Source organism: Xenopus laevis, chromosome 1S, assembly GCF_017654675.1.
Source record: "Xenopus laevis strain J_2021 chromosome 1S, Xenopus_laevis_v10.1, whole genome shotgun sequence".
Lineage (NCBI taxonomy): Eukaryota > Metazoa > Chordata > Amphibia > Anura > Pipidae > Xenopus > Xenopus laevis.
Genome location: NC_054372.1, coordinates 117080621 through 117368978, shown reverse-complemented (window position 1 = coordinate 117368978; position 288358 = coordinate 117080621). Strand labels below are relative to the sequence as shown.

General features: G+C 40.8%; 3 protein-coding genes and 2 long non-coding RNA genes across 10 annotated transcripts; 3 read left to right on the top strand and 2 right to left on the bottom strand.

Annotated features, from left to right (window-relative positions):
* The first annotated feature begins 114537 nt into the window (after window positions 1-114537).
* On the top strand, window positions 114538-119194 carry LOC121399434. The gene is made up of 2 exons (XR_005965025.1): window positions 114538-116917; window positions 118558-119194. It is a non-coding gene; the product is annotated as an uncharacterized LOC121399434 (long non-coding RNA).
* A 19954-nt stretch (window positions 119195-139148) lies between these two features.
* On the top strand, window positions 139149-187172 carry LOC121399433. Of its 3 annotated transcripts, XM_041580127.1 has the most exons (22): window positions 139149-139929; window positions 151228-151272; window positions 154518-154614; window positions 155175-155231; window positions 156763-156846; window positions 158707-158819; window positions 164079-164382; window positions 164468-164526; window positions 167181-167214; window positions 167301-167326; window positions 168657-168789; window positions 168883-168905; window positions 169477-169513; window positions 169586-169614; window positions 170343-170405; window positions 171863-171887; window positions 173855-173868; window positions 177302-177377; window positions 178878-179058; window positions 180251-180383; window positions 181127-181234; window positions 186630-187172. In XM_041580127.1, the coding sequence occupies exons 4-21, from the start codon at window positions 155183-155185 to the stop codon at window positions 181193-181195; spliced, it is 1452 nt and encodes a 483-aa protein (XP_041436061.1). In that variant the 5' UTR covers window positions 139149-139929; window positions 151228-151272; window positions 154518-154614; window positions 155175-155182; the 3' UTR covers window positions 181196-181234; window positions 186630-187172. The 3 variants fall into 3 exon arrangements, 2 of the variants coding, with proteins under 2 accessions (XP_041436061.1, XP_041436060.1); XM_041580126.1 differs by lacking the exons at window positions 139149-139929; window positions 151228-151272 and having other exon boundaries at window positions 154216-154614; XR_005965024.1 differs by lacking the exons at window positions 139149-139929; window positions 151228-151272; window positions 181127-181234; window positions 186630-187172 and having other exon boundaries at window positions 154216-154614; window positions 178878-179590; window positions 180251-180338.
* Window positions 187173-201933: 14761 nt separating this feature from the next.
* LOC108705367 lies at window positions 201934-220863 on the top strand. 3 transcript variants are annotated; one of them, XR_005965023.1, is made up of 4 exons: window positions 204005-204172; window positions 217299-217442; window positions 219174-219274; window positions 220777-220863. It is a non-coding gene; the product is annotated as an uncharacterized LOC108705367 (long non-coding RNA). The 3 variants fall into 3 exon arrangements; XR_005965022.1 differs by lacking the exons at window positions 204005-204172; window positions 220777-220863 and adding an exon at window positions 201934-202254 and having other exon boundaries at window positions 219174-219340; XR_005965021.1 differs by lacking the exon at window positions 220777-220863 and having other exon boundaries at window positions 204008-204172; window positions 219174-219340.
* LOC108705370 (programmed cell death 1 ligand 2) lies at window positions 218950-251892 on the bottom strand. Of its 2 annotated transcripts, XM_018242228.2 has the most exons (7): window positions 251825-251892; window positions 243226-243361; window positions 238178-238244; window positions 236104-236469; window positions 234468-234746; window positions 225316-225450; window positions 218950-221020 (listed from the first exon to the last, which is right to left on the bottom strand). In XM_018242228.2, exons 2-7 carry the CDS (start codon window positions 243301-243303, stop codon window positions 220920-220922), a joined length of 1026 nt encoding a protein of 341 aa, XP_018097717.2. In that variant the 5' UTR covers window positions 243304-243361; window positions 251825-251892; the 3' UTR covers window positions 218950-220919. The 2 variants fall into 2 exon arrangements, with proteins under 2 accessions (XP_018097717.2, XP_018097718.2); XM_018242229.2 differs by lacking the exon at window positions 251825-251892 and having other exon boundaries at window positions 243226-243468.
* Window positions 251893-261491: 9599 nt separating this feature from the next.
* LOC108705366 (programmed cell death 1 ligand 1) lies at window positions 261492-270749 on the bottom strand. The gene is made up of 6 exons (XM_018242226.2): window positions 270551-270749; window positions 269238-269373; window positions 266681-266763; window positions 265573-265932; window positions 264585-264875; window positions 261492-263194 (listed from the first exon to the last, which is right to left on the bottom strand). Exons 3-6 carry the CDS (start codon window positions 266736-266738, stop codon window positions 263067-263069), a joined length of 837 nt encoding a protein of 278 aa, XP_018097715.2. The 5' UTR covers window positions 266739-266763; window positions 269238-269373; window positions 270551-270749; the 3' UTR covers window positions 261492-263066.
* Between the last annotated feature and the right edge of the window lie 17609 nt (window positions 270750-288358).

Genomic DNA, 288358 nt, shown 5'->3' with positions numbered 1-288358 from the left:
GGAAGAGGAAAGAATGTTAAAAAAATAAGCGGTGGCAGAATAAGAAGCAAAACAAGAAGAAATGCAGTAACAAGCAGAAAAAATACAGAGAGAGCTCTATATTTTGTTGATCCACATCTATAATAATCTGAGGCTTATAGTGTGTCTTAATACATACATATAAAATACAGTTTATTACTATCGAAACCCATATATGGGCACTATGTATGGACACTAAGTACATCATGCATTGGGCTGCTTAGTTTTTTTGCCAGGACTGCTTTAATCTTCCAGTCCTGCCCTGGGCACAGTGACTGCCCAGAACCCCACAGAAATTCAGAGGCACAGTGATCCCTTCACCCCCTACAAACATCCAGCAACACAATAAACTGCCTAAAACCTAAGGTAGAGGTTACAACCTGTACCAAACGTACAATACAAGTTGGCAACCCCGGGGTTTAAGATACAGGTCCTGTCAAGAGTCCGCATCAGCCACTAGAACCCATTATCGCTTTCCCATGTTTAAATTTGCCGCTCACGAATAGGTAAGGAGGATGCAGGCTGAGGACAGCTGGCTGTTGATACGGAACAAATTTTAGGACATACCGTGCCAAAATACCTTTCCTCCATGCAATGTCCTATGCCTTCTGAATGGCGCATCGCTTGCTTTTGCCGTCACTCATCGTCCAAATGCGAAGTCTACCCTCCCTACTCAGCCGTCAGTCATGCTAACTCCGCCCTCAGCCTTCCTCCCTCAGGTGTCAGCCCTCAGCCGACAGTGAAAATATATCATGAAAAAACGACATATTTTTTATATTGCAAAGTTGCTTGAAATTATGTTTTTTTTTCAAACCAAAAAGTTTTTATTGATTTTCATTCACAAGACAAGGGGGAAAGGGGGGGGGTAAGCTCCCGCCTGGGAGGCACGGACCAGTAACATTTCCGTACAATAGTAACAAGAATACAGATACATTTCCCTTGGTCAGGAGATACATGGTTATTCACCTACATCAGAAATACCCTCAGCATCAGTCCATGGACGCCAAATCTTATCAAACTTGTCAGGACAGCCCCGAGACAAGTAGGTAAGTTTGATCAGGGGGAGGACAGCATTCACTAGCTTACGCCACATTGTCAGTGTAGGGGGCCGAGGCCCCATCCATCTCAGTATAATAGACTTTCTTGCATAGTATAGCAGACCTCGAGTGAGCAGTTGTAAGAATTTCCCATGAATAACTCCCTCTAAAATACCCAACAGACAGGAGTGTGGAGTAAGCACCAGGGGGAGATCCAGAAATGTCGAGAGATGTGTTATGACAGCTCTCCAAAATGCTTGTATGTGGGGGCATTGCCATGACATGTGGAGAAAATCGGCCTGCTCCTCCTGACGCCTAGTGTGTCCCGCCATTTAAGGTAAGTGCGATGGAATGGGGCCACAGGGGCACGGACCAGGAGCCAATAGATTCGGGATACTAATTTAGCTGGCGTGTCCGTCTGAACTAGCTTCAAGAGGGGGTAGTCCTCGGCTACCAGTAGTTGGGAGCGAAACTGCGCCACAAAGGCCTCTCTCAATTGGAAGTAAGCATGAAGCCTCAGATTGGGAACCCTCATTCTATCTCTAAGCTCAGTATAAGAAATAAACATATCGTCCACTAGAACATCAGATAAGATTCTTATACCCCCTAATGGCCAGTCTTGGAAGTTGGGCTTGAAATTATGTTTACATTTCAAAAAGCCTAAGTTATATTTATGTGACGTTCCCCTTTAATTTTTCAACACGTGCACCAAATAAAAAGACTGAAGTAATCTGATGGAACACTGATATCCCATAGTGTTTAGACAGTTTACATGCAAATATAAGCTACTCTTTAATCATAATATAATTAAGTACTTTGTCTAATACATAAACATTACAATTGTATCAAACACAGCCTTGTAGTGGCAAAACTTTACTACATGCCCACTCATGTCACCCGAGACGCCAAATAGCTGGAATTCCAATTGGTCAGTACCTTCAATTAAGAAGGAACTGCTCGAAAATTAGTGAATTCAGAACTCATGAATAATCGGTTTAAGGAGAGAGGCTATTGGAAGGACATCATCTTACTATAAGGCAGCAAACACAGATAGAGATATCTTGCTAGCCCCAAAAAAGAAAAAAAACAGAGGTCAAATTATAATGAGAAGATACTTTTTATTACAAGATATAGCAAACAGTATAAAAAGACTATCAAAGTTGTGAAGAAATTTCTGCCGATTTTGTATGCGGATAGGGATTTCCTAGAGGCATTGGGCCCAGGAGTGAGTGGGGCGGCACGACGAGCGCATACCCTTGATGACTTATTGTCCCCCAGTCTATTTAAGGAGAAAAAAAGAAACACAGTGAGTTTTTAAAATATACAGGATGCTTTAGCAGGGGCGATCCTGGCCCCTCCGCAGCCTGAGGCAGCTTCATTTGTTGCTGCCCCCCCTCCCCCGTGCACTTACCTTTTTGCGCCTGATAGGGTCCAGGGGGGTCCACGAGGATGACAGAGAGGGCCAGTACGCTAGCGCAGAGAGCCTAACTGCGCTCTCTACGCTAGAAAAGTAGAATTTCCGGCTCTTAAAGTACCAGGAGCAGCATTTTTGCTGCCCCTGGTATCTAGTGGGGTGCTGCCGGCTGAGGCGACAGCCTCAACTCGCCTCATTGGCGAAGCGCCCCTGTGCTTTAGATGCGCCAGTAATCGCTGTATAACAAATGCAAATACTTGAAGACATCTCAAGAATTTAGTTCTACAGTAACCCATGTAGTGTACAAGATAAAACAATATATCAATTGTTGCAGCAAAGGAGTGATCTATTTAATCACTTGTACTAAATGTAAAAAACAATATGTAGGTTACACTACAAGGTCCCTTAAGGAACGTACAAGGGAACACTTGATTTTTGTGAATTTTTGGGGCTATACCTCTACTTGGTCATTAGAGGACCCCAGCATGCAACCAACTATTTACTAATGTCTATTTCCAAGCAATTTCAATGTTCAAGTATCATACACTAAGTGCCATAGATATTGGCACAAGCGATATCATAAAAGGACACCTTTCATGTTGCCCTTGATGCAGATTTTTGAAAGTGAACTCACTGTATAACCAAAATAATTTGAATTTGAGAAATACGTAGCAAGGAACAGCAAGGATTCAATTTCCTTAACCTGGACACAAATAAACACAAAGGGCCACAACAATCCCAAAACAATGTTAACTATCACTGTAGCAGCAATTAGAAGAGGAAAAAGCAATTACTTTGACTGTGGTGGTGCATACTCATTTATTATCAAGCCCATATTCACTTTAAAAAAAAAACACATGTAAACAGAAAACTGCATACATTTTAGTCATTGTTGCTCATTTATATAGTATCACTAGGGAATGCCAAGCCAATTCTCATACTTTATTGGGTGCAGTACATGTATTTTTTGAAGCCATTGAAGTCTTTTTTCTGCTTTTCTTTTCCATTAATGAGTTTTCTGTAGACTGCATGCATTTTGAGCTTTGGATTTAAGTTAAATTATAGGTTCAATAACAAATCCACTGCTACATACAAAAAACAGTCTACTAGAGGTCTTACAATCCATTATGGTTCCTCACCACAAAGGGGGGTGCACTGCCCTGAGGCCTCAGCATAGGGAGCGGATAACTGAAAATAAATATGGAGCCTATGATAAAGGGGGTTATTTACTAAGATCAGAATGTATCTCATGTTTTATTCCGAATGAACACAATTTTAACTTTTTCCCCCCCTGAACTGTAGGTTATTTATCAATTTTCCAGATGAAATCGTATTTATCATAGGTTTTTTTTTTATTTGTAAAGTCAGAATTTTTCGGTATTAATCGTACAATGTATTCGTATAGGTTTTCACAAAAAAATCGTGAAATGTAAATGAACGTTCCTTTCTATACTTCCTAGATTTATTTATCCAATAGGAAGTCATCCAGCGGCCATTTTAGGAGCATAGACAGACATTTTGCGTACTTTCAATTTGGAAAGCAAAGGGGAAGGAGCTACTTTTGGCAAGACTTCCTCAGGTCACCAACGAAACGCATGAGGCAAAGCAAGGAGCAAGCATCGACTTCATCACCAGGCACCCGGAAAGGAAACACGTGACGGAGAAGCAACGCTGGTCGGAGCCGACTGTTGCAAGTGCGGGTGAACACTGACACATCTGTTTTACAATGTAATATGCAGCGGAAACAAATATGTGGTTTTAAATATCGTTTGAACATTACTATCCTTTTAAAAAATCTTGTCTAAAAAGAAAAAAAACCTGTTTCAGTGTGTAAAGGAAAGGCTTATTTAAATTTAGAAAAAAAACGGATTTAAAAAAAAAAAAAATCACGAAAATATAGTGATTTCAACTCCCCCATGGGACTCAACAGTCTTTGATAGCTCAATCCTAGCGTAGTTTTTATTTTACTTCAAAGTCCGAATTTAAATTAATAAATTCCGATGCCTTTACAGAATATATGATTTTTTTGTCATCAATCACCGATATTTACAATATTTTCGTGAAAACAGGAAAAAAGTCAGAATTTTTTGTGAAAACCTTCCGAACATATCGCAAGGCTTTCATAAATTCCGAATTTATCGCTAACTTTAAAAAAAAACACGATTTTTTTTCTCAATATACCTTGGTAAATAACCCCTTATATGTTACATGTAGAGAGTGTGTAAATATCATGTTCCCACATTTGCTACAATGGGAATCTGGCATCAGCCACTGCAAGGAGCAATCTCATCAGTGCTCAGTATAGGATTAATATGTACAGAGACAAAACAAAAAGGCCACACATTTGGCAGAAGTATAGAAATGGAGACAGGCCACTGTGATATGAGTATTGTAGCCTTACAGAGCATTTGTTTTTAAGATGGGGTCAGTGACCCTCATTTGAAAGCTGGAAAGAGTCAGAATTAGAAATAAAATAATTAATAAACTATAATAAAGAAAAAATAAATGCTGCTTAATAAGTTACTTACAATCAGCCATCCTTTAACACAAGGGTCCCCAACCACCAGGCCGCCGACAGTCCTGAACTGGGCCGCCAAACAATGAATGCGGTGCGCTGAATTTGACACCAGTGCACCCAAATTGGACGCCAGTGCTTTGAATTGGATGCCTGTGCGCCCAAATTGGACCCGACCCCTCCGACAACCTCCCCGACACCCTTCTGACCATCACCCCTCCGAAAAAAATTGGCTTTTTTTGGTCCCCGGGCATACTAAGGGGCAGATTTATCAAAGGTCGAGGTGACTTTTCGAATGAAAAAGTTCAAATTTTGAGCTATTTTTTTTGTGTACTTTGACTAGGGAATAGTCCAAATTTGATTTGAAAATATCGAAATGTATCATGTACTGTTTCTTTAAAAATTTGACTTCGACCATTCGCCATCTAAAACCTGCTGAATTGCTGTTTTAGCCGATAGGGGACCTCCTAGAGCCTATTTGGAGTCAATTGGTGGATTTTGAAAAATCTAAGTTTTTTTTGAAAAACTTCAAATCAATCTGATCAAATGCACTATTAATTCGATTCGAATTTGGCTGTATACGGACTTATTTGATTAAAAATGGACCTATTCAACCCAAAAAAATTTGACCCTCGATAAATACCTCTTAATGTTACCTAAAAGTTGAACCACCCCTTTTAAATGTTATGTATGGGAAAACGCATTCCCATATTTTGGAGCTTTCTAGATAATGGGTCTCCTATAATGCAAAATAACTCTTCTGGTCTTAAGTCATTCTGATATTTTGTACCGCATGTCTGGTGCTTCCTTTTGCCAAATGGGGATTCTGGGAGGAGTAAGTTTAGGAGGGATCAGGAAATAGGTTTAAACTGAAAAAGATTTAGAGGGCCGGGCAGATCCTTTTCTGAGATTCATTTACCCCTGTTTGAGGGTTCATTGATTGGCACACCTGCATCTCTATAGGACCTTCCTATTGGTGGGTAGGGCCCTAATGTGCTGCTCTCTCCTTTGAAGTTGATCGATCAGCCAAATGAAGCCCTACCACTCTTTCTCCGTCAGTGTTATCTCCCCGTCACTTTGCATATATCTGACACCTCTGTTTCTATTCCAAACAATGGGATTAATTAAGGGCTTGCTCAAATATTTTAACATTTTTGCCACTGGTTTTGCAATAAGATGGACTATAGCTAAGGCAGTGCATGAGTGCTATAGACCTGTGCTATTACGTTGGGTGTCAGCTCCTGTTACTTTTTTTTGGGGGGGCGAGGGGTTGCAAATTGTCAAATCCTGTATCACACAAACACAGAGAAACCTGTCAAGGTACCAGAGCCAACTCCTCCTCCATTGATGGGAAGCTCAGCAATTTGTGCCAATAATTGTTACAGATCCAAATGAATTCCCTTCCGCCTGTTACAATGATTCCCTAACAATGAAAAGTAGACAAAAGGCAGTGTCGGACTGGCCCACAGGAATACCAGGAAAACTCCCGGTGGGCCCAGGTGTCAGTGGGCCCTCCTGCTTCTAAACATTTGGTTTATTTCATGGCCATTCCCTATTTTTATGAGTATAAAAAGGCTAAATAGATGGAATAATAGGTTATAGTATGTAAAGAAAAGAGAATATGAGAATAGAGGTTGAGAGAGGGGAGGAAGAAAATAATACTTAGAGTAGGACACCTGGTCTAAAGGTTTTTGGGTGGGCCGCTGATCTAAGGGTTTTTGGTGGGCCCCTGGTGTCCCAGTCTGACACTGGCAACAGGGAATTCATTTTGCCCCCGAGGGTCGGCTATGGGTGGAATAAAAGAAGAAACGTAACAGACAATTGGGATATTCAGTATCATTTATTTCACAGGAACAAAGTGAATACATAGAAATCTCGGCAGTAAGTAGGGACATCCTTCTGATGAAACTGATAGAACTGTCTACATAAAGATACGTTTATTTGCTATGTGCCTCCAGTTTAGACTTACAGAACCTTTGTATTTATTGGAGCTATATACTGGGGTGTGAATGTGCAGTATTTAATGCCTACAACCCCCAAAAAGTATTTATTTGATGTAAAACGTAATAGACAGTTGAGATATTGAGTATGGTTTATTGGCCAGACACAAAGTGAATAAGTATAACCCTCGGCAGTGTGCATTAGTGCTCTTAAAGGGGCTGTTCAGATAGTTCAGAAATAAAGACTTTTTCAATTACTTTTTATTTTATATTAGTTACCATTTTTTCTTTAATTGAAGTTAAAATTAAATGTTTTACCTTCTGTCTTTCTAAAGCAGCTCTGGGAGGGGCTCAGACTATGTAATCTGTTCTTAATTGATACACAAGTTGATACATTTCTCATCTTTGGTCCTGCTAACAACAAGCAGGCAGGTACCATTTGGTGAACACTGTTATTCAGGCAAGCTTTGCATCACCCCAAAATCCTATGTGCCATATGCCCTTGCACAGGCTGCACAATCAGACATTGAGAAGGGAGGGGGAATGAGGGGAGAGAAGAGACATCCAGGAAGTGCAGAATGGAAAGTGAAATGAATTGTCTGTCCCACCTTTATGCCCGAGGCATGTTCCTTTTCCAAAGGTGCCCTTTATTAATCTTAATGCAACAGGCAAACTGACCCCATCATTTGGTCAATAGGCCAAACGAATCAAAATAACGCAGGCCATCGACATGAGGAGCCCATCAACCAGCTGATGTACTCCTTTTCCCAATGGGATTTTTAAAATGACCTGACAGATATCTGCCCAATTTTTAGTAAGATATCAGTCAGGCAGGCCCACTGATGTATGAGGTACAAGAGGGGGGTTGTGGGTGCACTCCTAAGGCCATATAAAAAAATATTTAAATACAATAATCCCCTGTCTAAAAAAAAGAAAAACAGGGTTTTTTGTTACAAAGTTATGATCATAAAATTGGTAAGCCGCCATACCACGTCAAGGTAAACCCCATACGGCGGTCCCTAACCTGTTTACCTGTGATCAAAATTTAAAACCTTGGTTTCAATCTGGACTAGATCCTCCCCTGCCACCTGCATATGCGGCTTTTGAAGGGGAGACTGCCCAGACCAACGCCCATTTAAAAAAAAAAAAAATGTGATTGTGAAGAGATTATAATGAAGGAAAAGTAAAGTTGTATATATAAGTGCACACTTGTGTGTGTATGTGTGTGAGTATAAGTATAAGTACAGGTGTGAGTATAGATTTAGAGGGAGATGAAAAAGGAAAAGCTAAATGTGGAGTGTGATAGGTGTAATGTGTGTGGGTCTGTGCAAGTGTTACCTAGTGATAAGTGCAGCAAATATAATGGGTGTCTCACAGGCGTTGGTAATAAAAAGGCCAAAGCCTCCCCAGCCACTAGCATTTGTGGCTTTTAAGGGAGAGAAATTGCCCAAACCAAGGATTAATAAAAAACAACAAGGACATAGGGCCACCGTTAATTTAAAGGGGTGGGTATGAGGGTACACTAACCACATGAAGCTCAGCCACAGCTTCCGGCTACATTTCAGGTACAAGAGGGGGGTTGTGGGTGCACTCCTAAGGCCATATAAAAAATATTTAAATTCAATAATTCCCTGTCTAAAAAAAAGAAAAACAGGGTTTTTGTTACAAAGTTATGATCATAAAATTCATACCTGTAAATAGGACCGCCGTATGGGGTTTACCTTGACGTGGTATGGCGGCTTACCAATTTAATGATCATAACTTTGTAACAAAAAACCCTGTTTTTCTTTTTTTTAGACAGGGGATTATTGTATTTAAATATTTTTTCATATGGCCTTAGGAGTGCACCCACAACCCCCCTCTTGCCACTGATGTATGAGGCAACAACCTGCCAACTCAGTCCATGTAAGGCCACCTGTACAGCCAACTTAAGACAAACTGTGATTGGTCTTACAATTAATGGTTTTAAAAATATATTTTTCTTATGCAGCTCCCCATTTTGGAATTTAAACTACAACATAATCTTGTTGCCCTAGTCAACAATATGGCGTAGAACAGAAATGCCCCAAATGCACAATTTTACTAATCGTCTGAATGCTTGACTTGACCAAATAACCTAACAGCAAATATCCCCCAGTCCCCTTCCAAAAATGATCTTTAGGCATTCTGTCATGATTTTTATGATGTTTTTTTACTAAATTACACTTTGTACATTGCAAACTATTTATTCTACCATTTAAAATTGTATTCTTGAACCAACAAAACCAATAGTCATTGTGCCTGACCCTTTGCTTTCAGATAAGCTATTGTTTCTCCTACTCAATGTAACTGGATGAGTCATGGCCAGACTTGGGTGTTTTACTATTGAGTGCTATTCTCATATCCACCATGTTGTGGGGAACGGTTATCTTGTTACCAGTCCATTGTTCTGTTAATAGACTGCTGGGGGGGGGGGGAAGGGAGTGGGGTTATATTATCTAACTTGCAGCACAGCAGTAAAGAGTGACTGACATTATCACAGCACAAATCGCATGGCTGAGGGCATCTGGGAAAATAAGGACATGTTTAGCCCCACAGCAAATTTACAGATTAGATATTAAAAAAATATGTTTGCTCTTTTGAAGAAGGGATTTTAATACACGACTGTGCTGGAGAAGCTCTATTAGCTGGTTCATTTTGTAAAGAAAAAATGTTGGTCAACCAGGCATTCAGGATTCAGGCAAATCCTGCAAAAAAGCTTTGTTGCCAGGTGCTTGGCAGGACCAAATCTAAACCCTTAAAGGACACAGACAGTTCCCTATATATTCTCATGACTTGATTCTCATGAATCAACCCTTAACCCTCTTATAGAAGTAGCATAATAAATAATATATTTAATGATGCTACAGAACTGCAAAACATGTTGACACTTGAAAATATTAATAATGCTTAGGGCCACCATAAGAAATCACGGGGCCCTGTACGACAACATTTTCTGGGTCCCCTGGGTCCCACCCACTCTGCCACAGGCCCTGCCCACCACACCCCACAGCAAAAAGGCCACACAGACACGAGCGTTAAAACAATAAAAGCACTTTTGGCCAAAGGATTATTAAGCCTGCAACCACATCAAGGTAGACTCTTTCAGCAGGTACTTACTGTAACCTAAATTGCACTTTAACTTTAGAATTTGCATTTCTAATGTACAAATAAGAGCCATTTGGTTTAATCCCTTAGTCAGAAAAGAACCATTGGTGGCCAGTGTGCCCTACACAAGTTAAAAAAATAACTTGTGGCCAGGCCACCCATAAAAGATGAAAAAAAATTGGCGGTCATGGCCCCCTATAAAAGTTAAAAAAAAAACATTGGTGGCCAGGGTCCCCATGAAAGTTTTACAAAAATGGTTGGCAGTCTATCATCAATGGTTTTCAGAACATGGCAGCATTTATGCTGCTTTTGCTTGTTTTTGGGTATAAAAGAAAAATAACTATCACCCTAGTACTGTAAGAACTAAGCAAATTATTGCTGAAATATGAGGAAAGGACCACAGCTGAAAATGTACAGTTTGAGCTAACACTTCTTGCAGCACATTGGGACAAATTAAAGGCTTCTGCACTGGATGAGTACACAGTCAGGGTGGCAACCACCATAAAAGCTATTGACCAGGCACTGAGTTCAAGTCTGAATTTATGTGTAGTTGTTCCTACACATAGTTTCTCACAGAGATTTATGCACCACAATTAACCCATAGGTTCCAAACTAATCCTGAAAAAGATAAGCTGCTGCTAGAAACCACAGATTTTGAGGAACTATGCTTAGCTAAAGCTAAACCCAGGCACGTTTTATCCCAAGTGTATAACATAATCTTAGAGCTTAAAGGTTCTATAGAACTCAATTTTAAGATGCAATGGGAAAAGGACTTTAATATCTCATTTAGTGCAAAGGACTGGGAAATGTCATTTGCACTTACTCATAATTTGGTGACGGCCTGCAAAGCACAAGAGACCAATTACAAGATACTTACCAGATGGTATAAATGCCTAACGACTTTGCATGCCATTTACCCAACGGTCTCAGATAAATGCTGGTGTTGCAATGAGCAGAAAGGTGATATGAAGCATATATGGTGGTATTGTCAAATGATAAAACCCTTCTGGGTCAAGGTCTTTCAAGTAATCTCTAAGGTCACGGGAACTGACGAATACCCTGACCCGTCCCTAGCATTGATATCCATCCCCTCCCCAAATATACCACTGAAAATAACACCCAGAGGGCTTCATGGCTGTGGCGATAGCAGCAGCCAGAACTGTAATAACCAGACACTGGAAAAGCAATAAGACACCCACGGTAGAAAGGATAGCAGAACTGAACTATATACAGTAAATGGAAGAACTACTCTCATATACAAGCATGTTTCCCAGTCGATATATCAAAACATGGAGAATATGGGTCCTGTTCAAAGCAACGACAGACTTCACCCAAATTTTAGCCTCTTAATTCTAGACCTCTTGATTGTGGTACCTATATTACCCCAATCAAGAATACAGACAAGTTAAACTCCCTGCTCCTATAAGTATAAGTTAAGGCTTACCCCTGTGAACATAGATGCGGATGTATTACAACATCCACTACTTTAACCAGTCTGAACAAGGGAGCTATCATCAATGGAATCCTCCTCATTTGCATTGTCATTCTACATTATGCTAAGGGGAAATCAACAGACGACTCTGTCGTCAATCAGAAAGGGAAACATATCTGGGGTATAAATAAACGTCCTGTATTCCCCCTTGGCCTAAAATCAAAAAACTTAACAGGTTTTGATGCTCTGACCCCCTTTTCCTCTTTCTTTTTCTAGGGATAACCCCTGACACAATAAAGAACAACCTTGTAATCAGTGAATGTCTTTAATTTCGTAGAAGAGGAACTATGTGCATAACAATTGTAATAGACATTTTGTTGACTAGGAGTTACTGTCAAGGGGATATCCTCACTGTTTTCTTTGGATTATTGTCATTTATCTGGAAAAAGGAAAAAAAACAAATAAAGAATATGTTAAAAAGTAAACATAGCAAAAACATACCCATGAGACCGAAAAAACAAGACATAAATCCAATACAATAACGACAGTATTGAGCCTTTTTGGTCATGTGTAAAAAACTGATGCTGCTGTAGACCAAGCGCAACACTGTTTCAAGTCACAAATAAAAAAAATTGTCAGCTGGTCCCTTTGCATTGCTCCACTATGATCCTAGAGCAAAGAAAAGAACCAAGGAGCGACCTGTGTGCCAAGCAAATGCCCAGGGCACACACGTCGCCCCCGCTGACGCCACCGCTCTCCGCCCCTGTATGTAGGGTTGCCACCTTTTCTCCTTGGGGAAACCTGGCAGGGGACGGGCCAGTGACATTGGAGTACAGGCCGGATGACGTCCGGGAAGTGCCGGATAACGTCGAGTACAGGGAGGTGATCTTGGGGGGCGGGCTGGATGAAGTTGGGGGCAGGGAAGGTGACGTAGGGGGTCGGACAGGTGACATCGGGATGGGCCTGATGACGTGGCAATCGGCGATTGGCTGATCGACATGTCATTCACTTCAATGTCCTGTCCAGATTTCCTAGTTTGGTAATCCGGACTGGGACTTTTCACCCGGGCAGCCCATCCAAAAAGCGGGCTGTCCAGGTGAAATCGGGAAAGGTGGCAACCCTATCTCTATGTGTAATATTGAGCAAAAATGCCTGTTTGCACCTATGTCCACACCGCATCAAGTTTCAATGACCATCAGAACCACATAAAAAGATATAGAAACCTCAAAAAGACACCCTCTGCATCTCAACGCATTCTTAATGACTATTACTCTACATGCATATTTGAAAGCAACAAACTGGATAAAAAATAATCAATATTGAAATGCAATAAAGATTTAGCAAAAACATAGACAGAAATAGCAAGAGACAAATCCAATACAATAATGACAATATTGAGCCTTTTTGGTCATGTGTAAAAAATGATGCGGATGTAGACCAAGCGCAACACTGTTTCAAGTCACAAGTAAAAAAACATTGTCAGCTGGTCTCTTTGCATTGCTCCACTATGATCCTAGAGCAAAGAAAAGAACCAAGGAGCGACCTGTGTGCCAAGCAAATGCCCAGGGCACACACGTCGCCCCCGCTGACGCCACCGCTCTCCGCCCCTGTATGTAGGGTTGCCACCTTTTCTCCTTGGGGAAACCTGGCAGGGGACGGGCCAGTGACATTGGAGTACGGGCCGGATGACGTCCGGGAAGTGCCGGATTACGTCGAGTACAGGGAGGTGATCTTGGGGGGCGGGCTGGATGAAGTTGGGGGCTGGGAAGGTGACGTAGGGGGTCGGACAGATGACATCGGGATGGGCCTGATGACGTGGCAATCAGCGTTTGGCTGATCGACATATCATTCACTTCAATGTCCTGTCCAGATTTCCTAGTTTGGTAATCCGGACTGGGACTTTTCACCCGGGCAGCCCATCCAAAAAGCGGGCTGTCCAGGTGAAATCGGGAAAGGTGGCAACCCTATCTCTATGTGTAATATTGAGCAAAAATGCCTGTTTGCACCTATGTCCACACCGCATCAAGTTTCAATGACCACCAGAACCACATAAAGAGATATAGAAACCTCAAAAAGACACCCTCTGCATCTCAACGCATTCTTAATGACTATTACTCTACATACATATTTGAAAGCAACAAACTGGATAAAAAATAATCAATATTGAAATGCAATACAGATTTAGCAAAAACATACCCATGAGACAGAAATAGCAAGAGACAAATCCAATACAATAATGACAATATTGAGCCTTTTTGGTCATGTGTAAAAAATGATGCGGATGTAGACCAAGCGCAACACTGTTTCAAGTCACAAGTAAAAAAACATTGTCAGCTGGTCCCTTTGCATTGCTCCACTATGATCCTAGAGCAAAGAAAAGAACCAAGGAGCGACCTGTGTGCCAAGCAAATGCCCAGGGCACACATGTCGCCCCCGCTGACGCCACCGCTCTCCGCCCCTGTATGTAGGGTTGCCACCTTTTCTCCTTGGGGAAACCTGGCAGGGGACGGGCCAGTGACATTGGAGTACGGGCCGGATGACGTCCGGGAAGTGCCGGATAACGTCGAGTACAGGGAGGTGATCTTGGGGGGCGGGCTGGATGAAGTTGGGGGCTGGGAAGGTGATGTAGGGGGTCGGACAGATGACATCGGGATGGGCCTGATGACGTGGCAATCGGCGTTTGGCTGATCGACATATCATTCACTTCAATGTCCTGTCCAGATTTCCTAGTTTGGTAATCCGGACTGGGACTTTTCACCCGGGCAGCCCATCCAAAAAGCGGGCTGTCCAGGTGAAATCGGGAAAGGTGGCAACCCTATCTCTATGTGTAATATTGAGCAAAAATGCCTGTTTGCACCTATGTCCACACCGCATCAAGTTTCAATGACCACCAGAACCACATAAAGAGATATAGAAACCTCAAAAAGACACCCTCTGCATCTCAACGCATTCTTAATGACTATTACTCTACATACATATTTGAAAGCAACAAACTGGATAAAAAATAATCAATATTGAAATGCAATACAGATTTAGCAAAAACATACCCATGAGACAGAAATAGCAAGAGACAAATCCAATACAATAATGACAATATTGAGCCTTTTTGGTCATGTGTAAAAAATGATGCGGATGTAGACCAAGCGCAACACTGTTTCAAGTCACAAGTAAAAAAACATTGTCAGATGGTCCCTTTGCATTGCTCCACTATGATCCTAGAGCAAAGAAAAGAACCAAGGAGCGACCTGTGTGCCAAGCAAATGCCCAGGGCACACACGTCGCCCCCGCTGACACCACCGCTCTCCGCCCCTGTATGTAGGGTTGCCACCTTTTCTCCTTGGGGAAACCTGGCAGGGGACGGGCCAGTGACATTGGAGTACGGGCCGGATGACGTCCGGGAAGTGCCGGATAACGTCGAGTACAGGGAGGTGATCTTGGGGGGCGGGCTGGATGAAGTTGGGGGCTGGGAAGGTGACGTAGGGGGTCGGACAGATGACATCGGGATGGGCCTGATGACGTGGCAATCAGCGATTGGCTGATCGACATGTCATTCGCTTCAATGTCCTGTCCAGATTTCCTAGTTTGGTAATCCGGACTGGGACTTTTCACCCGGGCAGCTCATCCAAAAAGCGGACTGTCCAGGTGAAATCGGGAAAGGTGGCAACCCTATCTCTATGTGTAATATTGAGCAAAAATGCCTGTTTGCACCTATGTCCACACCGCATCAAGTTTCAATGACCACCAGAACCACATAAAGAGATATAGAAACCTCAAAAAGACACCCTCTGCATCTCAACGCATTCTTAATGACTATTACTCTACATACATATTTGAAAGCAACAAACTGGATAAAAAATAATCAATATTGAAATGCAATAAAGATTTAGCAAAAACATACCCATGAGACAGAAATAGCAAGAGACAAATTCAATACAATAATGACAATATTGAGCCTTTTTGGTCATGTGTAAAAAATGATGCGGATGTAGACCAAGTGCAACACTGTTTCAAGTCACAAGTAAAAAAACATTGTCAGCTGGTCCCTTTGCATTGCTCCACTATGATCCTAGAGCAAAGAAAAGAACCAAGGAGCGACCTGTGTGCCAAGCAAATGCCCAGGGCACACATGTCGCCCCCGCTGACGCCACCGCTCTCCGCCCCTGTATGTAGGGTTGCCACCTTTTCTCCTTGGGGAAACCTGGCAGGGGACGGGCCAGTGACATTGGAGTACGGGCCGGATGACGTCCGGGAAGTGCCGGATAACGTCGAGTACAGGGAGGTGATCTTGGGGGCGGGCTGGATGAAGTTGGGGGCTGGGAAGGTGATGTAGGGGGTCGGACAGATGACATCGGGATGGGCCTGATGACGTGGCAATCAGCGATTGTCTGATCGACATGTCCTTCACTTCAATGTCCTGTCCAGATTTCCTAGTTTGGTAATCTGGACTGGGACTTTTCACCCAGGCAGCCCATCCAAAAAGCGGGCTCTCCTGGTGAAATCGGGAAAGGTGGCAACCCTATCTCTATGTGTAATATTGAGCAAAAATGCCTGTTTGCACCTATGTCCACACCGCATCAAGTTTCAATGACCACCAGAACCACATAAAGAGATATAGAAACCTCAAAAAGACACCCTCTGCATCTCAACGCATTCTTAATGACTATTACTCTACATACATATTTGAAAGCAACAAACTGGATAAAAAATAATCAATATTGAAATGCAATACAGATTTAGCAAAAACATACCCATGAGACAGAAATAGCAAGACACAAATCCAATACAATAATGACAATATTGAGCCTTTTTGGTCATGTGTAAAAAATGATGCGGATGTAGACCAAGCGCAACACTGTTTCAAGTCACAAGTAAAAAAACATTGTCAGCTGGTCCCTTTGCATTGCTCCACTATGATCCTAGAGGAAAGAAAAGAACCAAGGAGCGATCTGTGTGCCAAGCAAATGCCCAGGGCACACACGTCGCCCCCGCTGACGCCACCGCTCTCCGCCCCTGTATGTAGGGTTGCCACCTTTTCTCCTTGGGGAAACCTGGCAGGGGACGGGCCAGTGACATTGGAGTACGGGCCGGATGACGTCCGGGAAGTGACGGATAACGTCGAGTACAGGGAGGTGATCTTGGGGGGCGGGCTGGATGAAGTTGGGGGCTGGGAAGGTGACGTAGGGGGTCGGACAGATGACATCGGGATGGGCCTGATGACGTGGCAATCGGCGTTTGGCTGATCGACATATCATTCACTTCAATGTCCTGTCCAGATTTCCTATTTTGGTAATCCGGACTGGGACTTTTCACCCGGGCAGCCCATCCAAAAAGCGGGCTGTCCAGGTGAAATCGGGAAAGGTGGCAACCCTATCTCTATGTGTAATATTGAGCAAAAATGCCTGTTTGCACCTATGTCCACACCGCATCAAGTTTCAATGACCACCAGAACCACATAAAGAGATATAGAAACCTCAAAAAGACACCCTCTGCATCTCAACGCATTCTTAATGACTATTACTCTACATACATATTTGAAAGCAACAAACTGGATAAAAAATAATCAATATTGAAATGCAATACAGATTTAGCAAAAACATACCCATGATACAGAAATAGCAAGAGACAAATCCAATACAATAATGACAATATTGAGCATTTTTGGTCATGTGTAAAAAATGATGCGGATGTAGACCAAGCGCAACACTGTTTCAAGTCACAAGTAAAAAAACATTGTCAGCTGGTCCCTTTGCATTGCTCCACTATGATCCTAGAGCAAAGAAAAGAACCAAGGAGCGACCTGTGTGCCAAGCAAATGCCCAGGGCACACACGTCGCCCCCGCTGACGCCACCGCTCTCCGCCCCTGTATGTAGGGTTGCCACCTTTTCTCCTTCGGGAAACCTGGCAGGGGACGGGCCAGTGACATTGGAGTACGGGCCGGATGACGTCCGGGAAGTGCCGGATTACGTTGAGTACAGGGAGGTGATCTTGGGGGGCGGGCTGGATGAAGTTGGGGGCTGGGAAGGTGACGTAGGGGGTCGGACAGATGACATCGGGATGGGCCTGATGACGTGGCAATCAGCGTTTGGCTGATCGACATATCATTCACTTCAATGTCCTGTCCAGATTTCCTAGTTTGGTAATCCGGACTGGGACTTTTCACCCGGGCAGCCCATCCAAAAAGCGGGCTGTCCAGGTGAAATCGGGAAAGGTGGCAACCCTATCTCTATGTGTAATATTGAGCAAAAATGCCTGTTTGCACCTATGTCCACACCGCATCAAGTTTCAATGACCACCAGAACCACATAAAGAGATATAGAAACCTCAAAAAGACACCCTCTGCATCTCAACGCATTCTTAATGACTATTACTCTACATACATATTTGAAAGCAACAAACTGGATAAAAAATAATCAATATTGAAATGCAATACAGATTTAGCAAAAACATACCCATGAGACAGAAATAGCAAGAGACAAATCCAATACAATAATGACAATATTGAGCCTTTTTGGTCATGTGTAAAAAATGATGCGGATGTAGACCAAGCGCAACACTGTTTCAAGTCACAAGTAAAAAAACATTGTCAGCTGGTCCCTTTGCATTGCTCCACTATGATCCTAGAGCAAAGAAAAGAACCAAGGAGCGACCTGTGTGCCAAGCAAATGCCCAGGGCACATATGTCGCCCCCGCTGACGCCACTGCTCTCCGCCCCTGTATGTAGGGTTGCCACCTTTTCTCCTTGGGGAAACCTGGCAGGGGACGGGCCAGTGACATTGGAGTACGGGCCGGATGACGTCCGGGAAGTGCCGGATAACGTCGAGTACAGGGAGGTGATCTTGGGGGGCGGGCTGGATGAAGTTGGGGGCTGGGAAGGTGACGTAGGGGGTCGGACAGATGACATCGGGATAGGCCTGATGACGTGGCAATCAGCGATTGGCTGATCGACATGTCATTCACTTCAATGTCCTGTCCAGATTTCCTAGTTTGGTAATCCGGACTGGGACTTTTCACCCGGGCAGCCCATCCAAAAAGCGGGCTGTCCAGGTGAAATCGGGAAAGGTGGCAACCCTATCTCTATGTGTAATATTGAGCAAAAATGCCTTTTTGCACCTATGTCCACACCGCATCAAGTTTCAAAGACCACCAGAACCACATAAAGAGATATAGAAACCTCAAAAAGACACCCGCTGCATCTCAACGCATTCTTACTGAATATAACTCTACATACATATTTGAAAGCAACAAACTGGATAAAAAATAATCAATATTGAAATGCAATAAAGATTTAGCAAAAACATACCCATGAGATAGAAATAGCAAGAGACAAATCCAATACAATAATGACAATATTGAGCCTTTTTGGTCATGTGTAAAAAATGATGCGGATGTAGACCAAGCGCAACACTGTTTCAAGTCACAAGTAAAAAAACATTGTCAGCTGGTCCCTTTGCATTGCTCCACTATGATCCTAGAGCAAAGAAAAGAACCAAGGAGCGACCTGTGTGCCAAGCAAATGCCCAGGGCACACACGTCGCCCCCGCTGACGCCACCGCTCTCCGCCCCTGTATGTAGGGTTGCCACCTTTTCTCCTTGGGGAAACCTGGCAGGGGACGGGCCAGTGACATTGGAGTACGGGCCGGATGACGTCCGGGAAGTGCCGGATAACGTCGAGTACAGGGAGGTGATCTTGGGGGGCGGGCTGGATGAAGTTGGGGGCTGGGAAGGTGACGTAGGGGGTCGGACAGATGACATCGGGATAGGCCTGATGACGTGGCAATCAGCGATTGGCTGATCGACATGTCATTCACTTCAATGTCCTGTCCAGATTTCCTAGTTTGGTAATCCGGACTGGGACTTTTCACCCGGGCAGCCCATCCAAAAAGCGGGCTGTCCAGGTGAAATCGGGAAAGGTGGCAACCCTATCTCTATGTGTAATATTGAGCAAAAATGCCTTTTTGCACCTATGTCCACACCGCATCAAGTTTCAAAGACCACCAGAACCACATAAAGAGATATAGAAACCTCAAAAAGACACCCGCTGCATCTCAACGCATTCTTACTGAATATAACTCTACATACATATTTGAAAGCAACAAACTGGATAAAAAATAATCAATATTGAAATGCAATAAAGATTTAGCAAAAACATACCCATGAGATAGAAATAGCAAGAGACAAATCCAATACAATAATGACAATATTGAGCCTTTTTGGTCATGTGTAAAAAATGATGCGGATGTAGACCAAGCGCAACACTGTTTCAAGTCACAAGTAAAAAAACATTGTCAGCTGGTCCCTTTGCATTGCTCCACTATGATCCTAGAGCAAAGAAAAGAACCAAGGAGCGACCTGTGTGCCAAGCAAATGCCCAGGGCACACACGTCGCCCCCGCTGACGCCACCGCTCTCCGCCCCTGTATGTAGGGTTGCCACCTTTTCTCCTTGGGGAAACCTGGCAGGGGACGGGCCAGTGACATTGGAGTACGGGCCGGATGACGTCCAGGAAGTGCCGGATAACGTCGAGTACAGGGAGGTGATCTTTGGGGGCGGGCTGGATGAAGTTGGGGGCTGGGAAGGTGACGTAGGGGGTCGGACAGATGACATCGGGATGGGCCTGATGACATGGCAGTCAGCGATTGGCTGATCGACATGTCCTTCACTTCAATGTCCTGTCCAGATTTCCTAGTTTGGTAATCCGGACTGGGACTTTTCACCCGGGCAGCCCATCCAAAAAGCGGGCTGTCCAGGTGAAATCGGGAAAGGTGGCAACCCTATCTCTATGTGTAATATTGAGCAAAAATGCCTGTTTGCACCTATGTCCACACCGCATCAAGTTTCAAAGACCACCAGAACCACATAAAGAGATATAGAAACCTCAAAAAGACACCCGCTGCATCTCAACGCATTCTTAATGACTATAACTCTACATACATATTTGAAAGCAACAAACTGGATAAAAAATAATCAATATTGAAATGCAATAAAGATTTAGCAAAAACATACCCATGAGATAGAAATAGCAAGAGACAAATCCAATACAATAATGACAATATTGAGCCTTTTTGGTCATGTGTAAAAAATGATGCGGATGTAGACCAAGCGCAACACTGTTTCAAGTCACAAGTAAAAAAACATTGTCAGCTGGTCCCTTTGCATTGCTCCACTATGATCCTAGAGCAAAGAAAAGAACCAAGGAGCGACCTGTGTGCCAAGCAAATGCCCAGGGCACACATGTCGCCCCCGCTGACGCCACCGCTCTCCGCCCCTGTATGTAGGGTTGCCACCTTTTCTCCTTGGGGAAACCTGGCAGGGGACGGGCCAGTGACATTGGAGTAAGGGCCGGATGACGTCCGGGAAGTGCCGGATAACGTCGAGTACAGGGAGGTGATCTTGGGGGGCGGGCTGGATGAAGTTGGGGGCTGGGAAGGTGACGTAGGGGGTCGGACAGATGACATCGGGATAGGCCTGATGACGTGGCAATCAGCGATTGGCTGATCGACATGTCATTCACTTCAATGTCCTGTCCAGATTTCCTAGTTTGGTAATCCGGACTGGGACTTTTCACCCGGGCAGCCCATCCAAAAAGCGGGCTGTCCAGGTGAAATCGGGAAAGGTGGCAACCCTATTTCTATGTGTAATATTGAGCAAAAATGCCTGTTTGCACCTATGTCCACACCGCATCAAGTTTCAAAGACCACCAGAACCACATAAAGAGATATAGAAACCTCAAAAAGACACCCGCTGCATCTCAACGCATTCTTAATGACTATAACTCTACATACATATTTGAAAGCAACAAACTGGATAAAAAATCATCAATATTGAAATGCAATAAAGATTTAGCAAAAACATACCCATGAGATAGAAATAGCAAGAGACAAATCCAATACAATAATGACAATATTGAGCCTTTTTGGTCATGTGTAAAAAATGATGCGGATGTAGACCAAGCGCAACACTGTTTCAAGTCACAAGTAAAAAAACATTGTCAGCTGGTCCCTTTGCATTGCTCCACTATGATCCTAGAGCAAAGAAAAGAACCAAGGAGCGACCTGTGTGCCAAGCAAATGCCCAGGGCACACACGTCGCCCCCGCTGACGCCACCGCTCTCCGCCCCTGTATGTAGGGTTGCCACCTTTTCTCCTTGGGGAAACCTGGCAGGGGACGGGCCAGTGACATTGGAGTACGGGCCGGATGACGTCCAGGAAGTGCCGGATAACGTCGAGTACAGGGAGGTGATCTTTGGGGGCGGGCTGGATGAAGTTGGGGGCTGGGAAGGTGACGTAGGGGGTCGGACAGATGACATCGGGATGGGCCTGATGACATGGCAATCAGCGATTGGCTGATCGACATGTCCTTCACTTCAATGTCCTGTCCAGATTTCCTAGTTTGGTAATCCGGACTGGGACTTTTCACCCGGGCAGCCCATCCAAAAAGCGGGCTGTCCAGGTGAAATCGGGAAAGGTGGCAACCCTATCTCTATGTGTAATATTGAGCAAAAATGCCTGTTTGCACCTATGTCCACACCGCATCAAGTTTCAATGATAACCAGAACCACATAAAGAGATATAGAAACCTCAAAAAGACACCCTCTGCATCTCAACGCATTCTTAATGACTATTACTCTACATACATATTTGAAAGCAACAAACTGGATAAAAAATAATCAATATTGAAATGCAATACAGATTTAGCAAAAACATACCCATGAGACAGAAATAGCAAGAGACAAATCCAATACAATAATGACAATATTGAGCCTTTTTGGTCATGTGTAAAAAATGATGCGGATGTAGACCAAGCGCAACACTGTTTCAAGTCACAAGTAAAAAAACATTGTCAGCTGGTCCCTTTGCATTGCTCCACTATGATCCTAGAGCAAAGAAAAGAACCAAGGAGCGACCTGTGTGCCAAGCAAATGCCCAGGGCACACACGTCGCCCCCGCTGACGCCACCGCTCTCCGCCCCTGTATGTAGGGTTGCCACCTTTTCTCCTTGGGGAAACCTGGCAGGGGACGGGCCAGTGACATTGGAGTACGGGCCGGATGACGTCCGGGAAGTGCCGGATAACGTCGAGTACAGGGAGGTGATCTTGGGGGGCGGGCTGGATGAAGTTGGGGGCTGGGAAGGTGACGTAGGGGGTCGGACAGATGACATCGGGATAGGCCTGATGACGTGGCAATCAGCGATTGGCTGATCGACATGTCATTCACTTCAATGTCCTGTCCAGATTTCCTAGTTTGGTAATCCGGACTGGGACTTTTCACCCGGGCAGCCCATCCAAAAAGCGGGCTGTCCAGGTGAAATCGGGAAAGGTGGCAACCCTATCTCTATGTGTAATATTGAGCAAAAATGCCTGTTTGCACCTATGTCCACACCGCATCAAGTTTCAAAGACCACCAGAACCACATAAAGAGATATAGAAACCTCAAAAAGACACCCTCCTGCATCTCAACGCATTCTTAATGACTATACTCTACATACATATTTGAAAGCAACAAACTGGATAAAAAATAATCAATATTGAAATGCAATAAAGATTTAGCAAAAACATACCCATGAGATAGAAATAGCAAGAGACAAATCCAATACAATAATGACAATATTGAGCCTTTTTGGTCATGTGTAAAAAATGATGCGGATGTAGACCAAGCGCAACACTGTTTCAAGTCACAAGTAAAAAAACATTGTCAGCTGGTCCCTTTGCATTGCTCCACTATGATCCTAGAGCAAAGAAAAGAACCAAGGAGCGACCTGTGTGCCAAGCAAATGCCCAGGGCACACACGTCGCCCCCGCTGACGCCACCGCTCTCCGCCCCTGTATGTAGGGTTGCCACCTTTTCTCCTTGGGGAAACCTGGCAGGGGACGGGCCAGTGACATTGGAGTACGGGCCGGATGACGTCCGGAAGTGCCGGATAACGTCGAGTACAGGGAGGTGATCTTGGGGGGCGGGCTGGATGAAGTTGGGGGCTGGGAAGGTGACGTAGGGGGTCGGACAGATGACATCGGGATGGGCCTGATGACATGGCAATCAGCGATTGGCTGATCGACATGTCCTTCACTTCAATGTCCTGTCCAGATTTCCTAGTTTGGTAATCCGGACTGGGACTTTTCACCCGGGCAGCCCATCCAAAAAGCGGGCTGTCCAGGTGAAATCGGGAAAGGTGGCAACCCTATCTCTATGTGTAATATTGAGCAAAAATGCCTGTTTGCACCTATGTCCACACCGCATCAAGTTTCAATGATAACCAGAACCACATAAAGAGATATAGAAACCTCAAAAAGACACCCTCTGCATCTCAACGCATTCTTAATGACTATTACTCTACATACATATTTGAAAGCAACAAACTGGATAAAAAATAATCAATATTGAAATGCAATACAGATTTAGCAAAAACATACCCATGAGACAGAAATAGCAAGAGACAAATCCAATACAATAATGACAATATTGAGCCTTTTTGGTCATGTGTAAAAAATGATGCGGATGTAGACCAAGCGCAACACTGTTTCAAGTCACAAGTAAAAAACATTGTCAGCTGGTCCCTTTGCATTGCTCCACTATGATCCTAGAGCAAAGAAAAGAACCAAGGAGCGACCTGTGTGCCAAGCAAATGCCCAGGGCACACACGTCGCCCCCGCTGACGCCACCGCTCTCCGCCCCTGTATGTAGGGTTGCCACCTTTTCTCCTTGGGGAAACCTGGCAGGGGACGGGCCAGTGACATTGGAGTACGGGCCGGATGACGTCCGGGAAGTGTCGGATAACGTTGAGTACAGGGAGGTGATCTTGGGGGGCGGGCTGGATGAAGTTGGGGGCTGGGAAGGTGACGTAGGGGGTCGGACAGATGACATCGGGATGGGCCTGATGACGTGGCAATCAGCGTTTGGCTGATCGACATATTATTCACTTCAATGTCCTGTTCAGATTTCCTAGTTTGGTAATCCGGACTGGGACTTTTCACCCGGGCAGCCCATCCAAAAAGCGGGCTGTCCAGGTGAAATCGGGAAAGGTGGGCAACCCTATTCTATGTGTAATATTGAGCAAAAATGCCTGTTTGCACTATGTCCACACCCATCAAGTTTCAATGACCACCAGAACCACATAAAGAGATATAGAAACCTCAAAAAGACACCCTCTGCATCTCAACGCATTCTTAATGACTATTACTCTACATACATATTTGAAAGCAACAAACTGGATAAAAAATAATCAATATTGAAATGCAATACAGATTTAGCAAAAACATACCCATGAGACAGAAATAGCAAGAGACAAATCCAATACAAAATGACAATATTGAGCCTTTTTGGTCATGTGTAAAAAATGATGGCGGATGTAGACCAAGCGCAACACTGTTTCAAGTCACAAGTAAAAAAACATTGTCAGCTGGTCCCTTTGCATTGCTCCACTATGATCCTAGAGCAAAGAAAAGAACCAAGGAGCGACCTGTGTGCCAAGCAAATGCCCAGGGCACACACGTCGCCCCCGCTGACGCCACCTGCTCTCCGCCCCTGTATGTAGGGTTGCCACCTTTTCTCCTTGGGGAAACCTGGCAGGGGACGGGCCAGTGACATTGGAGTACGGGCCGGATGACGTCCGGGAAGTGCCGGATAACGTCGAGTACAGGGAGGTGATCTTGGGGGGGCGGGCTGGATGAAGTTGGGGGCTGGGAAGGTGACGTAGGGGGTCGGACAGATGACATCGGGATGGGCCTGATGACGTGGCAATCAGCGATTGGCTGATCGACATGTCTTCACTTCAATGTCCTGTCCAGATTTCCTAGTTTGGTAATCCGGACTGGGACTTTTCACCCGGGCAGCCCATCCAAAAAGCGGGCTGTCCAGGTGAAATCGGGAAAGGTGGCAACCCTATCTCTATGTGTAATATTGAGCAAAAATGCCTGTTTGCACCTATGTCCACACCGCATCAAGTTTCAATGACAACCAGAACCACATAAAGAGATATAGAAACCTCAAAAAGACACCCTCTGCATCTCAACGCATTCTTAATGACTATTACTCTACATACATATTTGAAAGCAACAAACTGGATAAAAAATAATCAATATTGAAATGCAATACAGATTTAGCAAAAACATACCATGAGACAGAAATAGCAAGAGACAAATCCAATACAATATGACAATATTGAGCCTTTTTGGTCATGTGTAAAAAATGATGCGGATGTAGACCAAGCCAACACTGTTTCAAGTCACAAGTAAAAAACATTGTCAGCTGGTCCCTTTGCATTGCTCCACTATGATCCTAGAGCAAAGAAAGAACCAAGGAGCGACCTGTGTGCCAAGCAAATGCCCAGGGCACACACGTCGCCCCCGCTGACGCCACCGCTCTCCGCCCCTGTATGTAGGGTTGCCACCTTTCTCCTTGGGGAAACCTGGCAGGGGACGGGCCAGTGACATTGGAGTACGGGCCGGATGACGTCCGGGAAGTGCCGGATAACGTCGAGTACAGGGAGGTGATCTTGGGGGGCGGGCTGGATGAAGTTGGGGGCTGGGAAGGTGACGTAGGGGGTCCGGACAGATGACATCGGGATGGGCCTGATGACGTGGCAATCAGCGATTGGCTGATCGACATGTCATTCACTTCAATGTCCTGTCCAGATTTCCTAGTTTGGTAATCCGGACTGGGACTTTCACCCGGGCAGCCCATCCAAAAAGCGGGCTGTCCAGGTGAAATCGGGAAAGGTGGCAACCCTATCTCTATGTGTAATATTGAGCAAAAATGCCTGTTTGCACCTATGTCCACACCGCATCAAGTTTCAATGACCACCAGAACCACATAAAGAGATATAGAAACCTCAAAAAGACACCCTCTGCATCTCAACGCATTCTTAATGACTATTACTCTACATACATATTTGAAAGCAACAAACTGGATAAAAATAATCAATATTGAAATGCAATAAAGATTTAGCAAAAACATACCCATGAGACAGAAATAGCAAGAGACAAATCCAATACAATAATGACAATATTGAGCCTTTTTGTCATGTGTAAAAAATGATGCGGATGTAGACCAAGCGCAACACTGTTTCAAGTCACAAGTAAAAAACATTGTCAGCTGGTCCCTTTGCATTGCTCCACTATGATCCTAGAGCAAAGAAAAGAACCAAGGAGCGACCTGTGTGCCAAGCAAATGCCCAGGGCACACACGTCGCCCCCCGCTGACGCCAGCCGCTCTCCGCCCCTGTATGTAGGGTTGCCACCTTTTCTCCTTGGGGAAACTGGCAGGGGACGGGCCAGTGACATTGGAGTACGGGCCGGATGACGTCCGGGAAGTGCGGATAACGTCGAGTACAGGGAGGTGATCTTGGGGGCGGGCTGGATGAAGTTGGGGGCTGGGAAGGGTGACGTAGGGGGTCGGACAGATGACATCGGGATGGGCCTGATGACGTGGCAATCAGCGATTGGCTGATCGACATGTCCTTCACTTCAATGTCCTGTCCAGATTTCCTAGTTTGGTAATCCGGACTGGGACTTTTCACCCGGGCAGCCCATCCAAAAAGCGGCTGTCCAGGTGAAATCGGGGAAAGGTGGCAACCCTATTCTCTAATGTGTAATATTGAGGCAAAAATGCCTGTTTGCACTATGTCCACACCGCATCAAGTTTCACATGAACACCAGAACCACATAAAGAGATATAGAAACCTCAAAAAGACACCCTCTGCATCTCAACGCATTCTTAATGACTATTACTCTACATACATATTTGAAAGCAACAAACTGGATAAAAAATAATCAATATTGAAATGCAATACAGATTTAGCAAAAACATCCCATGAGACAGAAATAGCAAGAGACAAATCCAATACAATAATGACAATATTGAGCCTTTTTGGTCATGTGTAAAAAATGATGCGGATGTAGACCAAGCGCAACACTGTTTCAAGTCACAAGTAAAAAAACATTGGTCAGCTGGTCCCTTTTGCATTGCTCCACTATGATCCTAGAGCAAAGAAAGAACCAAGGAGCGACCTGTGTGCCAAGCAAATGCCCAGGGCACACACGTCGCCCCCCGCTGACGCCACGCCGGCTCCTCCGCCCCTGTTATGTAGGGTTGCCACCTTTTCTCCTTGGGGAAACCTGGCAGGGGGACGGGCCCAGTGACATTGGAGTACGGGCCGGATGACGTCCGGGAAGTAGTCGGGATAACGTTGAGTACAGGGGGTGATCTTCGGGGGGGCGGGCTGGATTGAAGTTGGGGGCTGGGAAGGTGACGTAGGGGGTCGACAGATGAATCGGGATGGCCTGATGACGTGGCAATCAGCGTTTGGCTGATCGACATAGTTATTCACTTCAAATGTCCTGTTCAGATTTCCTAGTTTGGTAATCCGGACTGGGACTTTTCACCGGGGCAGCCCATCCAAAAAGCGGGCTGGTCCAGGTGAAATCGGGGAAAGGTGGCAACCCTATCTCTATGTGTAATATTGAGCAAAAATGCCTGTTTGCACTATGTCCACACCCGCATCAAGTTTCAATGACCACCAGACCACATAAAGAATATAGAAACCTCAAAAAGACACCCTCTGCATCTCAACGCATTCTTATGACTATTACTCTACATCATATTTGAAAGCAACAAACTGGATAAAAAATAATCAATACTTGAAATGCAATACAGATTTAGCAAAAAACATACCCATGAGACAGAAATAGCAAGAGACAAATCCAATACAACAATGACAATATTGAGCATTTTTGGGTCATGTGTAAAAATGATGCGGATGTAGACCAAGCGCAACACTGTTTCAAGTCACAAGTAAAAAAACATTGTCAGCTGTCCCTTTGCATTGCTCCACTATGATCCTAGAGCAAAGAAAAGAACCAAGGAGCGACCTGTGTGCCAAGCAAATGCCCAGGGCACACACGTCGCCCCCCGGCTGACGCCACCGCTCTCCGCCCCTGTATGTAGGGTTGCCACCTTTTCTCCTTGGGGAAACCTGGCAGGGACGGGCCAGTGGACATTGGAGTACGGGCCGGATGACGTCCGGAAGTGCCGGATAACGTCGAGTACAGGGAGGTGATCTTGGGGGCGGGCTGGATGAAGTTGGGGGGCTGGGAAGGGTGACGTAGGGGTCGGACAGATGACATCGGGATGGGCCTGATGACGTGGCAATCAGCGATTGGCTGATCGACATGTCATTCACTTCAATGTCCTGTCCAGATTTCCTAGTTTGGTAATCCGGACTGGGACTTTTCACCCGGGCAGCCCATCCAAAAAGCGGGCTGTCCAGGTTGGAAATCGGGAAAGGTGGCATACCCTATTCTCTATTGTGTAATATGAGCAAAAATGCCTGTTTGCACTATGTCCACACCGCATCAAGTTTCAATGACCACCAGAACCACATAAAGAGATATAGAAACCTCAAAAAGACACCCTCTGCATCTCAACGCATTCTTAATGACTATTACTCTACATACATATTTGAAAGCAACAAACTGGATAAAAAATAATCAATATTGAAATGCAATACAGATTTAGCAAAAACATACCCTAGAGACAGAAATTACGCAAGAGACAAATCCAATACAATACTGACAATATTTGAGCCTTTGTTGGTAATGTGTAAAAATGTATGCGGATGTAGACCAGCGCAACACGTTTGAAAGTCACAAGTAAAAAAACCATTGTCAGCTGGTCCCTTTGCATTGCTGCCACTCATGAATCTAGAGCAAAGAAAAGAAGCCACGGAGCGACCTGATGTGCCACAGCAATGCCGCAGGGCCACACCGTCGCCCCGTCCGGCTGACAGCCACCGGAGCTCTCCGCCCCTGTATGTAGGGTGGCCACCTTTTCTCTTGGGCGAAACCTGGCCGGGGACGGGCAGTAACAATTGGAGTACGGGCCGGATGACGTCGGGAAGTGCCGGATAACGTTCGAGTACAGGAGAAGGTGATCTTGGGGGGCGGGCTGCGATGAAGTTTGGGGGCTGGAAAGGTGACGTAGGGGTCGGACAGATGACATCGGATGGGCCTGATGACGTGGCTAATCAGCGATTGGCTGATCGACTGTCGCTTCACTTCAATGTCTGTCCAGATTTCTAGTTTGGTAATCCGGACTGGGACTTTTCACCCGGCAGACCATCCGAAAAAGCGGGCTGGTCCCAGGTGAAATCGGGTAAATGGTGGCATCCTATCTCTTATGTGTATATTGAGCACAAATGCTGTTTGCACTAATGTCACACCGCATTGCAAGTTTCAATGACCACTGAACCACATACAGAGATATAGAAAACTCAAAAGACACCCTCTGGGCATTGCTCAACGCATTCTTAATCACTATTTTGCTACATCACATATTTTGAAAGCAAAAGACTGGATAAGAAAATAGATCAATATTGAAAGTGCAATCAGATTTAGCATACACTACCCATGAGACAGAAATCAGCAAAGCAGACAAATCAATAGACATAATGACATATTGAGCCTTTTTTGGTTCATGTGGTAAAAAATGATGCGGATAGTAGACCAAGCGCAACACTGTTTAAGTCCTAAAGTAAAAAACATTCGTCAGCTGGTCCTTTGCATTGCTCCCTATGATCCTAGAGCAAAGAAGAACCAAGGAGGCGACCTGTGTGCAGCAGATGCCCAGGGCACACCGTCGCCTCCGCTGACGGGCCACCACAGCTCTCCGCCGACCTGTATGTAGGGTTGCCAGCCTTTTCTGCCTTGGGAAACCTGGCAGGGGACGGGCCAGTGACATTGGAGTCGGGCGCGGATGACGTCCGGGAAGTGCCCGGATAGTCGGAGTACAGGGAGGTGATGCTTTGGGGGGCGGGCTGGATGAAGTTGGGCGGCTGGTAAGGTGACGTAGGGGGTCGGACAGATGACATGGATGGGGCCTGATGACGTGGCAACAGCGATTGGCTTGATGACATGTCTTCACTTCATGTCTGTCCAGATTTCCTAGTTTGGTAATCCGGAATGGGACTTTCACGCCGGGCAGCCCATCCAAAAAGCGGGGTTTGTCCAGGGCTGAATCGGGAAAGGTGGCAACCTAGTCTCTATGTGTAATATTGAGCCAAATGCTGTTTGCCCCTATGTCACACCGCATCAGTTTCAATGACCACCAAGAACCACATAAATGAGATATAGAAAAACCTCAAAAGACACCTCTGCATCTCACGCATTCTTAATGACTTTACTCTACATACATAATTGTAAAGCAACAAACTGGATAAAAAATAATCAATAATTGAAATGCAGATACAGTTTAGGCCAAAAACTACCGCCATGAAGACAGACATAGCAAGAGAAATTCCAATAAAAACTGACAATATTGAGCTTTTTTGGTCATCGTGTAAAAATGATCGGATGTAGACCAAGCGGCAACACTGTTTCAAGTCAGCAAGTAAAAACATTGTCAGCTGGTCCTTTGCATTGCTCCCACTATGGTCCTAGAGCAAGAAACAGACCAAGGAAGCCGACCTGTGTGCAAGCAACATGCCCAGGGACACACGTCGCCCCCGGCTGACTCGCCACCTCTAAGTTAGTTTTTTTTAATGTTTGATAGGCCGAAAGGCTGTTTTGGCGGAGAACTCTCGCGCCCCTGTATGTAGGCGTTCCACGTTTTCTCTTGGGGCAACCTGGCAGTTGGACGGGCCAGTGCCATTGGAGTAACGGGGCCGGTGACGTCGTGAAGTGGCTGGATAGACGTCGAGTACAGGGAGGTGATCTTGGGGGGCGGGCTGGATGAAGTTGGGGCTGGGAGGTGACGTAGGGGGTCGGATCGATGACAATCGGGATGGGACGCTGATGACTTGGCAATCAGCGATTGCTGATCGGACATGTCCTTGATCCGCTTCAATGTCTGTCCGATTTCCTAGTTTGGGTAATGCCCGGACTGGGATTTCACACCGGGTAGCCCATCCAAAAAGCGGGCTGGGTCAGGTGAATGGGAAAGGTTGGCAACCCTATCTGCTAATGTGTAATTTGAGCATAAATGCCTGTTTGCACCTATGTCACCCCGGCATCCAGGTTTCAATGACACCAGAACCACATAAAGAGATATAGAAACCTCAAAAGACCGCCCTCGCTGCATCTCAACAGCATTCTTAATGATATTACTCTAATACATATTTTGAAAGCAACAACTGGATAAAAATTAATCAATATTGAAATGCAATACAGAATTTAGCAAAAACATTCCCCATCGGTCATGGTGTAAAAAATGAAATGCGGATGTAGACCAAGCGCAACACTGGTTTCAAGTCACAAGTAAAAAACATTGTCAGCTGGTCCTTTGCATTGCTCCACTATTGCATCCTAGAGCAACAAGAAAAGAAGCCAAGGAGCGACCTGTGTGGCAGCAATGCCCAGGGCAACGTGTTATTAGAATTTTAGATTTGTTGTTAGTTTTATTGAACGCGGTGTTGTTATGCTGCTTGACGTAGGTTTCGCCCGCTGACGCATCTAGCTCTCGCCCTGTATGTATAGGGGGTTTTGCCATTTTCTCTTTGGGGAAACGCTGGCAGGGGACGGGCCAGTGACCTTGGAGTAGGGGCGGGATGACGTCGGAAAGTGCGGATAAGTCGATACAGGGAGGTTGTTTGGGGGGGTCGGGCTGGAATGAAGTTGGGGGCTGGAAGGTGGACGTAGGGGTCCGGACAGATGACATCGGTGATGGGCCTGATGACGTGGCAATCAGCGATTGGCTGATCGGACATGTCATTGCGCTTCAATGTCCTGTCCAGATTTCCTAGTTTGGGTAATCCGGACTGGGACTTTTCACCAGGATACTTATCGGTGACCGGGCAGCCCATCCATAAAAGCGGGGGGCTGGTCCAGTGAAATCGGGAAGAGGTGGCACCCCTATCTTATGTGTAATATTGGCCAAATGCCTGTTTTGCATACTATTGTCCCTCCACACGCGGCATGCAAGTTTCATGAAGCAGAACCACATAAGAGACTATAGAAATCAAAAAGACAGCCCTCATGCATCTCAACTGCATTCTTAATGACTATTAGCTACATCATATTTGAAAGCAACAAACTGGATAAAATATCAAATATTGAAATGCAATACAGGATTTAGGCAAGACATACCATGAGACAGAAATAGCCAAGAGACATCAATACAATAATGAAATATTGAGCTTTGGTCATGGTGTTTAATGATGGCGGATGTAGACCAACGCAACACTGTTTCAAGTACAAGTAAACAAACATTGTCAGCTGGTCATTTGCATTGCTCCACTATGATCCTAGAGAAAGAAAAGAACAAGGATCGACCTGTGTGGCCAACATACATATTTGAAAGCAACAAACTGGATAAAAATAATCAATCTTGAAAATGCAATAAGATTTAGCAAAAACATACCCATGAGACAGAAATAGCAAGAGACAAATCCAATACAATAATGACAATATTGAGCCTTTTTGGTCATGTGTAAAAAATGATGCGGATGTAGACCAAGCGCAACACTGTTTCAAGTCACAAGTAAAAAACATTGTCAGCTTCCCTTTGCATTGCTCCACTATGATCCTAGAGCAAAGAAAAGAACCAAGGAGCGACCTGTGTGCCAAGCAAATGCCCAGGGCACACACGTCGCCCCCGCTGACGCCACCGCTCTCCGCCCCTGTATGTAGGGTTGCCACCTTTTCTCCTTGGGGAAACCTGGCAGGGGACGGGCCAGTGACATTGGAGTACGGGCCGGATGACGTCCGGGAAGTGCCGGATAACGTCGAGTACAGGGAGGTGATCTTGGGGGCGGGCTGGATGAAGTTGGGGGCTGGGAAGGTGACGTAGGGGGTCGGACAGATGACATCGGGATGGGCCTGATGACGTGGCAATCAGCGATTGGCTGATCGACATGTCCTTCACTTCAATGTCCTGTCCAGATTTCCTAGTTTGGTAATCCGGACTGGGACTTTTCACCCGGGCAGCCCATCCAAAAAGCGGGCTGTCCAGGTGAAATCGGGAAAGGTGGCAACCCTATCTCTATGTGTAATATTGAGCAAAAATGCCTGTTTGCACCTATGTCCACACCGCATCAAGTTTCAATGACCACCAGAACCACATAAAGAGATATAGAAACCTCAAAAAGACACCCTCTGCATCTCAACGCATTCTTAATGACTATTACTCTACATACATATTTGAAAGCAACAAACTGGATAAAAAATAATCAATATTGAAATGCAATACAGATTTAGCAAAAACATACCCATGAGACAGAAATAGCAAGAGACAAATCCAATACAATAATGACAATATTGAGCCTTTTTGGTCATGTGTAAAAAATGATGCGGATGTAGACCAAGCGCAACACTGTTTCAAGTCACAAGTAAAAAACATTGTCAGCTGGTCCCTTTGCATTGCTCCACTATGATCCTAGAGCAAAGAAAAGAACCAAGGAGCGACCTGTGTGCCAAGCAAATGCCCAGGGCACACACGTCGCCCCCGCTGACGCCACCGCTCTCCGCCCCTGTATGTAGGGTTGCCACCTTTTCTCCTTGGGGAAACCTGGCAGGGGACGGGCCAGTGACATTGGAGTACGGGCCGGATGACGTCCGGGAAGTGCCGGATAACGTCGAGTACAGGGAGGTGATCTTGGGGGGCGGGCTGGATGAAGTTGGGGGCTGGGAAGGTGACGTAGGGGGTCGGACAGATGACATCGGGATGGGCCTGATGACGTGGCAATCAGCGATTGGCTGATCGACATGTCCTTCACTTCAATGTCCTGTCCAGATTTCCTAGTTTGGTAATCCGGACTGGGACTTTTCACCCGGGCAGCCCATCCAAAAAGCGGGCTGTCCAGGTGAAATCGGGAAAGGTGGCAACCCTATCTCTATGTGTAATATTGAGCAAAAATGCCTGTTTGCACCTATGTCCACACCGCATCAAGTTTCAATGACCACCAGAACCACATAAAGAGATATAGAAACCTCAAAAAGACACCCTCTGCATCTCAACGCATTCTTAATGACTATTACTCTACATACATATTTGAAAGCAACAAACTGGATAAAAAATAATCAATATTGAAATGCAATACAGATTTAGCAAAAACATACCCATGAGACAGAAATAGCAAGAGACAAATCCAATACAATAATGACAATATTGAGCCTTTTTGGTCATGTGTAAAAAATGATGCGGATGTAGACCAAGCGCAACACTGTTTCAAGTCACAAGTAAAAAAACATTGTCAGCTGGTCCCTTTGCATTGCTCCACTATGATCCTAGAGCAAAGAAAAGAACCAAGGAGCGACCTGTGTGCCAAGCAAATGCCCAGGGCACACACGTCGCCCCCGCTGACGCCACCGCTCTCCGCCCCTGTATGTAGGGTTGCCACCTTTTCTCCTTGGGGAAACCTGGCAGGGGACGGGCCAGTGACATTGGAGTACGGGCCGGATGACGTCCGGGAAGTGCCGGATAACGTCGAGTACAGGGAGGTGATCTTGGGGGGCGGGCTGGATGAAGTTGGGGGCTGGGAAGGTGACGTAGGGGGTCGGACAGATGACATCGGGATGGGCCTGATGACGTGGCAATCAGCGATTGGCTGATCGACATGTCATTCACTTCAATGTCCTGTCCAGATTTCCTAGTTTGGTAATCCGGACTGGGACTTTTCACCCGGGCAGCCCATCCAAAAAGCGGGCTGTCCAGGTGAAATCGGGAAAGGTGGCAACCCTATCTCTATGTGTAATATTGAGCAAAAATGCCTGTTTGCACCTATGTCCACACCGCATCAAGTTTCAATGACCACCAGAACCACATAAAGAGATATAGAAACCTCAAAAAGACACCCTCTGCATCTCAACGCATTCTTAATGACTATTACTCTACATACATATTTGAAAGCAACAAACTGGATAAAAAATAATCAATATTGAAATGCAATACAGATTTAGCAAAAACATACCCATGAGACAGAAATAGCAAGAGACAAATCCAATACAATAATGACAATATTGAGCCTTTTTGGTCATGTGTAAAAAATGATGCGGATGTAGACCAAGCGCAACACTGTTTCAAGTCACAAGTAAAAAAACATTGTCAGCTGGTCCCTTTGCATTGCTCCACTATGATCCTAGAGCAAAGAAAAGAACCAAGGAGCGACCTGTGTGCCAAGCAAATGCCCAGGGCACACACGTCGCCCCCGCTGACGCCACCGCTCTCCGCCCCTGTATGTAGGGTTGCCACCTTTTCTCCTTGGGGAAACCTGGCAGGGGACGGGCCAGTGACATTGGAGTACGGGCCGGATGACGTCCGGGAAGTGCCGGATAACGTCGAGTACAGGGAGGTGATCTTGGGGGGCGGGCTGGATGAAGTTGGGGGCTGGGAAGGTGACGTAGGGGGTCGGACAGATGACATCGGGATGGGCCTGATGACGTGGCAATCAGCGATTGGCTGATCGACATGTCCTTCACTTCAATGTCCTGTCCAGATTTCCTAGTTTGGTAATCCGGACTGGGACTTTTCACCCGGGCAGCCCATCCAAAAAGCGGGCTGTCCAGGTGAAATCGGGAAAGGTGGCAACCCTATCTCTATGTGTAATATTGAGCAAAAATGCCTGTTTGCACCTATGTCCACACCGCATCAAGTTTCAATGACCACCAGAACCACATAAAGAGATATAGAAACCTCAAAAAGACACCCTCTGCATCTCAACGCATTCTTAATGACTATTACTCTACATACATATTTGAAAGCAACAAACTGGATAAAAAATAATCAATATTGAAATGCAATACAGATTTAGCAAAAACATACCCATGAGACAGAAATAGCAAGAGACAAATCCAATACAATAATGACAATATTGAGCCTTTTTGGTCATGTGTAAAAAATGATGCGGATGTAGACCAAGCGCAACACTGTTTCAAGTCACAAGTAAAAAAACATTGTCAGCTGGTCCCTTTGCATTGCTCCACTATGATCCTAGAGCAAAGAAAAGAACCAAGGAGCGACCTGTGTGCCAAGCAAATGCCCAGGGCACACACGTCGCCCCCGCTGACGCCACCGCTCTCCGCCCCTGTATGTAGGGTTGCCACCTTTTCTCCTTGGGGAAACCTGGCAGGGGACGGGCCAGTGACATTGGAGTACGGGCCGGATGACGTCCGGGAAGTGCCGGATAACGTCGAGTACAGGGAGGTGATCTTGGGGGGCGGGCTGGATGAAGTTGGGGGCTGGGAAGGTGACGTAGGGGGTCGGACAGATGACATCGGGATGGGCCTGATGACGTGGCAATCAGCGATTGGCTGATCGACATGTCCTTCACTTCAATGTCCTGTCCAGATTTCCTAGTTTGGTAATCCGGACTGGGACTTTTCACCCGGGCAGCCCATCCAAAAAGCGGGCTGTCCAGGTGAAATCGGGAAAGGTGGCAACCCTATCTCTATGTGTAATATTGAGCAAAAATGCCTGTTTGCACCTATGTCCACACCGCATCAAGTTTCAATGACCACCAGAACCACATAAAGAGATATAGAAACCTCAAAAAGACACCCTCTGCATCTCAACGCATTCTTAATGACTATTACTCTACATACATATTTGAAAGCAACAAACTGGATAAAAAATAATCAATATTGAAATGCAATACAGATTTAGCAAAAACATACCCATGAGACAGAAATAGCAAGAGACAAATCCAATACAATAATGACAATATTGAGCCTTTTTGGTCATGTGTAAAAAATGATGCGGATGTAGACCAAGCGCAACACTGTTTCAAGTCACAAGTAAAAAAACATTGTCAGCTGGTCCCTTTGCATTGCTCCACTATGATCCTAGAGCAAAGAAAAGAACCAAGGAGCGACCTGTGTGCCAAGCAAATGCCCAGGGCACACACGTCGCCCCCGCTGACGCCACCGCTCTCCGCCCCTGTATGTAGGGTTGCCACCTTTTCTCCTTGGGGAAACCTGGCAGGGGACGGGCCAGTGACATTGGAGTACGGGCCGGATGACGTCCGGGAAGTGCCGGATAACGTCGAGTACAGGGAGGTGATCTTGGGGGGCGGGCTGGATGAAGTTGGGGGCTGGGAAGGTGACGTAGGGGGTCGGACAGATGACATCGGGATGGGCCTGATGACGTGGCAATCAGCGATTGGCTGATCGACATGTCCTTCACTTCAATGTCCTGTCCAGATTTCCTAGTTTGGTAATCCGGACTGGGACTTTTCACCCGGGCAGCCCATCCAAAAAGCGGGCTGTCCAGGTGAAATCGGGAAAGGTGGCAACCCTATCTCTATGTGTAATATTGAGCAAAAATGCCTGTTTGCACCTATGTCCACACCGCATCAAGTTTCAATGACCACCAGAACCACATAAAGAGATATAGAAACCTCAAAAAGACACCCTCTGCATCTCAACGCATTCTTAATGACTATTACTCTACATACATATTTGAAAGCAACAAACTGGATAAAAAATAATCAATATTGAAATGCAATACAGATTTAGCAAAAACATACCCATGAGACAGAAATAGCAAGAGACAAATCCAATACAATAATGACAATATTGAGCCTTTTTGGTCATGTGTAAAAAATGATGCGGATGTAGACCAAGCGCAACACTGTTTCAAGTCACAAGTAAAAAAACATTGTCAGCTGGTCCCTTTGCATTGCTCCACTATGATCCTAGAGCAAAGAAAAGAACCAAGGAGCGACCTGTGTGCCAAGCAAATGCCCAGGGCACACACGTCGCCCCCGCTGACGCCACCGCTCTCCGCCCCTGTATGTAGGGTTGCCACCTTTTCTCCTTGGGGAAACCTGGCAGGGGACGGGCCAGTGACATTGGAGTACGGGCCGGATGACGTCCGGGAAGTGCCGGATAACGTCGAGTACAGGGAGGTGATCTTGGGGGGCGGGCTGGATGAAGTTGGGGGCTGGGAAGGTGACGTAGGGGGTCGGACAGATGACATCGGGATGGGCCTGATGACGTGGCAATCAGCGATTGGCTGATCGACATGTCCTTCACTTCAATGTCCTGTCCAGATTTCCTAGTTTGGTAATCCGGACTGGGACTTTTCACCCGGGCAGCCCATCCAAAAAGCGGGCTGTCCAGGTGAAATCGGGAAAGGTGGCAACCCTATCTCTATGTGTAATATTGAGCAAAAATGCCTGTTTGCACCTATGTCCACACCGCATCAAGTTTCAATGACCACCAGAACCACATAAAGAGATATAGAAACCTCAAAAAGACACCCTCTGCATCTCAACGCATTCTTAATGACTATTACTCTACATACATATTTGAAAGCAACAAACTGGATAAAAAATAATCAATATTGAAATGCAATACAGATTTAGCAAAAACATACCCATGAGACAGAAATAGCAAGAGACAAATCCAATACAATAATGACAATATTGAGCCTTTTTGGTCATGTGTAAAAAATGATGCGGATGTAGACCAAGCGCAACACTGTTTCAAGTCACAAGTAAAAAAACATTGTCAGCTGGTCCCTTTGCATTGCTCCACTATGATCCTAGAGCAAAGAAAAGAACCAAGGAGCGACCTGTGTGCCAAGCAAATGCCCAGGGCACACACGTCGCCCCCGCTGACGCCACCGCTCTCCGCCCCTGTATGTAGGGTTGCCACCTTTTCTCCTTGGGGAAACCTGGCAGGGGACGGGCCAGTGACATTGGAGTACGGGCCGGATGACGTCCGGGAAGTGCCGGATAACGTCGAGTACAGGGAGGTGATCTTGGGGGGCGGGCTGGATGAAGTTGGGGGCTGGGAAGGTGACGTAGGGGGTCGGACAGATGACATCGGGATGGGCCTGATGACGTGGCAATCAGCGATTGGCTGATCGACATGTCCTTCACTTCAATGTCCTGTCCAGATTTCCTAGTTTGGTAATCCGGACTGGGACTTTTCACCCGGGCAGCCCATCCAAAAAGCGGGCTGTCCAGGTGAAATCGGGAAAGGTGGCAACCCTATCTCTATGTGTAATATTGAGCAAAAATGCCTGTTTGCACCTATGTCCACACCGCATCAAGTTTCAATGACCACCAGAACCACATAAAGAGATATAGAAACCTCAAAAAGACACCCTCTGCATCTCAACGCATTCTTAATGACTATTACTCTACATACATATTTGAAAGCAACAAACTGGATAAAAAATAATCAATATTGAAATGCAATACAGATTTAGCAAAAACATACCCATGAGACAGAAATAGCAAGAGACAAATCCAATACAATAATGACAATATTGAGCCTTTTTGGTCATGTGTAAAAAATGATGCGGATGTAGACCAAGCGCAACACTGTTTCAAGTCACAAGTAAAAAAACATTGTCAGCTGGTCCCTTTGCATTGCTCCACTATGATCCTAGAGCAAAGAAAAGAACCAAGGAGCGACCTGTGTGCCAAGCAAATGCCCAGGGCACACACGTCGCCCCCGCTGACGCCACCGCTCTCCGCCCCTGTATGTAGGGTTGCCACCTTTTCTCCTTGGGGAAACCTGGCAGGGGACGGGCCAGTGACATTGGAGTACGGGCCGGATGACGTCCGGGAAGTGCCGGATAACGTCGAGTACAGGGAGGTGATCTTGGGGGGCGGGCTGGATGAAGTTGGGGGCTGGGAAGGTGACGTAGGGGGTCGGACAGATGACATCGGGATGGGCCTGATGACGTGGCAATCAGCGATTGGCTGATCGACATGTCCTTCACTTCAATGTCCTGTCCAGATTTCCTAGTTTGGTAATCCGGACTGGGACTTTTCACCCGGGCAGCCCATCCAAAAAGCGGGCTGTCCAGGTGAAATCGGGAAAGGTGGCAACCCTATCTCTATGTGTAATATTGAGCAAAAATGCCTGTTTGCACCTATGTCCACACCGCATCAAGTTTCAATGACCACCAGAACCACATAAAGAGATATAGAAACCTCAAAAAGACACCCTCTGCATCTCAACGCATTCTTAATGACTATTACTCTACATACATATTTGAAAGCAACAAACTGGATAAAAAATAATCAATATTGAAATGCAATACAGATTTAGCAAAAACATACCCATGAGACAGAAATAGCAAGAGACAAATCCAATACAATAATGACAATATTGAGCCTTTTTGGTCATGTGTAAAAAATGATGCGGATGTAGACCAAGCGCAACACTGTTTCAAGTCACAAGTAAAAAAACATTGTCAGCTGGTCCCTTTGCATTGCTCCACTATGATCCTAGAGCAAAGAAAAGAACCAAGGAGCGACCTGTGTGCCAAGCAAATGCCCAGGGCACACACGTCGCCCCCGCTGACGCCACCGCTCTCCGCCCCTGTATGTAGGGTTGCCACCTTTTCTCCTTGGGGAAACCTGGCAGGGGACGGGCCAGTGACATTGGAGTACGGGCCGGATGACGTCCGGGAAGTGCCGGATAACGTCGAGTACAGGGAGGTGATCTTGGGGGGCGGGCTGGATGAAGTTGGGGGCTGGGAAGGTGACGTAGGGGGTCGGACAGATGACATCGGGATGGGCCTGATGACGTGGCAATCAGCGATTGGCTGATCGACATGTCATTCACTTCAATGTCCTGTCCAGATTTCCTAGTTTGGTAATCCGGACTGGGACTTTTCACCCGGGCAGCCCATCCAAAAAGCGGGCTGTCCAGGTGAAATCGGGAAAGGTGGCAACCCTATCTCTATGTGTAATATTGAGCAAAAATGCCTGTTTGCACCTATGTCCACACCGCATCAAGTTTCAATGACCACCAGAACCACATAAAGAGATATAGAAACCTCAAAAAGACACCCTCTGCATCTCAACGCATTCTTAATGACTATTACTCTACATACATATTTGAAAGCAACAAACTGGATAAAAAATAATCAATATTGAAATGCAATACAGATTTAGCAAAAACATACCCATGAGACAGAAATAGCAAGAGACAAATCCAATACAATAATGACAATATTGAGCCTTTTTGGTCATGTGTAAAAAATGATGCGGATGTAGACCAAGCGCAACACTGTTTCAAGTCACAAGTAAAAAAACATTGTCAGCTGGTCCCTTTGCATTGCTCCACTATGATCCTAGAGCAAAGAAAAGAACCAAGGAGCGACCTGTGTGCCAAGCAAATGCCCAGGGCACACACGTCGCCCCCGCTGACGCCACCGCTCTCCGCCCCTGTATGTAGGGTTGCCACCTTTTCTCCTTGGGGAAACCTGGCAGGGGACGGGCCAGTGACATTGGAGTACGGGCCGGATGACGTCCGGGAAGTGCCGGATAACGTCGAGTACAGGGAGGTGATCTTGGGGGGCGGGCTGGATGAAGTTGGGGGCTGGGAAGGTGACGTAGGGGGTCGGACAGATGACATCGGGATGGGCCTGATGACGTGGCAATCAGCGATTGGCTGATCGACATGTCATTCACTTCAATGTCCTGTCCAGATTTCCTAGTTTGGTAATCCGGACTGGGACTTTTCACCCGGGCAGCCCATCCAAAAAGCGGGCTGTCCAGGTGAAATCGGGAAAGGTGGCAACCCTATCTCTATGTGTAATATTGAGCAAAAATGCCTGTTTGCACCTATGTCCACACCGCATCAAGTTTCAATGACCACCAGAACCACATAAAGAGATATAGAAACCTCAAAAAGACACCCTCTGCATCTCAACGCATTCTTAATGACTATTACTCTACATACATATTTGAAAGCAACAAACTGGATAAAAAATAATCAATATTGAAATGCAATACAGATTTAGCAAAAACATACCCATGAGACAGAAATAGCAAGAGACAAATCCAATACAATAATGACAATATTGAGCCTTTTTGGTCATGTGTAAAAAATGATGCGGATGTAGACCAAGCGCAACACTGTTTCAAGTCACAAGTAAAAAAACATTGTCAGCTGGTCCCTTTGCATTGCTCCACTATGATCCTAGAGCAAAGAAAAGAACCAAGGAGCGACCTGTGTGCCAAGCAAATGCCCAGGGCACACACGTCGCCCCCGCTGACGCCACCGCTCTCCGCCCCTGTATGTAGGGTTGCCACCTTTTCTCCTTGGGGAAACCTGGCAGGGGACGGGCCAGTGACATTGGAGTACGGGCCGGATGACGTCCGGGAAGTGCCGGATAACGTCGAGTACAGGGAGGTGATCTTGGGGGGCGGGCTGGATGAAGTTGGGGGCTGGGAAGGTGACGTAGGGGGTCGGACAGATGACATCGGGATGGGCCTGATGACGTGGCAATCAGCGATTGGCTGATCGACATGTCCTTCACTTCAATGTCCTGTCCAGATTTCCTAGTTTGGTAATCCGGACTGGGACTTTTCACCCGGGCAGCCCATCCAAAAAGCGGGCTGTCCAGGTGAAATCGGGAAAGGTGGCAACCCTATCTCTATGTGTAATATTGAGCAAAAATGCCTGTTTGCACCTATGTCCACACCGCATCAAGTTTCAATGACCACCAGAACCACATAAAGAGATATAGAAACCTCAAAAAGACACCCTCTGCATCTCAACGCATTCTTAATGACTATTACTCTACATACATATTTGAAAGCAACAAACTGGATAAAAAATAATCAATATTGAAATGCAATACAGATTTAGCAAAAACATACCCATGAGACAGAAATAGCAAGAGACAAATCCAATACAATAATGACAATATTGAGCCTTTTTGGTCATGTGTAAAAAATGATGCGGATGTAGACCAAGCGCAACACTGTTTCAAGTCACAAGTAAAAAAACATTGTCAGCTGGTCCCTTTGCATTGCTCCACTATGATCCTAGAGCAAAGAAAAGAACCAAGGAGCGACCTGTGTGCCAAGCAAATGCCCAGGGCACACACGTCGCCCCCGCTGACGCCACCGCTCTCCGCCCCTGTATGTAGGGTTGCCACCTTTTCTCCTTGGGGAAACCTGGCAGGGGACGGGCCAGTGACATTGGAGTACGGGCCGGATGACGTCCGGGAAGTGCCGGATAACGTCGAGTACAGGGAGGTGATCTTGGGGGGCGGGCTGGATGAAGTTGGGGGCTGGGAAGGTGACGTAGGGGGTCGGACAGATGACATCGGGATGGGCCTGATGACGTGGCAATCAGCGATTGGCTGATCGACATGTCCTTCACTTCAATGTCCTGTCCAGATTTCCTAGTTTGGTAATCCGGACTGGGACTTTTCACCCGGGCAGCCCATCCAAAAAGCGGGCTGTCCAGGTGAAATCGGGAAAGGTGGCAACCCTATCTCTATGTGTAATATTGAGCAAAAATGCCTGTTTGCACCTATGTCCACACCGCATCAAGTTTCAATGACCACCAGAACCACATAAAGAGATATAGAAACCTCAAAAAGACACCCTCTGCATCTCAACGCATTCTTAATGACTATTACTCTACATACATATTTGAAAGCAACAAACTGGATAAAAAATAATCAATATTGAAATGCAATACAGATTTAGCAAAAACATACCCATGAGACAGAAATAGCAAGAGACAAATCCAATACAATAATGACAATATTGAGCCTTTTTGGTCATGTGTAAAAAATGATGCGGATGTAGACCAAGCGCAACACTGTTTCAAGTCACAAGTAAAAAAACATTGTCAGCTGGTCCCTTTGCATTGCTCCACTATGATCCTAGAGCAAAGAAAAGAACCAAGGAGCGACCTGTGTGCCAAGCAAATGCCCAGGGCACACACGTCGCCCCCGCTGACGCCACCGCTCTCCGCCCCTGTATGTAGGGTTGCCACCTTTTCTCCTTGGGGAAACCTGGCAGGGGACGGGCCAGTGACATTGGAGTACGGGCCGGATGACGTCCGGGAAGTGCCGGATAACGTCGAGTACAGGGAGGTGATCTTGGGGGGCGGGCTGGATGAAGTTGGGGGCTGGGAAGGTGACGTAGGGGGTCGGACAGATGACATCGGGATGGGCCTGATGACGTGGCAATCAGCGATTGGCTGATCGACATGTCCTTCACTTCAATGTCCTGTCCAGATTTCCTAGTTTGGTAATCCGGACTGGGACTTTTCACCCGGGCAGCCCATCCAAAAAGCGGGCTGTCCAGGTGAAATCGGGAAAGGTGGCAACCCTATCTCTATGTGTAATATTGAGCAAAAATGCCTGTTTGCACCTATGTCCACACCGCATCAAGTTTCAATGACCACCAGAACCACATAAAGAGATATAGAAACCTCAAAAAGACACCCTCTGCATCTCAACGCATTCTTAATGACTATTACTCTACATACATATTTGAAAGCAACAAACTGGATAAAAAATAATCAATATTGAAATGCAATACAGATTTAGCAAAAACATACCCATGAGACAGAAATAGCAAGAGACAAATCCAATACAATAATGACAATATTGAGCCTTTTTGGTCATGTGTAAAAAATGATGCGGATGTAGACCAAGCGCAACACTGTTTCAAGTCACAAGTAAAAAAACATTGTCAGCTGGTCCCTTTGCATTGCTCCACTATGATCCTAGAGCAAAGAAAAGAACCAAGGAGCGACCTGTGTGCCAAGCAAATGCCCAGGGCACACACGTCGCCCCCGCTGACGCCACCGCTCTCCGCCCCTGTATGTAGGGTTGCCACCTTTTCTCCTTGGGGAAACCTGGCAGGGGACGGGCCAGTGACATTGGAGTACGGGCCGGATGACGTCCGGGAAGTGCCGGATAACGTCGAGTACAGGGAGGTGATCTTGGGGGGCGGGCTGGATGAAGTTGGGGGCTGGGAAGGTGACGTAGGGGGTCGGACAGATGACATCGGGATGGGCCTGATGACGTGGCAATCAGCGATTGGCTGATCGACATGTCCTTCACTTCAATGTCCTGTCCAGATTTCCTAGTTTGGTAATCCGGACTGGGACTTTTCACCCGGGCAGCCCATCCAAAAAGCGGGCTGTCCAGGTGAAATCGGGAAAGGTGGCAACCCTATCTCTATGTGTAATATTGAGCAAAAATGCCTGTTTGCACCTATGTCCACACCGCATCAAGTTTCAATGACCACCAGAACCACATAAAGAGATATAGAAACCTCAAAAAGACACCCTCTGCATCTCAACGCATTCTTAATGACTATTACTCTACATACATATTTGAAAGCAACAAACTGGATAAAAAATAATCAATATTGAAATGCAATACAGATTTAGCAAAAACATACCCATGAGACAGAAATAGCAAGAGACAAATCCAATACAATAATGACAATATTGAGCCTTTTTGGTCATGTGTAAAAAATGATGCGGATGTAGACCAAGCGCAACACTGTTTCAAGTCACAAGTAAAAAAACATTGTCAGCTGGTCCCTTTGCATTGCTCCACTATGATCCTAGAGCAAAGAAAAGAACCAAGGAGCGACCTGTGTGCCAAGCAAATGCCCAGGGCACACACGTCGCCCCCGCTGACGCCACCGCTCTCCGCCCCTGTATGTAGGGTTGCCACCTTTTCTCCTTGGGGAAACCTGGCAGGGGACGGGCCAGTGACATTGGAGTACGGGCCGGATGACGTCCGGGAAGTGCCGGATAACGTCGAGTACAGGGAGGTGATCTTGGGGGGCGGGCTGGATGAAGTTGGGGGCTGGGAAGGTGACGTAGGGGTCGGACAGATGACATCGGGATGGGCCTGATGACGTGGCAATCAGCGATTGGCTGATCGACATGTCCTTCACTTCAATGTCCTGTCCAGATTTCCTAGTTTGGTAATCCGGACTGGGACTTTTCACCCGGGCAGCCCATCCAAAAAGCGGGCTGTCCAGGTGAAATCGGGAAAGGTGGCAACCCTATCTCTATGTGTAATATTGAGCAAAAATGCCTGTTTGCACCTATGTCCACACCGCATCAAGTTTCAATGACCACCAGAACCACATAAAGAGATATAGAAACCTCAAAAAGACACCCTCTGCATCTCAACGCATTCTTAATGACTATTACTCTACATACATATTTGAAAGCAACAAACTGGATAAAAAATAATCAATATTGAAATGCAATACAGATTTAGCAAAAACATACCCATGAGACAGAAATAGCAAGAGACAAATCCAATACAATAATGACAATATTGAGCCTTTTTGGTCATGTGTAAAAAATGATGCGGATGTAGACCAAGCGCAACACTGTTTCAAGTCACAAGTAAAAAAACATTGTCAGCTGGTCCCTTTGCATTGCTCCACTATGATCCTAGAGCAAAGAAAAGAACCAAGGAGCGACCTGTGTGCCAAGCAAATGCCCAGGGCACACACGTCGCCCCCGCTGACGCCACCGCTCTCCGCCCCTGTATGTAGGGTTGCCACCTTTTCTCCTTGGGGAAACCTGGCAGGGGACGGGCCAGTGACATTGGAGTACGGGCCGGATGACGTCCGGGAAGTGCCGGATAACGTCGAGTACAGGGAGGTGATCTTGGGGGGCGGGCTGGATGAAGTTGGGGGCTGGGAAGGTGACGTAGGGGGTCGGACAGATGACATCGGGATGGGCCTGATGACGTGGCAATCAGCGATTGGCTGATCGACATGTCCTTCACTTCAATGTCCTGTCCAGATTTCCTAGTTTGGTAATCCGGACTGGGACTTTTCACCCGGGCAGCCCATCCAAAAAGCGGGCTGTCCAGGTGAAATCGGGAAAGGTGGCAACCCTATCTCTATGTGTAATATTGAGCAAAAATGCCTGTTTGCACCTATGTCCACACCGCATCAAGTTTCAATGACCACCAGAACCACATAAAGAGATATAGAAACCTCAAAAAGACACCCTCTGCATCTCAACGCATTCTTAATGACTATTACTCTACATACATATTTGAAAGCAACAAACTGGATAAAAAATAATCAATATTGAAATGCAATACAGATTTAGCAAAAACATACCCATGAGACAGAAATAGCAAGAGACAAATCCAATACAATAATGACAATATTGAGCCTTTTTGGTCATGTGTAAAAAATGATGCGGATGTAGACCAAGCGCAACACTGTTTCAAGTCACAAGTAAAAAAACATTGTCAGCTGGTCCCTTTGCATTGCTCCACTATGATCCTAGAGCAAAGAAAAGAACCAAGGAGCGACCTGTGTGCCAAGCAAATGCCCAGGGCACACACGTCGCCCCCGCTGACGCCACCGCTCTCCGCCCCTGTATGTAGGGTTGCCACCTTTTCTCCTTGGGGAAACCTGGCAGGGGACGGGCCAGTGACATTGGAGTACGGGCCGGATGACGTCCGGGAAGTGCCGGATAACGTCGAGTACAGGGAGGTGATCTTGGGGGGCGGGCTGGATGAAGTTGGGGGCTGGGAAGGTGACGTAGGGGGTCGGACAGATGACATCGGGATGGGCCTGATGACGTGGCAATCAGCGATTGGCTGATCGACATGTCCTTCACTTCAATGTCCTGTCCAGATTTCCTAGTTTGGTAATCCGGACTGGGACTTTTCACCCGGGCAGCCCATCCAAAAAGCGGGCTGTCCAGGTGAAATCGGGAAAGGTGGCAACCCTATCTCTATGTGTAATATTGAGCAAAAATGCCTGTTTGCACCTATGTCCACACCGCATCAAGTTTCAATGACCACCAGAACCACATAAAGAGATATAGAAACCTCAAAAAGACACCCTCTGCATCTCAACGCATTCTTAATGACTATTACTCTACATACATATTTGAAAGCAACAAACTGGATAAAAAATAATCAATATTGAAATGCAATACAGATTTAGCAAAAACATACCCATGAGACAGAAATAGCAAGAGACAAATCCAATACAATAATGACAATATTGAGCCTTTTTGGTCATGTGTAAAAAATGATGCGGATGTAGACCAAGCGCAACACTGTTTCAAGTCACAAGTAAAAAAACATTGTCAGCTGGTCCCTTTGCATTGCTCCACTATGATCCTAGAGCAAAGAAAAGAACCAAGGAGCGACCTGTGTGCCAAGCAAATGCCCAGGGCACACACGTCGCCCCCGCTGACGCCACCGCTCTCCGCCCCTGTATGTAGGGTTGCCACCTTTTCTCCTTGGGGAAACCTGGCAGGGGACGGGCCAGTGACATTGGAGTACGGGCCGGATGACGTCCGGGAAGTGCCGGATAACGTCGAGTACAGGGAGGTGATCTTGGGGGGCGGGCTGGATGAAGTTGGGGGCTGGGAAGGTGACGTAGGGGGTCGGACAGATGACATCGGGATGGGCCTGATGACGTGGCAATCAGCGATTGGCTGATCGACATGTCCTTCACTTCAATGTCCTGTCCAGATTTCCTAGTTTGGTAATCCGGACTGGGACTTTTCACCCGGGCAGCCCATCCAAAAAGCGGGCTGTCCAGGTGAAATCGGGAAAGGTGGCAACCCTATCTCTATGTGTAATATTGAGCAAAAATGCCTGTTTGCACCTATGTCCACACCGCATCAAGTTTCAATGACCACCAGAACCACATAAAGAGATATAGAAACCTCAAAAAGACACCCTCTGCATCTCAACGCATTCTTAATGACTATTACTCTACATACATATTTGAAAGCAACAAACTGGATAAAAATAATCAATATTGAAATGCAATACAGATTTAGCAAAAACATACCCATGAGACAGAAATAGCAAGAGACAAATCCAATACAATAATGACAATATTGAGCCTTTTTGGTCATGTGTAAAAAATGATGCGGATGTAGACCAAGCGCAACACTGTTTCAAGTCACAAGTAAAAAAACATTGTCAGCTGGTCCCTTTGCATTGCTCCACTATGATCCTAGAGCAAAGAAAAGAACCAAGGAGCGACCTGTGTGCCAAGCAAATGCCCAGGGCACACACGTCGCCCCCGCTGACGCCACCGCTCTCCGCCCCTGTATGTAGGGTTGCCACCTTTTCTCCTTGGGGAAACCTGGCAGGGGACGGGCCAGTGACATTGGAGTACGGGCCGGATGACGTCCGGGAAGTGCCGGATAACGTCGAGTACAGGGAGGTGATCTTGGGGGGGCGGGCTGGATGAAGTTGGGGGGCTGGGAAGGTGACGTAGGGGGTCGGACAGATGACATCGGGATGGGCCTGATGACGTGGCAATCAGCGATTGGCTGATCGACATGTCATTCACTTCAATGTCCTGTCCAGATTTCCTAGTTTGGTAATCCGGACTGGGACTTTTCACCCGGGCAGCCCATCCAAAAGCGGGCTGTCCAGGTGAAATCGGGAAAGGTGGCAACCCTATCTCTATGTGTAATATTGAGGCAAAAATGCCTGTTTGCACCTATGTCCACACCGGCATCAAGTTGTCAATGACCACCAGAACCACATAAAGAGATATAGAAACCTCAAAAAGACACCCTCTGCATCTCAACCGCATTCTTAATGACTATTACTCTACATACATATTTGAAAGAACAAACTGGATAAAAAATAATCAATATTGAAATGCAATACAGATTTAGCAAAAACATACCATGAGACAGAAATAGCAAGAGACAAAATCCAATACAATAATGACAATATTGAGGCCTTTTTGGTCATGTGTAAAAAATGATGCGGATGTAGACCAAGCGCAACACTGTTTCAAGTCACAAGTAAAAAAACATTGTCAGCTGGTCCCCTTTGCATTGCTCCACTATGATCTAGAGCAAAGAAAAGAACCAAGGAGCGACCTGTGTGCCAAGCAAATGCCCAGGCACACACGTCGCCCCCGCTGACGCCACCGCTCTCCGCCCCTGTAGTGTAGGGTTGCCACCTTTTCTCTTGGGGAAACCTGGCAGGGGACGGGCCAGTGACATTGGAGTACGGGCCGGATGACGTCCGGGAAGTGCCGGATAACGTCGAGTACAGGGAGGTGATCTTGGGGGGGGCGGCTGGATGAAGTTGGGGGCGGGAAGGTGACGTAGGGGTCGGACAGATGACATCGGGATGGGCCTGATCACGTGGCAATCAGCGATTGGCTGATCGACATTATTGTTGTATATCCTGTCAACAATATAGTTGTATATCCTGGCGAAAGGGGTCTTTAATCCTACCTAAAGTATACACTGCCCATGCTCCTCCATCTTTCCTGCGTGATATTTCTTCTACTCCACAGTCCGTCTTGGCAATCTTTGTTGACAGAAAGTTCCGCCTCACCATGGCTACAGTCAATCAGAATCTCAAAAATTTCTCCAACACATGCTATTAAAGTAAAAAAATATAAATTTTATTCACATCAGTAGTTAAAAAACATGTATAGTATTCCCTCTAACACCTAACGCGTTTCATGCTTACCCAGCACTTAGTCATAGGCAGAATCCAACTAGTCTCTCTTGCTCAGTTCCTTAAGTACTAGCACATATAGTCCCTCCCCTTAATAAAACCAATCACACACATATGTTACAAGTGCCATATATCATCCAATGGACTACTGGCTTTGTTCAGATACAATGATCTATATGTTAGATAATACATGTTACAGGGCATATACAAAAATATAATTTACAAATAATCAAAAAAAATTTTTAATTAAATATAACAAGTCACATCAAATGTATAATTGAGGCCTAGTGGCAACCTGGTTTGTAGGTGAAAGATCCAATATACCTCTCTTTTCTTTAATTTCATCAGAAGGTCACCCCCTCTAATGCCTGTCTTGATTTGTTCTATCCCTTGTATAGAGAAATATTTTAAATTACTGTTGTTACATTCTTGAAAGTGCCTAGTGACATTGGTTTTGCTGCTTAGTTTAATATTGCTCACTTGATTGATATGTTCCCTGATACGTTCTTTCAATGATCTAATAGTACAACCTACATATTGCTTACCACACTTAGTGCAAGTAATGAGGTAGACTATCCCCCTACTGCAACAGTTGATGTAATGTTTCATTTTGTATGTGGTTGTAGTCACAGTTGAAGTAAACTCTCCAGAGACTTTTAAATATTTACATGTGACACAACGGTTGTGCCCACACTTAAAACAACCACTGTGTCTCAGAAAATCTTGTTTACTGTTATTTGTCTCTTTGAATAGACTCGGAGACAATGAGTCACCTAGAGTGTAGGCACGTCTTGCTACACAGCCTATTCCCGGATCTAATGCCCTACAGAAATCCCTATCGGCATATAATATAGGCAAAAACTTTTTTACTGTTTTTACAATTTTTTTGTATTGTCTACTGTATCGTGTAATAAAATAAATTTTTTGACCAAATTCTTTCTTATGTGTTTTATTCTGTGGGGTCAAAAGTGTATCCCTGTCAGTGGTTTCAGCTCTAGTATAGGCCCTCTGAATAGACTTGCTATTGTATCCCCTTTCTTGAAATCTGTCCCTCATTTCATCTGCCTTGATTTTAAATTCACCCAAAGTGGAACAGTTTCTGCGCAATCGCAGGAACTGTCCTATTGGAATTCCAGCTATTTGGCTCCTTGGATGGCAAGACTGTGCATGAAGCAGAGTGTTGCCACTGCAAGGTTTCCGGTAAATAGTGGTATGTATGGTATTAGCTTTGGCCATCAATTTGACATCCAAGAATTCTATTTCTTCCTTAGAGAATTTGTCAGTAAACCTTAGATTCAAATCATTGGTGTTGTCTACCACAAATTCTCTAAACTTCTGTTCTCCTCCTGTCCAAATACACAGCAAATCGTCAATATAACGAATATAGAATTTTAGATGTTGGTTACTGAACCCGCTCAGGGCAGTCGATTTTGATTGGCTTGTCTGCAATAGCAATAATGAAATACTGATTGCTGATTGGATTACATAAACGTGCCTATCCTCTGCTGGGAGGCTATTGGCTTAGACCTGCTAGGGCGAGATAAAGCGTGGAATTGGAGTCGACTCAATACTTGTTTGCTTGAGTCAGCTGGATTCCCCAATATGAAAGCAGTACTCGGTGCACGTACCCTCAGTGGTCCATCCTCCACCATTGATCCAAAAAGAAGTTTCCGTACAGCACCAATAGATTAAAATGCCTTTATTGGTACATTACATGGCAAACAGCCTGGTCTGCGATGTTTCAGGCCTTCAGGCCTTTTATCAAGCTCTAAAATCACCTTCTAGAAACACCCCCTTTATGCAGAGGAGATTTTCGTCCAGCTACTGGTTACATGATAGTAATTGCAACAAATTACATACACATTGTTATAATAGTAACAAAATTGTGTCACCTAAGCAACACCTATTAGTTACATTTTAGTATTAAAGAATATATTGCATACATACTGTTACTAAGTACTTCAAATCATTAAGTTTCCTAGTAAACTCTTTATTGGTCACAGACCAATCAGTTTATGTAAATTCTGAAAAACAAAACAAATTAAAAACCAGTTAAAATCTATATTAAAAACAAACTCAGCGAAAGATAGCTTGTAGATCGTATTCCTCCGTATTCGGACTTGACTTGTACAATTTACATGCCAGGGATGGAGGGCAGGTATTGTGGATACTGCGAGTAAGTTAAATGGTGCCTGACACCTGACTTATGGGTCCTTCTCATAGTGATCACGGACCGTGTGCGCTAGGGCGAAATAATAGTCCATCGGGGTGGACACGTTCCGGTCTATCACTAAGGTGAAGTAGGCTATGCCCCTCACTCTGATCTGCTTCGGAGTCAGAGAGGGGTGGCCATGACGGTGCAGACAGAGAGGGGTTACCAGGGAGATGTGAGTCTGGCTGTGTCTAAACCCTTATTAAGTGCAGCTCATTCACACACTCACTGTACAGACAGACAGTCATCTCTTTATTACTTATTAATGCAGCCCAGTGACAAGCTCCTCCTCCTCCAGCTGCTGCGGGCCAATGATATGCAAAGTAAAAGGGGCGGGACGCAAGTCTAATCTCTAGTGCTGCTGAAAGAAATACAAGCGCTCGTCTCTTGGTGTAGAGATGTAGTACAGATGGAGGGGTAAGATCCAATGGAATACGGCAGATATGATAACATTGGGGAGGTGGGAATTTTGGCAGGGAGGCAGGGATCAGCTGACAGCCAAAGTCTGTCTGTGCCATGTGATCTCCTGAAAGTGGACCTGTTACCCAGACACAAAAATCTGTATAATAAAAGTCCTTTCCAAATTAAACATTAAATCCAATTTCTATTTTTTATTAAAGCACTCATAGCTGTTGTAAGCTAATTTAAAAATCTCGTCTTTCAATCAAATATTTTCTGGCCCTCCTCTATGCCTCAGGCATAGAGGCGGGGCAGACAATTACTTTCACTTTCCATTCAGCACTTCATAGATGTCACTGCTCTCCCCACATTCCCCTGTTTTCTTTGCCATTTAATTGTGTAACCAGCGCATGGGAATGGACATTGGGTCCCCCATTCTGGTGCACAAACAAGATTTTGAGATGATGCAAGGCTTTCCTTATAAACCGTGTCCACAAAGTGGCTGCTAATTTAAAAAAAAAACCTACCCCCCTACCCTACATAGACCCCCAGCCTAGCTGCCTGCCCTCAGGCAAATGCCCCTAACTCTTTACTTACCCTCCGTGCAGATTCTGTCCAGTGTAGTTCACGGGTGAAATCTTCTTCTCTTCGGGAATATTAGGAATGAGACCGGCGAAGCGGCGCATGTGCAGTTGGAGCAATTTTTTTTTTTGCGATAACTGCGCATGCCGCAAAACTCATTTTGAAGATTACCGAATCAGCTGAAGTATCTGCATGGAGGGGTAAGTAAAGAATTGGGGGCGGGGGGGCAGCTATTATTAAGGGTTTGTTTCTCCTTTAACTCCAGCACTGTAATATACATCAGGCAAAGACCATGGGTGATTATCACAAGAAACTATAGTTAAGAAACAGTTGCCGGACCATAAGATGGACATCCCTGCTATAAATATGACAACAAAACTTTTTTTTATGATTTCATTTCAAAGCAATCATTGCCTTTAGAGCCATTGTTCATTTACCTGCATGATATGACACTACAGCGCACAACTAATTGTGACACACACACACAGAAAATCTTGCATGCACTGGAATGTGCAGTGTGTGCTTTCAGTGCCACTCTTTGCTCTTCACCTTAGAAAATCCCACATGTCCAAAGCATATCAGTAAGAAATGTGCATAGTTTTGTGTAGACACCTTACTTGCATAGATAAAAACCACTCTTGCAGTACAATGCCAGATTTTCAAAGCACCACTCCTGAAATCAGCACACTTTAGCTTGGACAAAATGCCCATTAAAAATTAAATTAAGTTTAATTTAACACCTTTTCACAACAGAAAGTGCAATGGTGGCAGAATGTCTTGGTTTGCCACTGTTAGTTGAATGCGGTGAATGTCCATCACTGGTTTTTACTGTGCATAAACAAATGTGACACGTATGTTTGCAACTAAAAGTATGGGCAGCAAAGCAAGAAAGTAACATTTATTAGTTAGTCTCCCACAACAGAGCATTAGGATAGCTTTAAAATATCAGTATGGCTAACATAATTACTACATGAGTGTTCACAACTGAAACACTGAACCACCTTAAGCAAGGAATCCAGAACATCCAGCATGTTCAGTATCTGGCGATTCATTTTGTATAAACCCTGGACATGATCTGCTCAATTAAAATTTTGTTTCAGTATTACTTACACTGTATTTCTTAAATCTTCAGTTAGTAAGAATGGAGTGGAGAGCCTCGTCTGGCTCTATCATACTTTAGTGCGGCGCCCTACTGATTTTAATACAAGGCCCAAACATCCTGCACAATACATTTGGTATCACTGATAATATGATCATGGACAGTGAGTGAAATGTAAAGAATCAGTTATTAAACCTTTTGACATTGTTTTAACTCCTTCATCTTTTAGTGTTTCGAGGATTTCACAAAATAATGGCAGCTACATCAGCGTTACAGAATGGGTAAGAGGACTGTCGGTAATTTTTACACGGGACTCTAGAAGAAAAGATCAAATGTAAGAATTTATTTATTGTATGTTGATTCATAGCTCATATTTGAATACAGTATTAACATGGATGTGCTATTGTTCTATACGATCAAAAGATCTTGGACACGCTGTGGGGCATCAAAAGTTATTGAAGAGCCACATGCAACTCATGGTTTTTCAAAAAAAAAAAAAAATACCATCACAAATCTCTCATTTACATTTTTTAAAGGTAAAAAATCTACCCAGCTCAAATCTCCCATTTCTAAAATTTTACTTAGAGGTAAGGTTTGTCTGAGTTGTCTATAATAGAGATCCGAATCGCCAATCTGTACTTATCTTCTGGATCTAGCAGGTTTTTTTTGTTTTTTTTTTAAACAACATTTTTTATTCGAGTAACAGTTTCAAGATCAGTCATCCATTATTACATACATACTTTCCTGCACAGAAATCATGTACAATTGTACAGTAGAGGTATAATAATGTCAGTGCCTAACAATCGCAAATATTACCAATAAGTAAAACTTATACATGACATGCCTCGGTCAGTTCAGGTTGGGTCTGTGTGTCCAAGGTTTCATTCAGAGTCCATGTGTGCAGGGATGGAGGATTAAATGCATTAGTTAAAGCCAGATAGAAAAACTTATTATATTTATGCTAACTTATAAATGTGGATAACATAATAACCACTATGTTTTTCAACAAACAAAGAAGAAAAGAAAAAAAAAAAAGAAGAAAAAGATGATGATCATTTAAAGTACTCTTTCTATCTCTGTACAGGTCTCACCATGTCTCCAAAGCTGCGATGCCGGAAGCCCCATCCAATATGCCTTACATACCAAGTCATATATTGATAGGAGGGTCACCACTCATAGTCCTAGTGATGTACCATTCTGTGTAACGGAAACAGTCATATAGCCTTATCTTTACCGTTTGTGGACATATGTCAATAAATGTTTCCCAAGTTTCAAAGAACCGTTTGACAATTGTATTCTATTCAAAGATGCTTCTGTCCAGTCCATGTGAAAAACTCTGACTAACTTTTCCAAGAAAAGTTTAATGGGTGGGGGGGGGTATTATACTATCAACAAAAGCCTCTTAGCACCCTGCGTGATTCTAGTATGAGTAGTCGGAATTTTACCCCAGATTGCCCAAGCTGCTGATAGTGGGACAAAATTCACTAGATGCCTATTTGCATACAGTAGTCTCGTATCTGAGTCCAAAACCGTCGAATGTATGGACAGGACCACAACAATGTATGAGATTAGCTCCAGTTTGTTCACATTTTGGGCAGCTACTACTACCCCTTCTGTGCATTATATTATATTTCTGGGGTCAGATAAGTTTGGTGCAGCAGGTTTAAAAACATTTCCCTATAAATGCTAGATGGCAGGGTGCGCCATGAGTACATATACAGTTAAATACCTCTTCTGTGGTCAAGTCTGGTATGTCTACTGTCCACTGTCTAGGTCCTTTAGGTATACTGTCATAGTCTATAGAGTTGTATAGGAACTTATAGTTCAGTGATATGGTACCCCCTCGTGGAGTTAGTGCGTAAAAGGAACCTGTCCAATGCATTGTCCCAATCCTCATCTGTTTAGAAGCCGTATAGTCCTGCTGGTATATGTTTGAACTTGTAGAACAGCAAACCACATTATTTTGTATGAAGGGGAAATGTGGTTTGCAGTTGTACAAACGTTAATGGCTTACGAGTGTCCCTCATTGTCAATTGGCGAATTGTTGTCAGCCCTTCTTTACCCCAATCCTGATAGATTGTCAAAGCCCGCCCACTCTGGAATTCTGGGGTTGGATAAAAGAGGTAGGTATAAGGAGTGGCTGCTAATTCAAGTTATTCTGTTTCCTCAACTCTTTCCACATTTTCCAAGTGGAGTATAACAGTGGGTTGTCTGTAATGTCGGTCGTAAGCTCCGCTCTATGCATGTGTAGGAGATATAATATGTTTGTCTGAGGGACAAACTGTTGTTCTTGGGAGGTGTTTGTGAATATTTCTGAATATGGATCCAATCCTTCAAATGTCTCATAGTGGCTGCCAGATGTATTGTTTAAGATTGGGAAAGTTGAGGCCCCCGTTTAAGGTGGTTTGCTGAAGTTTCCTTAAACTAATTCGAGCCTTTTTACCATTCCATATGAACTCCCTGTATAATTTATAGAGAGTTTCGGACGTCCCTGTCAGACCATTAGTAGGGGGAGACTTTGTAGCTTGTATAGAAGTTTGGGGAACGCCACCATCTTAATCAGATTGGCTCTTCCCATAGCCGAGAGTTGATAGTTTTTTAGATCCTGTGTAATTTCCACTATACTACTTGTAATGTTACGGGTGTACAGCTCATGCGGTTTTTTCGGTATCTGAATACCCAGATATGTAATCACGTCTTTGGCCCATGTTAGATTATATTTATTACTCCACCGAGGCTTCCCTTTTGACCCTAATGGGCATGATCACTGATTTGTTTACGTTGATGCAATCAGCCCGCGGCTAGCCCGTACTGATGAATAATGGAGAGGATGTGCGGTAAGCTTGTTTAGGGTTTGCTATATATAAAAGAGATCGTCCGTAAAGGCTGTAATTTTGGTTTCGTGATCCCCAACCTTGATGCCTTGAAAAGTCACCATGTCTTGGAGGATTCTCAAAAGGGGGTCTAATGTCAGATTGAATAGCAGAGGTGAAAGTAGGCAGCCCTGTCTCGTACCTCTATAGATGTTGATAGGATCCGATATTGTCCCGTTAACCAATAGCCTAGTGTGGGCATTGATATACAAGTTGCGTATGTATGTTCCAAAGCTGTTTCCCAGGTTTCTACATTGTATAATTCGGAACAAAAAGGGCCATAATATTTTGTCAAATGCCTTTTCCGCATCCAGGCTTAAAAGGACATTTTTCGTGTGTTGGTGTTGTGTAGAGATCAATGTTGCAGCTATTGCCATTCGAATCCCTTTGTCGAGTGTCGGTGGCGAACAAAGCCCAATTGGTGATGTGTGAGAAGATCAGGTAAAAGCGTTTGAAGTCGTTGAGCTACAATTTTAGATAAAATTTTTAAGTCGACCATTCAACAAGGAGATTGGACGGTAGCAGTTCAGTTGAGTCGGATCTTTGTGAGGTTTGGGGAGTAGTGTGGTATATGCTTCAATTTGTTCATTGGTGATGTCCCCCTTTTGATAGATGGTGTTATATACATTTGTCAATAACCGAGTGGCATATGGGGCTAGAATTTTATAATACTCAGCAGTGTACCCATCCGGACCTGGCGATTTATTGTTGGCCAGTGTTCTTATTATGGGTTGTGACTTCTTCATGAGTAATGGGCGCATTAAGCATGTCCCTCTGGGCCTGTGATATTTCTGATAAAAGAGGCCTTATGTATAATATGATTAATTAAATCATCCGGAGGGTCCTCCGCTGAGTACGCTTTTCCAAAGTATTACTCAAAGCGTTGTTTTCAATAGCCTGAGGAGTGCAAGATGGGCGGGCTATCATTTGGGGGTTGGAGTTTGAGGATATGTTTAGCTTTAGACCTGGATTTGACAATGGCGGCTAAGAGTTTCCCTGTTTTGTTCCCCCATCAGTAGAATTTGTATTTAGTGTATTCCAGGTTCTTTTTGGCTCTAGATGTAGTATAAGTCTCAAGAAGTTGTTTAGCTTCCATATATTTGTTTTTGGAAGCTTCAGTTGGTGCAGTTAAAAAGTCTTTGTGTGTTTGCTTAACTGCACTCAACATTTGGTGAAATTTAGTATGCTCCTCTCTATGTAGTTTAGCCAAATGGGATATAAGATTGTCCTCTCATTACTGCTTTTGTGGTGTTCCATAGCAAAATTGGTTCCTCCCAGTGCTCAATATTATCGTCAATTACGTTGTGCCAGTGGTTAACTAATAGTGTACGGAAGGAGTCCGTTTGGGCTAGATAGGAGGGAAAGGTCCAACGTTTGCAATGTACGTGTGAACGTGCTAATTTTATACTAATGTGGATCGGAGCATGATCTGACAGAACAATTTCCCCAATTTTCTGCTTCAATTATCTGAAAGAAGAGACGTTCATGCATAAGTATGTAATCTATCCGGGAGTGCATATCAATGTACCCCAAATAAAAGCTATATTGTCTTTCAGTAGTATGTAGTAGTCTCCAGGGGTCCATTAGGGCCAACTGGTTTCCAACTGTAATATGTCACCTATAGTATTACGGTAGTGTTTAGTTGGGGGTCCAGTTCTATCAATAGTGGGATCCCTTAAAGCATTAAAGTGTACCCCTACTATCAAATTCGGGGTTGGGATACTTAGTAGTTTCTGCGTGAGTTGCGTATAGAACGGTTTGTTAGGGCCATTCGGGGCATATATATTGACAATGGTATAACGCCGTCCCCATTATGTCCAATACGAGTTAGTAGAAAGCGACCTTCAGGATCTGTAACCGTATCTTGTATCTGATAAGGTAGGCAAGTACATATTAGGGTAGCTACACCTCTTTGTTTAGATTTATATGGTGCTGACACACATTCTCGGATCCATGGGGCTTTGAAGTATTTGTGTCCCCCAACTTCCAGTGGGTTTCTTGCAACAGTATCAAGTCTGGTTTTAATTTCTGAGATGTGCCAGGACTGTTTCTCTCTTAATTGGAGTATTAAGTCCTCCCACATTCCAGGAAACCACCTTTAGGTGTTGTTGTGTCCGTGTGCGTAACAAGTCTGTATTAGCGTTACCTGAGTCAGTCATTTTCTATCAGTAGGGGGTCGTGGAGACAGAGTATCTGAGACGTCATGGGTCCACCCGTCTCAGCCATCGGGTAGTCCCTGGGCAGTGTGCTTCCGGCATAGATGCAGCATTATCTCTTGAGACAGAGACCAAAGAGTACAGAAGACAGTTAGCATTAATGAGAATATCTTAAACAACAAGTAAACCACAAAACATTTCCAAAATATGCTCAATTTAAAATAACTTTTTTTCTAAAGAAAAATGCTCACTCCCACTTCGTGGGGTAGTGAGATTAAAGTATCGTGCCACATACCATCAATTGAATAACCTTCAAGGCACTCTATTTTCGTCCTGCCCATTTCCTGGAGGTATTCCTAGGTGATCCCTAGCTGCCTGTGGGGTGAGGAAGAGTTGGGGCTGGCCATTCAGGAAAACCCGCAATTTAGCTGGGTATAATAGGGAGAACCGCACGTTAGTCTGGAAAAGGTGTTTACAGATGGGGGTGAATTCCCTACTTTTTTGTGACACCCTAGTGGAGAAATCCTGGAAAATTAAGATTTTATGACCCTGAACCTGCACATCTCTGGATTTCCTTTTGGATTGCCAGCACCAGTTCCTTGTCTCCATAGTTTTAAAAATTTGGCTATGACTGGGCGGGACCCATTTCTGTTTTGGGGGTCTCTCACCCCCTAACCGGTGTGCTCGTTCTATGCCATTATCCGCCAACTTACGTGGGAGTTGTAATGCCGGACATAATTCAGTAAGAATGTAGACCGCTAGATTCACTGCTAATATTGATTCTGACACCCCAATAAATCGTAAATTGTTAAGTCGTGAACGATTTTCCAAATCGTCCACCTTCTCTTGTAATTCCTGAATCAGTTGCGTTTGCAAGCTAATGTGTGTTTGAGCTGTATTCAACTGATCCTCTGCGTCACTGACTCTCTGTTCTACAGTGACTATCCTTTGTGTATTAGACTCTATCCTACTGAAAGTGTTATTGATGTCAGTTGTAAGGAGTCAAACTTGTTATCAAAGTACGGGGTGAGAAGTTGGAACATTTCTTGCGCATTAGTAAATGCAGATTGTTGTGGATGGTCCCCTTCTGTATCTGAAGTGGGAGAGGATGGGGGTTCTGAGACTTTCGTGGACTATCTGACTTTTGGGATTTGTTCCTGTTCCGCCCCATTTTTGTTTGCAATGTTTTTCCAAATATCTTTCCATACAGTAGGTAAGGTAATCTTCTATTTCCCCACTATGTCTAAGATCTCTTCCGCCTAGTGGCAAATGAGCTATGTGTCCTTGATGGGTTCTCAGATCCCCGTATCTAGTTTCCCCTCCCAGGCAGGCCGAGATATGGGCAGGAGTGTTACAGTATTATTTACATCAACATACAAGAATAAAGATTTATGATAAACAATGTATCCTTGTTAAGTGAAAAAGATATGAGCAGAACAACAACCAAAAAATGACTACTTTGCTCTGTAAAAAAAAAAAAAAAGGAGGGAGGGGGGGAAGACCCCTTTTGACGTTCAAGCGGTAAGCACAAAGGGGGTCCTAATGTTATTCAAAACCCATTGAGTACCACAGTTCCAAGTCAGGTCGAGGTAGGAAAAGTAGGTGTGGAGAGGCAATCCGAGTGAGACTCGTCTCGGTGGCTCGAACCAAAGGCACCACAGTGGGCAAATTGAACTCCCTGACAAAAAAAAATATTTTTTTTTTTTGCAGTGTCTTGCCAGTCCCGTATACAATCACAAAGTTGCCGTGCGAAGATGTCGTACTGGTAGGTGGTGTCATGAGTCAGTGCAGCTTAGACTGCGTTGGAAAGTAGAGGGTGTGGTAGGTGGAGTCGGTCAGTGCTATCAGCTACATGCACCCCCTGTTGCTCAGACAGGGTACCTTCAAGATACTACTCACCACCAAAGAGGTTACAGCCAGTTCGATGTGGCCTTTGCCCTGTGGTGGGTAAAGTTCAGTCCTAAAGGCCAATCAAGCCTCCATACCAGGAGGAGCAGGCTTACTGAAAGTCCAGGTCCAAGAAGCATAGAATATGAGTGATAAGGCTGCTAGTAGAGTCGTGAAACAGGGCAATCAGAGAGATACGTATCCCTTGTAGTGAATAGGCTCAATGCATGCACCGCGTTCGCACGCAATTTCTACGCCATATGATGTGCCCCTGGAGAAACGTGGGAAACAATGGCGGGCTGAGAACAGTGCGGAATTCTTCCGTGAGCTTTCGGTTGTAGGCCCCGCACTCTAATCCATCATGTGTCTGACAAGTGTAGGAAAATAGCGTGACGGCCACTCGTCTCAACCAATACATTCACACAGCAATGCTTAGTGTTGTCTGCTCCCCCTTGTCCCACTGAGCCAGTATTCAATTAATGCAGATCAAAACCGTGGTGATGGTAAAGGCCGCAGAGTGTTACAATGAGCCGGGGGATAAAGGGAACAGCAGGCACAGCAAGTGGGAAGCGTAGTGCAGTCGAGGGTAGAACGATAGGTTCAGGAGTAAGGGTGTAATGTCCCAGGTTAGAGTATGTGGTGTGGAGAAGCCTGGTACTCACTGTAACCTGAAGAGCATGCAGGCACCGTGCGACTTGCTTACGTGGATGCGTGCAGGTCACCGTCTGGGGTACACACACTCCCCCTGGGCAACGCAGTCGAAGTGGGCCGTTGTGCGCACTTGATGAGGAGGCGCCAAACAGTGGTATAGGCGGCAGTCACGGCCTAGTTATGGCCCGTGGCGCACGAGGAGTAGTCCGTTGGCCCCAGTTGCAGCGTCGCTGCACCACGAATAGGTTCGGAAGGATGCCACCGCCACACACAAACAGGATGGCTATCGTCACAGTAGGTGGGACGGCTTGGGTGGAATGGAGCACCCTGCTCCGGACTCCGGGCTTTGAGGCAGAGAGCGAATTCTGAAAAAAAAGAAAAATTCAGTCCTTTGTCTGCCAGCTTATCCTCCTTGGTGTTCACCCCAAGTCACAGCCAAAAATTTGCAATGCTGCGAGCCACAATTAATAAAGTATGCAGGGGTCGTGAGGAGCTTGTGTAAAACGCAGCTTGCCTGCTTGGCTCCGCCCTGGAAGTCCGATCTAGCAGGTTTTATGCCCACCCCTTGAGAGTATCTGAATATCCAGGTCAAAATCCACTTGAAACATTGTGTTTAGTGGGTGCACTTACCAGACACTGGACTCAAACGTGCTGCACACCCAGCCGCCATCCCATGCGGTCAGATAAATTCCAGAGAAGGAGAAGAAGACAAAACAGCGGAGCACCGTAGGAGTCCAGTAAAAGTATTAAAAAATTTTAATTTTATTTAATATACATATAAAAACAAGTTAGAGCAGCAGTGAACCTTGGCTGCCCCGCTTAACGTGTTTCGTGGCGTCCTGCCACTTCATCAGAAGCATCTTCTGAATGAAGTGGCAGGACGCCACGAAACGCGGTCAAGTAACCCATTTTAACCCATCATATAATTTGAGATCAGTAAATGTGCCTTCTACTGAGTGTTTGAATTTCTAAATCCAGTACAGAACAAACTTTATGGCTTTAATTACGTAATCCAATAGTTCATTTGCAGCTCCGATCAGCATGTATTGCATATGTTTTACAATGGATAGAAGAGGTGTAGCATACTGCAAACCTGTCTGCTATAGGATGTTGTGCATACTTGAAGTTACAGAAGAGCAATGGAATCACTGGAATACTTCTGAGCTTTAGAGGCTGTCACCTTAAAGGAATTGTTCAGTGTGAATATAAAAACTGGATAAATAGATAGTATGTGCAAAATAAAAAATGCTTCTAATATAGTTTAGTTAGCCAAAAATGTAATGTACAAAGGCTGGAGTGACTGGATGTCTAACATAATAGCCAGAACAGATGTAGATAAGCCAAAAGACAAAATTATAGAAAGAGAAAATTATTCTTTTATATATGGAAATAAATGTTAATGCAATGAGCTGTGTTGGGAAAGCAGTAATCCATTTTTTATGCTCTGTTTTTCTATAGCATTATGACCACAATAGCAAATTGTCCAATACAGATTTTGAAAAAGCTGTACAAGAAGAAAATCTTCTGCTAGAAGCATCTGGACCTTGTCTTCCAGGTAGTAAAGTAAGAAATGTCTCTGTGGTCATCATTTGCGCTAACACAAAAGAGAAAGGAACACCATACAGAAAATGCAACAGACAATTGGACACCTGAGTGATCAGCGGGTGGATTTATCTCATGTATTAGTGCAGTTTGGCAATTAATGTTTGGCCAAGAACGTAAAACCAACATTCTGGAAGAAAAAAGTTTAAGCTGTGATAAATGTACTGTATGCTTTAACAGTACTTACTTTAAGAGCTCTTAGATTAGTTGCTCCTAAGAGTTCCAGTGTCCTCCTGTTGTCCTAAATAATTTGAAACTGATTAGTGATAGGGATGCACCGAATCCAGGATTCGGTTCGGTATTCGGTCAGGATTCGGCCATTTTCAGCAGGTTTGGCAGAACCGAATCCGAAACCCTAAAGGGCAAGGAAAGTCAGTTTTCAGTCTTGTCATATTTGTAAAGTACACTGGTCCCCTCCTTGATCGCTAAATTATTTTTTCAAATATCCTTTGTGAAATAGATATTCACAAGGTATGCGATCTTTTCCACATCCTGTCTGCCATTTTGGACTCCAGCGTGTCACTGTCCCGGTACTTCGAGTGTTTTGCGCATGTCTGAAGACTGAAAGCACGTAACAGAATTTCTGTGAACGAGCATTGGAGGCACGCACTCCTCTTGCCGGGGGGACGCATTGCAGGGCAGCTTCAGCCGTGGGGTTCATTGTAACTGTGGTAAAAGTTCAGCATTGTTACCGAGGTAAAACTTATTCTGATTAACAACCCCCCCCTTCCTCCTCTCCTAGTGTTCGGTAAAGTGTTTGGTAAAGTTGCCGGGGTTGCATCGCAGTCCAGCTTCCAGACGTAATTGTAATTGGCTTACAGCTTCTGCATTGTAACAGGTAAAATTTATCCAATGATCAATCCCCCACCCTCCTCTCCACCTGTTCAGTAATATTGCGGGGGAGACGCATCGCAAGGCAGCTTCATTGTAACTGTGGTAAATCTTTACCTCAACACCACAGCTGGAAGCTGCCCTGCAATGCAGCCCCAGCTAAATTACTGAGGAGGGTAGGGGGTTGCTCGTTGGGATAATGCAGAAGCTGTAAATCAAACACAATTAACCCCACGGGCCATGGCTGGATTCTGGACTGAAATTAGTGAAGAGTAGGAAGCAGCAGGGGAGGGGAACACCTGTACCTCAGAAGGATAGCGAGGAGAAAAATAAATAATTTTTATTAGCGTAACTTACTGAAAATAGTGTTGAAACTCAGGAACAGCTGATAGGGAATGACATATGCAGTTAGAAAATGGAAACAAAAATACTATGTTAGTAAATAATTCCCACTGTTGTTCAATTGTTGTTTGCAGGGGCTGTGTCAAGCTGGACATACTTGCTAAGATATGTTCAGATAGTTAGGTCAGGTTTAACCATACTGCCCGAGCATTTGGCCATGTATGACCTGTCATTCTGCCCCTCATTTTAGGATTATTGGAGACAAAGTTTAGGTTGGGGAACGGAAGTAAAGAGGAGCAGGAGCTAATAAGTGGAAAAATACAATTTTGACCTGACACTCGCTTTCAAGCCCTTAATAATGAAGCCCTCCCTATATTTTATCTCTGATCTCCAAATACTCTCCTTTCATGCAACCTTCGCTCTGCTTCTGATCTTCGCCTCGCTTCTCTCTCATCACTTCTGCCCATTCTCGTGTGCAAGACTTCTCTCAGGCGTCTGCTTTTCTCTGAAACTCTCTGCCTCGAGCTATCAGATTTTCTTTCTCCAAACTTTCAAGCTCTCCTTAAAGACCCACCTGTTTAAAGAAGCTTATTCAATGTACCTTAATTAATCAATCATTGCTGTATCAAAAATCACAAAATTGTTCTAAAATCCTAATGTCTCAATTGTACCCTAACCTTTACTTTGTAAACTCTATTTGTAGGGCCCAGTAACCTGATAACAAACAATCTGTAACCTTGTTTGTTATCCTCCATTTATTCCCTATTTGTTATAATAAGGTAAAGCACTGCCGTATCTTGTCGGTGCTATATAGTAACATAGTAAGTTAGGTTGAAAAAAGACACATGTCCATCAAGTTCAACTTTTGACTTTTTTTTTTAACCTGCCTAAACTGCCAGTTGATCCAGAGGAAGGGAAAAAAACCACCTGAGGGGGAAAAAATTCCTTCCTAACTCTTGCAATCGGACTAGTCCCTGGATCAACTTGTACTGTATAAATAAATGATGATGATGACTTGAATGGTAATTGCATGGGCTGTTCCAGAGCACAGATCAGGCAATTATTCGATGCAAATGTACCGTGCAGTGAGTTTTCTGAATGACAACCTGGGCTCAATGCTACTTAATCAGTACTGCAATTACCTCGACCATGTACAGGATGAATGGAGCCGGTCCACTGAATACATCAGAACTGAAACTGATCTGTACAATGTACAACTTATTTTTTTAAAAGCATCCCACAATATATTAGAGACTAGTAGTCTGTACAGAACATGTATATCCAATTTGCATCTTTGATTGGACAGACTTCAGTTGCTGAATATTACACAAGCTGGGGCAGCAAGTTGGAAATCTATGGTCAATACTCACTCTTGTAAAACTATGTTCTATTTAAAAATCTTTCATTACATGTTCAGTCTTTATTTCTTGTCAATAGTTCTATTTTATTTCACAGCTGAAACTATATATTAATTGTAAAATCACCTTGAGACTCATCTAACATTTTAATGAATATTGGTCCAAGCTTACATTATGAATCCACTACATTGACTACAAAAACCTTATAAATACATTATCATACAAACATTTGTAGTAAAGCGTACTGTAAGTTTTATCATAACCAAAAAATTCATATGCAAATCCATTGTGCTGGATTAACAGCATGGCTGGTTACCATGGAGGTAATAAAGGTCTTATTTATGGAGTTCAAGACTCCAAGACTAAAATATAATTTTACTATATAAGTAAGTGGTTTTATACTGTCAACATTCATTTGACCAGTGCTCATTAAAATAGTTTTGATATAAAGCGTCTTCGATCAATTGATAAAGTCCATGGGTAATGTATAGATGAAGATGTTGAATAGCCTCACGTCATGCATTTGGTATTGTACAATATTGTCTTTCCCCCAGGTTGATTTATTTTATTGCTGGTAATCAACTGCTTTCAACCTGTTGCCAATGCAAAATAAAATAAAATGATTTATGAACAGTGTACAGAATGCTGCATAACACAGATGCCAAGAAATTCACCTGTAAATCTTGGAACACCCAGGATACTAATTTGGCCAGAATGACTCAAACTGGCCCTGTTTAGGAGATGGCTACACTCTCATTTCTAACAGGAAGGCTTATGGTGATTGGCTGCACCATCAAGTTTCACAATGAAATCATTGTGGTTTTGATGGACGGAGGCCAAGTCATCGACAGGAATCTGTGTTTTTTGGGGCAGTTAGAGAGTGTGCTCAAGAAAACCCCACCTGCAGTGTTCTCTAAAATATTTAGTTATACCAGCAGCACTTTAAAGTGGACCTGTCACCCAGACACAAAAATATGTATAATAAAAGTCCTTTTTAAATTAAACATGAAATCCAATTTCTATTTTTTATTAAAGCATTCATAGCTGTTGTAAGCTCATTTTAACATCTCAGCTCTTCACCATTTAATTGTGTAAGCAGTGCATGGGGATGGACATCAGGTCCCCCATTCTGGTGCAAAAAACAAGATTCAGAAATGATACAAGGCTTGCCTTAATAACAGTGTCCACAAAATGGCTGCTGCCTGCTTGCTATAATTATGAAATTCCCAGACTGAAGGAAGCAAGATTTAAATAATTTATATAGTGTTAATTAAAGTTCATTTTACTTGACTAATGTGATAAAACGGGTTCCCTTTAATGTCCAGTTTGGGGACTGCAGTTCTTTCTCTCAAACTATGAATGATGAGATTATGGGTGACAAAGAGGATTTTATTTTTTCCCAGGCTACATCATGTATAAGGTGTTTGCTTGTTTGTTTTAAAGAGCATCTATAGGCCCAACAAATATATCTTTCATTTGGTTGTGAATTCAGGCCCCTGGCTACTGCATACCTTTTTCCAACTGAGGTCTAGCTGTCTAAGGCTAGGGTCACATGGGCTGAAATCCGCTAGCCAAAATCCGCTGGCTGATAGCCCTACTACAGGCAGTAGCCTTCTCTCTTTTCTACATATAGAAATGTTGAATTAGAAGCAGAGCGAACAGACTATGGCGGGATTTTGCTCAAAATGCAGATTGGTGCAGTCCCTTCGCCAAAATTCACCGAGACTGTTTGCGTCAAAGCTGATTTAGTATTTAGTATTTGGAGTGTTCAGTAAGGTTTGGAATGATAAGGAGGGGAGGTGCTCATCTATACAAGGGATCCAAACCCTTTCAAATGATTTGGGACAACCTCTTTGGAAATATGTTTGTTGTTACAAGGGACGAATAACCAGTTCAGGCATTACCATGTTTTTTTTGTTTTTTTAACATTTATTTTTATTGATTTTGTATACTTAAAAAAAAAATACAGAAAAAATTGCAGTAATTACAGATATGTATCTTACTTCTGTTTTTGTCTTATACAGTGAATAATAAAAGAGTTTTCTTCAATACAGGCATCTAGTTCTCAGTTATTGCTATCTGTTACACAGTATGAATTGTTAAAGGTTAAAGGAATAGTTCAGTGTGAAAATAAAAACTGTGTAAATAGATAGGCTGTGCAAAATAAAAAATGTTTCTAATATAGTTAGTTAGCCAAAAATGTAATATATAAAAGCTGGAGTGAACAGATGTCTAATAAAACAGCCAGAATCCAACTTCCTGCTTTTCAGCTCTATAACTCTGAGTTAGTCAGCGATTTGAAGGGGGGCCACATGGTACATGTCTGTTCAGTGAGTTTGTAATTGATCCTCAGCATTCAGCTCAGATTCAAAAGCAACAGATATGACCCATGTGGCCCCCCCTCAAGTCTCTGATTGGTCACTGCTTGGTAACCATGGGTAACCAGTCAGCATAAACCAAGACAGCTGAAAAGCAGGAAGTAGTGTTCTGACTGACATGTTATACATCAAATCACTCCAGCCTTTATACATTACATTCTTGGCTAACTAACTATATTAGATACATTTTTTATTTTGCACAGCCTGTCTATTTACCCAGTTTTTATTTTTACACTAAACAATTCCTTTAAAGCCCTTATTAAAATATCATACATTTAAACAATAAACTGTTGTTGCTCTTTAATGAATATATAAATTGTATTATATATAGGAATATAAACTTGTAATGACATAGACATTCACTATTCCTAATCTTGCATCATCGAAAGGTGTTCATCCACCCAGATAGACCAAATTTTTGTCAAATTTTTCCGGACAGCCTCTTTTTGTAATATGTGATCTTATATAAAGGAAGATTGACCAGATCAAGCCATTGACAGACTGTAGGTGCAAGACTTGATTTCCATCTCATTGCTATTAATCTTTTGGTCTGTATGAACAAAAAGGTCAGTATGTGCTTTTCAGCTGTAGTGGGGGCAATGTCTCCAATTTGGTTGAGGGAGAAGGGATAGTGGGGTCCACAGGTATGTAGAGGGCTAAGGATTGACTTGTCTCCTCTGCTACTTTTTCCCAGAATTTATGTATTACTGGACATTTGCCAAACCATATGGAAGAAGTTAGCAGGGGTGAAGCCACATTTTGGACCTACGTCTGGTATGTCTGAATTGATCAGGTGTAATCTATGCGGAGTGAGGTACTTTCGGTGTAGAAATCTGAACTGTATAATTTTGTCTCTAACTCTAATTAGTGGGACATAGACTGATTCAAGGGTTTCTAGCCAGTTTTCAACATCTATTGTAGGGACGTCTAGTATCCATTTATCTCTTAATTTCGGTAAGGGGTTGGTATCAATTTTAAGTAATGCCTTGTAGAAGAGTAAGAGTTGCTTGTGAGAGCTACACCGGTAAAGAATTTGCTCTATCGGGTTAGGTGATATATCGATTACTGCATCCCCAAATTGAGCCTGAATGGCATGTTTCAGTTGCAAATACCAGAAAAGCATACTATGAGGAAGGTTACATTTTCCCTGAAGATCAGTGAAAGGTAAAAGTTTGCCCTGATCAAAAATATCCCCTAGGTATTTGACACTGTGTAAAGCCCACAAATGTGGGTCTGGATATTTTTAAGTTGGGACAAATGTGGTTAAACCAAAGAGGCTCATATTGAGAATACTGCATAGAAGCCTTTGGAACCGACGGAGGACTGATTTCCAAGTTTGGACAGTTGCTTTCATTAGTGCAGTGACTCCCATGTTTAGTCCGGTACCCCTATATAATAGGTTTTTTTAATGCTTCATATGAGCCAACCAAATGTGCCTCCAAACCAGTAGAGGCGTTTCCTTGACTGGGCATTGTCCACCAGGCAGCAGGTGTTAATTTGGCTGCAAGGTAATAAAAGGTTAAGTTTGGCGCTGCTAGGCCGCATTGGTAGTGGGAAGTTGTAGTGTAGATATGGAAACCCTAGGTGTTCCATTAGCCCAATATAAGGAGTTTTGAATGGAGTCCAATTTACGAAAGAAGGTAGCTGGAAGGGTTGAGGGTACTTCTCTAAAAAGTATAGAAATCTTGGTAACATCATCATTTTTTTTTTTTTAAAAGTTTTTATTTTCATTTTAACAAGGAAAAAGGAAGAAAAGAAGAAAGAAAAGAAAGAAAGGAAGAGAGAGAAAAGAACAGCAAGATTGACATTGTACATCTTTGGAGCCATAATAAATACAAAATCCGTGCCATTACATGTGTTCTGTTGTTGTCGTTATCTAACAGCTTGAGAGCAACATATCATAATTTATTTTAAATTATTTTATTTTTTAGCTAGTGTCCTCCATGTCCAACCACTGGGCCCAAACCTTCTCAAATTTTTTGGGGCATCCCCGAGCTATGTAGGTAATTTTTTGGTTTGGAAGGGAATCATTGACCAAATTTCTCCAGAAGCCTAAAGATGGAGGAACCGTGGACTTCCACTGTAGTAAAATGGCTTTCTTAGCATAGTACAACAACTGGAGATAGCATAATTTAACACCGGCCTGCATGCCAAGATCATCCACAACCCCCAATAGACATATCCGAGGATTTTTTATACATGGGACCCTCAATGTGGCAGAGATATGGTGTAGAACTTCCCCCAATACCTTTGGATATGGGGGCAGGACCAGAAAACATGCAAAAATGTGCCGACTTCCTGTAAGCATTTGACACAATGGTCTGGGGTTAAGGGATATATCCTAGCCAACCTGTGAGGGGTTAGATACACTCTGTTGAAGAATATATCTGTCTCTGACTGACATAGTGATAACCGGTATCTGCTTCAGAGCGTCATCCCACATCTCATCCTCCAAATCAGGAATATCCCTAACCCACATCTGCTTTACCTTGGCTAGGGGGTCTGGGAAGCCTGGCACAGAATGATATAGAACCAAGTCGTTGGTTTTTTAAGATCCACCCTTCGTAAATATTTCTCCAGTGTGGTGTCCATCAAATCGATGGGTGGGGTGGGAAACTGCATTCTGAATGCATGTCTAAGTTGTAGATACCTAAAAAGCATAGAGTTGGGTAGCTGAAATCTTTCTTTTAGGTTTTGGAACCCCTCGATGTCCCCATTCTCTATGATGTCCCCAAGTGTTTTAATTCCTCTAGATGCCCAGGTATTAATATCAGGTATTGAGCCAAAGTGTGAGAGCATACCATTGCCCCAAATAGGTGTCCAGGGGGACCACACTGTCCTCGCCTTGTGGACATGTTTGAGGCTTTTCTTAAATACCTCGGCCACTGTAGCCATAGGTGTAGTAATTTTATAGTACTCTGAGGGACCCCGATATGGCAGTTTGGACAACGCTTCCAAAGACCCCATGCTAGCAGCTTCCAGTATAGTAGAGGGGTTGTCATTTTGGGGTACCATCCACCAGTGCACATAGGTTAATTGACTGGCCAAGAAATATAACTTGAGATTTAGGGAGCGCCAGTCCCCCACATGTCACCGGGACCTGCAATACATTGAAACTCATACGTGGGTGCTCCCCCGCCCATATGAACCTCCTCAGTATGGAGTCTATGTATGTAAACCATTGACTTCGTGGTAGGATAGGCGAGTTGTGGAATACATACAAGAACTTGGGTAGGAACACCATTTTAAATAGGTTAACCCTACCCGGGGGGAAAGGGGCAGCTGTCGCCAGACCTCAGTCTTGGCCTTCAAAGCCTCCACAATTGGGGTCAGGTTATTCTCCTCGAATTTCTTGTAGTCCCTGTGGATGTTTATTCCCAAATATTTAAAACTTCTGCAGGACTTGTAGGTGACAAATTTGTGTTGGTGAACCAATGGGTAGCGGGTCGATTGGAAATATCCACAGATTTGGCTCTGTTAACGCAAAGGCCCGAATATTTCCCAAACTCCTCAATAAGATTCAGGGCTGCCTCTAAGGCTCTACCAGGATTAGCCAGGTAGAGGAGCATGTCGTCTGCGTACAGCGACACCTTTTCCGTTATGTTACCTACCAGAAGTCCCTCCACCTCCTGGGCTTCCCTTAGTTTCACTGCCAGAGGCTCTATTGCTAGAGCAAACAGCAAAGGGGAGAGGGGGCATCCCTGCCTAGTCCCCCTTTCGAGCCGTATTGCCTGTGTAAGTATACCATTAACTAAAACCTTGGCTTCCGGTTTGCAGTATAATGCCTTTATCCAACCCAGAAAACGCTGCCCAAATCCAAATCTGCCCAAGACTACCCAAAGGTACTCCCAAGACACCGTGTCAAAGGCCTTTGCCGTGTCCAAGGACACCACTATCCTGTTCCCACTGTTGATGTGATCAAGGGCTAAGTTATTGAACAATCTCCTAATATTAATGTCGGTGGCCTTGTTTGGCATGAAGCCAGTCTGATCTGGGTGCACCAATTCAGTTATTACCCTTTTTACTCTATTAACTAGCACTTTTGCAAAAATGTTAGTATCACAGTTCAGCAGGGAGATGGGGCGGTACGAATCACAACTGTCAAGTGGTTTTCCGACTTTGGGAATCAGAATTATATGGGCCATATAACAAGAGTCTGGAAGTGGAGTGTCTGGCGATACTCTGTTAAAGAGCGCACAAAGCTTGGGAGTTAAAGTCGTCCCGTGTTTTTTGTACCACTCCGTTGGGATACCGTCTGGTCCAGGGGACCTTCCTGCCGGCATGTCAGCGATAGCCTCAGCTATTTCCTCCTCAGCCAGGTCAGCCTCCAATTCCCCTATCAGTTGTTGATCTAGGCGTGGGATTGGTATTTTATCAATGTATGCCTGAAGTTCCTGGGGTGTATGTGATGGAGGAGCAGCATAGCTGCTTTGATAGTGTTTATGAAACCTATTTACCACATGCGGCCTGTCAGTGATCAGAACAGCATCATCCCCCATAATTCCCTGTATAACCGTATGTGGGACATCCCCCTTTGCTAGCAAGGCAAGTAACTTCCCATTTTTGTCCCCCTTATCAAACCACGCGGCTTTCCTATATATTTCATTCTGGGAGGCTTTTTCGGTTACCAACAGGTTTATACGTCTCTGGGCAGCCGCATGATCCTGTTTGATACCGTCTGTAGGGTGGGCTATTAGATCGGATTCAAGGGCGGAATAGTTCCGCCCTGGCCACGTCTAGTTTTGCATCATGCTCCCTCCTCACAGACGATATCAGAGAGATATATGTACCTCTTGTGTGGGCTTTGCAAGCATCCCATACTATATCTGCGGAGGCACTGCCTTGATTTTCCTGCCAGTAGGCCTCAAGCAGTGGGGCGTAACATCATCATTTTAAACAGGTTTATGCATCCTAAGTCTGTCAGGGGGAGTGAGGACCAGATAGGCACCACACAGGCTGCATAAGGTACTTAAACGTATCTACCTGTTGCATTTGAATTGGCAGTTTGAGTGGGTCTATGAGAAAATTGTCTATCAAAAAAATTGCTGATTTAGCCCAATTGATTTTAAGGCCTGAGTATATAGTATGATTGTTAATCAACTCAAGAGCAGACCTAAGAGCTTCATATGGGTTACTCAAAAATAACAGCATGTTATCTGCATACATTGCGACCTTTTCTGTGATCCCATTTAGTTTTAGGGCCTGTGACTTCTGGATTTTCTTTAAGGAGCATAGCCAACGGTTCCATAACCAGCGCAAACAAAAGTGGCGAGAGGGGGCATCCCTGCCGAGTACCACGAGAGAGGTCAAAGGGTATGGAAATGTTTATGTTTGTTTTCACTCTAGCTTTGGGTTGATAATAAAAGGCATCAATCCATTTCCTAAAATTTTCACCTAGACCCATTACGTCCAATACTGCTCTGAGAAAATGCCATTCTACAGAATCGAAGGCCTTCTCATTGTATAGAGTAACCACATTTCTAAGGCCTAAGTTATCATGTTTTATTGCGATATTGGTAAAAAGTCTGCGTAAGTTTATTTCTGTGGATTGGCCGGGATAAACCCTGTCTGATCAGGTTATATTAGGGTATAAATATATGAATTAAGTCGTCAAGCTAGAATCTTTGCTAGAATTTTGGCATCTACATTTATTAAGGAGATAGGACGATATGAAGAACAGTTGATCGGGTCCTTTCCTGGCTTCAGTATTAAGGTTATTAGTGTTTCTCTCATGGACTCAGGTAAGTAGCCCCCCCCCAGCACCCCATTGTACAGTTTAACAAGCAAAGGAGTAACATGTTTTAATATGCTTGACATACCATTCCGTTGGTAGCCCATCAAGGCCTGGGGTTTTCCCAGTTGGGAAAGAGGCTATAGCTTCCGTTACCTCTAACTCAGTAATTGGGGCATTTAGGGAGGCCCGATCCTCCAAACCCAGCCTAGGGAGAGGTATGGCATCTACATATTTATAAATCTCTTCAGCAGTACAGGTTTTATATAGATTAGTGTAATATTCTGTAAATACCTTGTTTATTTCCAAGGGAAGGGAGACAGGGCTGCCCTGTTCATCCATTATGATTGGTATAGAGGTGGATGTAGAGAGGTCCCTAGACAACATTGCTAATAGTTTAACATTCTTATCACCATGGGCATATATATGTTTGCTTTCTGGTATAATATCTGTTTATTAACTAATTTGGTTTGGGCCAACTGAAGCATTGTTTGAGTGGTCAGCCAGTTCCGTTTACGCTCATTTGTAGGGTCTTTAACAAATTCTGATTCCGCTTCCAGAGACATATTTTCAAGTTTATTAATCTCTTGGTGCGCTAGTTTGGTATAATCTTTAATACTAGATATATATAAGCCTCCAGAGTAGGCTTTAAGGGTGTCCCATTCTATCTGAGGAGAGGCAGAGCCTGCATTGATACTGATATGAGATTCAAGTTGTGTCTCAATTGGATCAGAGATAGAGTCTAATTTAATCCAAAAGTTACTTAGTCTCCATATGGATTCTGACGGGGCTGTATTTGACATTAGGTATATCAATAGTGGGGAGTGATCCGAGATACCTCTGGGTAGTGTGTTTGCTGATATCAGATTTTGGGTGATCTCCGGGGAACCTAGGGCTAAATCAGTTCTAGACATAGTGTTATGAGAAGCTGAATAGCAAGTGAAGGAGTTATCCCCTGGGTGTTTGAGTCTCCAGAGATCAGCTAAATGGAAGGTAGAGATCCATGCAGCCAATGGGGTAGCCCTACCAGGCTGGGGAAACAGTCTATCCTGTTCCTCTGAAATCACAGTGTTGAAATCTCCCATAAGTATAAGCGGTAGCACCGGGAAACTAGATACTCTAACCATAAAATGGGTTAACAGGTCCTCTTTGAATGGAGGGGGAACATATACATTGATTAGCATATATGGTTTGCAAAACAATGAACAATGTATAATAATATATCTGCCCTCTTTGTCAGTAACTATTCTATGCAGAGTAAAAACACAAGATTTAGATATCAACACAGAAACACCCCTAGCATAGCTGGAGTAAGTGGAGCGATAAGTTGTTGCTATCAATGGTCTCCGCAAAGAGAGCAGTTTCGACCTATCCAAATGAGTTTCTTGTAGAAAAATCACGTGTGGTTTAGCCTTTTTAAGTACCTTGAAAACCAAGCCCCTCTTAATTGGACTGCCCAATCCCCTGACATTCCAAGATATTATGTTTAACGTAGCCATGGTGTAGATAAGTAAGGGAAAGGAGGGCAAGAAGCCCAAGCAAATAGTGCCCCCTAGAAGCAAAATAAGTGTAGTTTGTCAATCCAGAAAGTCAATCCAGAAAGTATCCATAAAAATATTGTCATTAACCTGCGATTTGTATCCGGATGGTGAAGAGTTTTGCCAAAATATCTCCAAATGTTAAAAAAAAAAGAGCGACAGTACCATAATATGGCGAACAAACCTTCCCTCCCTACTCACCCTTCCCTCCCTACTCACCCTTCCCCAACTTGAGCGAGTAATTTTCCTAAACGTAAGAGCAATAGTTTGCTCTGATTAACAGGGGGGTGGGATCAGAGGGCTTTCAATTCAGTTCTCTGATTTAAACCTTGTGTCCTCAAAGTGTTAGTGGGGGATGCGTTAAGAGAGGATAGCTCCCATTGCAAATAAGAAAGGGGTATACTTAGCTGTCGGGATGTCTCCCATCAATTAAATCACTCTGGTGGAGGTCTCCGACGTGGTGAACGTGGCAGCTGTTATGAGGGGACAGATGGAGATGCTGGTAGTGCCTCAATTCAGGAGTGTGCCTCCTCTGGTGTAGCGAAGAAGTGAGTGTGATTATTAGCGACCACACTCAGGCGAGCCGGAAAGCATAGAGTAGGGGATCTGTCGTCGGCATAGGTTTTCTTTGACAGTGGTAAACTTCGTACTCTGTTTGCGTACTTCCGTAGAGAAGTCCGGTTAGAAGAAAATTCTGTGATTCTCGAACATAATGTTACCAGCTTTTCTCGCTTCTTGAAGGATTTTATCTCTATCACAATAATTGAGCACTCGTGCAATAATAGGCCGTGGTGGTTACACCAGGTGGAGGTGGCTTAACGGGTACTCTGTGTGCTCGTTCTATGACGAAGTTGGCAGGGAAAGCGTTAAGTTGGAAAATTTGCAGTAGCCGGCCCTCCAAAAAATTTTTTACCTGCTGTCCTTCAGCCTTTTCAGGTAGACCAATGATGCAGACATTGTTCCGTCTTAACCTATTTTCGAGATCCTCTGCTCTCGCTTCCAGAGCTGCCAACCTGTGATCTGTACTTTCCAAACGGGCTGGTAGAGGGTTTACCAGGTCATGTAAGTCAGAGACCCTTTTTCAACTTCCGCTGTGCGGTCTCTTATGTTTTGTACATCTTGTTTGACTAGGTTAAAGTCAATTTTCAGCTCATCCAGTCCGTTTAATACAGAAGAGTGATTTTGCCCCATCATCTGCATTAACTCAAATAGAGTAGGCTCCATCGCATTTTGTATTAAATCTGCGTCGTCAACCTGTCTGACCTTATGTGTTGTTAATGGAGGATTATATTCTCCTGTCTGTGACTCAGTGGGACTGGCCGGATTACTTAGACGCTGCTGTGCAAAGATACTCATGCAGTGTGTTGTCTGTGAGTAAGTGACCGGCTCTGCTGGAGTCCCTTGGTCTGGTCTTGGGATTGCGACACCATCTTGGGCAGGGGCGGCAATGTCGGGCGGCCTAGTACTGGATCCCGGGGCTCTAGCAAATTTGCTGAGGCACTGCTGCAAGTCGGTACTCACGGAGGCGTGCTGCAGCTGCAGTAACATCGGGGGCTGGTGCTAACTCCTGATCCGATCCCCACATCGCGACCCCATCTTGGACAGGAGTTGCGGCTTTCTGAGGCCTGGTGCAGGGACGGTTTGCTCCGTGTTTCCCCATTCAGCTTGCGGGTTGTAGTGACGGTATAGGTACCAGCAGCTGCCCTAGTAGACGGAAGACCCACTGGATATGTTTGGGTCCCGTAAACAGCCAGAAACAAAGTTAATAACAGGGTTGCTTTGCAGAGCTATCTTAAGTGCGTCCTATTCCTTCTGGCATTACCATGTTTACATGAATTTTAGCACATTTGCATTATTTTCATGTTCTCTGTAAACTACACCATCTTAACTGAAATACAGAATTGAATGCATATTTGACCTAACAATACCTGTATTAAGCATACAAATTAGATGTGTTATATTGACATCTAGTGGCCATTGTTAGTTGTATTCCTTTTAGTCATTGGTGTACCCAACCCAGCAGGACACACAGCACTGATTTATATATCTGCCCCACCTTGTACCTTCTCTGATATCTTAAGAGGGTGGCAGGTGAATGTGAGAATATAAACAACCACCAGCTGACACTTCTGGGGTTTGGCATGGACTATTGAGATCATGGGAGTGCTGGTGCTGGAGAATTCAGCCAGTGACCCTTCTCTGGAGGCAATTGGTTGTCTAAATCAATCCAAATTGTGGCTAAATCTGAGGGTCTTGCAGTTCCCATGCTGACCCAAACATCACTAATTCCTTTCATAACAGTGTTGTTCCTTCATAAGGACATTTTTTAATGAACTTTAAAATGTATAGTAAGTCATTTTGTAAAACATTTGCCACAACCTCTGCAATTTAAAGTTAAGGATGCAGGATGTGGGGGACGCAGGTATTAGCACTGGACTAGCCACAAACCAGTAAAGTAATCCAGAAACAATTGAAGAGCCAATACCTGAATGCAGCAAACAGGGTGAACCCAAATTTATTACGTGGTGCTCCAGACACTTTACACACGTTCAAAGGTTTCAGGACCACATGTCCCTTCCTCAGTTACTAAATGCCTAATATTTCTATTTGATAATCCTATGTATGCATGATTCCTAAATTCTCATGACCATGCAATTTCCACATCTACACCACAGTGTTGTGCCAAGGCGTTGCTTTCAATTCTTCCATACTGGTTCATTCATAAAACATGGTGGGTTGTCTTGCCCTTGGGATTGCTATATAACAAAATATGAATGAAACAAAAGTTAGAGAATATCTTAAGATGTATGTGAAGGAAAGAATCAGTTTGCAGTCATCCCCTTTAGTGGAAAATGCACCCTGCACATTGTCAGTCACTTTGTTGATGTGTAACAGATTAGGCATCTGTATAACAATTGTATGGGACGTTCCGAAGGTCTCCCTGATCCCTCTGAAAAACGCTGCAGAATATGTTGACGCTAGATAGATATATAGATGTGGGCAGGGGCATAACTAGAGTGCACCGGGCCTCCCTGCAAAAAAATCTTCAGAGGGGCCCAGCACACTCCAATCTCCAGCCTCCCGCCTCCGCCCACTTCCTGCCTCTGCCTACTTCCCACCCTGATTCCCTCCACTCTCTGTCGGACTTCACCACGTGTCTCTGCTTCCCCTCTGCAGGTAAGAGAGTGGCTGGGAAAGGAGGGGGTCTACTGTGGGTCTACTTCCTCTATAGTTACACCACTAAATGTGAGGTCGACAAAAAACCTGGCTGCTTTATTGCATTATTAATTGTGGATCATGGAGCTATAACAGTATGTTTGCCAAAGCTAATGTGTGTGTCAGTAACAGTGACCATAAGTATATGTAAATACAATTCAGAACATGGGGCCTCAATTATTATTCAAAGGGATAAAATGGTATACATTTCCACTTTTACAATCATGTTACGTGAATTGGATCCACATTCATAGAAAGGCATGATCTGAAAAATAAATAAAGTTTATATAAGGATATTATGAGTACAAGAATAGCACTCATCCCAAATTGCACCCTAGATGGAACTTAGACTGGGCATGTTAGCTTATAACAAAGTCAGGGATTTAACTACAGAGGAAGCAGACCCTGCAGCTACAGGGGGTCCAGGAGGTACAGGGGGCCCCATGAGGCCCTAATTAATGAGCAATTTCAATATATATTTGTAAAACAGGTCAACCTCTGGGTGTGTTGGGGGCCCTAAAATTAATTTGCTGAGGGGCACAGTATCATCTAGTTTTGCCACTGATCAAGGTTACCTTGTATATAATCATTGAAGGAAACAGTCACCCTGAAATTGTTTTAGAGAGACCTAGTGATACTCCCAAATCTCTGAACCAGCCCTCAGGCAGGGCCCCTTTAGCTCATAAAAAGGTTTAACGTTGATTCGTGTAGCATTGGGATCCTCCTATACAGGGCCAGTCCTATCAAATGTGGGGCCCAATTGGGACCATTTTGGCAGGGCCCCCAGACGAAGTGTTGCAGACTACTGACACACCAAGTATATAAGAAAATAGGGGCATACAGGACCAAGATAGAATTGAAATAGGGGCACACAGGGGAAGAGAGAGAGGGAGGAAACGGGGGCCACATAGCGCACAAAAGATGAAAGCAAATAGAGCCCAAAGGAACAGCAAAAATGGAGCACATAGGGGCACACAGGGTAAGAGTGAGAACGCGAGAGTAAATAGGAGCATACAGGCTAAGGAAGAAAGAGAAATGAAGAAATAGGGGCACACAGGGTAAGAGAGAGAAAAAGGAAGAAATAGGGGCACACAGGGCAAGAGTGAGAGAGAGAGAGAGAGAGAAGGGGCATGAGAGAGAGAGGAAGGAAATAGCAGAGTGGACTGGACCAATCAGGATTGGGGCAATTTGGACCGATACTGCTTGGGAGCAGGGCCGGCCTTAGGCCTATTGGACCAATTGGGCCCAATAGGCCTAAGGCCGGCCCTGCTCCTATAGTTCCAGAAAAATCTTTAGCAACAAACATGCATACATCCCAAATTACAGTCAACTGGCTCTCAATTTGGGCCCCTTTGATGTTGTTGAACTGCAACCCAAAAATGCAATAAAGGCATCAGTTTTGGTTATAGGCCTAGGAAAGGTTTGCAGCAACATGATCTCAGAAGCAAGGGAAAAGCCTATGCTAAAACTTACGGTATGGTTCTACAGCAGCCCCAGACTCCCCAGCAATCACTTCAGATCTCTTCAGATAAACTGCATGAAGGAGTCAGTCCCTTTCTTCTGTAACAGAGAATTCCCCCAGCAAGGGCACAAGCATGCGCAGAGCATCCTCTCCAATCTCTACAGATATTTATGCCACAGGCAGCATACTTACAATTTTTAGTAAATATGAATGTGTTGTGAAAATATGTCTGATGAAGATGAACTTTGGTTGATGTTCGAGGAGGTGAAAACTCACTCTTTAGTAACTCTACTCCTGCCCGATTGCTCTACATGAAAAGGCAGTACAGATTTTATCCAGGTTAATTATACATACATCATTGAATTCATTTGACTGGTGCAGTGGTTCTCCCATTTCTATCACCCACACTACTTAAATAAAACCTGCAAACATTGGTATGAATTGAAAGGCCGCAGCTCCTTTATTAATCAGCATATTAATCACCAACATATTTCTTTAAAACAACATAAACAGATAAACATAACAGGAATGCTTGACCCATTATAGCGGCCCCCTGCCATGCCAGTCACCCTTATGCAACCACCTGCAAGGGCGGCATGTGAAAGCAGGACAGCCCAATCTAACTAGTGTTACATTGATTTGAAACAAAGGTATGTGTTTCTACTGTATAAGCGGATTTAATACAAGTGTTTATTATAACAGGTCCTGTGCATGGGAGCAGAACAGAATGACTTACCACTTGAGTATTGGAAGATGCTGCAAGACATAGAAACCAACAACTTCTCTGGCCACATTCCTATCATGGACCAGCTAAAAGATGCAACTGAGAAACTGCAAAGTGCTTTGTATCAGTAATGGAAATGAAGAGAAACTGAACTTACTGTCAGCCTCTGACCTGTTGTGAAAGAGACTGGACAACAATTGTAAAACATGCGACTCCCTTCAGGGACTGGTGGTTCATTTGATCTTTATTTGCTTGGAAATCAAAAAGAATCATTATACATTTTATTGATAGGTTCCCCCTCTGGGGACACTAGAGGGGGTCATTTATCAGTCATGGTGCAGGTGCAGAAATTTTGCACCCTGTATCGTGGGTGAGCAAGCACACCTGCACTTTCTGCAGAAATACAGCACTCACTATATAACAGCAGTTTTTTATATAATTCATTCTCTAAGTAACTTTACACATACGTAACTGCGTCTGTTATGGATGTTATTTATTTGTGAGACAGATTGCTGTTTAAAATGTACAGAATATAACAGAATGTACAGTAATATAATGGTATCCTTTTGTGCACAAAACAGATTTGTTCTCATACTTTAATAGAAAGTATTTGTGTATTTGTTATCTGTGTATATGGTCACAAATACTTATGTAACCTGAGAGAGACATTCAATCTGTGTACTAGGGAGATTTTTGTATACAGATTGTATTTGGGACACCATACTGTAGCATCAGCTTATATGATAGGCAAATTCTAACTTTCTGGTTGTTGATTCTCCATGACCACTAAACTTAGCTTCTCAACAGCTACTCAACAGCATGTGAGTGTCACAGACACTTCCTAACAAAATCCAAGATGGAAAACTACTGTTGCAGCTTTGAAGGCCTGGATCATTGCTACTATAGAGATGCTGAACCTTTAGGCTGGTTCAATGAGTTTATTATTATATATCATATATTATTTCTGGCCATATTCATTTAGGGGTTAGTTCTCCTTTAACTCATACCATATTTACAGGTATATGAAAACATTGCTCTATTAACCACCTATTATCTCTTACCTAAAAGTACCTTAAATTTGGGCTTTTAGCAGTATTCTCAAATATTATATGAATTCACTTATCTAAACCCCAAGGGATGCTGCTCCATAAGTTAGGAATCACTGGTGTAAGGGTTTGTTTAGTCCTTGATACTAAAGTTGGGAAATGGGATGAGTCTTAGAGGTAAGAGACAGTAAGATCCAATGTGGCACTAGAGACATATGAGGGTCGGCATAGAGCAGACTGGAGCAGGGTAGAGTGGCTATAGGACAGGACAGAGTGGGTGTAGAATGGGACAGACTAGAATAGAATAGGTCAGAATAGGCAAGGTATCAAGGCTAGGATTCGTAGGCAAGGCAATGAGTCTCGGGCAAGTCAAGGCAGAAGTAGCCAGTACTATGGACAGGCCACATGACTTAGATTACACAGCCAATGGTAGAACGTCATTACATCAATACATTAGGAAGGAAGGAAAGAGAAGGTTTATATAAGGAGCAGTAGCACTGACCTGTGATTGGCTAAATCCAAGGATGCGTGGATTTGAAACAGCCCTCAGAAAGGCCAAAGTCAGCCGAGTGGCTTCATTCCTGGCCAGTGGTTAGGGAAAGGCAACCACAGGTCCCTGGTTCAAATTCACAAGTAGCTTTACAAAGGCAAGACAGAGGTAAAGGCACTTTAATATAGTTGCTCAACTCTTCAAAACATCTTTCCATTTGCCCATTTTTACCTGCAAAGGTGGTAGAAAATTGCTATGTATAGTAGTAATGTCTTCTATTAGTTTTCTTATTTTCATTTAAAAATATGCATAATAGAAGCCTGCTGTACAGAAACCCTTAATTAGGACAGAAATTAAATGAACCTTATTTGTAAAAGGGTAAAATTTCCCTTTTGTATTTTTTTACTCTTTTTTTTTACTGATTTTTATTGAAGTTTTCTTTCCATTCTTTCATAAGAAAATCACATTGTAAGTAGGCAAAGTATGATTGAAATATTTTTTTTTTTTTGGCCTTCATTTAGCAAAAAATAAAATATCAACATGACTTACTTTCCAAATCTGGCACAAAGCAAATAATGAAGTAGTTACGAAGTAACGTTGAAACTAATCTATTGCTTTACCCCAAGGTGGTTTTGATTAGACAAATTAGAACCACTTTGGGTGCCGGCTGAACATTACATTGCCAGTGAACTGTTATCACATCTTATGCTGATATCAGAGAGGTGGCAAAATTGTAAGCAAGCTATGAAAGGTAAAGCTATTTCCAGGGAACATTGGCACCCCAGACAGGTTCTTTTATAATTATAATGAATTGTTGTCCCCCCCATTGTTGGAAATGAGGTGTGTAATCTGCAGGTCTGCCCAGGATATCACATGAATTTACTTACCTCCGAAAATCCGCCAGCACTGGCTTCGCGCACATCGCAACACTTTGCCAGGCGTAAATTCGCCTGAATAACACTAATTCACGAAGATCCGAAGTTGCGCACAGGGTACCAAACGATTGCGAAGTTGCACTAGCGATAATACGATCAGCAGTTCGAAGTTACATGAGCGTTGACTAATTTGCATACTACACTACACTACAATGGACGTATATGCTGCAGCAAATACATTACTCTACACAAGGCAAGGGAACATTAATAAAATAAAATAGAGTTGTTATATTGCCCTACACATGAGCCCAGTGTATAGTTTATGTGCCATATGTAAGGAAATGTAGGGGGAAGCAGGGTACCCTAAAAAAAACCACACTTTTGCAGGCTATCACCCTGAAAAAAGGAAAAGACACCAGCGTTTTTTGGGACCTAGAAAAATTTTCAACAAAATTTCGAGTAAGTTCTATCTACTCTATTGCACTTTGCCTGGTCTGAGGTGGCGAAGGCAAGTCTGGCGATAGAGGTAACCGTCAGTATAATCAAAAACTTAGTGAATTTGCGTAGTAACACTCTTTTGCCAGAGCGAAAATTCGCCTGGCGTTAGAGTGCGAAGTTACATAGTTACATAGTTACAAAGTTAAATTGGGTTGAAAAAAGACAAAGTCCATCAAGTTCAACGCCTCCAAATGAAAACCCAGCATCCATACACACACCCCCTCCCTACTTTTAATTAAAATTCTTTATACCCATACCTATACTAACTATAGAGTTTAGTATCACAATAGCCTTTGATATTATGTCTGTCCAAAAAATCATCCAAGCCATTCTTAAAGGCATTAACTGAATCAGCCATCACAACATCACCCGGCAGTGCATTCCACAACCTCACTGTCCTGACTGTGAAGAACCCCCTACGTTGCTTCAAATGAAAGTTCTTTTCTTCTAGTCTAAAGGGGTGGCCTCTGGTACGGTGATCCTCTTTATGGGTAAAAAGGTCCCCTGCTATTTGTCTATAATGTCCTCTAATGTACTTGTAAAGTGTAATCATGTCCCCTCGCAAGCGCCTTTTTTCCAGAGAAAACAACCCCAACCTTGACAGTCTACCCTCATAATTTAAGTTTTCTGTCCCTCTAACCAATTTAGTTGCACGTCTCTGCACTCTCTCCAGCTCATTTATATCCCTCTTAAGGACTGGAGTCCAAAACTGCACTGCATAACTCCAGATGAGGCCTTACCAGGGACCTATAAAGAGGCATAATTATGTTTTCATCCCTTGAGTTAATGCCCTTTTTCATGCAAGACAGAACTGTATTTGCTTTAGTAGCCACAGAATGACACTGCCCAGAGTTAGACAACGTGTTATCTACAAAGACCCCTAGATCCTTCTCATTTAAGGAAACTCCCAACACACTGCCATTTAGTGTATAACTTGCATTTATATTATTTTTGCCAAAGTGGCATAACCTTGCATTTATCAACATTGAACCTCATGTTCCAGTTTGCTGCCCAGTTTTCCAGTTTAGACAAATCACTTTGCAAAGTGGCAGCATCCTGCATGGAACCTATAGTTCTGCACAATTTAGTATCATCTGCAAAAATAGAAACAGTACTTTCAATGCCCACCTCCAGGTCATTAATAAACAAGTTGAAAAGCAGGGACCTAGTAGCAGAGCCCTGCAGTACTCCACTAACAACACTGGTCCAATTAGAAAATGTTCCATTTACCACCACTCTTGTAGTCTATCTTTTAGCCAGTTCTCTATCCAGGTACAAATACTTGTTCCAGGCCAACATTCCTTATTTAACCAGTAACCTTTTGTGTGGCACTGTATCAAATGCTTTAGCAAAGTCCTAAGTAAATCACATCCACTGCCATCCCAGAATCGAGGTCTCTACTTACATTCTCGTAAAAAGAAATTAAGTTAGTCTGGCAAGATCTATTACGCATAAACCATGCTGGCACAACTCATAGTATTATGATTTGCTATGAAGTCCAGTATCTTATCCTCTATTAACCTTCGAAAAGCTTTCCTACCACTGACGTCAGACTAACTGGCCTATAGTTTGAGGCTGAGAACGGGATTATTTTTTGAATAGAGGCACCACATTAGCAATTCGCCAGTCTCTCGGCACTATGCCAGATCTCAATGAATCCTGAAAAATTAAGTAAAGAGGTTTGGCAATCACAGAGCTAAGCTCGCTAATTACCCTGGGATGAATACCATCTGGCCCTGGACCTTTGTTAATTTTAACATGTTCAAGTCTCTTTTGAATTTCTTCATGTGTGAACCATGCATCATTAGTTGTATTACTAGAATTGGGACTGTTAAGAAGGAAACCTACTGGTTCCTCATTTGCGACAGAGTCTATCACCTTCGAATATCGAAGTCGAAGGATTTTTCACCGAATTTGGCCATCGACCGATCGAAGTAAAATCGAACGATTTGAACGATTTTAGCGTACGATTGAACGATTTTACTTTGATGTGTAAATACTTAGAAAAATGCTTTAGAAGGTCCCATCGGCTAACATAGCCAGGGCCGGGCCAAGGCGAAAGAGCACCCTAGGCACCCGGTCAGCTACCCCTGCCCTCCGCCATGTAAGCGCGCACACTCGTAAGTGTGCATGTGTTGTAGGGGGAGATTAAAGAATAAGTAAACCTTCTTTTTCTATTTATCTTGCTATGATCTCCCCCTTCACCTTCCTACTTTAATGATTTCCTCTATCCCCTCTCAGTCCTCAGCACATGGAATGCGGCTTCTCCTGGTATGTTTCTTCCGATAAGTTTCTATTCACTCCTCAGTACTGGCCACATATATCACTTAGATCTACCCCCTCCTGTCACCTTATTCTCTGTACTGGCAGCATATTTCATTCAGATCTCCCCTGTCCCCTTACTCAGCCTTCACATCTTAGCCTTGATCTCTTCCCTCAGCCTTGACCCCTCATTCAGCCAGTATCCAAAAGAAGCCACATTCTGTGTACTTAGGAGTAGCACAGACTGAGCATGTTTCCTGCATGGTGCGCGCTCACATTACAAAGTCATCGTGCATCCGCACCATCTGCTTCCTCCTACATATAGTTGTGGGCAGTGTCGGCAGCTCGTTGAGAATCATTTTAAAAATGGCGCCTGTTACCAGTAAGCCCAGGAGAAGTGTGGTCCCTAGACAGCAGACAGACAGGAAGGTAGCGCTTTGTTACATTTTAAGCTACTGAATGCTACAGTATGGTGGACACTAATGTTATAGATATGATTCTTAAAATAAACCTTTACATCTCCTTTAAAGCAAGTGAAAGGCAGGGGCCGTGACGAGGGGATGACGGAGGGGGAGAGCATCAAGCATCAGGGGAGCGAACGAGCCAGACTAAGGGGTAGGCAGAAAACTTTTGAAACAGGAACCTGCCTAGTGCCCCCCACATGTTTGCCCCCCTCTACTGCCTAGTTTAAAGAGACAGTACTTAGGTTATCGAATATTCGAATATTCAAACTATTTTACTTTGAATTCGAAGTAAATTCAAAGTCGTAGTATCCTATTCGATGGTCGAAGTATCCAAAAAATTACCTTGAATTTCAAATTTTTTTACTTTGAAAATTCCCTCAAATTCACTTCGACCCTTGATAAATCTGCCCCTAAGTGAATTCAGAACTTCAGCAGACAACATGAATAATCGGTTTAAGGAGAGAGGCTATTGGAGGGACATCATTAAGAAAGCTTACTATAAGGCAGCAAACACAGATAGAGATATCTTGCTAGCCCCAAAAAAGAAAAAAACAGAGGTCAAATTATAATGAGAAGATACTTTTTATTACAAGATATAGCAAACAGTATAAAAAGACTATCAAAGTTGTGAAGAAATTTCTGCCGATTTTGTATGCGGATAGGGATTTCCTAGAGGCATTGGGCCCAGGAGTGAGTGGGGCGGCACGACGAGCGCATACCCTTGATGACTTATTGTCCCCCAGTCTATTTAAGGAGAAAAAAAGAAACACAGTGAGTTTTTAAAATATACAGGATGCTTTAGCAGGGGCGATCCTGGCCCCTCCGCAGCCTGAGGCAGCTTCATTTGTTGCTGCCCCCCCTCCCCCGTGCACTTACCTTTTTGCGCCTGATAGGGTCCAGGGGGGTCCACGAGGATGACAGAGAGGGCCAGTAGCTAGCGCAGAGAGCCTAACTGCCGCTCTCTACGCTAGAAAAGTAGAATTTCCCGGCTCTTAAAGTACCAGGAGCAGCATTTTTGCTGCCCCTGGTATCTAGTGGGGTGCTGCCGGCTGAGGCGACAGCCTCAACTCGCCTCATTGGCGAAGCGCCCCTGTGCTTTAGATGCGCCAGTAATCGCTGTATAACAAATGCAAATACTTGAAGACATCTCAAGAATTTAGTTCTACAGTAACCCATGTAGTGTACAAGATAAAACAATATATCAATTTTTGCAGCAAAGGAGTAATCTATTTAATCACTTGTACTAAATGTAAAAAACAATATGTAGGTTGCACTACAAGGTCCCTTGAGGAACGAACAAGGAAACACTTTAATCAAATCAGCAACACTAAGTATAGCAGCAAAACCAATGTCACTAGGCATTTTAGTGAATGAAATAACAGTAATCTAAAAAAAAATTCTATACATGGGATTGAACAAATTAAGACTGGAATCCCAGGAGGGGATACTTTGACTAAACTGCACAGAAGAGAAGTTTATTGGATTTTTATTTGCAGACCAGGTTGCCACTAGGCTTAAATTTTACCTTTGATGTTACGTGCTATGTATAAGTATATTTATTATTTGTTCAGATAAAGTAACTGTCATTGATATTATATTTGTTCCCCGTAACATGGATTATCTATTATACAAATACTAAGTGTTTCTAAATGAACAAGCCAATGGCCCAGGCTCTAATTGATGTTATATACAACATATGTATTAGACAGTGATTGGTTTTAATAATGGGAGGGTCTATCAAAGATGGTATTTAAGCACAAGAAAGGATGTGACATATTGGAAATTGCCTATGACTAAGTGCTAGGTAAGCATGAAATGCGTTAGGCCATGTGGGGACTTTTTGATACTTTTTAATATGGATTAATAAACACTATTTTTATTCTAAATCAGCATGCTTGTGGGATTTTTGTGAATTTTTGGGGCTATACCTCTACTTGGTCATTAGAGGACCCCAGCATGCAACCAACTATTTACTAATGTCTATTTCCAAGCAATTTCAATGTTCAAGTATCATACACTAAGGGCCATAGATATTGGCACAAGCGATATCATAAAAGGACACCTTTCATGTTGCCCTTGATGCAGATTTTTTGTTACAGAGAAAGTGAACTCACTGTATAACCAAAATCATTTGAATTTGAGAAATACGTAGCAAGGAACAGCAAGGATTCAATTTCCTTAACCTGGACACAAATAAACACAAAGGGCCACAACAATCCCAAAACAATGTTAACTATCCCTGTAGCAGCAATTAGAAGAGGAAAAAGCAATTACTTTGACTGTGGTGGTGCATACTCATTTATTATCAAGCCCATATTCACTTTAAAAAAATGTAAACAGAAAACTGCATACATTTTAGTCATTGGGGCTCATTTATATAGTATCACTAGGGAATGCCAAGCCAATTCTCATACTTTATTGGGTGCAGTACATGTATTTTTTAAAGCCTTTGAAGTCTTTTTTTCTGCTTTTCTTTTCCATTAATGAGTTGTCTGTAGACTGCATGCATTTTGAGCTTTGGATTTAAAGTTAAATTATAGGTTCAATAACAAATCCACTGCTACATACAAAAAACAGTCTACTAGAGGTCTTACAATCCATTATGGTTCCTCCTATGACTGCTAGTTTTATTTAAACCTATGTAATAAAACTTCAAAAAAGGTCTCCATAAAGTAGATCACCCCATAGGGGGAGTGGCCCAGGTGCACTGCCCTGAGGCCTCAGCATAGGGAGCGGATAACTGAAAATAAATATGGAGCCTATGATTAAGGGGGTTATTTTACTAAGATCAGAATGTATCTCATGTTTTATTCCGAATGAACCCAATTTTAACTCCCCCCCCCTGAATTGTAGGTTATTTATCAATATTCCCAATGAAATCGTATTTATCATACTTTTTTTCGGATTTGCGGTCTGTAAAGTCAGAATTTTTTTCGGTATTAATCGTACAATGTACTCGTATAGGTTTTCACAAAAAATTGTGAAATGTAAATGAATGTTCCTTTCTATACTTCCTGGATTTTTTTATCCAATAGGAAGTCATCCAGCGGCCATTTTAGGAGCATAGACAGACATTTTGCGTACTTTCAATTTGGAAAGCAAAGGGGAAGGAGCTACTTTTGGCAAGACTTCCTCAGGTCACCAACGAAACGCATGAGGCAAAGCAAGGAGCAAGCATCGACTTCATCACCAGGCACCCGGAAGGAAACACGTGACGGAGAAGCAACGCTGGTCGGAGCCGACTGTTGCAAGTGCGGGTGAACACTGACACATCTGTTTTACAATGTAATATGCAGCGGAAACAAATATGTGGTTTTAAATAACATCTTTTGAAACATTATTATACACTTTAACCAATCATGGTTCACCAGGCCTAAGTCTGCAAGCCTAGCACTGAGCAAAAGGGTAGCAGGGTAAATGCCTCCTCCTCCTGCTGGTGTTAGATTTTTCAGTGGGCATCACCAGAACGTCCCTCCTTCTCTTCCCTTTCAAAACTGAAAGTCCAAGCTTTAAAGGGCAACTGAATGTTGTATTACTATGCACTTTAACCAATCATGGTCCTCCAGGGCCTAAGTCTGGCAGCCTAGCACTGAGAAAAAGGGCAGCTGGGTAAATGCCTCCTCCTCCTCCTGCTGCTCTTAGAAATTTCAGTGGGCATCACCAGAACATCCTCCTTCTCCTTCGCTTTCCAAAATGAAAGTCCAAGCTTTAAAGGGCAACTGAATGTTGTACTACTAATGCACTTAAACCAAATAATAGTCCTCCAGGGCCTAAGTTGGCAGCCTAGACTAACCTAATGTATTTGCGGCTGTTGAGAAAAAGGGCACCAAATATGTTTACAAATGTCCTTAATATTAAATATTGTTTGTGATGTTTTATATTTTTTACATACTGTGTATGTTCAAACTGAGCCGTGCCTTGTTTACCCTCACCCTGGCTGTTGTGCAGCATCGTCTCATGAAATAAAAGTGTTGGCCGGCACTGAGTGACCCTTTTCTAAAGCACTGACCTTTAGTGGCCAAGGCAGCCTGTTAGAGGATGTAATGAAAGCTCAGACCAGGTTTATGATGTGCCCTATGCCTAGGGTACCTATTTCTTGTGCAATTCTTTTATACATTTTTTCATAAAATATACCTTTGTCATTAATAAATCTTGTTGGATGTATTTTTAATATTTCTGAATATATTTCATAAAATACTTACACTTGAAATGTTTCATGTTTCATTTATTTTAGGTAAAGATGATCATTTTTTCAAGCCTATTCTTTGTGAAAGGCAAGAAGGTGTAAACGATCTTGGTAAAAGATATTGCTCCAGTCAATTAGTAGCCATTCATTGGTAGAAACACAGGCTATGGGATGTCACACATGCAGGGCAAGAGTCACTTCCCCTTTAAAAAGTGGGGTCCCATATATTAACCTTACTTCCCCTTTAAAAAGTGAGGTCAAATATACTGTATTAGCCTCACTTCCCCTTTAAAAAGTGCATTTGGACATTTGAGCATCACTATCCCTTTAAAAAATCTTGTCTAAAATAAAAAAAACCTAAAATAAGTAAAATATAGTGATTTCAACTCCCCCATAGGACTCAATGGTCCTTTGACAGCTCATTCCTAGCGTAGTTTTTATTTTACTTCAAAGTCCGAATTTAAATTAATAAATTCCGATGCCTTTACAGAAAATACGATTTTTTCGGCATCGATCACCGATGTTTACAATATTTTCGTGAAAACCGGAAAAAAGTACGAATTTTGTCGTGAAAACCTTCTGAACATATCGCAAGGCTTTCATAAATTCTGAATTTATCGCTAACTTTTAAAAAAAAAACACAATTTTTTTCTCAATATACCTTGGTAAATAACCCCTTATATGTTACATGTAGAGAGTGTGTAAATATCATGTTCCCACATTTGCTACAATGGGAATCTGGCATCAGCCACTGCAAGGAGCAATCTCATCAGTGGCTCAGTATAGGATTAATATGTACAGAGACAAAACAAAAAGGCCACACATTTGGCAGAAGTGTAGAAATGGAGACAGGCCACTGTGATATGAGTATTGTAGCCTTACAGAGCATTTGTTTTAAGATGGGGTCAGTGACCCTCATTTGAAAGCTGGAAAGAGTCAGAATTAGAAATCAAATAATTAATAAACTATAATAAAGAAAAAATAAATGCTGCTTAATAAGTTACTTACAATCAGCCATCCTTTAACAACAGGGGTCCCCAACCACCGGGCCGCCGACAGTCCTGAACTGGGGCCGCCAAACAATGAACCCAACCATGAACGGTGCACCCAAATTGGACGCCAGTGCCTTTGAATTGGAAGCCTGTGCGCCCAAATTGGACCCGACCCCTCCGACAACCTCCCGACCCCCTTCTGACCATCACCCCTGCCGAAAAAATTTGGCTTTTTTGGCCCCCCGGGTATACTAAGGGGCAAGATTTATCAAAGGTCGAGGTGACTTTTCGAATGAAAAAATTCAAATTTTGAGCTATTTTTTTGTGTACTTGAATATCGAAACTTATCATGTACTGTCTCTTTAAAAATTTGACTTTGACCATTCGCCATCTAAAACCTGCTGAATTGCTGTTTAGCCTATAGGGGACCTCCTAGAGCCTATTTGGAGTCAATTGGTGGATTTTGAAAAATCTAAGTTTTTTTTGAAAAACTTCAAATCGAATCCGATAAAATGCACTATTAATTCGATTAGAATTTGGCTGAATACGGACTTATTTGATTAAAAATGGACCTATTCGGGGGCGTGGCCTGGGACGCTGAACAAGATGGCGGCGTAACCCTCTAGCTCCTCCGCTTTGGCCCCTAAAAGCTTACATGAGCACCCTAACTTCAGCTCCCAACACTCCCTGAGGTCCCCGCCAGCCCTGCAAACTACTCCGCTACCTGCTATTGATGCCCACCGGCAGTCTCCACGGACCTGTGAGACGAAAGCTGTGGCCGCGTCTTCTCCTTCGGCAGTGAGGGAGGGGATATAGGCGGTGAGGGGTGGAATCCCCGGTGCACGCTGAGGCTCTGTGTACTCCGACCCGGAGGTTAGTGGAATCACCGACGCAGACAAGACCGCAGGCCTGTCCCGACCTCGGCCCTGTAGCCGTTAGCCGCGCTCACTTTGCGGCCTCGGAAGTCCTGCTCCTGAACACGCCTTTAGGCCGCAGCCCTGTTGCGCACTTGCGTGGTGCGTGTCCGGCCTCTTGCATTCTCCCGACCCACGGGCTGGCCCAGCAGTGCGGCTCAATCGACCCCTCGCAACTATTAAGGGGCGGTGTCGCTATAAGCCACAACTATTCCACGCACCGGGCCTCACGCTCTGCAGCGCGCCCATTTTGGCCCCGACTAATAATCCTACGCCATTGCAGAAGTGGGGACGCTCTGTCAGGGGAATCACTCTCATACCCCCAAGACTTTAGCTGGCATTTTATCCCCTATATAAGGGGCCCTGTTTGCTGCCTCGCACCACGCGACCAGAAGGCATACTTTATCACAGGGGAACAGCAGGACTGTTTATTGGGGTGGGATCCTATCCCCAGCACCCTACTGCTTCGTCAAGCTGCCTTGCCCACCAGGCCACAGTCCCTACCGAGGACCGGGCGACTCCGGAGGTCGGTTTTGGAGGGATTCCGCTCCACACACGTGCATACCACATTAACCACGAGGCACCACCGAACCCTTGGTCTGCTGTGTGTTGCTTGATAGCGGGTCTTTGCCCACCTTCGCTCATCTCTGTCGCGCTGCAGCCCACCTCGATGTCTGACAGAAATTTTGGGGGACCCCAGGAGTTCTAAAACTATAACTTTTTCAGGACCCTACTTTCCCCCTGTGTGACTTCCCCCCACTGTACAGCCTTCTCGTTACCTCCCAGTATCACCCAACATGACAGGGGGTAGGCAGAAGTCCACTAATACTCCTGCTGAGGGGACTTCAGACTTTTTCAAAAGCAGATCTGCCACCGCGAAAGCTGCAAAAAATACCAACCCCACCATGGAACAGGAGTCAGAAGCCCCGTGCACCAAGAAAGACATAAACGAACTCAAGTCTCTCCTCCTTTGTTTCAAGGACGAAATACAAATTGACATAAGGAACTCCCTGGCTGAGGTCAAATCGGAACTTACTGCAGTGGATCATAGGGTCCTACAGCTAGAGCAAACTCAAGACTCCATCCAGGAGTCCACTGCCAATATGGAAGTTTTGATCCAGGATCTCCAAACTCAAGTAAGAGACCTCCAGGACGCACATGAAGATCTTGAAAATCGCACTAGACGTAATAATTTGCGTTTCAGAGATATTCCTGAGTCTGTGCATATTGACACCTTCCTACCCAAATTTTTTAAGGTGCTCATTCCGGGCATAGAGGACAAATTTTTATTACTGGACAGAGCGCACAGAGCACTTCGGGCTAGGCCTAAACCTAATATGCCTCCCAGGGATGTGATTGTCCGTTTTCATTTTTTTCAGACCAAGGAGGCAGTCCTCAGAGCATCTCGAACGGCACAAGTACAACTTGACGGGATATATCCCAAAATCTATGCTGATCTGGCCTCGTCGACTTTGCAGAAAAGGAAAGAGCTCAAACCCTTAACAGATGTCCTTCGCCAGAGAAATGTCCCCTATAGGTGGGGCTTTCCTTTTAAGCTTTCTTATCAACAGAACGGCTTAACATATACTGTCAGACATCCCAACGACATTGAGGACGCACTCCTCTACCTCCAGGACATGCCTGAAGCTCCCTTGGAAGCAGCGGCTTCAAATTCAATGGAAGAGGCTCCATTGACTTGATCTGTTGATGCGGCTCATACATGGTCATGGCCACCACTCCCACAGTACCATTGCAGGCCGGTTTCTGAATGAGCTCTGACCCTACCGACTTGATCTTTGCCCAGCATTGTACTCGGTTGCAAGAAAATCTGTGCCTAGTACCAGACGGACTTTTTGTGCTGGAGGTCTTCTACTGTACACACGCTGAACTATCGTTCCTCGACCCTGCTTTGTTGATTGACACAACACACTCAGAAGGGTGGACTTCATTCTATATATCGTTTCAGTTGAAGTATAGTTAGTTTGCAGTTAGCCGATACTCTCCCTTACTTAACCGGGCCTTTAGGTCCATGGATCTAGGGATATGTGTACCCTACGTTTCTGTGTTAGGAATTTTCGAATATATATAGATGGCGGGCCGAACGGACAGGCTTTCTCTTGTAGGCTCTGATCCGTGACCCCCGCCTTTGTGGGTTTTCCCAGTGGGGTGCGATAGAATTGCCCCCCCTCTTGGAATCCCTAACTAGTCTCTAACTTAACGAGACTACATTATTTGTGTTTACTTTTTCTTTTTTATCTTATATTACTTTACTTTGTGGGCTCACATACCGTGACGTACTTTACGTTCTCTTTTTTAGTTTTTGGATTTATTTGCTAATCCTACTGTTTATCCCTGTCTTTGCTTTCTCTTTCTTTAACCTCTTCTATACTTTTTTTTTTTTTTTCTTAGGCAGGTCTTTTAGGTCCAATACTCTGGCCGACAGAGTGGCAAGGATGGTGGGCCCACGGACCGCTCCAGGCACTCAACCCTTCGATTTAAAGGTAGGCTCCCATAATGTTAATGGTCTAAATGTTCCACAGAAACGTACCATGGCCTTTTCAGATTATGCCAAACAGAAAATTGATATATCTGCTGCTGCAGGAGACGCACTTTAGCACAATCCTCTACACCCAAATATATTTCGAAGCACTACCCACAGATGTTCCTAGCTAGTTCTTCCACTAAGTCCAAAGGAGTAGCTATTCTAATGGCCAAGAATGTGAAATTCTTACTCAACAGCAATTTCTGGACCCCAGATGGTCGTTATGTGATATTGGTAGGTCTCCTACAAAACCATCTTACCACACTAGCGTCAGTCTATGCCCCTAATTCCTCCAACAAGCTTTCTTTAAAAAGTTTTCTCAACAAACTAGCACGGCTTTCGGAGGGTAGATTGATTGTAGGGGGTGATTTTAATACAACGTTGAACAACAATCTGGACAGGTCTCGGGGCGTGGCAGGCGGGGCAACCCCCACTACTCAAATTCGTGACTCTTTATGCCTGTTGCGATGTCTCACTGCAGAACATCTGGTGGATGTCTGAAGAGAGAAACATCCAGTTGATAGGGATTATTCATTTTACTCCTCCGTCCATGCCTCTTACTCCAGAATTGATTTCATCTTTACTAAAGCCACACTTGTGGACTACGTATGTACTGTTACGATTCATGATATTACCGTGGTCTGATCACGGTATGGTGGAAACAGTTTTCGCCAATTGGGATGAGGTGAGGGGGCATGGATGTTGGAGACTGAATGAGTCCCTGCTATTGGACAAAGAGATTTGTGCGGAGGTCACCACTCGCTGAGGGACTATTTCCTCGCAAATTCCCTAGAGGATACCTCAATTGCGGTCAGATGGGATGCCCATAAAGCGGTAATCCGGGGAATACTCATCAAACATGCAGCAATACGGAAAAAAAACAGGGAGGCGAAAACCCAGCAACTCTCACAGAGACTGCACGATTTAGCTATCGCCCATAAACAGAATCCGTCCCCCACATCTTACAAGGACATTCAGGACACAAGGACTCAGTTGCTTCAGGTCCTCTCCGATAAAGCGGCTTACGCTATGAGCCGGACTAAACATTTGTACTACGAATATGCAAATAAACCACATACGTTGCTAGCCCGTAAACTAAAGGCTCTACACACCTCCCAAGCCGTACATGCAATACGCACCCCTACAGGGACGGTAACTAGGGATACTAAGCAAATACTCCACACATTCCGGACTTTTTATTCAGACCTATATACTGCAGATAAAGCTCCTAGGGCGTCCCAGGCATTAGAGTCAGATATTGTGAAACAATGGATCCCCCCACTATCACAAAAGAGGATAGGGAGTCGCTAGCCGGAACCGATATCCAGGGAGGAGATAGAGAGGGTGATTAAAGACTCCAAATCTGGTAAAGCGCGCTGGCCCAGACGGCTACACAACTAAATATTATAAGTCCTTTGTAACTCAGCTGACCCCATTCTTGAGAGAGCTTTTTCAATCTTTCCTTGAAGGCTCTCCCCCGACGCAACACATGCAGACTGCCACCTTAGTTATGATACTGAACCTGGTAAAGACCCAGTCAATTGCGACAGCTACAGACCTATATCGCTTCATCAATACCGACATTAAATTGTTCGCGAAAATACTGGCTAACAGATTATCTATAATTCTTCCCCACCTTATACACCACGATCAAGTGGGTTTCGTGCCTGGACGCCAGGCAGCAGACAACATTCGTAAAACGATAGACCTGATTTGTCGAGCACTCTAAACAAAATACCTCCTCCCTGCTTTTGTCGTTAGACGCACAAAAAGCGTTTGACAGATTGGACTGGCGTTATATGTTTGCGGTGCTCAACAAATTGCAGATTCCGACACCGTTCCTCACAGGATTCAGCAGCTTTACACCACGCCTTCAGCTCAGGTCCTTAGCATGGACTTCTTTTCCGGACCGCTTTCCCATTAAAGGAGGGACGCGCCAGGGTTGCCCCATGTCTCCCCTGATATTTGCACTATCCCTAGAACCGTTAGCTCACGCCATTAGGCATAACCCCAACATTAAGGGCATACGAACCGGAGAAATGGAACATAAAATACAGCCTTTTTGCCGATGACATCATTCTTACGCTGACAGCCCCCCAAACCACACTTCCAAACTTATTGCAAAACTCTAACTCAGTTCCAGCTCATTTCGGGATACAAAATAAACCCTACCAAATCCCACGCATTGCCACTTCATATGTCCAAGTCAGAACTCAAATTGTTACAACTTAATTTTGACTATAGGTGGGAGTCAGACTCGTTGGAGTATCTTGGAGTATACCTTACTCCCTCCTATGACACCCTGTACAAGGCTAATTACCCCAAACTCCTTGATAATCTAAAGAAAGATCTGGACAAATGGCACTCATATCACCTCTCCTGGTTTGGTAGGATAGCGGCCATTAAAATGACGCTTTTGCCTAGGATACTATACCTCTTTAGAACATTGCCGATACACTTCCCCGAATCAGCAGCTTCCTCGCTTCAAAAAGCTGTATCGAACTTTATATGGGAGGGCAAGAAGCCAAGAATTAAGGCTGCTATCATGACAAAACCGAAATCATTGGGAGGCTTGGGAGTACCCCATCTATACAGATATTACCCTTGCAAGTAGGTTGGAAGCGATGGTACACACTCATGCACCAACTGGGGAACCCTGGCAGTCCATCGAAAATCACTATTCGGCCCCACTACAACTTGCCCATTTATTTTGGATCCCTAAAGCGGCTAGGGTCTCCCTTCCACACCTCCTTCCCCCATCACAGCAAGCTTTAGATCTTTGGGACTCTATAGCGTTCAAGATGAAATTGAGCAACACTGCACAAAATTCAGGACTATATTTTAACAATAAAGACTTCCCCCAGGTAGCACTCCCATGGAGTTTCAGATCTGGATATCTGCGAACCTGACAACCTTATTGGATTTTGTCTCTGAAGGGACTGTTAAATCTTTTCAACAACTTAGGGAAGAATATAGTATTCCCCATGCACAATTCTATCGCTATTTACAGATTCGGCAACTACGTGAACATTGCTTGCAAAGCCCGAACGTCTTCCACTCTTACATACTTTGAAAAGCTGTGTCGCAACCACTCATACCCAACACATCTTATCTCACTTCTGTATGTTAGCCTCTCGACTGACAACACAGTTACACGTCAGCCTTACATGCAGAAGTGGGAAGAGGATTAGACCTTGCCATTTCTGATAAGTCCTGGTCAGCAATCTGGGACACGGCCAGGCGAACTTCAATATGTGCAGTCTCTAGTGAGAGAGCTTATAAAATAATTTTTCGGTGGTATTACACCCCTACACGCATTGCTACCCTAAGCGGCAACCCTGATCACTCGCACTGCTTTAGAGGCTGTGGAGGGAGGGGTTCCTTCCTGCACACCTGGTGGACCTGTCCAGTGGCTCAGATATTCTGGAAGATGGTGGCAACTTTGCTCTCTGAAGCCCTGCGTTGCGTTGTACAGCCCTCCCCACACACTTTTCTCTTGGGAATGAGGATTAGGGCCATACGCTTGAAACAAACACGTATTTAGCCACTCATATCCTGACAGCAGCAAGATCATTATTGGCAGCAAATTGGAAGAGACCTACACTTCCGGGCTTACAAATTTTGATATCAAAGGTGAATTGGATTAGGGCGATGGAATCCATAAGGAACAGACTTCAGGATAGAAGTTACGAGGGGGAACTGGAGTGGCATCCGTGGGCTCAGTATCTGGAGACTTTGCAACTTCGAGGTATCGTACAATAATCTGCCCTTCCTACCTTCCCAGATCTCGTCAGACCTGTCTATTTTTCTTTATTCCTTTCTTTTTCTTTTTCTTTATCTACCTTTACACTAAACTCCTTTCATTTCCATACGGATTCATTTCTCATTATGACATTATTCCTCTCTATGATATGACGCATATGTGTTGATTGAGCTAATTGAACAGTCATATTCTGTTATGCAGCAGCTACTACTGTTACTTGAATGTTCTTCTGCATCATTGTTGTACCTCTTGTTTTTCTTTGGAAATGATGGTTAATAAAAATTTTAAATTATAAAAAAAAAAAATGGACCTATTCGACCCAAAAAAATTTGACCCTTGATAAATGCCCCTTAATGTTACCTAAAAGTTGAACCACCCCTTTTAAATGTTATGTATGGGAAAACGCATTCCCATATTTTGGAGCTTTCTAGATAATGGGTCTCCTATAATGCAAAATAACTCTTCTGGTCTTAAGTCATTCTGATATTTTGTACCGCATGTCTGGTGCTTCCTTTTGCCAAATGGGGATTCTGGGAGGAGTAAGTTTAGGAGGGATCAGGAAATAGGTTTAAACTGAAAAAGATTTAGAGAAGATTGGGCCGGGCAGATCCTTTTCTGAGATTCATTTACCCCTGTTTGAGGGTTCATTTGATTGGCACACCTGCATCTCTATAGGACCTTCCTATTGGTGGGTAGGGCCCTAATGTGCTGCTCTCTCCTTTGAAGTTGATCGATCAGCCAAATGAAGCCCTACCACTCTTTCTCCGTCAGTGTTTATCTCCCCGTCACTTTGCATATATTCTGACACCTCTGTTTCTATTCCAAACAATGGGATTAATTAAGGGCTTTGCTCAAATATTTTAACATTTTTTGCCACTGGTTTTGCAATAAGATGGACTATAGCTAAGGCAGTGCATGAGTGCTATAGACCTGTGCTATTACGTTGGGTGTCAGCTCCTGTTACTTTTTTTTGGGGGGGCGAGGGGTTGCAAATTGTCAAATCCTGTATCACACAAACACAGAGAAACCTGTCAAGGTACCAGAGCCAACTCCTCCTCCATTGATGGGAAGCTCAGCAATTTGTGCCAATAAATTGTTACAGATCCAAATGAATTCCCTTCCCGCCTGTTACAATGATTCCCTAACAATGAAAAGTAGACAAAAGGCAGTGTCGGACTGGCCCACAGGAATACCAGGAAAACTCCCGGTGGGCCCAGGTGTCAGTGGGCCCTCCTGCTTCTAAACATTTGGTTTATTTCATGGCCATTCCCTATTTTTATGAGTATAAAAAGGCTAAATAGATGGAATAATAGGTTATAGTATGTAAAGAAAAGAGAATATGAGAATAGAGGTTGAGAGAGGGGAGGAAGAAAATAATACTTTAGAGTAGGACACCTGGTCTAAAGGTTTTTGGGTGGGCCGCTGATCTAAGGGTTTTTGGTGGGCCCCTGGTGTCCCAGTCTGACACTGGCAACAGGGAATTCATTTTGCCCCCGAGGGTCGGCTATGGGTGGAATAAAAGAAGAAACGTAACAGACAATTGGATATTCAGTATCATTTATTTCACAGGAACAAAAGTGAATACATAGAAATCTCGGCAGTAAGTAGGGACATCCTTCTTGATGAAACTGATAGAACTGTCTACATAAAAGATACGTTTATTTGCTATGTGCCTCCAGTTTAGACTTACAGAACCTTTGTATTTATTGGAGCTTATATACTGGGGTGTGAATGTGCAGTATTTAATGCCTACAACCCCCAAAAAGTATTTATTTGATGTAAAACGTAATAGACAGTTGAGATATTGAGTATGGTTTATTGCCAGACACAAAGTGAATAAGTATATACCCTCGCAGTGTGCATTATGCTCTTAAAGGGGCTGTTCAGATAGTTCAGAAATAAAGACTTTTTTCATTTACTTTTTATTTTATATTAGTTACCGTTTTTTTCTTTTATTGAAGTTAAAATTAAATGTTTTACCTTCTGTCTTTCTAAAGCAGCTATGGGGAGGGGGGCTCAGACTATGTAATCTGTTCTTAATTGATACAACAATTGAATACATTTCTCATCTTTGGTCCTGCTAACAACAGCAAAGGCAAGGTACCATTTGGGTGAACACTGTTATTCAGAGCAAGCTTTGCATCACCCCCAAAATCCTATGTGCCATTATGCCCTTGCACAGGCTGCACAATCAAGACATTGAGAAGGGAGGGGGAATGAGGGGAGAGAAGAGGCATCCAGGAAGTGCAGAATGGAAAGTGAAATGAATTGTCTGTCCCACCTTTATGCCCGAGGCATGTTCCTTTTCCAAAGGTGCCCTTTATTAATCTTAATGCAACAGGCAAACTGACCCCATCATTTGGTCAATAGGCCAAACGAATCAAAATAACGCAGGCCATCGACATGAGGAGCCCATCAACCAGCTGATGTACTCCTTTTCCCAATGGGATTTTTAAAATGACCTGACAGATATCTGCCCAATTTTTAGTAAGATATCAGTCAGGCAGGCCCACTGATGTATGAGGCAACAACCTGCCAACTCAGTCCATGTAAGGCCACCTGTACGGCCAACTTAAGACAAACTGTGATTGGTCTCACAATTAATGGTTTTAAAAATATATTTTTCTTATGCAGCTCCCCATTTTGGAATTTAAACTACAACATAATCTTGTTGCCCTAGTCGACAATATGGCGTAGAACAGAAATGCCCCAAATCCACAATTTTACTAATCGTTTGAATGCTTGACTTGACCAAATAACCTAACAGCAAATATCCCCCAGTCCCTTCCAAAAATGATCTTTAGGCATTCTGTCATGATTTTTATGATGTCTTTTTTTTAAACTAAATTACACTTTGTACATTGCAAACTATTTATTCTACCATTTAAAATTGTATTCTTGAACCAACAAAACCAATAGTCATTGTGCCTGACCCTTTGCTTTCAGATAAGCTATTGTTTCTCCTACTCAATGTAACTGGATGAGTCATGGCCAGACTTGGGTGTTTTACTATTGAGTGCTATTCTCATATCCACCATGTGGTGGAAAGCTGTTATATTGTTACCAGTCCATTGTTCTGTTAATAGACTGCTGGGGGGGGAGGGAGTGGGGTTATATTATCCAACTTGCAGCACAGCAGTAAATAGTGACTGACATTATCACAGCACAAGTCGCATGGCTGAGGGCATCTGGGAAAATAAGGACATGTTTAGCCCCACAGCAAATTTCCAGATTAAATATTAAAAAAAATATGTTTGCTCTTTTGAAGAAGGGATTTTAATACATGACTGTTCTGGAGAAGCATTATTAGCTGGTGCATTTTGTAAAAAAAAAAATAGAAAACATTTTTGGTCAACCAGGCATTCAGGATTCAGCCAAATCCTGCAAAAAAAAGTTTAAAAAAAAACAAAAAACTTGGTTACCAGGTGCTTGGCAGGACCAAATCTAAACTTAAAGGACATAGACAGTTCCCTATATATTCTCATGACTTGATTCTCATGAAAAGTCAGGGATACAACAAACGTAAACAGTCTCTTTTTCTCTGATAAAAGCATCTCTTCAATGAAACCCATGTGGATAATGCAAAATGTCAAGTGCAGGCTTAAAATGATGTTTGTTTAGGCAGGGTACAAAGGTCAAACTATGAGTGCAAATCATTTTTCCTTGTCAAAGGTTGTGTTCCAAGCAGGGATGTATTAAAATCAACCCTTAACCCTCTTATAGAAATAGCATAATAAATAATATATTTAATGATGCTACAGAACTGCAAAATATGTTGACACTTGACAGTGTCAGGGGCCCTGTACGACAACATTTTCCGGGTCCCCTGGGTCCCACCCACTCTGCCACAGGCCCTGCCCACCACACCCCACAGCAAAAAGGCCACAAGACATGAGCGCTACAACAATAAAAGCACTTTTGGCCAAAGGATTATTAAGCCTGCAACCACATCAAGGTAGACTCTTTCAGCAGGTACTTACTGTAACCTAAATTGCACTTTAACTTTAAAATTTGCATTTCTAATGTACAAATAAGAGCCATTTGGTTTAATCCCTTGGTCAAAAAAGAACCATCGGTGGCCAGTGTGCCCTGCACAAGTTGTAACTTGTGGCCAGGCCACCCATAAAAGATGAAAAAAAGATTGGTGGTCATGGCCCCATATAAAAGTTAAAAAAAAAAACATTGGTGGCCAGGGTCCCCATGAAAGTTTTACAAAAATGGTTGGCAATCATCAATGGTTTTCAGAACATGGCAGCATTTATGCTGTGCCATGTTTGTACCATTTTTGAGAAGTACTGCAAGAACTGTAAGGTACCTGTAGCTGCAAGCGCGTTGACGCTGCGTCGTTACACACACTTGTCCCTGTAAATAGACGTCAGCAAGAGCAAACAGTGCTGATTTCCCTTGCACTCGTTCCTGTGTTTTCCTGATTACTCATTTGCTTTTCTTGTTCAAGACTTTGGACTTCGAGCCTAACCCTCTGCTGATTATCGATACGACTATGCCTGCCTCTTCGGCCTGCTGACTACGTATTACTTGCTGCTGCCTACCGAATATTCGACCACACTTTCTGCAACTTGCAATCGTGTCAATGCGAGCTGTACACTACACAGTTCTAACTGCTCTTCCTACTTGAGTCTCCAAAAGAGCCTGACAAGAACTAAGCAAATTATTGCTGAAATATGAGGAAAGGGCCACAGCTGAAAATGTACAATTTGAGCTAACACTTCTTGCAGCACATTGGGACAAATTAAAAGCTTCTGCACTGGATGAGTACACAGTCAGGGTGGCAACCACCATTAAAAGCTAATGACCAGGCACTGAGTTTGAGTTTATGTGTAGTTGTTCCTACACATAGTTTCTCACAGAGATTTATGCACCACCAATTAACCAATTGGTTCCAAACTAATCCTGAAAAAGATAAGATACTGCTAGAAACCACAGATTTGAGGAACTATGCTTAGCTAAAGATAAACCCAGGCACGTTTTTATCCCGAGTGTATAATATAATCTTAGAGCTTAAAGGTTCTATAGAACTCAATTTTAAGATGCAATGGGAAAAGACTTTAATATCTCATTTAGTGCAAAGGACTGGGAAATGTCATTTGCACTTACTCATAGTTTGGTGACGGCCTGCAAAGCACAAGAGACCAATTACAAGATACTTACCAGATGGTAAAATGCCCTAACGACTTTGCATGCCATTTACCCAACGGTCTCAGATAAAATGCTGGCGTTGCAATGAGCAGAAAGGTGATATGAAGCATATATGGTGGTATTGTCAGATGATACAAACCCTTCTGGGTCAAGTCTTTCAAGTAATCTCTAAGGTCACGGGAACTGACGAATACCCTGACCCGTCCCTAGCATTGATATCCATCCCCTCCCCAAATATACCACTGAAAATAACACCCAGAGGGCTTCATGGCTGTGGCGATAGCAGCAGCCAGAACTGTAATAACCCAGACACTGGAAAAGCAATAAGACACCCAGGGTAGAAAGGATAGCAGAACTGATCTATATACAGTAAATGGAAGAACTACTCTCATATACAAGCATGTTTCCCAGTCGATATATCAAAACATGGAGAAATGGGTCCTGCTTCAAAGCAACGACAGACTTCACCAAATTTTAGCCTCTTAATTCTAGACCTCTTGATTGTGGTACCTATATTACCCCAATTAAGAATACAGAAACAAGTTAAACTCCCTACTCCTATAAGTATAAGTTAAGGCTTACCCCTGTGAACATAGATGCGGATGTATTACAACATCCACTACTTAACCAGTCTGAACAAGGGAGCTATCATCATGGAATCCTCCTCATTTGCATTGTCATTCTACATTATGCTAAGGGGAAATCAACAGACGACTCTGTCGTCAATCAGAAAGGGAAACATATCTGGGGTATAAATAAACGTCCTGTGTTCCCCCTTGGCCAAAAATCAAAATCAAAAATTAACAGGTTGTGATGCTCTGACCCCCTTTTCCTCTTTCTTTTCTAGGGATAACCCTGACACAATAAAGAACAACCTTGTCATCAGTGAATGTCTTTAATTTCATAGAAGAGAACAATGTGCATAACAATTGTAATAGACATTTTGTTGACTAGGAGACTGTAGGGGATATCCTCAGTGATCTTTTGTTGGATTGATTGGTCATTGATCTCTTTAATTGCTCTTATCAAAAGGTTTCCAAAAATTGATCTTCTTAATAAAGAGATATTGTCAATAATGTCTACATACAGAATTTGAAAGCTCAATATGAAATGAAACATTTAGCAAAAACATACCCATGGACAATATGAGCCTTTTTGGTCATGTGAATGCGGATGTAGACCAACGCAACAAAATTGCTCCACTAATCCTACCAAGGAGCGAAAGCAAATACACATGACGCCATATATGTTGTCAGGTGACAAATATCATGTAGCAAAAACAATACATCGCAAGACCAACAAATCCAATACAATAATGACAATATTGAGCCTTTTTGTCATGTGTAAAAATGATGCGGATGTAGACCAAGCGCACACTGTTTCAAGTCACAAGTAAAAAAAACATTGTCAGCTGTCCTTTGCATTGCTCCACTATGATCCTAGAGCAAAGAAAAGAACCAAGGAGCGACCTGTGTGCCAAGCAAATGCCCAGGGCACACACGTCGCCCCCGCTGACGCCACCGCTCTCCGCCCCTGTATGTAGGGTTGCCACCTTTTCTCCTTGGGGAAACCTGGCAGGGACGGGCCAGTGACATTGGAGTACGGGCCGGATGACGTCCGGGAAGTGCCGGATAACGTCGAGTACAGGGAGTGATCTTGGGGGGCGGGCTGGATGAAGTTGGGGGCTGGGAAGGTGACGTAGGGGTCGGACAGATGACATCGGGATGGGCCTGATGACGTGGCAATCAGCGATGGCTGATCGACATGTCATTCACTTCAATGTCCTGTCCAGATTTCCTAGTTTGGTAATCCGGACTGGGACTTTTCACCCGGGCAGCCCATCCAAAAAGCGGGCTGTCCAGGTGAATCGGGAAAGGTGGCAACCCTATCTCTATGTGTAATATTGAGCAAAAATGCTGTTTGCACCTATGTCCACACCGCATCAAGTTTCAATGACCACCAGAAACCACATAAAGAGATATAGAAACCTCAAAAAGACACCCTCTGCATCTCAACGCATTCTTAATGACTATTACTCTACATACATATTTGAAAGCAACAAACTGGATAAAAAATAATCAATATTGAAATGCAATACAGATTTAGCAAAAACATACCCATGAGACAGAAATAGCAAGAGACAAATCCAATACAATAATGACAATATTGAGCCTTTTTGGTCATGTGTAAAAAATGATGCGGATGTAGACCAAGCGCAACACTGTTTCAAGTCACAAGTAAAAAAACATTGTCAGCTGGTCCCTTTGCATTGCTCCACTATGATCCTAGAGCAAAGAAAAGAACCAAGGAGCGACCTGTGTGCCAAGCAAATGCCAGGGCACACACGTCGCCCCCGCTGACGCCACCGCTCTCCGCCCCTGTATGTAGGGTTGCCACCTTTTCTCCTTGGGGAAACCTGGCAGGGGACGGCCAGTGACATTGGAGTACGGGCCGGATGACGTCCGGGAAGTGCCGGATAACGTCGAGTACAGGGAGGTGATCTTGGGGGCGGCTGGATGAAGTTGGGGGCTGGGAAGGTGACGTAGGGTCGGACAGATGACATCGGGATGGGCCTGATGACGTGGCAATCAGCGATTGGCTGATCGACATGTCATTCACTTCAATGTCCTGTCCAGATTTCCTAGTTTGTAATCCGGACTGGACTTTTCACCCGGGCAGCCCATCCAAAAAGCGGGCTGTCCAGGTGAAATCGGGAAAGGTGGCAACCCTATCTCTATGTGTAATATTGAGCAAAAATGCCTGTTTGCACCTATGTCCACACCGCATCAAGTTTTCAATGACACCAGAACCACAATAAGAGATATAGAAACCTCAAAAGACACCCTCTGCATCTCAACGCATTCTTAATGACTATTACTCTACATACATATTTGAAAAGCAAAAAACTGGATAAAAATAATCAATATTGAAATGCAATACAGATTTAGCAAAAACATACCCATGAGACAGAAAATAGCAAGAGACAAATCCAATACAATAATGACAATATTGAGCCTTTTTGGTCATGTGTAAAAAATGATGCGGATGTAGACCAAGCGCAACACTGTTTCAAGTCACAAGTAAAAAAACATTGTCAGCTGGTCCCTTTGCATTGCTCCACTATGATCCTAGAGCAAAGAAAAGAACCAAGGAGCGACCTGTGTGCCAAGCAAATGCCCAGGGCACACACGTCGCCCCCGCTGACGCCACGCTCTCCGCCCCTGTATGTAGGGTTGCCACCTTTTCTCCTTGGGGAAACCTGGCAGGGACGGGCCATGACATTGGAGTACGGGCGGATGACGTCCGGGAAGTGCCGGATAACGTCGAGTACAGGGAGGTGATCTTGGGGGGCGGGCTGGATGAAGTTGGGGGCTGGGAAGGTGACGTAGGGGGTCGGACAGATGACATCGGGATGGGCCTGATGACGTGGCAATCAGCGATTGGCTGATCGACATGTCATTCACTTCAATGTCCTGTCCAGATTTCCTAGTTTGGTAATCCGGACTGGGACTTTTCACCCGGGCAGCCCATCCAAAAAGCGGGCTGTCCAGGTGAAATCGGGAAAGTGGCAACCCTATCTCTATGTGTAATATTGAGCAAAAATGCCTGTTTGCACCTATGTCCACACCGCATCAAGTTTCAATGACCACCAAGAACCACATAAAGAGATATAGAAACCTCAAAAAGACACCCTCTGCATCTCAACGCATTCTTAATGACTATTACCTCTACATACATATTTAAAGCAACAAACTGGATAAAAAATAATCAATATTGAAATGCAATAAGATTTAGCAAAAAACATACCCATGAGACAGAAATAGCAAGAGACAAAATCCAATACAATAATGACAATATTGAGCCTTTTGGTCATGTGTAAAAATGATGCGATGTAGACCAAGCGCAACACTGTTTCAAGTCACAAGTAAAAAAAACATTGTCAGCTGGTCCCTTTGCATTGCTCCACTATGATCCTAGAGCAAAGAAGAAACCAAGGAGCGACCTGTGTGCCAAGCAAATGCCCAGGGCACACACGTCGCCCCCGCTGACGCCACCGCTCTCCGCCCCTGTATTGTAGGGTTGCCACCTTTTCTCCTTGGGAAACCTGGCGGACGGGCCAGTGACATTGGAGTACGGGCCGGATGAGTCCGGGAAGTGCCGGATAACGTCGAGTACAGGGAGGTGATCTTGGGGCGGGCTGGATGAAGTGGGGGCTGGGAAGGTGACGTAGGGGGTCGGACAGATGACATCGGGATGGGCCTGATGACGTGGCAATCAGCGATTGGCTGATCGACATGTCATTCACTTCAATGTCCTGTCCAGATTTCCTAGTTTGGTAATCCGGACTGGACTTTTCACCCGGGCAGCCCATCCAAAAAGCGGGCTGTCCAGGTGAAATCGGGAAAGGTGGCAACCCTATCTCTATGTGTAATATTTGAGCAAAAATGCCTGTTTGCACCTATGTCCAACCGCATCAAGTTTCAATGACACACCAGAACCACATAAAGAGATATAGAAACCTCAAAAGACACCCTCTGCATCTCAACGCATTCTTAATGACTATTACTCTACATACATATTTGAAAGCAACAAACTGGATAAAAAATAATCAATATTGAAATGCAATACAGATTTAGCAAAACATACCCATGAGACAGAAATAGCAAGAGACAAATCCAATACAATAATGACAATATTGAGCCTTTTTGGTCATGTGTAAAAAATGATGCGGATGTAGACCAAGCGCAACACTGTTTCAAGTCACAAGTAAAAAAACATTGTCAGCTGGTCCCTTTGCATTGCTCCACTATGATCCTAGAGCAAAGAAAAGAACCAAGGAGCGACCTGTGTGCCAAGCAAATGCCCAGGGCACACACGTCGCCCCCCTGAGCCACCGCTCTCCGCCCCTGTATGTAGGGTTGCCACCTTTTCTCCTTGGGGAAACCTGGCAGGGGACGGGCCAGTGACATTGGAGTACGGGCCGGATGACGTCCGGGAAGTGCCGGATAACGTCGAGTACAGGGAGGTGATCTTGGGGGGCGGCTGGATGAAGTTGGGGCTGGAAGTGACGTAGGGGGTCGGACAGATGACATCGGGATGGGCCTGATGACGTGGCAATCAGCGATTGGCTGATCGACATGTCATTCACTTCAATGTCCTGTCCAGATTTCCTAGTTTGGTAATCCGACTGGGACTTTTCACCCGGGCAAGCCCATCCAAAAAGCGGCTGTCCAGGTGAAATCGGGAAAGGTGGCAACCTATCTCTATGTGTAATATTGAGCAAAAAATGCCTGTTTGCACCTATTCCACACCGCATCAAGTTTCAATGACCACCAGAACCACATAAAGAGATATAGAAACCTCAAAAAGACACCCTCTGCATCTCAACGCATTCTTAATGACTATTACTCTACATACATATTTGAAAGCAACAAACTGGATAAAAAATAATCAATATTGAAATGCAATACAGATTTAGCAAAAACATACCCATGAGACAGAAATAGCAAGAGACAAATCCAATACAATAATGACAATATTGAGCCTTTTTGTCATGTGTAAAAAATTGATGCGAATGTAGACCAAGCGCAACACTGTTTCAAGTCACAAGTAAAAAACATTGTCAGCTGGTCCTTTGCATTGCTCCACTATGATCCTAGAGCAAAGAAAAGAACAAGGAGCGACCTGTGTGCCAAGCAAATGCCCAGGGCACACACGTCGCCCCCGCTGACGCCACCGCTCTCCGCCCCTGTATGTAGGGTTGCCACCTTTTCTCCTTGGGGAAACCTGGCAGGGACGGGCCAGTGACATTGGAGTACGGGCCGGATGACGTCGGGAAGTGCCGGATAACGTCGAGTACAGGGAGGTGATCTTGGGGGGCGGGCTGGATGAAGTTGGGGGCTGGGAACGGTGACGTAGGGGATCGACAGATGACATCGGGATGGGCCTGATGACGTGGCAATCACGATTGGCTGATCGACATTGTCCTTCACTTCAATGTCCTGTCCAGATTTCCTAGTTTGGTAATCCGGACTGGGACTTTTCACCCGGGCAGCCCATCCAAAAAGCGGGCTGTCCAGGTGAAATCGGGAAAGGTGGCAACCCTATCTCTATGTGTAATATTGAGCAAAAATCCTGTTTGCACCTATGTCCACACGCATCAAGTTTCAATGACCACCAGAACCACATAAAGAGATATGAAACCTCAAAAAGACACCCTCTGCATCTCAACGCATTTCTTAATGACTATTACTCTACATACATATTTGAAAGCAACAAACTTGATAAAAAATAATCAATATTGAAATGCAATACAGATTTAGCAAAGACATACCCATGAGACAGAAATAGCAAGAGACAAATCCAATACAATAATGAAATATTGAGCCTTTTTGTCATGTGTAAAAAATGATGCGGATGTAGACCAAGCGCAACACTGTTTCAAGTCACAAGTAAAAAAACATTGTCAGCTGGTCCCTTTTGCATTGCTCCACTATGATCCTAGAGCAAAGAAAAGAACCAAGGAGCGACCTGTGTGCAAGCAAATGCCCAGGGCACACACGTCGCCCCCGCTGACGCCACCGCTCTCCGCCCTGTATGTAGGGTTGCCAACCTTTTTCTCTTGGGGAACCTGGCAGGGGACGGGCAGTGACATTGGAGTACGGGCCGGATGACGTCCGGGAAGTGCCGGGATAACGTCGAGTAGAGGGAGGTGATCTTGGGGGCGGGCTGGATGAAGTTGGGGGGCTGGGAAAGAGTGACGTAGGGGGTCGGACAGATGACATCGGGATGGGCCTGATGACGTTGGCAATCAGCGATTGGCTGATCGACATGTCAATTCCTTCAAATGTTCCCTGTCAGATTTCGCTAGTTTGGTAATCCGGAGCTGGACTTTTCCCCGCGGCAGCCATTCCAAAAAGCGGGCTTCCAGGTGACAATCGGGAAAGGTGGGCAACCCTATCTCTATGTGTAATTTGAGCAAAAATGCCTGTTTGCCCTATGTCCAGGGATAATGTACCCCCTACTGTAAACGAAAGGGATATTAGAAGTCACAGAGGGGTTGTTTTGTGACCATATAAAGCCACAAGGCTGCAGGCTGTGTTATACAGGGAAATCTGACTATCACTCGTGTATTATGAAGGATAATGTACCCCCTACTGTAAACAATAGGGATATTAGAAGTCTGTGAGGGGTTGTTCTGTGACCATATAAGGGCACAAGGCTGCAGGCTGCGTTATACAGGGAACTCTGACTATCACCCATGTATTGTAAGGGTTAATGTACCCCCTACTGTAAACGATAGGGATATTAGAAGTCAGTGAGGGGTTGTTCTGTGACCATATAAGGGCACAAGGCTGCAGGCTGAGTTATACAGGGAACTCTGAGTATCACCCATGTATTATAAGGGATACTGCACCCCCTACTGTAAACGATAGGGATATTAGAAGTCAGTATTCTGTGACCATATAAGGGCACAAGGCTGCAGGCTGAGTTATACAGGGAACTCTGAGTATCACCCATGTATTATAAGGGATACTGCACCCCCTACTGTAAATAATGATATTATTAGTCACTGAGGGGTTGTTCTGTGACCATATAAGGGCACAAGGCTGCAGGCTGAGTTATACAGGGAACTCTAACTATCACCCGTGTATTATACGGGTTATTGTACCCCCTACTGTAAATAATAAGGTTATTATTAGTCACTGAGGGGTTGTTCTATGACCATATAAGGGCACACCATATAAGGGCACAAGGCTGCAGGCTGAGTTATACAGGGAACTCTGACTATCACCCATGTATTATAAGGGATAATGTACCCCCTACTGTAAACGATAGGGATATTAAAGTCAGTGAGGGGGTTGTTCTGTGACCATATAAGGGCACAAGGCTGCAGGCTGAGTTATACAGGGAACTCTGAGTATCACCCATGTATAATAAGAGTTATTGTACCCCCTACTGTAAACAATAGGGATATTAGAAGTCAGTGAGGGGTTGTTCTGTGACCATATAAGGGCACAAGGCTGCAGGCTGAGTTATACAGGGAACTCTGAGTATCACCCATGTATTATAAGGGATACTGCACCCCCTACTGTAAATAATGATATTATTAGTCACTGAGGGGTTGTTCTGTGACCATATAAGGGCACAAGGCTGCAGGCTGAGTTATACAGGGAACTCTATCACCCGTGTATTATATGGGTTATTGTACCCCCTACTGTAAACGATAGGGATATTATTAGTCACTGAGGGGTTGTTCTATGACCATATAAGGGCACACCATATAAGGGCACAAGGCCGCAGGCTGAGTTATACAGGGAACTCTGACTATCACCCATGTATTATAAGGGATACTGCACCCCCCTACTGTAAACGATAAGGATATTAGAAGTCACTGAGGGGTTGTTCTGTGACCATATAAGGGCACAAGGCTGCAGGCTGCGTTATACAGGGAACTCTAACTATCACCCATGTATTATAAGGCTAATGTACCCCCTAGGGCCTAATGTAAATGATAAGTATATATAGAAGTCGCTGAAGGGTTGCTCTGTGACCATATAAAAAACTTGTAAAGCCATAAAGATCTTTTCATTTTAACTTTTTTTACCAAGCTGGTGATTTGCGTAGTGAAGTAGGAGGGATTTCTCTTCTAAAAAATCCCTTGAGCGCTTCTCTGGTCGGCGTGCAGCTGAAGAAATATAAGAATGCGCACTTCAGACCTCACGCTTGCGCATTAGTGGCTTGCGCATATATTCCTGTTTGGCCGCTGCGCGAGGTGCTGATGTCTGCGCATGCGCAATTAAACGGCTGCCCAAAGCCGCTCCTGCCCAAAGCCGCACCTCAAGCGCTGACGTCATAATTTTCAGCGCATGCGCATAATCTGCAGAAGCCGCTCCTGCCCTCACAGTGACGCTGTGTGGGGGCGGGCTTGAACAGAGCAGAAGGGATCGCCGACACCGTCTAGCACTAGCTGTTTGCAAGACTGGGGACTTGCAAATCAGAGGCGTTCACAGCGTTTGTAAGCCTGTATTGAAGAAAATATACATTACAGGTAATAAAAGCATATTACATTTATGTTCATTTTAGCTCATTTAACATGTTTAAATGTAGTTGTTTTCAAGGTGAACAACCCCTTTAAGCTTGTGGGGGGCTGCAGCAACAAACTACTACAGGCAGAGGAGGGGCCACCCTAGACTTAAAGGGGAAGGAAACCTAGTTGGCCCCCCCTCCCGTGTGTTGCACACCATCCCTCCTCCCCCCTGGCCTACCCGTCCCGCTGGGAAAATGCACCTAACTTGTTATTTACCCTTCTGCGCAGGTCCAGTCCAGGGAGTTCACAGACGACATCTTCATCCACGCGATCTTCTTCCTGCTTTGACCAGCGCATGCGCAGTAGGAGCATTTCGCCGGTACGATCTACTGCGCATGCACCAAAAGTACTTTGTGACTTCTGGCGCATGCGCAGTAGATCCGTACCGGCGAAATGCTCCTACTGCGCATGCGACAAAACGCCGTTCAAAGCAGGAAGAAGATCGCGTGGAAGAAGATGTCGTCTGTGAACTCCCTGAACTGGACCTGGGCAGAAGGGTAAGTAACAAGTTAGGGGCATTTGCCCAGCGGGACAGGTAGGCCAGGGGGGAGGAGGGAGGGTGGGCAACACACGGGAGGGGGGGAGGGTTTTTGCGCCAACTAGGTTTCCTTCCCCTTTAAACTAATTGCTCAAAGCCTCAACTAGCTGTGTCCAGACTTGATCTACACTAATGCTGTCCACATTTTAATAATCACCACCCCTATGCAGAGCTTCCATTTTCTGTATTAATTATACTGGTGCATCAGGGGTATGTTTTGGTAGAATGAGTGTGGTATTTAAGGGGGTCTTCACAAAATGCACATAGTCAATTTTTGATTTTCTTAATTTATACGCTCTACTTAAACAGTCCCCTAGTTATACAATTACATAAGTTGTGAGTGATTTTATGGGCTTTGCAAATAAATTGATTTCCTACAAACTTGGCACCCAATATACAGGCTTAAGGGGTTATGTAATAAAAGGCACTAAGTTTGCCCAGGAGCAGTAACCCATAGCAACCAATCAGCAGGTAGAATTTACCAGTCACCTGTTTAAAAGCAAACAGCTTATTGGTTGCTATGGGCAAAAAATACTGAAGTTTCACATTGACACTCAAACTGATTACAAATGATAAATAACAACAAGGGGTTGGTGGTGGTGGTGGTGGTGGGGGTATTTGGAGTGTTCAGTAAGGTCTGGAATGATAAGGAGGGGAGGTACTCATCTATCCAAGGGTTCCAAACCCTTTCAAATGATTTGGGACAACCTCTATGGAAATATGTTTGTTGATACAAGGGACGAATAACCAGTTCAGGCATTACTTGACCTAACGTTATCTGACCTAACAATACATGTATTAAGCATACAAATTAGATGTGTTATATTGACATCTAGTGGCCATTGTTAGTTGTATTCCTTTTAGTCATTGGTGTACCCAACCCAGCAGGACACACAGCACTGATTTATATATCTGCCCCACCTTGTACCTTCTCTGATATCTTAAGAGGGTGGCAGGTGAATGTGAGAATATAAACAACCACCAGCTGACACTTCTGGGGTTTGGCATGGACTATTGAGATCATGGGAGTGGCTGGGTGCTGGAGAATTCAGCCAGTGACCCTTCTCTGGAGGCAATTGGTTGTCTGAATCAATCCAAATTGTGGCTAAATCTGAGGGTCTTGCAGTTCCCATGCTGACCCAAACATCACTAATTCCTTTCATAACAGTGTTGTTCCTTCATAAGGACATTTTTTAATGAACTTTAAAATGTATAGTAAGTCATTTTGTAAAACATTTGCCATAACCTCTGCAATTTAAAGTTAAGTAGAAGTTTTGACAAGCAGGGCAAAATTATGGCAGTGCAAAACTTTAAAGTTTGAGCAATGTATCAAAAAGTTGTCACGGCAAAAGTTGCAGTGAAAAAACAACTTTAGACAACAACGTAGTTTGTGCTTAAATATAGTATCTGCTGAGAAAAATTCACATGGTCTTAAATACGTTCTGTCCATTTTTGGTGTTTCACAATTTTTTCTGCAGTTTCACAATTTGTTACAGGTTATCGCAAGTGGGGGATGCAGGTATTAGCACTGGACTAGCCACAAACCAGTTAAGTAATCCAGAAACAATTGAAGAGCCAATACCTTGAATGCAGCAAACATGGTGAACCCAAATTTATTACGTGGTGCTCCAGACACTTTACACACGTTCAAAGGTTTCAGGACCACATGTCCCTTCCTCAGTGACTAAATGCCTAATATTTCTATTTGATAATCCTATGTATGCATGATTCCTAAATTCTCATGACTATGCAGTTTCCACATCTACACCACAGTGTTGTGCCAAGGCGTTGCTTTAAATTCTTTGTAGACATAGATCACAAAGCATATTCCATACTGGTTCATTTATAAAGCATGGTGGGTTGTCTTGCCCTTGGAATTGCTATATAACAATTAGGCATCTTATCTGCCCATGTATGGGACGTTCCGTCAGGTCTCCCTGAACAATTTCCGGCCAAAAATCTGGCAGTTATTGATTAGGCAGCTTTACTTTTTTTTCCCCATTTCCTTCATTGTAATCTGATCGTTTGTCCCTAGGGCCAAACAATCAGATTAACCCGATATCGCCCTGACTTTGGTGGGCATATCAAGTTAAGATCTGCTCTTTTGGAGACCTTGCAAAGTGGCTCTTGTTAACCTTGACTGGGATAGGGACCTTAGGTTATAAGATCCAATGGAGCAGAAACTGATGTAAATAATTTATAACCTCTGAAAAACGCTGCAGAATATGTTGACGCTAGATAGATATATAGATGTGGGCAGGGGCATAACTAGGGTGCACCGGAAAAAAAATCCTCAGAGGGGCCCAGCACACTCCGATCCCCAGCCTCCCACCTCCGCCCACTTCCTGCCTCTGCCTACTTCCCACCCTGATTCCATCCACTCTCTGTCGGACTTCACCACGTGTCTCTGCTTCCCCGCTGCAGGTAAGAGAGTGGCTGGGAAAGGAGGGGGTCTACTGGGGGTCTACTTCCTCTATAGCTACACCACTAAAAGTGGGGGTCGACAAAAAAACCTGGCTGCTTTATTGCATTATTAATTGTGGATCATGGAGCTATAACAGTATGTTTGCCAAAGCTAATGTGAGTGTCAGTAACAGTGACCATAAGTATATGTAAATACAATTCAGAACATGGGGCCTCAATTATTATTCAAAGGGATAAAATGGCATACATTTCCACTTTTACAATCATGTTCCGTGAATTGGATCCACATTCATAGAAAAGTATGATCTGAAAAATAACAGGTCAACCTCTGGGTGTGTTGGGGGCCCTAAAATTAATTTGCTGAGGGGCACAGTATCATCTAGTTTTGCCACTGAGCAAGGTTACCTTGTATATAATCATTGAAGGAAACAGTCACCCTGAAATAGTTTTAGAGAGACCTAGGGGCCGATTCACTAAGGGTCGAATATCGAGGGTTAATTAACCCTCGATATTCGACTAGGAATTAAAATCCTTCGACTTCAAATATCGAAGTCGAAGGATTTAGCGCAGATATTTCGTTCGAAGGATAATTCCTTCGATCGAACGATAAAATCCTTTGATTCGAAGGATTTTAATCCAACGATTGAAGGAATATCCTTCGATCAAAAAAAGTTAGCCAAGCCTATGGGGTCCTTCCCCATAGGCTAACATTGACTTCGGTAGCTTTTAGATGGCGAACTAGGGGGTCGAAGTTTTTTTTTTAAGAGACAGTACTTCGACTATCGAATAGTCGAACGATTTTTAGTTCGAATCCTTCGAGTCGTAGTCGAAGGTCGATGTAGCCCATTCGATGGTCGAAGTAGCCCAAAAAAACTTCGAAATTCTAAGTTTTTTACCTTCGAATCCTTCACTCGAAGTTAGTGAATCGGCCTATGCTAAAACTTACGGTATGATTCTACAGCAGCCCCAGACTCCCCAGCAATCACTTCAGATCTCTTCAGATAAACTGCATGAAGGAGTCAGTCCCTTTCTTCTGTAACAGAGAATTCCCCCAGCAAGGGCACAAGCATGCGCAGAGCATCCTCTCCAATCTCTACAGATAATTTATGCCACAGCAGCATACTTACAATTTTTAGTAAATATGAAATGTGTTGTGAAAATATGTCTGATGAAGGTGAACTTTGGTGATGTTCGAGGAGGTGAAAACTCACTCTTTAGTAACTATACTCCTGCCCCGATTGCTCTACATGAAAAGGCAGTACAGATTTTATCCAGGTTAATTATACATACATCATTGAATTCATTTGACTGGTGCAGTGGTTCTCCCATTTCTATCACCCACACTGCTTAAATAAAACCTGCAAACATTGGTATGAATTGAAAGGCCGCAGCTCCTTTATTAATCAGCATATTAATTACCAACATATTTTCTTTTAAAACAACATAAACAGATAAACATAACAGGAATGCTTGACCCATTATAGCGGCCCCCTGCCATGCCAGTCACCCTTATGCAACCACCTGCAAGGGCGGCATGTGAAAGCAGGACAGCCCAATCTAACTAGTGTTACATTGATTTGAAACAAAGGTATGTGTTTCTACTGTATAAGCGGATTTAATACAAGTGTTTATTATAACAGGTCCTGTGCATGGGAGCAGAACAGAATGACTTACCACTTGAGTATTGGAAGATGCTGCAAGACATAGAAACCAACAACTTCTCTGGCCATATTCCTATCATGGACCAGCTAAAAGATGCAACTGAGAAACTGCAAAGTGCTTTGTATCAGTAATGGAAATGAAGAGAAACTGAACTTACTGTCAGCCTCTGACCTGTTGTGAAAGAGACTGGACAACAATTGTAAAACAAGCGACTTCCTTCAGGGACTGGGTGGTTCATTTGATCTTTATTTGCTTGGAAATCAAAAAGAATCATTATACATCATTTTATTGATAGGTTTCCCCTCTGGGGACACTAGAGGGGGTCATTTATCAGTCATGGTGCAGTTGCAGAAATTGTGCACCCTGTATCGTGGGTGAGCAAGCACACCTGCACTTTCTGCAGAAATACAGCACTCACTATATAACAGCAGTTTTTTATATAATTCATTCTCTAAGTAACTTTACACATACGTAACTGCGTCTGTTATGGATGTTATTTATTTGTGAGACAGATTGCTGTTTAAAATGTACAGAATATAACAGAATGTACAGTAATATAATGGTATCCTTTTGTGTTCTCATACTTTAATAGAAATAAATATTTTGTGTATTTGTTATCTGTGTATATGGTCACAAATACTTATGTAACCTGAGAGAGACATTCATTCTGTGTACTAGGGAGATTTTTGTATACAGATTGTATTTGGGACACCATACTGTAGCATCAGCTTATATGATAGGCAAATTCTAACTTTCTGGTTGTTGATTCTCCATGACCACTAAACTTAGCTTCTCAACAGCTACTCAACAGCATGTGAGTGTCACAGACACTCCTAACAAAATCCAAGATGGGAAACTACTGTTGCAGCTTTGAAGGCCTGGATCATTGCTACTATAGAGATGCTGAACCTTTAGGCTGGTTCAATAAGTTTATTATTATATATCATATATTATTTCTGGCCATATTCATTTAGGGGTTAGTTCTTCTTTAACTCATACCAAATTTACAGGTATATGAAAACATTGCTCTATTAACCACCTATTATGTCTTACCTAAAAGAACCTTAAATTTGGGCTATTAGCAGTATTCTCAAATATTATATGAATTCACTTATCTAAACCCCCAAGGGATGCCACTCCATAAGTTAGGAATCACTGGTGTAAGGGGTTTGTTTAGTCCTTGATACTAAAGTTGGGAAATGGGATGAGTCTTAGAGGTAAGAGACAGTAAGATCCAATGTGGCACTAGAGACATATGAGGGTCGGCATAGAGCAGACTGGAGCAGGGTAGAGTGGCTATTGGACAGGACAGAGTGGGTGTAGAATGGGACAGACTAGAATAGACTATAGGTCAGAATAGGCAAGGTATCAAGGCTAGGATTCGTAGGCAAGGCAATGAGTCTCGGGCAAGACAAGGCAGAAGTAGCCAGAACTATGGACAGGCCACATGACTTAGATTACACAGCCAATGGTAAGAACGTCATTACATCAATACATTAGGAAGGAAGGAAAGAGAAGGTTTTATATAAGGAGCAGTAGCACTGACCTGTGATTGGCTAAATCCAAGGATGCGTGGATTTGAAACAGCCCTCAGAAAAGGCCAAAGTCAGCCGAGTGGCTTCATTCCTGGCCAGTGGTTAGGGAAAGGCAACCACAGGTCCCTGGTTCAATTCACAAGTAGCTTTACAAAGGCAAGACAGAGGTAAAGGCACTTTAATATAGTTGCTCAACTCTTCAAAACATCTTTCCATTGCCCATTCTTTACCTGCAAAGGTGGTAGACAATTGCTATGTATAGTAGTAATGTCTTCTATTAGTTTTCTTATTTACATTTAAAAATATGCATTAATAGAAGCCTGCTGTACAGAAACCCTTAATTAGGACAGGAATTAAATGAAACCTTATTTGTAAATGGGTAAAATTTCCCTTTGTGTTTTTTTACTCTTTTTTTACTGATTTTTACTGAAGTTTTCTTTCCATTCTTTCATAAGAAAATCACATTGTAAGTAAGGCAAAGTATGATTGAAATGTTTCTTTTTTTGGCCTTCATTTAGCAAAAAATAAAATATTCAACATGACTTACTTTCAAATCTGGCACAAAGCAAATAATGAAGTAGTTACGAAGTAACGTTGAAACTGAATCTATTGCTTTACCCCAAGGTGGTGTTTGATTAGACAAATTAGAACCACTTTGGTGCCGGCTGAACATTACATTGCCAGTGAACTGTTATCACATCATTATGCTGATATCAGAGAGGTGGCAGAAAATTGTAACACAAGCTATGAAAGGTAAAGCTATTTCCAGGGACATTGGCACCCCAGACAGGTGGTGTTATTGTAGATCAAGAATCTCTGGTTAAGATAAGGTATGTAAAAGTCACTGTGTTTTCTATGTAAATAAGCTTTTCTTGTCTGATCTTTGATGTTGCCCTGGGTCCAATAAAATGTTCTGTCAGATCCTGAGGTTATATTCGAGCCATAAAGCAAGACAGGGTATTGGACATTTGGGAGGTAGGAAGTATCTGGTTACATGATGACTAGGAAAGGTGGAGGAACAGTGACACGGTGAACTATTGGCCCTTCTCCCCCTGAATGAACAGTGAGGTGTATGTTACTCTTATAGCTTGTTGTGCCAATCCTGTCTGTTCACTTAGAGTTAAACTTTAGTATGATATAGAGAGAGAGATTTTTAAACAATTCACAATTGATTTTCATTTTTTATTATTGTGGTTTTTGTGTTATTTAGCTTTTATTCAGCAACTCTCCAGTTTGCAATTTCAGTAATCTGTTTGCTAGGATCCAAATTACCCTTTAGCTCTCATGCTTTAATTTGAACAAGAGATTGAAATATGAATAGGAGAGAGCTTGATTAGAAAAATGAGCAATAAAAGCAGCAATAATAAATGTGGAGCTTTATAGAGCATTTGTTTTTTAGATGGGGTCAGTGACCCCCATTTAAACGCTGGAAAGAAGGAAGAAGGCGAATAATTAAAAAACTATAAAAAAGTAATTAATGAATGACCAATTGAAAGTTTGCTTAGAAATAGCAATTCTATAAAATACTAACAGTTAACCCCTTTAACATTGGAGACAAACATTGCTGCTGATGTTGCCTGTCGCAACCAATCAGCAATTAGATGTGAACTGTCACCTACAAGTTAGAAAACAAATGGAAAAATCTGATTGGTAGCACTTTGCACAGTATTGCTCCTGCTGATCATCTTCTGTGCAACTAATATGGAAATACATGTACCTTTTATATCAATTTCCCTATAGCTCATATAGCTATACCTAATCGTTTTCTCTAGTTCCTCATCCCCCAGAAATGCTTTGTCTACTCCTCACAAATCAGCAGCAAACCTGAAACAGATATTCATATTGTGTGTGTTGGGGGAAGATATATTTGCAATAGTGTAGGTTTTCACAATCCTTTTGTACTGCCCCCAGAGAAGCCAAAACTCCAACTACATGAGGCATGTCACTGCCACTAATAAATATATTGGTCAGTTTGGTTCATGACTCTCACCACAGCTTTATGTTTCTGTTGCCTCAAATACAAATCTAACAGTTTAAGCTTCTTTATATTTCTTTTATAATATAATGAATGTTGTCCCCCCATTGTTGGAAATGAGGTGTGTAATCTGCAGGTCTGCCCAGGATATCACATGAATTTACTTACCTCCGAAAATCCGCCAGCACTGGCTTCGCGCACATCGCAACACTTTGCCAGGCGTAAATTCGCCTGAATAACACTAATTCACGAAGATCCGAAGTTGCGCACAGGGTACCAAACGATTGCGAAGTTGCACTAGCGATAATACGATCAGCAGTTCGAAGTTACATGAGCGTTGACTAATTTGCATACTACACTACACTACAATGGACGTATAAGCTGCAGCAAATACATTACTCTACACAAGGCAAGGGAACATTAATAAAATAAAATAGAGTTGTTATATTGCCCTACACATGAGCCCAGTGTATAGTTTATGTGCCATATGTAAGGAAATGTAGGGGGGAAGCAGGGTACCCTAAAAAAAACCACACTTTTGCAGGCTATCACACTGAAAAAAGGAAAAGACACCAGCGTTTTTTGGGACCTAGAAAAATTCTCAACAAAATTTCGAGTAAGTTCTATCTACTCTATTGCACTTTGCCTGGTCTGAGGTGGCGAAGGCAAGTCTGGCGATAGAGGTAACCGTCAGTATAATCAAAAACTTAGTGAATTTGCGTAGTAACACTCTTTTGCCAGAGCGAAAATTCGCCTGGCGTTAGAGTGCGAAGTTACAGTTACATAGTTACATAGTTAAATTGGGTTGAAAAAAGACAAAGTCCATCAAGTTCAACCCCTCCAAATGAAAACCCAGCATCCATACACACACCCCTCCCTACTTTTAATTAAAATTCTATATACCCATACCTATACTAACTATAGAGTTTAGTATCACAATAGCCTTTGATATTATGTCTGTCCAAAAATCATCCAAGCCATTCTTAAAGGCATTAACTGAATCAGCCATCACAACATCACCCGGCAGTGCATTCCACAACCTCACTGTCCTGACTGTGAAGAACCCCCTACGTTGCTTCAAATGAAAGTTCTTTTCTTCTAGTCTAAAGGGGTGGCCTCTGGTACGGTGATCCTCTTTATGGGTAAAAAGGTCCCCTGCCATTTGTCTATAATGTCCTCTAATGTACTTGTAAAGTGTAATCATGTCCCCTCGCAAGCGCCTTTTTTCCAGAGAAAACAACCCCAACCTTGACAGTCTACCCTCATAATTTAAGTTTTCTGTCCCTCTAACCAATTTAGTTGCACGTCTCTGCACTCTCTCCAGCTCATTTATATCCCTCTTAAGGACTGGAGTCCAAAACTGCACTGCATACTCCAGATGAGGCCTTACCAGGGACCTATAAAGAGGCATAATTATGTTTTCATCCCTTGAGTTAATGCCCTTTTTTATGCAAGACAGAACTTTATTTGCTTTAGTAGCCACAGAATGACACTGCCCAGAGTTAGACAACGTGTTATCTACAAAGACCCCTAGATCCTTTTCATTTAAGGAAACTCCCAACACACTGCCATTTAGTGTATAACTTGCATTTATATTATTTTTGCCAAAGTGCATAACCTTGCATTTATCAACATTGAACCTCATGTTCCAGTTTGCTGCCCAGTTTTCCAGTTTAGACAAATCACTTTGCAAAGTGGCAGCATCCTGCATGGAACCTATAGTTCTGCACAATTTAGTATCAGCAAAAATAGAAACAGTACTTTCAATGCCCACCTCCAGGTCATTAATAAACAAGTTGAAAAGCAAGGGACCTAGTACAGAGCCCTGCGGTACTCCACTAACAACACTGGTCCAATTAGAAAATGTTCCATTTACCACCACTCTTTGTAGTCTATCTTTTAGCCAGTTCTTTATCCAGGTACAAATACTATGTTCCAGGCCAACATTCCTTAATTTAACCAGTAACCTTTTGTGTGGCACTGTATCAAATGCTTTAGCAAAGTCTAAGTAAATCACATCCACTGCCATCCCAGAATCGAGGTCTCTACTTACATTCTCGTAAAATGAAATTAAGTTAGTCTGGCAAGATCTATTACGCATAAAACCATGCTGGCACAAACTCATAGTATTATGATTTGCTATGAAGTCCAGTATCTTATCCTCTATTAACCCTTCGAAAAGCTTTCCTACCACTGACGTCAGACTAACTGGCCTATAGTTTTGAGGCTGAGAACGGGATCCTTTTTTGAATAGAGGCACCACATTAGCAATTCGCCAGTCTCTCGCACTATGCCAGATCTCAATGAATCCTGAAAAATTAAGTAAAGAGGTTTGGCAATCACAGAGCTAAGCTCGCTAATTACCCTGGGATGAATACCATCTGGCCCTGGACCTTTGTTAATCTTAACATGTTCAAGTCTCTTTTGAATTTCTTCATGTGTGAACCATGCATCATTAGTTGTATTACTAGAATTGGGACTGTTAAGAAGGAAACCTACTGGTTCCTCATTTGCGACAGAGTCTATCACCTTCGAATATCGAAGTCGAAGGATTTTTCACCGAATTTGGCCATCGACCGATCAAAGTAAAATCGAACGATTTGAACGATTTTAGCGTACGATTGAACGATTTTACTTTGATGTGTAAATACTTAGAAAAATGCTTTAGAAGGTCCCCATCGGCTAACATAGCCAGGGCCGGGCCAAGGTGAAAGAGCACCCTAGGCACCCGGTCGGCTACCCCTGCCCTCCGCCATCTAAGCGCGCACACTCGTAAGTGTGCATGTGTGGGGAGATTAAAGAATAAGTAAACCTTCTTTTTCTATTTATCTTGCTATGATCTCCCCCTTCACCTTTCCTACTTTAATGATTTCCTCTATCCCCTCTCAGTCCTCAGCACATGGAATGCGGCTTCTCCTGGTATGTTTCTTCCGATAAGTTTCTATTCACTCCTCAGTACTGGCCGCATATATCACTTAGATCTACCCCCTCCTGTCACCTTATTCTCTGTACTGGCAGCATATTTCATTCAGATCTCCCCTGTCCCCTTACTCAGCCTTCACATCTTAGCCTTGATCTCTTCCCTCAGCCTTGACCCCTCATTCAGCCAGTATCCAAAAGAAGCCACATTCTGTGTACTTAGGAGTAGCACAGACTGAGCATGTTTCCTGCATGGTGCGCGCTCACATTACAAAGTCATCGTGCATCCGCACCATCTGCTTCCTCCTACATATAGTTGTGGGCAGTGTCGGCAGCTCGTTGAGAATCATTTTAAAAATGGCGCCTGTTACCAGTAAGCCCAGGAAAAGTGTGGTCCCTAGACAGCAGACAGACAGGAAGGTAGCGCTTTGTTACATTTTAAGCTACTGAATGCTACAGTATGGTGGACACTAATGTTATAGATATGATTCTTAAAATAAACCTTTACATCTCCTTTAAAGCAAGTGAAAGGCAGGGGCGTGACGAGGGGATGACGGAGGGGGAGAGCATCAAGCATAAGGGGAGCGAACGAGCCAGACTAAGGGGTAGGCAGAAAACTTTTGAACAGGAACCTGCCTAGTGCCCCCCACATGTTTGCCCCCCTCTTCTGCCTAGTTTAAAGAGACAGTACTTCGGTTATCGAATATTCGAATATTCAAACTATTTTACTTTGAATTCGAAGTAAATTCGAAGTCGTAGTATCCTATTCGATGGTCGAAGTATCCAAAAAATTACCTTGAATTTCAAATTTTTTTACTTTGAAAATTCCCTCAAATTCACTTCGACCCTTGATAAATCTGCCCCTAAGTGAATTCAGAACTTCAGCAGACGACATGAATAATCGGTTTAAGGAGAGAGGCTATTGGAGGGACATCATTAAGAAAGCTTACTATAAGGCAGCAAACACAGATAGAGATATCTTGCTAGCCCCAAAAAAGAAAAAAACAGAGGTCAAATTATAATGAGAAGATACTTTTTATTACAAGTGTAGCACACCCTTGAGTGTACTTTTGCTGTGGATTAGAGCTATGTGTGACCAGGCTAACACTGCTATTAATGTGCCCCCGACCCCCAGTGTACCCAGGCAACTCCCTGCAACTCCCGGTACCTGGTGTGGATAAATGCAGCAGTAGATTCAGCCAGACAAGTCCTTTGCAGTAAATTATAACTGGTTTATTAACAGAGCACCGGCAAGATCATGGGTTACAGTACTTTGATGTTCACTGGCAGTTATAGAGTAGCCTCCAACAACAATATTCCCTCCAGGGGGGTAGAAGATGCAACAGACGGAGTAGAAATCAATATAGATCAGTAACAATAGACTTGGTAAATAGTTACCACTCTCACTGGCACTATCCTTTATGGTTGAACACTAAGGCATGGGTTTCTCAGCCTGGGTTCTTGTATCTTGGCACCGGACTTGATCCTCACCTCACCCACTGTATTCAGCCTGGGATCTTGGGTCTTGGTATCCTATCTGGTCCTCAACTCACCCACTGTAGTCCCTGCACTAGTGGTTCAAATACCACGGGGTCCTAACCCCACTATTTCTCCTCGTTGGAGCCACATCTGCTCACTAGCTACCCTGTGCTGACTTTCACTCCTAGAGCGACTATTACTGTATTACTATCACTATCTTACACTTAACTAACTTTCCCGGCAGGCTTGGACCTGTAGTACCTCTCAGTGAGGCAAAGTCCCAGGACAGACCCAGACCTCATGGTGCTAAACCCTTTTATATTATCAAACAGTGCCATCTAGTGGACAATCTCCATGAACTTATTTGGACCCAGCAAGGGACATAGCTGCCTTTAGTTAACTAAAGGACCCTTAGGTGTCCAAATACTAAAGAGGAATGCCTGAGATAAATACACCCAAATCTCAGGGTCTCTACATTCTCCCCCCACTTAGAAACGTCAACGTCCTCGTTGACAAACTAAACAGTTACTCTCAAGTGCACAATAAATCACATTTTAAATAACATTTACCATTTGTACATCACGCTTCAACAGCCTCTCCAGAGGACTGCCCATGATACAATGGATCCTGTAAACAAAATATTGCAAACATGCATTTTTCCTGAGCACTGTATCAATACTTAAAATGCAACCTCAGACTGGGTCCACGGCCGTGGCCCTAAATCCTATTACCTCGGGATTAACCCTACTATTACCAACACTGTACTTAAATCATTTATTCACATTTCTTTTATTTATGCACTTAGGAGGGAAAAAGGGAATTGGGATTTTGGGACAAGTGTCCCTTAACTATTTACAGTCTCTGGGTTGTTTGCCAAAGTCCTCCTTCCAGGTGGGTGCGATTCACCCCTAGAGTGGCTAAAAATAAAGAACCCACTACAGAGTCCAACATGGTTTCAGTCATGCTGCAGATCAAACCTGAATCTCTTTTCTTTATGAGTCCTGACTCCAGGGGAAGCGTCCCCAACTCGAAGTGTCTCAACCCAGAGGTTAATAACAAAAATAAAACTCCATTCCTTGAAGTCACTTGGGAAAAAAATAGAAATGCAACAAAAGACCTCCAGTGGTCAACTTTAACTTTTTTACTGGGGGTGGTTACTTCACCCTGCCCCCCACAACAGAAAACAGCACCCTCCTGGGTGTGACTCCTAGCACGCGGCTACAATGATAAGTCCCACAGATGCCGGTTTAGATCATGTAGGTGAACCGCATCTTAGTGTCCTCGTAGCTAATGTAGTATTTTGGGTGCGGCTTCTCCACAGTGCCCCCTTCTGGAAGTGGAACATCCACGCTGAAATAACGTGGCGCAGGGTTTTTCTTTCCAAAGCTGTGGACAGCATGGCGCAAAATGGTGTGTCCCCACCACCACTCATTCTCCAGGGACCGCACAAAGCTCCAGGCAGCTGCACGCCTGGCTTGATCAGGGTGGGAGAGAGTATTTCCAATTGTCTTTTCTTTCGCCACAATCCACTGTTCCCTCCTTGCCGATTGACACACCCTGAGTGACCCCTCTGCTTGGCATATCTGCTCCCTTGCGGGCCCATCCCTCTTTGCTGCTAGCCTCGGGGTATGGGGGGGGTCCTTCCCTCACGGGTGGCTCTTGGGGACCCCGGCTGGGGATATTAACACTTACCCCCTCTGGGCGGTTGGAGCGGCGGGAAGGTGGGCGTCGTTCCTCGCGGGTGGCATCCTCCGCTTCCTGGGAACCTCTGGAGTGGATCCCCTGCTTGGGCCCTTCCTCCGGCTTGCTTTGCACTGGCACCATAATGCTCTCTGCAGCCGCGGGCAGAACTGGTGCTGTTTCAGGTGGGACGGAGGCCTCCGTCACTGCACGAACATGCAGGGTGCTGCCCTCCAGGGGGGTCTCTTCCTCTGGACGGTCGGTAATCGTCAGGAGGGCGGTTCTCACTGCTAGCTCTCGGTGAGGGCTAGCCGCCTCTGGATCTGTCGATTCGGACTGACTGGCACCCTCCGTAAAGTAGCGCTCCTCATTGGCCATGAGGGCGATCAGTCCAAGAACAGCCTGGGGTGATCCTTGAACCTTGTCATCCACATAAGGTCCGATCCAGCAGCTTTGTTGGCAATGTGGACATCGACCCCTAACATCATGGAAGGCTGGGTAAGCTTCACGTCGACATCGGCCGCAGACGGGGACCATCACCGAATCACCCGAGTCGCTCAACTTTTGAGCAAACACTCCACCCCAGGTATAGCGGCGGCTCGTGTCTTTCAGCACGCCAAGCGACATCATTGCTGAGGTAGATCGAAAGCTACCCTGGTCACTGTCAGACATACTGGACCCTTCTGACGCTCGTTGAAGTTTCAACTGCAAGGCTCGCTGCATACGTCTTCTCCTCTGGCCAGCTACTCTCGCACTCATTCGCAAAATGGCCGCCATGACGTCAGTATCACAGGGGCTCCTCCCTGCTCCCTTTTGGCGCCGAATTCTGCACGTCAGATTGGCTAATACCCCACCTCCTGGTGTCAGAGGGGGTTGGGCTAAACAGGGTGGTACTGCAGACAATTAGGGCCACGTCACTCACACTTGTTTCGCGCCTTTCTCTGGCGCCAATTTACACGATCCTGATTGGTTCTCCCCACCAATCTGGAAAGGTGGGCACAAAACTTTCCAGTCAGCCCTCTCCTTCAGGCAACAGTAAATTTAGGTCGGTCGGAACTCAGGCTGCTAACTGCGCTAGGCCAAGATGCCTTTTTCCTCTCTGGTCCGGCACTGCAGCACCTGTCACACTTTCTCTCACACAGCAATGAGTTCAATAAAGATGATCCCGGACGAGCCCCCAAATGTAGCACACCCTTGAGTGTACTTTTGCTGTGGATTAGAGCTATGTGTGACCAGGCTAACACTGCTATTAATGTGCCCCCGACCCCCAGTGTACCCAGGCAACTCCCTGCAACTCCCGGTACCTGGTGTGGATAAATGCAGCAGTAGATTCAGCCAGACAAGTCCTTTGCAGTAAATTATAACTGGTTTATTAACAGAGCACAGGCAAGATCATGGGTTACAGTATTTTGATGTTCACTGGCAGTTATAGAGTAGCCTCCAACAACAATATTCCCTCCAGGGGGGTAGAAGATGCAACAGACGGAGTAGAAATCAATATAGATCAGTAACAATAGACTTGGGAAATAGTTACCACTCTCACTGGCACGGGTTTCTCAGCCTGGGGTCTTGTATCTTGGCACCGGACTTGATCCTCACCTCACCCACTGTATTCAGCCTGGGATCTTGGGTCTTGGTATCCTATCTGGTCCTCAACTCACCCACTGTAGTCCCTGCACTAGTGGTTCAAATACCACGGGGTCCTAACCCCACTATTTCTCCTCGTTGGAGCCACATCTGCTCACTAGCTACCCTGTGCTGACTTTCACTCCTAGAGCGACTATTACTGTATTACTATCACTATCTTACACTTAACTAACTTTCCCGGCAGGCTTGGACCTGTAGTACCTCTCAGTGAGGCAAAGTCCCAGGACAGACCCAGACCTCATGGTGCTAAACCCTTTTATATTATCAAACAGTGCCATCTAGTGGACAATCTCCATGAACTTATTTGGACCCAGCAAGGGACATAGCTGCCTTTAGTTAACTAAAGGACCCTTAGGTGTCCAAATACTAAAGAGGAATGCCTGAGATAAATACACCCAAATCTCAGGGTCTCTACACAAGATATAGCAAACAGTATAAAAAGACTATCAAAGTTGTGAAGAAATTTCTGCCGATTTTGTATGCGGATAGGGATTTCCTAGAGGCATTGGGCCCAGGAGTGAGTGGGGCGGCACGACGAGCGCATACCCTTGATGACTTATTGTCCCCCAGTCTATTTAAGGAGAAAAAAAGAAACACAGTGAGTTTTTAAAATATACAGGATGCTTTAGCAGGGGCGATCCTGGCCCTCCGCAGCCTGAGGCAGCTTCATTTGTTGCTGCCCCCTCCCCGTGCCACTTACCTTTTTGCGCCTGATAGGGTCCAGGGGGGTCCACGAGGATGACAGAGAGGGCCAGTACGCTAGCGCAGAGAGCCTAACTGCGCTCTCTACGCTAGAAAAGTAGAATTTCCGGCTCTTAAAGTACCAGGAGCAGCATTTTTGCTGCCCCTGGTATCTAGTGGGGTGCTGCCGGCTGAGGCGACAGCCCTCAACTCGCCTCATTGGCGAAGCGCCCCTGTGCTTTAGAATGCGCCAGTAATCGCTGTATAACAAATGCAAATACTTGAAGACATCTCAAGAATTTAGTTCTACAGTAACCCATGTAGTGTACAAGATAAACAATATATCAATTTTTGCAGCAAAGGAGTAATCTATTTAATCACTTGTACTAAATGTAAAAAACAATATGTAGGTTACACTACAAGGTCCCTTGAGGAACGAACAAGGAAACACTTTAATCAAATCAGCAACACTAAGTATGCAGCAAAACCAATGTCACTAGGCATTTTAGTGAATGAAATAACAGTAATCTAAAAAATATTCTATACATGGGATTGAACAAATTAAGACTGGAATCCCAGAGGGGATACTTTGACTAAACTGCACAGAAGAGAAGTTTATTGGATTTTTTATTTGCAGACCAGGTTGCCACTAGGCTTAAATTTTACCTTTGATGTTACGTGCTATGTATAAGTATATTTATTATTTGTTCAGATAAAGTAACTGTCATTGATATTATATTTGTACCCGTAACATGGATTATCTATTATACAAATACTAAGTGTTTCTAAATGAACAAGCCAATGGCCAGGCTCTAATTGATGTTATATACAACATATGTATTAGACAGTGATTGGTTTTAATAATGGGAGGGTCTATCAAAGATGGTATTTAAGCACAAGAAAGGATGTGACATATTGGAAATTGCCTATGACTAAGTGCTAGGTAAGCATGAAATGCGTTGGGGCCATGTGGGGACTTTTTGATACTTTTTAGTATGGATTAATAAACACTATTTTTATTCTAAATCAGCATGCTTGTGGGATTTTTGTGAATTTTTGGGGCTATACCTCTACTTGGTCATTAGAGGACCCCAGCATGCAACCAACTATTTACTAATGTCTATTTCCAAGCAATTTCAATGTTCAAGTATCATACACTAAGGGCCATAGATATTGGCACAAGCGATATCATAAAAGGACACCTTTCATGTTGCCCTTGATGCAGATTTTTGTTACAGAGAAAGTGAACTCACTGTATAACCAAATCATTTGAATTTGAGAAATACGTAGCAAGGAACAGCAAGGATTCAATTTCCTTAACCTGGACACAAATAAACACAAAGGGCCACAACAATCCCAAAACAATGTTAACTATCACTGTAGCAGCAATTAGAAGAGGAAAAAGCAATTACTTTGGCTGTGGTGGTGCATACTCATTTATTATCAAGCCCATATTCACTTTAAAAAAATGTAAACAAAAACTGCATACATTTTAGTCATTGGGGCTCATTTATATAGTATCACTAGGGAATGCCAAGCCAATTCTCATACTTTATTGGGTGCAGTACATGTATTTTTTAAAGCCTTTGAAGTCTTTTTTCTGCTTTTCTTTTCCATTAATGAGTTTTCTGTAGACTGCATGCATTTTGAGCTTTGGATTTAAGTTAAATTATAGGTTCAATAACAAATCCACTGCTACATACAAAAAACAGTCTACTAGAGGTCTTACAATCCATTATGGTTCCTCCTATGACTGCTAGTTTTATTTAAGCCTATGTAATAAAACTTCAAAAAAGGTCTCCATAAAGTAGATCACCCCATAGGGGGAGTGGCCCAGGTGCACTGCCCTGAGGCCTCAGCATAGGGAGCGGATAACTGAAAATAAATATGGAGCCTATGATTAAGGGGGTTATTTACTAAGATCAGAATGTATCTCATGTTTTATTCCGAATGAACCCAATTTTAACTCCCCCCCCCCTGAATTGTAGGTTATTTATCAATATTCCCAATGAAATCGTATTTATCATACTTTTTTTCGGATTTGCGGTCTGTAAAGTCAGAATTTTTTCGGTATTAATCGTACAATGTACTCGTATAGGTTTTCACGAAAAAATTGTGAAATGTAAATGAATGTTTCCTTTCTATACTTCCTGGATTTTTTTATCCAATAGGAAGTCATCCAGCGGCCATTTTAGGAGCATAGACAGACATTTTGCGTACTTTCAATTTGGAAAGCAAAGGGGAAGGAGCTACTTTTGGCAAGACTTCCTCAGGTCACCAACAAAATGCGTCAGGCAAAGCAAGGAGCAAGCATCGACTTCATCACCAGGCACCCGGAAAGGAAACACGTGACGGAGAAGCAACGCTGGTCGGAGCCGACTGTTGCAAGTGCGGGTGAACACTGACACATCTGTTTTACAATGTAATATGCAGCGGAAACAAATATGTGGTTTTAAATAACATCTTTGAACATTATTATACACTTTAACCAATCATGGTTCACCAGGGGCCTAAGTCTGCAGCCTAGCACTGAGCAAAAGGGTAGCAGGGTAAATGCCTCCTCCTCCTGCTGGTGTTAGATTTTTCAGTGGGCATCACCAGAACGTCCTCCTTTTCCTTCCCTTTCAAAACTGAAAGTCCAAGCTTTAAAGGGCAACTGAATGTTGTACTACTATGCACTTAAACCAATAATAGTCCTCCAGGGCCTAAGTTTGCAGCCTAGACTAACCTAATGTATTTGCGGCTGTTGAGAAAAAGGGCACCAAATATGTTTACAAATGTCCTTAATATTAAATATTGTTTGTGATGTTTTATATTTTTACATACTGTGTATGTTCAAACTGAGCCGTGCCTTGTTACCCTCACTGGCTGTTGTGCTGCATCGTCTCAATGAAATAAAAGTGTTGGCCGGCAACTGAGTGACCTTTTCTAAAGCACTGACCTTTTAGTGGCCAAGGCAGCCTGTTAGAGGATGTAATGAAAGCTCAGCCAGGTTTATGAATGTGCCCTAAGCCTAGGGTACCTATTTCTTGTGCATTCTTTTATACATTTTTTCATAAATATACCTTTGTCATTAATAAATCTTGTTGGATGTTTGATGTATTTTTTAATATTTCTGAATATATTTCAAAAAATACTTACACTTGAAAATGTTTCCATGTTTCATTTATTTAGGTAAAGATGATCATTTTTCAAGCCTATTCTTTGTGAAAGGCAAGAAGGTGTAACGATCTTGGTAAAAGATATTGCTCCAGTCAATTAGTAGCCATTCATTGGTAGAAACACAGGCTATGGGATGTCACACATGCAGGGCAAGAGTCACTTCCCCTTAAAAAGTGGGGTCCCATATATTAACCTTACTTCCCCCTTTAAAAGTGGGAACTTAATATATTAGCCTTACTTCCCCTTTAAAAAGTGGGGTCTCATATATTAGCCTTACTTCCCTTTAACAGTGAGGTCAAATATACTGTATTAGCCTCACTTCCCCTTTAAAAAGTGCATTTGGGACATTTGAGCATCACTATCCCTTTAAAAAATCTTGTCTAAAAATAAAAAAACCTAAAAATAAGTAAAATATAGTGATTTCAACTCCCCCAATAGGACTCAATGGTCTTTGAACAGCTCATTCTAGCGTAGTTTTTATTTTACTTCAAGTCCGAATTTAAATTAATAAAGTTCCGATGCCTTTACAGAAAATACGATTTTTTCGGCATCGATCACCGATGTTTACAATATTTTCGTGAAAACCGGAAAAAAGTACGAATTTTGTCCGTGAAAACCTTCTGACATATCGCAAGGCTTTCATAAATTCTGAAATTTATCGCTAACTTTAAAAAAAAACCACCAATTTTTTCTCAATATACATTGGTAAATAACCCCTTAATATGTTACATGTAGAGAGTGTGTAAATATCATGTTCCCACATTTGCTACAATGGGAATCTGGCATCAGCCACTGCAAGGAGCAATCTCATCAGTGCTCAGTATAGGATTAATATGTACAGAGAAACAAAACAAAAACGCCACACAGTTTGGCAGAAGTATAGAAATGGAGACAGGCCACTGTTATATGAGTATTGTAGCCTTACAGAGCATTTGTTTTTAAGAATGGGGTCAGTGACCCTCATTTGAAAGCTGGAAAGAGTCAGAATTAGAAAATCAAATAATTATAAACTATAAATAAAGAAAAAATAAATGCTGCTTAATAAGTTACTTACAATCAGCCATCCTTAACACAGGGGTCCCCAACCACCGGGCCGCCGACAGTCCTGAACTGGGGCCGCCAAACAATGAACCCAACCATGAACGGTGCACCAAATTGGACGCCAGTTGCTTTGAATTGGATGCCTGTGCGCCCAAATTGGACCCCGACCCTCCGACAACCTCCCCGACCCCCTTCTGACCATCACCCCTCCGAAAAAATTTGGCTTTTTTGGTCCCCGGGTATACTAAGGGGCAGATTTATCAAAGGTCGAGGTGACTTTTCGAATGAAAAAATTCAAATTTTGAGCTATTTTTTTTGTGTACTTTGAATATCGAAACTTATCATGTACTGTCTCTTTAAAAATTTGACTTTGACCATTCGCCATCTAAAACCTGCTGAATTGCTGTTTTAGCCTATAGGGGACCTCCTAGAGCCTATTTGGAGTCAATTGGTGGATTTTGAAAAATCTAAGTTTTTTTTGAAAAACTTCAAATCGAATCCGATAAAATGCACTATTAATTCGATTAGAATTTGGCTGAATACGGACTTATTTGATTAAAAATGGACCTATTCGACCCAAAAAAATTTGACCCTTGATAAATGCCCCTTAATGTTACCTAAAAGTTGAACCACCCCTTTTAAATATTATGTATGGGAAAACGCATTCCCATATTTTGGAGCTTTCTAGATAATGGGTCTCCTATAATGCAAAATAACTCTTCTGGTCTTAAGTCATTCTGATATTTTGTACCGCATGTCTGGTGCTTCCTTTTGCCAAATGGGGATTCCCTGGGAGGAGTGAGAGTTTTAGGAGGTATCAGGAAATAGGTTTATACTGAAAAAGATTTAGATGAAGATTGGCCGGGCAGATCCTTTTCTGAGATTCATTTACCCCTGTTGAGGGTTCATTGATTGGCACACCTGCATCTCTATAGGATCCTTCCTATTGGTGGGTAGGGCCCTATTTGCGCTCCTCTCCTTTGAAGTTGATCGATACAAGCCAAATGAAATGCGCCTACACTTTTCTCCGTCAGTGTTATCTCCCCGTCACTTTGCATATTCTGGTACACCATCTGTTTCTATTCCAAACATATGGGATTAACGTTAAGGGCTTTGCTCAAATTATTTAAACATTGTTTGCCACTGTGTTTTTGCAAATAAGTGGACTATAGTCTAAGGCAGTTGCATGAGTGCTATAGACCTGTGCTATTACTTGGGTGGTAGCTCCTGTTACTTTTTTGGGGTGAGGGGTTCAAATTGTCAATCCTGTATCACACACATCAGAAGAACCTGTCAAGGTACAAGAGCCAACTCCTCCTTCCATTGATGGAGCTCAGCTAAATTTGTGCCAGTTTTATTTTTATTTTGTTTTATTCATATATGTTACAGATCCAATGAATTCCTTACGCCTGTTACAATGATTCCCTAAGCAAGAAAGTTGGCAACAGGGAATTCATTTTTGACTGGAATAAGAAGAGAAACGTACAGACAATTGGAATATTCATATCATTTAATTGCACAGGAACAAAGTGAAACTGTTATTAGAACTGTCTACAAAAGATACGTTTATTTGCTATGGTGCCTCCCAGTTTTAGACTACAGAACCTTTGTATTTATGGAGCTATATACTGGGGGTGTGAATGTGGGCAGTATTTAGTGCCTACAACCCCCAAATATTTATTTTGATGTAAAAACGTAAATAGACAGTTTGAGATATATTGAGTATGGTTTAATTGGCCAGACACAAAGTTGAATAAGTATAACCCTCGGGCAGTGTGGCATTAGTGCTCTTTAAAGGGGCTGTTCAGATAGTTTCAGAAATAAAGACTGTTTTTCAATTACTTTTATTTTAACTATTAGTTACCATTTTTTCTTTAATTGAAGTTAAAATTAAATGTTTTGAACCTTTCTGTCTTTCTAAAGCAGCTTCTGGAGGGCTCAGACTATGTAATTCTATTTCTTAATTGATACACAAGTGAAATAATTTCTCCACCTTTGGTCCTGCTAACAACAAGCAGGCAGGTACCATTGGTGAACCCTCACTGTTATTCAGCAGAGCTTTGCATCACCCAAAATCCTAGTCATATGCCCTTGCAGCAGGCTGCACAATCAGACATTGAGAAGGAGGGGGAGATGAGGGTGAGAGAAGAGACATCTACAGGAAGTGCAGAAATTGAAAGTGAAATGAATTGTCCTGTCCCACCTTTATGCCCGAGGATTGTTCCGTTTTCCAAGGGTGCCTCTTTATTAAATTCTAATGGCAAACAGGCAAACTGACCCCATCATTTGGTCAAATAGGCCAAACTGAATCACATCAAAATAACGCAGGCATCGACACGAGGAGTGCCCATCAACCAGCTGATGTACTCCTTTTCCAATGGGATTTTTAAAATGACCTGACAGATTCTGCCCAATTTTTAGTTAAGATATAGTCAGGCAGGCCCCATCTGATGTATGAGGCAAACAACCTGCCAACTCAGTCCATGTAAGGCCACCTGTACGCCAACTTAGACCTGTGAATTGTTCTTACAATAAATGGTTTTAAAATGAATTTTCTTATGCAGCTCCCATTTTGGAATTTAAAACTACAACATAATCTTGTTGCCCTAAGTCGACAGATATTGGCGTAGAACAGAAAATAGGCCCCAAATGCACAATTTACTAATCGTTCTGAATGCCTTGATCTTGACCAAATAACCTAACAGCATATCCCACAGTTCGCCTTTCTAAAAATGATCTTTATGGCATTTGTCGTGATTTTTAGGAATGTTGTTTTTTTAACTGAATTACAATTTGTAAACATTGCAAACTATTTATTTCTACCTTTAAAATTGTATTCTTGACCAACAAAACCAATAGTCATTGTGCCTGACCCTTTTGCTTTCAGATAAGCTATTTTTCTCCTACTCAATGTAACTGGATGAGTCATGCCAGACTTGGGTGTTTTTTACTATTGAAGTGCTATTCTCCATATCACCATGTGGTGGAAGTTGTTATATTGTTACCGTCCCATTGTTCTGTTAAATAGACTGCTGGGGGGGGAGGGGAGTGGGTGTTATATTAATCCAACTTGCAGCACAGCATGTAAATATGACTGACATTATCGAAGCAAAGTCAGAGGGGCATCCATTGGGAATATAAGGACATGTTTAGCCCCACACAAATTTCCAGATTGATATTAAAAATATGTTGCTCTTTTGAAGAAGGGATTTTAAATACATGAACTGTGCCTGGAGAAGCTCTATTAGCTGGTGCATTTTGTAAAGAAAACATTTTTTTTGGTCAGCCAGGCAAATTCCGGATTCAGGCAAATCCTGCAAAAAGTTAAAAAAAATCTTTGGTTGCCAAGGATGCCTTGGCAGGACCAAGATCTAACCCTTAAAGACATGGACAGTTTCCTATATTTCTGCTGACTTGATTCTCATGAAAAGTCAGGGATACAATAAACCGTAAACATCTCTTTTCTCTGATAAAAGAATCGCTTCAAATGAATATCCTACGTGGATAATGCAAAATGTCAAGTTGCAGGCTTAGAATGTCTGTTTGTTTAGGCAGGGTACAAAGGTCAAACTATGAGTGCAAAACATCTTCCTTGTCCCAAAGAACTTTTGGCCAAAGGAATTAATTAAGCCTGCAACCACATCAGGTAGACTCCTTTCAGCAGGTACTTACTGTACCTATTGCACTTTAACTTTAGAAATTTGCATTTCTATTACAAATAGAGCCATTTGGTTTAATCCCTTGGTCCAGAAAAGAACCATTGGAGGTGGCCAAGTGTGCCCTACACAGTTAAAAAAGATAACTTGTGGCCAGGCAACCATAAAGATGAAAAACAAAATTGGTGGTCATGGCCCTCCTATAAGTTAAAAAAACATTGGTGTCCAGGAACCCCCACAAGTTAAAAAAAAACATTGGTGGCCAGGGTCCGCCATGAAGTTTTACAAAAATGGTTGGCAGTCTAATCATTCAATGGTTTTCAGAACATGAGCATTTATCTGCTTTTGCTTTGTTTTATGGGTATAAAAGAAAAATAACTATCACCTAGTACTCCGCAAGAACTAAGCAAATTATTGCTGAAATATGAGGAAAGGACCAAGCTGAAAATGTAGCAGTTGAGGCTAACACTTCCTTGTCAGCACATTGGGAACAATTAAAGGCTTCTGCACTGGATGAGTACACAGCCAGGGTGGCAACCACCATAAAAGCTAATGACCAGGCACTGAGTTTGAGTTTGATTTATGTGTAGTTGTTCTACACATAGTTCTTCACAGAGATTTATGCACCACAATTAACCCATAAGGGTTCCAAACTATCCTAAAAAGATAAGCATAACATATCTTAGAGTTTAAGGTTCTATAGAACTCAATTTTAAGAATGCAATGGGAGGACTTGTTAATATTGTTACAGCCAATCAGAACCCGCTCAGGGCAGTCGTTTTGATTGGCTCGTCTGCAATTGCAATAATGAAATACTGATTGCTGATTGGATTACATAAACATGCCCATCCTCTGCTGGGAGGCTATTGGCTGAGACCTGCTAGGGCGGGATAAGCGGGGAATCTGAGTCGACTCATACAATTTAGATGCCAGGGATGGAGGGCAGGTATTGTGGATACTGCGAGTAAGTTAAATGGTGCCTGACACCTGATTTATGGGTCCTTCTCGTAGTGATCACGGACCGTGTGCGCTAGGGCGAAATAATAGTCCCTCGGGGTGGACACGTGACGGTCTATCACTAAGGTGAGGTAGGCTATGCCCCTCACTCTGATCTGCTTCGGAGTCTGAGAGAGGGGTGGCCATGTCGGTGCCGACAGAGAGGGGTTACCAGGAAGATGTGAGTCTGGCTGTGCCCAAACCCTTATTAAGTGCAGCTCATTCACACACTTACTGTACCAGGGGTGTCATTTTAAATTGGCCCGCATCAAATTTCTAAAAATTGATTGCACTGCAGCTCCCTGGAGAGGAGAGAGACTGCTGCTGCTGTGTCGGCACGCCCCGCCCCCCGCTTCGATTGGCTGGCCTGTGTGGAGACTGGGTGTGTGAGAGTGTGGACGTCACTAGAGCTGTGCTGCCCAGACACGCCCCCTTCCCCTCGGCTTCACTCTGGCTGGAGTCAGACTGTGCCTGCCCTCTGTGGAGACTGGGACTGGGGAGACAGCGTGGGGACGTCTCAGTAGACTCTGAGAGAGAGACTGCCTGCTGCAGTGTGCTGCCACCCACCACGACTACGAGGTAAACGTCAGTGAGAGTCAGTCTGTGCAGGAGACTTCTTCTGCGCTCACACAGCACACTCCTCCACAAGTTCTGTCTTCTCTCTCCTGCTGTCAGAGTGAGCTACAGAGGGGTGGAGGAGAAAGGGGGGAAGGTTGCCAGTCCCAGGCAAGTAGCCTGTACACACACACTGCTGGGAGCGGTAAGGCATCTACCATCTGCTTTGCGTTAGGGGCATCGGCATATGAGCATTATGGTTAGGGACAGTGTTATGTACTCGTTCTGGTTGCACATGCAGGAAGCTTATCAGGGCTGATTTGTGTGGTAAATAATTATTATCCCCTCAAGCATAAGCTGAAACTATTGTACATTAGCCCTGTCGATTTTGAGGCCTCCCATTCTTTTGTGCCCCCAGATAATGGAACAATTAGAATGGTCGGCCCCCGCACATTTTCACCTCACCAAATGTGGCCCTCGTTGCAAAAAGATTGGACACCCCTTCTGTACGGACAGTCATCTCTTTATTACTTATTAATGCAGCCCAGTGACAAGCTCCTCCTCCTCCGGCTGCGGGCCAATGAGATGCAAAGTAAAAGGGGCGGGACGCAAGTCTCTAGTGCTGCTGAAAGAAATACAAGCGCTCGAACGCTGAGGAATGAGGAGGCTGAGGGAGGAGGACATAGTTATTATTGTAGGGGTTAAACATGAGGGACGAGGGCTGAGAGAGGATAGTGGAAAGCTGAGTAATGTGACAGGAGGGGGTAGTGAATTGAGCCTTATTTGGAGGCTGAGAAACATACTAAGTGACTTTGGCTGTGGATGTCCTAAAATTGTTTCCAGCTTTGTAGTTTCGAAAAACGGTCCGCACACACCAATATTGCAGTCGGGGATTGTGCCCCTTTTATTAATGCCACCAACAATAAATATTCAACGTTTCGGGGGGACACAGCCTCCCTTCTTCAGGATAAATTCACAAAGTGCACAGTGCCATATTCTTATACCCTTAACTCCTCCCATCTCATCTGTGTAACATCTCATTAGTATCATTTATGTGATTAACTCATTCAGTTCATTTAAGTACAAATTCAGTGTAAATCGTGTTTTAAATAATGTTACATATATTTCTTTAGATAGTGGAAACATTTCTTTCAATTAATAAAAAACATTTTTTACTCACTGCCCCTGGTTGCGTTTTTACTTTAGCTTTAATATTTGGAAAATCTTAACACCTCTCGTGTGTAATTGGGCTATCATGATACTTCATCTGTGAAGGAAAAGGGTGATTATAAAAATTATTAAATAGTGTATAAATATCTAAAAAACCTACAAAACCACATATATTACAGAAAACATGTCAAATTAAAATCTTCATTGAGGCCTTTAGGCGAGAGTGTTTTCAGACGCCAAATCCAATAAGCTTCTCTCCTCAATAATGATTTTTTAAAATCAATACCTGCATTTTTATAAATAACTTCTAAAACTTGCCATCTTATTTGGGAGACATTATGTTTCACATTATAAAAGTGTCTAGCCAGTAGGGTTTTCTCTTTTATACTTCTCTTTACTTTTTTTATCTTTAGGATCGGTTCCCTCATCTGGTTTGTAATTTCTAATCACGCTTTTATGTTCATTTAGACGTGTTTTAACTGCTCTTGAAGTTTGGCCCACATACCCAAGACCACAAGGGCATTTTAACAAGTAGACTACCCCCTCCGTATTACATGTTGCCATATGTTTTAATTGAATTCCATATCCTTGACTCGGATGGGTGCATTTGTCACCTTTAATTATGCCACTACAGTGGCCACAATCGTGACACGGAAGGGTACCCCTCTTGTTAAACATCACACTCTTAATTTTCTTTGGTTTAAAATCCGATCTTATTATTCCATCCGCAACACTTCTACCTCTTTTAAAACTGAAGATTGGTTTTTTAGTAAATAATTTACCATAAATTTGGTCTTTTTGTAGAATATGCCAGTGTTGCAATATACTTTTCTTTATCAAATTGGAATGTGGGCCAAATGTGGTTACACAAACACACTCCTGTTCTCTCTTTTTCAAATTTCCTTTTGGTGTTAACAAATTTTCTCTTTCAATCCCATTACTTCATTTTTAACCTGATTCAGTTCACCCCTATTGTAACCTCTTTCACTGAATTGTTTTACAATCACTTGTGCCTGTCTTTCATACAGATCATTTGTTGAGGTGATTCTTTTAGCCCTTATAAACTGGCTTTTAGGTAGTCCTTTGCTGACCCCTGCTGGATGAAAACTGTCTTTCCTTAATAGATTGTTTCTATCTGTTGGCTTTCTATATAAATCCGTAACAAAATTACCATCCTTTATTGTTATTTGTACATCTAAGAAATTGACGGTTTGTGGACCCTTGCTCATTGTAAATTTTATTGTGTCATGTACACTATTAATATACACGAAAAAATTTTTCAATTGGTCTTTCAGTGCCAGTCCAAACTATAAACATGTCGTCCACAAACCGTCGCCACATACCGATATATTTGTTATATTCAGGATGTTGAAGGATGTACTTATGTTCAAACCAATGCATATATATGTTTGCATATGCAGGAGCCATATTAGCACCCATACTCGTACCTTGCAGTTGTAGATAGAAATCTGTGTTGAAGCGAAAATAGTTTCGCTTCAACACAAATTCCAAGCAACTGCATAAAAAATTAACCTCATGCATGGGTAACTTTTCTGTCACTAAATAATCTCTACAGCATTCAATGCCTTCCTCATGTTTAATCGAGGTATAAAGATCTTTTACATCGATTGTACAGAGTATGGGTGACTGGGAATCAATTTTTAACTCTTTAATTGTGTTCAGGAAATGTGTTGTATCTTTAAGACAGGTATCAAGTTTAGGTAAAATTTCTTGCAAATATGTGTCCACATAAATTGCAAGCGGTTGTAATAGGGAGTCCACACCTGAGACTATCTGTCTTCCAGGAGGATTAATCAATGTTTTATGCACCTTTGGTAATATATAGAAGACTGGTATTCTCGGATTTTCCTTTTTTAACAGACCTTCAATCTCAGGTGTGATACTCCCCATCATGCATGCATCATTTAGGAATACCCCAATATCCGTTTTTAATCTGTTAGTTGGATCACTTTGTAATTTGCAGTAATGTTTAACATTTTCCAATTGTCGGTTAACCTCCTCCACATATTTCTCTGTGTCCATTAACACTATACTTCCTCCCTTATCCGCTTTTTTTTATAACTATATTTGTGTCATTCTGTAGGGTTTCCAATGCTTTCCTTTCTTTTAGCGTTAAATTTTCCTTTTTAGGAGTTATACATGCATTCAAATTATTTTCCACATCTTTATACACCACATTTGTAAACGTTTCTATGGAGGAATTAACAACATTCGGATTATAGGTACTGCGATTTTTAAGTTTATTATATAGAACCTCAGTTTTATTATGGGGCAAAATTCCCCTGGTTTTATCCATGAATATCATTTTTAATTTGAGGGTTCTTATAAACTTAAAAAGTTCTACCTGTACAGTGAAAGGATCACTCCTAGCTGTGGGCACAAAACCTAAACCTTTATTTAAAACAGACAATTCATCTGGGGTTATAGTCCTGGACGAAAGGTTTATGACAAGATCTTTTACCTCCTCATTCTGCGTGGATTCGACTTGTTCCCTTGCTGTATTGCCTGCGCTCCTTCTCCTCTCGGCTGTGCAGTCCTGCGTGTTGCTGTGGTATCGCCTCCTGCCTCTCCTGAGTCCTCTCCTCGTTCTCCTGTAGTCGACAAAAAAGGAGAGGAAGTGGACGGGGATGCGCTGACCTCTCTTGCCGGCATTTCAAACGAAGATTCTTGCGATCCGGTCGTTGACGCGCTCCCTCTGCGATGCCCTTCGTGTTCCTCTGCTGACGTCATCCTTGTGCGCCGGTCACGTGTGCGGAAGCGTCTGCTGACTGGGCCTCGGCGTTCTTCCCTTCTTTGCTGCGCCCACGTAATAAATAAAAAATAAATAATAATAAAAAATAAATAATAAAACTGAGGTTCTATATAATAAACTTAAAAATCGCAGTACCTATAATCTGAATGTTGTTAATTCCTCCATAGAAACGTTTACAAATGTGGTGTATAAAGATGTGGAAAATAATTTGAATGCATGTATAACTCCTAAAAGGAAAATTTAACGCTAAAAGAAAGGAAAGCATTGGAAACCCTACAGAATGACACAAATATAGTTATAAAAAAAGCGGATAAGGGAGGAAGTATAGTGTTAATGGACACAGAGAAATATGTGGAGGAGGTTAACCGACAATTGGAAAATGTTAAACATTACTGCAAATTACAAAGTGATCCAACTAACAGATTAAAAACGGATATTGGGGTATTCCTAAATGATGCATGCATGATGGGGAGTATCACACCTGAGATTGAAGGTCTGTTAAAAAAGGAAAATCCGAGAATAGCAGTCTTCTATATATTACCAAAGGTGCATAAAACATTGATTAATCCTCCTGGAAGACAGATAGTCTCAGGTGTGGACTCCCTATTACAACCGCTTGCAATTTATGTGGACACATATTTGCAAGAAATTTTACCTAAACTTGATACCTGTCTTAAAGATACAACACATTTCCTGAACACAATTAAAGAGTTAAAAATTGATTCCCAGTCACCCATACTCTGTACAATCGATGTAAAAGATCTTTATACCTCGATTAAACATGAGGAAGGCATTGAATGCTGTAGAGATTATTTAGTGACAGAAAAGTTACCCATGCATGAGGTTAATTTTTTATGCAGTTTGCTTGGAATTTGTGTTGAAGCGAAACTACTTTCGCTTCAACACAGATTTCTATCTACAACTGCAAGGTACGAGTATGGGTGCTAATATGGCTCCTGCATATGCAAACATATATATGCATTGGTTTGAACATAAGTACATCCTTCAACATCCTGAATATAACAAATATATCGGTATGTGGCGACGGTTTGTGGACGACATGTTTATAGTTTGGACTGGCACTGAAGACCAATTGAAAAATTTTTTCGTGTATATTAATAGTGTACATGACACAATAAAATTTACAATGAGCAAGGGTCCACAAACCGTCAATTTCTTAGATGTACAAATAACAATAAAGGATGGTAATTTTGTTACGGATTTATATAGAAAGCCAACAGATAGAAACAATCTATTAAGGAAAGACAGTTTTCATCCAGCAGGGGTCAGCAAAGGACTACCTAAAAGCCAGTTTATAAGGGCTAAAAGAATCACCTCAACAAATGATCTGTATGAAAGACAGGCACAAGTGATTGTAAAACAATTCAGTGAAAGAGGTTACAATAGGGGTGAACTGAATCAGGTTAAAAATGAAGTAATGGGGATTGAAAGAGAAAATTTGTTAACACCAAAAGGAAATTTGAAAAAGAGAGAACAGGAGTGTGTTTGTGTAACCACATTTGGCCCACATTCCAATTTGATAAAGAAAAGTATATTGCAACACTGGCATATTCTACAAAAAGACCAAATTTATGGTAAATTATTTACTAAAAAACCAATCTTCAGTTTTAAAAGAGGTAGAAGTGTTGCGGATGGAATAATAAGATCGGATTTTAAACCAAAGAAAATTAAGAGTGTGATGTTTAACAAGAGGGGTACCCTTCCGTGTCACGATTGTGGCCACTGTAGTGGCATAATTAAAGGTGACAAATGCACCCATCCGAGTCAAGGATATGGAATTCAATTAAAACATATGGCAACATGTAATACGGAGGGGGTAGTCTACTTGTTAAAATGCCCTTGTGGTCTTGGGTATGTGGGCCAAACTTCAAGAGCAGTTAAAACACGTCTAAATGAACATAAAGCGTGATTAGAAATTACAAACCAGATGAGGGAACCGATCCTAAAGATAAAAAAAGTAAAGAGAAGTATAAAAGAGAAACCCTACTGGCTAGACACTTTTATAATGTGAAACATAATGTCTCCCAAATAAGATGGCAAGTTTTAGAAGTTATTTATAAAAATGCAGGTATTGATTTAAAAAATCATTATTGAGGAGAGAAGCTTATTGGATTTGGCGTCTGAAACACTCTCGCCTAAAGGCCTCAATGAAGATTTTAATTTGACATGTTTTCTGTAATATATGTGGTTTTGTAGGTTTTTTAGATATTTATACACTATTTAATAATTTTTATAATCACCCTTTTCCTTCACAGATGAAGTATCATGATAGCCCAATTACACACGAGAGGTGTTAAGATTTTCCAAATATTAAAGCTAAAGTAAAAACGCAACCAGGGGCAGTGAGTAAAAAATGTTTTTTATTAATTGAAAGAAATGCTTTCCACTATCTAAAGAAATATATGTAACATTATTTAAAACACGATTTACACTGAATTTGTACTTAAATGAACTGAATGAGTTAATCACATAAATGATACTAATGAGATGTTACACAGATGAGATGGGAGGAGTTAAGGGTATAAGAATATGGCACTGTGCACTTTGTGAATTTATCCTGAAGAAGGGAGGCTGTGTCCCCCCGAAACGTTGAATATTTATTGTTGGTGGCATTAATAAAAGGGGCACAATCCCCGACTGCAATATTGGTGTGTGCGGACCGTTTTTCGAAACTACAAAGCAGTAAGGTGACCTGGCAAGGTCAACGGTGGACCAGCACCACTACGCAGAATAAGTGGAAGGAGGTGTGCGGTAACACAAAGTTTTACTAAAATTGTTTCCATACAGGAAGCGTGTATCCCTTAGGTTTTTCCTCAAGAAGATCTAAAATGGACTGTATTGACGGGCAAGTTGTACGGAACGCATTTTAGGACATCATGCGTCTACTTACGTTTGCTGCATGCGTCGTCCTATGCCTTCTCCGTTGCGCATCGCTTGCCTTTGAAGTCACGGATGATCCAAATGTGCAGTCACACCTCTGCTCTGTAGCCTCCCTCCTCAGACGTCGCTCATCAACGCTCCGCCCTCAGACTTCCTCCTTCAGTTGTCAGGTATCGGCCATCAGGAATCAGTCGTCCTCCATCAGGCATCAGGAATCGCCCATCAGGCATCAGGAATCGCCCATCAGGCATCAGGAATCCTCCATCAGGCGTCCTCCATCAGGCATCAGGAGTCCTCCATCAGGCATCAGGCATCAGGCATCAGGCGACCGTATTCTGTCCTGGGCTGCTTTATTCATTTTTTTTTTACTTCCGGTTTTCCATTTGGCGCATTTTTTCCCCAGCCAATAGGAGTCTTAGGTTTCGACCAATTAAATTAAAGCTGCCACTTGTAGGCGTCGCCATTTCGTCCCACAGACATTGTTTGGCAAGGCACGCCGGCCGGCTTCGTTCATCTACCCCCGCATGATTTGTGCTGGTAATTAGATAATTAATTAACTGAAATGTGGCATATACTTTAGGGCTCTTACACACGGCCGTTCCGACCTGCGCTCCCCTGCGTTCCGTTTTTTGGCGTTCAGCCGCAGGGGAGCGCAGGAATAGACGCAAGTCATTATTTGAAATGGGCCTGTACTCACTAAAGCGCGTGTAGGCGCCGAACGCAGGAAAAATGCAGCATGTTGCGTCTGAACCTGCGTTTGGCGCCTACACGCGCCTGAGTGAGTACAGGCCCATTTCAAATAATGACTTGCGTCTATTCCTGCGCTCCCCTGCGGCTGAACGCCAAAAAACGGAACGCAGGGGAGCGCAGGTCGGAACGGCCGTGTGTAAGAGCCCTTAATTAGTTTGTGTTTATGTTGTTTTTTTTATTTATTTTTTTTAAATAATTTAGCTTGCTGCTTACAAATAATTTACACTGCACAAGAGAGAGCATGTTTCTCTGTACTTTAATTACCTTCCATGGCTTTGTGTTTTAGTTTAATATTTTAGAATATATAATATTTTTCTGGTTTTATTGCATTAATTTTATTTATTTATTTTATACGTTTTTTTATTTTATTTTATTTATTTTATTGCTATTATTGTCATTACAGGTATTTACCATAGCTTTGCAGCTTGCTCGTAAACAAGTTTTTACCCATGTTTGATTTACTTGTCCTTTAGCTTCTATTTTTTTTTGCTCTATTCTAACTTTATACTGACCAAAAAAACATGCTCTGTAAGGCTACAAATGCATTGCAAAGGCTGCGTTTCGATTACTCAGTTTCCTATTCAGGCATCTCCTATTGATTTCCCACCTTTTACAATGCATGGTTGCTAGGTGTATTTGTACCCTAGCAACCAGATGGTTGCAATAGCAAACTGGAGAGCTTCAGAATTAAAATCTACATAACCAAAAAAAATAAATAAAAAACACGATTAAAAAATGTAAACAAATTGTCCCAGAACATAACAACCTACATTATACAGGTATAGGATCCCATATCCGGAAACCCGATATCCAGAAAGCAGCTAATTACGGAATCGCTGTCTCCCATAGACTCCATTTTATCCAAATAATCCAATTTTTTCAAAATGATTTCCTTTTTCTGTGTAATAATAAAACAGTAGCTTGTACTTGATCCCAACTAAGATATAATTAATCCTTATTGGAAGCAAAACCAGCCTATTGGGTTTATTTAATGTTTAAATTAATTTCTAGGAGACATAAGGCACGAAGACCCAAATTACGGAAAGATCCGTTATCCGGAAAACCCCAGGTCCCGAGCATTCTGGATAACAGGTCCAATACCTGTACTAAAATTTAAATTAAAGGTGAACAATCCATTTAAGATATTGTAGTGTCCAGGCCCTGACTGGCAATCTGTCGGTTCTTGCAAATGCCAGAGTGGCTGCTGCAAGGTGCCATAGAAAGTCAGTATTTGGTGGCCTGGTGGGGGCTCTTTGTGCTTCTGTGTGGGCTGAATTGATCTCTGCATACCGGAAATGCCAGGGCCTATTTTAACCCTTCAACTGCCAAGCACGTACAGCGTACGTGCTGGCGGTTCAGGGTTCAAGCTGCCAAGAACGTACATTCTCCTGCAGCTGAGCCCTTTTCTCTGCATCGGCGGCTTTTGCCGCCTCTGCAGAGAGTCTGGAGGGTTGATAGCCCCCTGGGCAACCAGGCTGGGGGGCTATTAAGTCGGATCTACGTCGAGATTGTCGCAGATCCAACTTCAAAGTAGCAGATGCGCCATGTATGGCGCTGCTGCTACTTTCTTACCTCCTCCACGACGCACATCCGCCCCCACTCACTTCCTGCAGCGCAATATCTCCATCGATTCCAGCGAGCCTCCTGCTACAAAAACGGTAAGTGCTCGTTTTTTTTTTACACACGTACATGCACTTACACACACAGTACATTTATGCACTTACACACACAATTTTAGCAAAGATTGGTATTTTTTTGATTTAAGCACAATTGGTCCCTTTAGTACACGTATTTGCACACTCGGACAACTTTTAGAAGTGCACAAACGTACACAAAAAACTCACAAACAGGTGTGGTTTTTGTTTTTTTTACTTACTCATTGAACTCTTATCTTTTGTTTGTTTTGCCTAAAAACTTATTTTGACAGCGTGACGATTGGATAATCGATATTGGCCACTAATTACGCTGTCGTATTAATTATTTTATTTCACTGATTTATGCTATTGTTGTGCTTTTATTGCAATTTTTTTCCTAAACTTTCAGCAGGTTATTGAATGGCCGATTCTAAGCAACTTTTCAATTGGTCTTCATTATTTATTTTTTATAGTTTTTGGGTTATTTGCCGCCTTCTTCTGACTCTTTCCAGCTTTCAAATGGGGGTCACTGACCCCATCTAAAAAAAACAAATGCTCTGTAAGGCTACAAATGTATTGTTATTGCTACTTTTTATTACTCCTCTTTCTATTCAGGCCTCTCCTATTCATATTCCAGTCTCTTATTTAAATCAATGCATGGTTGCTAGGGGAATTTAGACCCTAACAAACTGGTAAGCTGCTGAATAAAAAGCTAAATAACTCAAAACCCACAAATAATAAAACATTAAAACCAATTGCAAATTGTCTCAGAATATCACTCTTTACATCATACTAAAAGTTAACACAAAGGTGAACAACCTTTAACAAAATTATATCGGGGGGTCTTTTTTACAGTTTGGCGGTCTTACGGCACATAACACACAGTTGGGGCTCTCACTTATACAAGTAAGAAATCTCCGTAAAACTATATACATTTGGTATTGCCGTGTTCAGGAGACATAGACCTTTCCAAATCGGCTTGTAGATAAAATAAATGTTTCCGACATATGTGATTGTTCTTTGTAAACATGTTTTTTTTTTTCATTTTATTAGACACTTAGGGGCAAATTCACTAAGAATCGTAGTTGCGCCAGGCGCAAATTCGCTGCACTTCTCCAGGCGTAGTTTCGCCAGCGCTCCGCAAATTCACTAAAATCCGAAGTTGCGCACAGGGGTAGCGTAAGTTTGCGAAGTTGCGCTAGCGTTAATTCGCCAAGCGAAGTTTCGCTAGCGATGGTTAATTTGCATATGGCGCCAAATTCTAATTTCAATGGAGGAAAACTGTACGTATCAGCACTACAAATGCTTAGAAAACCTTCAAAACTTCAAATAAAATGATTATTTTGCCCTACACATGTGCCCACTGTATAGTTAAGTTGCCATGAGTTAGGAAATGAAGGAGGGGAGCCCCAAAAATTTTTTCAATCTTTTTCAGCTTATCACCCATAATATAGAAAACACGCCAGCGTTTTTTGGGACTTAGAAAAAATGTTCACTTTTTTTGAAGCAATGCCTATCTACTGTTATTGCGCTTCGCCTGGTCTGAGGTGGCGAAGGAAGTCTAGCGTAAAAGGTATCGTTCAGAACAATGCGCATGTTAGTGAATTTGCGTAGTTTCATTAGTTGTGCAAATTTGCCAGGCGTAAGGGTGCGAAGTTACACTAGCGAAATTACACCAGCGTCCGTTAGTGTAGTGAATTTGCGAAGTACCGGCGCTTAGTGAATTTGCCCTTTAGAAGCCTATTTTTTTTTTTTTTTACAGAAGTAGAATAACACCAAAATTCTTGCATATTTTCAAAGCTCAGTTTGTCCTGAAAAAAAAAAACCAATATATTATTTTCCTGGGTAAACAAAAACCAGGAAAGGCCCTTAAAGTGAGAGTACAAAATGTCTTAAAACTTCTTACCAGTAGAGGTTTTCAGCTAGGACAGAACGGCTGGCAGGAAAAGGGTTAATTATCAGTCCAGACCTGCTAGTGTGGTTTTAGTGTGTGCTGAATTGTTCGAACTTGGTTTTGAAATTAAAATCATTACATTGTGTTCATCAACTGTTTGTGCTGTGCGCTCATATTTCGGTCTCTTCTTTTCAAATTAGGTCTCTACGTCTAGGAGAGGAAGTTTGCTGCTATCAATAAAACCAGTAAGTTATAGAGTACGGAAACCATTTAAGTACAGCCTCAGCCTCTCCAATATGCGCTTTTCTAAGTTACCGTAATGCGGCCGCGTCTCTCGCTCACATATCCAAAAAAGCTGTAGTCACACCTTCGTCCTGGCCACACATAATGCTCCAATTTAACTCCTCCTGTCGCGTAAATCAGCCTTCACATCTAAGCTTTCCTAATTTGATTTCCTCCACTCCCTCTCAGCCCTCCTCCCTTATCCCCTCGCCTCTTGTACAATACATATCTCCTCCTTCTGCCCTCCTCCATTTGTCAGGCTTGCCATTTTAGTTTTCAGCTTTCATCTAAGCTATATTCCTGTCTTGTGCCCTCCTTTCTTATTGGTCGTGTTCCCTATATTTACTATACTTATTTTCATACGCGATACACATAATTCACTTTTTTTTTTTTAGGGTGGTGCCAAATGTAATATCCAATAGCAATTCAATAATGAGTTTTTCAACCAATAAAATTTAAGTATTGTTTTTACGAGTTTTAAAGTAACCTCAGATCGTAATAGCAGGCCTGCCACCATGGGGCGACCGTTGTCCTCGGCCTGGCAAAATTTAGCTTTAAAGGAGGGTTCTGCTGAGATGCGCATTCCGGACTAGCTGGGCCCTCCTTAAGAGTGTGGACATCGCTACAGCTGAAGACCCGAAGCTCAAATGTAGCTGAGGTGTTAAGAATTGAAGCTCCAGTCGAAGACCCAAAGCTGAAGACCCAAAGTGTGAACCGAGCTGATGTGGTAAGAAGACGAGCTGCATTTGCGGGTTAAAGGTCTGACATAGTGTTCTGGGAACAGGAGTCAGGTCGAATTTACACGGCTAGGCCATTGTGCTGTATCTTCCTTCCAAGTACAACCCAGCTGCTGTACCTGTAATTAGTATCTCGTGTCCAGTCCAAGTTTAAACTAACTCCCTGCTGTGGGGTTGCCACATTCATGCTATGTTTTGCATGTGCAGCATTAGTTGTGCATAATGTTATTCCTACAGCAGAGATTCTTATTTGTTTAGGGTAGGGTCTCCCTAATCCATGTAATAATGTCACATTTTCTGTTCAGTATAAAGTTGGCATGATATATGGCTTAACTCTTCTCAGGTAACAGATATCGGCACACAAGGCTTAATTTGCAGGGAAACCCTTGCTTTAATTCAAAGTGCGTCAGTGCAACGTTTCAGGGCCACGCCCATTTCTCAAGCATCCAGCACCAGGCTGTTCTCTCTAGGGGTGTGCGTCTGCTCTACTCTCTTCCATTAACTCATCTCAAGACAAGTTTTAGGACATAAATTTGACTCGCCTGGGTCCTCCCGCAACACTGCTCAGAAATACTTCTTAAGAAGTGACATGACTACTGAAAGTATTTGGGGGTTGAGGGGTGGGTGTGAGATGGACAACACTAGTGATGCTGCCGAATGCACATGCAGTCATTTAACACTTTGCTTGTAGTTTCTACATGTGTCAACTCTTCAGTAGAATATGACACAATAGGACTAGTGACTCACACCATTCTTCCATTGGTTCTCACACCATTCTTCCACTACTACTGTATTGTCACTATTTCCACACTTCTCCTATGGCGGGTGGGGCCCAGAACATTTTTGTCATACAGGGGTCTGTGATTTCTGATGGCAGCCCTGTGTAAATGTAATGTCGTTTTCTTCAGTAAGTATTTCATGCTGCATCAATTACTCGCTAAGTTCTGTACCTGTAACTTCTCCGTATTTATTATATTTGTTTGTATTTAACTAAATACCCAACTTTCTTTGCACTATATTTATTAAAAAATTTCATTTTCCCATTTTGTTATGTGATTATTTGCTTCAGTTAACTGCAGAATCCACTATTTTACACACATTGCACACTGCTTTATTTAAAACAAAAACATAATTTTTTCTTATTTAGATTTTCTGTCCTTTTTAGGTGACATAAAATTTGTTAAACGATGCACAATATTTTCAAAATCTCTAGAAGACCTCTGTCATTTTACCTTATTTCTTGATATTTAATTTTCAATAATTGAGGGGTTCTGTGACCATATAAAGGCACAAGGCTGCAGGCTGAGCTATACAGGGAACTCTGAGTATCACTCATGTATTATAAGGGATAATGTACCCCCTACTGTAAATGATAAGGATATTAGAAGTCACTGAGGGGTTGTTCTGTGACCATATAAAGACACAAGGCTGCAGGCTGAGTTATACAGGGAACTCTGAGTATCACTCATGTATTATAAGGGATAATGTACCCCCTACTGTAAATGATAAGGATATTAGAAGTCACTGAGGGGTTGTTCTGTGACCATATAAACGCACAAGGCTGCAAGCTGGGTTATAAAGGGAATTGCGAGTATCATAAGGAATAATGTTCCCTGAACTTTAAATTACAAGAAAATTCAAATATTACCTGACTTAAAAATATGCTGCTAAATAGTGTAACATCTAGGGGCACATTTACTTGGGGTCGAATATTGAGGGTTAATTAACCCTCGATATTAGACTGTCAAAGTAAAATCCTTCGAATATCGAAGTCGAAGGATTTACCGCATTTCCTACGATCGAACGATTTTCCTTTCATCAGAAAATTGTTAGGTAGCCTATGGGGACCTTCCCCATAGGCTAACATTGCACCTCGGTAGGTTTTTAGGTGGCGAAGTAGGGGTGTCGAAGTTTTTTTTTTTTAAAGAGACAGTACTTCGACTATCGAATAGTCAAACGATTTTTAGTTCGAAGTAGCCAATTCGACGGTCGAAATCATTTGAAATTCAAAGTTTTTTGTTTGTTTTTTTTTCTTTTTTTTATTCTATTCCTTCACTTGAGCTAAGTAAATGTGCCCCAAAGTGTAAGAGAGAAAAACAGAGCTCTGTCCATTCATTGGCTGATGTGGCCTAACATGAATTTCTGTTTCTTAGAGTTTGTTTGCCTATTTAATTGTATGATCCAGGGACAGCCCTTAATACGGGAAATGGCAGGCCTTCTATTTCAGATTTTTTAAATTTAGATACTAATTAAAAAATATTTATTAAAATAGATAATTTAAATTAATTCTCAGTTGTGATACAGACATTCAATTTTGAAGAGTATTCAAGTAATCTTTTTAGTCATTATCAATATAAAAATGTTCCATATAGAAATGATTGAACTTGATTGTGAAACGAAAGTCCTTACATTATTTTCATTAACTGTTGGTGGTGTGTGCCATATTTCTCTGTTGCTTGTTCTCAAATTAGGTCTCTGCGTGCAGGAGAGGAGACGCTTAAACAGGTTTTTGCTCCATCTTGGATTTATTTCGTTTCAGGGAGCCCTTTGCTGCTATCAATAAAACCAGTAAGTTGTAGTGTTTATCTCGCATTTCTGATTATTTTCTTGAAAGCTATCGAGTTTGCCATTGAGACTAAGCTGACGTCTGCAAATAATGGCATATACACGGTCCTGTATCAGGAGCACATACATACATATATATACTGGACTGCTCATTAAAACCTTTAGTACTCCACATAATCATTAAACATGTTGCTATAGCATTAGCTCTTTAAAAAAAAAAAAAAAAAATGATAGATCAGCAGAGACCTGCACCTTCCTTTACCTAAAACCACTGTATAAGTCATGGTCTTGTGAGGTCCCCCCCCCCCTTGCTTTGGTGACCTGTCTCCTGATGCTGCTCTCTGCATGGATTGTTAAATTTTTGATTTTTCATCTATGCAAATTGTAATTACTTTGGGTGGACCTTGTGTTTATAAATGAGCATTCTGGTATTTGTCCCTTTATTGGTCTTCAAACGGCACCCCCAGGGTTTCAAATAACCACTGAAGTCTTTTAATTTTATCTTTTGTATTATTCATTGTATGTATTTCCCAATCTAATGTAAACTAAAATTAAATTTACAGATCTAAGAATGAAACCTCACGAAAAATTTCAAAAATTGCAAGAAGACTATCGTAAAGGTACATATTTTTGAATTTTATGCTAATCCACCTATATGAACCTAGCTATATATATATATATATATATATATATAGTCAACTACAAGATTCCTCTGCACTCAACCCATTATCAATATATTTAAGACAGAGACATTTTGTGCATACTGCTACTGAAAAATGCCTTACCCTTTAAACAACACAGGGATTGTTTGTCCATATATTGCAATATATTTAAGCTGGCCAACTACGTCACAGTCATCCCATATCTGGCCAGTCCTACGCTTAATTTTCATCTGATTCATTAAGAATCCAATTGCTTAATTATACATTTTACAAAGGGACTAAGTTTTACCTGCAACTTACTAGCTGCTTTCAAAGTAAAACTCCCAAACTTGGCTGCCCTTTTATTAGACACCAGTGGGATCACCTGACTATAGCTGGGAAGGGTGGGGGCTACAACATGGAGCTGGTCACTGCTCCTGTATAACAAACAAGGGAAAGTTTTGCTCACCACTATTTTTTAAAATAGGTTCTAGTATAAGAACCGAAACGTCGGATAGAATAAACCTGATTTAATCAGCAACATTGCCTTTTTCATTTTTTGTTTTCTCTGGGAGTGCCGTCACCTGTATGTATATAGAATTGGTCCTGATATTGTACTGGCACCCAGGCTTCTACACTTTAGAGTTGTGCGTTCCACTCGCTGTGTGTGTATGTATGTGTGTGTATATATATATATATATATATATATATATATATATATATATGTGTGTGTGTGTGTATATATATGTGTGTATATATATATATAAATATATAAATAATATGAAGCTTCTAAAATGCCAATTTCAAAGTTTAATTCTATACCATTTAAAAAAAAAAAATCTGAGGCATTAAAATTGTACTTAAGATTAATCTAGATGTTGAATTATGTATTAAATAATGTTGTTACTGCTTCTGTAATATTTATAACATCACTATACTCTAAGTTACTAATAATGCATACATACAAATTAAGTAACCTACTATGGTACAAGTAATAATCTTACATAAAAATTTGATTTTCTTTAAAGGCGTGGTTCACCTGTAATCACATTTTTATTGTGTTATAGAATGGCCAATTCTAATCAACTTTTCAACTGGTCTTTATTAAAAAAAATGTTATATATATTTTTTTTATATTTCTCTACTTTTGACTCTTTCCAGCTTTCAAATCCGGGTCACTGATACCATCTAAAAAACTGTTTTTTAAAAGTCTTATAAGTCTAGAAATATTTTCTTATAACTTTCTTTTAATCCTCTTTCTTTTCAGGCCTCTCCTATTCATATTCTAGTCTCTTAATCAAATCAATGCATGGTTGCTAGGGGAATATGGACCCTAGCAACCAGATGGCTTAAACTATAAACCTGAAAGTTACTTGATAAAAAGCTAAATAACTCTACAACAATATTAAAAAAAATAACCAATTGCAAATTTTCATAATAACCACTGTATTTGAGTGTATTTGACAACTTGGCAGTTGAAATCATTAAAAACATTTTTTTCAATCCATAGGTCTTATAGATCAAAAGTCTTATTCTGAACAAACCAGTATACTCTTCAGTCAGCCAAATTCATTAATTGACCATCGAGCCAGAGGTGATATACTGTTATGTATTTAATTTTTTATTTCTGGTATGTTAAATTCTGTAGTTAGATCCAAAGAATAATCCAGCATCGCTCGAATTGTTAAATCCATTTTTATTTGTCTAGTGTACTGTATAACACTCTTAAATAAGTCTTTATAACCATCCCTTCAAACAAATACTAATTCAAAGGCAAACTATATCCCAAAAACTAATACTTGAGCAACCAATACTTTATGTCATATCAAGTGGCATTTTAAAGAATCTTGCCAAACTGATAGATAGATGAAGGATGAAAAAGGTCCCAATGGGGACCGAACGTCGGACATAGATAATATGTAACAATAAAACAACTGAATTTTTTAACAGGGAGTGCTGGTCTGAGAATAATTGATATATATCTATATATATATATATATATTGACCTTTTTACGTCTCTTGCCTTGAACCGCAATTTTGTGATGGTCTGTGTGCTGCCTCATAGATGACCAAAAAATAATTTAGCTTGAACTGTCAAAGGAAGAAGTGTGGAAGCAAAAGATAAAACTTTCTTCCAATTGGCCCTTTACCTAACCTGTATAGTTTGTTTGTGTGCACCATGAAACCTGGGATCCCTGGGTGCGGCCTTATTTTTTTTAAAAAAAAAAATTAATGTCAGTTATCTATTTATGATTTGCCAACGGCACATACTACTAAAAAAAATATATAATTATGAAAATGGTTTATCTACATGTAGCAGGGTTTTATATATGAGCTGGTTTATGCAATATATTTTTATAGAGACCTACATTGTTTGGGGCTAAATTTTTCCTTTCAGTGTTTGTTACCCAGTACACTATCTTTTTCATTACGTTACTGCATAACCTTAAACATTGCCTGGTTGGTTACTTGGTTCCACCATGTTTGAGAGCTGCAGAATTGTTCTTTGGATCCACGCTTTACCCTGTGCAGACGGGATTACATTTTAGCACTCAATGCTTCAAAAAGGTAGATTATATGGAAGTGTAATAACCCCCCCAAAGGAAATTAATATAATTGCATATTGTTTCTTGTGCAAGTTTGCATTATAATAAAACTGTATTTAAACATCAACAACCCTTTTAGTTAAATTTGGTACAACCTACCTCCTCTTTAATAGTGTTTCAAAAAGTACTTATTTAAAAGCACATGCAAAGTCAGTTTTAATAGGGATGGTAAAATGTGAAGTATTCTTAGTGTAATATGTATCTAACTTTTGTCCTGGGCTGGTGCTGATGTAAGGAGAGACATGCACCAGTGCTACCATTTAACTGAACTTTCAACTACAGGTATGGTACCCGTTATCCATGAACCTGTAATCCAGAAAGCTCCTTATTGGAATCAAAACCAGCCGATTGGGTTTATTTAATGTTACCTGTCAAATAGACTTAAAGCATAATTCAACCCCCCATATAATAAAACCCACTACCCCCTAACTTACAAGGCTCCACCCACACAGGTGATAATTAATTTCCCCATATCCAGTAATTACCCCTAGTTGCAAAGTAAGTGGCGCTCACGGGTTCACATCTTCACTGCTGCATTCATCTTGTAAAAGTAAGCGGCGCATGCGCAGTTGAAACAATCTTACTGTTCCAAACAACTTTGCATGCGCCGAAACAGAAACAGCCAAATATCTTGAAAAAGACAAGAAGATAAACCCAGATGAGCCCATATGCTTAGTTATAATCCGATCGTTTTGTAAGGTAGAAGTAAAAAAGTTATTCTTCCCCCCCCTCAAGTAAAATACATTGCTACCATTTTTGCACCCCCCATGGTGAAATATACCTATTCTATATTGCATTATAAATCCAGGCATCACAATACATAGATGTAATTTTTTATGTATTTGTAGACGCTCCTGATGTATTCAGCAAAATGAGGCAAAATGTATACCAACAGATGCCCATTAAAAAAAAAATGATTCCTCATGCAAGCTCAAGAGAAGCATCCAAAAATCTATTGAAGGTGAGGAAAATATTTTTTTCTTTTCAATTTAAAATTTCATTCATATGTATACCTTATCACATATTGCTCTTTTACATAATTGCAGTGTAATGATGGTATGTGTGCTCCCTCAGATCAACTAACATTAAAGGGATGGTTCAGCTTTAACTGTAAACATGATAAAGAATTGTTCATTTTTTTATCATTGTTTAAATGTTTTTTTTTGTTTTTTTATTTTTTTTAATTTGCCTTTTTTCTTTCTTTACAGCATTCAAATGGGGGTCACTGGCCCCATTTAAAAATATATGCTTTGACAGGCTAAATATTTATCTTTATTTCTATTCAGGCCCTCTCCAATTAACAGTATATTATGGTCTTTATCTTACAGAGTTCTGTGGGACACAGGGACCTTGGGGTATAGCATCCATCGCTAGGAGGCAGGACACTAGATCAAGAAGCTGACTCCTCCCCTTCCTGCTATAGCCCCTATTGTATTGGAGGATTTCAGTTTTTCTAGTGTCCTCAAGGAGACAGGACGTCTTATCACCTGGTCCACAAATGAATTCGATACTGAAAAGATTTTGCGGCAAGTCTTCATTCTTGCCAACAGGGGTTGACCTTTAATATTCTCCAGCAGAGAATATTGTTATTCAAGCTAACCCCTCCGTGTGATTGCTGCACTTAAGCTATTGTCTCCCTAAGAGAGAGCTGAGTAGCCTATATGGTTTTGGTGGCTGATTGAACCAGGCAGAACAGTGCAGGTTTACAGAACTCCCAAACAGTGAGTATCACCCATACCTGGTGTCTACTCAGGGGACATACACCTATAAACCATTCGGCCATTGCCTCCCCTCCCATGTCAAACTCAGCCCTTACAACAGGAACCGCAATACAAATGGCTCCTCAGAACAGGGTTGCCATCCTTGCCTTGCTCAGAGCCTTCATGCGTTCCAGTGTTGAACTCATTCCGTGCTGTGTAAACTTGGGGTTTCTCGCATCAAGTGGAGCACTATCTCTCCTGACTTTGTGTCCGATTTATATAGAGACATCTCTTCTGTTCAGAATGACAGGAATTTAAATTTCTTTCCTTACATTTCCTTATGTTTCCCAGAAGTGCAGGATACTAATACCCCAGTGGCATCCAAACAGTTCGTCCTCCCCAAGACTAATAATACTTCAATGTGTCAGTCTTCAGCAGAGTTAGCACCCCCAGCGTGGGCATTCCACCTGTCCTCATGCATACCAAAACTAGCGGCATGCCTAGACAAGCTTTTAGACTGGTTGGAACAGACTACCCCTGATTCAAGAACCAGATCTCATAAGACACCCCCCCCCTATTCTCTCTGCTATTCAAGCTCCAGACAAAGTCTGTTCCCATCTTCCCAGCTCATCCACAACTAGAGAATATGCATGAGGCGTGGGACCATCCTGAAAAAAGATTAGACAAATCCTGTATTCCAGTGACTATATCCCTTTCCTCAGGAGAGAAATAAAATGGGCTACCCCTCCTTCAGTTGATGCGCTGGTGTCACGGCTATTCAGAAGCACGTTGCTTCCAGTGCCAGACGCATCATCCTTTAAGGACTGAATGGAAAAAAATGTAACGGTTTACTCCGTTCTACCTTTACAGCAGCAGGAGAAGCTGTAGGCTCCACACTGGCAGCAGCATATGTGAACAGGTCAATCCAGTCATGTTCTAACTCACTGTTAAAGAATATTTCAGTGGGCAAACCTAGACATTAACTTCTTGAGACTGCATTAATGATCCAGAAGGCTTCAGAATACCTAGTGGAAGCAACCCTAGACACAGTCCAAGTAGTCGCCCGCACGTCTGCCTTTTCGGTAGCCGCACAAAGGTCCCTATGGCTGAAGCTGTGGACAGCAGATCTGTATTCAAAAAATTCACTTACAACCATATATTTTAAGGGAAGACTATTGTTTGGTGTGGCGTGGTGCCAACTTCCTCCAGGAGAAGGGCATTGTTCCCGTGAACACAGTCAAAAATTCATAGGTTTCTATTCAAACCTCTTTATAGTCCCAAAGAAAGACGGATCCTATCATCCGGTCCTTGACCACATATGACTCAATACATTCATCCGCCCAGCACTCTTCAAGATGGAATCCCTGCGCTTGGTCATTGCAGGAATGAAACAAAAAGAGTTCCTGGCAGCACTAGACATTCGAGACGCAAATCTACATGTTCCATTTTCCTACCCCATCAGTGATTTTTTTAATTGGACTATGGCGGCCAATGCTTCCAATTTACAACCTTTCAGTTTGGCCTAACCTCTGCAGTTAGTGTTTACAAAGGCCAACCTTGGCTGGGGAGCTTTATTCCAGACTCGGACGGCACAGGGACCATGGTTGGAGGCAGAATACCTCCTCCCAATCAATATCCTAGAGCGGAGACCGGTAAAACTAGTCCTATTCCACTGGCTGGTGCAGATGGGCCAGAGGAACATTCAGGTTCAGTCTGACTGACACCACAGTGGCTTATCTCAACAAATCCTTTCCTGGGCAGAGAGGCACAACACCTTGATCTTGGCAAGCTACATACCATGGCTCAAAAACTGGCAGTCCGACTATCTGTTGCCATACCCTAGACCTAGTAGAATGGGTTGCACCACAAATAAGTCTTCCTAGCTGTTAACAAAAGGTTGGCCAACCCAGAGGTAGACCTCATGGCATAATGGGAAAACACAGTTTCTACAGTTAATTGCCTGTTACAAAGACCCTCTTCCCCTAGCGTTCACTACGCTACCAGACATTTGTACATTCCTACAGGGAGCCACTTGCATAGAACCTTCATACCATGAACCCCCTCACCCACCATTGAATTTTAATCTGGTCCTGATGGCATTACAGGGACCACCCTTTGAACCACTACCAACTGTTGCTCTGCCATGCATTACATGGAAAGTGATATTCCTCATTGCCATCGCTTCAGCACACAAGAGTATCAGAACTGGGAGCTCTGTCCTGCCAACATCCATTTCTTGTGTTCCACTCTGATAGGGCAGTCCTCCACAGTTATGTCCTTCATATATAAGGTAGTTTCTGCATTCCTCAACAACCAGGATATTACCATCCCATCATTCTGCCCACAACCTTAATCACCTCAAGAGATTACGCTCCATTCCCTTGACCCAGTAAGGACTATTAAGTTCTCCTTAGATTGCACAAAGGGAATTCAGACTTCATAATCACTTTTTATGCAACATTCCAGGCCGCAAAAGGAATCCCCCTCATCAAAAACCACAATCTCAAAATGTATCAGAGAAGCCATTCTCAGAGCTTTTGTAGCTAAAGACCCGAAGCACACTCTACGAGAGGTATCAGCACTTCATCAGCCTTCAGGAACCAGGCCTCCACAGAACAAGTCTGCAAAGCAGCCACTTGGGCCTCCATTCATTCCTTCATTTACTAAATGTCTTTGCGTCATCTGAGACGCATTTCGGCAGGAAGATTTTACAAGCTGTGGTTGTTTAACTAAAACAACCTTCCTTTCTCCCGCCCTACATCAGGACAGCTTTGGTATGTCCCCAAGGTCCATGTGTTCCACAGAACTCTGCAAGAGAAAATTTAATTTTGTGATACTCGCTGTTAAATCCCTTTCTCTTCGGAAGTCTGTGGGACATAGGATGTAAAGTGGACAGCTTCCAGGGTGGGAAGTCCTATCAACCAGGCTAATTCTGTAACTGTACATAGTTAGTTTTCCTTAGCTGTTCCTTCTTTGTTAATCACAACTGAAATCCTCCAATCCAATAGGGGGTATAGCTGGAAGGGGAGAAATCGGCTTCTTAGTTTCCTTTCTCCTAGTGGTGGATGCTATACCCCAAGCTCCCTGTCTCCCACACAACTCTGTAGAGAAATGGATTTAATGGTGAGTAGCACAAAATCCATTTTTTTTTTTTGGGAAGATGTTCATGGTTGTTAGGGTTATTTGGACCCTAGCAACAGAATTGATGACATTGCAAACTGGACAGCTGCTTAATAAAAAGCTATACCTGTATGGGTCTAATACAGAATGCTTGGGTCCTCTTGTTTTTTCCAATATGGCATCTTAAAGTACCATTAACATTCCAAAATTTTTTTATTTTTTATACCTTTGAAAAAAACCACCACGAAAATTTATAAGTTAAAAACGCAAAGCTTTTATTAATAAATATCTTTGTGAAACTCTGCTTCTGCTTCTCTTCAGAAAAATCGATAGGGCGATTCATCGTGCGGTGCTTTCTTTCTCGTTCTTGTCCTCCTTATTGGAGATATCCAAGAAGGAGAAATCGAGCGCCACACGATGGATCGTCACACTGTCGCTCTTTATGAAGAATAGTACAAGAGTAATTTCGGTGATTTATTTCTTAATAAAGTCTTTGCGATTTTAAAGTTTAATTTGTCTTGATGATTTTTTTTTCTCCGTGTACCATTCAAAGGTTACTGCTCCTTTCACGTAATTTTGATCTTCAGACATTAGGTTTATTTAATATATTAATTATTGATTTATTATACTTAACAGTACCTAATAGTCTGGTTTGGCTTGCAATAAGGATTAATTATATATTTTATATCAAGTAAAATGTCTTGTTTTAATATAAGATAAAACAAGGCAATCATTAAAAAAAATTTAATGGTGAACTTTCTGTATAACGGAAAACCCACCAAAAAATTCATATCAATTGCAACTGATCTCCGAATATCACTCTGCACACTATAGTAAAGTTGAAACCCCTCTTTTCAATAAATAAACTGTTAATTACAGTACATAGTTACTGTGCTCTGCCCGTTGAGTTGTTGTTATAACATTGCATTCTCCATTGCATCTTTGTTGTGTGTTGTCAAAGTCAACCTTATGACTTGGTTGAACAACATTAAAGGGGAAGGGTTTGCGCCGACTAGGTTTCCTTCCCCTTTAAATTCAGTTTCAATATTTAAATTTTTCAAATGGCTCAAGTTATTCTAAAATTTTAATTTTTATATAAACAATGTATTGACTTAAATATTTATTTTACATATATTGTGTTATATCCAATATCCAATATTTATTTGTAGTCCGCCAAATATTGAAGTGAATATTTCAAAAAGTGTCCTTTTGTAGTTATTTTGTTACTAAAAGCCTATTTTAAATATAACCTTCAAAAACAGTTTACTTTAAAGCCTAACTGTTACACGTATATTTGTAAACAAACTATTATTATCTAAAGATTATATAATTTTCCAATAATTGTAAATTACTATTTTTATTTTGAATAATTGTAAATTAGTCTTATTTTTTTCCTTTAGATAAAATTATGTCCTATGCAATGGATGGAAAGGAATAAAAGCAGGCCGGGAAGGTATATTAAAATCATTCTTGACGAAGAGCCTCCCAGGGTTCTGTTGAAAAAGTCATCAAGTTATGATGATATTGTAAAAATCGGTATTGACAACCTCTGGCATGACAAAGAAAAGTATAATGCGTCATACACATTATGCTTGAACGATGGGTGTAGATGGCCCAAAACCGACTTCCTAATGGAACACGAGACTCTCGGTGATGTTCATGATGTATGGAAAAAAACGTTTTATATCGGCAGACGAAATAAAGGTTTGAAAATTAATCTATATGTGTTCATGATAATGCTTTATCTAACTAATGTTAATCTAAATACTTTTTCTATACTATTCCATAGATACAATTCCAGCAACTACCGTTTCGCCACAAAGAACAGGCTCCAAAGTATCTCCAATAGTAAAGTGTTCAATGTTAATTTTAAGTCTTATGTGTTTTTTTTTTTTTTTCAATTAAAATTTTTTTAATATATTTTATTAAATTACTTTAAAGAATAGTAAGCTGTACAATATTCTTAATATATAATTTACTGCTTATATATTATGTTTTGCTTTTCATTGTGAACACTATAATGTCCTTGTCTACAAAATTACATTTATTTTTAATAATTACAAGTATGGGATATGTGCTCAGGAAACCTGTTCTCAATAAAGCTACGAATTACATAGTTATTTTCTCATAGACTCCATTATAATCAAATAATGCTTAAATAAATTATCAGATTTCCCTTTTGTGGTTAATAATAAAACTGTAACCAAATAAATAAATATATATATATATATATATATGTAAGTATGTATTATTGCAAGCAAAACCCACCTATTGGGTTTATTTTATGTTTACATGATTTCATAAGAAACTTAAGGTATCATGCTCAAATTAATGGAAAAGCCAAGTTCCTAAAGTATCCGGATAACAGGCCTATACCTGTAATATAATGATTACTATGGACAGATGTATCAAGGGTTGAATTTAGAATTTATCCTAAAACTGCCTTAAAGGGGACCTGTCACCCAAAAAATGATTCTAAATCATATTGTTTCACATTAGTCAAGCAAAGTGAACTTTAATTACACTATATAAATTATTTGAATCTTGTTTCCTTCAGTCTCGGAACTCATAATTATAACAAGCAGGCAGGAGCCATTTTGTGGACACTGTTATTAAAGGGGAAGGAAACCTAGTCGGCGCAAACCCCCCCCACCCGTTTGTTGCCCACCCTCCCTCTTCCCCCCTGGCCTACCCGTCCCACTGGGCAAATGCCCCTAACTTGTTACTTACCCTTCTGCGCAGGTCCAGTCCAGGGAGTTCACATGCGTCATCTTCTTCCACGCATCTTCTTCCTGCTGTGAACGGCGTTTTGGCGCATGCGCAGTAGGATCATTTCGGCGGTACGGATCTACTGCGCATGCGCCAAAAGTCATGCGCATGCGCAGTAGATCGTACCGGCAAATGATCCTACTGCGCATGCGCCGTTCAAAGCAGGAAGAAGATCGCGTGGAAGAAGATGGCGTCTGTGAACTCCCTATACTGGACCTGCGCAGAAAGGTAAGTAACAAGTTAGGGGCATTTGCCCAGCGGGACGGGTAGGCCAGGGGGGAGGAGGGAGGGTAGGCAACAAACGGGTGGGGGGTTTGTGCCGACTAGGTTTCCTTCCCCTTTAAGGCAAGCCTTGTATCATCTCAGAATCTTGTTTGTGCACCAGAATAGGGGACCTGATGTCCATCCCTATGTCCTGGTTACACAATTAAATGTTGAAGAGAACAGGGGAATGTGGGGAGAGCAGTGACATGTAGGAAGTGCTGAATGGAAAGTGAAAGTAATTGTCTGCGCCGCCTCTATGCCTAAGGCATAGAGGAGGGGCAGACAATATTTGATTGACAGCTGAGATTTTTAAATGCGTTTACAACAGCTATGAATGCTTTTATAAAAAATAGAAATTGGATTTCATGTTTAATCTGAAAAGGACTTTTATTATACAGCTTTTTTGTGTCTGGGTGACAGGTCCACTTTAAAATCCAAATTCTAAAGACCGAGCATTACATTTTCAATTCTGATGAATAGGATCAATCCACGAACTAAGTGAATTTGATTTGTTTTTTTAACCAAAAACTCTAAATTGATTGTAAGAGGTCCCACAATAGGCTAAAGAACCTATTTGGTAGGTCTTAAATGCGAATACTTATAGGGACAGTTTATTTTTTTAAAATTAAATACAATTTACAATATTCCCCAGTCTAATTACACAGAAATAAACTCTGAATTCAAAATTACAATTCTAAACTTGAAGTTGTGAGTTCACAATTCATTTGTATTAATTAGAAAGTTTTATAATCCCTAAAATGTATTTTAATTATTATTTTCAGAGAATAAAATGATACTGATTGAGTACAAAAACATCACATGCACTCCTCTCTTTTTAGTCTTCATCCATTGCCTAGCGTATTAATCCCTCAATTTATATTTGATTGTCCTTTGATGAAGGATCGATTTTTTTATATCATATTCAGTTTCCAACCTGCAGTTGATGAAGCTTTTTAATGTGCCCTTCCTAATTCTGTTTATATTCATGTTTACCTGCTCTCTATTTTCAAATTTCTTCATCTCATCATCATTTTGGTTGTTTGGGTTTAATTTAACCTTGCAATAAGGCAAGGATTAAATTTGAGACTGTAAAATAAAATAAGAAATTTTAAGATATGTATAAACAAATTAAAATAACTATAACCTTGAAAAGACACAGAGCTTACTTTTTTTTTATTTAAATGGAGGTCAGTAATCCTCCACCAGAAAGCTAAAAGACTTCCATGTTAGAAGGCAGAGGCAAATTAATAAATAAAAATAATTTTTAAAATTTATTGCAATGGTAGTCAATTTGTGAAACGTATTGTCATTTTACTGAGGATGAAAAACATTAATTCCAATACTACATTAAATATTACTAAATAAACAGATAGTTTTAGAATAGGTTGTCTTGTTATTTTTTTGTTTAATTACACATTCATTTAAAAATATTTTAACCGTTTCTGTATTTTTTTTTTTTTTCATTACAGTCCACATATACTGGTACAATCCACACATCAATAGGTTATTATATTTATTAATTTTAAAAATATATCAACCACCAACCTTTTAATACATCAATATATTAAATTGATTATATTTTTTTTTAGGTCAGTCTCAAGAAAATGTAATCAAGGTATTTGAGTGTAATGTTAATTTTTATAATGATGTGTTCTTCTTAATTAACTTATTATGTGACGGTTCAGTTTTCAGAGCTCTAAGAAGTTTAATTGTACATTTTATTGTCCTCATTTACTCATTAATACATCTCCTTATAGCATTGAGCAATCCAAATAAGTACTCATGTTTCATTGTAATTTTTAATTGCTTGAGTTCAGTGTATAGTTTATGCTCAATAACGTATTAATTATAAATATATTAGTATAAAGTTATACTTTAGGTACCGGTTACTGCTTAACTATATGTAAAATATATATTGTATAAACTACCCCTACTGTAAAATTTGAGATTATAATTCACTGAGCAGTTCCATGACCATAAAAGCACAAGGCCGAAGGTGAGTGCTCTTAAACAGGTCATGGAAGTCCGCGTTACTTCTAGTAGCCTAATTTTCCAACAAGGGGTGCTTCTTTATAATGCACAAGGTTTAGTGACTAAAATGACATCAGTACTCCATGTTTATAACTCATTACATCACTTTTCACCATTTATAAGTATATAATTTAATAGAAATTTATGGCTTCAGTGTATTACAGGTATGGGATCCGTTGTCCGGAAACCCCTTATCCAGAAAGTTCCGAATTACGGAATGACCGTCTCCCATAGACTCCATTATATAGTGAGTGAATAAAGTACCCCCTCTTGTAAAATATAAGGATATTATAAGTTACCGAGGAGTTTCATGACCATATAAAAACACAAGGCCGAAGGCCGAGTGTTTTTATACAGGTCATGGAACTCCAAGGTAACTTCTAATATCCTCATATTTTGCAACTGGGGGTACTTTATTTATTATAATACACAAATTTCAGTGAGTCATGTGACAGAAATGACATCAGAACTCACCGTTTATAACTGATGACATCAGAACTCACCGTTTATAAGGATATAATTTAGAAGATATTTATAGCTTTTGTGTATTATAATCAAATAATCCCGATTTTTAAAAATCTTTTCCTTTTCTCTGTAATAATAAAACAGTACCTTGTACTTGATCCAAACTAAGATATAATTTATCCTCATTGGAAGAAAAACTAGCCTATTAGGTTTATTTAATGTTTGCATGATTTTCTAGTAGTCTTAAGGTATGAAGCTCCAAATTACAGAAAGACCCGTTATCGGAAAGCCCCAGGTCCCGAGCATTCTGCATAATAGGTCCCATACCTGTATAATGGTTTTTGTTCATTACGGTGCCATAATACATTATTAGTAATGTTTACTCTGATTTGACTTACACTATTTTTTTTTTAACTTCATTTGAACTGAGATTTTGACTTTCATTTAAGGGCAGTACATCAGTCGCTGAATTTTATGATTTTAATATTGACTGCCAAGAAGAAATGGTACAGCCTGAGGAGAATGTACTAATTCTACTGGAGAACTCTCTCTTAAATCCAATACAAAATAGTCAAGATCCAGGTTGGTTATTTCACAATAAGGAATCATTTATATTTTAATTTTATATTTTAATTTTTAATATGTTAATTAATTTTATTTAATATTTTTGTATAGCTAATCAACAGAGTTCTCATGTGGTCAGTACATAATATACAATATCATTAACTATACTGTTAATTTTATCCTACTAAACAATATTTACCAATCTTGTCCTTTATAAATGGTTCCTATTAATTTTTCTTTGACAATTCTGTTAAAAAATATTTTTAATTCAAATTTTTAGTAACAGGATATTTAAATCACTTTTACGTTCCATGATCTTTATAAAATCACCCTGCATTCTGCCTCTTCACTTTATATAGTCATCAGTCATGGCTCTCCTAGGTTATTGATAATCCTAGGTTATTGATAATCTATTTACTTTACTATTGACAGTATATCTTTTAAAAAAAATCCAAGGCTAAAGCAGCTTATTTTAAAGGGAAAGTGAACCCAAAATAATAATTTATTATATAATATTATATATTCTGGAGTTGACTTGCCCTTTAATTAGCTCATTGTCGAAAAATATAATTGAATAGTATTATAGATAATAAAGAAAAATGTTAAACAGTACAGTGTTTTGATAGTTCATATACTATAACAGCTATACGTCTTATAAGTCATGTATGTTTAAATTAAAACCTTGTTGAAATGTTTACTTTTAAGATCCAGGATACCATACAAAACAATTCATCAACAGAAGGTAAGTTTGTTTTTGCTTTTTTCTTTTTAATATTTTTAATTACGGATAATTTATTTATTGTTTTTATTACAGATTTAAATTTGACAAAATCTTCACCAAAGGTAACTTATTGTACTTTTTTACATTTTTAACTAGAATCAAATGTAAATTTTATTTGTTTTGTATACGGTTGTTAATCAGTTGTGTACTCTCGTACACTACCTTATCCACTGCCCCCCCCCCCAAGGATAAGTGTTTATAAGGTTCTGTTGTAGTTTTATGTAAGTATTACCTAGATCAATCTTTGTTTATATGTTAAGGCAGTAACATATATTGTCGGTTCTGTGTTTGTAGTTTCTTTTGTTGTATACTGACTATTAAACCTTTCACCAATGTTGTCAGCCATTGCCCAGTGGAATTGGGCTTAAAAATATTCACAAGCATTAGTCTTCTCATTACTTAAGTGCAGGATAGCTTTGTGCCTGTAGGGACACTTTTCTCTTGCTGTCTTTAGTTTAGCATAGCAAATCTGCTGTTCCTCTTGTATGCAACATCTCCAGATTGCACGTGGCTCTTCTCATGTGACCTATTCTCATGTTTTTTGCATACTTCTACAATTCAAATGCTATGTTGGAACACACCTCTGACTTTGGCATTGCAAATGTGTGTTCTTCTCTGTGTGAGGTAGAGTTACATAGTTTGGACTTAATTATGCGCCAGGGACATGACTGACAAGAAGGATAAAATTAATTGTCAAATCTTTAATACATGTTCTACACCATTAAGATTTTTTTTTTTCAATCATCTGTTATACCTGTGACAATATTAACTTTTATAGTTTTTTTTCTAGAGAATGAAAGATTATTCCTGCAAAAAACCAGACCTGTTCATGTTTGATCAACCAGCTAGTGAGGTATGACTATCTGGCATAGAAAAAACCATAATGTTTTACATCTTTTAGACAAATGTGATTTCTTAACACAATTTTATGCATGTTGTACCTTTGCCGTCCCTCGATTTAAAAATCTCTAATTACATTAATTCTCATTTTCACCTCTGCCACTAATCCCCTCTTTTTTTCACGTTCTCCATCAGCCACACTCCCTAAGTGTGACATCTTTCACGCTAACAGGATTGTTTTTTGTTTTTTTTTGGAAAAAAAATTATATCAACCAATACAGAGTAATAGGGCTTTCATCCCACCCCCCAAAAAACTTTGACATTTTATTTGTATATTTTGTTAAAGGACAAATGAAGTTGTTTGGGTGGTGAAGATATGCCCACCTTATGGTTGGAAAATATAGGTTTCACAGGTCCTTTAAAAAAATTGTTTGTTTGTTGAATATGTAGGGATGTGTAGAATAGCCACCCCTAGTATTATTGTCAGGCAGTCCCTCCATGTTATGGACACCTAATTGGGTCCTAAAATACAGTTGGGAGGGGTACTGTTGACTCTTGTTGTTTCCCACAGTGACCAGCAGATAGCACTGTGCTAGAGTATAAAAGGCTCTGAAGACAGACTTTCAGGGTCCATCTTGTGCTGGCTCTAGCCTGTGCAGGAGCCAGAGCTCGAGTGGAACCTAGACAGGTCAGGTCTACTAAGAATAGGCTACTCACCCTTATAGATCACTCTTGGAGTGATAGTCAGTCAGTTATTTAGCTGAGCAGTCTGAGGCTCTTACGAGGATTGTAGTGGGATTAAGATCCCAGGGTACTCATTGCCCAGAAGTAGGGACTAAGTGTACAGACCTAGGGTAGATAGATTCCCCTCAGGTTCCACTTAGGGAAAAGGCTGAAAGCTGGGTGTACCTCCTCAAAGCTGCATGTATTGTTCCTATCTCTGAGGAGAATCTTACTGACCAAAGGTGTTGTGAGTACTGCCTATTCAATGTATTGTATGAACCTGCAACGTTCTGATCTATGTACACTCCACTGAGGATTGTATACTGTGCTCAATAAATCTGTTATTTGGTTAAGTTATAAGAACCTCTGGCGCCCAATTCTTTGCACCCTGATTACTGTTACAGTTGCACTACACCCTGCTTCCACCTCGATGCGAAGGCTCACTCCCTAAGATTTAAGGTCTCATCCGGAGCATATGTACTAGGAGTGAAGCCCATAGTAGAGTAAGGTGCACTCAATTTACTATAGCGCTACAAATACATAGGTTGAAGTTACATTAGGATGATCAACAATCCTCATTATTGTTATCTGTAGTTAGGATTGTAATTTTGTTGGGGTGGCAGGAGCACTTTCAAGCCACATCACTGTGTCCCACTAAGTGCTGTATAGCAAATAATTAAACTGTAAAATCATGCACAACGTGTTATGATATTCTAAAACTTTATTTCCACCTTTTTTTTTTTAAAGAGCAATTTCGATATGCATTCCTGTGGTAAGTAATTCTTTATTATTTTAACAATTCTTTTATTGTACAAGCAGTCATCAAAATAACATTGCTTTTACATTTTACATTGCTTCATATCAAACAGGATTGTTACTTTTTATCAAACAAAACCTCTAAACAATCCAAATTGGTGTTTTTGTGTTGCAATTCTTTTCTAGAGAGCAGTAACACATTTACCCTCAACATCCAATGCTTATATTTCCACAGTATCTAAACCTACAAAATCCAATACTGCCAAAATGGACCATCTAACTTGCACAGTCTGTTATTATGTGAGATGGGGGGGGGGATCCCCAGTCTAATTATTCCTAGTTATTTAAAAATTTAAAAAACGGTGGATCTATGTCCGGGTCATCTGTCCACAGGCCCATAACTTATTACATTTCTTTGGGCAACCCCTTCTCATGTTTGTACAGTGGGATATATTTTTCTATTAACTGTTCCCACTTCTGCACTGTGGGCCCCTGACTTGAGTTCCAGTTCATAGCAATCAGTTTTTTGGCATACATACATAGTATATACAACCGTGTACGCTGTGCCCTCCTTGGGGCCACTTCCTCTACCTGGTTCAGTAACAATACATTTGGTTCCATTGGAAGAAATAGGTCTGTTTTTAGGAGGTCTGGACATATACAAACCATGTGGAAAAACCCAGCCGGGGAGTGTGACACCTAGGGCACTCAGGGCTGATTGTAGAGTGTATGCTATGTAGCCGCTGTGGATTGAGATATACTCTATGCAGATAATTTATTTTCATCATCCTATTGTTGCTACTAATTATACCATCAAAAGTGGAGTCAAGAATATCAACACAGCTTTCCGCTGTGATGACAGGAATGTCCTGTTGCCACTTAGCTTATAATTTGTTCAATGAAGTGCTACAGGCTTGCAACACCAATGCATAGAAATGTGACAATGATTTACGTAGTATTAGTCTTTGTACCCCCTCTGTCTAGTGATTCACATCTAAATTGAGTCTCTAAGGCATGTCTAAGTTGTAGGAACCTGAATAGCATTACATTCGTAAGTGAACACTTTGTTTCAATCCTTGGAAAGCTAATAGTTTGCCGTCTGCAAAGACATAAGCTATATATTTTATATTGTACCTTGCCCAAATTTGTGGGTCTGGGATTCCCTCTAGGATGTGTTTCAGGTGGGGGTTACACCACAGTAGGGTAAAGCCAGAGCAATGATTTTGTAGTTTGGGATAAAACTTCAGCGCAGATTGCCAAATTGTTACTGTGGCTTTCATCAGTGGGGACAGTTTGGTCACATAGTTACACCCTCTATAAGGAAGGTTCCTCAGACCTTCAAAGGATCCCACCAACTTTGCCTCTAAGATTGTTGCTGCATTAGTATTATCTGAGGGAGCCCAGTTTCTCACTGTCACTAGTTGTGAAGCCAAATAGTATAAGAAAAGATTGGGGGCTGCCAGACCACCCTTATGAACAGGTAACTGCAAAGTGCCAAGGGCGAGCCTTGGATTAGCCCCATTCCAGTACATTGTAAGGGTTTAAAATTTGGAGAATATCTGATTCCAGATTAGTAACGGGGACTGCCTACATACGTAATTTAGTTTTGGTAATACCATCCTCTTCACTAAATTTATGCTCCCTATCAAAGAGCATGGTAAACTGGCCCACGCTTCCTTCTTGGCTTCAAGATATTTTAGCTGGTGGAGAATATTTAGCTCAGTATATTTGGAAAGGTCCGCATGTATCCATATCCCAAAGTATTTGAAGGTGTCTACCCATTTTGGGCCTAAAGTTTGATGGGGGGTGTTGGGTGGGAGTGGGTCTATGGGGAAAATGTACTGACTTGGACCAGTTTATTTTAAGGAGTACTTTGTGTGGTTGTGGTAAGTAATTCTAATAGTAAAAATGTATTTTTGTATGTAAAAACGTTTCTTATAAATGTTAATTGATTCTTAATAAATTTATTTTTCTTACCCACAGGCGTTCTTAGCAAGGTAATTATTACAAAAGTTAACTTATTACATTTCTTAATTCCTACTGTACAATATTGTATTTTGGTAGCCAAAGATGTGTAGGGTAAAACCGAGCTTTATTAGCAGGTTCATGCAGCCATTACTAGCACTCTTAGAAGCCTAGAAAGTACTATGCAGGTACAGTATTAGTATGCACAGTGAGACCTACTGGCCATTTGCATAAACACAACAATTATTAATTTGATATGCTCTCAAATATATTCAGTGATGATCACAATTTAATTGGTCTGATATTTTGTCTACTTTAATGTCAGCAGTAAACTTGATGATAAACTGACAGTCTATATTTTTGTAAAATGTTTTTTTTACAATATGGTAGTTAGAATTAAGTTTACAATTTTGATAACATTTTTCTCCAGCGTCTGCTTGGGGACACAGGAAATGCTGGGGTACAGTATAGCTGGTGCAAATAGGAGGAGGACACAACAATAAAAATACTAGCTCCTCCCTCGCCGGCTATACCCTCCAGGAGGCAGAGCCTAAACCAATTGTTGTGTCCTCAGGAGAAGGACGTGATTTTCTACTTGTGTGTTTAGTCAGTTTATTCTGGCATTTGGCGGTGCCACAACCTATATACTGAGTATGAGATTATTGTTTGGCACCCTCCATCGTTCGATTGTCGTCGGGGTCTGCTGGGCACTGTGCCAATGACCAACCAGCCTTCATTTTTCGATTCTCCCCTGGAGAAAAGCTAGCTGGCCGGACGACAGAGAGAGAGAGAGAGGGGGCACGCTGCTGTGGTGAGTACACCTAGCCTTTTAGGTTTCCTAGGCTGCCTACCAATGTCTCAGTTCAGCAGAGCGCTCATTGCGCAGGGGGAACAGTGTTCTTAACATTGTGGGTCATTGTTATAGCAACCCATGCTAGAGTCGCAGTTTTTAGCAGAGTCGTGGCAGACAACTCCTCCTCTGCTGACACCGGAATTGCTTTTTCTGAAGGGCGCGTACTTTTTCAAATTATAAATGCCATTGTTTTTTGTGCTAATTACGTGGAAGACAGAAGCGCTTCACGAGCATTGGCGGCAGTTCTAGTTGCTCATAGTTGCACGGTGCCATTTTAAGTTAACGCTGCGCAGGTTTTTTTCTGACGACTCAAACGTTAGAGTGACATAAAATAGTTTCACTGCACATACTACCTTTATTCATACCTGCATCTGCTGCTGTATCTCTCTAGGGAACGGATTCATAGCAGTTTGTGTCCCTGCATTCACTGTTTTCTGTGTTCTGTCACAGAAAGTCTATTATTTGCCTGGCATTTTACTGAACCATGTCTAAGGAGGCCAGTGATGCCCTTTTTTCCAAGGGGACGTGGGTTCGATACTTGGCATGTGTCAAATGCCACAAACGTATACCCTCTGGGTACAAGGAACCACTATGTACTGGTTGCAAACCTACGGCTGTGGTTCTGGAAACTCCAGGAATGGCTCCTTCTCAAGTGCAGCAAACTGCTCAAGGGGCTTCAGGGGACACGTCCACTGACAAAACTCCATCCGGGGAACAGGTCATTACTGAATGAGCATTCCAGTTCGCAACGGAAATTCATAAACTGGCACAGTCTCTTGATGAGCTTCTATCCATGCTTGACAACCCTAAGAGCAAAGCCCATAAAAGAAGGGCCCCATCGCCCTCGGATGAGGAAAGCGATGATGATGGAGACAAAATTCATTCCCCTCTTCCCCAGACGCCAATCTCTCTGAAGGAGAATTGTCAGTCTGTGACGATGATGATGGGGAATCCATACCGCACTCTTCTGAGGCGGTAGATTCTCTTATTCTGTCAGTATTGGATCTTCATCATCTCAACCCTCAAATTGACGGTGTGGCTCTTGAGACCCAGATTTTGAAACGTAAGTGATTCTCTGATGCTGTCATAAAAGTAATGCGGGCAGCTCGCCAACCTGTATCTGCAAAGACCTATCAGGGTATGGAATACATATCAGCAGTGTAGTCAACAGAAAAATTTGAGCTTTGAAGAGCTGTCCATTCTCAACATACTGGATTTTCTCCAAGAGGGCCTGTCCAATGGGTCTTCCGTTGGGATCACTAAGATCTCAACTGTCTGCTTTGTCTATACTGTTCCAAAAAAGCCTGGCACTTCTTCCAGATGTAAAGAAGTTTTTACAAGGAGTGGCACATTTAGCACCACCTATTCGGGCACTGACTCCCACATGGGACCTCACCCTAGTTCTACGGGCTTTATAAGAAACACCTTTTGAACTCATGGCTTCCATATCTCTACAGCTTCTCACATTTGAAGACAATCTTCTTAATAGCCATAGCTTCAGCAAGAAGGATATCCAAGCTTATTGCTTTATTGTGCAAAGGCCAATTCCTTGTTTTTGGTTCGGACAGAGCAGTGCTACGTACAGTCCCGTCCTTTCTACCCAAGGTAGTTACGGCATTCCAAATAAACCAAGAAATCATAATTCCAGCCTTTTGTGATTAGCCTTCTAATGCGAAAGAAGTGGCGCTACATTCACTTGATCCAGCCAGGACTCTCAAGTTTTAACCTTCACAGGACTCCTGATGTACGCAAATCCAATGCTCTGTTTGTTTTACCGGTGGGGCCTCAACAGGGTTCACCAGCTTATAAGTCTACCATATTACACTGGATAAAACAAACTATTCAACGGGCCTATGTTGCCAGGGGTAAAAAAAACACCACTCAAGATCACGGCACATTCTGCCAGGGAGATGAGCACCTCCTGGTCTTTCCGGGAACCAAGCATCGCCAGAACAGCTGTGTAAAGCAGCAACGTGGTCTTCTATCCACTCATTCACAAAATTTTACAAATTTGGCACTTTTGCTGCTTCTGACACACGCTTCGGTAGGAAGGTACTTCAAGGCGCGGTGGTTTCATCCATGTAGGTCTATCCTTCCCATCCAGAATTTAGGGGACAGCTTTGGTAAGTCGTTTCCTGTGTCCCCAAGCAGACACTGGAGAAAAGGCGATTTAGTGTACTCACCATTAAATCGTTCACTTCAGTCACTTGGGGACACAGGACTTCCCTCCCTGGATAGGGGATCTCATGATCAGATATGGTTAGTAGTTAGTTACTGTTATTGTGAAGCATTATTACCTGAATTCTTTGGTACAAACTGGTTTAGGCTCCGCCTCCTGGGGGGTATATCTAGTGAGGGACGACCTAGTAGTATTTTTATTGTTGTGTCCTCCTCCTATTTGCACCAGCTATACCCTAGCGTTTCCTGTGTCCCCAAGCATCTGAACGGTGAGTCCACTAAATCTCCTTTTGGTTTTGTTTTAAAATTAATGTATCTTATCCTCCGTTATCATACTCTTTCTCATTTTATTACATTGGTTATTTAGTAATATGCCTATATGTATCATTTATAACATTTTATAATATAAAACTATACATTTTCTTTTTTTAAAGGATTTATCGGCATCTAATATCTTTGAAGAAAATCTGGAAGATCATTCCACTCCACCTATTCCAACAAAATCATTAGGTAATGTAGCTTTAAATTGGTATTTGTACTATAATTTTACAAAAACATTGAAAGTTTAAAATGTTCTATTTTAACTGCACTGTCATTTTAGAAATGCAGTAGGGATTTACATTTATTGTTGGTGTTCTCTAATACCAAGTAATTTTGATGAGCAAATTTGACCAATTTCGCCTTGTCGAAAAAAGGTGAAAAAATTGCCAAAGGTGAATTCTATGGGTGACAGAGCATGCTGATATAAAGTGTATGGGTTTCTTTTTTGCAGTGAAAGCTGGCAAATATTTTTGTTCATTAATACAAAACTGTAGACAAAGTAAACTTTATTGTCATCTCAGCAGTATACGAATACACCATGAGACGAGGCGACGTGGCTCCAGCTAGTACAGATCAGAAAAAGGCACTTCAAATACACAATAAATATGTAAACTTTTGAAATGTGCAATATATTGGCAGAAATTGAATATATATACATTTGTAAACCTTTAGAATTGTGCAAATACATTAAAGGGATCCTGTCATCGGAAAACATGTTTTTTTCAAAACGCATCAGTTAATAGTGCTGCTCCAGCAGAATTCTGCACTGAATCCATTTCTCGAAAGAGCAAACAGATTTTTTTTATATTCGATTTTGAAATCTGACATGGGGCTAGACATATTGTCAATTTCCCAGCTGCCTCAAGTCATGTGACTTGTGCTTTGATAAACTTCAATCAATCTTTACTGCTGTACTGCAAGTTGGACTGATATCACCCCTCCTCCCCCCCAGCAGCCAAACAAAAGAACAATGGGGAGGTAACCAGATAACAGCTCCCTACCACAAGACAACAGCTGCCTGCTAGATCTAAGAACAACACTCAATAGTAAAAACCCATGTCCCACTGAGACACATCCAGTTACATTGAGAAGGAAAAACAGCAGCCTGCCAGAAAGCATTTCTCTCTTAAAGTGCAGGCACAAGTCACATGACCAGGGGCAGCTGGGAAATTGACAAAATGTCTAGCCATATGTCGGATTTCAAAATTGAATATAAAAATATCTGTTTGCTCTTTTGAGAAATGGATTTCAGTGCAGAATTCTGCTGGAGTAGCACTATTAACTGATGCGTTTTGAAAAAAACATGTTTTCCGATGACAGGATCCCTTTAACAGTTCACAAAGTTAAGTGTGTCTGGAATGTAGTGGGAGGGCAGGCAGTGAGTTGAAGAGTCTGATAGCTTGTTGAAAAAAGCTTTTGCGCAGCCTGGTTGTTCGGGCTTTAATGCTGCGGAAGCTCATGCCGTATGGGAACAGTGTATGTACATTTAAATAAATAACTTTAATCTAAAATGTTGTAAACGTTTATACATGTACTATAGAAGGCCTGAACTAGTGGAAAAGTTAACTAAGCGCGATAATAAATTGATACTTTACTGATGATACTGTTTAATTTTTTTAATAATAATTTTATATTTTGATGAATAATCATAATACTAATTATTTCTTTTCTGTGTGTATTATTATGCAGCATTCAATCACCGGCTGCCATTTGTAGCAGTTGAAAAAATTAAATATTCTGAAAACGCAATACTTGGGAGAGGAAATTATGGAACTGTATACAAGGGGTACTTTCTTGATACTCCAGCGGCTGTTAAAATTATTCAAAGTGTGCAAAGTCTCGATCACATTCAAGAGATTAAAGTATGTCTGTAAGTATAACTGACTGAGAAAAAACAGAAGTTGGAATATCGGCACTCATGAAAGTCTCGTAATACAGATGCCTTGGTGCAGTCTTCAAACATCAAATATATAACTCAACAAATCCGCACAACTCAGGGCTTCTAAAAAAATTTAAGTATACTTTATTAGACCAAACAGTTTTCCCAGCGTCACTTATTGGAATCTTAGGAATAATTCACACTACGGGTCCTATAGTAAATCAACAGGTACGGGAAGGCATTATAAATTTAACTATTTCATGTTTCCATTCAAAATGCCGGTTCCAGCTCACCCTTAAGGATCGTTGGTCCGGGTGCACCGTGCCCCGGACCCCTCGCTAGTTCACTGGATACAATTTCCCAAAATGATAAAAAATGTGAGATCTTACCCGGACTCCGTTGTGACCCAGGTGCAGCCGCCCTGAGTCCGTCGCTAAGGGAGAACGCAAAGTGGCACACACAAAAGTTCTAGGCAACGCACTCTTCGGATCACCCAAGGAATCGCTCAGTTTTCAGATTTCTGGTAAAAAACTTTAGTTTTATTGAAGATTTAACATTTTAACAAACTGTGTAATCCTGCGCCATGAGGTCTGACGCGTTATTAGACACTAACTGACGTTTCGACTGCTGCTGCAGTATTTTTCAAAGTACTTGAAAGGTCGAAACGTCATTTAGTGTATATATATATTTATATATATAGATAGATACAGCTGCGGATTCTTTGAGCATAGGACTGGCCAGATACGGGATGACTTTGACGTAGTTGGCCAGCTTAAATATATTGTAATATATGGACAAACAATCCCTGTTTTGTTTAAAGGGTAAGACATTTTTTAGTAGCAGTAGCACAAAATGTCTCTGTCTTAAATATATTGATAATGGGTTGAGTACAGAGGACCTCTTGTATTTGACTATGTATTTTGTGGTCACAGCCTCATTGCACCCCCGCTTAATGGTTTTTACAAAAGCACAACTTTCCCTTGTTTGTTATAAATATAGATATATAGATAGATATATAGATATACTGTAGATAGAGATAGATATATAGATATACAGATCTATTGATATATAGATAGATATGAGAGAGAGATTTATTTGAAAGGTGGTGTTACAAATTGACTTTGCAATAACTGCTAATCAGAACATTTTGAGTCTTTGTTAATAATGCTTCTGATTCCTTTAGAACAATGTCACACCCTAACATTGTTAGATTAATGGCCGTTGGACAAAGAGAGAACGATATATTACTCGCTAACGAGTTCATTCATGGAGACACCCTACAGAAAGTAATTCATTCTCCTAAATGCCCAATTAAGGTAATTATCATTTTCAAATGCCTATTTAAATAAATATTTAATAGATATCTATTTATATTCAAATAATAAATAGATAATATCTTAATTCAAATTTAAGAAATTTAATTTTACGTTTTAAATCAACCAAATGACTCCAAAATGGTTTTATGACGTCCCCCATAGGCAAATAAATCAATTCGGCAGCTTTTAGAAGGCGAATAGTAGAATTTTTATTTGTAGAGAGTAAATGATAAATTTAGAAATTTTAATTTGAATATTTTTCTAATTGAATTTGGATTATTGATTTGTCAAATGACCATAAAATAAACTAAAAAATCTATTAAAAAGAATATAAATTTCGATTCAAACTTTGTTTAATCTGTCCCTTAGTAATCTTGTCAGTCTCAAGGGGACACAGGGAACTCGAGGGGATACTCTCAAACCTTAAGGAGGTGTGACATTGAAAAATAAAATGATTAAAGGGGAATGGTGGGTCCACTCAGACTTTACCCATTTGATTTAACCCTTTCAAATCTTTTTTCATGTGTCCTGCTTCTAGGACATGGACAGCCCTCTAGTAAAATGGATTAGTCACAGGACTGACACCATTGTGCTACCAGCAGCTGATTTACTGGTCTCAGAGGATCAGTAAATCTTTTCTATTTAGTTTACATAAGATGATTATATAAATATACATACAGGTAAATATATAAATGACACACGTTGTAAATATTTATGATGTTTAACTTGTTTTGTTTTTGAAGCTAACCTTTGAAGAAAAAGCCTTTGTTAGCATCGATATGTCTTTGGCTATACAATATATACATGAATGAAAAATTATTCACCAAGACATTAAACCAGCAAATGTTATGGTAAGCCAACACAACAGAACAGTGAATTTTTCATGCATATTTATTATTACATTTGTCTTGCCAACAATATTTATTAAAAAGGTTGTTAACCTTCTGGCTAACTTTTTAGTATCTGATAGAATGGACATTAATAATCAACTTTTCCATCTTGTCCATCTCCCTATTCATAATCCCGAAAAATTTGAAATATTAAAAAATGAAAAAATTGCAAATTGTCTTCAATTATCACTTTACATATTGCTAAAAGTATTCTCTAAAGGAAATCCTAACTACAGTGTTAATTAAATAGTTGTCCATATGATTAATAATCTGGAATGATTAATTTGGTATAGTCTATGTGATGACATCTAAAGTTCTCAAATCGATTGAGTTATTACTTAGGATAGACTATATATTATACAACAGCATGAAATAAAGAGAGATGAAGATGTTCGGGGTAAATAGAATACATTTTTTTAACATAAAAAAAGGAAGTTTTTGTATTTAACTGTTAAAACCTTTTCTCTTCAGTCGTAAGGGGGACACCGGGACCGTGGGGTAAACGGTCCCTCCCATCAGGAGGAAGGACACGGAGAAAACATCTGAGCTGAAGCCCTCCTGCTCCTCCTTTATCCCCTGTTCACCTGTAAGGGTGCTAGTTTATAACTTATAACTTAACTGCAAGACAACTCGCACAATGTCAGAATAACAGTTGAACTAGAGTTCAGGGGGGGAGCCAGCAGAGTGGTCAGGACTAGGTTTAGGTCCCAGGGAGGAGCCGGCTGTCGGAATTGAGGGGCCATGCGGGCAACTCCATGCAAGAAGTTGTGTACATCATCCGAAAGGACTATCCTCTCCTGAAAAACAACAGATAGAGCAGACACCTAGGCCTTCAGGGACATAAGACTCAGTCTTTTGTCAAGTCCTGCCTGTTCAAACCTTAGTATCCACGTCAACCTGAATTCCCCAAAGAGATTCTCCTCTATGCTACACCAGTTCCGGTAGGTCTCCCACACCCTGTGGTAAACCTTAGTGGTGGGGGGTTTACGAGCTTTGATCATGGTTTGAATGACATCTTCTGAGAACCCCTTCCACGATATACAAAGTAATAGTATACATACCACCCAAAGGTTTGTACAAAGCCAAAAAAAGGAAGTAATAAGGAGCGTATATACTTGCCACATATGAGAATAGCCCCAACCTTTCGGCACAAATGCCTTTGTCAAGGGGATTCTGATGTGCCACTGGAATGCCAAACATATAAATACACGAATCAATTAAGCGTCAATCAGTTTCTTTTGCGTGCTGCCCGAACTTCTGGGTCTGTGACGTCACAAACGGCTCTTGTCATTTCCACCGATAATTAGTCCGGCGTAATAATGGGGCGTGTTTACACTGCTATGTATGCCAGTCAAAACACCAGGACCTTGTCTTGGCGTCTGTGCCCTCCACCAGTGGATCTCTGCATCTTGTGAAGAACCTTGCTACTTTCCGATTGTCTGTTTGCCATTAGATCAATCTCTGGCACTACCCACCGCTGGACTAGTGTTTGAAAGGCGTTTTGTTGGAGTTCCCACACCCCTGGGTCCAACTGATGTCTGCTTAGAAAGTCAGCCTCCACGTTGTCCAACCCGGGGATGTGTATGGGGGATATCTGAGAGGTGACTCTTTCCGCCCATTCCAGAATCAAACTGGCTTCTCTGTTTGCTTCTTGTGCCTCCTTGCCCATTGATGTATGCCACTGCATTGTCAGAGTGGATTCAAACTGCCTGGTTTGTCAAACGGTGTTCCCATGATTGGAGGGCTCTGAGTATGGCACGAAGTTCCAGTATGTTTATCGGCATTTCTGTCTCCCTCTGTGACCATCGACCTTGAGCAGAGAGGCCTTGAAAGGTGGCTCCCCACCCGGTAAGACTGGCATCTGTGGTCACCATGTGACCCTGACCTAGGCAGCCTGGGGTCAACCACCATAGCAGTGATCTTTTTGCAGCATCTGGAATGGTTAGTCTCTGATGTCCTGTTCAACCTCCTTAGTACTAACGTCTGTGTCGTTAGACTCACAATGCTTTCAGCTACATTTCTGGACTGTGCCTTGATGAGAAGGTTGTCCAAAGTGAGGCATGATGAATACTCCCCGCCTCAAGGAAGGCAGCCATGGATGCCATGATCTTTGTGAAAACTCAGGGTGCCAAAGACAGAGCGAGGTCACGAACTGAAAATGCCTATTTTTAAAAGCAAATTTCAGGAACTGTTCATGGGGTGGGTAAATGGGTACATGCAGATATGCGTTCTGGATGTCTAGGGACACTAGGAAGTCTCCTAGTTCCAGTGCCCTGTTGATGGTACGAAGAGACTCCATCTTGAACCTGTGGTATACCACCCATTTGTACAGGCTTTGAGATCTAGGATGGGCCTAAAGGAACCGCCCTTTTTAGGCACGAAGGGCAGTTCCTTTGTCTCCTGTCTTGAGAAGCCAGTCTATTATGGAGAAAAAGGCCCGCTGTTTGGTTTCCTGTGAAGGAACCCAGGACATAAGAAATTGATTTGTTGGCAAACTGTGGAACTCTAAACGGTAGCCAGTTTGTTTGGACTACCCAAGGATCGTCTAAGTCTGGTCCAGGTGTGCGAAAAAACCTTAAAGGAACAGTAACGTCAAAAAATACGTTTTTTAAAGTAATGAAAATATAATGCAGTGTTTCCCTGCGCTGGTAAAACTTCTGTGTTTGCTTAAGAAACACTACTATTGTTTATATAAATAAGCTGCTGTGTAGCCATGGGGGCAGCCATTCAAAGGAGAAAAGGCTCAGGTTACACAGCAGATAGCAGATAAGCTCTGTCTGTCTAATGGTGTTATCTGTTATCCATTAGTTAACCTGTGCCATATAGCCGTTTTTCAAATTCCGCCATTGCTCCACAGCAGCTTGTTTATATTAACCATAGTAGTGTTTCTGAAGCAAACACATCAGTTTTACCAGTGCAGGGCAACAGTACATGATATTTTCATTACTTTAAAACACTTACATTTTTTGATGTTACTGTTCCTTTAAGGCGACCCCCTATGCATCAGAGGAGAAAGAGGAGGGTTTCTTGTATCCTGATGACTTGGGCTGTGGCTTACGGTGCTGCCACAATGATCTTGCCTTATTGGAGAAACGTCCTTAGAAGGAAGAATGCATGTTTGACGTGGTGCTGGTTGTATCGTAAAAGCAGTCCTTGCGAAATCCCTGATTCCGAAAGGAATGTCCCCTTCTGGAGGAGAATAACGTATTTTGGTTTCTGCTGAGGTAAAATAGTGCTCTTGCCTCCTGTTGCCTGTGAAATGATTTTATCTAACTTGTCTCCAAAGAACTCCGCACCTTGGAAACTGATAGATATGTGACTTCTTGGAGCTGAGATCGGCAGACCACAGCTTCAGCCACATGGCTCTATGCGCTGCCACTGAGAGTGCGATGTCTAAAGAGGCATCTGCTAGAAAATGGTTGGCCTCCTGGATGTAAGAGGCATGCTGTACTACTAGCTCCATGTTCTCTTCCTGTGTAGCCTGTATTAGAGAGCTAGACTAGCTTTCAACTGCTTTCAACCTAGGCAGAGAAAGAGCCGATCCAATGGAAATAGTTAGCTTTGAGGAGACCTTCCTTCTTATTATAAGTGTGGTCCTTAAAGGCCAAAGCGTCTGGGACTGGTAGTGCAGTTGACCTGGAAAGACTTGAAACTGGAGCATCGACCATAGTTGGTGTGCTCCACTTGTCGATGAATTCCTTTGGAAAAGGGTATTGTCTTGAAAATTGTGACATGGAATTTTTTGTCCAGAGTTTTCCGTTCTTCCTGCACAAGGGTCTGCAGTTGTTCATGAGCTGAAATAACAGCTGAGGTCTGGCGTTGTCTCTTAAAGGGGAAGGAAACCTAGTCGGCGCAAACCCTCCACCCCCCCCTCGTGTGTTGCCCACCCTCCCTCCTCCCCCCTGGCCTACCCGTCACGCTGGGCAAATGCCCCTAACTTGTTACATGCGCCAAAAGTCATGCGCAGTAGATCGTACCGGCGAAATGATCCTACTGCGCATGCGCCGTTCACAGCAGGAAGAAGATCGCGTGGAAGAAGATGGCGTCTGTGAACTCCCTGGACTGGACCTGCGCAGAAGGGTAAGTAACAAGTTAGGGGCATTTGCCCAGCGGGACGGGTAGGCCAGGGGAGAGGAGGGAGGGTGGGCAACAAACGGGAGGGAGGTGGGGGGTTTGCGCCGACTAGGTTTCCTTCCCCTTTAAACAGCGAGGAAGTCATCTTCCTGAATGTGTAAGGTCTGTAGTACCATCTCAATAAGGCTTTCGACCCCAGAACCTGTGTCAACTGAGGCCTCCTCTACGGAATCAGAGTATGCCGAGGAGGAAACAATTTCCCCTTCACTAACATTCTCATCAGAGGAGGGACCTGAGGTAGTGCCCCTGAGAGTAGTGACTGTGTGTCTCTGCGGTCTTTACGCTTGGAGGTAGTGGTAGTCACTGCCCATTCTCGCCAGCATCCTGTCTATGGATGAGGCTAGCTGAGGAATGCATTGAAGGTTGGACAGGGATTGAGACAGTGAAATGGCCCAGTCTGCAGCATCGGAAGTGCCCTGGGAAGGGGAATTTCACCCTGTGTAAGGGTCCCAGGGAAAGATCCAATGGGGGAGCCACTAAGTCTGAGGAGAGAGAGGGCTGAGTTGGATTGGGGCTGCAAGTGGAGCAGAGAGGATCTGCTCGGCCCTCTCGAAATTTAGTGAGGCATTTGGAGAAAGCTAGGGAGTCACCCCCCCCCCATTAGAACAAATCCCCCCCCAGCTTTGTGCCATTGTGGGATTTGAATTACAGAGTACCTAAGTCCCCCTGCTGAAGGTCTGATACCGTTAGGGGAGAAGAGGATTAGTGAGTAGTGGAGAGGCTTTGCACCCAGAAAGAAAAGCTGGAGAGGCTGACTGCAACGCGTCAGTGATTGAGAACCAAAACGGACGTAAGGGTTCTAGAAGTCTGGCACTGCGTTGGAGGCTCACATGAGGAGAACAGTCCAGATGACCCAGCCTCACACCTGGTGTTGATGCTAACCATCAATCGCCATTCTCTTAAAAGCCTAACTAGAAGCTAGTCCAAACCTCCCGTTCGAAGGACAGTGAAAAAAAAAAAAATGTTGCCCTTTCAGGTCAACAGGGGATAAAGCTGTAGTAGGAGGGGCTTCAGCTCTGTTTTCTTTGTGTCTTTCCTCTTGATGGGAGGGACCCTTTAGCTCACTCATTACTTTTGCATAGGCCAAAGTGCTAATTGTGACTATTTAAAATAGAAACATTATATAGTAGGAAGGATGCTGACTCTAAGCCTTTTTTTTAAGTGTACTATTGTAATCACAAAGTAGTGGGTCCAATATTTGCATTTTTATTTTCTTTTCCAGATAACCTTTTTAAACAAAAAGGCCATTCTGACAGATTGGGGTTTGGCCCACATGAAAGATTCTGTGTCACTCAATATGGGCAGTCATATGTCCAGAACAATTTTCCCGCAAAACGGTGGAACTCCCTTATACATGTCCCCGGAATGTCAAATACAGTACGAAGCTGCAACCTACCAATCCGATATTTGGTCTTTTGGAATTTTACTTGTAGAATTATTTAGCGGCAAATGCGCGTGGAATGTGAAGGACATGATCTCTTTTAAAAGATTGCTTTCCAGAAATACATAACCGCATGGCCTTGCTGATGTTCCTGCATCAGTTAAAGAGATTGTTACATGCTGTGTTAAGTACAATAGATACGAACGCCCATCTCCCACACAAGTAATCCGGTTTTTAAAAAAAATTCCAAATTTGGATTTCTGTAACCACTATGGTTACATGTGGTAAGATGGTTTCTGTCTACTGGACCTCCTTTTGCGCTCCACTACTGTTGCAACAATTTCTTTAAAGGGATACTGTCATGGGAAAAAAAATTTTTCAAAATGAATCAATTAATAGTGCTGCTCCAGCAGAATTCTGCACTGAAATCCATTTCTCAAAAGAGCAAACAGATTTTTTAATATTTATTTTAGAAATCTGACATGGGGCTAGACATAGTGTCAATTTCCCAGCTGCCCCAAGTTATGTGACTTGTGCTCTGATAAACTTCAATCCCTCTTTACTGCTGTACTGCAAGTTGGACTGATATCACCCCTCCAGCAGCCAAACAACAGAACAATGGGAAGGTAACCAGATAGCAGCTCCCTAACACAAGATAACAACTGCCTGGCAGATCTAAGAACAACACTTAATAGTAAAAAACCATGTCCCACTGAGACACATTCAGTTACATAGAGAAGGAAAAACAGCAGCCTGCCAGAAAGCATTTCTCTCCTAAAGTGCAGGCACAAGTCACATGACCAGGGGCAGCTGGGAAATTGACAAAATGTCTAGCCATATGCCGGATTTCAAAATTGAATATAAAAAAATCTGTTTGCTCTTTTGAGAAATGGATTTCAGTGCAGAATTTTGCTGGAGTAGCACTATTAACTGATTCATTTAGAAAAAAATGTTTTTTACTATGACAGTATCCCTTTAATGTTTAAACGATTTCCTCGGAGACTTAAAGCATGAAGACCCAAATAACTGAAAGATCCGTTATCCGGAAAACCCCAGTTTCCGAGAATTCTGGATAACAGGTCCCATACCTGTAGTATATTTGATATAAATTAGCTGATGTGTAGCCATGGTGGCAGCCATTTAGTCTGAAAATTAAAAAAAAAGGCACAGGAAAATAACCGATAAACAGAATCACATTCTAATCTGATCTAACTGTTCTCTTGTCTACTTTGAAACCTGTGCCTTTTCTCCTTTTTTTGGACTGAATGGCTGCCCCGTTTTGCTACACAGCTGCTTGTTTATATAAAATTCAGAAATCCTGCCAGTTTTCAATAGAAGGTCAACAATAAATTATATTGTCATTACTTTAACCCACTTAAATTTTTTAGTGTTACTGTTCCTTTAAGAATTTGTGAAATTTTTACTAATGCTTTATTCTTAATTTGTCAGCCATTTAAGATTTTAAAGTAAGTTATTGTTTCACATAAAACTTAGCAGTGATGTTTTTTTATAACACTGAATGCACAATTTTTTTTTAATATAGCTTCCATCACCAGAAGGGCAGGACACTAGGAAAGAACAAACTCATACCTCTACAGCTATACCTTCCAATCCAATCGAAATCAGACTTGCTTCAGAGCAAGTTGAAGTAAACAGACTATATGAAAAAAAAAAAAACAGGGCAGAGTAGAGTATAGCTCAAGAGGAATAAGTTTCTTTCATAGTGTCCTGTCCTGATGGAAACTATACATCCACTTATGGGATATAGGTACATGTCTGTTCGAAAAACTATTGAAATCTTGTAAAATTTTAAATTGACTTTTTTTTTGGAAAACATGATGTGATTTGTCTTCATATTTAACAGTTTTAACATTGCCTGTAGCAGTATTGTTATCACCGAATTACCTGTACAAGTCATATTTTGTAACATGAGAATGGTATGGTTCAAAATTTGCAAACATTTTTTTTCAATAAATGCATCAGAAAAAGTGATGAATAGTTTAAAGTGGTCATTTGAGTTATTCTTTTTTTGGATAAGAGTTGTGTGATTTTTCTTAAAACTTTCAATTATAATATTCCGTATCCAAAATGTTTCATTAAAGGTCTTGTACAAAACTTATTTTAAGCTTAGATTTAATAAAGTGATATTTAACATTTGCATTAACTTTTTGTATGATGTAGAGTGAAAGTTACTTGCTTTGCATTTGAATAATCAGGGCTGGCCTCAGGCCTATTGAACCAATATAGTCCTGCGCTCCTGGGTAGTCCAGGATCAGGGGACAGCACAGGTAAAAATTCACCCACCACATAAAGCTGCCCAGCCCACCTCTATTGCCATTGAAAAGTTCCTTATAATTAACCATATTATTTGCAAGTCATTCCTTAAAATATTTGGAATGTTAAATGTGTGAAGGAAAGAGAAAATGTTCATAGTTAGCTTTGTGAAGTAAAAAGCAACATGGTGCTGCTGTGCCTTTTTTTTCTCATGTCAGATGTAGTATAATAATCCTTTCTGTATGTGCACTAATATAAATAGACATGCAATTTAGTTAATTTAACAAACTGATGTACTTTGTTTGTGGAAATATACAAATACAGAGTTTCAAGAACAAAAAAAGAAGTGTGCACACTGGTTAAAACAACCCAATCACTGTAAATGGGGATGAATGACTTACCTGTCATGGTAGATAAGCCAGTGTACAGCTACATGTTGCATTGGTCAGTGGTCTGATGCAAGACGATATACATGCAATATCACTGGAATATACACCTGCATTTACAAAAGCTTTATACTGGTTTCAGTTCCCTATCATATACGATTAGATGATGATTAACTGGTCTAAAAAAAATTGCGGTGAGAGCACAATTTTAGTTAGCATGTTACTATATGTTTTAGTTACCACTACATGTATAGGATTACTGTCAAACATAGAACACATTCAAAAATAATGGATTTAGAGCATCTGACAGTTTAAATGTGTTAATACAACAATTAGCACTAATGTTGATTAATATTTTAAAAAAGTACATGAAATTTTACATTAAAAAAAGCTGGTGCTTTGGGGGAGTCTTTTCATGCCTTGATATAGAGCATACCCTTCATAATGATGTCACTAACAAAATGACAAGAAAGGAAACCAGTGTTAGGTACCAACTTTGAATAGATCCGTACTGTAGCTGATTTGCCTCAATTATCTTGAAAAGTGGTAGTACAATCCATAAAGACTGTTTGACAACAAAATTTCAGCACAGATGAGTACCCTTAAAATGTAGGTCTATATAAATTTATATTGCATAAAACAGTCCTCATCTAAAACAATTCTGCAGCCAGTGGATTGTAACATTTTTCTCAGCAATTATTTGTATGATCTCTAAGACTTTACAGGCTTGGTGTCAAGTATTTGTTGTGTATAGGTGTACTGTCAAATAAAGCCTCCTGTAGGCTGCAATTCCACATAGGAGCTCCTACATGGCTAATAAAAGCACTTATTTAGCACGACCCAGGAACATTTTTGAGGCTAGAGTTGAAACGCAAATCCTTTTATACAAGAATATCAAAAAGGAAATGAATGAATTTGTGTTAGCAACACTACGGATACAGTTGCTACAGCTTAATTGCAGCTGTACCTTTTGAAGACTAAGCAAAGAGAAAAATCCCCATTTTCTAATTTTCAACCTATAAATAAACCCAGCTCTTCTAGACTTTTTTTTAAAAATTAAGTTGTTACATTTGGATTCTCCTTCCCTTACTTCCTCTGAATGCTGCAGACAGAGTTTCTGTAGATGGCATCCAGCTGCTCTGCACAGAAATGAAGTCATGCCAGTACTTTGCAAGCCTGGGAAAGAGGGGTGGGTATTTTTTTCTGTGAAATATCAAACCCGAAATTATCATGAACAATCTTTTCCAGGCAATGTAACATCTGTTCTACAGAGAAGTGGTTCCTTTATAAGGAGTAAATTAGAATGAGGGATTGTATTTGCTGTTACATTCCCTTTATAGTTTTTACTGCCAAGCACAACTTGCTGACAAGCTGGTGGTCTATATGGCAAGAACGTACTATTAATGTTCTCACTCTTCTTTGGCGGCTTCAGCACTGAATGCACCCTTGTCAACGAGTCTGGTGGCTGTCATGTATGTCCTGCAACTTAATATTTGCAGGCCCAATCTCAAGCAGCAGCTTTGCACTCATGGACATCCATGACCCTGTGCCGATGCAATTGTAACTTCTGCTCCAGGAATGGTCTAAGTTGACTTTATTTTAAATATTTCTTTTTTTACATTATGTACATTTAAACACATACTTATACACACTGTAACCCAACTCTTACAAGTATACAAAAAATGTTTTACTAAAAGTTTCCAGTACATTTTTTGGGCTTTTACCACACGTGAATCAGGTGTTATCTTTATGTAGCGGGGTAGATGTGACCCATTAAATTAGTATGCACAAGGTACATTTTGGGGCATCTACATATCACATACTAGCATCTCAGTGCATATTGCTTCCATCATTGCATACATAATTAGAATAATGTATTTATCCTTATTCAGAAATGCATACTATAAATTTTTATTAATTTAATGCATGGAGATCTATTTTAAGACAATGTTAGATGTGCACAGCTTTCTCTTGTCTGCCCTAGTGTCAGTCCAGATGTTAGGTGTTTGTTTTCATTCACCTCTGTAGGAAGGACAGACAATTGAGTTTTGATACCTCACACTGTAAATATAGGTAGTCTGCAACGCCTCATAAGTGCTTTGTCATGTTTTAGAGGCAAAGAACAGTAAAAAAAATTTTTCTACATAATTTCCTTTTACTAGGACTTGTTCAGTGTCACACAGTGCTGACCTTTTTAAAACAAGTGTCTGCTGGCACAAAAAGGACTTCAGACAGGGGACAAGCAGAAGTTTACTTCATAACAGAGTCAGGATCATAAAGGGATAGAGACCTTCCCTGGGTACTAGGGACATGCAGAACTGTCTTAATAGCACCTATCCCATAATGGAGTACTTAGAGAGTGTGGATTGAGTGAAGGGCACACATAGCTGTGCTACTAGAACTGTATCCATAAGAGCGAGTGGAATAAGACACCCTGGACGGTCATGGACAGGAAGAGCTGTCCACTAGGAAAAATATATGTAATATAAAACATAGGTGTTACTGACACCAGATACGTTAAAAGAATGCACAAGAAGCGGTAAATAAGTAAAAGAGATCTCGTTAGTCCTGAGACACGTGGTGTGAAAATGCAGAAACTACACAATCGTGTTGCTGGGCGACATGTCAAACCCTGGAGGAGACAGACTCACAAAAAGACATCATGGAGTTAGTACAGTCAGCTAAAAAGCAAGAGAAAGATAATAAGCTAACTACATGTAGGGTGTGCAGACATTCCCCAAAAAAATCAAAACATAATTATTGCCCTCATTGCAACATACTCCAAAGGAAGCAACCATACCAGTGCCTCGTACTTTCACCACATACTACTCAGACACAGCCTTGACAGTAGTTGGCCTCATCACAAAACACCACCCAGAGGCCTATAGATGAGAGCCCTATAACAATAGCCTGGTAGACTGATCCAATTGTCCAAACATCAGACAAGGTAATTTCTCCAATGGGTTATGAAAACGAGGGCCCAAAGTGGAGTGAAAATGTGAAACACAGGGCTACAACCACACTCACTCTTTCCTCAGAATCTGAAAAAGGACTGGCTTCTGCTACAGCAGGGGAAGATACAGATCAGAATACAGATAGTTCAGAACAACAGTACTTCCAAACAGACTCAGACAAACAGGAAGAGGAGATGGGGTACTTCAGTGGCAACCCTTGATGTGTATAAAATACTACTAACGGAGATGATGCAGACGCTTTAGATGAAGGACGAGACAGCTGCACTGTCAAGGGCAGCCAGACTTCTCAGAGTTCAGAAGAAAAAAAAAAAATTAAAATTTTGAACTCCATCACTCATGCTTAGGGTTGCCACCTTTTCTGGAAAAAAATACTGGCCTTCCTATATATTTATATTTTTTCCTGAATAATAACATTGGGATCAACCAGCATTTTTACCGGCCAGGCTGGTAAAATACCGGCCAGGTGGCAACCCTACTCATGCGATTGACAGAGTGGTCACAACCGGAACACAGGATCGCTTTGACACAGAAATTCTTTTGAAACGTATCTGGAACCCGAGGAACAACAAAAGAAGTGGCACAAGACAACCAATGTTGATTCAGCAGTAGAACGACAAACTGCCTTACCGGCAGAAGAGGCAGCATTTAAGGGCCCATTAGACCAACGCATGTAGTCAGTGCTAAAATGGTCCAACACACAGGCAGCAGCAATATTCAGACCAACGGCAGCCTCAGCAGGCTTAACCCACAGAAGCAGACATTGGGTGCAAGAGTTAGCCCAACGTCTACCGACAGCAACTACAAAACGAGGTAGCAAAGCTATCCGCTGCCTTAACATTTCTACCAGAGGCCGCAATGGAGGTCACTAAACTGCCAGCCTAAACCAAAGTAAATGTGGTGGCATCAGGAGGCCTGTGTCTAAGACACTGGACAGGAGAATCCGCATACAAACTAAAGCTGGCGACAGACGCAAAGATCCGATCGTATGAATCAATGTATGATCGGACCTTTCCATCTCCCGACCTGCCACTAACCATTCAGATCAAAGTCTTACCATTCCGACCAAATACAGTAGTTTAGTTTAGAACAGATCAGCCGATTTTCTGCCCGACAGCAATCGTACGATAGACAAAGCTATTGAGTTTCCCACTGAAAATTGTACGATCGGCAGTACATGCAGAAATATTACTCGCAGCCGACAGAAAATTTAAAAACCTGTCCGATCGACAGGACAGGACGAAAAATGTTGGGACTCTCCACACGTTAAGAAAATCGTACGAATCCTTGATTTGTACAATGAGATCTTTGCGTCTATGGCCAGCTTTAGACTTATCTCTTAATTTCACAGGAGAGTCCCTATTTGGACCTGACTTGTGACAGTGGCACAATAAACATTAATCCAACCACAAATTAAAATTAACCACCAAAGAAAGGGACAGCTTTTGGATGTCCATTAACATCAGTACTGACAGTAGGGTCGACTATATAAAAAGGAATTTTGTACTCACCAGAAAAAAAGTTTTTAGTAGGCCCGAACTGAGTGCAGTAAGTCCCACCCAGGCTGATTTTTAGTCTGGGCATAGGGACATCTTTCTATCTTGAGCTTGACAACAGAAAGCATATGAGGAGGTTGAAACTAACTATATATACAACGTGAGGGACCAGGAGGTACAAAAAAAATAATTCTCTGTAGTGTCTACAGAGGTAAAAGAAGACAAGACCAGTAATGTCTGCACTTACAGTTTGGGACTACTAGAAAGGGAATTTGCAGTGAATACAAAATCCCTCTACATTGAAAGAGAGCAATAATTTTAAGACATATTTGACAGGATTCAACACTATTGATTATATAGTAGGAATAGTTGAATAGCAGCCTTTAGATGTCAGAGACCAATCATATCAATAAAATGAATGAAAGATAGTATGATAGACATTAATAGCTTGCACAAAAGTTTGGGGTGGACAAAGTTGCAATCTATTTATAATGAAGTCAAAAGATGCAGAAAGTATTTGATAACAGTCAAAAGCTTGACCACGTGTCTTTGGCATAGTATATCCACGCTGGAGCAAAAATTGGCAAGATAAATTTCTAAACTCTTCACTGGCTACAAGAAGATGTTGTCCCGCTACTGCTGCAAAGTTTTCAGCATAATTTCTGAGTAATGGATCTAAAAAAAAATATTGTTTTCTTTCCCTAAATAAAAAAAGAGAAAACAAATGTTATTGAACTAATTGCATTATGAACATTTAAATTATGTTATTAACAATAACCACATGGTGGACATAAACAAATGACTCTAGAGAATGGAGATCTGAGGATCCCTTACCTAAAACTATAGACAAGTTGTGTAGGTCTGTATTGTTAAGGGGCAAATGCAGGAGGCACATAGGGGTCACCCCTACAAAACCTCACAGATAAGATGTCTCTGCTGCCACTTCATAAGTATTTTCTTTAATGTAGATGTGCATTACAAGATCGTGTTAAGTTTAATGTAATCTGCATGTGTGAAATCTAGTTCACATTAAATTAAAGTTTAAATTGTAAACATCTCCAATATTACTAATATTTATATATGTTTCGCAAAGAGCTGTTAATAGAATACTAAACCTGACAGTTGAAAAATAATAGGAGTGCCATTTTTTTAATTAAAGGAGAAGGAAAGGTAAAATACAAATACAGTTATATATATTGGGCCTTGAGTGAAGAGCTACTTACAGAAATGCTGCTGCTATATGATTTCCCCTTGAGCAGTATTCCGAGAGATATGTGAAAAATATTGTAAATTTCAATATCTGCTATATAAGGGCTTGCACATGCACAGGATCAATCATCCAAGCCATGCGCATGTATAAACAGTTTCTGTATATCCCCCAGGCAAGCGTTCAGGAGCATTGAAAGCATGACGCGAGGGGTTGTGAGGGAGGAATAAATTTTGCGCATGCATTCTTTCGAAATATAGGCACAGGATGTGATGCATACATCATCAAAATGACGGCCGTTTCAGGAGGGGGGGCATGCAACCAACAGGGATGGGCGAATTTGACCCGTTTCGCCAGAAATTCGCCGCCGGCGAAATGTCGCAGACGCCCATTAAAGTCTATGGGCGTCGAAAAAAATTTGTCGCGCGGCGAAATTATTTTGTCGTGCGTCAAATTTTTTTCGACGCCCATAGACTTTAATGGGTGTCTGCGACATTTCGCCGGCGGCGAATTTCTGGCGAAGCGAAACGGGTCAAATTCGCCCATCCCTGTTGGTTGCATGCCTATGGGCGTCATTTTTTCGGCGAAACGAGGCGAAAAAATTCGCCCATCCCTAGCAACCAACAGTTTAAAATAGCTATTAAAAATTACCTTTCCTTCTCCTTTAAATATAATTGTTGGATTTATAGTAGAGTAAACTGATAAGTTTCTTCTATTGAAAATATAAGGGCAGCTTTATTAAATTGTGAGATTATAACTCACCAAAATCAAACTAACTTATTTTGTATTCATTCCTAGGGGATTTTTTTTATCAAATACGAATGAATAGAAAGTGACTTTTTGTCTATAATTTTTATCTCAAACTTTGCTAAATCAACTCTAGTGTGTCAGTGCTCTGAACTAGTTTACTAAAATTCAACATGATTTTTAATACATGGGTGGATAATTTTTAACACGAGAAGTTCAATGAGAGCCCCTATGAAAAGAATTTAATATTTCTTTCACTGGAGGTGCCTAACATTTGCATCCTATGCGAAAACAAAACTTTATCCAAGTTCTTTTGTGACATGTACTAAATTGTGAGCACCATGACAAACTTATACGAAACACGCCACTGTTGTTTTATTATAGTTTTTCATGAGTGAACTGTAGCCAAAAAAATTAATATACACTTCATTATATATTGTATACAAATGAAGAAATAAATGCATGCGACAGGACTATTTTAAAAAATTCAATATTACTATAACAGTTGTAAAAATATACATTTATTTATTTATGAGTAAGTCACTAACCGTTGGGTGGAGCAAAGTAAAGCACATCTGGTTTTGCACAAAAATTTTGAAATCCTCTCTGCTTTCTAATTAGGTGTCCATTCCATTCACACTGTTCAAATTTCAATTCTTGATCAATGAGAGGAAGAAAACAGAACTGGAGACAATGTCTGTATCAATAAAAAAAAAAACAATATTTTGTAAGTCAAGGAAGTACAGTGTAGTTTCTCACATACAGTTCTTTTTTTATACTTGAAAATATGCTTGACATTTACAATGTACAATGGGCATCTTTTACAGGGGACACACATGCAAGAGCAATTTGGTTAAGAGACAACTGCCGATCGCCATTTGCCAAACGACAGAGGGAGGGAAGCGGCTGTAGTAAGCCGCCCTGAAGTAACTCTGCTCTCCGCGGTGGAGGCAGCAGCGGGCCCTGTTGGATGGGATTCTGTGGGGGCTGCCGCTGGACATGCTGCTGCTCTCGCCGCAATCGCAGCGGAGGATTCCTTTCCTGAATGGCGATGGCAAATGGCGATCGGCAGTTGTCTCATTTATTCATTCACAGAGGAGGTTCCGTGTAGCCGCATCCTCCAGCCGCCGCAATCAAGGATAAAGCAAGTGAATGTGCCGGCGGCTCCTCTCCCCCTTCAGCTTCTCAGGTCACTTGCCGTGTAGCCGCCTCATCCAGCGCCGCAATCAAGGATACAGCAAGTGAATGTGCCGGCGGCTCCTCTTCCCCTTCAGCTTCTCAGGTCACTTGCCGTGTAGCCGCCTCATCCAGCACCGCAATCAAGGATACAGCAAGTGAATGTGCCGGCGGCTCCTCTTCCCCTTCTCAAGTCACTTGCCCGTGTAGCCGCTGCCGCCGAAATCGCAGCGGAGGATTCCTTTCCTGAATCCTTGCCTTCTCCTGCAGCAGCGTGCAGCCTCCAGGCTCGTGGACCTGTTGGATGGGATGCTGTGGGGGCTGCTGCTGGACATGCTGCTGCTGCTGTCCCAACTCTCTACCTTGAGCACAGCGCTGAGTGCTGGGAGACATGGACTGAGTAGGAGAATAGCCAGGGAGGAGAAATCAATCACTGCAGGAAGGATGGTCGCCCTTTCGCCGTTTCTGAAGAGGACAGGAAGTGGAGTTTCGGTAAGTTATTTCTTAATAAAGGCTTTGCAATTTAAAAGTTTAATTTGTCTTGGTGTTTATTTTTCGTTGTATACTAACGAATTTTGTAAAAAAAAATTTTGATGTTACTGGTCCTTTAAGTGGTAGTAACAGTGGTTAGATTTATATGTATGAGCAAAGTGGTACAGCATTTTTAGGCCAGAGAGTTGAGGGCTAGATTTTAATGCAGAGCTGTAATATATTGCAATATATAGATAAACAATCCCTGTTTTGTTTAAGTGGGAGGACATGTTCTGAATAGCTCCAGACCGGGTGACCCTAAATTGAATGTGCAAATCATGCCACTTAACCAGACACACACACATCTCTCTAGGTGTAATTATTCCACACACCAGGATATACAATGTGCAACAGCATGGAACCAACATATTGTCCATCCACAACTAAACAAGCCATCTTGAATAGCTTAGCTATCATATCATCTCTTTGTTGCTTGGCAATACCACCTTTTTGTATAATGAGTCCACATTAGAAAATCATAATTTAATGATCCTTTTTTTTTAACAAATGTTTTTATTTATTTTCATAAACGTAAAACAAATTCAAACAAAATAAACAAGTAATCTGTTCGAAATTTGGAGGCGCAGAAGGAGAGAAGATAAAAAAAGGGGGGTGTCATAAACCGTACAGTTTAACATGTATAGAGATTGAACAAAGTTATTCACTTAACTTTACCATTTTCATTAAACCGTATTTTTTAAGGTGTGGAAATCCATAACCAAACTGCAATCCTTGTCACTTATATATCACTTGCAGATAGCAATCTATTGATTTGGTGACTCCTGGGGGGTGATTGATGACTCTGTCCCTGCGATCTATGAAGATTCTGTATGTATTGATTTGTATCTTGTACTGCATTATTGTGGAGCAACAATTCCGTATCAAACCATGTGATATGTCGAAATGCATAAATCATTAAATGTCGAGTATGAGTAGGGAGTGAAGATATATATGTCTTCCAGGTTGAAAAAAAAATTTCTGTGTGTTCCTCTTTATTTGTAGTGGTTTCTAGCCAGTCCATGAGGAAGATATGGTGGAGTTTTTGTTTAACTAGTGAAAGCGGAGGTATAGATGGGGAAAGCCAATGGTGAAGAATAGTTTTTCTAGATGCTGCCATTAGTCTTTCCGCTAAGCGTTTTTCAGATTGTGATAATGTTAGTTGTGAAGGGGGGGGACCCAAAAAGTACCCATAATAAAGTAAAGGGAGCTGTCTGTTGTGTTAAAGATCTGCAATATCCCTGCACGTTTTTCCAGAATTGCTGTATTAAGGGGCAAAGCCAAAAACAGTGCACACGGTCTGCTCGAGACTGATGGCATCTCAGACAATTGTCCCTGTCCAAAGTACCAATATGATAGCGCCTGAGTGGTGTAAGATAAGAATGGTGTAGGATCTGTAATGACATGTCCTGGTATTTGCTGGAAGATAGAACCTGCATAGTTTTTGCATGGTATTGAATTACAGCCTTAATTTGGTTTTAAGTGCTGGATAACTAAAGGTGACAAATGTTATTAAATTATGCAATTTTTGGGGGATTTTGTTCCAACTTTTATATGGTTAATATTCTGTTTCGTATTTGGTCAAACGTTCTATGAGGATTTGGTTTTCAGGTGATTGCAAAAATTCCGAATCCATACCTCAGATGTAAAAGGACTGTAAATTAAAGCATTTGATGTAAATAAAGGACTCTATTAACTTAATAGCTTTATGAGCATTTGGCTTTATAAATGAACATTCTCCAAGATATTGTACATTATATTGGGTATATTTCGGCATCCATATTTTATATTAGATGGAGCTTTGTTCATCCTCTAGCAAACACTTTACACTAGTATGTATCAGTATAAACATAAGCCAATCTGAGAAATTATGCGTCCATTACCATGAAGCTATTTTCATTATACACTGGCTTCACAAAGTTTGCACGCCAATAAATTAAAAATCTAATTTTATGGATATTGGAATTTGGCTCATAATGTTTGGGTATATGACATTCACAAAAGATGATAACAGAATAGCTCAATAAGACCCAAATTCACTAAGTGCCGAAGCGCCTAACGCTAGCGTCAATTCGCTAGCGTTGGGCATTTTCATTACTTCTCAAATTCACTAACGAACGCTGGCGTAAATTCGCTAGTGTTACTTCGCACCCTTACGCCTGGCGAATTTTCGCTACGGACGTAACTACGCAAATTCAACGCGCGCAGTGTACTGAACGCTACCTTTTACGCTAGACTTCTTTCGCCACCTCAGACCAGGCTAAGCGCAATAGAGTAGATAGGGATTGCTTCAAAAAAAGGTCACATTTTTTCTAAGTCCCAAAAAACGCTGGCGTTTTTTCTATATTATGGGTGATAGGCTGAAAAAGATCGAAATTTTTTTTGGGGCTCTCCTCCTTCCCCCCTACATTTCCTAACTCATGGCAACTTAACTATACAGTGGGCACATGTGTAGGGCAAAAAAAAAAATGTATTTGATGTTTTGAAGGTTTCCCAGGCATTTGTAGTGATTCTACGTATTCCTCCATTGAAATTTTAATTTGGCGCCGTATGCAAATTAACCATCGCTAGCGTAACTTCCCTTCGCTTAGCGAATCAACGCTTGCGCAACTTCGCAACCCCTGTGCGCAACTTCGGATTTTAGTGAATTTGCGGAGCGCTGGCGAAACTACGCCTGGCGAAGTGTGGCGAAGTGCGGCGAAGTTGCGCCTGGCGCAACTAAGAATCTTAGTGAATTTGCCCCTAGAAGTTATAAGTTAGTTTTATTTCTTTAGTTTAGCTTCCCAATAAAGTGATACGGACATGTTTTAGTTTTTCAGAGGAATGTGTCAGTCTCACTCAACAGATAGCCCCTACATCTCTCTGTTTTTAATCTGTTCTTTTTTTCTTCTAAAAGCTTCAAGTGCCTACCTGTATTAGTCACCAACACTCCTCAGCCTGCTGCACTATTAGACATGCAGTAACCAAGCTGCACAATCCGTGAATTGGTTATCTACACTGAAGAAGAAACAGCACTGTTCCACTTCTTGAAGCAAATGGTCCAAAATAAGTATATATATATAGAGACGCAACTATTATATTCCCCCATCGGCATTATACATGCCTAGATGGTAAGGCATGATGCACGGTCAACACTGGACAAGCAAATCTGAGCATGGACTATTAATGTTGTATAGCCTCTGTAAGGTGCTGCAGAATATATTACTGTTATATAAAAGAAAAATGATTAAATAAATGACTGAATTCTATACACCAGAGAGATAATGGGACATGGGGGGGTTAACATTCCAAGATTGAAATCCAAAAGGTAATTCACATCCCTTGGCAACATATGTGGGCTTTACATATAAATAAAATGTTTCAAATAAGATGCAAGGATGTGAATCATCAGTTTAGTTAGTGCGTAAAAATACTGTTCAGTATGGTAGGAAAATTAGTGTTTGCACTTTACGTTTCGCAAATGTGCAGCAAATGTGCAGCGGTCAGCAAGTTGTCTCCAACTTTAACTGGGATACTGTAAATCAATGTATTTGAAATCCTATACAGGTACTTTACAAATAAATGATGATCTACATAAAACAACCCATAATATTAAATTATTTCAGTTATATTTGTGCAACCTTGTCCAGTTTTTCCCAAATTCCAGATCATTACTACAGTACGTTACCAGTGGCTTCACTTAAAGATCTCTTCACAATACTTACTCTGCTGTACCAAATACTGAGTTGTGTCGGGGACAACACTGAGAAAAATATTCTCTGAGAGTCTGGCTGAATATGGAATGGCTTCTCCACAGTTTGTAGAGGACATAGCAGCCTTTTTGGCCACCCACTCAGAAAATACATGGTGCCTGGCTTTACCAATGAAATGGGTCAGTCTTGAGTTCCTGCACATGGGCTAAAGCAAAGCTTGGGGTATCCCCATGTCCCTTAAAAGCAACATTCTTCACTAGGCCAGTTTTAGCTTTTTTTAGCTCCTTGCTCTGGCTTGTTCAGCACTTACACCCATATGTAATAAAAGGCACTAAGTTTGCCCAGGAGCAGTAACCCATAGCAACCAATAAGATGTTTGCTTTTAAACAGGTGACCAGTGAATGCTACCTGCTGATTGGTTGCTATGAGTTACAGTTCCTGGGCAAACTTAGTGCCTTTTATTACATTTTCCCCTTAGTGTTATCATAGAGACTTCAGGTGTGTAGATACAAGTGCAGAACTGCAAACTGTTCCCCTAATTGTATCAATTTAGACATGAAGAGTAGCGGGAAGCAACAGTAACATCCAGGGAAATCATGCAGGTAAGATCTAAATAAACTTCCAGTCAGCTTTCTTCATACAGCGTCCCCAGGCCCGGACTGGTAATCTGTCCGTTCGGGCATTTGCCCGAACGGCCGCTCTATCCTGTGATGAAGTGGGCCGGGCGCTGCACTTATCTGCTATTAGAAGGAAAATATATTTTACGAGCAAGGAGCACACAGTTCACATAGTTGAAGTGCGCACGCCGAAGCTATTTCCAGAGGGAGGGGGAGAGAGAGCGAGTGAGTGAGGAGAAGGTAATACTTTGTTTAGCTTTACTGATAAGAGTGTTGCTACGGAACGCATTTTAGGACATCATGCGTTTGGAGCATACGTGACTACAAACAATGCGCTATGGAGAAGGCATAGGACAACGCATGCAGCAAAGGTAATTAGGCGCATGATGTCCTAAAATGCATTCCGTATGTTGCACATCTCTTTCCCTGCCTCTGACTGCTCCGTTTAGGGTCTCCCTTTACAAGCTGCCTTCCAGTTGTCTTTTTGATTACGGACAGTCCCTCTCCAGTCTTGCCCCCCCCTCACAGTCACCCACTGTCTCAAGTTTCACAGCTCCTCATGTCAGCTCTGTCCAGCTTCCTCCCTTCACGGTGCTTCTCCGATCTCCCTCCCTGCTTGCAGGGTCCCTCTCTGCTCTAAGGCCCCCCTCCCTGTAACACATTCTCTCGCTCCCCCCTCCTACTTTCAATCCGCAGTCTTGTTCTCTGTCCTACTCCCCCTCCTCCGATCTATCTCCTTTACCTGCTGCAAGTCTGCAACTGATGACATAAACCATGGCAAGCAAGAAGACAAGGGCAGAATACAGCAAAAACATTCAAATAAAGGTAATCAGCCCCCCAAAAAAGAGGGAAACATAAGCAGAAAGCTGAAATCAGGGGAGGGGGTGGTCTTGGCAAAGGCATAGCATATTAATAAGTGTCGTTTAGTAATATGTAAGCAAAGCCATTCTTTACATTTTAAGGCACCTACAAACTGTAAATTATAATTCATAATGTACCCCCTAATTTATAAAGATAAGTGATCACCTCGGAGTTATGCGGTGCTTTTATATGGTCACATAACTCCTCAGTGACTTATAATATCTTTATAAATTACAGTAGGGGGTACATTATCCACTATATAATATTATATATGTGTATATATATATATATATATATATATATATATATATATATATATATATGAAATATGCGTGTGTGTGTAAGTAAAAAACCAGCACGCATTCGGCCCTGAGCGTCCCCCATAGGGTGAGGGCCGGGTTCCCATATAGGAGACCCAGACATTAGCCCAGGGCCGGCATAGTGTTAGAGACAGGCCCAGAATCTGACAAAATGTCCCAAATAAATACAGCGACGGAATCAATCACTTCTTCCAGTACATTCCAGTGCGCAGAGCTTGGGTTCAGGCAGCTAAGTTCCGCTGTCTCAGTACCTATGCGACCTGTCCTACCAGCTGCGGCGTCCTGCCTTCCAGGACCATCTACGTAGCGGCGTGCGTCTGACGCTATTAGGGGCGGGGCGCCCTGGCTAGTGCTGGCAGAAGCAGGCCGATTGGAATAGTGACGCAAGCACGCTCTTTACGCACGACTTGTTGATGTGTGGGAGAATGGGTCAGAGAGTTGAATTTAAAGCCACGGACGCCCCCAGCTGTTGGGGAGAAGAAATGCACACGCACTGATTTCCTTTCTTATCCAAAGCTATTCCCTGCAATAGGGACATTGTCCAACTGGTTCACATTTCTAAAATAGTGATAAAGGCTAGTACGTGTGTGCTATTAACAGTGGAGGTGTGTAAATATTTTTTGTAGTCCTCAACGGGAGCCATATTCAAATATGGCGCCCGATGTCAGCACATTATCTCAGTCACTCTGCATTCCATTTGCAGACACTACGGGCCAAGTCTGTCAGTTGCGTTGCCCTAGACAACCCGGCTGGCCGTTGGTAACTTCGCAACCGAGGACGCGCGTGCGCCATTGTGCGTAACCGAGGACGCGCGTGCGCCATTGTGCGTAACCGAGGACGCGTGTGCGCCATTGTGCGTAACCGTGCGCAACCGAGGGCGCGCGTGCGCCATTGTGCGTAGCCGTGCGCAATTGTGCGTAACCGAGGACGCGCGTGCGCCATTGTGCGTAACCGTGCGCAATTGTGCGTAACCGAGGACGCGCGTGCGTAACCGTGCTCAACCGAAGACGCGCGTGCGTGGTCGTGCGCAAAGCACTTGGACTTCACACAGCGCAGCCACTTTTCAAAGTGGTAACACTTGCCGGACTAGTGGTAGGCTGCATATAAGGTAAGTGCCTGGCGCCCCAAGCTTTGCGCGCTAAGCACGTGCCTCTTTTGCCTGCCCCTAGTTCTGGCCCTGCTACCAATGCAAAAAGGTTGATCCTGTGACTAGTACTGGTAACAAACATTGGGGTTTGCTTGTTGGTGGTAAAAAGGGTTTCCACCTTTTTTGTAAAAAAAATACAGGCCTTCTTATAGATTTAACTTTTTTACCTATTAAAACCATTGGGATAAACCATCATTTTTACAGGTGGCAACTCTACTGGTAACTGGGTTTTGGGGCTGTCTTGCTGGTATCCAAATTTTCAATGTACCTTTTGCCATAAGAATAATGACCCACCTTCTATCTTCATTTTGAAAAACAGACCATTAAACACAGTTACACAGCGCTCCCAAATACTGAATACAGCTGCCCAGGCCACTATCATGTGATAGGGCAAAAACTTTGGTGAAACAACTGTGGGAAAGAAAGAAGAACGTGACCTCTGACTCAACAGTAGAAGAATGAGGGAAAACTGTCAGACTTAGCAGGGTTGGACTGGGGGTCCCAGGGCCCACTGGGACTAATGTCCAGGGCCCCCTCCGACCCCCGTCCCCCTATGACGCGCCAAACGCGCATGGATGAAGGCGTTGCGGCGCTCCTAAATCAACAGATGCTGCACGCCGGGCCAGTCTGACACTGAGACATAGTCAGATGGAGACAGCTCTGGACTGGGATTGAAATAGGCCCTGGCATTTCAAGTGCAGAAATGCCCAAGCATCCCCTACAGTAGCAACTCTGGCATTTGCTAGATTGTCAGTCCAGGACTGGATGGAGAAGGACAAGACTCCTTATGAAATAGTATACCTGGAAATCTACAATAAAGTTATGGTGAAGCACCGAAATACTGTGTGCCTAAAAGCATTGAGTGGAGCATATTAGAAAGAGCACAGCTGGCTTATTCCTGCTCTACAAAGATTGGCCATTAGCTGATGAACTGTTTGATCGATTGTGCTTTCCACACATTTAATTTGTAAAGATACTGACAACATTATTATTTTGGTGGCTGCACTGGCTGAGCAGTGAGCATTGTTGGTATAGCCAAGATTTGGGTAATGAAGGGAATCATTTTACTGTGGTATAGCTAAATATACATATTTTATGATTAAAGGAAGTTACATGCATGTAATTATAACATTTAGGCAGAGAGAAAATTCTAGGCTTATTACTAATCACGTCAAGTATAATTTTATTGTGCCTGCAATATAACCTCAATTAACCAACCCTAGTGGTTGCTAGAGCTCTACATAAATGCCGATCCATGCATAGGATCATTATTACCTACAATTTTTATGCTGGTGGAGATGAAAGATATAAATTTAAGTAAACAAAGTTATTTCTACTTCTCACTAATGCTCTGCAAAAGAATGTTAAATAAAAGGGTGGTTAAAGAAGTTTTTTACCTTCCAAACACTTTTTCAGTTGAGTTGTTTTCAGATTGTTCCCCAGAAATAGTCATTTTTTCAATTACTTTCCATTATTTATTGTTTACCATTCTTCCAAATTCTAGTATCAATTCCTATGTCACTGTCTCTGGTGTTTCAGTCTGACAGCTCAGTAATTCCGGCGCAGACTTTGAACTGTTACAATTTTGCAACATTTAGTTGCTACATTTCTCAGCAACATCTCTGGAGTATTAGCAACTATTGTATCAATTCTAACAGCTGCCTTTAATGAAACACAGGGATTCTGCTCACCAGGGATAAAGATAAGAAATGTATCAACTAAATGTATCAATTTAGAACAGTTAATAAGTCGGCGACCCCCCACCCAGAGCTGCTTTAGAAGGGTGACAAATTATACTTACACTTCAATTTTAGGAAAAGCTAAATCACACATAAAAAATAGAAAGTAACTGGAAAAAAATCTTTATTTCTGGTGAACTGTCTGGAACAAACTGAACTGAAAAAAGTGTTGGAAGGCGAACAATCTCTTTAATAGCTAAACATCAATTTACTTGGATTACTTTACTAATGTCCATAAAAACCCATCCTGCTCATACTAGATGGCCTCCTAGATTGATGATTCTCTGGGGAGAATCTTCATCTTTACTTAGAGATTTACTTGAGTCTGCAATAGTAATGTGTGTTTGACTCAAAATCTGTAGTGTCCTGTGGGTTTACTGCCGGTTGGTTACGTTGGGGTTGAAATTGTGCCAACCATTGTGGGCTAGGATTGGGTGTAGGTCGGACTGGGGAAGTACACACCTCCTCTTTAACTGAAGATTCTATGTCTTTTACCCAGAGAAATGCACAAAAGTAGAGTTCACAGTGGGAAGATGCGGGTACAGGTTGGCCATGGGTCCTACAATGGCAACATTTTGTGGGTTAAGGTCAAGTGTGGGTTACGGTTTTGCAAGTAAGGGTCAAGTGCACGTTAAGTTTTTCCAGTTATCCAGTTATGGGAGGTAGGTATTAATTGATCAGCTGACAAAGAATATTCACTACACCACATCTCCTTTTTGGATTGCCCTTTACACCAACTACTTACTGAAGGTAGTTTGATATTGGGGTATGAGAAAGTGTTTCATTGAATCTTCTTGGTTCATACTATATTCCAGTATTATGCTGTACAGTTAGCTAGTTAAAGGAGAAGGAAAGGTTAAAACTAAGTAAGCCTTATCAGAAAGGTCCATCTAAATATACCAGTAAATCCCCAAAGTAATGTTGCTCTGAGTCCCCTGTCAAAAGAAACACTGCATTTCTTTCCTTCTATTGTGTACACATGGGCTTCTGTATCAGACTTCCTGCCTTCAGTTTAAACCTCATTGCCCTGGGCAAGAGCATGCTCAGTTTGCTCCTCTCCCCCTCCCTTCCCTTCTCTACTGTAATCTGAGCAGGGAGAGACTCAGGCAGGAAGTGATGTCACACCATGTTAATACTGCAGCTCCTATCCTAAACAAATAGAGAGTTTCTAGAGCTTTTTACTCAGGTATGGTAAAACATTCTACAGAATAAATATAGCATTCTAGCTTGCACTATTGCAGCTAATCTATTGGCAATAAAATGCCTCCGTAGCTTTCCTTCTCCTTTAAGGATTGATTTGTAGAATAGTGGGAAAATGGCTTTTTTTATTCTCTCTAGACCTGTGTGGTATTACAAGTATAATTCAAACACATTTTAGAATTTTGCCCTAAAGCAAAATTATTTTACGGAACTTTAAAATAAGATATTTTTCAAGTGCTTATCACTCAATGTCCCTGGGCCCCATATAGGGTCTGTTTCTTCTAAAGTTATGTCCCAAGCCTTCATGCACGTATTTGCCACAGCTATTTATTTGTTAATCATGGATCATTCTTAAAAGGTTCGTGTTGGTGTTTTGAAAGGTCTAAACATTTTAGTAAATAGAAAGATTAGGTCATGTTCTTTATTTTGACTTTGTTCCAGATATTGTCATCTACTTTATTGCACATGCTGACTCACAGAAAATCCACCTAATGTTAATTTGGAGTTTAGTTGGAAAATATTGCAGCAATAGGGCTTGTGGTAGACACTATAGCGAAGCTGATATGTCATACAGTAGATGATTATCAAAGCTGATGTATCCAGACAACTCCTTCAGTTGATTGCAATGAAATACTGGGAAAGAGGCTTCTTCATCAGGAGTAGATTTTTTCATTCCTCATTTGAGGAGCAGAAAGCCTCTCACAGAGAGAAGGGGCTGAGCTAAACCGGATTGCTGCTCTGAGCAGTAGAATATGCATTGGGATAGTCCGTTATTGAAGGGGTGCTGACCACAAGATGTAAACCTTTTATACGCTTATTGCAGGTTCTTAGTGGTAAATTTAAGAATTGTATTCATATAAAAAAAGAACAAAACAATATATATACATATTGCAAAATAATATCCTTTTTATGAAGTACAAGTCCAGGAGGGGCAAGTCTGGGCAACTATTTCTCGTTATTAGTTGTTGCGTTTGGGTGGGTATGCATTGTTACAACTCATAAGTGCATGTTCATTTTGTTACAAATAAAAATTAAAGGGGACCTGTCGCCAAAAGAAATATTCCAAATACTTTTTTATGACATTAGTCAAGCAAAATAGACTTTAATTACACTATATCAATTATCTGAATCTTGTTTCATTCGGTCTTGGAACTCGTAATTATAGCAAGACATCATCTCAAAATCTTGTTTATGCACCAGAATGGGGGACCTGATGTCCATCCCCATGCCCTGGCTACACAATTAAATGCTTAACAAACATGGGGGAATGTGGGGAGTGCAGTGACATCTAGGAAGTGCTGAATGGAAAGTGAAAGTAATTGCTTGCCCTACCTAAGGCATAGAGGAGGGGCAGCATGGGCGGAGGGTGAATTTTTCATTTGGGGAGGCTACAGGGAAGTCACACACACGCTGACTTAATGCTAATTTCTAATGCTGAGAGAGTGAAAAAGTAATGGCACTTTGAAGCATGGAGTCCTAGGTAAATAGCCTAAATGAGTTTAGTTGTTTAATGGGGTTGTTCAACTTCAAATTAACTTTTAGTATGATGTAGAGAGTGACATTCTGAGACAAGTTGCAATTGGTTTTCATTTTTTATTATTTGTTGTTTCTGAGTTATTTAGCTTTTTGAATTTAGTAATGGGTGGAGGGCACACCAATTCAGCAAATGCTGTAGGTAAACAGTGCAAGAGGTGCAAACATCAAAAGGGTACCCCTACAATGGGTACCCCACAACGTAACAATATATAGATAGGTATGCACACTCAAAAGAAGGCAAGTATGGTATATTTAAAATAAAGTTTTACTTGTTTATGCAAATAATACACACAAAGCCACAATAGTAGGCCTGTATAATACAATACATAAGCTTACATGGTATATACCTAACGTTTAAACATAGCCACAATTACATAACAGTAAACAGTAAGTATTACAATTATACAGCAAGGAGCAGATACACCTACCACCAGTATGAGAATGGCCCCAACGTTTCGGCGTAAGCCTTTGTCAAGGGGATTCACTTTGTCAAGGAATCCCCTTGACAAAGGCTTACGCCGAAACGTTGGGGCCATTCTCATACTGGTGGTAGGTGTATCTGCTCCTTGCTGTATAATTGTAATACTTACTGTTTACTGTTATGTAATTGTGGCTATGTTTAAACGTTAGGTATATACCATGTAAGCTTATGTATTGTATTATACAGGCCTACTATTGTGGCTTTGTGTGTATTATTTGCATAAACAAGTAAAACTTTATTTTAAATATACCATACTTGCCTTCTTTTGAGTGTGCATACCTATCTATATATTATTTAGCTTTTTATTCAGCAGCTCTCCAGTTTGCAATTTCTGCAGTCGGGTTGCTAGGGTCCAAATTACCCTAGCAACCATGCACTGATTTGGATAGACTGGAATATGAATAGAAGAGGACCTGAATAGAAAGATGAGTAATAAAAAGTAGCAATAACAATAAATGTATAGCTTTACAGAGCATTGTTTTTTAGATGGGGTCAGTGACCCCCATTTGAAAGCTGAAAAGTATCCAAAGAAAAAGGCTAATAACTAAAAAACTATAAAAATAAATAAATAATGAAAACCAATTGAAAAGTGGCTTAGTATTGGCCATTCTATAACATACTAAAAGTTAATTAAAGGTGAACCACCACTTTAATTTTAGTAGTTTAGTGCCAATGTTATATCCAGCACATTAGAGAATGGATAATGGCATCAGCATCATATTATGCATTGACGGTAATGGGTACTGCAAGCCTAGCACATTTTATTGATAAAACGGACACTGGAATTGTAAATGCTATATTTTATATTATGAAAAAAGCAGTTTGCGCTAGCGATATGTGGCCTGAGATTTACAAAAGACCAATTTTCTCTGAGAATCAGGCATTGCCCCAAAGCCCAAAATAAAATATGTGGTTTACAACAGCCCCTCTGGCATTTCCTGGAATATTTCCTGGAATATGCTACAGTACAGTACTTCAGGCTTGTCTTCTCTGATACTTTCCTCCACTTTCCCTTCTGCTCTTACTTTTTCTTCACATCCAAGTAACTTTTTCAATCATTTTCTTTTTATTTTCCCACTCTTTTGACATTTGCTTGTCTATCAACCACCTTTCATCAAGCCACTTCCCTCAATTATACATTCTCAACATATACTTGCTACCCATTTTCTGCCTTATTTTAATTTTTTTCCCACTTTCCCATTTTTAACTTTTTTCTGCCCCTTTTCATTGTTCTTCTCTACTCTAGCTTACCATGCTACTTCTCCCCATTACTCTCTGTTCCCACAAAACAAAACTAACACTGCTCACTCACTGACCTGCTGCTGCCGCAGTCATATGTGTAGGGACCATGTGGGGGGCAGGACAGTACTGCGGTACATTATCACTGCTCCAAAGCCCCAATTAAGGATTGGCCTGGATTGGCTACAGGGAGTGTCTGTATTTCCCTCCAGCCAATCAGATGCCCTGAACCTGTACCGGGACTTAAACTTTAGAAAATGCTTCACCTGTCGTCATAGAAAAGGAGCCAGGCACCGATATAACAGTACCACTACGCATGTCTGAAACAACAGGCTGCATGTATTATGCCCAGCTGGAATCTTTGCATTAGCAACTTTGTAAAGGTGAAGCAATTTTCCTTTTTATTTTTTGCCAGGCAGGTTTGGGGAGGCTCCCCAAGCCTTATTGAAAATCCGCCTATGAGGGCCAGGCAATATTGATTGACAGCTGAGATTTTTAAATGCGTTTACAAAAAAAAGTTTAATAAAAAAAAATTTAATTTAATTTGCAAAGGAATTTTATTATACAGCTTTTTATGTTGAGGTGACAGGTCCACTTTAATGCTATTTAAAAATTCCTTTTAATATTATTATGTTATTATGTGGCTGTTGCAAGTAGTACTTAAAGGGGAAGTATTGCAAAAACAAAAATGTTATATGTTTCCTCATACAGAAATAAGAAACTTTCTAAAAACAATCAATTAAAATTCTACATTTTTTCTGAAATAGTCACGTTTATCTTCACTAATCTTCTCTCAGCATCTGTTTCTCCTCATCCTGTCTTTATTTAGGAGTTGAGTGTCAAATGAATAATCCAATTTATCTTATAGGGGGCTTCTTTTGCCAAGAAGATGTATTGGAGCTCACTCAATTAAAATCACAGAAATCCTGTCTCTCTACATGCAGAATTTGTGCAAAAGGCAGTTATTTTGTTAGATGTTGTTTGTATTGAAATCAGTTGAGTGAACTCTAACACATCTTCTAGGAAAGGAAGCCCCCTATAAGATATATTGTATCATTCATTCAACTGCTGCATGAAGACAGAATGAAGAGAAACAGATGCTGAGAGGAATAGTGAAGATAAACTTGATTATTTCATAAACAATGCAGAATTTTCAATTGATTGTATTTAGAAAGTTTCTTACTTCAGTATGAGGAAGCTTGTATACATTTTTCATTTTCGCAATAGTTCCCCTTTAACGAAGGCCAAGCTGAAAAAGCATTGCTGATAGATAAAAGACTACTGATTGCAATGAAAGGCAACGGGTTAAGAACCTGGCAGAACCTGACAGAAATGCAGCATGTCGATGTCACTGGTAAAGAGATTTGCCGTGTGTCGGGTTCGTGAACTATGAATATTGAAGAGGGACCCGGGAGCTGCCAAGTGCTGGTGGCTTATGCAGAGTCTGCAAGTTTGCCAGGTCAGCTCTTAGGGTAAGGGCACACCTGGAGGTTCGAGAAAATTTAGTCGTCCTGCGACTAATCGCCTCTTCTTTCGGGCAACTAATCTCCCCAAACTTCTTCCCCGTGTCTTCAATGAAAAAACGCCTGTGCCAATGCACGAGTAAACTGTGGCGACTTCGGGAATTGAAGGGCCGCGAGTGCATTTTCATTTTCATAGAAGCAGACGGAAGACACGGGGAAGCAGTTCGGGAGATTAGTCACCCCAAAGAAGAGGTGATTAGTCACCAGGCGCCTAAATCTCCCCGAATCTCTAGGTCTGCCCTTACCCTTAGGGGTGAAGGTAAGAAGATAGACTGATAGAGATTCTGACTTGCTAACAAAGAACTTAACGAAGACCAGACTAAAAAAAAACAAAGACTGCATCACTGACAGATAAAAGACTACAGATTGCAATGAAAGGTAACAGGTAATGGTAACAGGCGAAGGTAAGAAGACAGACTGATAGAGACTACTAACTTGCAAACAAAGAACTAAGGAACAGTAACACTAAAAATTGTTAATTTCAAAATCCATTCTGTACACTTCTAACAATACATTTACCCTGCGCAATATTTCTTATTTCAAATGCTTTATGTGAAAATTACACAAAAAAAAAGTTCTCTTCCTGTTCTCAAAAATGGCGATAGGGCAAGACCCTAAGTGTGCGCTTCACCTCCCGACATCACCTACTCAAACCAGAAGCCAGTTGCTGCAGCATTAAAAAGGTTTTTCTGTACCCTTTTTAGCTCTTGATTTCTTCATTAACATTCTTGCTAAATAAGTTCCAAGGAGAGGCATCTTTACTTCCTTGTTGTTGTGCTGCAAGCTAAAGGTTAAACTTTACGACATGACGTCTTCAGATCCGAAGTGATGAGAGGAAGCGCAGACGAAAAGAAGGATCTGAAGACGTCGTGCCGGGAAGTTCAGCCCTAAAGGTCCCCATAGACGCGACGATTCTTCTCGCCGAACGACCGATTTTAGGGAAGTCCGACCAATCCTTCAAAATTATCGTGCGGTTAGTGGTATTCGAACGATCGTACATCTTACGATTTTTTGGCCAACATCTGTCGGGAAATTGATCGGCCAGGTCAAAAAATCTTTGTCGGCCCCAGTGCAATCTCTCTATGTTTGCAGGGCCAAGCAGGCAGCTCCCCTTTGTTTTCCTGCCAAATTGGTCTTTTTAGTTGATGGTCAATTCGTACGATCGTACGATCGTTCTGAGAAGATATTGGTCTCACGATCAGGATCTGATCTTTTAAAAATCTCAACATCTATGGCCAGCTTTAGTGCTGGAAGCAGGTCAAGGAATGCATGGACTGATTGGATTTATGGCTGACCTGGGTGCTGCATTTCCTACTCCCAGCACTTACAGCAATAAATCAAGCTGAGTTTAAATGCAAAGGGATAGAAAATCCTTCATAAAGCTGCAGCAACTGGCTTCTGGTTTGAAGAGGTGATGTTGAGAGGAGACATGGAGCATGAAAGTAGCAGGGTCTGGCACAGCTGAAGTCGCCCTATCACCTTTTTTGAAAACAGGAAGAGAACTTTTTTTTAATGGTATTCTCAAATAGTGGATATGAAATAAGAAATATTGTGCAGGGTAGATGTATTTTAAGAGCGGTATAGAATAGATTTTGTAATTAATCATTTTTAGTGTTACTGTTCCTGACAGATAAAAGCCTGCATTAGCAGGCTTAAAATAAGGTTATAGCACTTATGTTTTTTTATCAGTGAAAGCTCTTGATTTTTCCTAATTTTCGAATGGCTTGTGTATGTGTGTACCCAGGGCCGGATTTACATAGTGGGTGCCCCTAGGCCCACTGCCATTTGTTGCCACTGTTCCCTCCCCTTTACTCGTGCAAATTTTCATCATCTGGACCTGGGGCAATGGGGATTGGCGCATGGGAAATGTAAAAAATGATTGTATCTCCAGCGCATCCCCAGTGTTTTTGAATCAATCTGGGTGTGGTTGAGCAGCATGCCTCCCTCTAAAATCCTGCCGCCCTAGGCCCGGGCCTAGGTGGCCTTTCCACAAATCCAGGCCTGTGTGTACCTGCCAAAGTACATGTGTGTTTAACTTACTAGTATATCTGATTCTGGATTTCTGTGTCTGGACCTGACCCAGATCTCCTTGTGTGCTGCATATAGAATTCTGTGTTAGTGTGTTTGCAGAGTATTGGTACAATTTCTCTTCCTGTTACATCTTGTTGGAGTGTCTTCATAAGCCTATATGTGTGTGTGTATGAGTGTGTCTCTGTACCTGCCAGAGTCCCTGATTAAGTAGAGCCCATACACACTGCCGGCACCACCCACACTCTATTTATTCTCCCCTGTGATCTGAGCTATTAGTATTAGAGCTGCCACTGTGTATCTATCCAGCCATGACTTCTAGGGGCATTATTAATTAGGGATGCATGAATCCACTATTTTTCATTCGGCCGAACCCCCGAATCCTTTGGGAAAGATTCGGCTGAATACCGAACCGAATCCTAATTTGCATATGCCGAATCCTGAACCAAATCCTGGATTCAGTGCATCCCTATTATTAATGGAACTGGCACCATTGTTATTGGCACTGTATTAATTCTGTTGTGCTTTTTGTTGTGTGATAAAAGGGAATGGCACTTTATTGTTATTATTATCCCGCGCTCTGGGGGATTCTCTATTGAATTGTATCTCTACACTGTGAAGTATTCAGGCCTATTATACACAGAATTGGCCCTATTTTTTTATGTTAGCACATGAAGACAATTTACATGACATTGGCACTGATACTATATCATTATGCATCAGATTGCATTGTATGTAATTGCATGAATTCTTGTGCCATTTGACTATGAAACGAGTAAGTAATTGAGTATATAGCTGTAATTAGCCTTCCCAAACCAAAACATCAGCCTTTGCCTGTGCCTGCACAACTACTGGAGCTCTCAGCACCACTACTGTGTAAGGCATCAAATGATTATCTCCTCCAAATAATGCAGGTTTTCTTTCTCCCACATGCAGATTTGTGTCCATCTAGTGCCACACGTGATGGTTATTGGCTTCAACCCACTCATTTATGTCTGTGCACAGAAATGGCACTGTTTCAGCCTGGGTAAAGTAACATGTGGGTTTCAGCTAGGGATGCACCAAATCCATGATTTGGTTCAGGATTCGTTATTTTTTAATAGGATTCAGATTCGGCTGAATCCTTGTGTCTGGCTCAACCAAGTCCTAATTTACATATGCAAATTAGGGGCGGTAAAGGAAATACTGTGACTTCATCTTCTTCCGTTCCGGAATATGCAAATTAGGATTCAGTTCGGTAGCTGTCCAATAGTTTCTTTCAAGATTATTTACAATTCCAGTCTCTAGTCTAGGGTTGTGTTTTTGCCACCACAATATTTGTAGACATTTTGCTTGTGATACTTTTACCTACTTGCCCAACTCTGAAAATGTTTCTGTGGACGCCCATGATTGGGAGACCCTTTTCCCATTTTTTAGCTATCGTGCACCTGGAAGCAGGCATATTTGGTAGCAGAATTTAAAGGTTTTTTGTGGTGTCTCAGGTTTGCGGAATAGTAACGCTATACAAGGGTCTAATGCAGGGGTGTCCAAACGAAGGCCTGCGGGCCAAATGTGGCCCGGCTTCCATTTTTAATTGGCCCGCAGTAAATTCCAAAAGTATACCAGAATATGGCCCGCACACAGAGTGACTGGCCTGCCAGGGCACCGGGGCACTTGTGGCATGTGCTGCGTCTGTATGTAGGGTTTAATTGCGCAGCACCCCGTGACTACTCTTCCTGACACGACTGGCCAGAAGAAGGACGCCTGTAGAAAACAGTGTGCTCATGCTTGCATGCACGCGCACGCTCAGCACAGCAAGGAGCAGCGATGGCCCTGAGACAGCAGCATTTAAATATGATCAACATTTTGTTGCTTCCTAGCAGCCATCTTCCAAGTGCTGCCTGGACAGGAGGGAGGTCGGTAGTGTGAGTGAGAAGTGAAAGGGACAGGGTAGAGAATGGTGGAGGTGGGTGAAGGGGAGAGGTCCAGTATGAAGAGAAGGGGGGAGTAAGAAGCTGCTAGGATGGGGAAGTGAAATTGGAGCAGGAGGTCAAGTGAAATAGGACTCCATGATGAGCAAAGTGGGGTCTGGAAGGGATTAAAAAAGCAAGGCCCACATCCTATCGTTCCAATGGGGTTAAAAAGCAATTGTAACAAAGCAACACAATATGGGGTCTTGGACAAATGTAAGGGGCTACAAAGATTTGTACACAGCACTGAATACTATTTGGCCATGCCCTCGTTTAACAGAATTACAGGGTTGCTAATTTTTATTACTCATTTAGGGACTAAATTGCTAGTTAGCTACTTCGGAAGGGATATCGGTGTCAGGCTGAATGTCAAGCTGAATGGTCAGCCCCCGCACATTTTCACCTCACCAAATCTGGCCCTCGTTGCAAAAAGTTTGGACACCCCTGGTCTAACGGGAGCTCTTCTTGTAGTAATGAGCTCAAAATTCCAAATTGTTCCTTCCACATTGTGGATCTTTGCAGACAGGTCCATCTAGGGTTGCCACCTTTCTTCCGGTTAAACTCTGGACTGGGGGGCGGGACAGTGAAGTTATGGGGGGAGGGTCCATGATGTCACAGGGCGGGAGTGTGACATTGCAGGAAAACCAGGCAGGCAGCTTTTGACCCAATCAGCCCTTCAAAAGCCAGGCTGTCCGGGTCAAAACTGGACAGGTGGCAACCCTAGGTCCATCATGTATGTAGTTCTTTCTCTCTGCAGCATTTGAAGAATTTAGGGTTAGAATTGTAATATATAAAGCAGCTTGAAAGCATTTTCATTGATAATGATATTTAGCATGTGTTATGGGAAATGTAAGGGAAGGGCTTTGCCTCTGTATTCATTTATCCTATAACCTGGGAAGGTGCTATACTCACTGGGTGAATTTAAGAGATATACTGATCACTTAACGGAAGCCATAGAAGCGTATGGAACTGTGGGCTCCAAACATATTTTTATCTATACCATACATGTAATGACCGATACGTTTTGGCATCATGTGCATTGTTCTTATTTATATGCTGTTAATCACTGAAGTATAACTCATACACTAGCAAAACCATGCACCTAAGGAAACAAGCAACACACTGATTTCATATCAAAGTATTTTGGATACCGAGGTAAGCGCTTACTGTAAATGGGAGCAGTTTTACAAATAGGAGACTAATTCTGGTATACAAGACATTATCTGTGACTTATATTGAACATTTTTTTGAGGAAACAAGTTCAGTTACAATGGCTCAATACACAATCAGTCTGCAGCTGTCAGTTAGAAACTAAAAGTACACTTTTAGTGTGAATGGTTACAGGAAATGGGCAGGTAATTCCCATTAACCTCTTTCTATTTCCATAAACAGATTATGCAATGTTGAGAAGATGGAATTAAAGAGAAGCATATCTTTGATCTGACTGTCTGAATGTTGCCAGCCAATGGCCAATTAAAGATATGCAAATAAAGCAGGAGAGAGGAGGCAGAGGAGAAAACTGAGAGAGTTTCTATGGTATATATCTCTGAAAGGAAACATTTGAAGTAATAATGATAAATTACAAAAATGTTTTTATATGGCATGGGCTGTTAATTTAGTTCTATTGCCCAAAAGGTAAACCTATCCTTTAACTTTTGTCAGAAAATTGTTGCGCTTATTCTAACACATTAAGGGATGTTTTATTTATTTATGTATCAAAATCTGAAAAGTTCTCACTATTTTCTGAAAACTACTCCAACCAAATCAGCACAGACTTTTTCTCCATATTTATCAATAAATCTTTCTGAAAATTTCTCGTGCGGCAAAAACGCTATAAAATTGGGAAAAAATCCAAATCCTACAATTTTTTTTGGATTTGTCGCTGAAAACTTCCATGAACTCTGCAGGTCTGAGTTGGAGTACTTTTTTATTTGGACTTTTAATACCATCGGAGTTAAATAAATCACGAAAAATTCAAGTTAAAAAATCTGACCCCCCTGCATATCAGCTAGCATAGATGTTGCATTCTATGTACTGTAAATACAAGTTAATAGAATGGCAAAATAATGGTATTGGGTTTTTGAAATTATTTTAGCAGCCTTGGCGCTCCAAATTATGGGAAAAAATCCAGGTCCCAAACATTATAGATAAAGGACTCTACACCTGAATGTGTATTAGTTATTAGTTTGTTGTTTTGTGGCAGCGTATCATTATACTTTATTGAGGGAATGTAATATGTTTCATTAGCATAAAAAACCATTGCGAACTTTAGCGATCAAGATTTTCATTGTGTCCTTTTTGACCAATTTCAGACCTCAATGACTTCCTCGCTAAGTGTACAAACAAATGGTGCTTGTGAACATGCGCAGTGTATGAAATAAAATTTTGCAATCACAAAGCATTTTTTGCGACAGAATATTTTGCGAAACTCCAGAGCAGGTGTTAAAGCAAACCTTTTTTTTTAGAGATAATGAGCAGTGCCAAACCTTTACAAAAACAGTTTTAAACAACTCTTGCGATTTTAATTACATTCCCCCTGATGTGAGTAGAAGCTTTCTTTTATCCTGTGCCAGGCAGAAGTATTTAGGGCACCTGTATGTAAATGGGCTAACTTTAGCAAAATGTGGGCACAATTTTAACCTTTTTGAATAATTAAATATAACATATGTATTATTTAATATAATAATTAATTCTATATGAGTTATCAGTGTTGAATTGTAATATACTTTACAACTTTTTTATTCTATTAACATATTTTACAGATTTTATTTGCACTTTCATTTTTTAATGTGGAAATTGCATTGGTCAGCTATAATTTTATAATTTTAATTTGCACTTTTTATTGTACAGCATATATTAGAAGTGACTGAACTGTGAAGGGGGTGGGGGTGTGTGGGTATGTGTGTAGTACTGGGTGGTAAGCAAACTTTACATGAAAAAGCTTTTAACCTGTAAAACAATCATAATGGCAGCCAGGAATAGCAAGGGAGCTTCCTTTAAAAAAAAAAAAACAATAGACAAAAATTGGTATGCAAATAACATGTAATTTATCAGATGTTTTACCCGCAACATAAGGCTGTGTGGGATTTCGTGTTTATTTTTTTTTTTTTTAACTTAGCCACTAACAGAGTGAGTCACAAACCCTACTGTGAGTCTAACACATGCTTTACCTTATTCAGTCATTAAATTCACATACAGTCATTTAAGACCATTGACATTATATATTAACATATATAATACATTTGTCACCCTCTTCTTTGCTTCTAGACACTGTGTGATTTTTGTTCCCATGAGCCAGCTGTATTCTGATTGGATCTTTGCTGCACACCAACTATATTTTCTCCAATCAAAACACAGATCACTCCTATGTAAGAAAAAAATTCCTAGCTCTGTGCAGTGAGGAGGAAAGCAACAAATAAAGTTTAAAGCAATGAGTTAGGAGTCATTGTAATTTTTAATGCTGGGGTTTACTCTGCCTTGTGATGCTCAGAGTCACTGTGCTATTTATTGTATTGGGTCACATTGGTAAATGGGCTCAGCAGCCCCTGAAACGCAGCTGATGGAAAGGTACTATCACTTAGATAAATAGCAGGAAGTCAAACAGTTTCTAGAGATATTTCATTAAACTACAGAAAAACAATATAAATGATCCTTGAATAAAAACTAATGAACAGTGTTTACATAGCACACATGTTTTAAAGTGCATTAACAGTTTCATGCTATTGTAATAAAGTACTTTTCTATTTCAAACATATAATACTGATTACATAATAAGTAATAATATACAAAAAAAATTACAATACAAATACTTTCTGGCAAGCAATAATTAAAATGGTAGGACAATGGCCATTTATGATGATTTTGTAAAGTGAAGTGCTGTCTGAGGTGTCTTGCTCCTCCTTGGCTTAGATCATCTTTATTCATTTTAGCATATGCCACTGGGCACATATTGTGAAAATGTGCCCCTGGGTTCTTTTACAAGTCACATCCCCCTACCCTTGCACAGGAATGAAGTGTGGTGAGAAAGTAAAATTCTTTATTATCCTATCACATTCTGCATTAGGTAAAGTCAGCACTTGCCCATGATGGAAAAAAACTAGGAGAACTAAACAGAATACACAAACATTACAGAAGTGAAGAATATGGTCAGAGATTTTCTCATTGTGTCTAATGACCCGTATACACTGATATACTAACTGTGAACCACTCCTGGCCCAGATGACAGAGCCCACTATATACAAAAGGGGTACTGTGTAGAACAATAATAAGCTATTATTTCTGGGGTGCTGGCCAACTGCGGTGCATATATAAATTTGCTTAATTTAAACCTGTATAACGTGACATGTTAGGCTGTCACATTTTTTTAAGGTTGAAGAACAAACCTATCCCGCCATAAATTTACAATTTAATTGCTTTTGTAGTTATGCCCTCTCCTATTCCTATTACTCTCTTTTTCAAACGGATAGCTGAGCTGATAACTGCTAAATATTAGATCTGCTGAGCAAACAGCTAAATAATTGAAACTACATATATGAAAATCAGTTGCAAATTGCTTGAGTATATAACTTCTATATCATAATGACATTTAATTTAAAGGGGAACGACCCCTTTAAAATCATCTGTTATGTTCCTGTAATAACGTTTCATTTTAATTAATTGTCTGTTCATGGTTTCCATGAGTGCCTGCCATATTTGTTTTTGTCCAAAAACAAAGAGCCTTTTTTGGCAAGGTCCAGAGAAGCAGCTCCATCTGTCCAACTGTTGCTTTGACTCAGTTCTTGTCTCCTCTTCTTTCTGGCCTTATACTCATTAGCTCAGTGGGCATTTTTCTACAGCATCATACCTAAATGAAGACTTGTCTTTTCTTCAGATTGTTACAGGTTACAATTTTTCAATCATATCCCAGCAAACAAAGGTGCTTCTGCTATATGAAAAAGGGTGAATCCATCAAAGCCCAAAGCTGTAAAGGTACACGTTAATGTTTTTCATTGGAGCTTGTAGAAGTTTTATAAATCATTGTCTTGGATTATTTGGCAGGCTATCTTGCTCATCTTTTGTATTTGTTCTAGGACACATGGTTTCACACCAGTTTCCTGTGCTAAAATTTCTTTTGCCTAGGGAAGAGGAATAAGAGGCTCTGAGTAAAACATATTACAACTATTTAAATATATTTTTCTTGATTTGTTTGCAAATGGAGTATTTTGCAGGTGAAAGTCCTATAGCACAATCTCATAATGAAAAATGATAATGAAAATTAAAAAAAAAAAAGCATTTTTTACCCCTGTTTTGTTGAGAATTGTCCAGAATTTTTGAGTAGGTCTAAAAATCCCTTCAGACAAATACTGCACGTGACCATGTATGAGTCTTTAGCTATCACATTGGTTATTGTACACACTGGTGATATACTTCCCCATAGGGCACTACCATAGTAAAATTGTTTCCCCCAGGCTAACAGAGCCCTAACATTTTCATGCAGCAAAAGTATTTTGCATGAAAATGCCCCTGCACCTGGGCAAAAACAGACTCCTGCAAAACAACATTTTTGAACTTCACAGTCTATATTTCTGTTATCAACTCACAGCATGAACACATTGTTAATAAAAATAAAAACCTGTCATTTAAAAATGCAAAACAAAGAAATTAAGACAAAATAATAAAGATTAGTTGAGACACATTTCTGAGTTATGCACTACTGTTTTCCACTAGAACTTCCACGGTTTTCCGCAAGAATGAGGAATTTGGAAAATGAAACCACTTTCAATATCATGCACTGATAAGGTCTGTAGCAAAAAAAAAAAATATCTACAGATAAAGTAACGAAAACGCAAAGAGACTGTTATTAAAAGCAATAATCAGAGCTGAACTGATTGTATATTAGTAACCATGTCTTTAAACATCTTATATATTAATGAAATACGTTTTTAGCATAGGCAGATTTTCATTAAGGCTTGAGGAGGCTAAGGGGGTTATATATCAAGGTCCGAATTTATCTGAGTATTTCTAAGTTAGAAATCCAAGCAACTCTGATTGCCCGAATGGACCTTATTTATTTTTATTATTATTATATTTTTTTATTAAAAGCCCAAAAAAAAGGGTCGGGCAAACTTCGGAGCTTTCCCAGAAAACTCTGAATTGTTTGTGGTTTTCAGAGTTTTTTGCACAGAAACCACAAACTCATCCGATATCGGTACGGACAGTAGCGCAGACACTGGGACCTTCCCCATTGACTTATACAGGACATCGGGAGCTTTTTGATTCAGGGGTTTCGGATTGAGTTTTTAGACCATTGGACTTTAATAAATCTTGAAAAATTCTTAGTGTTTTTTTTCCTCCGAAAACCACAAATTATTCGAGGTTCGGTTATTCGGACCTTGATAAATAACCCCCTAAGCCTCCCCAAACGTGTGTCCCTAAAAAATTAAAAGTTAAATTTAAAGAAAAAAATCCTCTGTCTCACCAGTGTATCTATTTCAGTATGTCTGGGGGGGGGCAAAGAGGTGCTGCTGACTAGTGTCTTTGGAAGAAATAATCCTTACCTGGTGACTCCAGTGATGTCATTGTGATATTTTGCACTAAAAATCTTGAATGGGAAAGCTTAAGAGCTGATCGATGTGTCTAGTTAGGGAGTAGGTGTAACTGAGCTTTACCCAGGATGGTTGTTTGTGCTGGCGATCAGGGCCAAGAGACAAAGCAGGATAAGTGGTTTTGGAAGGAGTTATTGCAAGAGGTTATTGGCACAAATACCATCAATGGTCAATGGTACTTCCATTGAACTACTCAGGTAGGGGTGATCTGAAAATGAAAGCTGAAACTGAAAAAAAATTGATGGTGTGATGCAGTTTTATAAAGAAAGAATTGTTCAGTGTACCTTCCTAAAAAAGCAATACGTTTTCCGAACGAAAGAGGTGTGATTACCAAAATAATGTGTTATAGAAATGAAAAGAAGTAAAACCCCTCTCTATTCAATTGACCACCAATTAAAGAAAATTCAAATATAAGTGCAGCAGTATCAGAGTTTATTAACAGTTTCGTTAACGGTTACTAACCCAGTGTTGCTTCAATTATTGGGCAGCCATTGCTGGGTTACCCAATAAAGTGCTATGTGCTAGGTGCTAATAATTCATTAGCAATTAAAAATCATGTAACAGGATTAATTAATATTGTGCTATAAATTGCTAGTGCTTCAAATGAAATTAAGAAGTTAACTTAAATAACCAGGATTAAATTGACCCAGGTGAGATTAAAGTTAATTCATTATTATATATCACACATTAAAATCCATTCATTATAGAAGATTGTAGATAACTGATTAACTGTTAAAAAGTAAACTTTACTAAATTCATTAAAATTGCTGCAAATCAATTAAGGTAATCTTTGAAGACTGCATAAAAATTGGTGAGTAATAATTAATCCATACACCCCCGTTAAAGTTATAGGGTGTTAAAAAACGTTTGCATAAAATTATTCAAAGGAGACCAGCATTGAAAGAGAAAGGAGGAATAGGAAAATTGTTAGAGGTGGAGAAGTCCCAAGTTCTAGCTGCCTGTATTTTTCTAAGTCTGGGACCCCACACGGAGGAGAAAGTAGGTCACTGGGGACTGTAGTCTCAATTTTACCTTGCTATCTTATAATTCGGAGAGCTAATCTTCCCTATAAAACTACAAATCCCACAGTGCCATTAGATAACAGGTAAGATTATAAAAGAAGAATCAATGCGGTCGCAAAGGTTTAAAATCAATAGGAAATTATTTTGCAATAGTAAAAATAAGGAAAGCGCCCAGGAGACTTCACAAAAAGCGCTTCCCAGTGTGCCAACACGTGTTTCGCCTGCTGGCTTTGTCAAGGCAAAATATTTTGACCTACTTTCTCCTCCGTGCAGCAATTTTAATTGGTGGTCAATTGAATAGAGAGGGGTTTTACTTCTTTTCATTTCGGTGTGATGCAGTTGTTATGGTACCATTGTGACCAGATGACACTTTCATACATCTGTGAGTTTCGCCTACAACCTACCTGAGTAGTTCAATGGAACCATTGTGATTGGATATTGGTGAAAGTTTCCATTAGTGGTTAAAGGCCTTGTATCCTTAGCTGTCTCCCAAATAAATATGCCATTCCTTCTTACTGGAGTAATGCCTTCATTTGTAACACAGCTTAGACTGCAGCATAATGCCTTTTTTGTATTTTCTCCCAGCACATCAGTTAGGCTACTTTCACTTACGCACAAATGATGTGTTGATAGTTGAATGCAAGTTTGTTTTCAACCCCATGTACTATTATAATGTATTACTTTGAAACTGCAGTAAAAAGACAGCTACTGTTTCTTGCAAGGGGAAAATAATACACAGTATCTGCATTAAGTAAGATCTCCCATAAATGACAAATTTAACATGTCCCTTGTGTTTTATGTGAAAGTAGACCAATAAACATGGTTTAGGGGGTTATTTACTAAACTCTGAATGCAAAAATCACGAAAATTTTTGATTTGTTTTTTTTATAAAAATCGGATTTTTAAAATATCACAAATTTTTCAGAATTTTCCGAGGATGGAAAAGTCCGAATCAGAAAATCCAGCATCTTAGACCTGTCGAGGTTGCATATAAGTCAATGGGAGAAGTCCCAATGATTTTTTGATGTGCGCTGGGTTTTGTGCAATACCCTGAAATTTTGGGGCAACAATCTGAAAAAAAATAGTCAAAATCGGATAAAAAAAAACCCAGAAAAAAACATGAAAATCTGAGTTTTCCCCGCAAAGCAATTTTTTTGGGAAAATGTAATAATAAATAAGCACAAAAAACCCGAGCAGATTTGATTGGAGTTTGTAGCAGAAAATATTGAGATAAATTCGGAATTTGATAAATAACCCGCTAAATGTTAAACAACCCAACCATTAGTCCTGATTTCTAGTAATGTGGCTGAACCAAACTTTTTCTATCATTTTGGTAATAAAAGAGAGTGCTATGCATATTATTTTCAAAATATTCTGGGCTTCATCCATGTCAAGTGAAAAAATTCTTAGTACTTCACCATGTGGGTGCATCAATTAGTAGCTCTTAAGTTAGCCCATGTATGGGATATATTTCAGATTGTAGTGCATTTCTAGACAGAAATCCACCTGTGTGCTCAGATGGGTGAATTGCAACTTTTAACAATGCTTATGATATGGGGCTGAATCAGCTGTTTCTCCACCAGTGCTTTGTAGTGTAGGGTATTATACTACATAATAATGTATACTACTGTATATAATACTATTATGTGATATGTTGGATAGAAACTCACAAGATTATGAGTTCAAATTACGCAATAACAGAGTAACTAGTCCCATGCCTATGAATCTGCTAAGCAATATTACTCAGCAAGTCCAGTTATTTTAGACTTATCACTATAAAATACTGTAATTTTACCATATTACCTTTTTTTCTGAAACACTTAAAACAGTGCTTTCTTGTCAGATATATGGCAATCATGGTTACCAGTACTACAAGTATAACTGAAATAATGGTTAATATCCTTCCAATGTTTTTTGGAAATCCATTAATTTCTGTATCTGTGGAAAGAAGAAATATACATATTTACTTTAGGTTTTCAGAATAGACCCCTATTAAAGCAAAATTACCTTTTTCAAATTAACACATTATTTTAGACCTGAAATTGCCAAGGTTTTTTTTTCAGATTTTATCACTTTAACTCTTAAGTGAAAGAGTACAAATTAGGGTCCAGAACTGCTTTGTAATTCAGCTAATACTTTTGAGCTGTATTCGATATTTGTCTTAATCTCAAAATTGTGCTTTTGGTGCGGACTAAGTGCCTAACAATGCAAGGGAATTCTGGAGCATAGCAGTAATTCCCACCTGCATCACTAGGTACTATAGGATAATTTATTATTTTAATATGGAGCAGCAAAGTGACAAACTTCTCACTCAAAAATTTTAAGTGCAAAAGTTTCAATGTTCAATACACAAAAAAATGAGAGCAATTGCATACTTTTAAATGCATCAAATGCAATAGCACTGAGCCCAAATCCATGCACCAGCATAATGACACTGAAATTGTGGGGGAAATGCTGCATTGGGGTAACTGTACTTTAAGTCATGCGACTTACAGTAATTATTTTTTCTTACAGTTGTTTATATATTTAACAATTTATCTGCAAGTTCTCTATCCTAACTTTCTTGGCTTCAATAAACACATGCTGTGAATCATTGATGGATTTCTCCTGGTCTTGGTTGGGGTGTTTGCAGTATGAAAATGTGTTGAGGACTGATAGTAAGAAACCATTTATGTCTCAAAAATCATATTTCAAAAGTTTTTATTGAAGGTATTTCCAGTTTTTTCTTATAAAGGAACTTTATTTCCAAGTCAACATATCACGTTTTTAACATCAATTAGTACAAATGTGTTTTACATCCATTAATATCGATGGGGCTATTAATGTACAAAAATCATAAAAAGAAGGAAAGAAAAGGAAAAGAGGGGAAATAGTAAGATCTGCTGTATATGGAAGAAAATATAAGGATCAATCCTGTCTTTAACCTTTCAATAAGTCAAGGTGAAATGGTCAAATCCACTTGATAACGATATTGAATCCATGGGTCCCAAACGGTCATAAATTGTATTTGCTTATCAAGAATTATGCTAGTTCGTTTTTCCATAATTCATACTCTGTCTATTTTTGCCTTAACCTTCGGAAAAGACAAATGGGGAGTTAGCCAGGCCTTTGCAATAACTTGCTTTGTAGCAGTAAAAAAGTGGTTAATTAAGACATGTTCTGCTCTGGGGATTGCTTCAATAGTTTTATTTAAGAGGGTCTCCTCTGGACATTTGGATATATTAACCTGTAATACAGTGTAAATGAATTGATAGACACTAATCCATAAGCGCTGTGCTTTGTCACAGTGCCAAAATATGTCTTATTGTACCTGGGATGGCACAGCCCCTGAAAAAGTTAGGATTATTTCCACAAATCCATTTAGCTATACGACTTGGAACCAGATACCATCTGCTCAATACCTTTAATGATGTTTTCTGAGCTAGCACATTGATAGGATTATGCAGGGTGTCTCAAAAAAACATTTGCCAGTCTTGGTCATCTAGAATGAGAGACAATGCTGTAGTCCGTTTTTTTTTTGTTTTTTTTTTACAAATTTCAAGATGTCAACAGGTTGAATTAGTACATTGGCAATAAAGAAAGCTAAGAGATCCTTTCATTAGAGGGCGACTGTCCAAGACTGTCCAGCTTATAATTTATATGTAATGGCATATATATGTAAGCCCTTGTGTACCCACCAACAAAATTGTTTAGGTTCCTGACCTGGTGTTTAGAAAGCCAGTTGGATTTAGTAATATCTCAAAAAATTATAAGACCATCTCTGTGGATAAACTTTTTTTATCAACATTAAGGGGCACATTTACTAAGGGTCGAATATCGAGGGTTAATTAAACCTCAAATTCGACCCTCGAAGTTAAATCCTGGGCAAAATCCAAGGATTTTGGGCAAATACTTTGTTCGATCGAAGTAAAAATCAAACGATTCGAAGGATTTTAATCGATCGATCGAACGATTTTTCTTCGATCAAAAAAAGCTTAGGAAAGTAATGGGGAAGGTCCCCATAGGCTAACATTGTACCTCGGTAGGTTTAAGCTACCGAAGTATGTAGTCGAAGTTTTTTTTAAAGAGACAGTACTTAGGCTATCGAATGGTCGAATAGTCGAACAATTTTTACTTCGAATCGTACGAATCAAAGTCGTAGTCATATCGAAGTCGAAGGATTTTTAGCATATTTGATTGATGGAACGCTCGAATAGAAATCGTACAATTCGAATGATTTTTAGCGATCGATCGAAGGTTTTCTATTCGATGTGCAAAGACTTAGAAAAGTGCTGTGGGAGGTCCCCATTGGACTTTGGTAGCTTTAATTTGGCGAAGTACTGAGTCGAAGTTTTTTTCAAAGAGACAGTACTTCGATTATCGAATGGTCGAATATTCGATCGATTTTTACTTCGAATCGAAGTTGAATGGTCGAATATAGCCTATTCGATGGTCGAAGTACCCAAAAATTTACTTCGAAATTCGAACTGTTTTTAACTTCGAAAATTCACTCAAGCTTAGTAAATCTGCCCCAAAACGTTCTGCATTGTGTTTATTCTTACTACTATACCATAAGTCATGATGGATTTTTCTAACCATTGTTTTGCCATATTAATTCTGGCCACTGCTACAATTTGGGACAATAGCTTATTTAAGTCTTTAGTGGGAAGGGCTAATAGAGTTCAAGTAGAGTGTCTAATGCTAAAAGTGGATCTTCACTAACGGAGATCATATATTTAAGTGTGGTAACTGGAAGCATTGTGACCTGGGAACGATATGTGATATGCACGGCAATAAACATCCTCTGTGTAAGTAGATCTGATAACATATGATGTGCATTTCCGCGTACAGTCTCACACTATTGGGCATTCTTTACTCTTTATTTTAGATCGTATTAAGGAAAAGGCTAAACACTCTGAGCACATCAATTTGGCATTTTTCTATTTTAGTCTAGTGAAATACTGGATCACTAATCTTCCATAAAATCATTGGTGGCTTACTGTTTCTCTAAAATGTCAATCAAAGCATTTCATTAAAAAAAAAACTCTTAATGAAGAGCTTGAATTCTTAAGGAATCAAATGAGAGTAAGGGGCGCATTTACCAACCCTTTTAATTAACCCTCGATATTCGACCCTCAAAGTAAAATCCTTCGACTTCGAATATTGAAGTCGAAGGATTTACCGCAAATACTTCAATCGATCCAAGGAAAAATCGTTCGATTCGAAGGATTTTAATCCATCGATCGAAGGATTTTGCTTCGATTAAAAAACCCTTCGAAAAGTAATGGGGAAGGTCCCCATAGGCCAACATTGTAGCTCGGTAGGTTTTAAGTGGTGAAGTAGGTAGTCAAAGTTTTTTTTTTAAAGAGACAGTACTTCGACTATCGAATGGTCGAATAGTCAATCGATTTTTAGTTTGAATCAAAGTCGTAGTCGAAGGTCGAAGTATCCTATTCGATGGTCGAAGTACCCTAAAATCCTTCGAATCCTTCACTCGAGCTTAGTAAATGTGCCTCTAAGTGTAGGATTGGGCATGACTTTGCAGTTGTTGGCAAGAAAACCTACAATATTGCAAAAATGGGCAAACAATGAAGGAAAAATAGGGATATTTCCTAAGTGTGTTTTTTGTTGCACAGAATGTCTAAGGGTTGTTTAATCTGTTTTGTACTGGGTGAGCACAGAGGGTTTCTTTTGTGAGTACAACTTTCTTGTTATTAGTCGTCCAGTAAAACTTTAGTGGATCACTTTCTCTGGATTTAACATATCTAGATAGCTGTGATTTATGGGAAGAAGCTAAAAGGAAATGTCAGTTCAAGATAAAGTAGCAGATACAAAAATAAATTTATTGCTTCAAGTCATATCAAGTCATTATCTCATGATTTCTCATGATTTACCATGTCTGGGATTTTTTTTGTCACTGTGAGATAAGACTTATATACATATACTATAGATACAGTCATAAGTTTACTGTAGGTAAGCAACTCTTGCCAAATTTCTATCACATGTTTGAGTTTTTAGCTTCACTGCCTTTGCACTTAGGTTCACATTTATGCAAAGTATGGAGTCAGTACCATGCTTCAATGCCTCACGCGTGACCAGAGAACTTCTCATATACAGCAAAAAAAGGGGAAGAATTAACTTGCAATATGCCACATTATTTCCTTTATGTAGTCAAATATTTGCCCGTTTATGTTTATTTTTTCACTTTTACATTTTGCAATTTCCCAAACAATCATACATTTTGGTCTTGAGCTCAAAATAAAACCATATGATTATTTGTTTAATGCACATTCTGCATCTCTCTCTCTCTCTCTCTCTCTCTAAAGACTGCAATTACAACCCTTGACTACACTGTAAGTAAATTCAATAGCGGGTAGGATAAATGGACTTTGTATCAAGGGTATTACATGATCACACAACAGAAAAATCGGAAAAATATAAGACACAATATATTTAGTGGGTTATTTACTAAAGTCCAATTTTTTACTGGTTGAACTTTTAAAAGGGAAAACACCATTTTTTCAGAGAAAAAAAACCTGGAATTTTTTGTGATTTATTAATTTCTAATGGTGGTAAAAGTCCGAATAAAAAATACTCCATCTCAAACCTGATCAAGTAGAAGTCTATGGCATATGTCCCATTTGCAACTGATTGTTTTGTACAATATTCTGAAGATTTCATGGTTTTTTGCCTCAAATCCGAAAAAACCTACACCAGATTTTTACCTGATTTTATCACACCCGAAATTTTTGAAGTTTTATAAATAATCCCCTTGTAACAGCAACTAATGTATTAAAAGCAGAGTAAAAAATTGCTGTTAGAAATAAACAATTAAAAAATAATTTTCTATTTTCATCTAACTTCCTATCAGAGTGAATTAATGATTTATTGAATATATCAAACTTGTGATGTCTCGAATTTCCCCTACAGGAAGAGATGCTTAAATAGATTGTCAATAAATGACACAATACTTTTATCAGTAAATGAATGAATGTTATAATCCAGGAAGAGACACCAAACAATCATATTAAGCAATGTGCAGTAAATGATTTTTTTTTTATTGTAGTAATAGGAAAATGAAGTAGAATTAATCACATTTATATAAGTAAATCACACACAGAGGGGGTCAATTATTTTCTGCAGCACTGTGATTGTGAAGGGCAGGTTGGGAAGGGAAATGGGTGTCCCCTTTAAGGTTAAGGTGTGTCCTATTCTTACTTCCTGCCCTCTGCAATACGACTGGCAAGACGCAAAGCCCAGCAATGCTCCAGACTCAAGTTCTGGATAAATACGTCCTAGTATTGGTAAAAGGAGCTGCAGGGATCTGTTAATTGAAGGAGAACTCAAGCCTTACTAAAGAAAAAGCTAGAAATGTTATACATTATGTTTTGGGCTTCTGCTCCAGCCCAAGGCAACCACAGCCCTTTAGCAGTAAAGCTCTGTGTCTCCAAAAATGCCCCAGTAGCCTCTCATCTTCTTTTCTGCTGATTCACTGCACATGCTCTGTGCCACTGTCACTTACTGAGCTTAGGGACCCACTCACAATATACAGTAAACATAGGGGCAGATTAACCAAGCGTCAAATTTTGAAGTAATGGGAGTTTTTTGAACTCCCATAACTTCGAAATTTGAATAAAAAAAGACCATTTGAAAATTATAAAAAAAAAAGTTTTTAATTCCGGGTGAATGGGTTGTATTCGAATCGTTCGAATCGCAGTTTTAGCGCATTCGATCGAATTCGAATCAAAGTATTTTCCCCAAAAAACTTTGATTTCCACCAAATGACTCCAAATAGGTTCTAGGAGGTCCCCCATAGGCTAAAACAGCAATTCTGCAGGTTTTTGATGGCGAATGGTCGAAGTTTTAAATAGACAGTACATGATAAATTTAGATATTTGAATAGTCACATTTTTTTCAAATTCGAAATCGAATTTTGGCCTATTTAATAGTCGAAATACACAAAAATAGCTTGAAATTCAAATGTTTTTTTACTTTGAATTTTCACTTCGACCCTTGATAAATCTGCCCCATAGAATAGAAATGTCACAATATAAGGCTGATTAGTAATAAATACAGATAATTACTACATGGCAGCACAGGAACCAGTGCAATTAGCAACAGAATTTAATAATCAGCCCTGTAGCATCAGCTTATATTACAGACAAACCTAATTTTCTGCTTGATAATCTGGGACAACCCAGTAACAACTAGTTATGCCACTGTGTAGTGATCTCTAACTTCACTCTTTCATAAATATACCCCTAAGCGTAGCACCTGGGTGCAGTTTGTAGCATTGCTGCCTTAAAATGCTGGGGTTGTAGATTTGAGCCAAGACACTGATTTGTCCTCTGGGTTCTTCAGTTTCCTCCCATACTCCTAAAACACATAGGCAGGTTAAAGTAGCTCCTGATATAATTGACAATGTGGATGTGATTGGTACCTTAGATTATAAACTCTGGTGTACAGTATGAATATTCTTTGAGTTCTGCAGAATATGTTGGAGCAATATAAGTAAAGAATAATAATAAAACTGCTGGTCATTATATATAAGCCATAATCTATTATCTCATTTTATATACTTTGTACGTAACTGAAAATTTTAATTAAATATATAGAGCAGAAGTGGTTTATAGAGAGACAATCCGGTGCTTAACAATTTTGCTGCCACAGCTCCTTATACTCCATAATTTTAGATGTATACAGTTTTTTTTTAATATGTCGGGTATTCTTTCCAATACATGCCTTACTTCTCTTATGCCTAGTGCCATGTGCATGTTGCACCTAAAAAATGTGAATTAGGCACTAGCCTCAAGCATTGACAAGAGTAAATTATACGTTGAGTCTGTAAGGATCATTTAGAATCCCAAGTTCAGTGTGTAAACTGAAATTTTGGATCCAGTTTGCTATGTTTTTACTCACAATGCAGTGTTTTTGTCCTATTGGCCTCAAGAACAATTTTTATACTGCACTGCATCATTTCTAATGCTCCCATCAAAATAATATCCACCAGTGGATCGCTTATTATTTTGTACTTTGTCTCATGTAATTGCAGCACATAAATAAAAATCTGGCATTAAAAGGAAGGGAAAACATCCGTGTAAGACTACTCCTGTTGTTTACCACTTAATGGACAGAATTGTACAGTACATTGTCCTTTGCAGGATATTAAGGGAAACTTTATTTTAGTTTTGGGGCTTTTTTCCCCCCTGGAGCATACTTCCTCTTAGTTATGTGTTTATGGACCAGTTTCAGTGTTTTGACTGTAACTCACACAAGCCATTTATGTACAGCTGAAAACACAAGCTTTAATTCATATGTTTATGGCTTCACCTGGGAATTACCAATGTTCTCATCAACTAGACTAAAGTTTCTGTTAACAACATTTTTTTAAAAAATCTTAAAAACATTCTTTGAAGTGGCAGTTAGTGATACACTATTTCACTCCACAATAAAGTTTACCTGCACCTTGAGGCACTATGTATGATTATACACACAGATATCCTACTCATACGACATTTCAAAAACAAAAAGGGGCGCGTTGCCAAAGTTTGGAAAGACCTGCAACTGAAATAAATCAATTTCCTCAAGCTGCGGAAAGGAAAAATAATCTAGATGGGTTAACAAAAAAAGTGAGTCATGCCTAATGTCTGGAATGCAAAGGGGATCTCCAGTAAAATTTATTAGATTGTATTTCTATAAATTATGAATAAACTGTGTACACAGCAGACACATTATTTAAAAAATTGCCCTCGGACTCCAGTTAAACAGACCAGTTCTAAAATTACTTTGGATGTAATTGCTGCATATGGTGATTTCCTCTAAATATTTAAAAAAAGCTGAGAAGCTCTATTCATTGTAAATGTTTTTTGTTTTAATAAAAATAATTAATTCATATTGTTTTTTTAAAAATAGATTTTTGATACAAATGACTGTTTGAATATTTCTATGACTTCAGTTTGGAAGTGGAGTGTATTTTATGCAGGTCAGTTAAACAAAGAATTTAGCTGAATATCTACACAGTAGCGAATTTTCGAGTTTTGCCGGCGGCAGAAAGTTTCGCGGAATGGTGCAACAAATTGCCACATTGGTCAGTTTTGTGTGAGAAAAAATTTCTTGTAGTTTAGTGAATTTTTCAGCAAAGCAAAACGGGACAGATTCGCTAATCACTACTAGGCAGCAGTGAAAATGTGATGGTTTTCATAAAACAGTGCGAAAACTAGGATGAAGATGCCAGTGCTGCATAAATATATTTACAAATGCATTCTGGACCTTATATTCATGCAAAGCATCCCTGATGCAGTCAGGAATTTACCTCTTATAAAAAACATAAAATACAAGATCCAGTTGTACCTAGGAGGCTTAGAACCACTGTAATTGCCTAAAAATATGCAATGAAATACTTACAGACAACAGATGATTAATGTTAATCAGGCCCGGTTACTGTCACAAGGGCAGTTATAGGCAGGGCCGGATTTACATAGTGGGTGCCCCTAGGCCCACTGCCATTCGTCGCCCCTTTATTCGTGCAAATTTTCATCATCTGGAGTGGAGCAATGGCGATTGGCGCACTGGAAATTTTAAAAAAATTTTTTATTTCCAGCACATCCCCAGTTTTTTTCAACCAATGTGGGTTTGGTTTGGCAGCATGCCGCCCCCCTAAAATCCTGCCGCCCTAGGCCCGGGCCGAGATGGCCTTTCCACAAATCCGGGCCTGGTTATAGGATACTAGCACATGTAACCTTTTAGACTTAGTTTTGGTAGACTCCACCGTGTTGTTATTGCGGTTGCCTAGCAACCTGACCCCAATACCCATGTACAGTATGTTGATTCAGCCTGGAAAGTACCAGAAGAAAAGAGGGGCAAAATACCTCATTTTTGTCCAACAACAAATGAGAACCATAGAAAGGTTGTAACTTTACAATCTGGTAATTATTATGGTGATGATATTTGATGATAAGTTCAGTACCAAACATTACCTTGATTTACTTGGTGTATAAAAGAAACTTGTGTTTTCTCATTCAGCTCTTCATTCCAAAACACACACGTATAGTTTTGTGTGACATCTGGCCTGATCCTGATGGTACTTGTTAAATTGTAAACTCCATCAGATGTCAGAAAATGGGAAGTGTTTGATGGCAAACTCACATTGTCACCATTATTCTGCCAAGATACCTCTGCAATTGGAAATCCCAATGACTGGCATGTCAAAAATTCTTCGTTTTCAGATGTGTTAATATGTATTCTTTTGTATGATGCTGCAAAAAAAATATTCAACATTTAAAAACTATTCCAACACTCCTCATGACATGCTTACATTCATAATATTATTGGGCAGACATGGGTAAAGGAGAGATTTATCACTATTTGCATTTAAAATGGTGATTTTAAACGGAATGCCAACCCAAAAAATACGTTTTGCCTAATGAAAGTAAACATAATTCTATGCAGCTTTGCGATATACATTCATTACAAATTTCGTTGTTTTTTTATCTATTTATTTGTATATGTATTGCTATTAAAAACAGTGTTTTGTCCCTTTCTTTTTACTTCCCTGATGGCTCAGACTGTTGAAACAATTAACAGACCTGTCTTTGCTGGGGAACTAAGAGTTAAGCAAATGCTGCTTTCCATAGCAATCAGGCTCGGATTGGGCCGGCGGGACACCGGGAAAAAACCTGGTGGGCCCCCGTTCGTCCAGAAAGGAAAGTTGTTAACGCAGCACGTTGCTTCTTTTGCGTTTCTCGTCTTTTGTGGTGTGTTCCTGGAGAAGTGCAGCAGGGGCAGGGGTCTGGAGTTCAGGAGGGGGCCCGGAGACAGCAGCCCCAGTGGGCCTCGGGCCCTCCAATCTGATCCTGATAGCAATAGTTTTTACAAATAAAAGCACTGAAAATGTTTAATAAATGTATATTGGAAAGTTGCTTAGAATTATGTTTTCTTTTATTAGGTGAATTTTAATTTTGGGGTTGCAATTATTTGTAAATATGCAGCATACCCATTCTGGGTTAAGACTGCGCATATTATAAAGTACATGTTATATGGTAAATAGGTATACTGTAGGTATAAGGAGCCCATACATGAGAAGTTTCAAGTTATACTTTAATAACCACATTAACAAGGTCCCCCAGGTTTCAAAACTAGTGATTCCCCACCTCTTTCCTGGTATACCTGCAGTCTTTCTCTGCAGGGCACCCGCAGCCTAAAAATAGTTCTGCTTGAGTGTGGGGGGAAAGGCCCAGACTGCTTGTTTCTATCAGTACAATTGTGTTTGTGTGTGTATTATTGTGCTGGAAGTGGGGAGCATGGCAACCTGAGGCCATATATACTAAGGGAACACAAACTGTGCCTATTATTACACACAGGGGTAAGTTTATACTTGCTGTGTCGCAAATGTCTGATGGTAATTGAGGAACACTTTTGTAATATTTTGTATATTTGTGCCAATGAACACAGGAGAAGATCATTAGTCTTAAAGTTAAACAAGAAGGCACTAGAATGCCAATAGTATTTAAATTGTAAATTAGATTATTACAGAACCTCAGTGTCTGTATAGGCAGCACATCTATATGACTTCAGGTAAAATATTTATTGATTTATATAAATATATATACTGACCTTTCACTTGCAGGCTTATAGTCTTATAGTCTGACCCATCAAGTTGTAAAACGCAGCGGTATTTGCCTGAATCGGTTAACTTCACATTTGTAATCTCTAGTACAGCTCTACCATTATTCAGTTCTTCCATCAGCAGTGTTGTTCTCCCTCTGAAGGAGTCTGGCTGTCTTTTTAAATCTAGCTGCCCATCATTAAGCATTAATACATCCTGACTTTTATCTTGAAAATAGTCAATGTGCTCCCAAGATACTTTTAATTTTTTGGAAACATGTACATTTTCTTCAACTGGGAAACTGCAGATCAGTTGCACTGTATCCCCATATTCAGCCGTGTATGTTGATCTGGGAGCTGTTACTACAAATAAAGCTAAAACAAACAAAACAGCAGTGGAATTCATAGTTTTTGTCAATATATATATTTACTCTTTATAGGATAATAGTAATTTTCTTCTATTTCACATATGCTTTTAGAGTTGTAAATGCCTTTTCCATAAAAAGATCATATAAAATCAGCCTGCCTACATTTGACTGATTTTTTAACTTGCCCCTGGCTTCTAGAAAGAAAGAGGTTGTGACATTCTATACTGTCAACATAGAGCAAAAGACTTGATTTATCTAATCCAGCAGGCAGGGTCAATTCATAATATGGACTGTGGAATTTGAGGCCCTGTGCCAGGCTGTGTCTGTCTGCAGTTCTATGGCATGGCTATATAACTATATACTAATAATTTAATTTTGAAGACAGGGCTAAATACAGTAAATAGTGGCAGGCTATGTGCTACGGAGAGTCTACCCTTGTCCTGTTACTTGATACACACTACCAGCAGTCTGGTCCTGAAGTTGGGAGATTTACTTCATCTAAGGCCAGGCCTGGCTGTGTTGCTATCAGAGCATGACAACAGCAGGCATGACACACGTCAGGTCCGGACTGAGAATTAAAATAGGACCTGGCATTTCAGGTACACATTGGCCCAATCAGTCCACACAGAGGCCCAAACAGCCCCCACCAGCCCACTAAATACTGACTTCTATGGCAGCCCCTCTGGCATTTGCCAGAACCCACAGATTGCCAGTCCGGGCCTGACACCAGTTGTGCTGTTAAGTCGTGGAAAGATCCATGGGTATGCAAATTTGCAAATTTGCAAAGGCCACAAAGTGATTTGTAGCCACACTTGAATAGATAACATTTTACACATGCTTTGTCTAGTCTGCACTATACCATGATATACTAAACTAAAGCACGACTCCCATCATTAAATGATATGGTGACCCCAAGCATAGAATAGCATTGTAACTCTCAGAAACCCTGAAAAAGCAGTTACGTATCCACCAGCTCTGTGCACCCTAGCAAGCCCCAACACTATGTTAATAAAATTAAACAAAGACCCATTAGTTATAGTTGGCAATAGACTCCTTATTAATTATTTCTATTGTGATGGTTTCTTGTCCCACCCTTACTCTTAACTTTTCATATACTGCTGGGTCTGATACTAAATCAAGTTGGGAATACACTGCAGTAATCCTTTATCTTGTGTACTCTTTGCCATTAACAGTCTCAGTGGTCATCATGGAGCATTTAACAGAAGTTTTAAAACTTGTCATATTCACTACCCAGGTGACAACCCAGCTAAGAATCAGCACAGAATATTCACCATATCTGAGAACTACTGCAACTGCAAGTAAGCAACATTTTTAGGACTTCAAGTACATAAAAGCTAAAAGGTTAAAGCTATATGGTAAAAGTCAAGTGAACGCAATGGTTTTGCAATGCGGGCTGAAAATAGTCCTGTATGGACACCAGGGTGTGACCACCATAAGCAGGAGCTTCCCTTATGAAAACTTAACTACATCCCTATGTGCAATAATTCTGTGCAAATGCCAAGTCTTGCAATGTGTGAGAGACGTTGTTATACAGTATGTGTAATGTAATATGACATTATGAAATCAAATAGCTCAATTTGTACAGAATAACAGTATAATATGTTTCATTGTCTAGCAGAGAACTGCACATAATATTCAGTTAAACATTTGTTTCAGGAAAAATATCAAGTGCAATGAATCAGGAAGGAACGTACCTAATACTGAATGCCAGTCAGGTATCATTAGTAGTATACACAGTAGACATGGTATCTTCCATTTCATCTAAAAAACATATACAGAGATCAATTTTTTTCCAACAATGCAAGCATTATATCCAGTATAGAAATGGAAAGGTTTGCTCTCAACTCTACAAATCAGATTAGTACAGATCAAAACAGAACCATATAGCAGCTAAATTAGGGAACAATAATCAGGAACTGGAGGTCTTTTTTGCCTCAATTGATGATTCAGCAATAAGAAATGTGATCCATGGGAATGTGACAAGGCAGAACATATTGCTTACAAAAAAATGAATTGAAACTTCTACAGAAAAAATGCAACCATATAACTAGCAAGATTCCTGAAAAAATATTCTGTAGGTCAGTGAATCAGAAGTAAGTGAATCAAAAGTAGACTGTTCTGTTGGAAGTTAAATACAGCCTTTAGGGCTCTGGGCTTTCTCTAGCGACACCTACTGTGAATTAATTCCACTAGGGACACCAGGCAAGTTGAACAGTTGAATGGGCAAGCTGAAGCATAGTCAAAAACAGTACAAAGTCAGAACAGGTAGCCGAGTTTTGTATCCAAAGTTCAGTCAGTTGTCAAGGCAGGCCATATTAAAAGTATATGAAACAGGCTAAGGGGTCAAGACTTGATAAAGGAAAAGAGGGACTTGAGAAAGGAAAAGAGGGACTTGAGTGAGAGCTGTTAGTCACACAGTTTGATGCCAGCTGGAGCACTGAAACAAAACGGCCAGGTTATTTTAAAAGGTGTCTTGGCACCAAGGAAGTATCGTCACACAGCTTGCTTTCATGGGTGCAGTAAAGAAGAATTACCCGTTTCATTATCATGCCACACAAATGACTATATATAAACTTTATAAAAAGTGCATTACTGCTGTAAACAAACTAAAAAGTTCACAACAACAATTGGTCATTTGGGTCACAAGCTGCAAACTTGTTTTGTAAAGAGTAACGAGACTTATCATGAGGTTGTGGTTCCAGGCCACGAAAAGATTAAAGGGATTGTTCAGCTTCCAAACACTTTTCCAGTTCAGATATTTTCAGATTGTTCAGCAGAAATATATAATCTGTTTGGAATAAACAATTCTTGGACCAGCACTGCCCTTCGTGTTGTCTTTTTATTTCACATACAGAAAAACAATTGTTTTTCTGTATGTGAAATAAAAACACAAACTGGAGGGCAGTGCTGGTCCAGGAATCGTTTATTCCAAACAGATTATGTAACCAATATTGACCATGCACCCGGAGAATAAATGCATCAGAGTGCAGGTATTTAATGAGATATATATATATATATATGCACATCTTGAGTTATAGCTATGGAAAGAACAGCCTAGGGTATAAAGGTAATTCCTAGTGGGCTCCTCTTTATTGCTGCAGGTTTGTATGTTGTTTGTATGTCTTACACCTGAAATATGTGTCCTGTACTGTTCTACAGTTCACTACAGTTCAAACTGTGGTGACCACTAGTTTCACTTTTGATAAAAATGCCCAACCTTGTGTGTTCTGCTTCCTGCCCTAAACTGTTTTTGGTACTTTGTGGTAGTGGATGTCCCTAACTATAGACTATGCTAAGTGCCATGTTAATTCAAGTTACTGGATTTAGATTCCTTACCAAAACATAACATTTTAAAGTGGCGAACACTTTACAAAAACAATTGTACCTCAGCTTTATCATTTTCATTTTTTGAAAACTGATTCTATTTAGTAACAAAAACAGTAGGACATTTGGGGGTTATTTACTAAAATCTGAAAGTTTCTCACTATTTTCTTAAAACCACTTCATCCAAAATACTGTGCATATTTTCACACAATGTATAGATAAAATTACTCAAAAAAATCTGGTGCGGAAAAAGACTCGGTAAAATCGTGAAAATTTTGATTCAAACAAACTCGGATATTTTTGAATTATCAATGAAAACCACAAATTCTTTGCATTATTGTACGAAACCAAGAGCAACAATCTTCCAATTGTAAACGGGACACCTGCCATTGACTTCTACATGACCTCAGCACATGTGAGATGGAGTACTTGTTTATTCAGACTTTTAAAAATTGGTGTTTTCCCCTTTAAAACTCAGACCAGAAAAATTCTGGTTTTAGTAAATAACCCTCTAAAAGTTCACCTAATATTATTTCTCTAAGAGTTGCAGGCCAGCACAGGATGGGACACAGATAAAAAACATTCAGAAGTGAAAGTAAAAGTTTCTAGAGAGATTCTGTAAATAAGCTGTAAAAGCCACATTAAGAAGAGTTTTGCAACACTACAGGGAGTTTTCATGAGGGACTTTCAGCTCAAAACTCTTATAAGCTTCAGCATACTGAAATAAGAAACTTTATAAATACAATCAATTAAAAATTCTGTACCATTTCTGAAATAATCAAGTTTATTGTCACTATTCCTCTATCAGCATTAGTTTTTCTTCATTCTCTCTTCATGCAGCAGTTGGGTGTCAGATATTCATTGAAAGTTAGATCCAATATATCTTATAGGGGGGCTCCTTTTGCCTAAAAGATGTATGAGAGCTCATGTAAAATCACCAGAAATCCTGCCTCTCTACATGCAGAATTTGTGCAAAAGGCAGTTAATTTTGTTTGTACTGGAAACAGTAATTTGAATGAGCTCTACTTCATCTGCTAGGAAAGGAAGCCCCCCCTATAAGATATATTGGATCTGTCAATGAATATCTGACACCCTACTGCTGCAAGAATACAGAACGAAGAGAAATAGGTTCTGAGAGAGGGATAATGAAGATAAACTTGATTATTTCAGAAACAATGCAGAATATTTAATTGATTGTATTTACAAAATTTCTTAATTTAGTATGCTGAAGCTTATATTTTTAATTTTGGCGATAGTTCCCCTTTAAAGTTTTTGATTTTCTTAAGATATCCATGCTTATTTAACCACAGCATATTGGTTTGGCTATTTTCCTGTTACCTATGATATTACATTTTTTATTATAATGAGATATTTTATAATTATCATAGTTTGGTTATCTCTTCTTTACATTGTCTTGTTTAATTCATTAAATAAGAAATTAAAAAACATGTCAACCCCAAAAAAATATTTTTTCCCTAGTAAAAGAAAACATAATTTTAAGCAACTTTGCAATATACATTCATTACATATTTCAATGGTTTTTAAAGGAGAAGGAAAGGCTAAAATTAAGTAAGCTTTATCAGAAAGGTCTATATAAATATACCAGTAAACCCTCAAAAAAAACCACAGCATTTCTTTTTTGTGTACACATGGGCTTCTGTATCAGACTTCCTGTTTTCAGCATAAACCTCCAGGGCAGGGCTTGAGCATGCTCAGTTTGCTTCTCTCCCCCTCCCTCCTCCCATCCCTACTGTAATCTGAGCTCAGAGCTGTAAGTGAGAAGGGAGAGACTCAGGCAGGAAGTGATGTCACACCAAGCTTATATGGCAGCTTCTATCCTAAACAAACAGAGAGTGTCTAGAGCTGTTTACTCATTTATGGTAAAGCATTCTGCAGAATAAATATAGCGTTCTAGCTTGCACTATTGTGGCTAATCTGTAGGCAATAAACTGTCTTGGAGCTTTCCTTCTCCTTTAAGTTATTTGTATTTGTATTGCTATAAAAAAGCAGCGTTTGTCTTTCCCTTCTATTCTCTGCCTTGAGGCCTCTGTCTTTTGAAACAATGTAACATAACTGACCTGTCTTGCTGAGGAGACTGACTTTTGCAACATTTTTTAAAAAGTAACAACCGTGAGTGAAGCAAATGCTGCGTAGCAATTGCATTTACAAATAACTTTAAGCAATTTTTAATAGATTAATATTGTAAAGTTGCTCAACCCACATTTTCCATTGGACCGTATTATATAAGCTTCAAGGCCCTGCAAACATTAGTTTTCCCCCCATGTACTAAGGATGCACCGAATCCAGGATTCAGTTCGGGATTCGGCCAATATTGTGCCTTTTTCAGCAGGATTCGGATTTGGCTGAATCCTTCTTCCCGGCCTAACCGAATCCTAATTTGCATGAGCAAATTAGAGATGGGGACGGGAATCACATGACTTTTTGACATAAAACAAGGAAGAAAAAAATGTTTACCCCTTCCCACCCTTAATTTGCATATGCAAATCAGGATTCGGATTTGGTTCGGTATTCGGCCGAATCTTTCTCAAAGGATGCAGAGGTTCGGCTGAATCCAAAATAGTGGATTCCGTGCATCCCTTACTTGTACCATCAAAACCAATTACAAAACCATCTGCAAAGTCAACTAGATTACTTCCAAATAACAGTTAATGCAAGGCCTCCTTCATATAGAATGTTTTTGCAAACTTTCAGCTAGTCCAATAATATGTAAAGGGGGTTGCATGGGTCGATAAGCAAGTTTAAGCATGAGTTCCAGATACAGCCGACCATGGAGCAAAGTTTATTTCACACAAGGAATTGTCTCCTCATTAATCTCTGTTGAATCACCTAAAAACTGCAAACAGAAATATTTACTTGGTCATATGTGCCAAAAACTATGCAAGCAGAAAAGTGGTGGTAACTTTTTTTTTTAGAATTAGAGAAAAACAGACTTCTCATCCACCAGAGCATTCATATTTCAAGATTCAGCCCTGTACTAGACTTTAAGAATCACATATAACTATGGCACCTTTCTAAATTTCTGTGCTAGAAGTCCACAAAACAACACAGCATGTCAAAACCAGAATTACCACTTTGATATTCAATAAAAATAAAATACAAAAGGTCGCTATATAGTACTGGCACATTTAACAGAGATTACACCTCATTCATTGCCCCAGAGACGTTTACAATGTCTCATACACTACAGTGCAAACTAATTAAAATGACTGTATGTAGGAGAAACCCTACAAATGCTTTGCAGACGGTGCCCTGGCTACAATCAAACCTAGGACCTTAAAGCTGTAGGATAGCAGTGCTAGCCATTGCATAACATTAAATATGCATTAATGTGAAACCATTGTTAAGAAAGCAGACATTGTATAGTTTATAGTGTCAGCAAGTTCTGTGCATTACTCACCTCCTGCATGTTCCTGTGGATCTGTTGATTATAGCTGTGCTTTTTGCTCAAAGAGTAATCCTGCTGCTGTTTGATCATAGGAAAAACTTGTTTTCTAGTGAAAAGCCTGCTGCTTAACCTTCAGAATATCTGATTCCTTTGGAGAGAAATAACAAGAACGGGTACTGTCAGCAATTGCATGAACTCACAATTTGACTTCGATGCTGCTGCTCCTTACGTTAATATGAACTTCTCTAGAATGGATAGGGAATTTCCTGATCATGTAGTTAAGCATAGACTACTGTTCCTGAAAAATCAGATGCAAACAGTAGCAAAGGAGACAGAAGTTTTTTTGCTGATGTGTTATAAGTAATGAAAAACAGCTGTTTAAGCAAATAAACACTAGTACTACTATTTCTCCTTTAAAATATACAGGATTAATTGCCACATTACACACAAAATATGCAATGACAAGTCACATTCTCATTGTGCGCTGTCAATAAAATGCAAAAAGTAAGACTACATTTGTCATAGGAGCTGATGAGACAGTGCTGATTATTTATGAATTGATTTCTATGCTGTCATGTATTGTTAATCTGAAACAATTACATATGAACCTTGAATGCTGAATTGTATATTGTGTAGACATATTGTAAAAGCCAAAAACATGAAGTGTAGTATTTTTTCCATAATTCTCTTAGTTTTAGGTCTATATGGCACAATGTGTACACAGATTATTATTGCATTAAACTGGGTTCACTTCAAGTGTGGTTCACGTACTTGATGATAATCACAGCAATCCAAGCAGGGAAACAGAAGCAGTTGCTAGAAGCAATTTTTTAGCCTGGTGTGTTTTTCAGTGAATAAGAGTGCCATCCAGAGTCCATTGTTAGCAGAAGAATCCACTGGGCAGCGCTTAACAAAATGAGCCCCAGACACTTAAGTCATTGTGGGCTGTTTTTTGGCCTGCACTTCAAGGCACTGCGTCAACCTTGTTGCAGACACACAGGTCGGATTTCAGCATACATATACACAGTCTGAATATTTCTATCTTTGTGCCCCCTTTAAGTACTTTTCATGTGCTCTGGAGATTATGGGTCTAATAAACTTTGCTGAAGAAAAGGAAGTAGGTTAGAAACCCTGCTAAAAAAATCACTCTTGCAATGATTCACATAAACATGACTTGAAAATTTGAGGGAATTTACATTATTATGCACTTTATGAATATAAAGAGGAACACACATTTCTAAAAATAAAAGATATGGGGTTGGGGAAAGAGCATATTTCTAAGTTTTTGGGTTTTGAAGGAAAATCGTACGATCGTACAATAAAATCGCACTATGATCGTAATACGATCGTACGATGAATAAAATCCTCCGACTTCGAATTCGAATGACGGAGGATTCTGTTCGATGGTAGAATTTCTAAGTATTTTCCACTTCGAAATTCGACCCTTGATAAATCTTCCCCTCAGAAGTCGAGATAAACTTATGTCCCAGAATCGTTTATCCATTCAAGGTTGTACAAATTAAAAAAATAGAAAAGTAGCAAACTTCCTACAAAGTGCACTCTGGATCTTCATATAGAATAGACAGGGACTTTAGAACAGAGCAAAAATAATAACCAGGACCAAACTGATAGAAGGCTTAGGGATTATGCATTTGCAGCAATGTCAATCTGGAGAAGCTCTGACTCTGAGGAAGTGCGTAGCCACGAAACGCGTCAGACCTCAGACGCTAGATGTTTGATCAGATGTGAAACTAAAGTTATACCTTTTTAACCATAACCTTGTGAGTGGGCGATTCCTCTTGATGCCGGTGTGCGCTGCCACAAATCCTTGTGTGCAATCTGGAGAAGCCACTTGCTATTAAATTGTGCATAGCGGGTAGCCAGTAAAGTGGATGTGGCACAGCATATAATATTCTCAGTAGTGAAATCAATACAAATATCTGCATCTCTCTCCAAAGATGCACTTATTCTTAGCAGATTTTAAATTGCCCCAGATGAGGACTGGGTGTGAGCTTACATCTAGCACCATATGCAGATGTTCTAACATTTTAGGCTATCAAGAAGCAGAGATACCAAATAGCAAAAGCCAATTTTGTTAGGTACAGTACCTCCAAATACAACACTACATTAACTGAACAATTCTGCTTTTTAAGACAAATAAGGGCAGATTTACTAAAGGGCGAAGTGGCCATCACTAGCAAAAATTCCACAGAAATCTCATTCGCAGGGACATCGCCAATTTACTAACATGCGTATATGACAAATTTCTAGTAAAAGAGACTTTGTTTTGCATCCTATCACCAGAGTTTCCTTTGCCACCTTAGACCAGGCAAGCTGATAAGATGAGAGGAGGATGAAAAGCTACATCCTCCTCCATCTTATGTCAGTGACATCATATCCTGTATGCCGGAAATTCATAAAAATTATTTTTAAAAAAAGTTGTTTTTATTTTTATTTTTTAAAGCGGTATTGTCTTCAAAAGTCCTAACTATTAAAGATTTTTGTGTTTTTATACCAATTTTAGGGTCTTGCCACATTTGTTTTAGGGTGGGCTCATGTCTAGGGCATTAAAGGATCTCTTTAGTCTTTATTTTGCTTACATGGAATTTGTAATAATAAATGGCCACTTCAAGCATTTGCACCAACATCTCTAATAAAGTCATATATACAACCTATATGTACCCGCCCTATTCAAATTGAACTAAGATTAAGAGTACTAACAAACAAAGCTACGCTAGGCAGAAATGGGTGCTAATGAAAGATTGCTAAGAAATGTTGACGCTGACAAAAAACACAACTTTGCATTTTAGTGAATTAGTGTAGTGGTAACTAATTTATGCCTGCCGAAGTGGCATGAAATGTGGTGGAGTGTTAGCTGGCGAAAATTTGCCCTTTAGTGAATTTACCCCATAGTATTTAGTATATAGATTCTTATCTTGAACTATAACCTTTATCTGCCTTTCAACAAACGACACAAACTTTTTCATACATATTTAGTCAAAAATTATGTTAGTGGTTAGCAATATATTCAGACACATGGATACAGTTTCCACCTAGCTTAGATGCAATTAAATTTATGATATAGAGAAATACCTTTTCATAAAGGCTTATTTGTGAAATATGAATGTGAAAGTTTTGACCAGTTATTTCAGTACCAGTTTACCAGAGACTGGTGTAATTATTAATGATCTGTTATTCCAGTATGCTTGGGGCTTTGGAATTGGATCTCCTTAATTTAAGTTTGCTAAAAATCATTTATACATTAAAAAGGGATTCTGACATGGGGAAACGTTTTTTGCACCGAAATTCATTTTTCAAAAGAGCAAACAGTTTTTTTATATTTCTTTTTCATTTTAAATCTGACATGGGCTAGATATTTTGTTAGTTTCACAGGTGCTCTCAGCCATGTGACTTGTGCTCTGATAAACTTCTGTCACACTTTACTGCTGCACTGCAAGATGGAGTGATGTCACCCCCTTCCTGCGAGCGCACATGCGGATGCGCCAGAACAAATGATTATGTTTATAATAACCTTGTTGATAGATGACTTCAAACATTGCAGTGACTGATTCTACTTTCACTGATTGTACAGTTGCCATCTGGGCAGTATTTTCTGGCACAGATGTTAAAAATAATTTATCATGGCAATTTTATTTATAGTAACAATATAATAGGGACAGTATTCCTTTCTAGAACATGTGAGATCCCTAAAAGTTGGTGTTTTATGTTACAGTAGAAGTCAATTTTAAAACCTGGGTGCAGATTTTTTAATGCACTCCCCTCCTTGTCCCAGCTGAAGCACATGGAGCAGTCACACACACACATTTATGGACAAAAATGCAGATTTAAAAATTATGTGTGAAGGTGGCATTTTACAGGCACTGTTTTCTGCTGAATGTCAGCAGTGGTCAAGATACAATGTGTTACATTAAGCCTAACTACGCATAAATTGAATTCTGGCTTGTTGTGAGTAAACTGATACAGTGTTTTGATGGTCTAACCTCCAACTGGGGGCTTGGGCGTATTCAAATTTATGCTCAACGGCACTTTAAGGGATACGTTAGGTTAAGGCAGTTTTGCCACATATTTGTTCAGGAGAGGAACTACATAGCGATAGAATCTTTGACTTGTGCCCACCAGTGCCTTAATGTAGCCCTGGTCAGACTATAGAGATTAAGATTCCAGTCTTGTATTGTTTCTGTCCCCTTTGTATAGTGGGATGCATGTTGAATAATTATTTGCTTTCTTAGCAGGTATTTCATAATGTACATTTCCTATAATCTGTGCTTATATTTACTGTATGCTAGGCTTTCATGGTGGGTGAATTCTTAAAGGAAAACTATACCCCCCCAAACAATGTAGGTCTCTATTAAAAGATACTGAGTAAAACAGCTCATGTGTAAAACCCTGCTTCATGTAAATGAACCATTATCATAATAATATACTTTTTTAGTAGTATGTGCCATTGGGTAATCATAAATAAAAAAATTATATTTTAAAAAATAAGGGCCGCCCCCTGAGATCGTAAGATTCACTGTGCACACATACAAACCACATGTAAGGTCACATGAGCCAATTAACAGACAGAGTTCTGCCTTTTGCTTCCTCACTTCTTCCTGTTACAGTTAGGGGCAGATTTACTAAGGGTCGAATATCGAGGGTTAATTAACCCTCGATATTCGACTAGGAACTAAAATCGTTCGACTTCGAATATCGAAGTCGAACGATTTAGCGCTAATCCTACGATCGAACGATCGAAGGATTATTCGTTCGATCGAACGATTAAATCCTTCGAAACGAACGTTTCGAAGGATTTTAATACAACGATCGAAGAAATATCCTTCGATCAAAAAAACACAGGCAAGCCTATGGGGACCTTCCCCATAGGCTAACATTGAGTTCGGTAGCTTTTAGCTGCCGAACTAGGGGGTCGAAGTTTTTCTTAAAGAGACAGTACTTCGATTATCGAATGGTCGAATAGTCGAACGATTTTTAGTTCGAATCGTTCGATTCATAGTCGAAGTCGTAGTCGAAGGTCGAAGTAGCCCATTCCATGGTCAAAGTAGCCCAAAAAACACTTCGAAATTTGAAGTTTTTTTAATTCGAATCCTTCACTCGAGCTTTGTAAATGTGCCCCTAAGTGTTGTAGTATTTCTGGTCAGGTGATCTCTGAGGCAGCACAGATAGGGGGGAATTCACAAAAGTGTCGGTAAAATAAGTAACCCAGAAGTGGCGGTCGACAAATTTGTAAAATGTCGTACAAACGGCAAATTCACAAAGGCAGATGTTACCATCTCTGAATGTCTCGTAAGTCCGACAATTTTCTAAAATGTCGTATATCTTTTCATCGTACAAACGACATTTACCATGACTTTTCAAAAGACAATTTGACCGACATTTTCGTTTTGGAGAGCCTAAAGTGTCTGAAAAATTGTCAGTAAAAAAAAATGAGTTTACGAGTAATTCATAAAAATGTCGGGAAAAGTGGCGCCGAAAAAACCACGCCCACTTTTAACGACACTAATTCAAAAGTGTCGTACATGTCGGAAAATTTGCGGAGAAATGCTCTGTGAATTTGTCGGCTGTTGCTACGACACTTTCTACGACATTTTAATGACATTTTTTCGTTCCCGACACTTTTGTGAATTCCCCCCATAGAGTCACGAAATGGTGGTTCAAGGCAAGAGATGTAAAAGGGCAATATTTATGTAAATATATATTCCAGTTTGGTAAGATTCTTTAATATGTCATTCAATTTGATATAAACTATCTGTTGCTTAAGTATTCATTTGGGGGGTATAGTTTTCCTTTAAGTGTTTTTATGGTTGGGAGTTTTATAAACCGAGTGGCTTCAGTTACTATCCTTGTTTTATTAGTGCTTCTCTTGTGAGTTTCCCTTTTGTAAGGGGTTCCTCTTCCCTTGTTTAACTTTTACCGTGTTCACCCTCTGCATATGACTTATTCTATGGTTGCTACCTATCAGGTGTCAACCCAAAACCAACTTAATTTTTAGATGTTTTGACTTGGTTTCAAGCTTCTGCCTTGTACAGGTATGGGTCCTGTTATCCAGAAAGCTCAGGACCTGATGTTTGTTGATTTTTCCATAATTTGGATCTTCGTACTTTAAGTCTAATCGAAAATCATGTAAACATTAAATAAACCCAATAGGCTGATCTTTTGTTTTAGTCTGAATCAAGTACAATGTATTGTTTAATTATTGCAGAGAAATGGAAATGTTTTTTTTTAAAATTTGGATTATTTGGATAAAATGGAATCTATGAGAGAAAGCCTTTCCATAAATCAGAGCTTTCTGAATATCGGGTTTCCAGATAACGGATCCCATACCTTTATTCATTTGAAATGAATCCTATGCTGCACTATTAAACCCAGATCTATATTACTCAAAAGCTTTCCATCTACAATGTGAAAGCCAACAATCTAAGCCCATATATTCACTAACTACACACTTCCCAACAAGCCCCAGCCTTTTTCTTCCAGCATACTGTACTTTGTCCTGTTCTGAAAAACCTGTACATTATATTTTGGTTTCTTCATTGTTAAAATAGACATTTTTCCAGAGCATAGAGCATTTTTCCAGTAGTTATTTGAATAAACAAGCTATGCTTGCCTTCCATTAGTAAGTAGGCTTTTATCTAGTTACAGTTAAACTCCGCCAAGATTATTTTTCTTAATCTTGCTTTCTTCTTCCATACTGCTTATTATTATTCTACTGGCCTTTTCAGGTCCTCTACAATTTATAGTTAATGTTCACCAGATTTTTTTTTCTGAAAAGACAATGAAAGGAGTAGCCAAAGAATATGTATATACAGTATATATAGCAAGAAGTACCATTTTCCTTCAGACCGGCAACATTTTATAAGTGACATTTAAATCAGTTTATTTAAGTATCTCATCAGATATCAGTAGTATCAGGTTTTGCATCAAGCAGATTTGTTGTGGTATTTGAGAGGTTGTTGATAATGAAACTGAAAACAGGGGCAGTGAAAAAACTGTTCAATTAGTTTCACTTCTTCTGGTTGCAGCCACCTTAAAGGGTGCTACACTTTTAATTTAACTTTTAGTATGTAATCCAATGGCTAATTCTAAGCAAATTTTCAGTTGGTCTTCATTTTTTATAGTATTATTTGCCTTCTTCTTCTGACTCTTTCCAGCCTTCAAATGGGAGTTCACTGACCCCATCTAAAAAAACAAATGCTCTGTAAGGCTTATGTAATTCATATTTCAGTCTCTTATTCATATAAATGCATGGTTGCTAGGGTAATTTGGACCCTAGCAACCAGATTGCAAACATTGCAAACTGGAATAAAAAGCTATATAACTTAAAAACTACAAATAATAAAAAAATAAAAACCAACTTCAAATTGTCATGGAATATCACTCCCTACAGAGCACTAAAAGTTCATTTAAAAGTGAACAACCCCTTTAAGGCCAACAGCAAACTGTGCTTCTCCTGTGTTTTTAAGGCAAATGGAGAGAAGTGGATCCTTTCCTATACACTTCTGTGTGTACTGACAGGCACCCATACCTCCCAACTATCCCATTTTCTGTGGGATACTCCCAATTTTGACAGCTCAGCCCGTAGTCCTGGGTTTCTTACTGAAATGTCCTGAGTTTCTCTTTTATGTCCTGCACTGACTCCAGAAAAAGATACAAAAACTCTGAAACTTCTATACATTTGTAACAATTAACTTCATTAGCAAAACTGTTATAACATAAAACATGGCTGTACAACTCCCAGAAATGTGTTCAAGCTTTCATAAATTGCCACATTTTGTAAAATGGACATGGTAAATAGGGTGTGTGGTCACCTGCAAGTAGCGCAGATTTCCAGCAAACAACAAATTATCCAGTGTGTCGTAAACCAAACTGTGTGGAAAAGGGCTGGAAAATATTCTGGTACAAGCTAAATAAAAAAGCACAAAAGGCAAACTTATTTAAACTTATTTTGCTTTTTCCACTAACACGTCAAGAGAAAATGGTATAAGTTGATGTTGCATTTTCTACCTCTGCAAAGAAACTTTAGGATCTGGAATCATAGTTTCATTTTCATTTTTGCAATCCCAGAATTGACAATTTACAAAATATCAATCCTTGCAATAAAGCTAGAAATAAGCAATTAAAGTTTCTCTTAAAAGAGTTGTAATACCACTACTTAACTTGCATAGAATTTTTACATATTCTGTAGAATTAAAAGAAAAGTCTGCCATTGGTGGAGAGTGTATGCAATAAAACAGGATGTGAGCAATAAATCAGTGCCAGAAACAGATATTCTGTTGTAAACAGCTTTGGCTTATTCCCAGCTCATTCCTTCTAAATTATGCAGCTCATTTTTTTATTGTGCATATTTTCTCTATTGACTTTTATTACATTTGGAGATAATAATACAGCCCCTGAGATTTGATTTAAGCCTTAGCATAGCAATTAGAGGGAGTTCTTGAAGTACAGCAGCATTTAAATCATAGCACATGATTGTCTGCTCAGCAACTGAGATGAACTAGTTGTTTCCTAACTAATATTTCACCATTTTTTTTACCTTCACACTTTCAGCATGCTAAAATCAAGTATTTTTGCAAGCAAAAATAGAAAATACCTGCTTAAATCCAGAGCTGGCAATCAGACACTACTTTTAGCTCACACAGCCGAGAAGACTATTTCCACATTCACTGCTTCAGTGTTTTCACTTTCCCTTTTTCCTTCCCACTATTTCCCTCCCACTATTTGCCTTAAAGGGACATACTCATTGAATAGTAACTGCTATGTTCTTTTAGCATGAGGATAAAAGAGCTAATTCTTGACCTATTTGTAAAAGGCAAAAGTTGCCGCAAGACTGTCTCCTCTTGGATACAGACAGGGTCGGACTGGGGGGCTTGGGGCCCACTGGGACTGCTGTCCCCCCAGGCCCCCTTTTGAATAAGCACTAAGAGGTGCTTAGTCCCCTAACAGGTCTGTCCAGGGTCATACTAAATGATTCCTAGTATATTGATGGTAAAATGTTTTAAAGGTAATGTTATTGTCTAGGCCTAGTATCAGGACATGCTTAACATCTACATCACTAGGAGAGGGTCTGAATAGAATGATGAGTAATAAAAAGCAGCAATAACATTAAGGGGCAGATTTATTAAGGGTTGAATAGTAAATTCGTATTCAAATTCGTATTTTTGTTTTGTTTGGTGTCACAAGTCACACATTCAAAATTTAATTCAAAGTGCTACTAGTATTTGAGTAAATCCAGTTACTGTACATTCACCAGATAGTGTCTAAATAAAACTAGTTCCTGGAAAAGATCACCTGTATATCATTAGGATTTACTCAAATACTAGTAGCAGTTTGAATTCTCCTTCATGATGATGCGAAAAATGAAGTAATAGATAATACAGAGAGTGTGAGTGATCTGAAAATAAACTATTTTAATTTAGAGAACTCCATTATATTTTTGATTTTTATACATGTAACATTAGAACATTCATCACCTGCTCTCACTTTTTGCATATACAGGCCCCTTTTTCAGGAGAGCAAGTGTTGCATATTTATAAAGCTTATAAAGGTGGCTGTTAAGAATGCCAATTTGCTAGTCTTTGTACAGAAAATCAGAGGGCACAGTCTAGGCTTTGTCCTACCACAAGGAAACCAATAGTCTTTCCAGCAGCAAGCCAACACAGCTGAATATCAGCACTCAGTGATCAACAGTTCCCCATTCCTGGCATTTTCTATTATCTAGACCACCTGGTGCCGACTGGCTACTGTTCAGTTCCTGGTGGAAATGTGTAGATGTGTTGTTGCCATACTCCAATAAAGTGCTTCATCCTGTTATACAAACAGTTTGGATCCTGCCCTATGGGTTGGTGCCCTTGACACTCACCTACTTTGAACTTATTCCTTTGGGATTTTTAGAAGCATATTAATCAAATGGTTACATAGTTACATAGTTACATAGTTAAATTGGGTTGAAAAAAAGACAAAGTCCATCAAGTTCAACCCCTCCAAATGAAAACCCAGGATACATACACACAACCCTCTCTACTTTTAATTCAATTCTATATACCCATACCTATACTAACTAGTAGCTTAGTATCACAATAGCCTTTGATATTATGTCTGTCCAAAAAATCATCCAAGCCATTCTGTAAGGAACTTACCCTGGTGGTCTAGCGGAAGCGGGGTCCACACCACGTCCTCGGTGTGGACGCCCGTCATGCTGCTCCCTTCTCCTGTGCCGGCTTCCTCTAGGGTGAGCGCCGCGCGCACGTTCGTTATTTAAAGGCGCAGTCGCGCTGGCGTCATCACGCCAGCGCGCAATTGGCGTCATCACACCAGCGCGCAATTGGCGCGCAATTCAAAGGTATATAAAGCCCATTTAGATTACAGGACCTTGCCCGTTGTTAGGTTCAATTAGCTTGTTCCTGGGTGTTTGTTCTGTGTGATTCCTGTTTGATCTACTGTGTTTGACCCTTGCCTGCCTGCTTACTACTCTGACCTTTCCAATCCTGACCTTGCCTTCCTGAAACTATGTTGTTCTCTCCAATCCTGACCTTGCCTGTTCTCCGACTATTCTACGATCTCTAATCCTGATTCTGGCCTGTCTGACTATTCTAACTGCTTGTGCTGGCCCGGCCTGCTTGTTCCTGGTGGCTTCCTATCTTCCAGCATCCTTGTAAACAGTTGTGCCCCATTGCCTGCCAGAACTTACGCCTTGCACCTCTAGGTGGCATCTGAGTAAGCCGAGGGCTCCTCCCGAGGGCAAAGGCAGTCACTTGACTGGTGAAGTACGAGCCGAGACCAGGGTGCTTGGCATCTGTTCTGGTGTTGGGTGCCGACTGTGACACATTCTTAAAGGCATTAACTGAATCAGCCATCACAACATCACCCGGAAGTCCATTCCACAACCTTTCCCCAAGCTTTCCTACCACTGACGTCAGACTAACTGGCCTATAGTTTTGAGGCTGAGAATGGGATCCTTTTTTGAATAGAGGCACCACATTAGCAATTCGCCAGTCTCTCTGCACTATGCCAGATCTCAATGAATCCTGAAAAATTAAGTAAAGAGGTTTGGCAATCACAGAGCTAAGCTCGCTAAGTACCCTGGGATGAATACCATCTGGCCCAGGACCATTGTTAATCTTAACATGTTCTAGTCTCTTTTGAATGTCATCATGTGTGAACCATGCATCATTAGTTGTATTACTGGAATTGGGACTATTAAGAAGGAAACCTTCACTTACTGGTTCCTCATTTGTGTAGACATATGAAAAATAGGAGTTCAGAATCTGCACTTTTATTTTGTTTTCATCAACCAGCTGACCCCCCTCCTGATAGTAAGGGTCCCACTATCAAAAAATAATTTTGGATTTTTTTTACTGCTTGCTGCAATATCCTTTTCTATATCAATTTAAGCTTGCCTTATAGCTTCTTTGCATGATTTATTGGCCTCCTTGTACCTTATAAATGATTCGGCTGTCCCTGCTAACTTCGAAAGCCTTAAAAGCACGTCTTTTCTTTCCCACCTCAACACCAACGCTTCTATTGAACCAAAAGGGTTTTGCTTTGCAACGACGTTCCTTGCTTACAAGTGGAATATACTGACAAGTATATTTATTAAGCAGCATTTTAAAGACTTCCCATTTTTGTTCTGTGTTTAACCCTGTGAAACGCATTTTCCACTTAATATGTTGCAGAAATGCCCTTATACTGTCAAAGTTTGCACGTCTGAAATTTTGTGTTGTAGTTACTCGCTTATAGAATTGCTTCTGCAACAGAATCTCAAAGGAGACCATGTTATGATCACTATTCCCTAAATGCTCCCCCACACAAATGTTAGAGATGAGTTCAGTATTATTAGTTATTACAAGGTCCAAAAGAGAGTTATTCCTGGTAGGTTCTTGAACGAGCTGGAATAAAAAGTTGTCATTCAGCATATTTACAAACCTACTAGCTTTTTCTGTCTTAGCAACCCCATTATCTGGTCACCCATAGCAACAACTTGACCCAGCTGTGAAGCCGCTGTATCTGCAAGAGTAGATGGGCTTCATACTCGACACTTATACAAGGTGGTTTATAGCATACACCAATGATAATTCTTTTTGTTACCTTTTGCCCAGTCAAAATCTCTACCCAGAGGGATTCTATACCCTCGCCAGTGCCAGCTATGGTTATTTCTTTTGCGCATGGTGAACTCTTACTTTCACCCATAGATAAATATAATTTGTTTCTAAAAATTTCTTTGGAATGAATAGAAAGTGAGTTTTTCTGTGTTCAGCTGAAAGCTCACAGTTTGATAAATGTGTCCCCTTCAACTTTTAACAGTGTTGGAGGGGGGTGTAATTAAGTCCCACTCAAAATAAGAATTTGTTATACAAAATACAGTAAGTTACCGTGTCATTAAAATATAAAGTTGAAATATTCAAAAGAATTACAGTAACACATGACTGAGGTGAAATTTCTAGTCCCAGAGGGAGCACCCTGATAACAAGCAGTCATGCAATTCTTGTGGTTTTGTTAAAAAATGTAAATTAATGGGGAAGTTCTTACAGTAGAGCAATTACAATTTGTTTTATATATTTATATATTTTTATTTTCAAAGTGAAGGTTGACATCATTCGTGCGTGCTGACCCGGAACACCCAGGGGCACAGTTTTCATTGTCACAGATAGTACTGATACATACATAAGGTAAACAAGAAAGCATATCCATCAAATTGTCAACCAAAAGGGAAAGGGAGTAAAAAATAAAAGGAATGCAAGTTATTCACAAAAGAGAAAAAGAGCTGTTGGTTAGAATGGCATGGCTCAACATCACAACCCGTAACAGAAAGGTCTAAGTTAACAAGCCTTGAGAAATTTGTCGGTAGGAGAGCCAGAGGGACCAGGTTTTGTTAAAAGCCTTGGATTGGCCGGTTTCGATGCTTTGTGAGTCTTTCCATTAATAGTAGATTGTCCAGTCTTTTTTTCACCTCTCGTATATCCAGGGTGTTAGTTTTCCAGGCTTTCGCTATTGTTTGCTTGGCTGCGGAAAAGATATGTGATCAACCGTCTGGAGTATTTATTGCCACCCGGTATATGTTTGTTTAGTAGGGCTTCAGGCGGGTTTTTAGGGAGTGTGAGTCCCGTGACGCTGGTAATGAGAGTATATACCCGAATCCAGAAACGGGTTGCCACAGGGCAGTTCCACCATTTGTGGAGAAATGAGAGTGGCTTAATGAGATGATCTAAGATGATCTAAGACTGGTCTCATGAAAAATTAGATTTTGTTTTGTGTGTTATGTTGAATTTATTAATTTCATCTTATTACAATTCTCTCATTTCTGGAACACAGATGTAATAATTGAAAGTTCTGAGAACAGGTGCGATCTTGTGGCTGCCTGAGGCAGCAGCCCCACTCCTTGCTTAAAACTATAGCGTCCGAGCGGGTAAAAGGGGGGGGGTGGTGAGCTATACTGCACTAGCTGAGCTGAATTTCCAGTTTGAAAACTGTAAATTTAGCTTTTAAAGTTACTGGAGGCGGCTTTTTGCCACCCCTGGAAACTGCCCACTCACTACCTCTTGAGGCAAGGTTCTCAACTTGCCTCATGGCAGGAGTGGCCCTATCTGAACAATAAACGCTGCTTGTGAAATTTTATTGGCTAAGATTAATGGCATAGAGGGCACAACATGTTTATTCTATCGTACTTCCTCACAGTATAAATGTACATTCTAGTCAAAAGCTGAATGCATCACATGGACTAAAGGGGCACATCAATGTGAAAATAGCCTTGTAATAATCTGTCCATAAGCCTCTTCATGCTCATTACCATACCCTACTGTGTGAACTGTACATGATGACTGTCAGTATAGGTTAAAATTGCCAAGAACAAGACTGAGGGACCAATTTATGAAATAAGTTTTTTTCAGCTTGGGTAAAAAAAAAAAATCACTCCTGGTTTCACTATTTGTTTCTTCACTGTAATGATTTGACTCCTTTATGACGATTGCCCATTTGAAATTTAAGTAAATCTGCCCAGAGCAATTTATAGAGTACTCTCTATTTATCTCTCAATTTATAGCGTACTCTCTATTTATCTCTCAATATATAGAGTACTCTCAATTTATCTCTCAACTTGTAGAGTACTCTCTATTTATCTCTCAATTTATAGAGTACTCTCTATTTATCTCTCAATGGATAGAGTACTCTATCTCTCACTTTATAGAGTACTCTCAATTTAGCTCTCAATTTATAGAGTACTCTCAATTTGTAGAGTACTCTCTATTTATCTCTCAATTTATAGGGTACTCTCTATTTATCTCTCAATTGATAGAGTACTCTATGTATCTCTCAGTTTATAGAGTACTCTATTTATCTCTCAATTGACAGAGTCTTCTCTATTTATCTCTCAATTGATAGAGTACTCTCTATTTATTTCTCAAACTGATAGAGTACTCTCAATTTATCTCTCAATTTATAAAGTACTCTCAATTTGTAGAGTACTCTATTTATCTCTCAATTGATACAGTACTCTATTTATCTCTCAATTGATAGAGTACTCTCTATTTATCTCTCAATTGATAGAGTACTCTCTATTTATCTCTCAATTGATAGAGTACTCTCTATTTATCTCTCAATTGATAGAGTATTCTCTATTTATCTCTCAATTTATAGAGTACTCTCAAGAACCATGTCTCTCTATAGTAAGTAGTGAGATTATAGACCTTCTTTATACAGTGCTGAAGCAGTAGTATTTACTACTGCTGTTTAATATGGTAATTGTTATTGTTATACTTAATGTATATATTGCCAACTTATTCATAGACTTTTACAGTGAGTATATCAGCCCCAGTATATTGTCCCAGTGGAGCTTACAATCTCCCTATCACATTTACACACATTATGGTAAATTGTCTCAGAAGCTAGTTAAATTATTGCATGTTGGATTAAGGGGAGAATACAGTACTCAGATGAACCCACACAGACATATAAATAACATACTGTACAAATAAACAAACAGAACGGCTATTTATAAAGTCTCAAAATATTTGAATTAAAGATGGCATAAGTATGGGTTATGGGTGGGGGGGGGAACTTTTATTAAAAGACAAGTCATGGTAGAATTGAATATTTCTGCCAAAATCTGAAGTTTTATAGATTTTCATTAATTGAAGAAGCTCTGCACATATAACGTAAATTATATTTAAGTAAATACATTAATTGTGTAGAATAATCCTTCATTGTGGCTTTAACAAGTAAAGCATATGGATGAACATACAGTATGTTTGTGGGTGGAACAAACTGATACAGGTTAGAAAGTTAAAGACACTTACTCTTTCCTACTAACATGAATTAGCATAAATTTATACCAGTGTTTAAAAGACAATTTTATTAACAGACTACATATCATAGTGAATACAAAAATAAACCTATGTGCTCTGTGAAATATGTTAATATGTAGCAAAATATAATATTCTGATATTGCACATAGTATTTACAAAATAACCTTCACAGATAAATCTGCTCCAAAGACAGTGGCCTTCCCTACAGTTTACAGCAATATGTGCCCTATATAGCGTATACACCTGGAGTAACCACACACACCTTGTACATCAAAATGAGTATTGGGAAGAAAATGAAAACAAGATCAACTGGAGGTTTTAATTACCCTTTCAATGTACTAGAATGTTTTAGTTCAAAATTCAAGTATATTTGTACAAATTGCTGCAGGAGCCAGTTTTCTTTGTACAGGGGCTAAATTATGTAGTACAGGTATAGGATCCGTTATCCAGAAAGCCCTGAATTATAGAGAGGACATCTCCCATAGACTCCATTTTATACAAACAATCCAAATTTTTAAAAAGGATTTCCTTTTACTCTGTAATAATAATACAGTATCTTGTAGTTGATCCCAACTAAGATATAATTAATTATTATTGGAAGCAAGACCAGCCTATTGGGTTTATTTCATGTTTACACAATTTTCTAGAAGACTTAAGATATGAAGATCCAAATTATGGAAAGATGCATTATCTGGAAACCCCCAGGTCCCAAGCAATCAGGATAACAGGTCCCATACCTGGACTTCCTTTGAAAAGTAACCCTTCTGCCATCATTTCGCAAACTAATTGTAGAGGCCAAGAAGTAGAACTTTTTAGGGATGACAGAACTAAAAAGATTTTGCCTTACTGGTTTCTGTCAATGCAAAGGCATAGTATATCCATCTTGTGTTGCAGGAGTGCCACCTGTTGAAGAGGACTGGGTATGGCACAATGAAAGTTCTACAGTCCTCAAAGTTACTGTAGAAGTGCAAATGCTTGTAAAGTGCATGATTTCTGGAGATTTGCCATAACTGTGCTTCTGCATTGGATGTCGTGCAATCTCTCCAGCTGCTCCACTGGCTTTTAGACTTATCTAACGTATTTTCAAAATCTGCAACAATGAAAAAAAAAAGAAAGAAAATCAAATGTATTCACTGAACTTCAGAATGGCTTCAACCAAATATAATTCTGGCTTCAAGCTTTATGTCATGCAATCAATGATTATGTATTTTATTGAAACTGAGTTATGAAACTGTAGGCAGAGCTTTCTAATTCATTAGGACTGTGTACCACCTTATAGGTACCAAAGCCCCCTATGGTATGTAGGTCACTTCCATACAGGTTGATGCCCAATCCCTTTGCACAGACTGACTCCAGTGAAGGGAATCTGGGCAAATAGCCATCACGTAGGTCAGGAGAATCAGTGAGGTCTCCAGCATGCAGTTTTGGAGGGCAGATTTATTTACAATATTGGATAACTGAATGTGCCACTAGTATGCACTTTATTGCATTGCTGTTTTATTAAAATTTTAGTTACACTTTTATATTTATAAAATGTTGGCAATAATGTTATACTTAGGGTTTTTGTAGAAAAGCAGCCCTGATCAGGAAATGCTTGTGCATAACGTCAGAATGTGAAGCAGCAAATTCCTAAGACCAGCACAACAAAGTGTACCCTATTCATACAGTTATGGTACTGCAATATTTATGTACATTGTAGCTGATCTACTAAGATAGGTGATAAATTGTACAAGGACAGTTGCTTATATGGCAAGTGATCAGATTTTTAGTTTGATGATTCTACTACCAGTTTGAAAACAAAACAATTATGATTAGTTGCTGTGGACAATTGCAATGGTGCAATGTAGCACCTAAGTTAGCAAATGATTCTGGTACTGGCCCCAATCAATTATTTTTATGGGCTACCTGAGGTGTGAATTCCCCTTCAGTGAAAAATATCAGGGTGGATGTTAATAGGGATCCAATAAATACATTTATAACTTTAACAGCAAGTGGTGGATTAATTACATGTAGGGACCCCTAGACTACATCCACACAGGCCCCCCTTTTAGGATACTGCTGGGTCAGTGCAGATCCAGGGGCTAGCACGCGCCTTGCCAGTGTTCTTCTCCCAGCAGGTGTGCTGACTGGACCTAGCAGTGCAAATAAAAATTAATATAAAAAAAGAAATATTAAACAAAATAGAAATAATAATTTTAAAAAAAAGTTCATACTGGGGGAAGCAACATGTAAAACATTTGCCTAAACAACTAGGCACAGCACTGCTTAACATTTTTATGTATTAACCTATATGCACACTTGTCAAAGAACATATTTATAGAAATATTATTGATAGCTCCTCTGGGTGACACAAATGCTGTACTTACTTAATGTTATACTTCACTGTTTTGACTTGACAGCTGACAATGTACTGTCAGAACTGGGTTGTATATAGAAGCGTTCCTCCAAGGAGCTTCTAAAGTACCTAACATTAAACAGTGAAGAATAAACAGCACATCAGGAATGAACAAATCTAATTCCATTTTAGCTCTAAAACTTGCATACATTTAGTTTATCTCAAGAGTGAGTTTATTGTCATTTCATCCATATACGTTTGTACAGTACACAGTGAAACTAAACAATGTTCCTGTAGGACCATGGTGCTACACACAACATAGATGTACCAGACAACAGACAAAAAGTGCAAGTGCAAAAATATGCAACTCCTGCAAGATGGGACAGCACAGTGCAGGGACAGGACAAGACAGTGCACACTCAGCAGATGTAATATGTTAAGTAAATAATGCTAAACGTCAGACATGATGGGTGTATCATTGTGATATGATAGTAGTAAGAACATGATAAAGAACATGATAAAGTGCAGATGTGCTCATAGGGAACAATTGTATCCAATGGCTATTTATCCATACAATGGCGTACAGTGGCTGTGTAACGTTGTGGTATATAGTAAGGTCAGATGGAATGTGTGTGTTAGAGAGATCTGTCCGGTCCCTGAGTATTCAGGAGCCTTATGGCTTTGGGGAAGAAACTGTTACACAGTCTGGTAGTGAGGGCCCTAATGCTTCAGTACCTTTTTCCAAATGGCAGGAGTGTGAAATGCTTAGCTGAAGTGATTATATTGTATAGTTAAAATTTAAATTGCGAATTTCAATAAGGATTTCATTTTTGGCAGTCTTTACTTAGCACTAATCCATTCCCTTTATTCATTTTGTTGCTTGTACCTGCGCTTTCAATATTTAAATTATCTTCTCCTTCTATACCAGACTAAACATTTATAATTAAGGAAAATTAAGCTTTTCCCCCTGACTTTTTTTTTTTTTTTTTAATGCTTTTTGGATTTCTTATATAAGAAGGCGGTAATTTCTCATATAAGAAAAAAAGAAACATGGAATATACTTAGAGAATATCATGTATTCATGGTATCTGACAATACTTAGAAAGGATGTATAGTATGAGTAAAACAAACAACACACGTTAAATTTGCATTTAAGGCTGGGAATCATTAGTTTTTTGGGTAGGCAGTTTTATCTGTATTTTAGTTGTGTTTGTGCTTCATATCTACTTGTTGTCATGTTGGCTTATTACATCTATCTCCTTTATATTACATAATCATTTCTGCACGTCTCTATTTCAGTGACTTGATCTAAACTTCATGCCATATTTTATACATAGCAAACAAACGGATTTAAGTTTTAAAGAGCAACCAAACAAGAGGCCTCTCACTCAGCACCCGATGCTTGTACTCGTAAATTAGTATTAGCTGCCCTTAGACATTGTAACCGCTGTTCACATTCAATTTATGATAAAACATATTTTATTATTCACCAATAACATCTCCCCAAAAATGCACATACAGTATATCAAATTCTTAACAAAATCTTTTTACAATTCACAAATCTAAGCAATCTAAATGATTAAAATCAAACACAAGCTAGCTTTATCTAAGAGGTTAATGCCCTTACATGCATTGTTTGTGGCACCAATGATTAAAGTTAAGCAACACCTTTTTGCTGTTCACGGATCTCAATAACATCAAGACATTCACAGTTCTCAGCATTTACCGCCCACTCACGCTGTATCACTTGAGTTATTAATAATTGTAGTTCAGCAACACCATTTTAGTATCCATTATTCCACAATACAGCTTAGCTTTGTGTATTCATCAATTAGTTTAAGAAAGCCCTACACTTTTGTAAGGCACAGGGAGGTACAGCTGTATAGTGTATACATTACAGGCATTTTTACATAAAATGATCACTGCAGCGTATTTGTGAGGGAAAGTCTTTAAGCAACTGGCTCTCCCATACACCCAGGATATCCCCCCAGTTGATATACAATTTACATACACTATGGGTATCTAACATATTGACATCACCTAGTGAATTAACTTTTCAATGCCCTTTAAGGCCACAGTTTTGATGCACACAAAAACCCACCAAAGTACTTTAAAACATACACTCTTCAATGGTTATAACTTAGCATGAAGTAACTGATCCGGTTAACTCCAAATATCAAGGTTCAAATAAGTTATCGTTATCATGATATTAACTTACCACATTGCTTTATATAAACACAAATAAATATGCAGAGTGCAGCAACAACAGCAACAGCAGTGACAGACATCTGGCAACTCCTTTTATTGGTGTTGTGACTTTCATCTGAATCTGAAATCCACACCAAAATGTAAGCGCACGCGGTAAGAGAAAATTGCATATTAAATATAAGGCAGGCATTAATAAGGACTATGGGTATGGAACCTGTTATCCAGAATGCTCCGGACCTGGGGTTCTCCAGATGACAGATCTTTCTGTAATTTGGATTTCCGTGCCTTAAGTCTACTAGAAAACCATTAAATAAACCCAATAGGCTGATTTTGCTTCCAATAAGGATTAATAATTTCTCATGCTAAGATTCTTGTAGTTTGAAAACTATAATTCCATATATTTCCAGGTAGTGAACACTGCCTCAGTGTTTAGCTATTTTTCTGAACCAAACCCAACCCGGCCAGTGATATCTCAGAAGGGGAATGACTTAAATAGTGAAAAAGTCAGTCTGTTCCACTGTGGTGAAGTTCTACACTTCATCCCTCATCAGTTGAGCACAAAGCACTCATAATACATGTAGCTCACAGCTGCAAGGCTCACTTTCACCACTAAGATCTTCACTGATAAATATTTTAAAGTGTAAAACACCCACAGGCCAATGAAATACAGTTGTAACTGACTTGTATGTTCATTGGGGTGTGAGGGCTCCTTTAAAAGTGATTTGGTCAGTTGCACCACAGCTGATGCATCCCCCCAACCCAGAACTACATAGTCAATTGTCCCTATCGACAAATTATTCAAACCGTGGCCAACTGTACAATAACCAATATTTTAGCAAGTAGCTTGTGGGCTTGTTAGATATCCATACAATCTGTGTGTAGCTGGCTCATAAATATGGAGGTTCTTCTTAGATTTACATTCACAAGTGCTTTCACAATCTGTTCTAAATGCTGCTGCTAAACTCATTCATCTATCCCACCAAATTCAAACTACTCACACTTATATTCAAGGCTCTTAACCATGAAGCCCTTCCCTAGATTTCATTTCTGATCTCAAGGTACACCTCTCTGACCTCCGCCTCTCTTCTTTGGCTTTTTCTTTTCTCTGGAACTCTCTGCCTCAAGCTGTCAGACTTTCTCCTTCTTTCCAAACTTTCAAAAACTCCCTAAAGAACCACATGTTTAGGAAGGCTCATTCAATATACCTTAATTAATCAGTCCTAGCTGCAATCCTTATGTCTCAATTGTACCTTAAACTTTCATTTGTAAACGCTTGTGAGTAGGCTCCTTTATTCCTGACCGTACTCTGTAAACCCTTGTTTGTTATTCACCATTTGTTCCCTGTTCGTTATAAAAACATTTAAAGCACTACGTAACTTGCTGGAGCTATATAAATAAATGATGATAAATAGCTGGCTACACAAATCTAACTGGATCCTGCTGCAGAACTACAGCAAATCTCCTGATATGATATATGCTGCCACTGGCTGAGAAAAGAGACTTGTAAGTACCTGGTATGGTGAAAGTCAGAACTGTTGCTTCTTGAAAGGCTCCATTCCAGAACATGCAGGTGAATGTGTTATTAGTAAAAGAGGAGACTCTAACGACACTGGTGACATTGAAGAGTTTAGCGGCAGTCACTATGTAGCTGGTATTGACTAATGAACTCAGGTTCTTTTCTGCATGAAACCAGGTCACCTCAGCTTCTGGGTACCCTATAGACTGACATTCAATCTGTTTCACCATCTTTGCCGGGGATGCCATAATGTCTGTGACACGGGTATTTATTTCTCTGTAATGAGCTAAAGGGAACACATGCAAAAAGGTTAATTACATTATACATTTCAAATACGATTGCAGTTTAGTAAACAAGTTCATTACAGCCAATGTGTTCATAAACAAGTTGCAATTCTGCGCTTCTCCAAGGAGAAGGAAATAGACACACTGGTACATACTGATATGAACACTAAATATACATTCCATTAACTCATTAATTACATGAAACATTGTCTGCTGCTATATGCAAAGAGATCAGCAGCCAGTTTATCCAGATATGCATGTGCTTTATTAAATAGCAATAGCCAATTTATAGAAATGTGGTCTCCTTTTCTCAGGTTAAATCTGGTAATATATAATACATATTTGTGAGTTCCACTCACAAGACCCAAAAAATAGTGCTTTTCCCTCAGCTTTTTATTCTGAAAGTTAGCAATATCCCCTTTTTTCAATAGAATTTTCTTGCACAAATGACTCAGCAGCTCTGAAATGCAGAGAACCATTCCATCCAGTGGGGCACAAAAGCATTTGTTTTTTGAAAGAATTCAGTCAGTGGGTCACTGATCAATTTAATAGAAGCCTCTGGGACTAGCATGAAAGAATATTTTAACTTGTGAAAAATACATGCTAAACAGTCTTGTCATCACTCATAAATATGCATTTGTGTTTGATGGTATTACTGTTGCTATAATAGAACGTGACAAGTAACAGAACAGACCGTACCTTGCACAGTCAGACCCATAGATTTGTAGTCAGATCCTTTTGCTGATATAATACAAATATAGCGTCCTGAGTCAGTCAGCATTACATTGCTAATCTGCAGGACTGCATGTCCCTTATACAGTTCTTCCTTTATAATGCGAACACGCCCTCTGTAGTCTTCATGCTGGGCTGAAAGGTTTTCTGTCCCTTTAATTAACTTAATGACTTCTTTTCTTCTGCCATCAGCTGCAATGTATTCCCAATAGACTTCCACATCATCTACATTCGTATTTTGCCCCACCTGGAAATGACACTCCATGTTCACTTTACCACCATATTCTGCAGTGTAGTGGGATCTGGCAGCCTCTACAGTGAAAAGTGCTGTGAAACAAATATATTTTATATAAGGGAGAGATGTGTACACATCTGCATACCAGTACCTACACACATGCTTTTTACAACATAGCAAGATTTAATGGAGCACTATTCCTTTTATTTTATATTCAGATTATTTTTCTTTGTATACTATTTAGAGTTTTATTAAAGGGATACTGTCATGGGAGAACATGTTTTTTTCAAAACGCAACAGTTAATGGTGCTGCTCCAGCAGAATTCTGCTCTGAAATTTGTTACTCAAAAGAGCAAACAGATTTTTTTTTATTTAAGTTTGAAATCTGACATATTGTCATTTTCCCAGCTGGCCTCAATCATGTAACTTGTGCTTTGATACACTTCAGTCACTCTTTACTGCTGTACTGCAAATTGGAGTGATATCACCCCTCCCTTTCCCCCCTAGCAGCCTAACAACAGAACAATGGAAATGGAAATTTATCTCCTAATTCAATTCCAGATTTTCCCATACAGCCAGATGCAATTCAGTGAGAAAAACATCTCATGATTATCACATGAAAATTATATTGAAGGATAGGGGAAAACACTCGAACTGAATTAGAAGAAATTTTTTTTTCTGGCCCATTGAATCTTAACCATAAGTTTTCCATAAAATAACTTTTTCATTGATTAGAATCTGGTCCAATGTGTGAGGATAACATTATTTGAGACTTGATAGCTGAATTATAACTGGAGCATGTGCAGCATCACATATTCAAAATAATTAACATTTCCTTACCGCTTAGTACCCTACCATGGAACAAAAATAATATTGCTGAAATGAGTCTTCGTTGCATTGCTGTTAAATTTGCTGTTAAAACCCTGAAATTGAACAGAAAGAAAATAAGTAATGTATCTTACTTATTGTACCTGCTTGCACATTTTTTATATTTGTATATTTATCTAACATGAGACTTCTTCAATCCCCCCCCAAAGTGCAGGTATGTAACCTGTTATCCAGAATGCTGGGGACCTGGGGTTTTCTGGATAAGGGGTATTTCCATAATTTGGATCTCCATACCTAAGTCTATAAGTCTTCTAAAAAATAATTGAAATACTAAATAAATCCAATAGGATTGTTTTCCATCCAATAAGGTTTATATCTTAGTTGGTTTCAAATGCAAAGTACTGTTATATTATGACAGAGAAAAAGAAATTCATTTTTAACTATTTAGATTATTATCTTAAAATGGAGTCTGTGGGAGATGGCCTTCCGATAATTTGGAACTTTTTGGATAAGGGGTTTCAGCATAATGAACCCATACCTGTAATATTGCTAATTAAACTCAATGGCTAATTAAACTGCATAGCAGTTTTTGGCATTATGAAGGATGAGAACCAGTGGCATTTCTAGATGTTACTGGTCCCCACTGCAAATTCAATTTAGGGTCCCAAAACATTGGTAAGCTGCCCTGTTCTACCAATATACTTTGAAACTGCTCTTCAAATGGATTGCTGGAAATAATAATGAATATTTTTTACTGTCATATCCCTTGTACAGATATTGTAGATTGCTTCCTGGTTCTGCAGACACAAATGAGCTATTGCCATACAGATCACATAAGTTTAGCCAGTCATAACAGAACTGCACCCTTTCCAGTCACAAGGAGAGAGAAGACTGTGGGAAATCCCAGAGGGATCTCTTCTCATAGACAAATGGGTTATTCAGCACTCCAACCAAGAAGGAACTGAGCTTATTAGTGGTTATGTTACTCGGACTTACAATTTCTACTTTTTGGCGACTATCTTTTTTTGCTGTAAAAACTTACCAGTCTAAAATAGCATTACATAAAAACATATCACAGCTTAATTAAAATAAAAGAATACATACAAATAAATTAAATAAGTATTTGATGGTTATATATAGAGGTGAGGACAAATGCGTGGTTTGTATGACATGTTTAGCTGGAGGTGTTAAATCTTTAAGAGAGTATGTCAGAGGCAGAATTATTCCTGCTGAGCAGCACATTTCCTGCTAAACACATACCTACAATGTTTTATAACTATAATCCAGTATTTCCAAGAATCTGTTAAAAAAAAATAACCAATCTCTGATGACATAATTTCCTTGCAGGAACAAACACAACAAACAGAAACACAATAAATATACCAGCTCTTATCCCAGAAAGCCCACAATGTTGTGTCTTCCAGCTAGTAAATGGGGCAGTGATTGTTGTCAATATCAGATGAAGAAGGGCCCTAGTCACAGAATTTATATTCTAATGGTAGTGGCACACAGAGTATCCTAACATTTTTCCATTGAATTGCATAGGTTTTTAAGTGCTTGTTAAAGGGGTTGTTCACCTTTGAGATAACTTTTAGTATGATGTAGAGCGTGATATTCGGAGTTTTTTGCAATTGGTTTTTATTTTTATTATTTACGGTTATTTGGTTTTTATTCAGCAGCTCTTCAATTAGCATTTTAAGCAATCCGATAGCTAGGGTCCAAATTACTCTAGCAACCATGCACTGATTTGAATAAGAGACTAGAACATAAATATGAGTGGGCCTGAATCGAAAGACATATAATAAAAATTTGCAACAATACATTTGTAGCCTTACAGAGCATATAAGGGGTCAGTGACGCCCATTTGAAAGAGTCAGAAGAAAAAGGCAAATAACTATAAAACAATAAAAAAATAAATAATGAAAGCCAATTGAAAAGTTGCTTAGAATTGGCCATTTTATAACATACTAAAAGTTACCTTAAAGGTGAACCACCCCTTTCAAGTTTTTTTTTTATACACAAAAATAAGCTAATAAGCTTTCAGAAGTCACTGACTCTGACAGCCTCTCTATAGCCTCTCATTCAAACCATTGGCTGGTTGCTAGGGTATACTGGACCCTCACAGCCATAGAGCTATTTAAATTCCAATCTGGAGCACTGCTGGACAAAAATCTAAATTTTAAAAAAATGTAGACATTTGGAAATTGTTTAGGAATATTGCTGTTGACATAATACTAAAATCACATTTAAAGACAAACTACCCCTGCCTGGAAAACCAGAATGCCCCATTTCCAGGCAACTATCCCCTGACAAGAACTAACACAAGTACAAGCAGGTGATCCCAATGCAAGACAGTGAGGGTACTTTGAGTGCAGAATTTTTGGGCTAGTGAAGTTAAAGTAGCTCTCAAAGTGCCTGAAGGTGCCCTATTTGCAATTATTTATGTTGGGGAGTCCCTTAGTGGCCCTCGTGTATCAGTAATGAGAAACTATAATAACAACATAAAATAATGTGCCAATGACTAAGTATAAAATGTGAACATAATGATCAATATTGTTTGATCTCATACCTCAGCCTTCTTTTCCAACCTGCCGTTTCCACTATACATGGGCCAGACAAGTGTGACACCTATACAGTATATCCTGCTTCTAACATGGGGAATCCAGAAAGGTTTGTTTCTGCTGCTGGGGAACTAAAATAAAAACCTGAGAAGGAAGAAGGTGAAAATCAAACTTGGCAGGCGATGAGAAACTTCTCTCTTTAACTTTAACTCTCTAGTTGCCTATGGAACTATCTTTGGCAAGCTGACTAAGGATTCTGGGTGTTGTAGTGAATCAAGATTATATCTTCTGTTTTCACGAACTGATATTGAGTAATACCTTTCCTGTAAACCCTGAAATAAGCTCAAACAAATAAAATCATTTTATTGCCTACTCATGCGTGCAAACACTAATTTAGTGCTAACATAAATGTGTGACTAAAGGTGGCCATACACGGGGCGATAAAAGCTGCCAACAAACCGAGTCGGCAGCTTATTGGCTCGTGTATGGGGCCCCCCGACGGGCTTCCCCTTTCGAGATCTGTCTGGAAGTCGGATGGGACTAAAAATCCCGTCGGATCGCGGCCGCATCTGTTCGTTGATGCGGTCCCGCGATCTGACCGCCCGTAAAGCCACCGTTAGGATCCGATCGTTGGGCCCTAGGGCCCACGATCGGATCAACCCGATATTGCCCACCTCAAGGAGCGGATCTCTCCATGTATGGCCACCTTTAGGCAGTATTTGGGATGTTACAATATACAGATTAGTGAATGTGGTTAGTAACAGCAGTGCTCTAGTTGCAGGGTTATGATGGTATGTGACTGAAACACAGAAGCAAAGACAACACAGGTATTAGATATGGTAACTATATGTCACCTGTATTCATAAAGATGTCTATTATATATTCCCAGAGTCCTGAATATTACTAGCACATAATAGCTACAATTCATATAATTCCATTCATACCAGTAACCTCATAATGCAATCTGGCTAATTGTAGCATTGCAAGTAAAAATGAATAGAGGAGGTTTAATACAGATCTGTATTAAGCTCCAGTATATTGTATTCTGGGACTTTAACAGCAGCAGCAGGGACACAGCCCCATTATTAGGTATTAGTGACACGGTTATGCTTTGATACAGTACCAAAGCTTTTCCAAGAAAAGGAAATACACAGCAGTGGGCTTATCTACTTTATACTTTGTTGAAGTAAATATTAGCAAAATATACAGAACTATTTGTCATGTTAACTGATTCCAAACGAAAGGGAATTCCATCCCGCGTCAAGACTCATAAATTATAACTCTTGGGTATTTGAGAGCAGGGCTTTGTGTAAACACTGACCTGGAATAACTGTCTGCAGATGAGAGACATAGAACTTGTAGAACTTGCTTATCTCGGGCTGTCCGTGTTTCCTACAGAGTTGCAGCCCCAGGTTACGCAGCTCTCCTCTGCTACCTCCAACCCTTAGCTGAAATATCTGCTCTTCTTGTAAGTTTCTTCCCAAAACATACATTTAGCACATTTAGTAACAGCATCATCTTGTTTTCTAGGAAGTAGGATGTGCAAATATGTCATGCAAATAAGCAAATACTGTACTGATATGCAGAATGTGTAATAATGGCAATAAAATAACTTCCCCTTTCTTTGAATATTCTTTTTGTTTCCTGACAAGTCAATATCAGCTCGCCTCACTGACAAATTACATTTCTTGGGAACCCTTTGGGCTTGACCAACCAAAAATTCTTCCCTCAGATTATGTTAAATTCTGGAAATTACTGGCACCCTGCAAGACAAGCTGGAAAGAGGAAAGAATGCTTTCCAGTGGGTGTAAGTAGGGATGAGCAAACTTTTTCAACCTGTAAAGTTTTGTGGTAACATTTGCGGTTGGCCAGCAGTGGAATTTTCTAGTCCACGCTATCATTTTTCCATTTGTTCTGTTTCACAGAAAAAAGGGACTTTTCTAACAATGTCAATGTACACGTTATTGCAGAGCTAAACTGCAATGTAATTTTGCCTTTGAAATGCTTTTTCGTGAAACTGTAGAACTTTTATAAGGAGAAAAAAAATCATGTTCATTGCTCATCACTGTGTAATACAAATACCATATTTATGAACAGAGCTGCAAATGTATTTATGCTAAAATGGATGAAAACGGGTGCATTCGTGCCACCTGCTATAATGAATCATGGGCAAGTATTTTTATATGAGCTGTCAGTGGAGTACTACTTACTATACAGCAAAGCTTATGACATGGATGGGGCCCAAACAGTTGCATGGTTGCATTGTTGTATGGTTCTCCATCCTCAGGTCCTACTGCTGCCCTTCTCCTCCCACTGCAAACTAATGAATGAGTAAAGAAAGAGGATAAGGGTGTTGATGCATTTGATTGTGCATATTATTATTATTATTATTATTATTATTAACATGTATTTATATAGCGCCAACATATTGTGTAGCGCTGTAAAGTAAATGTGATTATAAAACTAAATCACATGAATTATACATAGAACATATGGAGTTACATACATTACAACCAATACCGGTACAAAAGGTGAGGAAGGCCCTATGTAGAAAGAGCTTACACTCTAAAGGGAAGGGAGTAATACACAAGGTGTGGGAGTGGGCAAGATCGAATTAAGTGGGTGAGAAATGAGAGAAGAGTTGAGTAGCAGGTCAGTAGAGGAGCATAGTAAGCGGTTGGTTGAGTATATAGAGATGAGTTCAGAGATGTAGGGAGGGGCAGATTTATGAAGTGCTTTGAATGTCAGGGTCATTCATTTGAATGGTAGGTAGTGGTAGTGGAAGCCAGTGCAGGGATTGACAGAATGGCGAGGCAGAGGAAGAGAGGTTGCTGAGGTGTATGAGCCTCGCCTGTGTTCATTATGGACTGGAGAGGTGACAGTCTCTGGAGGGGAAGGCCAATTAAAAGAGAGTTACGGTAGTCTAGACGTGATATGACGAGAGAGTGGATAAGGTTGGGTTCTGGGTTGAGTTCAGGAAATGAGAGAGAGATCGGAGTATCGTCAGCATAGAGGTGGTAGTGGAAACCATACGAGTTGGTTAATTTGCTGAGGGAGGAAGTATAGAGGGAGAATAGTAATGGTCCCAGGACAGAGCCTTGAGGAACTCCAACAGAAAGAGGTAGGGGGAGAAGATGATACTCCATTGTAGGAGACACTGAAGGAACGATTGGTGATGTAAGAAGAGAACCAGGACAGGGCTGTGTCACGAAGGCCAAGTGAATGGAGGGACTGGAGGAGGAGAGGGTGATCTACAGTGTCAAATGCAGCTGAGAGATCAAGCTGTATTAGTAGTGAGAAGTGATTATTGGCTTTAGCGGTTAAAAGGTCATTAGTTAGTCGGGTCACGGCAGTTTCCGTGGAGTGTTGTGGCTTAAAACCAGATTGTATGGGGTCCAGCAGGTTATTGTCAGAGAGGAATGAGGTTAGTTGGTTGAAGACTAGGCGCTCAAGTAGTTTAGAGATGAAAGGTAGCAGAGAGATAGGTCGGAGGTTGTCAAGATTGGAGGGATCAAGAGAGGGTTTTTTCAGAATGGGGGTGACAAGAGCATGTTTTAGTTGAGAAGGAAGCAGTCCGGTTGAGAGCGAGAGATTGAATAGGTGAGTTAAGGCTTTGATCAGACAAGGATTGGTATTGCGGAGAAGTTTTGAGGGAATTGGATCAAGCGGGCAGGTGGTAAGGTGAGAAGAGGCCAAAGCTTTGAGACTTCCTCATCAGTGACAGGGGTGAAGGAGCACAGGAGAGACTGGGGAGTGTGGAGGGAGGGTGGTGGAAGTCTAGGGTGGTTGAGTAGTGTAATGTCCATTCTGATAGTGTCAATTTTGTTTTTAAAGTGCTCAGCAATATTTTGAGCAGAGACAGATGTGCATGGAGGGGATGGAGAAGGGGAAAGGAGAGTGTTAAAGGTGGAGAAAAGTTGTGCTGGTTTTTTAGAAAAGGGAGTTAATGAGTGAAGTAAAGTATGTTTGTATGGCTTGGAAGAGGCTCGTGTTATAGGAGCGCAGGGCAGATTTTTAGCTCCAAAAGTCTGATTCTGAGCGGGATTTGAGCCAGCGACGCTCAAGTGCATGTGAGTGTCTTTGGAGCGCTTTTGTATGAGCAGTATGCCAAGGTTGAAGTGGTTTGGGTCTAGCATGTTTAGTTTTTGTAGGAGCAAGCTCATTAAGGGCGGTGGTGAGAGTACTATAGTAGATAGAAGTAGCCACATTAGGACAAGAGATGGCTGAGATATTAGAGTCAAGAGAGTCAAAGGAAGAAGATAGATGTGACGTCTACAGCTTGCAAGTCACGGTAAGTACGTGTTTGGGGAATAGCAGGGGGTGACGAGGGAGTTAATGAGAGTTGAAATGTGAGCATATTGTGATCAGAAAGTGGAAATGGTGAGTTAGTAAAATTGGTGGTTGAACAGAGTCTGGTAAATATGAGATCCAGAGCATTACCAATGGAGTGAGACGGGGAGTCTGAGCACAAAGATAAGCCTAGGGAGGAGGTTAGTGAAAGAAGTTTAGAGATAGAAGGGTTGTTAATATTGTAAACGGGTATATTAAAGTCACCTAATATGATGGATGGGATGTTAGATGAAAGAAAGTAAGGAAGCCATGCCCCAAAGTTGTCCATAGTTATACTACTGTGCACTGTATGGTAGACAGTTGCCTATGGTTAGGGGAAGTGCCGCCATCAGGAATCACAAGACTCCATACTACTAACTAAGCAGCCCCACATCTGGGGCTCCAATTTTTAATCCATTGATCACAGTGTTGGACTGGACTGGTGGGACACAGGGAAAAACCCAGCTTGCCCCTGGCTTCATGGGCCCCATTCGGACCCAGGCTCATTCTCCATCCAGACCTCAAAGTGAAAGTTAACACGGAGGAAGGTAAAAGGTACAGGTAGGCACGCGTGGGTGGGGGAAGGGGGACGCCGGGATGAGGGCCCATGAAGAGGCCCTTGAAGTCATAGCCCCAGTTCGATCCTGATTGGTCAGTTAGGCCCCTTGGAGGGCCCTGCTAATAAGTAAAATGGACTCATGACCTGTCATTTCCCATTATGATGAAACCCCACTCGCCATCCAACAAACTCTGCCTGCTCCCTACAATTCTCTACTTGACCAACAAATTACATCCTCTGGTGCTTCCTCTGCCATGGGGGCTTGAATTCAGTACCAGCTTTCACGGAGCCCTGTAACTTCATCCCATGCCAGTGGTTATTGAAATGTAATGCAGAGATGACTAAACTGGCATGACATTCTGTAAGGGTAATATACAGCCTTAATACTACATACTGCAAGTCAAGACTACTTAATCTACAGATTGTATCGAACCAAAAAGTGTTATTTTTGATGTCACTAAGTTCCCCTTTAATGCAAAAGCATTGCTTCCATCAAAAAATTCTAAGACCTAGGGGCCAAGCTACTTCAAATGAAAAATATTAGTTTTCTCAAAGAAGTTAACATTTTAAAATAATTATCAATGTTTTAGTTTCTTTTTGCCAGTGTTTTATAATCAAAACATTTGGGAGCTCACATCTGCCAAGACACATTCCACCAATAAGCACATAAACAAATCAAGTGTTTGAATAGAAATTTTTCTATAGCTCACCTTAGTCAGGAATTCTCAAGAGTTGTGGGAAATTCATAAGTTGCTTTACTTTCAATGTCTATGGGAACCTTACCTAAAGCAAGAAAAAAAATTCCTGGGTGTTTTCACAATCAAGAAAATTCAGGCAAAACAAATGATAATTATCCTAGGATAAAAAAGCAATAAACTTTTTGCAGATAGATGCACTGTAAAAATCTAGAAGCATTTTTGAATTTAGCTAAATCTGTTAATGGGGTAGTTCATGTTTAAATTAAAATTTAGTATGTTATAGAATGTGTAATTCTAAGTGGGTTCGGGCCGACTTCGTGCTCCTCTTCGCGGGTAGTGGGCGGGTTGAGCTCTTCTCCTGCTCTCCCCGCCCGCCACCTTCAACTGCCTGCTCGCCCCGCCCCACTTGTGACATCATGGGCGGGTTGGTGCGAGTCTATAAAAGGAAGCCAGTAGTCGGGTGCGGGTGGAGGGAGGTCAGACTTCAGGTGGGTGCAGGTCGGGAAAAACCCGACCCGCGCATTACTATTGTCTTCTTATTTAAACCCTCTCCTATTCATATTATAGTTCCTCTTTCAAATCAATGCATGGTTGCTATGGTAATTTGTACCCTAGCAAACAGATTGCTGAAACTGCAAATTGGAAAGCTGCTAGATAAAAAGCTAAATAACTAAAAAAAACTACAAATAATACAACATGAAAAAAAACTGCAAATTGTCATTTAAAGGTGAACAACTTTTCTCTTTTAAGACACACTTCTGAAATATTATTTACTCCTTACAGAAGTATGGGGTTTATTTTTATCTCATATTTTACCAGAAACAAACTCGACCTAACTCCCATCCACGTATTTTGCTTATTTACTAATATTTCAGGTGAAAAAAACAGATTGCAAAAAAAAAACTAAAATTTTCTTGAGTTTCTATAAAAAATGTATGACTTCATCAAATTGCCACTCGAAAAACTGAAATTTATCGTTTTTTGGAGCGAAAACCAGTGTCAAACACCCCAAATCTCCCAAAATGTGTGCAGGTTAAAAACATCTTCAAATGGATAAAGGGACAGTTGCCATTGACTTTTACATGAATTCGACAGGTTTTAGGAGGAGTATTTTTGAATTCATACTTAGCAGCAGCTTCGGGGCATAATAAATCTGGAAAAATTCAAGGTTTTTTTTCCTTTAAAAAAACTTAACTAGAAAAAAAATTGTGTTTTAATAAATAATCCCCTCTGTGTCAAGCCTGCTGTATCCATGATTAACAGGTATATATTTTACTGTGAATATAATATAGTTATTAAGCGGTACATTAATATTTGGTTGTTAGTATACATATCAGGGTTTTAGATGTAAGCCATATATAGTGAATAAAGTACCCCCCTCTTGTAAATTATAAGGATATTATAAGTTACCAAGGAGTTTCATGACCATATAAAAACACGAGGCCAAAGGCCGAGTGTTTTTATACAGGTCATGGAACTCCGAGGTAACTTCTAATATCCTCATATTTTGCAACTGGGGGTACTTTATTTATTATAATACACAAGTTTCAGTGAGTCATGTGACAAAAATGACATCAGAACTCACCGTTTATAACTGATGACATCAGAACTCACCGTTTATAAGGATATAATTTACAGGATATTCATGGCTTTTGTGTATTATAAGTGGTTATTATCAAAGAACAAAGATTACAGGACATGACACTAATACAGAATTACTATGTTGTAGAAGAAGTTCAAGGTTAAAGGACATTCTGTTATTAGGGTTGTAAAATGTTTACACAGAACAAGGAATACATCTGTTGTCTCATGTCACAAGTATTGATAGTATTGATAGTATTGCCAAGAAAAACACATATAGTTTCAGAAAACACAGCACCGAAGCTGTGCTGACACAGTAGATGTACCTTATTAGGCTATTGTATTGAGACTGTGAGTCTGTCCCTAAAATGGAAATAGCCCCATGGAAGAAGAAATGGTTAAATAGTCACTTGCTGTATTGCTAATTGTTCCCTCCACGTCCTCACAAGCTTTCAGTAAGTATGGGCTATCATTTAATACTCTCTATTATATGTATTACTCTGTATTAATGGATACCTAAAATTCTGGTCTGGTTAATATCCTGAGTGAATATGAATGGTTCAAGTCAGGTCAAGTAAAGTCAGGTTCCCAGGTGGAACTTCTGGCCAGGCTCGATTTGAGTTTAATTTAAATCCAAGACAGACTTACTCATTGTGGGCGAGAATCATATGGGTAGATGAGTGACAATATATAAGAATATATTTATATGATTATTTATATTTGATTATATATTATACTATATATATTATGCAACATCATTTAAATACGACAGAGCAATTAAAGTCCCAGGACACTTTATCGCAGTAACAAAAATAGTGGTTTGTAAAAATGAGCTTCCTTATTAAAGTCCATATCTCTGTCATTTTTATCTTGACTGTCTTTGTTTTGTCTTGAATCCTTTGGAGTCCTGGAATTGCTTCTTACAGGTGTCCAGTGAGCTAAACAGTGTTCTCCTGCACTGCCTGTGACTCCCATATCGCTGTTTTTCTCAGATCGGCAGTTTTGCCTCTCATTCTCCACCAGGACAGAATATTTATTAGTCATGGTAGAAGAGAAAAGTTTTTAGCCATACATCCAGCTATATATAAATACAATTTTCTTACCATGTACAATACAATTAATTACGTTCAGTTTCCTTTTTGTGGATTTCAAGGATTACATACAGTTACTTACTGACTTAGTGACTGAACGTAATGCATTTTGGTATTTGAAAATTTAAAAGAGCTATGGACTATTTGAAAGAAGATGATGTTGTGTACATAACACAATGACAATGCAAGAGAGTGGACACAGCTGAAAGTAAATGCAGACTGAGGTTTGTCACTTGTTGACAGAATGAGTAAAACAGAAACAGATGGAAATTGTATTGCTGCAATTTACTGTAACTGCTGGAATGAATCCCCATAAACATTTACCATTTCACTGTAATCATTTTCTATAGGGATGTCCACCCAAAATTAGAATTCCCCAAATATAAGTACATTTAAAGCCATACTAAAATAGTACACTAGTCTAGTCAAGAATTGTCTGTATGCTGGTGGGAATTTTAAAAAATGTTGGTGCCAGGGCCCCCTACAAATTAAAACAACTTGGTGCCAGGGCTCTCTACAAGTTAAAAAAAATATAGGGCCATTTGATTGATGTAAGTTTGATACATTAAATTTTGACTTTTTTATGACAATAGAGTGTGCAATCCCTATGTTCGTTTTGTGTTGATTTTTAAGAGGCTTTAATTATCCACTGGATGAGCACCTTGGTATTACTTAATTGGTTAAATTCTAGTTCCTCTCCAAAAAATATTGGTGCTAGGGTCCCCTACAAGTTAAAAAATATATTGGTGCCAGGGTCTTCTACAAGTTAAAAAATATATTGGTGGCAGGTGTCGGATTTATGCTCCTATAGTCCTCCAGGGATATAAGATCCTCAGCCACGATGAGTAAGTCCCTCTTGGATTTGAATAAATACTTACTCAAATCGAGTCTGGCCCCCTAAATTCCCCCTGGGCCTGACTTGATCCAAACAGATTCTCTCAGGAAATTAACCAGACAGCTTTATTTGAGGTATACATTAATACAGAGTATTACAATACAGAGTATTAAATAATAGCGCACATGTCCTGAAAGCTCGTGAGGACGTTGGGGGACATTTTAGTAATATTACATGCAACCTTTTAACCATTTCTTCCCTCATGGGGCTGATCCCTTGACATCCAATCATCGTCCTTGGTTTAACATAACTATGTCTCTCTGTACATTTTAGTACAATTCTTCCTGACCTAAGTATAGTCTAAATAAGTACATTTGCTGTGTTAGCACAGTGTCCAGAATGGTATCTGTGCAGTGGGTGTGTTTTTGAGGCTATAGGTGTCTTTCTCAACCTTGCACTAGGAATACTTGTGACATGAGACAACAGATGTATTCTTAGTTCTATGTAAACATTCTACAACCCTAATTAGTAGAAAGGCCTCTAACCTTGAAGTGTAGAGTCTAACACAGCTGTTCTGTGGCAGTGTCCTATTCTATAATCATTGCATTTTATACAATACATAACCCATATATATATATATAATTTTAATCTAAAATCCTGATATCCACACCAGGGTTCCCTACAAATTAAAAAAAACATTGGTGCCAGAGCCCCTACAAGTTTAAAAAAAATATTGGTGCCAGTGCTGCCTGCAAGTTTAAAAAAAAGCATTGGTCGTCAGGGTCAGGGGATACCTACTGGGTTAATTGGTGTCAAGGGAGTTAAACTTACCCTTTAAAGTTCCTTCTCCGATGACAGCTTCTTTGTTCTTTTCCGTTGCAGCTCCTTAATTTTCTCCTTTCCATATTTCTGTTTCCTCCTTCCTACACCAATCTCCATACCACTTCAGATCTTAACTTTTTTTTGCCTTGCATTGTCAATCCTCTTCCATAAGTTATCCCTCTTCAACTTTCCAATTTTCTCCATATTTTCCAGTCCTTGCACCATACACATGTGTTGCCTCCTCCCTACTCAGTCCCAATTGTATATCATACTTTCTCTGAACTGTAGCCTGACAAATCCTACAAACAACTTTCTCCCTGCTGGAGTTTCACAGTGCTTTCCCAGATCCATTATACAAAGTTTTTCTTAATAATTCTGTTATGTTAAACCCTCATTCATTTTGCTCTTATCCCACTGACATTTGTTAATGTAAACTCTGCTTGCTTACATGTTGATAAACACTCAGCTTCCAAGTTTTTCCTTAAACATACCTGATTCCACACACTAAAAATAAGCCACATTACTTGTAAGTGAAAGGCTGGATTGTTCCATGCACCTAAGGGGCTGGGGAACTGGCCACGCAGAACAGTCAGACTATCATGGCTTCTTACAATCTGTGGAATCAGGGGTGTCTTTGTGAAAAACAAAACGTGTCAATAGGACACAGCTAAATTCCATACTGGCCTGCTATTCCTATAAAATGAGTCCTGGAAGTCACTTTGCAATGTTTGCTGTGATCTCAAGGGCTCACCTTAAAGGTGGCCATAGACACACATTAATATTGTACAAAAGAAATTTTCATACGATATTCGGTGCATGTATGGTGGGAAAAGAGCTGACCGATATCGGCAGAAGACTTGGATATCGGTTGGCTCGTCGATGGCTCGTTGAATGAACGATCTTTCTTGGAAAGATCTTTTCCAAGAAAGATCATAATTGTTATGTCTATGGCCACCGTGAATGACAGTGACCCTGCTGAAGGCACCACAAGCACCTGCGACATCACGTGCGAGTCTGCGACGGTGACCATCAACACGTCTAAGCAGCATGGCCACCGGCCGTAGACCACCTGTTTTTTCCTGTGTCCGGCCCAGTCCAATCTTGCTTATGAGTCAAAGGACAAGCTTTCCGACTGTGCATACTACCGTATGGCAGAGTTTGCCTCAACCCACATACTGACACAGGACACCTTTACTGTGTATCCCATGTCAACTTTGTACCATATTGTCCTTCTGAGTAGTGTGTATATTAGAATGAATACAGTGCTGCTCCACACGTTGCACAGCTCTAGCTTCCATGTGCCCTGCTGGAAGACTCGCTGCTGGCCGAGCACTGCCACAGTAGTGGGACAGGAATGCACACACACAAGCTTCAGTAAAAAAGGCAGTGACTGCAGTAGGAGAGCAAAGATAGAAAACCTGGAACTGATTGTTGTGCCGTGCAAGTAATGCTTATCATTTTATGTGCTACAAATCGCATCAATATGGGAAATTATGATCTGCCAGCGCCCCCTGCTGATGGATAGTACCGCAGCCAATTCCATGTCCTGTACTGCTCATGATTTGGCGGCTGGGAATAAATATATTGTGATCCAAATCTAAAATACAGTGTGGACCCTTGAAAGCAGCTTTGCAGCCATGGTTTTCTATACCATTAATACGGTGGTCCTTGTTTTAGATGCATCTTAAAAATGTCTCGTGATGTGATGCAGCAGCCCGCCAAGAACCAATATGCTACAAATCTCACTGCTGCTCAGAGGCAGTCAAAATGTCTCTTTTAGGTTTAATGAAACCCACACACAAAGTCCAATATAAAAAAAAATCTTTAAGTGACAAGAAATTATATATATTATATTCTTGAAGTGAGCTGTTTTTTGTGGGAACTATTCAGACCCCTCCATTAAAAGTTTCAATCTCTTACACATATTTGTCCTGCTTTATATAAAACCTTCATGAGGGGTTACTATTGGGAAAAACTGATCACACTGTGGCAGTACTGTTCACTGAGCAGTGACATAAAAATGCATAAATAATTAAATTATGATAATATTGAAGCAGCTTATCTTAAAGCCAGTGGCAGATAGGACAATTGTGTTAGTTAAAAAGGCAACTGGATGCTTATTGGAAACGTGGAGGAACCATTTCTATTATTTTTTTTCAAATTGGAAAAATACATTTTGCTAGCGCCTGCCAATGAAATATGAAAAAAGGTGAGAAATGTTACTGGTTTTTAACAAATCTGCCCCTGAGTATATATGTGAGCTGCAATGCTTCTAAAGCTTTTTCCCCACTGAAAGCAGCCCTGTTCCAAAGCACATGTGCAAAGTTCCACCCAAGCCTGCAGGGTTCCACTACACATGCATAATTTCTACTGTCCATAAACTCCTCACTGTAGGGAAAGAGGAGAAGTAATGCTGCAATGCAGGAACCAGGAACATATGTTATGGGAATCAAGAAGTGCTTAGGGCAGGTTCTTGTGGGACGTGTATAAGTTCATCTATACAGTCATGCGTGAAAGTTTGTGAACCCTTTAAAAATTTTTATATTTTTATATGAATGTGACCTAAAACATCGTCTGATTTTCAAACAAGTCCTAAAAGTAGATGAAGAAACCCTCTTTAAACAAATGAAACAAAAATGATAATATTTGGTCATGTATTATTGAAAAAAATGATCCAATAACAAATCTGCATGTGGCAAAAGTAAATGAATTGTGCTCGTGACCCCCTTGTGCAGCAGTAACTGCAACGAAATGTTGCAGTAGCTTGAACACTCCTGCACATCGACTCAGAGAAATTTTAGCCCATTCCTCCATACATGCATCTTCAGCTATTGGATGTTGGTGGGTTTCCTAACAGGAACCCCTGGATTTATAGTCTTTACACAACATTTCAATTGGATTAAGGTTTGGGACTTTGACTTGGCCATTCCAGAACATTCACTCTGTTCTTCTTTAACCATTCTTTGGTTGAACAACTTGTGTGTTTTGGAGCATTGTCTTGCTGCATGACCCACTAGGGCTCATTTATGGTTTTGTTTATGTCGCAAACGAAGTAATGTTTGTGAGGGGCGTGGCTGGGGGAGTGGCTACAATGCACTTGCACTGCGGCCATCGCAGATTTGCATCTGTATATGCGCAAAACTGCACCCGGGCAAAAGCACCATAATTTTTATGACAGTCTCTTCGTGGCGTAATAGTAACACTCTTCAAAATGCGCATTCCTGCCCAGCTGCGCTAGAATATTCGCATTTTTGCATTTCATGTTGCTTGAAAGAGAATTTTATATATGTGTGCAAGGCCACACTGCTAAACTGGGTTCTGACAAATACAATGGGGCTGCTGTTGGTGGGGATATTTGTTAACGCAAAGGTGAACAGCCCCTGTAAAGTGCAGATTAACCACGCCTTCCCCCCCAACATGTACGCCTTGCAGTTGGAGTTGTCTTTGATGGTGAACCACTTCTGGATAGAGCAACAATGACTGACTGTTGATTGGTGGAGTCCAAACTCTTTAGAGAGTCTTGTAACCTTTTCCAGCTTTATGGGCCTCATTCACCTCCTTTGAGCCATGACACACAGCCACAAATATATTGTTCAGGCTTTGCTGAATTCTTTCAATAACAGGGTCACTTACTGACACCTAATATATATATATATATATATATATATATATATATATATATATATATATATAGATATATAGATATATAGATATATATATAGAAATAAATATATAGAAAATTTTAAAGGGTTAACAAACTTTTGCACTCACAAGCATTTGGATGAAGCCATTCAGTGAAACGCGTCAGCAATAGGACGAGAGTGTGGAAGCGGCAGCCAGACCCGAGGAAACTACACTGGACTAAGGTGAACGCATCGGACAGTTCAGTTACGCAAAGGACTCGGAACAATACACCGGAATGCCACATTGGTTTTAAAGCGATTTTATTGGAGGAATGCTTGTGAGTGCAATTTTGAATTATTTATTAAAATTTTTATAACGCTTCCACCCGTTACTTCCTTTTTACCCACTAAAGATCTAAGAAGAATGAAAGCGGACTGAGACGCTCAAATTACATATGCCTGTATCAACTTACTTCTTGTAAGTATAAACACCTGCCAGACACACTAGGATCGGAGTGTGGGCTTCTGTGCAACTATAACTCTAAACATCACGGGTGTTAAAACTTGGATATATAAATAAGGACTATAGCCGAAATACCTCTAGCACCACTTAAGTTACGAACTTTTACACTGGTTAAATATAAACTCCTGATTGTGGTGCATGAGTTTTTATTCACATGCGGTTATATTCGAACATAGCAAGTTCACTAAAAATATTTATTTTGAAATACTGCACTATATATATTTTATCTGTTTTATTCCCCCTCAAAACCTTGTGGTTTTTGAGGAATACAGCAATCTCTGGTGGAAATTGCTTTAATGGTAGTCAGCACCATCAATGCAGCGTATATCAATAAATAACTTTAAAAAAAAATGTAAATTTGTCATTTATATCTATATTTAAAATTAATTAGGCAAAACATAATTTTTGTGTTTACAAGCCATCACATTTTGGAAGTTGCCTTGATTGCCTAGAGCTAATACTGTATGAATAATTCACATGCTTTTCCAAGATTTTCATTGTGTTTCATGCAGTACTGTTAATTTTCTACTGCACATTTTTATGCATTTCAGTTTAATGTTTAACGTTTTTATAATGTGCCTTTTAGAAACTTGTGGGTATTTACTCTCCCATCAGCATCAGTCATTCTTGGCTTTGCTTGGGTAGTCTAGGAAAAAATTCAGAATAAAGTCTGAGTTTTTAAGGCCAATGCCCTACATGGCATGTTGATCAGTGTGATAAAATGAAGGGGGTCACCTTTTATTGGCAACAGTGGGAACTGCAGTGAGTAGCTCTAGAACAGCAATATTTTTTAAGAAAAATAAATGCACATTGAGACAAATTAGATAGAGTTCAGTTAGAGAATGAAAGTGGTTGCTATAGATAACATCACTTATTTGTGATTTTAAGAAACAGTAGAAATTATATATGATAAAGATTAGACTTCTTAAGCATTCAGTCTGTTTTTAGACCTGTATACATGAAACAAAGGATATAACTAAGCCCCTTGAACCCTGTCCTGCTTACCTTGCCATTTGGTTGCTGTATATTTTACATGCAGATAAGGGGTTCATTTTACTGAATTGTTGTGCTCTTTATACTGGACAGGTGCTTGTAGTTTCACTTTTGTTTTCCAGAGACCCCAATCCAGTGGTTATTTATGGTGCTTCTTGGTCACTCACCATTATGCCCCTGGTCATTCCTCTAATTACATTATGATTTCTGCTTCTGGGTTTGTTTTGGTTGTGTTTTAGACCTTTCGGATTGCAGGGCAATTCTTTCAACAGCATGTGTGGGTTCTCAAATGTTTTCACTAAATTACTTAAAGTAATTTGGGGGGGGGGTAGCAGTGTGTGCTAGCTATGTAATTTCACAGATTTCACAGTGTACTTAATGATAATGAAGGCGCAGTTTTTTGTTTGTCAAAACATATTTGTCTAAAGGCTTTTGCACATGGCTCGCGAGAGTTTAGAGTTGTATCATTGTATTTTTTATACGTGTGTTCAGAAATAAACTAGATGGTTGTGTTTGGAAATGCAATATATTCTTTTTTACATGCACAGCATACATTTTAAACACATTAAAAAATCCACAGTTTAGTTTCTGTCATTGTAAAGAAATGTAAAAACTTTTTTACAGTCACTGGTTAACACCACCTAATACTCTTGATCAATTACTAACATGTTATTGAGCTTTCAACTATAAATGCTTGTTCTTGCTAAAAAATCATTATGCTATGTGTTCACCCCTCCAATGAATCATCACAAATGCCAATTGTTTTACAAAAAATTCTGCAAAACAGAATCCAAAACCTAATCTGCACATGGAAATTTGAGAAAAATTAAAATATAATCTGCGAACAAAACATTTTCATGCTCAGTTCTCCACAGCTATAAAGTCACATATCTTAAAGGCATTGGATTCAATTCTGCTAAGCCAAATCAGCTAAATCCCAACGGGGTTATTTACTAAACTCCCAATGCAAAAATCACAAAAAATTGTGATTTTTTTTTTTATATGAAATCGAACTTTTAAAAAAAAATCATGAATATTTCGGAATGTATTAAACCAAGAGGATGGAAAAGTCAGAATCAGAAAATCTGCCATCTCAGACCTGTCGAGTTTGCATATAAGTCAATTGGAGAAGTCCCAATGATTTTTTGTTGTGTGTTCAGTTTCGTTGAATACCTTGAAGTTTTTGGATAAAAAATCTGGAAAAACACGTGAAAATCGGATAGAAATGTCAAATATATAGTGAAAACCGGATAAAAAATCGTGAAAATCAGATTTTTCCCGCAAAGCAAATTTTCGGGAAAATGTAATAATAAATGATAAAAAAAATAAAACCTCGAGCTGATTTGATCGGAGTTTGTAGCAGAAAATAGTGAGATAAACTCGGACTTTGATAAATAACCCCCTTGGGATTTAGCTGATTTGGCACATTCCTACACTGAAGGTTAAACTGATATTATTCACTTGTAGCCTGCCAGTTATTTTTTTTGTTCCAGTGCAAGATATACTGTAAATCATTTACTTGAATTTCATTTTAAAATACAAGAGCTTTATCTAACAATGGCATATAAGTTGTTAGGATCAGTGGTTTGTACCATTTTGTTTCTATGCTTAGAACAGCTTGGAAGCATAAGATGACCACAACAGTAGTTTTAAAAGTCATTGAACACACACATATATATATTTTCACATTAGCTGTAAAGGTCACAGGTTGATGCAACAATGACGAACACTAGATCGCCTGGAACCAAAAGTGACATTCTTAGGTTATTAGTGCTAGAAGCCTTATACTTAACACGGAACTCTGGAAGTTCGCAAATTCTTATCTGTGGGTGGAATGTTCACTTCTTGTGAACTTTCTGTAAAACAAAAAAAAATAATTGCTTGTTCGCGAGAGAACATTGAAAGCTCACTGCTAATTTGGTCCTACCTAGAAATAATTGTCCACATTTTGTCTTCATTATTCCCTAAATTGAGTGTCCAACCTGCGTACTCATTTAGACCAGCCATCATTACACTAGTATGAAAGTGGAAAAACAGAAACTCAATAACACAAATAAATAGTTTGTGTCCAGGGATGTACTGTCAGCATCTTTATCCAAGAAGAGTCTGTTTTATCTGATTAAAAGTTTAAACCTTATACTAAGGGGCACATACTATGCGTTGAATATCGAGGGTTAATTAACCCTCGATATTCGACCATCGAAGTAAAATCCTTTGACTTCGAATATCGAAGGATTTACCGCAATTCGTTCAATCGAACGAATGGTTCAAAGGATTTTAATCCATCGATCGAACGATTTTCCTTCAATCAGAAATTGCTAGGAAAGCCCCCCATAGGCTTTCCTAGCAATTTCTGATCAAAGGAAAAACCTTCCCCATAGGCTAACATTGGCGCTCGGAAGGTTTTAGGTGGCGAAGTAGGTGGTCGAAGTTTTTTTTAAAGAGACAGTACTTCGACTATCGAATGGTTGAATAGTCGAATGATTGTTTGAATCTTCGATTCGTAGTCGAAGGTCGAAGTAGCCAAACAAATACTTGTTTGGCTATCTGATGAAACATGCCAAGCAGAGAAATATTTAACAAAGATGGCAGTCCTATAGATACATATACCATACTGCAGAAGAGATGAATACAGCTGTGATATGATCAAGTCAAGTGGGTTTTATTGTCATTTCAGCCATATACAGTAAATACAGTACATAGTAGAAACAAAATTACGTTCCTCCAGATCCCCCCGGTGCTATATAACAACTCTAGTACACAGTCATGCTGGGCAAAGTGGACATTTCAGTTACTTATGAATATATTCAGTTCAGTCCTTGGGAGTTGAGATACCTGATGGCTTGTGGAAATAGACTGTTTTACATTCTGGAAGTCAGTGCTCGGATACTGCGGTATCTTTTACAGGATGGCAAGAGGGTAAAGAGATCATGTGCAGGGTGGGTGCTATCCCTGACAGAAATAGCAAATATCCATAATGGCAGGAAGCGAGACCCCAATGATCTTTTCCGCTGTCCTCACCACCCGCTGTAGGATCTTGCGATCTGATACAGAGCAGTTTCCAATGCTTTCAATAGATCCTCTGTAGAAGATAGTGAGAATGGGTGGTGGAAGGTGGGCTTTTTTCAGCTTTCGCAGAAAGTAGATACGCTGCTGTGCTTTCTTCACTATAGAGCTGGTGTTAAGGGACCAGGAGAGGTTCCCGCCAGATGTACCCCAAGGAATTTGGTGCTCTTGACAATTTACACCAGAGATCCGTCAATGTACAGTGGAGAATGATCCCCACGTGTTCTCCTTTAGTCTGATATGTAGATTTTTGGAGATCTCTACTTTGTTGAAGGTAAATGCACTTGAACTATTGTTTCATAGCCACTGACCTTTTCTGTTTCCCTATTCTGTCACTTCTCATTAAACTCACTTGACTTCCCCTTGCTCTGCAATGATTCAGGTTTATGATATCCTGTCACTTTTGGAATGGGAATTTCCATAATCTGTGAAGTAAACACCAAGGGGCTCATTTACAACCACTGGACAGATTTGCACTCGGGCAGTAAAACATAGCATCCAATCAGTGATAGCCAGCTGCAGTAGACAGTGAAAGCAAACATTTGATTGGTTGCCATGGTTTACTTTACTCAAAGTTGTAGAGTGTTGGCCAAATATACATTATGAGTTGTATTTCTTTATTTTGGCTTGTTCTATCTATCTATCTATCTTATTTATATATATATATATATATATATATATATATATATATATATATATATATATATATATATATATATATATATCTATATATATCTATATCTCAAAATAATGTATGATTCTGTGTGTAATAGATGCAAAAGTACTCCCATGTAATTTACTTTCCATTCCATGTATGTAAAGGCCTGCATGAGGGGAAATCTATGTGACACTATTTATTTATTGAGTTTAGCATTTATCCAACTTTTCCCATCTGGTGAGTCCAAACACTCAAGATAGGTTATAGGAGGTCCCCCACAGGCTAAACAGCAATTCGGCAGGTTTAAGTTGGTGAAGTGTCGAAGTCAAACTTTTTTTTAAAGTTTTTCAC

Coding starts and splice junctions, on each gene's coding strand:
- LOC121399433 (XM_041580127.1), top strand. CDS start 155,183: ATGAAACCTCACGAAAAATTTCAAAAATTGCAAGAAGACTATCGTAAA. Junction 164,527..167,180: donor GCTCCAAAGTATCTCCAATA/GTAAAGTGTTCA, acceptor TTTTCATTACAG/TCCACATATACTGGTACAAT. Junction 170,406..171,862: donor TTGATCAACCAGCTAGTGAG/GTATGACTATCT, acceptor TTTTTTTTAAAG/AGCAATTTCGATATGCATTC.
- LOC108705366 (XM_018242226.2), bottom strand. CDS start 266,738: ATGCAACGAAGACTCATTTCAGCAATATTATTTTTGTTCCATGGTAGG. Junction 265,933..266,680: donor CCATGGTAGGGTACTAAGCG/GTAAGGAAATGT, acceptor TTTGTTTCACAG/CACTTTTCACTGTAGAGGCT. Junction 264,876..265,572: donor TATGGGTCTGACTGTGCAAG/GTACGGTCTGTT, acceptor TGTTCCCTTTAG/CTCATTACAGAGAAATAAAT.
- LOC108705370 (XM_018242228.2), bottom strand. CDS start 243,303: ATGATCAAACAGCAGCAGGATTACTCTTTGAGCAAAAAGCACAGCTAT. Junction 238,245..243,225: donor TCCACAGGAACATGCAGGAG/GTGAGTAATGCA, acceptor TATGTTTTTTAG/ATGAAATGGAAGATACCATG. Junction 236,470..238,177: donor TGACTGGCATTCAGTATTAG/GTACGTTCCTTC, acceptor TGTTTGTTTTAG/CTTTATTTGTAGTAACAGCT.